At 47.5% G+C, this 288,358-nt stretch overlaps 1 protein-coding gene across 3 annotated transcripts; it reads left to right on the forward strand.

Annotated features, from left to right (window-relative positions):
- The first annotated feature begins 12,851 nt into the window (after positions 1-12,851).
- NUDT22 (nudix hydrolase 22) lies at positions 12,852-135,523 on the forward strand. 3 transcript variants are annotated; one of them, XM_069644861.1, is made up of 7 exons: positions 12,865-12,933; positions 107,384-107,467; positions 109,963-110,476; positions 110,871-110,978; positions 116,175-116,272; positions 117,098-117,191; positions 134,323-134,578. In XM_069644861.1, exons 3-7 carry the CDS (start codon positions 110,009-110,011, stop codon positions 134,434-134,436), a joined length of 882 nt encoding a protein of 293 aa, XP_069500962.1. In that variant the 5' UTR covers positions 12,865-12,933; positions 107,384-107,467; positions 109,963-110,008; the 3' UTR covers positions 134,437-134,578. The 3 variants fall into 3 exon arrangements, with proteins under 3 accessions (XP_069500961.1, XP_069500962.1, XP_069500960.1); XM_069644860.1 differs by lacking the exon at positions 107,384-107,467 and having other exon boundaries at positions 12,852-12,933; positions 134,323-135,523; XM_069644859.1 differs by lacking the exons at positions 12,865-12,933; positions 107,384-107,467 and adding an exon at positions 96,793-96,963 and having other exon boundaries at positions 134,323-135,523.
- Positions 135,524-288,358: the final 152,835 nt, after the last annotated feature.

Here is a 288,358-nt window from a genome sequence, read left to right on the forward strand (position 1 = left end):
GTGCATCAAGAAACCTGTGAAAGGATACCCAAAGCCATAGAGGGGTGAGAACAAAAACTGTGTGCCAAAGGTACACACTGTTTTACAGCTGTGAAGGTCTCCCATAAAGATATCCATTCAGCCATCTTTACCGAAGCTGCTCAATGTTAAGCAGGCAAATGGCATCCATGCTGGGTTTATCATGTGTGTTTGATGACTGTCAACCCCTTCAAGTTCTTCCTCGGATTCTATGGCAAAACCCTCCTCCTCACCTGAGGAACTGCTGCTGTTGGCTTGTTCCCTTCGTCTTCCTCGTCGGTGATGGCCCTTTTTTTAAATAGAGATAGGGCCTTCCTTGGAGAGAAGCCACTATACCTGAGATATGAACCGCGAGGCAAGTGGCTTCCTGACCGGAGCAGCCAAAAACGGGGGAAAAAGCCAGGATTGGCATAAAAAACCCTGATGGTAGAGTGGTACGTGTCCATGCTCCTCTGGATTGCAGGTGGGTACAGGTAAATTGTGAAAAAATAAAGTTCCAGAGCAGTATTCCACATGAGCACTACCAGCAAGTGCTCCTGATGGAAGAGGAAGCACAATGGGTGCGTGGAAAATGTGATTAATGCCAGGTAAGCACGGTGAGCCACTGGAAGGCAGAGCGGTTGAGAATCGAGAGGTCTGCTGAGAAAATCAGGGGGAGAGCCAAATAAGGTGAAGCCTACGAAAGGGATAAAGCAAGAGAGAAAGCCAAGCGGGTAAAGCTGGAGGGAGTCTGTGACAAGAACGGCGGACAACAGAGTAGGGACCGAAGCAGGAGTCAGCTCCGCGGGAGAGACAGCTGTTAAGCAGGAAGCGGAGAGAGATCCAGCAGTGGGCAGAGAAAGGCAAGAAAGGCTTTCAGAAAGCCAAACAGTAAGCAAGGAAAACAAGCAAGCGCAAAACCAAACAGGTCAACGGGCTGCTGGAAGAGGAGGACTGAATAGTGTCCGACAGCCGTGAGGGAGAGAAAAAGACTAGACCGCTAAGAGCTGTAATGACAGAACCTAGCGGCCCGTTAATGTCGGAACCAACGCCAACTCTTCCACAAGCACCAGCACTGGCGCGTGACAGCTGCACATAAGTACTACACCGTGCCTTTATTTTATGGATTGTCCTCAATGCGTCTTTTTTCCTAATCAACCCCGCTAACAGGTGATCCGCCTTATTGGTTTTGACATAATACCTCTGTTGGAGGTAGAGCAATGGACGCTCTGCACCTCTAGTCTGCAAAACCTCCAATTACCCCCTAATCAGCCAATATTCCCTTTGCAGCATACTCCCTGCGTTTTGTCATTTAAGCCATTATTTGTTTAAGTTTAGCTTCCAATTCCTCATGTAAGAGACCTAGTGTTTGTCCCTCTAGCACTTGATCGCAATGAGCTCCCCCCTCAATGTAGCCTTAAACGCGTCCCACACCACCTGGTCGCATACATCCTCTGTTGCGTTAAGTGCAAAGTAATCCAAGATGTTATTATTTATGTCCTCACATAGGACTCCATCCTTAAGGATGTGGCTAGGGAACTTACACCGCCATAGACCTGGTTCGTTCTGCCCTCTATTTAATGTAATCGTTATGGGCTCATGGTCTGACAGGGCGATCACTCCTAGTTCTATCTCCGTGACCCTACCCAATAGTGACATCGAAATCCAGTAATCTATCCATGAGAAGGCTCTATAAATGTGGGAATAAAATGTGAAGCTCCCTGCTAGTTCCCTCCAGCCATCTACCAACGCCAGTTGGGCCATGTGTTCGTTCAAGCAGACAGATAACGCCACTTGGTTGTGGAACACCCGTGTGCTCCTGTCTTCTCTTGGGTCCAAGACCAGATTAAAGTTGCCTACCAATATTATCTGCCCTTTGGCAAAAATCTGCAATTTGGTCCGTGTCGCCCGCAAGATCCCATATTGGGGGCGTTGATTACTGCCACTGTATATGTCACACTCTCCCATTGGAAAGAGGCCACCCGATGCCTACCCTCTGTGCCCCCTCTGTAGCTATGCTTGGAAGCCTGGGATGTCCTGAGTAGCTATTAACACCCCCCCAGCCCACCCCAACTTTTTCCCTGGGGTGTTGGATTGGAACAGATGTCGGTACCCCTTCATTTTCAGTCTCGCCTCAGAACATGCTTCTCTTAGAGGGCTGCAATTCCCGACTTCCCCCACCCCAAGAACTGTTCCACCTTCCTTCACCCGAAGCACTTCCCCCTTTCCCATGGTCGTCTTACAGTGCGGCTCGCACTAATGTTGAGTGGCTGCCGTTGGGATCCCCCTCCTTCCAAATCCCCCCTCTACCTTCACCCTTCCGCACCCACCCCCTCTGAGCAGGCTCAACCAGCCTCTAGCTCCCCCGACCTATCATCTCTGGAATTGAGCCCATGTAACAACCCAGAGTAAACCTGTGCGGGTGCCCCTAGACCCATGTAGATAAACCAAGACATCCTGTGACACCCACCTCCCTTGGTACCTTTCCTCTAACTACCTCTCCCAGGCGGGCTACAACATTCCTTCCTGTAACCCCCCTTTTCCCTCAGCGTGGCGCTCTTGTGTCGATGGGCATGTTGGCGCCTTCCACTCCTGCCCCCTTGTCCGGGGGGTTAAACCGGGCCCCTTAAGCCCTGTTTATTTTAGCCCCTTCTCGAAATGTCGTCCACTCCCACATTTACCTCTTGAGCAGTTCTCCTGCTGGTCTTTGTTCTTACCTTGGTGGCCCTTCATCCTCAATCTTCAGTACCCTCATACCTTCCTCGCAGGTGGTGAACCGATTCTGTTTCCCTTCCCATTCGAACAGTAGTCCAAAGAGAAAGGTCAATTTATAGCATATGTCTTCTAGCATTAGGGCACGCACCACCGGGCCCATCATCCTACGCTTCACCACAATGGTCTGTGCTAGGTCCTGGAATAGCTGAAGTTCCGAGCCATTGTAGCCGATGGATCTGGCCCTCCTGGCAGCCGCCAACACCTTCTCCTTCTGCCCGTACTCGTGCAAGGCCACCACTACATATCTTGGTCTGGCGCCTGGCCCTCCCCTCTTTGGCCCCACTATGTGTATGCAATCCAGCTCTATCCCCGACCAGTCTTCCACCTCCAACAGGTCCGCGAACACTTGCTGCGCCATCGTGCGTAGATCTTTGTCCGCCACTGCCTCAGCAAGGCCCTTTATTTTGAAGGTAGATCTTCACAAGTGATTTTCAAGGTCTTCGCTGTGGGTCTCGAGGTTCTGCGTGATCCTTGCTAATTGCTCTACCGGCTCGTCTATCTTCCTTGTGTCCTCTGCGACATCTTGTATGGTGCTCTCCACTGCATCAATCCACTCCTCTAGTTTTGTTATGTCCCCCTTCACCTCTTGCAACGATTGGGACTGTTCTGCTTGCATCATGCTCAACTCGATTGAATGGTGTTCGCTATCTTGTCCCCAAAATCCTGAAAGCATTGGCGAAGGACCTCCTGGGTGACCACTTAATCTTTTGCGGTGCCTGCCAGCACCCCCCCAAATACTCTCCTGCCCCAGGCCCCTGATCTCCCCAACCAGTACCTCGCTGTCTCTGCGCCACAGTCTCTGCAGATCGCCCTCCTCTCGTTTCTTCACCGACTTGGCGGCAGCTTGCATGTCCTTCCCCTTGTTTTTTATCATAGTGGGTAGGCAGGTCTGATGGGGGAGCCCTGCCCCCCTCTTCTCCCTGATATCGTGTTGCACCCTTCAGACCTCTTCCGACCCCTTTTTTAGGGTTTAGGAACCCCTTTCCTCTGCCGCTTTGTGGGACCGCCCTTGAGTGTGCGGGGGGAGGTGGTGTTGGCACTTCCCTCTTAACTGTGCGCAGGTGAGCCCCTATTTGTCCTCCTTGTCCGGTTTCAAATGACCCTCCTCCTGGCCTTGTTGCCAGGGTCACTCTGCCCTGAGCCCGACCAAATGGCCTCTCCCTTAGTCTTCCTTGCCCACCACAGATGTAGATAGACTCTTTAGCTCTCTATTCGGCCTCAGGATTGGGCCGGGGGGGGCAAGGCCCCACCGGTCACTGTCTCCTATGCGTGGTGCGCCTCTTGCTCCCTTGTCTCCCTTGCTGTGCTTCTGTATGAGGGTGCGCTGGCTGAGGCACTATATGCACATCCAAAATGTACCTCAAATGAGCCTATAGCCGCCCTGGTTATAACTCAACAGGTCCACCCCTGGTCTTCTCTGCAAAGTGCTGCCATCAAAGCTTGGGCAGGGGCCCTCCCGCCGCGCTCCCCTTACTCCTCACTGTAACTCTGATCAAAGCTGGTGACTACTGCCTGCTGATCACTGCCTATACTGGCCATCCTCTGCCTGCATGCACCCTTTCTTTGGGCCAGGTCGCACGCTGACCTGTGATGGTTCTCCCCCCAAGTAGGGGGGGACGAGTAGAGCCCCTTGGGGCTGCCACCTTCCTGCCTCTAGACTTTTACTGTGCGGCCCCTCTCGGCTGCTCCGGGTGCTTTTCTCCACTGTGCAGTTCTCAGCAGTGGGCTACGGGTCTGGCCCCTCTGGATCCTCCTGATCTCTCTGATGAGACGCGGCTTCTCCGGCGCGGGGGTGGCTCGGTCCCGCCGCAATCTTCCTGCTGGTTTTCGCCAGTAGGGGAGCCACGCTCCACAAATCCGGCCCCAGTGGGCCTACAATATTGCAGGCGCTCCTTCCTGACAGGCTCCTCTGCTGTCTGATAGCGTCTGCTTTCCGCAGCCACATGAGGTCCTCGGCCGCCCAAAGTCTCCCTGAGTGGTTTATCTTGCTCACGGTCTTCAAACGTGCCGCTCAGCTCGGCCTGCACCGGCCACCTCAGACACTGCAGAGATGAAGGCCACACACCCGCCTCTGCCGAAGTCCCCCAGCAATCCAGGCAGCTGCAACCTACATCGATAAATCCCTGCCTGGGGAAGGCTCTTTTAATCTATCTTTATTGTCTTTGGCCCCAGGGTTGAGAGCTCTACGGTCACGCTGCTCTTCCCTCGGTGGCCATCTTGGAATCACGATACACTTTTTAATGGGTATCCATCATAGATGCCAGTACAAAATGCTGGGTATCCATCATGGATGCCAGTACAAAATGCTGGTGTTTTTTATTTAGAAAGGATGATATGTGCTTTTATGTGGCTGCACTGGCATTTTGTGGCACCCAGTCTAGTCATTCTTTGCTGTGGTATGACATTTCTTTTTTTTTTACTGGGATTCTATGACGAAGCAAGCATTGTGAGTGTCATTATGTTTCTAGACTGGCATTTAGGGCAGCCAGTCAAGTAATTTCTTACTGTGGCATGGCTTTTTTCACTGGGCATCAAGGGTAAACCAAACATGATAAGCATTATTACGCATCTAGACTCTCCTGCATTGTGCAGCCGGTTTGGACATATTTTCTTGTTATGACAAGACATTTTTAAAGGCAAAACCAACAGGAGTGTTTGGCAGAGTCGTGGTGTCTTCTTATAGTAGCATTACTTACTGCCATTATGATAAGTTGATTTGTACTGCGCACCGTTACTACCCAGGGGCAGTCTCCAGTCGGTCGCTTTGCTCTGCAAAAAAGGGGGTTGGGGTTAGTGGGGAAAAGGGTGAGAGAATAGGTTCAGAACCAGGGGGAACTGGCCTCTGTGAGTTGTTTTGCATGTGGTCATTTGTGAGCAGCCTTACGCATTGTACCCGTATGGGTAAGATTCAATGCCTCGGGTGTTTGCTAGTGTTTTGTGTTTGTGTTAGTGTTGTGTGGTTATGATGGGTTGGTCGTGTGCACTGGTTAGATAGTGTCCATAACGGATTCAGAGTCACAGGTGGTCGTAGCTGTAAAGTAGTCCGGCATCTTGGTATGTTGTTTCTTGGTGTGTTGTTGCATTTTAGATGGTATTGGGCTATGTGGGTGGTTCACTCTGGATGTCCGCATAGTAATGGTTCTCTGTATGTTTGAGTGTGGCTAATCCAAGATCTGATGTAAAGGCGTCAGTAATGTAGTAGAGGCAGGAAGGGAAGAGGGTTAGTAAAGTCGGTCAGTTTGTTGTGGTCTCTCTCTGGGGTTCTTGTTTGCATTTCTTTGGCCCCTCTTGTCTCCTCTCTAGTTGTTTGTCTGCGGTGTTGCTGCCGTTTTCCCTTCTAGGTTGTCATTGTCTGCTGAATAGCCAGGTTTTGAGCAGTTTCCTGAAGGTGGTGATGTCTTCTGTGGTTCTAATAACTTTGGGCATGTTGTTTCAGGTGTTAGCAATTAGACGTGAGAACATTGTTCCACCGAATTTCCTTTTATCGTAGTAATTTGCCTCTATTTGTAGCTTGTTGCTGGATCTTAGTTCCCTTCCTGGGCGATACTAGCCAATCTTGTCTTGGAAGAATTCCGCTCCTTGTCTGTGCAAGGCTTTGTGGGTAATGCAGAGTTCTTTGAATTTGATGTGCTTTTTTACTAGTAACCAGTGCATGCTTTTCAGTGCTGGAGTGGTGTGGTCTCTTCTGTTTAGTCTTAGTAGGATCCTGGCTGCTGTATTTTGCACCCTTTGGGGTTTCTTGGTGAGTCTTTCTTACATTGGCAGTCTCTGATTCTGTTCCCATGCCGATTGGCCAGTACAGTTGTGGGTTCCCTCCGTCAAATCCTGTGGGTGAGAGCATTATTTTGGTTTTTGCCAGGTTCAGTTTGAGGTTGTTCGTTGTCATCCAGTTGTATATGTCTGTGAGGCAGTTGTTGAGGTTATTTTGTTCATGTGTTCTGTTTGTGGAAACAAACAGTTGTGTCGTCTGCATAGTTGTAGGTGCTAAGTCTGTGGGATCTAACGATTTTCATCACTGGCCACATGTAGAGGGGAGAGGCTGGAACCCTGTGGGACCCTGCAGAATATATTTTTGGTTTTTGAGGTGAACAGTGGTAGGTAGGTTTTTTTTGGTTCGGTTTGTTAAGAATGAGGTAAGCCACTTTATTGTGGATTCATGTATGCCACATTCCAGCAATAATTTTATTAGTGTTGCATGGCTGATTGCGTCAAACACGCTGATCTATCCAATAGGTGGGCCAATTCGGTGCCGTCATCTGTGTTTGTTCTCAGGTCGTCCCATATTGATGGAAGTGCTGATTCTGTTCCTCTCATTGGTCCGAAGCAAACTTGTGCTTGGTCGAGTATTCCGTTTGTCTTGACGTGTTTAAGATGGATTTTGTGGACGTGGTTCTCCAGGATCTTCGCTGGGTAGGGCAGGTTCAGTATCGTTCTGTAGTTCCTTGGGTCTTCTGCGCTTTCTGATCTTTATTTTATCAGTGGTTTGATATATGCTGGTTTGAACGAGGACGGTACTATTCCTCTTTTGAGTGATCGGTTCATTAGGTTCCGGAAGCGTGTCGCTGGGGTTCTATGGTTGAGGATTTCTTTTGAAGACGTCTGGTGGGTGCAGGGTCCCTTTGAGATCCTGCAAGGTTGGTGTCCTTGATCAGTGTGGCGAAAGTTTCCTCTGTGATTGGTTCTAGGCAGATGAGTTTTGCTGTAATCTGTGTTTCGTCTGTGGTACAGTGGTCACGGTTGTATTTGCCTCGGCTAGGTTGATGGTCTCCTGTATTGTCTCTTTTTGCTCTCAGATGGTTGATGATTTTGTCACAAAATGTTTGTGTAGGGGTGATGGAATTTTTGCAGGAAGAGATTTTTTTGTTATCTCTGATGATTTTGAAGAGTTCTTTCTATGGATTGTTTGTGGATTCTATTATTGTGGCTTAGTAGTTCTTTTGCTTTGAGGACTGTTGCTCTGTAATGTTTGAGTTGTCTCTGGTATTTTGTCTGTATTTTGTCTTGTGTGGTGTATTGTTCTCTCTATTTTGTTTCCATTTTGTGGTTGTTTTTTTGGAGTTTGTCAGTTCTTCTGTGAACCATTTTTCTGCCAGTTATTTTGGTGTTGCTTTGAATGTTTTAGCTGGTGCCAATCGGTCAAGGGCCTTGTTGATACAATTGTTGAGTGCGTCTTCTGTTGTATCTGTTTGTATCGGTGGGATCTCTTTCGCTTGGGACGGTTGCATCTAGAGGGTTGGTTGGGACCTCTAGGTCCAAGTTCTTAAAGTTTATTTTCTTGCTGGTGTGGAGTAAGTCCTTCCCGGCCGGTTGGCGGGTTTGGCATGTGATGTAGAATGGTATCCAGTAGTGGCCACTCCACACCATTGGTGTAGGTACCACAGATGCGCATAGTTCTTCCCTGCAGAAAATTTCATGCAGGGTGTGTCCGGCATCGTGAGTGGATCCCTTTACTATTTGGTTTCCAGGAGTGCGCAGAGGGAGTTTGCTGTGTACTCCTTTTCTTTTTCAAACCATATGTTGAAATCTCCAAGTAGGACTAGGTTGTCGTGGTGTGTTGATAGCATGGTGGCCACGTCCGCTAGTTTTGTTGCAAAGATGGGGTTGTAAGAAGGTGGTCTGAAGATCAGGAGGAATACTATGTTGGATTGCTCGTTGAGTTCTATCTTGATGAGGAGTGATTCATAGTCTTCCGTGTTGGTTGTGATGAGGAGGGATGGTAGGGCATGTTCTTTGTGTATAATTGTGACTCCGCCTCCTCTTCGGTTTTCTCTGCTTGGTGTGTATCAATTTAGAATTGTAGAATATTGCTTCGTTCGCGATGACTTTATAGTTGTCTGATAGCCAGGTTTCTGTAAGGTAGAGCATGTCTGTGCCTACTTTGCTTAGGAGGTCATGGATTTCTGAGTGTTTTGCCATGGATCTAGCATTGAGGAGGCTGCAGTGTAGTTTGCTTGATTTCCGTTTCGGGTCATTGTTGGTACTGTTTGTTCTGACCGGTGTGTTGTTGGGTGGGTTTCCATTTCAGGCAGGTCTTGCCTGGTTGAGTCTGTTGGGTGGGATGGTTCTTTGTTGGTCAGTCTCTTTGTCGAGTAAACCGTGTTTATGGTGGGGTTGGTTGGTTCCAGGTGGTAAATATGGTCGCTACCCCTCTGTTGTTCCAGTCTTAGTGGTGTAGGGGTTGTAGAGTGTGATGGATTCCAACTTGTCCCTTGATCTGGTTGGGGTATTGCCAATGGTGGAGACCGGGTTGGGATGGTTTATTAGTTGTTGTGTTCCGTTTGGTGTTTACCACGTTGTCGTATACGGACAGATAGCGAGCAATGCAGTCTCTTTGCTGTGTTATTTGTATTTCTCCTTGGGCCTTCTGGGATGTTTGTTGTCGAGTTTGTTGGGGTTGTGGGCTCATGCTGATCGGCGCCTTCCTGAGTGGTTTGGGTTTTCTTATTTCTGTTGTCTGTTCTGGCTTCTTTGTCTTTCTTGTGGCGAGGCATGATGTGTGGGTTGTGTTCCTTTGAGTGGATGTCCTCTTTCAATTAGTGTTTTTCCTGGTCTTTTGGTTTTAGTCTTTGCTGTTTGTGGTTTGTTGTTGCTTGTATTTGGTAGGCTGTGGGTAGTTGAGACCTTGGTTGGTGGGACTTTGTGGTTCTGTTTATTGCTTCTTTTTTTGGATCCTGTGCATTTTGTTTGTTTTTTGTTTTTTTCAATCCTGGAGGACCTTTTGGTTATGGTTGTTTGTTGAATTTCTGTCTTCTGCGCAAAGCAAACATGAATACTGTGTGAATTTATACATGTGAATACTGGCATAAATATTGGTGCAGTCAGTATGGAAATGTATTGATTGTGAGGGTGCTGGGTTCCTGCTTTTGACTGGGATGGCAAAGGATTCTCACCCAGGGGGTGCATGCTATGTTAAGGCCTCTGGAATCTGCTTTGGCACAACATAGTCTCTAGCTTTACCCATGTCACATTGGGGGTCATTCAGCACAAGTGCAACTAAGCAAAAGCGGAATGACAATCTGTTTTGGCCCGCATATCATCCTACAAACTGATGTTCTGAAGTAATCGGTCAGTCATCCCAAAATCATCATGAACAAACATGTTTCATGGCGATGCTCTTGAAGTAATCAGCAGGTCCTCCCAGAATCGTCCCCCAAATCATCAGGGACACACGCGCAATCTCTTGAAGTGATCAGAAACCATCCTAAAAGCATCAAGAACAAAGAGTTTAGGGATGATGTTAGCATTTTCATTAAGTCATCCTAAGCTCATCCCCCAAATCATCACCCACCATTCTGAGACATTTGCTGATGACTTTAACAGCGTGATGGCGTCTGATGATGTAGGAATGACTTCTAGTGTAGTTCTATGATCATCATATGACCGCAGGATGGTCTCTTAAGTCATCCTTTTAGACCTGGGAAAGGGCCCTGTGGGCATAAATGACAGAGGGCCCCAGATGGGCGGGTCATGGAGGCAGAGTCTAGAGTGGGCGGACTTGCACAATGATGAACTTAAGGGGCAAATGCTTCATTTGTTTTAAGGTGGTTGTTGCTGTTTTCTGTGTTTGGGGTTCTGAGACTGTTGGGGCCCCTCATCAGGTTACGCGGTGAATGGGGGTACTATTGAATGAGCACGCCTGCCTCTAATGTTGGAAATGATAGGGTTCAAGGCAATGGGCAATAACATGGGCAATGGGAAGGGACATTACAGGTGGTGATATCACGGGGTAATTCCTACTGCATGCAGAAATATTTTGTGCATGTCCCTGGTGTCCTTACCCCACAAACTTGAAATTCATTGAACATCAGAGACTTAAAGGAGTTAACCTTTAAATCTCAAAACATACCATGGGTTACCTTTTTTATTTATTTATTTTGTGTGTGGGTGCTCCTTGTGGCACTTGAAAGACGCGTTAACACTAGCCCATCACCTCCATATCTCCTCCATCTCCACATGGTCCTGCTGCCGCAGTGAATGGAAATGAAGAGAGAACAATGGCAGGATAGTGAAGGTGAAAAGTAGAGAAGAAGCAGGTAACATGAACACTGATGAGACAGGAGAGTGGAGAATAAAGGAGGCAGAAGCATGAGGGAGAAACTGAGAGTGATGGAAGGCAGGAGATGAAGTGATTGAAGGGAGACAGGTGAGGGTAAAAGGGTGAATGGGTACAGAGAATAAACGAGGGCAGGAAAATGGAGCAGTAGTTAATAAGGCACAAGAGTGGGGGAAATGCAGGGCAAAGAGGATGAAAGGGAGTTGAAATAGCAGGGTGTTCAGGAGTATAAGGAGAATGGGGAAACATTGAGTTCTAAACAGTCAGGGAGGAATTAAGAGTGAGCGTGGGCAGAAGAAAGAGAGGGAAGGGAGGCAAGTGAGTGAGGAATGGCGAGTGGAGGGGCAGCAATGTAAAGGAAAATGGTGTGTGACTTGGGTAAACGCGGGAGCGAAACATTGAGTGAAGGAAGGCAGGTGAGTATGCGAATAGTGGGAAAATGAGGAAGAGATTGTGATCTTTATAACAAAGAACCTTTGGCAGAAATGGAGAAAGAAAAAGGCAGGGGCATTAAGGGCATGAGGCAAGAACAGTGGATGGCGTAGTGTTCAAAAAGAGTAGACTAGTAGAGAGGAAACTGCTTGTAAGGAAAAAAGAGGGGGCAAAAAGAATGCTGTGTCTGAGAAAAAGGAAGCAGGAGGGAAAGCAGTAAAAGGGGGATCATATTTGTGATTTGAGGTGAGCCAGTGCGTGCTCTAGATGGCTAACTATACGCAGTCGAAGCTGCAATAGATAAATGAACAGAGAAACAATTAAAATGTAGCCAGTTAGATAAGGTTTTATTAAAATGGGCCAAAAAGATCCACATGGTTGACGAAAATCCCCTTTGTGGGAGCTTTCTGTGTTCACCGAATACCAAGTTAGCAACTAAACAGGCCCAGATGAAACCTAAGTTCAGGGATCAGGGCTGGGTGTGTCTGTAGGGTGGCCAACCATCCAGCATTTTGCGGGATTGTCCCAATTTCATGGGCCATGTTTCACACACAGCCAGCTCGGGACAGGAATAAGGCCCGACTTTTCTTCTCTGACGCAGGATCAGCTATCCAAAGTCTTCCCAGCTCAAACTTTTCATGTGATAGTTCAAAGCGCAAGGAAGAACAACGCCTTTTCCACTGATTTCCCCCGGGCCCCCAGGTTCAGCTTTGTGTCAACCTCATTTCAATAAACTGATTAGAGATTGATACAGACACAGGGGTGCCCGTGTAAGGACTGCTGTCCCTCAGAAAGTGCAATTCATGGGTGACAATAAATGGAAGGGGAGTATAATGCTGCATGCTGTGTAAAATAATGGCTCAAGCAGATTACCTTATATGAAATTCCTGTTCACTGTGAATATCCTTTTTAAAACCAAATGATATTGTTTTTAGGTCCACGTTCCTTTGCAGGCTACCATTGCAATTGCTCATTGACGGGGGAGAGCATAAAGCGATACAAGTCTTTTTGCTTTACCTATTTCTATAACAATGTATATAATGTCAGGTTGGTTTCTTATTTGTGTAGTTTTCAAGGCATTGATAGAAAAACGAATTCCTTTGTTTTTGGAAAGCCAACCTTGTGACCCATCACTGGAAACCCAACCTTAAAAAATATTTGTGACCTATCACTGGGAAGATATGTAGTCAAGTGGTGAAAGCACAGCCTGGGTCCAAATACTGATTTCACCACTTTAAGGAAATGTGTGATCCTGGGCACAGCTGACTGTGGGTGTCGCTAGAAGTGATTTAGTTTGCAATTCTTCCTATGAAGAAAAACCCTCATGGTTTACTAAACTATTGAGTTGTTGCATATTAATAATAGTGAATCTATATATATTTGTGAAAGTTTGTTTGTATGTTCGGGGTTGGCTGCAGCCCCATAACAATTGATGGGCTGAAATATTGGCCCATGGTCGGCATACCATTCTGGAGTATACTGGCGATAGTGAAATCTGACCAACCCCACCCATTCGCCCTGCACTGGGCAGGGCCCCGTGTTATCAGTATTGGTGATTTCGGGAGATTGCTGATTTTGTTCTTTATTTTTTCCAAAAATAGGAAGTTGGGACACGCATACACCAGGCTATAGCAGATCCCCACGTGCATGTCAGCTATAGACCCGGGCAACGCCAGGTGGGTACTGATAGTATTTATATAGAGCACAGCACATTATTCTCTTGTCCTACACTTGAAAACTTCTTTTAATGTCTTCACCAGTGGTGTCATAGAGTACTGAAGACTGATGTCACTGCTTGAAATGTTGTTTACTGCAATGTCACTTCTGATCATGTCAATCCATATTGTGCAAATTAGGGTTCTGCATATCTTTTTCTGGACGGGTCCGGAAGACCAAGCAGAACATTTCAGTGCCTAACAGTGCCACAGTGTTGAGATTTTGTTGTTCTGTGTATGTGTTCAAGATCCTTGGGGAAGAGAGAGGGCAAGCAGATGCCCCCATTTCCGCTACTGCACAGCAACATATTTCGTTTATGGCATTAAATGAGCACTTTGCCTTGTTTTCATGTTACAGGCTGCCTTTTGCCAGCTTCTGTCAACTCAACTGAAGACTTTAAATGCGCGCTTTAAAGCAGGTTACAGACTGGCTTTTGATAGCACCCAACATCCATCGGTGTTATCACCTCTTTTACTCTGGTTTCATCTGCGTTAGCACCTTGCTGACAGAGAACTACTAACTTTTCTTTTGGTGGCAGTTTAGTGTTTCAGCTCCACTCCGGCTGCCTGCCCCATCGGATCAAAGAGCATTTCTTTTTTTAAGGAACACAAGGGTGCCCCAGACTGTGTCCACCCCTCCAACTGTAAGCAAGGGTGGTCCATTCATGAGCCCCCACGTGCCATGACAAATGCTTGACTGGGCCTATATCTGGACACGTTGGATGCATTGAAAAGAGTGCCACTGAAAGCAAAGGTCTTAAAATCTACATGATTATTTTTGTTCACCGATTATTCCAATCCATACCCACAAAGGCACACGAAGTGCTAATTCAGAACAATTAAGCACAAGAAAATCAGTAATAGAAGACTAGTTCATAGTATAATCTTTTTTTTTTGTACTAGTATTTCCATGAACACTCACATAGAAACATTGGGGTCGATTTACAAAGAAGGTTCTTGACTTGAAGCCTGAGAAGGCTTTTTGCGAAGCAAGAGCAAATAGCCCTCTCCCAGTTTAAGTCCGAGTTCATCTTCTATATGATTGGGGACTATTGTTTTTAAAGTTGTGCAAAGGTGGGGGAAAAAACGTCTGCCAGAAAAATGAATGCAGACGAATTAAACCAACAGGTGTATGTCTCATCACATGCTACTTTCACGTAAGGATCCCATTGTCAAAGGCATAAAAAAATCTTAGCTATGCCCCGTTTCTACTTCAATGTCCCACTTTAAACCGTATAATTTCTTAGCGGGGATTACAGGGTTATTATTCGGTGCCCCTTTAAGCATCCTTTATCATGCAATGCCTTTAAACACTAGGATTGATGCCATTGTAACAGCCTTCCACCGAGAAAGCCATCTTATGTCAACACCAAAGGTGTTTTGTACAGTACCCAGCTGCCATTTGGGATGACTTTACAGCGCAGTGACCTGGTCCAAAAGTGCATTCGCTGTAGAGCTCGACCGCCCAATAGACCCAAGCCTGATTCCACTTCACTGAAACTGTTTCAAAGAATCTGCTTCTACAATAGCCGTTTTGGGTCAATTCACTGAACTTTGAATGTTGCGACTAGACCCGTGTTGACTTCCCTCTGAAAGTGCCCTTCATTTCAAATCACTGCTTCCTGAAAACACCACACATCACATGCTCCTGAAAGTTCAACCCCTCCATAGCCCTGGTTCTCTCTAGGATAGACTACTGCTACAGCCTCTTCCTCTACCTGCCTCTTTCCCCTCTTCGGCTCCAACTCCAAGCAGAAAGTGTGAGATAGTTATGTGGGAAAATGCTTCTAGTATTCACGCCTGTGTTCAGAAAATAACTTTAAGGCAAAATGAAACGCTGAAACAGAATGTTGGTTTACAGCTCAGAGAGACAGGTTTATTCCCCTGCAGCGAATTAAGCATGGTTTCAAGCCACCATGTGAACATCCTTCTCTCTCTCTCCATTGACAAGAGGCGCATCTTTATACATTTACAGCCCATATAGTATTACAACAGGCCATTGACTCAGAGCTAAAATTTTACTCCAGCCGGGGTTTCACCTTACTTCACCCAACTGCTCCTAGGCTAATCTAACACACTGGGCCTGCTTCGAGAGCATGTGTCAACAGCTGAATCCTAAAAAGGATATTCTATGTTTTTGCAGCCCAAGGGCTTCTTTAGAAAGAACATGTTTCCAGTTATCTATTTAGAGAAACAACTTCCAAAGCCTACAATGTTAATACATATAACATTTAACTTTCCTCGGCTGGCTCCTCCCTCTGGTATGCTGAGACTTGAGCCGGATCTTCTTAAGTTCCGGAAACTTCTCAAGACTTTCCTTTTCCCCTCTTCCTTCCCTCTCCTCCCCACCCCGTCTCTTGTTAACTCTCGATCTGCCACTGCAACTGGCGCCTGGTCCCTTCATAGTCCTTCAGGGGCCAGACCACCCACTACCGGTCCCCCAGCATCCTTTGCCAGCACTTGCCCTCTGGCTCCCTTCCCCGAACTAACCAACTTGGTCCTCCCTGTCCACTGCACTCCTCATGCCTCCTCCCCCGCCCACCATCCCCTTGCACTGTGTGTCTTCCAACACTGTATTATCAATGCTCCATTTAAAGTGCTTAATAGTACAAGGACACATCGTCTTTGTTTTTGAGGTGTTTATCATCATATTTTCTTTTGCCTATTCTCGTAGTGCAACCAACAAAGTTTCAAGCCGATCAAAGTTTGATCAAAAAATATTATATCGTCTGCATATGACAAACTGATGGCCTTAGTGTCATTTATCTGAGGAGGAAAGTTACAAGGCTGATGCAGGTTTTGCTCCAACTCCACAGTGTAGGCGTTATATAAAATGGAACCTAACATGCAGCCCTGCCTCAAGCCCCTATTAGTTTGGCAAAAGTCTGAATAATCACCATCTGCTGAGCGTATAGATATGGAGGTTTGTTTCATGTTTCTACTAGTATGGAGCTTGTGCACATTTTATATGCATTCACTTTATTTACTGAAATGAGTAGTAGGTGTAGTCCACACGTTTTGCTTTAGATACCATTGTAATTTATTGAATACTTATTGTTCACCATGAGTGCCGACACGTGTTTCGACCATTTGCAGGTCTTTATCAAGGCTGTAGTCATTAACAGGATTTTTAGGGTAGCATTTTTCAAAACAGACCATTGTTGTGACAAATGCAGTATGATGGTGATCTCGGTGCATAGCGTGAAGACAAAAATTGTATATCATGTAATATTTGAACAAAGCAAAGGGTTGGCCAAATAGGCAATTCGGGCAAATATATCCACATAATGTAACCATACTGTTGTCAACGCACATCAATTGAGTATAGGATAATATACGCATATATCACAATTGTATTAGTGACAGGAGGCATTTTTCGCCCATTGGAGAATACATCACAACTGTATTAATGAGAGGAGAGATTAGTGCACAAGGGGAGAAAGAACGAGAGGAGAGTGTGTTAGCTTAGTTATGGGATGCATACTGTAGGTTCAATAAAGTATATGAGTTAAATAAGGATTAGACAATCATGCTCACCTAGGGTTTAGGTGTGTCTTGAGTAGTGAAATTGGAGAGGGCGTATAGCCACAAGCTGAAGATCACTTCCTGGTTAGGTGCATATGTGAAAAGGAAAATGGCATGGGTTGGATTGCAGTGACGTATTGGCATTGCATTAGTGTGGTTGGGTTGTATTAGAATGGTTGTGGGAAGTGCCTGGGTGCTGGTGATCCGTGCCATGGACTTAGATGTCAGTTTTCATCGAGGCAGGGGCTGGGGAAAAATGTAGTTGCTGCGTGAAGGTCACAGGATCATAGCACCAACTGGCTAGGATGTTGGTTACGGTGGGGCCCGTGTGCCTGGGCTTGCCATGTTATTAATTGCACAATGCTAGCCCCGGGTTGGTGACCGTGCAAAGTCACACGTGTAGTGTGCATCCGTTCAAGTGTGTACAGGGATTTGAGGAGGGTGGGTGCTAGTGCTCACAGCGCGGTATGATGTCAGGCGTTCAGAGGTTGCTGGTGTTGGCATTAGGCGAGGTGTGAGCGTTGATGCATGTTGTCACCCCGCTGGTGCTGGGAATTTGGAGTAGGGTGGGTGCTGGTGCTCGAGGCACAGTATAAGGGCATGCGTTAGGTGCCTAGGTGCCAACAGTCGCGGTTGAGAGCAAAACGCGGTACCCCGAGGCGTCCTGCGGTTTTGGACATGTGTGCTTATCGGGGTGTACCTAGTGACTACTACATCTCACGGAATCAAAGGCGTGGATGCCTGGTGCCCCCCTGCTGGTGCTGCTGTGCATACGGATTGCAGAGGGGCCAATAAAAATAGGAGCCATGTGTCTGCTGTGGCTCTGGTGGTGACGGGGTGTCCAGGGTTGGAATAGCGTCCCGCTTACCTGTTTCCTGCGGTGTTGCTTAACACTGTGGCATGGTCTGCCGGTCGTTCGGTTCGACTGGAGTTCCTGGTCTGAGTTATGTAAGGAGCTATCTGATTGGCTCCACCAGGTGATCGTGATTAGGCCGAGGTGTCATGACCAGGGATTGGTCAGAGCTGACACGTGGTCTCCACCTGCATCTAGGAGTGATTGTGAGGTTGAAATGCTCGTTGTGGGGACCGAGATCGATATCTGTCACAGGAATGGGGCTGATGGTGTATAAACCGGCCAACCACTATTAGTGAACATCATGTAGTTGTGGAGCACAGCTAAACAGATTATACCCGGTTGAGTTGGGTGACTCATTTAGCTGTAAACAGTGTGAGAGCTATCACAGCTCTGCTGCTTGGCATAATAAGCCCTACTGGGCTTGGTGATACGGTTTGCTAAGAAGTGTGTGGGCTGTCGATGGTTCTCCGCCATTGGAGTGCGAGTTGGCTAGTGGGTTTGACTGATAAGGTGGAGCAGGGGGCTTGGTATCAAATTGAAAATGAGGGCTGGTACCCAAGTGGCGCTCAATGTGGACCGGTGGCCATAGAAACTCAGGTTCCTTGGTATTACATTGGACAAGAGGACAAAGTACCCCAGAAAGAGCCAAGTGGGAGTTGGCGCTCTGTGGGCTATCTGTGGGAAAGGGCAGCCACCGGGCTCGGTATCAAGTTTGTATGGAAGTACAGAATCCCTTAAGGAGCAATGGGGTGTGGCATGGCATAGGCCTGGGGCGAATCCAGTAGATGCAATAGCAAAACCAGCATGTGGGCGGCGCTGCAGTGTGGTTGCTAAGGGTAGCAGTTAGAGTGGGTGTGCCCAATATTATGGGATTCACTAAGTGGTGCGGCCACAGATTACATGTATGGTCACTTGGCAGTGCAGCAATATGTCCCTACATGGTTGTTTTGCAAGAATAAATGGATCTGACTGCGTGCGACTATGGGCAGTAGAGTGAAGAGGGGAAACGAGGGGGGTGCCATGATGCATTTACCCCACGTTCAAGGCTGCTGCTGGCTAAAATACCATTGGGATTGGTGGGGTCCATGTTGTGTGACAAGCATATTACAATCTGACAGGGTCTAGAGGTTGTAGATTAGATCCAAACATATTATTGTGTCATAGAAATACATTTAACTCATGTTCTGTGTTGAGGCCATGTTCTTCTTGTTCTGCAGATTAGTGTTGCCTCATTCAGACGAAGTTTCGGGGCCAGGTTGCCTCCTCTAATGTCACTTCTGATCATTTCCAATCTGACAAATTGGATCCCTTTCTGGTTATCCATTTCATGTTGCTCTTGCCAGTGTATAGATAATGGATTTCTGGCATCTGCTGATTTTAATTGGTTGAGGTGTTCCCTGATCCTTGTTCGTAGTTCCCGTATAGTGCTCCTGATATATTCCAGACCACATATACAGATGATTACATAGATGACCTATTTTGACCTGCAGTTGATGAACTGTTCCATACTTTTTTCATAAATCATGCTAAAGCGTACAGTCTTTGTGGTCAGTGCATTTATGGAATCCAGGCTTAATTTGCTTTATTAGCCAATTTGTTGTTTCAGTTAACTGTGGCTCCATAAATGAGGGACTGAGCATGCATTTCAAGGTGGGTGCTCTGCAATAGGATATTTTGGGTTCATTAGAAACCCAGTCCTTTATGTCTTTATCAACTCCAAGAATGTACCAGTGTTTTTTAAGTATTCTATGAAACTTCTAACTGCCTGCGTTGTATTCTGTCACAAATCTAATTTATTTCTCTAAATGGGATGGGTCATTCTTCGTCTTTGGTTTAAGTAGCTTGTCTGTGGGGATTGCGCTGGCCTTGTTGATTGCAGTTTTGATAATGGATATCTTGTATCTTCTCTCCAGAAATTTGTCCTGTAGTAGGTTGCATTCTTCTTGGTATGTTCCAGTCATTGTGCAGTTCCTTTTGCTCTGATGAATTCGCCTTTTGGGATGTTCTCCATCACCTTTTTCTTGTGGCAGCTTGTGGAGAAGAGGACCGAGTTAACCTCTGTGGGCTTCCTGTAGGTCCTGGTTTCTATGCCTTCTGGATTAACTGAGATTCTGATATCCAAAAAATCAATTGTGTTCTCACTCTCTGTTCCAGTCAACTCTATCCGAAAGCTGTTTGTGTTTAGGTATGCTTTGTAAGTTTGCAGTTCTTCTTTGCCGCCAGTCCGAATGAGTAGAATATTGTCAATGAATTTATACCATTCATGGATATGTTTGTTGTAGTTATCATGGCTGAAGGCATGGATCTGTTAGTATCTGTTCATAAAAAAGTTGGCAATTGCTGGAGCATATGTTGCCCCCATCGCTATTCCTTTCTTTTGCTTATAGAATGTGCCATCAAAAATGTGCTGTTGGAAAGTGAGAATTCCAGGATCTCTTTGGTCATGGTTAAGTGTGAATAGTATGATGGTTCTGAAAATGCATAGTCTATTGCATCAAGAGCCTGTGTGTGCTCAATCGATGTGTAGAAAGCCTTCACATCCAATGTCACCAGTAAATAACCAGGTTCCCATTTTACATCTTGCAGGACTGCCAGTGTATGCATGGTATCCCGCAAGTATGTCTGGATCTTGGGGACTTCCTTTTCTATGACACTGTTTTCGCCATTGGTTCATTGATCCATCAAATTGCACTAACGATTAGTCTCCCTTCCGGTATTTTGATGTATGGTTGGTGTACAATGTGTAGGAAGTAAATGGTCGGAATCCTGGGATGGGCTGTCTTGAGGTACTTAGCCTCGTCATCTGTCAATTGTCCTCTCTGATGCCATTTGTTGCTGAGGGTGTCTGCCTGTTCTTTAATGTTGGTGGTGGGGTTTGATGGTAAGGTTTCATAGCATCCTGGTGTTTGGAGGTGCGTGGGGGCCATTTGAATATAGTCTTCCCTGTTCATGATGACAGATATGGAGGTGTTGGAATATAGTTGATGGATGTAATATAACAAGGTGGAATCAATTCCCCATTCTTTCAGCTTGGCCCACAGTTTAGGTCTTGAAACAAAGTCGAAGGCCTTTGAGAAGTCCACAAAACAGAATAAGTTTAAACCCTTCTTAATTACATATTGTGCGTTAAGAAATTGGAATGCACAAATGTTTGTAATTGTGCTACAAGATTTTCAAATCCTGTTTAGAAAACGCTAAGGAGTTTTTCTATCCTCTAACCAAAAGGTACATTTCTTAGAAATAATGTTGGCAAATAGTTTTGGGCTGGAGTCCGTCATTGCCAATAGACGATAATTAGATGGTTCCAGTCTGTTGCCTTTTTTAAATATTGGGACCAATATAGATCGCTGCCAACTCCCTGGAATACTTCCGGTCTGCTCTAAATGTTGGAAAAGAGCACTCAATAACTTGGCCCATAGTTCCGGGCGGCCTTTAAGAACTATGTTTGGTACGCCATCCGGACCTGGTGCTCCAGAACCTTTATATTTACCTACTAATCTAAGAAGATTGTCTTCAAAAAAATCTGAATTGAAAAAATTCTCTGGCGTAGGGGCTTCAGTGGTGTCATCAGTGCTCATTGTTTGAAAATTCGAGGGCCTAGTTATCCGGGGTAAAATAAAGTTCCTAGATGTCTCTACACCAAACCTCTTGTGGTATTGGATTTTCACTAGGAGGCGTTGCTCTACGAAATCGTTATATCGAGACCAACAATTACTTGCGTTGTTAGTCTTTAACCAATGAAACCGTCTCAACCAGTTTGAGTTTCTAGTAGAGTGCTTTTGTCTGAGCCAATTTCTATATTTGGAGGTCGAAATTTTAAGGGCTTTTTGTTTTTCCTGTTGGTTCTGGGCAAAATTGGCTCTAATAATTGCACGTTCCTTTCGAAGCGAGTTTTACTTGTCTTTTATAATAGAATCGAAAGGGGCACTGCAATGTAGAAATTATAATTTTTCTTAATATAAAGTTTTTTGGGCGAACGGTTGCATTATTGTAGTGATCATTTTACAAAGGTCCCAGTTAGCGAGGCTCAAAGCTTCAATCACGCTCAACTGTTCTTCTGGCAGAAAATGATTAATGAATTGAATATTCTTGGCTGACCAACATAAACTGTTGCCTTGAAAATTCGTAGTTCAGTCCAATTTTCTAATATTTTGTTTAGTCTGGCCCTTTGCATCCATAGACCATCCTAGGACTGCATGATCGCTCAAACTATTGTGTGATCCCACAGTCGATCCACAGCTAAGCTTCGTGGTAGATAGACTGTGTCATGACATAATCGATGTGCAATCTGACAATTCCATTTGACCAAGTATAATTGCCTGATTGTGGGCCAGAAAAAGAAAAGTCATTGAATAACAAATCAAAGTGGTACGTTAATTTATACCATGAACTAGAGCCTGGTGAGCCTGACAAGATCTCGAAGTGTAGATCTCTTTTATTGAAATCGCCAGTAATCACTATATAGGTGATAGGAAAAGATACAAACCACCTGCATTGCGTGATTTCCAAAATCTTTTGAATTATTTTTTGTCCTAAGGCCGCCAGGGGGAGGGGTCATAAAGGTTAATAATTAACATCCTGTCCGATTAAAATGTTAGACAGACCTAAGGGGCGTACAGATAAGAAGATGGTTTTAAATAATGACTTGACCCCATAGCTTTAACACATTGGGCTTGAAGAGTTTTAATCGCGTCTCTCTCTCTGTATAATTTGGGTCAAGATGGGTACTAAGAGTAATGTCTTCTTCCCAGTTTACTTTAGAATTTGATTTCTTGACTTTTCTACGTGCTATCAAAAAAGGCCCAAAGAAGAAAATAAAACTGCATGAGTTTTCAATAGGCCAACATAGGGGAAAAGTAAATTCGACAAGTGCCCAGTTTGGTTTGCTGCCCCACTTCAGTAATTCGATTTAAGAAATATCAGATGATTGAATTAAACCAAAGTATGGAAGTTTTTGAAAAATATCAAGTAAGCTAGTTCTGTTCAACAACAGACTAGTTGCAGTAGGATCCGTCTCTTTGAAAATGACCCATTTTCCCAGGTCTTTAAGTGTGTTTGGGGCAATGATCAGTATATCCTTGTGCACGGGCGGCCTTATTTTGTCAGATTGTGGTCTTTCGTCGCACTGCTGCATTTCTGTATCAAGTTCAGCAGAAATTGGCGCAGCGTTGAAGTGGAGTGGACTGTGTTTCCCAGAGTTGGGGAAGCATACTACTCGCTTTCTTTACTAAGGGACAGGGAGAGCGTATTTGATCCTCAAACGGCTGTCTACCATCTTTCTTAATAGGACCGCGCAAAATACACACATAGTGCTTATAATCGAGTGGCTGAAGGTAGACCTGGTTTTAACATTTTTATTACACAAGTAGCGCATTTACAAAGCATTAACTTTCAAAAGACTGCTTTGAAGAAACACTGGCAGGTACTGGAGCACAACGTTTGATGGCAAAGCTTGTTTAAATCGAGCTGAAATATCCCACAAGGAGGTGTTTTGGGCAGGGAGGGTCAGGAACTGGGTGGGAATGGCCGTAGAGATTACCATGGCCATAGGCAGTCAATCAGGGGGGTCAAATAACCAAAAACCTACAAGCTTTGTGTCCCTCCTTCCTTGTATGTCATTTCTCCCGACCTGTACTGTAATGCTATGGTTTTGGTTTAAAGGTGGCTCAGCCACATAATAGCTCAAACAAAAAAACGACTACAGCTTGTTATATATGACATCACACTACCATACTCAGGGTGGTTTAATTGCCTGCAGGCAAGCTCTGCGGGTTATGCACATGCTGCCATTATCTCTGTGCAGCCTTCAAGCACTGGTTTAATTGCTGGCAGGGGCCGACTCTACCCTTCATGCCTCTGGCGTCGATAGAGTACCTCTAAGTCGGATAATGACACCATCTTTTATTACAGCGCTTTCAACAAGGAATCCTGTATGAAGTGCTATATAACGTTTTCATTAGTGAGCTAGCGGCCTACCTGTCCGCGAGCTGCCCGGTTCCAACCTGTCAGTGCATCTGGAGTTCAGTGCAAGTTGGCGCTCTCAGGTGTGCGGCTGGAATCCACAGAAGCTGGCAGCCGGCGCTCGCAGGGCTTTTAATAGCTTTGGGACTTTTTAACCAAAGCTTTGCTGAATCATATGCTGGCTTTTCCAGCAGCGAGAGACTGACTGCCTCAGAGATTTATCCAATTTACCCCCCACGCCCCACAAAGTGCTAAGTTTAGGGAAGCTACCAGGTTTATCTTGGCATCGTCATTACACGAAAGGATTAGGCTGGCTCCAAAACCAAATTCCTTGGCGTTTCCTTCAACCGAGAGCTGCCAGAACTGGCTGAGCTCTACAACACAGTTCTCAAAGATGTGGTTGACGCCATCGCCCCACTAGAAATAAATAGAGCAAAAAGCATCAAACATTCCAACTCCTGGTACAACCAGGGCCTACTTGACTTAAAAGCTCTCAAAGGACAAGCCCTGAATAAATGGCAATCTTGCCCCTCTGCCCCGAAACGTGAGACATGTCTCACAATCGCTAAGCAATATAAAAATGCTATCGCCACAGCAAAAGCCGCTGCCTACTATTCCAGAATCGACAATGCAAAATCCCAGTCCAAGGAATTATTTGCCATTTTCAATGTACTGGTTGTTCCCCCCCACGTCTACACATCAGACCGTAAAGGATGAAAAATGGTGTAACAACATCCAACACGCTATGTTAGACAAGATAAACTTGCTCCAAGAGAAAATTAAAGCCAACTTCCAACAGTCTGCCCAAGGCTGCGCCCCCAACACACGCTGGCGCTGAGCCAGATGCATCTACCTCCCCAGACTCAAAACCCCCGACACCCTTTGCCTTCAGAGAAGTAACCAACCCTGAGGTCCTACTAATCATGAAGCACATAAAACCATTGTTGTGTAAGGGCGATATTTGCCCTGCAAGCATAATTAAAGACTGTGCTGAAGCATTAGCCCCCTTCATTACAACCTTTATTAATGCCTCATTCACCTCTGGCACAGTACCATCCTCCCTTAAGGAAGCTTGGGTCCGGCCACTGTTAAAAAAGCCCATACTGGACCCAGACTCCCCGAACAATTACAGACAGAACACCACTGCGCCATTCTTGACAAGGCTGCTTACTTACAGATACAGTCCTATTTGGAATTGAACAACACCTTGGGCAAGAGGCAATCTGGTTTTCGCCTTCGGCACGGCACAGAATCAGCCTTGCTTCTAGAAAAAATTCACAAGTGCAAGTCTGCGCTTCTCTTGCTCCTTGACCTGTCGGCAGCATTCGACCTGGTCGACCACAAAATTCTAGGGAAACATCTTACAGACTGCCCACTTCTCCCAAGAAGCCACCACCTGGATAGCCTCCTTCCTGGAGGGCCGAGCCATGAGGGTCTTCTCAGACCAGGCATCAGCTGCTCCATCTCCCATTAGCTGTGGGATGCATCAAGGTTCATGCACCTCCCCCACCCTCTATAACCTCTTCACCTTACCACTATCTAATGACCTAGAAGGTCTCGGCATAACGTTTACCAATTATGCCGATGACACACAAATTGTTTGCCACTATCTGGTGACTATGAGGAGGACCTCAAAACCTTACAGCAGATATATGCAATCATCCAGGCGTGGATGGTGGCCAATGGCCTTTGTCTCAATGGGGATAAAACGGAAATCCTAATTGTAGCCCCCAAGGAGACCCTAAAAAAACTAGACAGCAAATACAGTAACTTCAGCATTGAGAACACTGTCATCACAGTCTCTGCTGCTGTAAAAACTCTAAGATTCTCTGGACTCCACCCTCTCTATGAACAGACAAGTTAGTTATATCTCGTCATCAGCAGCCCTCACCACAAAAATCATGAATGCTGTAAAACCCCATCTCTCCTGCAAGAATTGTCTCAACATTGCTAGAGCTAACATAGGCGCAAAATTGGACTATTGCAATGTCCTCCTGCTAGGTACGTCCGCCAAAAACATTAACAGGCTACAAATCACGCAAAATGATGCTCTCAGAGCTGCTCTCAGTATCCCCAGGAGAGAGCATATCTCTCAGGCCAGATAAGATGCCCATTGGCTCCCTATCAAAAAACGCATACTGTTCAAGGCACTCACAATCACACACAGATGTCTATCCCAATCAGCACCCCCCTACTTAGCCGAATGGATACACTGTGTACAATCACTCAGACCTAACCGGGACCTATACTCTCACCAATTTACAATCCCCGCCTTCATCAGAGCCAAAGCCGGCGGGGTCAGCTTTGAAGTGCTAGCACCAAAATCCTGGAACTCGCTACCACCCAAGCTCAGAAACAAAAACTCCCTCTTAGCCTTCAGAAAGGCTCTGAAAGCCATACTATTCAAATAGTTTGTATCCACTCTGCTGTTCCACTGTAACCAAGGAACATGAATATTGTCTAAGCTGTAATGAACGTGTACTTAAGAGCTTTACCTTTGATTTTGCCTGCACCTAAGTGAATATGCTGTAACAGCGCCACAATGCCCTAGGGCAGTTGCGCGCTTTATAAATGTAATTAAATAAATGAAAAATATATACATTTCAGTCACCGGCTCCTCTGTCACCCGGGCCAAGCGCCGGGGATGTTTACTTCACACCTGCTAATGAAATGTAGCAGCAGGGGCCTGCCAGCGCTGCAGAGGGGCTGGTGACTGAAATGGCAGCTCTCTGCTAGAATTGATAATAGGCTGCACCTTTTGAGCAATTGCGTTTGTATTGCTCAAAGATGCAGCCTATACAGTAAAACAGTGGCTTCACTAGGGGTGTGTCACCTGGTGTGGTATATACAACCTCCCTCACACCCCCCTTGGTGACACCACTTGCCCCCCGAAAAGGCAATGTGTGACTTTTGGCAACAAACATTTGAGTGGTGTTTGGGGGGCACATTTTTGGAAAATTTCCGGCAATGTTGACTTTTAATGCGCATTTGGTAGGTAACATTATTTTAAACCACTTTCTGCTCGGCTGGGATGTGATTTCACCAAAATGCCAGCGGTAGCGGATGTGACATCATGCGACCCTCGACATCTGACCCCTTCCTGTGATGTCATTTTCACCCCACTCCTAAGTGGCATCACGGAAAGTGATGGCACACAACCTTTCGCCCTTTGACAAAACAGGAAGTGGCATCACATAGCATTGTTCCTCAGTAGACTAAGAACAATATGGTTACGATGTTACTGTGAGATGATCTATATTTCATATAAGACTGGATCACCATATGTAGCGTTAATATCAGTGTGGCCCATATTTTTCCAAAGGACTGTGAATATAAGCAGACATCCAACACAACAACCTGGACTATTGTACATCACTCAGGCTAAACTGTAAAGAATCAGAGCATCTCAGAGGCCTAAACCCCAAAGCCCAGACATCCAGTGCTAGCCAAGTGTCTGCCCACAGACTGGAAACATCAACTGCCCAACACAAGTCCAACCAGAAGACAATCTGAGGCTGTACCACTTCATTCTTTTCCACTTGAACAATAAGTGCATGGATTTTGTTGTCAATAGTGCACTTTGAAACATTTCACACCAACCTACTCCCGCCAGTCACCCAGAGCCTGAATATCTCCCAACCATTTTCACCACTGGCACCCCACCCTCCACTGCAAGTCGCTAAGGGCCCACCATCAACAGCTTTACATGTCTGGTACCCACTCCCACCCTCCAGCTCCTTGCACCTCTAATACCTTGCTCCAACACCTTCATGTTTACACAGTGCTATCCTCCAGCAACTTAAGTCGCCAGCATTCTCCATGATCATCAACATCAATTGAAGCAAACTAGCAACTTCTCCAGTACCCTCGTTCAACACCCCATCAGTGGGAGTCTTAACTACCCTCCTCAAACATCTTACATCTGCATTTCAATTCTTACAACACATTACGTCTCAAACACCCTCTCCCAACATCCGCAAGCCACTAGTACAACATCTTAAGTCTCCAGTACCAGCCTCTAAACATTGCGCCTCAAACACACACCTCTAACCCAGAGCTCTGCCAGTGGTAATGAATGACTTGAAACCTTCCAGCCATCACATTTCAGTTTTGCCTATTTCGTAAGTAACCCACCGTTTTCTCTGTTAGATGGGAGATAGAGGGGAAGGATGTGTTGCAGGTCACAGTAATTGCAGTTTTTTTTATTTTACAATGTAAGCAGAAGCTTCATGACATCACCCCTAGAAAATATCAATTTTATTATTTTCTTTAGTCCTTTATAATTTCCTTAATGTCAGCTTCTAAGCACTGGAATATAAACGGAATCCATATTGCACTGCATCCTCGTGTTCCCAAAGCAAGTTCTTTGCCCCTGTGCTATCCTTCCAAATATATATATTTTTTGCCTGAGGAAGCAACAGATGGTTTACTTCAAAGGTGGAGGGCAACTTCATGTACATTTATTATTTTGCCTTGCGTCTATCTACAGTGTGCCTGTGATGCAGATCTGGATCAGGTCACACATTTCCCAGGCAGGATTGGTGGCAGAAGCCGCTGGGGCACACCCCTCCTCACAGGCCCAGTTGCTCACTGGATGTGCAAAGCAGACAACTAGAAACACGGATGGGATTTGCGTTCACGCTGTGCTGTCATTGAGTACTGCAGGCTGCTCTTACCCATTCACAGCTAGCTAGTCCTAGCCCCTATGTCAGGGGTCCTCCAAAGCAAGTAAAGACTGGTACAGCAAAGTAATCCAAGAGGGAGCGTACACCAATCAAGAAGTAACGCAATTTATTTAGGCCCAGATAACATCTGGGAAAGCACAGTTCAAACAGACCTGTGGAATTTAACTGAATGAAGGGAACTGTCAACGCCCCCCACAGTGGGCAAAGCTTTATACATAAGCAACATCATTTGCATACACCACATTTAAAACATTTTAGAACACCTTACACAAGCTGATTTGTGGGACTGCGTTAGTCCCCTATATCTAGACATGCATTGAATGATCATAATTGGTTCATGCCTTCCTTGCTCCCACTGCACAACGCCACCCCTCGTGACATCATGAAACCTTGCACACCGCCCCACAATTGCGCTACAAAGCATTACGTAATTGTGCTGACCACTGGAACTTTATTCATCTACCATTGGTCAGTTCCCGTCGAACAGACAACACAACCTGGGCTTGGCAAAAGGGGGACATTGACACGAAATCTGACCAATAAGGTGCCCTGCAGACATCGGCCAAGACACAGATGGACATTGAAACTCTCCTGTTGATTGGTTCCCTGTTGCTCGTTCCCTTGCCCCTCAGCCCTCTTCCCATGCTCATCTGCAAAGGGTGATTTTGATACCTCATACCCCACTATGGTTTGCATTTTATTGTCCTGTATTTAATTTGTATTCCTTACAAATTCCCAGCACGCACCCAGGTGCCTGGCTCTGGTCCCATTCCACCACAGCCACGTTCTCCTGGTAACTGCCACCTTGCAACATTTCTCAGGCAGACCGCCTTAGGCTGAGTGCTCGAGTAAATCCATGTCCACCTAATACATGGGGCCTGTAAAAGCGAGAAGAACTGAGGCCTATACTCAAATATGGCTGTTATATTGTTCACATCATGCTACACTACCCTTGCTACCCGCTACACCTGCCCCTTATCTCTATCCCCCATGTGCCTCTCGCCCCTGTAGTCAGGGGTCCGACAATTAGTGCATAATAAAAACCATATACTCACAAAATGAAGCATAAACCGGGCAAAAAGGAAACGCTGTTTATTACAGCTGGGTGAGCATAAATCAAACCGAACATTGCATTCGCTCTGATCGAGAGGCCGACATCTGAATGGACTATGAACAGTAGTTTTATAACTAGAAATACAATAGTCGGAAGTCAGGAGAAACACTTGCAAGTTGGAGGATTCATTTGTTTGCAATCTCCTCCACCTCCTCGAAGTACATTTTATTCACAACTCACCCCGGAACATCTTTTTAGTGAAGCAACATTTGTGCTGACCGCCAGATCTTTAATACACTGCCGTTGTCCAGCACCATTGAGAACAGGACACAAGACACCCTGAAGCTGGTGGAAAAGGGGACATTCACACGATACATGTTACAAAATGACCTTCGCTGACTCTCTGGAAGATACTTTAAGGGATGGCTCCCTCGTCAGAGTTTAGGAATTTACCATCTGATTGGTCATCCCATGAAAGCCACTCTGTCCAGTGGTTCTTTCCCACTGCCGCCTGCTGATGGGCATCGGTGGTCAGGTGACTGGCACAGTGGTACAGAGCCACCCTCCCGCTACTTTGTAGGGTGGCTTGTTTGGCTGACTGCCCTGAAGTGACATCACCCAGTTCTGGTTGTCTTAATTGCCATACGACCAGTAAATTGAGCCTCCCTCTCCCACCCCCCTTTGTACATCTCTACCATTGTGGTCACCTGTTTTGAATCAAAAAGTTCCCAGATCTAGCCTGCTGCGAGGGATTTCCCACTATACGTATTTGTGATTGTGCTATTTTGGTCCCTCCCCTCCTTTATCTAATCATAGAGCATTTTGCTGGACCAAGTTTACATCCAATGTATCGTTGCCCCCTACCATTCCTGGTGAAGCACTTTATACAGTATGTCTGTGGCTCAGGGTATCTGTGTTCTTCCCCATAAATCCACCCCCACTGTGCATCTTCTTTACTCCCACAGTTGGTAGGTGTGTCCCCCTATCTGGCGCTGAATTAGCACCTTTAACACATTCCGCCCCCCCTTGATCGATCTTTCGATCAATACTTCTGCCCCTTTCTCCTTTTCTTAATGCACCCACACCCTTCATGTCCCCTTCTTCTCATACCTGTCCAGGTATTCCCCAAAAATCAATATTTTTGTCCCATCAGGCAAACACTCCAGCCGACACCCCCATAATGCATGGTCTAAGAACCTTGGGGTTATCTTTGACTCCACCCTCTCCTCACATCTGACTTCTCTGAGAAGTCAACTATCAGCTGCACCTCAGAGGTATTCTTCCTTTCCTCACTTTACCCCAGAAGCTCACTGTCTCCAGAGCTCTGGTTCTCTATAGGCTGGACTACTGCAACAACCTTTTTCTAAATCGACCTGCCTCTACTCTCTGACCTCTACAACTTATCCAGAACAGGATTGCAAGACTTGTTCTTGGCCTCAAGCCTAGTGATTGTATCTCTCCAGCTCTGAAATCTCTTCACTGGATCCTCATGGCGGCAAGGATCGAGTTCAAGACCCTTTGCATCGTCCACAAGGCATTCTGTGGCCTTGGACCGCACTACCTCCAACTCTCTCTTCTAAACCTCTCCCTTCTCTAGCTCTCCACTCATCCACCTCCAACACTCTGAGGGTCAGTCACTTTTCCAAGGAGCAAGTTGGAGGCAGATCTCTCTCCTTGGAAGGGGCCTCCCTGCCTCTCTCAAATTTGAGCAGAGCCAACTCCAGTTCCGGAAGCAATGCAACACCTTTCTTTTTGCTTCTGCTTTCTCTTTTCAGTGCTGATGTCCCAACTGCTCCACGCACTGGTCACCTGGCTACCCTCTGAACTTGTGTTCGGTATCTGTACCCCTACAGTCCCCTCGCTCTGCACTTATGAGCCACCTGCTGGCTGCACTTTGAGTTTCCTGCACTCTCCCAGCCCCTCCTCCCTCAGCACTTCTCCCTTCATCTTCCCTGCACTTGCGCAATCTGAATGACAAGGCCTGGTAAGATCGCTGTTTTGTCCTCCCTCTGTTTCCCCCTCCTTGTCTTGTTGCGCCTAGAAACACTTGAGTACAGGCGCCTTATGGCATTTATATCATGGTAATTCTCGAAGTCTGGTGGTGGTGCAGAAAATATGATCTCTTCTTCACACTCGATCTCTCATTAACAATGGGGTCTTCCTCGTCTAATACCTCCTTGACCTGAATTTCTTTGCATTGCCATTGAATACCCTTTCTTGTGCTGGTGGCATTTACACCACTGCATGATCAGACGACGGATGCAGGTCATGATAAGGTTTGCGACGAGCAGAAGGGCAGTTATTTTAAACCTCGCCTGGCCACCCAACTGGCTTGTGGCTAACAATGAATCCAACCAGGATGCTGATAAAATGTCTTGCTCCTCTCTCATTCTCTCGTGTATTGTTCTTATTTCCTCTACCTGCTCTGTGATTGTTCCATTTGTAGGGTCATTGGCGGGAATTACGGTACAGCATGAGCTGCCTATTTTATGACACACCACTCCCTCCATTGCCATCATAAGATCAAGAACAAAGCAGTTTTATAGGGTCATCAACCATAGAGCTCGTAGTTCTTCACGCACCACAGTTGAGTCCCTTTTCAGTTGCATTTTCCAGATCGAGCAGTTCGTAACAGGTGATCTGCAGCCATTTTGCATTGGCTGCAGCTTGCACCCCGGGTACCAGTCGAGAAGTGAAGAAAACTGATGCTGAACTGAATAGTTTCAAATGAGATGGAATGTTCTCTAAGGTCTTGGTGGCCTTGGCCAAGCTATAGTTACTACTGGACCTTTTCCTCCTTGTTAACCTATATTGGTTTGTTTGGTTTCTGCTTATCCGTGGACAGCCCATTCAGCGGTATCAAATCTGCACGGGGCACCACTAATTTCGGGTTATGGAGAGTCACCATTGCACAATCTCCCTTCCAATCTGGTGGTAGTTGGACGTATGCTCTTGTTCCGCACACCCAGTGTCCATCACAGGAGCGGTCCACTTCTGTAACACTATGATGTCCATCGTCCTCCTGCAGCCGGTGTTCATCCCCAGCCTTATTGTTCCCTTGGATCTGAAACATAGAGAATATTGTCAGTGGTTGTATGTTTTCTGGATGTGTGTTTTGTCGTTTATCCACGTTAAAACATGTATATTATTGTGCCAAATGTTTTTACATCTAGCATTTATTTTCTTAACCACCCTTTCTTCAAAGCCCACCAACCCTTCTGCACGGCACTGTGCCTTGCCCAATTCCCATTATGTAGCGCCAAACCCTGGGTTTGCATCAAGGGCCTAGTGTGGCACCTTAGCACATTGCTTCCTGTGGAGGATTTTACAATATATTCTTGTATGAGCAGTGGCCACCTGTTGTCATTTTTGGGCCCTCTCTGTTAATATTCTAGAACCACGTGCTTATTTTTGTCCTCCTGGGCCATGCTTTTCAGTTGTATAAAGTTGTCCTCGTGCACATCTTCCCTCATCAATCCATTTTACTTCTACCATATGTCCCTGGAACATACCCATGGTTCTGCACAAGGCCAGATGTACCAGACACCCTCCCTAATCTGCTGTCACCTCTTGTGACGAGAATTGCTTTGGTGTTCCTGTGAGGTGTGGAATCGGTGAGCACACGTAGCAGATATCATTGGTGCTCCCCGTCCCACTTTTTTCATTTCCCCATAACATATTTTTTCTGAGGCCAGAGCTACCCCATCCCTGACTTTAATAATGCCAGTGTGCTAGCCACACCTCTTAGTGCGAGTTTCCCACTCACCACCAGTTGATGGGCAAAATGTATCCTTATATACATACGAGAAGAGAAGAAGACAGAAAACAAAGATACAAAACAATATAATAATCTTCTAATCAGTCCCAGACCCTTCACTTTTTCCTTGTCCATTGCCCACCTTCATTGTGGGTTTCCTGTAACACCTTATTGTACAAAATGTTAAAGTAAATTGTGTTGAAGTCAGTCAAGTCACTCCTCCTCTTTCCAACCTGCTGTTGATATCTTGTCGAACATCGGTGTGATCCATGCACAACTTTCTTTTATCTTCACTGCTGTGTGTGTGTTGAGAAGATTACTGAGGCTCTTTCCCCTTTCTTACTGTGTTTCGAATTAAGATCTTATCCCCCGGGTAGAGTGGCTGTGTTTGTGGGAATGCTTGGCACTCTCTTCAATGTTCGTGGGTGCGCTTGTAGATTGCTGGACCTCGGGGAAAATGTTGCAAAGCACATTTGTCATCTCAACCAAATAGTTTTTCCTTTCCTTTCCAAGGATTTCTGAGCTAAGGTTAGCGTCTAAAATTGAACGTGAAGGAGCGACAGGCTCATGCATACTCCTTCCTGTTACAATTTCATGCAGAGTCAAGTGATGACCCACAGAAGGTGTGTTACGGAAGGCAAAGAGTGCAATGGGGAGCCAAAAAAGCCAATTTTGACACACAGTATTTGTTAGCTTAGCCAAGTGTTCTTTTAACAAGCAGTTTATCCTTTCAACAATCCTGTTCACATGTGGCCAGTAAACTGTGCAAAGTTTGTGTTTAATTTCTAGGCGACGTGTTATCGCCTCAAAGAGATCATTGGCGAAGTGTGACCGTTATCTGATCTTATCTCTTCACACATGCCCCATCTTGCGAACACTTCAATCACTAAAAACATTGCTGCAGATTTGGCATCATTCTTTACACAGGGCCCTGCCTCAAGCCAACATGACAATGGGCAGACTACTACTATTAGATACCTGAATAAGGCACATCTATCTTGCATGTCGAGGTAATGTCATTCCTGCCTCTCCTCCCCTGACAACTTGTGTTAACCCCATTTTTACCTTCCCTGTCCTCCTGCTGCGTAAGGAGGTGGACCAATCCCTACCGCAACTGTCGTTGTCCTGTCATTTCCGATCATTTCTTCCCCTTCTCCTTAGTTTGTCAGGTGTCCATTCGTTATTGTCCCCGTCACTCCATTGGCCTTTGTCTTACGATGTCTTCCTCGTCCCCCTCATCATCTTTTGTCGTTCCCTCTTCTCCGTCCTCCCTATCTAATTTGAATTGTGTTCTTCCTGATACCCACTCCTCCTTGTCCGCCTTGTTCTTCCTCTTCACCGCCTCTTTGATTACCCGCTCTCCTTCACTGAACAAAGCAGCCACTTGCTGACACGTATTCTTTTAAATATCTGCTAGATATTTTCATTTGACCGTGTGTGCCTCTCCTCTCTTTGTTCTTCCTTCTCCTTTTCCCCTGATCCCCCTTGGATGTTTGCGCCGCGGGTTAGTGTACCCTGTGGCTGGTCGTAAAGTGGAAGATAACCCCTAAGGCGGGGGTGGTGAGCTTGGCCTGTCCCATCCAAGTGTGACTTGTTTCTTTAATTTGTCCTCTTAGGTCTCCTTATATAGCTTCCAGAGACCCAATATATTCTGCCTACTTATTAGCTTAGATCCTTTATATTTTATTATCGAGTATGAGAATGTATTCTCTATTATCTTACGTCAAACGTCCCTTTTCCTGGCCAGGTGTGAAAACACTGCCCTGCAGTCTCCTCTGCCCACTGGAAGTTGTATTTTATTATACGATTGCGATACTGGGGCAATTTACGGCACATATGGTCTAAGAGGCTGTCCATATATGCCATAATTCCTTTTTTATATTTTAATCCACTCCTTTGTGTTTGCCCTTTCTCTGATTCCCCCAACTCTTTCCCCCTCCTTAATTCCCAAGCACAACCCTTCAATGTTCACTCTGGTCCTCTCCACGTCCTAACCAGCCACTCCACTCGTTCACACCAGCCCTCCCCACAAGCCTGACCACTCACTTGTTATTAGTATTTGACAGCCCTCTCCACAAGCTCACTGGTCTCTGTTAGTGCAAGAGTGTCCAGTGTCTACCCATGCACCAACCGGCACACTCCCGCTATTCTACATGAGATACCTCTGTGCTGATCCGTTCGCCACTTTATTCCGTCCCACTCCTCATGCTCTACCGCACGCGTGCCCTCACCAGCGCCCACTCCCAATCGGGTGGTACGCTCCGATATCTCTACACTACTACGGCCAATCGTCCTCCCTTCTCTTGAGGATGCGTCATATACACCAGATGGCCCCTGTGGCCTCTTGCTTTCTATTGCCTGTTACCTTGTTTTCCCAAAGTCCTGGGAAGCCCTGACTCTGTCCCTTCCCCCTGGCTAGCTGTTGGGGGAAAGTTCCATATATGGTGTTGTTGTGAAGTCCAGTCCAGACTGGCTGGAGCCTTCCCAGTGACTGTATGTTGTGGGTACACCCTGTGGGTGGGACCTGGATGAATGGAGTGTGTGACCAATATGCACTTCTTGTTGTGGCTGTCTGGTTTCTGATTTGAGAGACAAAAACTGAGACAGCCCTGCCCGAAACTGGCCTGAATGCAGTGTGTAGTGTTGAATGGCTGGGTATTTGTCCCAATCCACATTCCTTGTTGTGAGTGTCTGAGAGGGAGGAAAATGGCCTGAATGCACTGTGTGCCTGATTGGCTGACTGACTGCATGAATGCCCTTCTGTTTGATTGGCTGCTGAGTGTGACCCAGCAGTGTGGATGAGAGACAGGATAGTATATCTGGGGACCACTCACCAGTGGAAATTGTTCAGAGGCTGTGTCTACACTTGAAGTGTAACTGGAACTGCTGATCCTCGACGCCCAGCTGGAAGAAGACTTGCTGTTGCATTTGCTTTGACCTGATCTGAAAGCTGCCGAATTCGTCGAAGACTGAGGACCTGGTAAGGCGCCCTCTTCCCGTGCTCCGAGGGACTATCGAGCACCGCTAACCTTCGCCGAAGGTCCCTGGAAGTCAGACCCTCGAAAGGCTGCCAACCCAAGACGGGACCGCTGAGGAGAACAAAGCGAAGCACCCGGACTTCGCCGCTGGTGAAGTCCATTGCCGTCGACCAGGGTTCGCAGGTTTGTGTAACCGCTGGAGGCCCGTCGAAGTTGTGTTGCCCCAGAAGAGGGGACCGCTTGACGCTGTGCCGCCGACGACCGGAGCCGCCTGCTCCTTTGCCTAAGAACATTTGAATCAAAGGACTCCCTTGTCCGCAACGTCGACCGCTTTGTCCTGCTGGAGAAAGTCAAGGCCGCCGACGCGCCGAGGAGAATCCGCTGGTGGGTTTCCCGCCACCCAGAGACCACCAAGACTTCGACGACTCGACACCCTTGCTGGGCCACAGTTCTTCAGAAACTCTTTGCAGTCCTGAACAATCAATCGCCGAGGTGCCCCGCACACCTCATCCTCAAAGGACGTCGCCGACTAGCACCGCCTGGATCGACGTCATGGTCTCGGTACCCTCAAACCTCTTATCAACGCCGTTGACGCCGAGTTCACCTTCTTCGACGCCTCTCGACGATCCATGACTCCTGCTTGAAAGGGGGTCACTCAAGAAGCATCCATCGGAGCTTCTCTGAAGAACTCTACTCCACCAGGTACATTGGGGGGGTAAAAACATTATAGGAGAGAATAAACTATTGATCAATATATGGACTGGGCTTGTGCTATATCTTTATTTTACAGGTTGCCCAGGTGGGGGGATCTCCACACAGAACTGTGTCTAGGTAATGGGGCCAGTATTCTGCCAATTGTGTAAACCATCTTGCTTCCCTCCTCTCTCTATTGCTGGTTTCCTTTTTATTGATCTGTGTGACATTTTAACCTTATAGTTGATGGACTTTAATGAGATCTGATAATATTGGTGGTACCACTTTAGAATTGTATATATTTGCCGTTGTTGATTTCCGGGTACAAAGTGCGTTATTGTGATAGTGTACATACCTTTGAATATTAATTATATAAAGACTGTGTTTTCAGTAATGCAGTGTGTGGACATTCCTTTGTGGGGGTTCGGGGACTACACTGTACTTAAGAACCAACCTGCATCACCTCCCGAGAAGCTAGGCCTTGATTGCTCGTCCATTGCTACCAAATAGAGAATCTTGGCTGGGGTCCTCTGTTCGTCTCTGCTACCATATAGAGAGAAGAAGTACAGGCACCCCCCTTCAGTCTTTACAGTGGGAAACGGGACATTCAACGAAACCTGTTAGATAATGACCTTCACTGACTCTGTGGAAGATACTTTGAGGGGTTGCTCTCTCGTCAGAGCTTAGGAACTTAACGTCTGATTGGTCCTCCCAGGAAAGCCACTCCGTCCAGTGTTCCTTTCCCACTGCTAATGGGCATTGGCGATCATGTGACTGGTACAGAGCCACCCTTCCTGCTACCTTGTAGGGCGGCTTGTTTGGCTGACCCCCCTGCAGTTACATCACCCAGTTCCAGTTGTCTTGATTCCCATATGATGAGTAAATTCTCCCACCCCACAACCCCCTTTGCACCTCCCTGCCATTGTGGTCACGTGTTTTGAGTTGAAAAGTTCCCAGATCCAGCCCACTCCGAGGGATTTCCCACTACGCGTATTTGTGATTTTGCTATTTTGGTCCCTTCCCTCTGTGTTTGACGAAATTTACATCCACCATTCCTGGTGAAGTCCTTTTATACAGTGTGTCTTTGGCTCAAACTATCTGTGTTATTCCCCATGTAGCCACCCCCACTGTGCATCTTCTTTACTTCCACATTTGGTAGGTGCGTCCATCTCTCTGGCGCTAAATTAGCACCTTTAACACACACCTATGCCTGACTCTGTATCCCTGATCCCCCCTTTTCCCCATGGACTTCTCCTGCTGCACCTGTGCATAGGTTACACAGTGCCGCGGTCAATGCGGTCCCCCTGTCACTTAGGTAATTGATAGGTGTGCCCACCCTTGGCAGCGCTGAACTTGCACCTTTATTGCATCCCCCCACCTACCATCCATTCATCGATGGACACCATCTTACTTGTCAAGATTCTACTTACCGTCTTGGGGGAACCGCAACCTCGTTACCCTATACATGCTCCCTCGCCCCCGCCCCGACTAGGTCCTCATACGTCCCAGTGAAGACAATTTTCACACACTCTTGTCCACCATCTGAACATGCTACCCAAAAGGCATCATACTCTTCTGCTTTCGCAGGTGGCATTTTAACCACCCCCTTGTAAATCGTTGTCACACTCCTGGAGTATCTCGCAACTCCTCCCTGACCAGAGAAGTCAAAAGTAGTTGACCCCCCTCCCACCTTGGTTGGCACGGGCTCCCGATAGTATTCACAGGTACCGTGAGGCAGCCAGTGGGGGCGAAGAGGGTTACGAAGAAGTTGTGGATAGGTAGGGGGTGTTTAGGATAACCAGAAAGAGGGTTAGGATTCTTGAATTGGATAGGTATGGGGAGTAAAGGGAAAACTCATACACATTTAATGTAACTAACTTCCTTAATTCAGGAGTTACTTAACCTCCTGAACCCTTCCCCTACCAACAGTACAACATCCTTCTTATTTAGAATATTGCTTCCTATGACCTGTATCTCAAAACAGTCATTCCCTAAACAAGTGACTAACATAAGCACATTGTTTTCTCAGGATAATCTCCTGAACCAGCAGTAGCATAAAACATGAAACAAGACATACAGCAAGCAAATCAACATAGCACATTACATATACCAGCAGCGTCCCAACTGGTCTCCAGGGCACCCCTTTCTCTGCTGCCTGGCCGTGAGGTTTTCCATTGGGTGCACTTGTGAACTGAGATGCGATAGAACATGCCCCTCATAGGAGTTTGATAAGAGCAAGCAGCAACAAACACATTGCGTCCCTGACAATTCTGGTCACACCTCAAACGTTCGTGAACTGAATCTCCACTCTCCGTGGCTCACTGAATAGAGTTTATGGAGATATAGTGTTATGTCATAACGCACCTGGCAGCAAACAACTGCGCAGTCCCTCCGCTCTCCGTGGCTGTCACTAACTAGAGTGTCTGAAGATTAAAAACCGTTGGGCAGTAATGCACGTGGCATCAAAAAACAGAATGCAGTCTTCCCTGTTGCCTCCCTTCACCTCCCATGACAACCCACGTGCACTTAACTGAGGCTGGGGGGGCTGGATGGCACCTCCCTAGGCTAACCAGCTCCAGCGTTGAGCGGCGGAGTCACACCCTACGTGATGAGGTTTGTGCCTGCGTTGGGAACATGGAAGGAGCTGTGGTTCCTCAAAGCCCCTCACTTCTTCTCACCATTGGGCCCCGGATCCGTCAGCTCTCCGTCCTGTTCTCCTCCAGCCCGTGCCTGTAACACCAACAAGCAGCACGGGTCGGGAGGAGTTTAAATAGCATGCGAAGGTGTGAGCATGCGCGCACACTCAAACCCCCATGTCCTCATGGGAATTTTAGTTGTCTGGATCCCTTAGCCCGCAGACAGGCCTGCCAAGCTCCCAGCAAGCCCCTTTTCCTCACGATCATGTTCATTTGCTCCAGACTGTGTTGGGTCCACATTTTTACCATGTACATTATTTCTCGTCCCATCAACATTCAGGGACACCAAATCGCTCCTCCCCCCACCCCCCCTTTACTCTAGCAGTGCCGTAATACTAGGTGACCTGCACAGAATGTGATGAGCACCAGAACAAGCATTGGGACAGTTCCTTTGAAAATGTTTGCCAACCTTTTGGGGACCCAAGCAAAAACAGAGTCAAACCAGCTGTCTGACTGCATTTGTTTACTTTGTCATAGTCTCATGGAGTGTACACATTTCCTCTATGGCCTCTGTCAAAGTTCCATTAGCTGTGTCGTTGACTGGTATTGTGCAACAGCTGCTCCCTTTCTTGTGGCAAACACCACCCTCCATTGTAGTGAGCACTTCCCATACGTATCTGTCCTTCAGTGCCACCAGTCCGACTGCCCGAAGCTCTACCCTCATTGCATTTAATCCTTGTTCAGTCGAGTTTGCCAGTTGCAACACCTCATAACGGGTCACCTGCAGCCACTTGCATTAGCTGCTGCTTTGGACCCCTGGAAGCAGAAGAGATGCAAAAAACATGGATTTCTTTTGAGAACAGTTGAAACTGTGGTGGGATTGCAGCCAAACTTTCTGAAGATTTGCTAGTTGTGCTTGAGCCCCTTGCATTCTCTCTTCCCCTGCCATCTTCCTCTTGAGCACTGCAGGATGGTCATTGAAGGGCATCAATTCTACTTGAGGCACTATCAGGGCTGTGCAGTGTGACAAGAGAGCATATTGCTACCCCCTAACCCCCATGTCGGGAGGGAGCTGGGGGGTACGCCTGGGTGGTCCACAACCGCTGCTGTCCTGCTCTGCAGTGCTAGTGCTGGAATGCTCGCCGGCATTAGACCTTGTGGATTTGAAACATCAGGAAAATTGTGTAGGAGGCTTTATGTGTACTTGTTGGTGTCTCTCCTATCCAAGTTAAAGCATACACATATATTCCACGTTTTTGCCACCACACCCTCTTCAAACCCCAGTAACCCTTTTGCTCAACACTGTGCCATTGCCCCTCCCATTGCCTGTCGTGAAAGGCAGATTCTTCAATCCTCATCAATCGCCTTGTGTGGCACCAAGGAATATCATGCCCTGTTGCATTTCAGCACAGCACTCTCCTATGCGTTGTGAACAACTGCTCCACCATCCCCCGCAGCCTTGCACCCTCTGCAACATATTCCAATATTACGTGTTTGGTACCTTTTATTTTTGCCATTCTCCCCAGCTGCATATAACTATCTGCATACACCTCTTCTCCCTCATCAATCCAATGGATGGCGACCAAATGACCCTGAAAAAGGACCCTCATTTTGCACAGTGACAAGTGCATGGGGCAACCCTCTTCCCCCACCGTGACCTTTTGGGGCAGGAAAAGCTTGGGTGTCCTGTGACATGAAGGGATGAGAGCACATGCAACAAGTGTCATTCACTGTCTCATATCACATTGCCAGATGCTGTGTCTTGCCTGTCCTCAATGCTATCGTAAAACATGGAATAAGCTTTGTTTACTTCTAATTCGTTCATCATTACTCCTAGTAGTACTGTCTAGTCCTCTATAAACTAGAAACCAAAGGAAAAAGAAAGCAAAACATATGCACTACATCACAATACATTTTACTTCTGGTTTCTACCATTGTTGATGTTACAGTGGGACATATTGCCCTCCTCCTCCTCCTCCACGGGCCTCCTGTATAGCCTGATAGCAGAGAGAAAAGTCAATAACAACTGAGCAATACTCCCCATGAAGTGGTTCCCTTACCTCCCCTCTCCTCCCCTTCCCTCTATGCTCCGAGGGGGCCGAAGCTGTTGTCTCTGCCAACATCGGAATGATGGATCCATGTGTACCTTGACAGTCATTATATGTTACAGGAGGGATGGCCCCTAATGTGGGGCTATACTACAGTAGAGAACAAAATGGAAGCTCCAACCACATATCAATTTCTAGGCATTACATTCCTATTTGTATGCCTGATAAATTCTGTTGGCTGAATTACGTATTCATGCTTCAAAGGTAAGCCAAGTATCCCATAAAAGAATCGTTTTTACCGTGGAATTAATCCATGCACATATCATAGAGAATTAGTTTTGACTCAAGTTTGCTGCTTTATTGTATTAGCAGACCATTTTTTTAAATTTGGTTTCTTTTCCCATATACATTTAGTGAAAAGTGCATGCAAACACCATAAAGATAGGAACAGTACAATGCATGGCATCCAACTACTAGATCATTGGTGAGTTAGTACTGTCCTTGTGCTGAATATTAAATCATATTGAACAAAATAACAGAAAAGTTAAGAATAAAAATATTAAACAGACAGAATCACCAGTTGTCTAAAAGGGTGCAATGAAAATACAACTTATTTGTTCAGCACATATTTCCTCAAAATAGTTCAAAACAGAAACATCCTGAAGGTCTGTGTCTGAAAGATATAAATGCTGGTCTGCTGGTTTTTGGACTAGCTTGGTCGCTAGGACTCACTAAAGGGACCAGCTGGAAAAATAGGAAAGCCTGTTTCCGTCAGAGGACCAAACCATTGGACACAGACCTTCAGGATGTTTCTGTATTCGTGCATTGTACTTACTGTATCTATCTTTATGTTTGCTCTTTTCACTAAATGTATATAGGAAAAGAAACCAAATTTTAAAAAATTGTCTGCTAATACAATAAAGCAGCAAACTTGAGTCAAAACTAATGCACTACGATATGTGCATGGATTAATTCCACAGTAAAAAAAAATCCTTTATGGGATACTTGGCTTACTTCTGGAGCATGAATACGTAATTCAGCCAACAGAATTTAGCAGGCATACAAATAGGAATGTAATGCCTAGAAATTGATATGTGGTTGGAGCCCCATTTTGTTCTCTACCTTGACAGCCATTGGCATGGAGTAGATTACTGTGTGCAGACCTGTAAAGCAAAGCTCCTGCCACAATCTGGTAATATTTCAGACAAACACTTGGTCCCAAGGGTATAGGGGCGGGGCCACTGGTGCAATGGTGTCTTCTCCTGCAGCCAGTGCTCCAGATAAGATTTTGATACAAGAGTATTTTACTCTGTATTTTTTAAAGTTGGGTGTAAAATTAATTTTAGGGAGTAAACATGTAAGTCCAATTCCCAATGGGAGTATTTTATAAGTGAGTCAACATGTTTTAACTGGGAAACTGAACTGTTTTTGTAATAATTATTTCTTTGAACCTAGTTATTCATTCACATTAAAAGAAACAGGTTTACTTCTTCCGATGAGCCAGTAATAATAGCAATATCTTCCTGTGGTACTGTGTCCACTGCTGATGCAAACATATCCATGGACCAGTGTGAGTGGAAGCAGAGGGCCATGGTCTTATGTGTTTGTTTTCCACTTTTTGTTGGGAATATTTGGACTCCCCGTTTTATTTTTTGGTAGTATTTGCCTTTTTTACAGCGCAAAAGCGACCGATGCACCCCTTATCTGTAGGGCTAACTTGAACGTGGGTGCACCTGATGAGATGTATCTAAGAGACTTGGTGAGTTCCCTCAAGTATGCAGTGAATTAGTCTCCAATCATCTGAGCAGAGCAGGGTGAGAGAAGTATGTACGCTCCTGCCAGTAATAATGTTGTGCACAGTCAAGTGGTCATCCACGCCAGGTGAATTACGTGAGGCAAATAAAGCGATAGGCAAGCAATACAGCCAGTTTTGGCAAACTGTCACTGGCAGCTTGGCCAAGCTCTCTTTAAGCAAGCCATTTAACCATTCAACCAATCCATTGGCTTGAGGGTAGTACACTGAGCATAGTCAGTGCTTTATACCAAGGAGGGCTGTAACTTCCTTAAATAGGTGATTGGCAAAGTATTGCCCCTTGTCGAATCTTAATGAATCGCATATTGCCCACCTCGGGAATACCTCTCAAACTAGAAATTTGGCAGCTGATTTTGAATCATTATGGGCACATGGTCCCGCCTCAAGCCAATGTGAAAAGCAGCATGCCATAACTATCTTGTACCTGTAAGAGGCACATCTATCTTGCATGTCAACATAGTCCATATGCAAGTGCCGGAAGGGCTCATCCGGGTGAGGCAATGTTGCCTTGACAGCTTTTAAGGTGTGTCCTGCCAAGAACTCTGACGGGTCATACAATTATTTATAAATTTAGCAACTAACTCCTAGAGATTGGGCACAAACCATTCCTCATTAATGTCTGCAGCCACATGTTCTTTTGACACGTGAACTGGATAATGGAGCTGCTCCAATGCTACAATAAGTAATTTCTTGGGAATTACAGGCTTTCCTGTGCTATTCTGTCTACACACTAAGTCTGTGGGGGAGAGGGAGGACCCCCTCTTGATCCATAGCTTTTCCCCCCTAATGGGGCACCTCAGCTTGCAACTCTTATCTGAACAATGGGCAGTGCTTTATACGGCTCAGCCGTGTTAGTGCTCTTGGGTCGCTTGGATCCAAGTGCCATCATGGGTACCTTCTCTTTTTTTACCTGGGAGTAACTTGGTGGTGCCTTCAGGCATATAGGCTGCTTCTTTAGCTGCTATGTCAGCCGTATCATAGCCCCATGAAATGAAATACAGGCCCCATGTGTGGGTGGCTCATTTTTGTTATGGCCACCTTCACTGGGAGGGGTAACACCTCAAGTAGCCATGCTAATCATTCTGCATTTTGAACGGGGGACCCATCGCTCCTCCTGAACCTCCTCTTCTCCCATTGGGCTAGTCCTCAGTATACAATGGATGTGACGTATGCTGAATATGAAAACATTTTCACCACGTGCCCTTCTGAAATATTTAGTGCTGTTGTTAAAGCCACCAACTCTGCTGCCTGTGCCGAGTAATGGGGTGATAGCCGCATTTGAGACTAAATGCAAATTCTCACTCATGATACAATACTGCTGCACACATGTGCTGGCTTCCGTGCTAGAATCTATTGTTGAAGACCATCAACACAGAACATTTGTCCCCATTCTATGGGCTCTTTGTGCACCTCGGGGTTCCCTTCCATCCTCTTTATAATTATAATTGTTTTTTTATAATGTGCTTAATACCGAAGAAGTTTCTGAGCACGGACCCAGAATTAACCTGTGTTGCTCTGCGTCTTGCTTCCAAGAAAGCACATTGCTACTGGGCTATAGTAACTGTGCTGCGTTGCCACTGAGCTATACTACCCGCGCCGTCTATGTAAGATGTGCAGTCATGAACATATTCTCCGGGCGCAGCTGGCTGTGCTATGAACATTGCCGGGTTCACTACACAACATCTGATGGCCTCAATCGCTGGGTTGGTCAGTGTTACCTCGTATCTTGAGGCCCTCTGATGTAGTTTTGATTTTTAAAGAATCCCAAAGAGAGTGTGTTCTATGTACAAAATCACTGTCCAGCCCATTGTTATGGTGGCTGTCTACTCTATGGCACATGCTGCAGCTGGAATCGCTTGCATGCATGGAAAATGACTTTGCATCACTGGGTCCAGCAGACCGTTGTAATACACATGGGGCTTGTGTCCCTGTGGTTTTCTCTGGGTGAGGACAGCCATCATCACCGTGCCAACAAGTAACATTTCTTTTGATAGTTCGGAGTTGCAAACACTGAGTACGTGAATTTCCGTTAATCTGAGGTCCCTTTGATAGGGCTCTTAGCCTTTTGCACTTTTTTAATGCCTGGAGGAGGCCTTGTGAACGTTGAATAGTGAAATACCCAAGCCCTATAATACTTTCACAATCCTAGAAATTGCTGCATCTCTTTTACCGTGCGTGCAGTGGTGTTCTATGAATGGCTTCTTCTCTTTTTGGTGTTCTCTTCTGCCCCTCTGCTGATATTATCTGCCCCAGGTACACCACCTCTGTCTGACTGTACTGTAGCTTCTCTTTGTCTACCTTGTACCCTTCTGCTAGCAGGGTCAAAAGAATTATTGAATCCTTCCTGCATTGCTCCACCATCATGCTACACACTAGGAGGTCTTCTACGTACTTTATCACCGTACTGGGTATTTGCAAATTGCTTAAATCCATCTGGATCACTCTGTTGAATACACTAGGGCATTCACAATACCCCTGTGGTAATCTCCTGCGCTCAAATCGAACACTGCGATATCTAACCGCAGTGAGGTATTGGGAGTCGGGATGGAGAAAAAAGCCTTTTTTTGAATCAATCACTGTGAAATATTTCGCATTGGCTAGGATATTGCTTAATATTGTAACTGTGTTCTGCATGAGTGGGAACTCCGCCTCTGCATGGCACTCTTTTTGCCTTTTTAATTGGGTATGTGACTGTATTGCATGGGGATGTCGATATCTTGATTATACCTTACTGCCATAATGCAAGGAGTGTGTCATATATGCCCTTGTCTGCTTCATGGGAAAGTGGGTATTGTTTCACCCGGGGCAGCAATGACCCTTCTTTTAATTTGATGTGGACCACCCCTGCTCCCTTTAGCACACCTAGATCATGAAGCCCTTTAGTCCATACATTCTCCGGGACCTTAAGTCTTCCCGGGTATGGGCAGCCTGTTTCTTCACCACCTCCGTCAGTTGCGGCACTAGCCTTTCTAACACTCATACTGGGCATGGGATGTGGAGCTGGAACACCATTTCTCCCTCCTCACCCTCTGCGAACAGCTGTTCGTCAGTGACATTGGTCACCTTCAAAGTGGGGTCAATGCAGAGAATTGTGCACCAATTTCGTCCTCATCTGTACAACATAATATCGCAATGTCTCTTCGTGTGACCACCCCATCTTACCACAACGTCCTGTGCGTGCCTGGGACAACTTCCTTGTGCACGGAGGGCCTGAATAGGAATTCTGCGGCCAGTCGGAATGTTTTTCCCTTCACCCTGGGAACCCATCCCAGTAGTATTCAAACCCCATATAGGAATACCTCTGGGTATGTTGGTTGTTACAGCACGGTGCTGTGTGCGCAGTAGGCCTGTATGATAACTGCCACCCTTTCTGGGTTCATGCCAGGTGTGGAGCACACCATTCCCTTTTCTAAGAAGGAAATAGTTGCATTCAACATACTCGGCCAATCCCTCCCCAATATGTTTATGGGAGTATCCTTTGAATGCAATAGGGTGCCACAAGCTGTTGTGTGCCTATTGTTATTGGTAACCCCTGTGTTAGTGGAACCATGACAATAGCCCTAGAGAAGCCCTGTGTGCCCATAACTTAGTTCGACTGCGGGAACCCACCCTCCCTTATATAAGACTTAATGGCCCCCAAAGAAGAAATCTTTCTGTCCATTCATCACTGCTACCTCAGGTTCCTCTTTGGAGTCTTTAGTTACTGCAAGGACTGGACACACACGCACTCTCTGTGGGCAATCCTATTAGGGCATCGTGCCCTGCGGAAACGGGAAGGGAGAACTGTTGACTTCAGTGTAGTAGGGTACTACGCTCTGGCTCAACAGTGTACTGTCCCCTTGTGGGTGTGCCTGTGCGGGTGCTTGCAATGTATTTGATGGTGGCCCTGGGATCCCTACTGGCCGTGTGTGAGTGGGCATCTGTAGTTGTTGTGGTGGTGGTTGGTTTGGCTGCGGGTGTGCCTGGGGGTATGTGGGCTGCACCTGCTGCTGTATCTGCAGCGCCCCTGCTTGTGGCCCCCCAGAATTGTAATACAGTTGCTGCCTATATGGGCACTTCCATGCGAAGTGGCACAGTTGCCCACAAAGGAAACCTGGTCCTGAAAACCTGGGCCATGCTCCTCCATACCTCAGAGCCCCTGCCCCTCTTAGTACCCACTGCCCTGCTGGTAGTATCCCACTGATGGGTTAATCCCCTCCCATGCGGATTGAAACCAGGCTGTTCGACCCCCTATACTGTGCATACTGCAGGTCTGGGTACCCCCCTTGCGGTGGCCCTCCTCCCACTGGAAACCCCTTGTTGGGCGTGAGCCACTTCGGATGGGCTCTGGATAAGCACAGCCCCATTGCATTGAAAGCTTTGCTAGCTTCTTCTCTACGAACTTTGTTTTTGCCTTTGGGCATTATCTGCTGCATCTTTCTCCCTTTCTTGCTTCCGTTTACAAAAGTGTACAACAGTTGATTGTATCTCTGGCCATAACTTGGCTTTTATCCCTACTTTATCTTGGGAAGTCTGCACATCCGGTGGAAACCCTCTAACCAAAATATGATAAAATATGGGTATGTTTTCATCCCATGACTGACGGGCTTCTAGCACCCACATCTGTATTTATCATATGTATTCTGCAGAGTCCTCGTCTGAGCTCATCTTACGGGCCAAAAAGACCCCCATGTCTGAGTTATCGGAGTACATACTTAGTACTTTCCACATGTGGGTGCGACAATTATTAAAACACAACCATTGTGTATATTACTACTCAGTTTTACCCCGATGTATCCCGCTTGTTCTCATATTCTGTCTCCTAACTCTGACAATATTGCTGCGAACACACTTTTCCTATCCCCGATTTTTAGGGTAACCTCTGCTGTCTCCTTCATGAGGGCGTATATCCACTTGCCCGCACATCCCATGAGGGAGGGCAAGCGGTATATTAAGTTGTCTCTGTCCATTGTCTGCCAGGGTACATAGTGCGGGTCTCCCCTCTCCTTCTGCAACAGGAGTTGTTGGGTCTGAGAACCGGGGCCTTCTCCACTGCAATCCTCCACCTTTCCCCAATATTCATGCCTGCCTCCTTGTCCCTGTCCGAGGCGACAGAGTCTGCGTCAGACCCGTCCTGCCCATCCTCCCCGTCATCGGAGTCCTCTTCACCCAGCTTAAACATTATCTTCCAAGATGTCCACCTATCTTTACCCCTGGCTGCACCCTGCTTCTTCTCCTGTCTCTGCACCTCCTTTTCTATAACCCTCTCTACCTCCTTGAACCTGCTATCCAGATGTTGCTGCGTGTTCTCGTCTATGTCAGCCAATTATTTCCTGTTTTTTTTTATCCTATTGTTCTCTAGTATCGCCTACCTCAGGCTTCCCTTTCCCCTGTCCTAGCATCCCCCCACCTTGTATTCTGGGACAGGCACTAAGGGTTGGTGAACCCCCGCGGCACGTTTCAGCGTTGGTTGCAATCTGTAGGGAGGGGGTGGTGCAATAGGCGATGCTGCCACGTCACTATCCTGCCTGCTCCTCCTTTTTCTCTTCATAAAGCTTCCAAAGCCCTAGGATATTTTGCCTTTTCTTTCATTTAGATCCCTACATGTTGCTAACAAATAGGAAAACATGCTTTCTATTATTATTCCACTATCGGATATTCCTTCTCTTAGCCATTCGCAGAAGCAGTGTCCTGTACCCACTGAAAATGGTACTTTTAAAATGGTAAAATTAGTATTTTATCACGATATTGGGGCAACTTATTACATAAATGGTCCAGGGGCATGTCCATTCTGAACACCATTCCCACCCACTTCTGTGATTCGGCTATACTGCTGTCCGAAGCCCCCTCACTTTCCCCTTTTAGCCCCCAAATGTTCCTAATTACTTTTGTTTCCTTCTCACACTCCCCTCCTCTCATATCCATACTTACATTCCACCCATTCATACTCTATCCACATTCACTGGCCCTCTCCACAGGCCTGCTCACTGACACCTATCATGCTTAGCAGCCTTCTCCACAGTCCCACCTGCCCACTCGGTCATTATATTAGTACACCTGTGGCCTTCTCCACAGGCCCACATGCTGCCTACCGTGGTCTGTTAGTATGCAAATACCTGGCCACACACCCCCCTGGCCCTGCATTTGCCACTACTATGCCCAGCGCAATTATTTACCCACTACCTCTACCTACTACCTCTGGTGTCGGCCCTTCCACCAACAAATACTATAATTATTAACTGACAGAACACCAAAAATCAGACTGACAGATGTGTCTGTCTAGTCTGCCTTTTCAGTTACGGTACAGGTGTCAATTTAAAGCACGCCTCGAGTCTGTTTTTTGTTCATCTTGACGGATACTGAATTATTAGAGCGGTCAGCGTTCGTGAAACTCCTGCGGTAAGCCAATATTTGTGTACTGTCTCTGGCGAGTAGAGGCAGACGGTTTAAGGGTGCACTTTTCAAGTAAAAGTGGGCAAACGGCCGGTTTTTGCGTTATGCTGTAGCTAATTCCCGCGATGATGCAGAACAATGGCCTTATGTATTATAGTAAGAATAGACTTGTAGTAAGACACACTAATCAATACGAGGGGTATTATAGGTCCAGTGATTTTGATAAGGCAGACCCTAGGACTGCTAGCAGTTACAGGTTCCTAGATTCTCATATAAAAACAAATCGTCTTCTTGGTGTATGTGATGTGACTCTTTGCTGTACTTTAATCTAACATAGCGACAAGATCATGTTGGTTTGGAGAACACCACAGATGGTTATTAAGTGTTGCCTTCTCGACTTGGATCAGTAAAGTTCCATTTGTTTGCCAGACCCTGTGTTCTGCTTACAAGTAACTGTTGGACGAATACCTTGAACATGAGTTGTGGTTAGCATTAAGAATGTACGATCACGGCTCTGACATACGTCGAACTTTATTATTGTAGTTCGCTTTTGTCATATACCGGTTTCGACTACGGGTCATAATTTGACTACGGGTTCAGACATCCCACAAGCATGATAACTGCTAAAGTCTACCTTGGGAGAATTTGTGTATGATGCCATAAGTGTTGCAGTGTGAGTTTGTTTCTGCAGCTTGCTTTCACCGTGGTTGTTGTCTATGGGAACAATGTTTTTTTAAACACAGCAGTTTGATTCTATTATGATTCACTGTTGATAAAGTGACAAGTCTCTTTTCCTCTTTTCTTTTTCGTTCCACTGGAACTTTTCGCCATATAGTTTGTTCAGGTTTTTGCCTTTGGACAATGAGATTGTACAGTGTGGACAGGCGGTTCGCCTATCTGCACATTACATTAACTGTTTCTCATCCTTCGAGATATCTTTTAACTAAATGACACAGTGCCATCAGTATGAATTAAATAGAATGATTCCCCTTTGTATTTTTGTATTGTTATATTGTTTATTTATTTGTATAGCGCGCCGGGCTGTCCGGAATCTGGGCGCTTGCAGAAGTTTAGGTTACAGGTACATAAGCAAAGATAAAAATACAGTACAGTATACAGAGATAATTACAATCGACATGAGTGTGCAATATAAATACGGGTTGCAGGTACATAGTCAAAGATAGTACAGTATAAGACAATATACAGAGACAATTGCAGTCGGATGAGTGTGCAGGATAAGTACAGAGTGTATTGTGCATATATATAAGCCAGGGTACGGGCTTCAATGGTCATTGGCGTGAAACCAATGTTTAACATTGGTCTTGAAGGCAGTGATGGAAGGTAGAGCTCTAAAGGAATCCGGTATAGAATTACAGAGTTGAGCTGCCAGGACTGGAAAGCTGGATCCTCCTGTTTTTTGAAGTTTGGGTCTCCGATGCTGTTGGAATGTGCCTTTCTAATAGGTCGTTCTGAGGTATGTTTGGTGAACCCCTCGGTCAGGTATATGGGTGCCTTGGTATTGATACGTTTGTATGTCAAATTTAGTGATTTGTACTTAATTCTGTCTTTAATGGCTTGCCAATTGATAGAACGTCTTTCGTGCAAGATATGTTGACCTTTCGGGATGCCTTCGGCAGCTCTTAGAGCATTACTTTGGATGGTTTGGAGTTTGTTGGTGTTTTGGTTGCTGGTGCCCAGATAAAGTGCATTACAATAATCCAGTTTGGATAGGACTAGAGCCCAAGCAATGGTGATGCAGCTGTCTGTGGTCAAGAATGGTTTGCATGCATAGATCAATTTGCATGTGTAGCTAGTTGCAGAGGCTGTGGCGTTTACCTGAAACCAGGTAAAAACTTAAAGTTTTTACTTCCTTTGCGACATTAATCTTGATGCTGTCAATAGTAATGGAGTTGTATTGGGTGGGGAGTTTTCTAAGTCTGTTTGTGGTCCCAATAATTAGAAGTTCAGTCTTTTTGTCGTTAAGACATAGGCCATGGGTGGCCATCCAGGTTTGTATGATTTGGTAAATGTTGTTGATTAGACCTAGGTCTTTGTCATAGTTACCCTGGATGGGGATGAGGATCTGACTGTAGTCAGCACAGTTGGTATATGAGACACCAGGTATGTCAAAGAGAGGCTTTGTAAATATATTATATAAAGTTGGGGAGACGATGACCCCTGCGGTACTCCACATGTAATAGGTATTGGGTCTGCTGATGCGGACGGCGAGAAGACTCTTATAGTTCTGTTGTCTAAAAAAGAGTTTATCCATGTGGAGGCCTCTTTAGAAAAGTAGGCAGCCGATTTGAGGTGGTTGCTTAAGACTTTATGGTCCACCAAGTCAAATGCGGCAGAGGGGTCTAATAGGAGAATGGAGATTTTGCCTTTGTCTTTCCGGTCAGTCAGTTGGTTCTTCAGGTCGAGTAAGGCCATCTCCGTTCCGTCCATAGGCCTAAAACCCGTTTGTTGGGTGCCTAATAGGTTATTGATCTCCAGATAAGATTGAATCTGGAGATATGCAGCTCTGTCTAGGATTTTAAGAAGAAACGGTACTGTCGTAATTGGCCTATAGTTGGTCGGGATGCTGGAGTCTAGGTTCGTTTTTTTTAGGAGGGGTAGTATCCAAGCATCTTTAAGATTGGTAGGAACAGAACAGGACTTGAAGGATGAGTTAATTAATTAGGGTGGTGGCGAACGGAGCTAGGTCCCTTGCAGCTTCCTTAATGATGGGTGCTGGGCAATTGTCCCCAAGGCACCATGAGGGTTTGAGTGATCCTCAGTGGTTGAGATAGACCTGGTTGGGTGGTTTAGTTTGATTGTTACCAAGTTCTTGCAAGATGGTTTCTTGGGTTTCAAGAGCGATCTTGTGAAGCGTAGATTTTTTTGGCTAGTATTTTATCTTGGAGCATGGTTATTTTGTTGCAGAGGGCATTTTGTATGTTGGTACACCAGATTTTGTTTTTGGTGCATGAGTCAATGGGGGTAATTGGGGATTCTAATTCTATAGGGAAGATTTCCCTGGTGCTTGTGTTGGCTTTTTAATTCTATCGTTGAAGGTTTCTTTTTTTGTTTGTATGATTTCTTTTTTGTATTTGTCTGCGAGGGAGGTGAGGTGATTCTTGTTCTGGGTCGACGGATTCTTTTTCCAGCTGGTTTCTGCCTGTCTTTTTTTTCTTTACGAAGGGCTTTTAGACTAGGGGTAAACCAAGTGTTGAAGTGAGCTGTCTGTTTTTCTTTGCTCAGTTTTAGTGGGGCAATGATATCTATGGCTGAGTTAATAGTATTGTTATACAGATCAGGAGGTCGGTAAGGTTAATGATGGGATGAACCAGTGGTAAGAGGTTGGCAACAGTTATGTTTTTTTTACATCTGGTTTATATCCACTATGACCAGTAAAGAGTCGACTAGCCTAGTGTGGATTTATTGTATAGGTCTTTTTGACCTTCTGCACTTGACTAAGTAAGAGTCCTGGTTCGCAGACTGAGTTTGTTTAAATAACTTCCAACTCTGTAACGTATGCTTCTCTTCAGCCTGCACCTCTAATACACCAAAAGGCATCTGAACAGATTTGAATAACAAGCAAATTATAAACCACCTTGTCCAATTTTGGTCATGTGAACGGGATGGCAGGCTTATCTCTGAAAGGTTGTGGATCGTTGGCTAGTTGCGACACAGCGAGACTTCAATTATTACCCAATGATAAAAGGGAATGTCCAATCATGGTTGTTTAAAAAGAAATCTACTTTATTAAAATCACAACCCAGTCTAACAACACTACGAAATACAACCCATCCTGTATAGGATTGCAGAGGACAGACAGTTTCAAAGAAGGAGAAGGGATGCACTCTGGGTATTGACAGGAGGGTAGTCTGTATGGTTAATAAGCACAACCGTTTAAGGTTTCTTGAGTTCATCACAAAAGGGAGCAATGGATCTTAACATGTCTCTTGGGGCTGTGAGGGGTCAGAAATGTGAGGTGGATAACTTGGTCAAGGTTTTTCAACAGATGCCATTTTATTAAACTCAAAAGGGTTTGATAAACGCCACACTATCCCTAACTTAACGAAGATTTCCCTACCTATAAAACAAGCTAAAGGAAACACTCTAACAAAAGGATTCTGTCCTTCACACTTAAACATACAATTAACTCAACAAGGTAATGCATAGCAGTTTAAACATGACAAAAAAGAACAGTGATCTCTCTGGTCACTAGTAATAGTTCCACTTGTTTTATGGGTGAATTCCCCCTTTCCCAGATTCAATCAGTATTTCAGCCAATGATTGCAAAGGATAAGGAATTTCAAATAAAGTTCCTCTGGGCTTGCCCCCATATTTCTGAATATTGGACTAGAGTCTGCACAACTGTATCTACGATAATTAATCGAACTATAGAGCCTTCACCCATAAACTGCCGGTTCCATGAATTCTTATCACTGCATGGGAGTGACTGTAAGCTAGCCAGTTTGTGTATGCTTCTTGCAGTACGATGCTTACTAATAGTGTGGCTCAGACCAACTGTGCCCACAGTGGAACAATGGCTTTGAGACATAACTAATCAGACACTGAGGAGAGATGGATCTCTATGCAGACACTTGGATGTAGACCACGAGATATATGGCCACCTTTTAGGTCATACCTGCATTCCCTGCCCATCGATGAGGAGCGGAGCACGGATGCATCTGGCGCTCCCAGTCCTGTCCCCCTCTCTTATTTGCAGTGGTGGCTAACCACAGTTCAACAATTCGAGATCACATCCAACGGTTCTATTAAAATGTGTTAATCCCCTGGATGATAATTGTATACTCACATGCTATTCTATGTACTGATGTTCTGTTTTCCTTGTAGCATTGCCGAATCAATAAATAAAGGTTACAAAAACAAATTACTCTTCTGTGCTAACTCTCCCCTGTGTTAATAACCCAACAGTTCAAAAATGTTCCATAAGTCTTTTTTTCTCTCCACTGATGCTAGATAGTTCCACACAACAACTTCTTGTCTAAGTATAATTCCACAGTGTATAAATGTCAACACAAAGACTTCTGTTAGAACGATTATGCAATAGTACACAGTGCAGGCTTGTCGGCTATTACTTTGCAATGAAAAGATGTACATCCATAGTGCATTTATGCCAACGAAAATACTTGTCAGGATGATTCTGCAATAGTTCATAATGCACTCTCATCAGTAATGTTGATTCGCCAAGATAATTCCACAACCATCAATCACGAGCTTTGGTATTCTTGCCACTTCTTCTTCAACACCTTTAGTAATGCCACAGAACTCCAAAGAATTCCCCCTGGTCTTCTAATCTGCCAGGCCTATGCTACAAAAGTCATTTGCCCTGGTGTACATTCCAGCCAGTAGAATGGGAAACTACTACCACTACTTCTGCAGCACAGTTCTGCTTTGTACAACATAAAGGGTGGACTACTTCTGGGAAAACATGAGACGCATTGGTGCTGTTTGTTCCACACTTGTAATTGCCACATGCAATGCAGGTTATGCTCCTCTCTCCGCCTGAACACATGTCGGAAGGGTAGCCTTCCTGCCACTCTTGTTCTCCCACTCTGATTTTAAGAGTGCTGACACTGGGTTTCTCCCACTCCTGCTCTTTTTGGGTTAGGCACTGCTTGTTCACGTCAATTATTTCTATTGCCTCTTTCTCTTTTACAATTGTGTTCATACACAACTGGTTGCTTAACTTCCCTGTTTTGACTTGGGCAATGGTGGTTCTCTTCAACTAGATTCACTATTGCTCTCTTTTGGTTTGGGCCATATTTGTTGGCTTTGCGTTTCAGGAATATTGCCTTGCACACTGTTGGCAATTGTTCTGACCTTTAAATTTACAATGTTTCTGCCACTTCTTCCCCTTGGTATCAACGTGACACTCAACATGAATTTATGACTTCCAGAATCTAATATGGTGATATTCAAAGATTCCTCTTTAATATTCCCTTGTTGCACATAGGGGTTTTTACCTCTGCAAGTATGCTTAACCTTGGGGGAATATTTTCTACTTCTAATACATGACTGATCAGAACAGTTTTTATCACCATCAGGCTAATTAGCTTTGGGGAAGAAAAACTTCTTCTGGCAACAAGCCATTATAGACTTGTGCAATATTGCCTCTTCAGCCTTTCAGCCTATTGCACACGGTTAAAACTAGCTGTGCACTCAGTGTGATATGATCGTTTATGATCGTTTATTTATATAGCGCCTACACACAATGTGTTTCAAAGTGCTTCAAGGCAAGAGAGGGAACAAGGGAAAATACAACCACATTCTTACAGGCCATGAACAGTAAGGATGTGAAATTAACTATCGTACTCGGCCTGACGACATTACAGATAGTGCAAGAGCTAAGTCATAGATAAGGAAGGGAGGGGGAGAGTGGGAAGGAAATGGAAACAGACAGGCAACTACCGTACTAGGCCTGATGACATTTCTGGTAGAGCCGGAGAAAAACAAAAGGTGAGGGAGAGGGGTGCAGAAAGGGAGGGGAGGAACAAAACAAGCGACTATCATACTAGGCCTGACGACATTTCAGATAGTGCTGGAGGGGTGGTGGGGAGGAAAAAAAACTGTAATTGGAGGGTGGAGGAAACAGACGAGGTTGCTATCATATTAGGTCCAGGGACAATTCTGATAGAGTAAGTGCGCTATTGTAAAGGTCTGTAAAGACATGCCAGTAGCCTGTCGTAAATACTTATTGCGCAGTAAAGAATGCACCACCTGCCCGCGGTCGATCATGGGCTCTCGTAATCTGAAAAAAGGAGTTCTAAGCTAGTTTCTCGAGCAAAGGTTACTATGGCAGTTGAGTTCAAGAACTGTGACAGGAACTCAAAAAAGCGTGTTGAGTACGAGGAAAACAGCATTTTTTAACCCCTTAAGTGCCAAGGACGAGCTATCGCGTCCTTAGCATTACGTTTGCAGTGCCAATGATGAGATGGCTCGTCCTTTTTGGCACTGCTGTTTGTGTGATCGCTGCAAAGCATCGATCGCACAAAACTAAAATCCAACCCCCGGGCTATGTGAGGACCCGTGGGTTGGATTTCCTTCAGTTTCACGTCAGCGTGCGTGATGCATGCTGACGTGAAACTGAAAGTAAATTTCACTGCGGCAGCCATTTTCGGCGGCCGCAGTGAAAGAGAAGGTGAGTTTCCTTCTTTTTCTCCCTCGATCTCCAGCGTTATTGTGCAGTTGTGATCGAGGGAGGCGTCGGTGGAAAGGTGAGAATCTCCCCTTTCCAACGACACCTTGCTTGAAGCATTGCTGGGTGCGGATCGCTCGCCCAGCAATGCAACTAGACCACCAGGGATCTGTTTTTGAAGTGGAGCGAGGGAGTTCAGGGGGCCGCTTAAGCGGCCCTCTCGCCCCGGCCCCCAAAGCATGGGGCAGCATGTTTTGCCCACCCTTAGGCCAGATGGACACACAAATGTGCCCATCTGCCACTAGGGAAGGGGCAAAAAAACTAAACAAAAATAATTGAATGTTTGTGGTGGGAGGTGGGGGGCACCCTAAACCACCAGTTATGTTTCAAACGGAAAGGGGGTGGCCCTTCCCCCCCACCCCAAATGGATGGGGGGGCATCTCGCATAGCCCTCCATGGGGCAGATTGCTAGTGCACCAGACCACCAGAAACTTTGGAATGGCCCCTAAAGCATGGGGCAGTATGTTTTTAAAATTGTCGGTGGGGAGGGGCCACTAAACCACCATCGATGTTTTTAGTGGAAAGGGGGGTGGACCTCTTTCCCCCCCTACACCCCAAATGGATGGGGGGCATCTTGTGTAGCCCTCCCTAGGAGCATATGGCAGATTGCTAGTGCAATCTGCCCCAAGGAAGGAGTACATGAGATGCCCCCCCATCCATTTGGGGTGGGGGAGGGCCACCAGAAAACTTTGGAATGTTCCCCCAAAGCATGGGGCGGTAAGTTTTGCCCACCCTGGCGGTAGTTGGGCATTCTAATGTGCTCATCTGCCCCATAGGGAAGGGGCAAAACGAAAAACAAATATATGAAAATAAACATGTTTGGTGGGGGTAAGGGGTACACTAAACCACCACAGATGTTTGTAATGGAAAGGGGGATGACCCTCTTCCCCCCAAACCCAAAATGGAGGGGGATCCTCTCATGTAGCCCTCCCAAGGGGCAGATTGCTAGTGCAATCTGGCAATCTGCCCCTAGAAAGGGGCAAAAGTATTTTTCCTGGGGGGTGAGGGTCAGTAGACCACCAAGGATGGCTTGATAGGGGGGCATGATCAGAGAGTAGTAGTTATGATTTGTTTTTTCTGGGCTGACCATAGTTGTTTTTTGTTTCGTTTACAGCTTTTTGTACGCGAGGAGCTGCAACGTTCAGTGGGTACTTTTAATTTTTTTTTTATTATTCTACGGTTATGGCCCATTGTCAGTGGGGTGGGTGGGACTGGTGCTGGATTGTTGGTGGTGTGGGCGGGAGTGGGCAGTCTGGGATGTATTCTGGTGGACTGGGACACAATTGCGGGGTCAGGCCACAAATTGCCCCATGCCAGCAGAGCATTGGTGTTTCCCTGGGAGCGGCTGTCTCCCATGTGGGTTGACCGTCCGCAAGCCCTGTGCTGCATTACAGATTCCACCTCTGGGGAGGAATGCTGGGGCTCCCCGGAACTGCTGCTGGACTTGGGGACGGTCGACCCACATGGGAGACTAGGCTTCCAAGGCAGGAGGCATCACCTATGACCATCCTGGAGTTCTAGCTGGCCTGCCTTACAGCTTTTTCCTCTGGGAAAGGACCGGGACCCTGCTGGGGCTCCCTGGAACTGCTGCTGGGCTTGGGGACGGTCAACCCACCTGGGAGACAGCCGGCCAGGGCCAGGGACATCAGCCCACCCATTCCCCCCCCCACCTTCCTGGAGCTCTGATTGGACTTCATTACATCTTCTCCCTCTGGGAAAGGACTGGGACCCTGCCCGGGTTCCCTTGGACGGCCGCTGTGTTTGGAGGCGGTAGACCCACATGGGAAACGCATGACCAAGGCTGGGGACATCACCGGAGTTCTGGCTGGGCTGCGTTCCAACTCTTCCCCACCAGGGGGCCCTGGAATCACTCCCCGGAGGGAAAAGCTGTAACGCAGCCCAGCCAGAATTTCAGGTCGTTTGGTAGTGATGTCCCCGGCCTTGGGCATTCGTTTTCCCATGTGGGTCTACCATCCCCAAGCACAGCGGCAGTCCCAGGGAGCCCCGGCAAGGGCCCAGTCCTTTCCGGGAGGGAGAAGCTGTAAGGGACCCAGCCAGAGCTCTAGGAGGGTGGGGGTGATGTCCCTGGCCTTGGGCGGCTGTCTCCCATGTGGGTCGACTGTCCCCAAGTCCAGCGGCAGTTCCGGGGAGCCCTGGCAGGGACCCCATTCCTCCCCGGAGGTGAACTCTGGCTGTGCTGCGTTACAGATGTGCAGCCTGGGCTTGCGGATGGTCAACCCACATGGGAGATGGGTGCCCAAGGCCTGGGATATCACCCCAAACCATCCTGGAGCACTGGCTGGGCTGCGTTGCTGAATTCCCCTGTGGGAATGGATGGGGACCCTGCCGAGGCTCCCTGGGTCTGCCCCTGTGCTTGGTTATAGTCGACCCACATGGGAGACGGATGCCCAGGGACATCACCCCGACCATCCTGGAGATCTGGCTGGGCTGCGTTACAGAATTGACCTCCGGGAAGGGAGGGGGACCCTGCTGAGTCTCCCTGGCACTGCCGCTGCACTTGGGAATGGTCAACCCACATGGGAGACGGTCGCCCAAGTCCGGGGACATGCCCCCCAACCATCCTGGAACTCTGGCTGGCCTGTGTTACAGCTTCTCCCTCTGGGAAAGGACGGGGAATGTGCCAGGCCTCTCTGAAACCACTGCTGGGCTTAGGGATGTTCAACCCACATGAATTAGCCACCCAAGGCCAGGGACATGACCCCCTACGACTCTGGATCTCTGGATGGGTTGCGTTACAGCTTCTCCCTCTGGGAAAGGACAGGGACCCTGCCGAGGCTCCCTGGAGCTGCTTGTGGACGGTCAACCCACATGAGGGACAGCCGCCCAAGGCCAGGGACATCACCCCTGACCATCCTGGAGCTCTGGCTGGACTGCATTACAGAATTTCCCTCTGGGAAGGGATGGGGAGCCTGCCGGTGCTCCCTGCGACTGCCGCTGCACTTGAGGATGGTCAATCCACATGGGAGACAGCCACCCAAGTTCAGGGACATAACCCCCCGGCTATCCTGGCGATCTGGCAGGCCTGCGGTACAGCTTCTCACTCCGGTAAAAGATGGGGATCCTGCCGGGGCTTCCTGGAACCGCTGCCCAGCCAGAACTCCAGTACAGTTAGGGGTGATGTCCCCGGCCATGGCATTCTTTTCCCATGTGGGTCTACCATCCTCAAGCCCAGTGGCAGTCCCAGGGGACTCAGGCAGTGTCCCCATCCCTTCCCGGAGGTAAATTCTGTAACGCAGCCCAGCCAGAGCTCCAGGATGGTCGGGGTGATGTCCTTGGCCTTGGGCACCCGTCTCCCATGTGGGTCGACCATCCCCAAGCCCAGCCTGAAGCTCTGGCTGGGCTGCGTTACAGACTTTCCCTCCGGGGAAGAATGGGGACCCTGCCGTAACTGCCACTTGTTATTTGGATGGTCAAGCCACATGGGAGACAGACACCCAAGGCCTGGGGCATCACCCCCAGCAAATCCTGGAGTGCTGGGTCGACTGTGTTGCAGCTTCTCCCTCCAGGAAAGGTCGGGGACCCTGCTGGGGATCCCTGGGGCTGCCGCTGCACTTGGAGATGGTCAACCCACATGGAAGGCAGAAGCCCAAGGCCACTGACATTACACCTGAGTTTCCTGGAGCTCTGGTTGGCCTGCATTACAACTTCTCCCTCTGGGAAAAGTCGGGGACCCTGCCAGGGCTCCTTGCAAACGCTGCTGGGCGTGGGGACGGTCAAACCACATGGGAGACAGCCGCCCAATGGCAGGAACATCACCCCTGCCGATCCCGGAGCGCTGGCTGGGCTGCCTTACAGAATTTCCCCCTGGGGAGCAGGGGGGGAGGCCTTGGCTGTTAGGAGGTTAAAGCCACTGTGAAGGGCTCTCCTGGGGAGATTGCAGAGGCAATACCGTCCTCATTGAAATGTTATACTGACTGACTGACCTTATTGCCCATGAGCTGGATTGAATTGAAGAAAACCCTATCGATAACAATTAATTACTTAAATTACTGCTAAGCTTGCAAAATGAAGCTACCACTGTGTGTTCGCAACTCACGGCTCCAAATGGTGTTACACCTATTACGGAGGTTATTACCATCCTATGTACTAATCTATCTGGAATTCCAAACTGACACAGATTGTGGAGAATGTTTACTCGACTGGATGCAACTCCATGTTGATGAATGGAGAGATTTCATGTGTTGATCCTTGCCCAGACTCAGTCTATTCATCCTTAAAGCACTGCTTTCACTCTATAACAGAGTACATAGAGATCGACTGGTAATTACACAAGGTTTTCCAAATCTGATTGATGTTGTCCTCTCCTCACATGCACCATTGTTGGCGGAAGCCGATGGTGGCAACCAAATGTTATAGGAGTATCTGGTGTGTTCCGTTGCTAAGCTGAAGGACTGTGCTATTCAAAATGGGAAGTCTGTCCCAGACACAAGCTCTGTTTTGGCTGGAAAGACAAAACAGAAAACAAAGGGGCAAAACACCAAGCGAAGTGATGGGAAGTGTGATAAGGAGGTGATCACTACTATTTCATTTCAAGCTATGGGGTCTTCTTTTCCGAAGAGCATGTTTTGCCGGGAAACTAACAAGTTTTGAAATCATACCGTCCGCTATGCACATAACAAATAATAAGAGAAAGCTGCGGAATGGTAAGAGCAAGAAATCGAAGGCCAAACAATGTAAACGTTCTAACATGGCTGAAATCACTAATCACAAAGCAAAGAATGGAGTGCCCATCGTGAGCATATCGGAAACTCAAGAATCAATCTGTAAGGAGCAGGTTCTACCTGAAGTTCTGAATAACAGACTAAAGAAAATAAAGATAATGAACAAGCCCCTCTTTATACTGACTCAAAATTACCAAATGCTCCTCAAGGCAGCAAATTAAATGCATTAAAGATATTGACCTTTATGCCACTGTGGCGAGCCCTTACCTGAATCGCAGTAACGTTTTGGAATTGCTACACAAAGTTCTATGTTTGGAATTAGTTTCTTCTCAAGACTTGGCTTTGATTGAATTGCTGCAAGACTCGTATGGATCCAGTTGGGTGGTGATTGGCTTATTGTCTCCAATACTCACTGAAATCATTGTCTCAATCTGGCAATTTTCTAAACATGGGTTACCAACTTATTAAAATGGTGGGCACTAGTGATAAAATGGTGCAGAATGGTCAAAGTCCATCCAGGTTGGCCATGACTCAAGTTACGGATGCATTGGTAAATAATATTTGCCAAAATGTGTGCTTCTTTATATTTTTATTCTGATGTAGTGCCCAAAAAGTATGAACAAAATATGCTTATTTGGATACTGATGAAATTGTGTGAATGGACAAGGGGGATACCTGTTTAATTATTAGATCTTGGAATACGAGGGGCTTTCGGTCCTTTGTTGATAATCCCAATGGTCCAAATTATTTGATGTCAGCAGAAATCTTCCTTCTCCAGGAAACCTGGCTAATGAATGATTTTTATTTGGATGGCTGTGAAATTCATCAGATTTATGCCCCAAAAAATTATACTGGACGACCTTCTGGCAAACCGATTATGGGAATTCCTTCACACTTGATATCTGCTGAGGTCATGAATCATTCCTATAGTTGGTATGTTCAATCTATTTGTGTTAAGTGGCGTACTGCGACTACAGAATGCTCGTCTCTTTTTTATCAATGTTTATGATCCTCCGAGTGAGGCAAAAACAGAAATCATAATTGCCCAGGCGGAAGCATTGGTGGAAGCTTCATCTTAAAAACATGGCAGCGACCAGTATTTTATCATTGGCACCTTAATTTCCATAGATTTACTGATGCTGGAAATTAGATTAATTTATTTAAAGATTTTCGAGTGGAAAGAAATGGGCTTGAACTACTGGCTTTATCATGTGTAGAAACTGAGATAATTATAAATAGTAACGTTTGGTTGGCTTTTATACACTGTTATCAATTGTTACAACTGATTGGATCGAATGGTGGGGGGATTCTATTTACCTGGTCCAATGGAAGTAAGTGCTCATGGATTGACTATATATTTACTTATCTGTCAGGCTTTGAATGCTGCAAACATTTTCATTTGATTTCAAATGAATGGAGTGGCCATGTTGTATTGGAATTCAGTATGATAAATGCTCCACTGAGACAGAATGAATGTCTGACTGGGCAACTATGGGTTAATAATGCAGGTACTTACCTGAGATGGACTGATTGTAATTTGTAGAAATGTTGTGTCAGTTTATTGGCAGCATTAATTGAAAATGAATCTCTCAACTTTTAAAATGTGGGTTATAATAAGATGATGGCTGTACTTTATGAACAGTATGTAAAAAGACAATTGTACACATGAGAAAAGAACTAAGAGCAAATATAAGGAAAACAAAGAAAGGCCCCTTGGAGAGATTGCAACAGATGAATTATATTAAAAATTTAAATTAAATAATTGGCACAGACTTCATTGAGGGTCCTAAATGTCAATTAAGTGGAAGACTATGTGTAGAACACTTAAGGAAAAGACTCTCGAAATAAATGTTGGTACATAGTCCATAAACATAATTCCTGTAAACTGTCCAAACAGGAAACTAACCCCATTCAAAATGATAAAAGGTAAGATATTATATTCTGAAATTGTAAAAGTCACTTTGAATTATCAGGCAATTAAAGATAGACCTTTTTTTTACAATAACGGAGGAAAATTATTTGTTTAAAACCATCTAGAGCCCCTGGTCCGGAAAAGTTACTGAATGCCTTGTTAAAAATAAATCTGAAAAAATGGGCTTGTGTATTAATGGTGATATATTCTGAAATCATTCGAATAGGGTTAATTCCTAAAAGTTGGAACATTGCGATACTGACCACAATCTATAAAAAGGAACTTGAGACTCCCTGTCTAACTATCGCCTGCTAGCTATGCTAGATGCTAGCGCTAAGATCTTTTCTCAACTACTAGCATAACCTACTCAATAACCAGCAGCTAGGATTTAGAAAAGGCTCAGGAATGGGTTACCTGTCTTTGGACGTTGATGTATTTTATTAGGTCGGCTCTTAACAATAAGAATGTATCTTTTTGTTATATTGGTCACACAAAAGCATGTGATAGAGTAGATCATGCTATTTTATGGACAAAACGGATAGTTGGGGACTACACCCACAGATCCTCTACTTTAAGAGTCTATATATGAATACTCAGATACAGATTAGAACGAACAAGAATGGGGTACTAGGTGACCCTATTCGGGTTAACCATGGGCCGAAGCAGGGAAGCATGATAGCCCCTGTGTTTATATTACATTTATATGGCGGACCCGGGTTGCAGTTTTGAGAATTGTGGTAATAACACAGCTCGAATTGGGCAGCGAGCAATATCTTGGTTAAGCTATGCAGACGATGTAGTGATATTGTATCAGACTGCCCTTGGATTACAACATAGCCTCGAAGCTATAAATCATTTTTCCATTATCCATGGATTAGAACTTAACCTTAGCAAGACCAAGGTTATGATATTTAAGCAAAATAGGAAAAATATAAAGAAATCGAATTGGCATATTCAGAAAATACCAATACAAGAAGTTAACAGATATATGTATTTGAACATACTGATCCAAAATAATATGAGCAAAGGAAGAATTGCAGACACTATTATAAACTAAGCTGTAGTGTAATTCCAGGCAGTGCACTCTTTTTATATTTAAAGTGGTGGAATGTCCACTGAAAGTCTTCTACATCTGTATAAGGTTTGTATTGTACCAGGAATTTGATATGGCCTGGAAATCTTTACATCGGGTTAAGTAAAAAAAAAGTGCTTGAAAAGATTGGAGGGGAAACTATGGAGAAAAGCCTTGGGTCTTCCAAATTGTGTGCCTCTGCAAGCAATCTGCCTTGAATTGGGGCTTACTTCTTTACAGACTCGAAAAATGATTTCAAACTGCCTATTATATTTAAAATATATTAGTGAATGTGAGCATGTTGATTCAATTTCACTTCACAACTCAAATAGATCTCATAAACCCGTACTCTACGTTCAAATCTTGCATTTATTTTTGAATGTTTTTATTGGCATTTGTATAGTTACAATCATGCATTCCAATTTCCATATCACATGCCTACATTTGGTTAACACCAACAAACAGCCATTAACATATAACTTCCTACACATGCTTTGTGTTACGTATGACTCAGTTGGGGCAGGCGCTTCGTTGTCCGGGGCTGTAATTTCCACTCCACATGTCTCCAATTGGGTAATGTCACTTGGTATCGGGGGGTGAACAGTTGGGCACATCTGTTATTATTCCCTGTTCTAGTTGGTGTATTCATGGGGGCTTGTCATTGGACGGGTGAAAGCAGCGCCTTCCAAGCCACACATTTGTCAGTACCACCTGGTTCCGACCTGTTCGCTCCCTCCACCCACACCTTAGTCTCTGCCTCTGCCCACCTTTCAAATTCTTTGTGCCAATTTTCATATTGTGACACCGCAGCAGCTTTCCAGGACATGGTGATGGTTCTTTTGGCTAGTATGAATGCCAGGGCCATAAAACTAACCACATGTTTGTGTTCGCTGATCCTGGGATAGGCACCAAGCAGACATTCTTTCATTGACCACTCATACCTCTTTACTCTAGCCTACCTACATGCTCGCTCTATGCGTGCCGAGAAGCTTTGCACACATGTACACCCCCAGAACATGTGTAGCAGTTCAGCACCCTCGCCCTTGCACCAAGGGCATTGGGAACTCGGTTCATTGTTAAACATGGCTATTCTGTGCTGGGTCATATGTGCGGTACAGCACATTTAGTTGTACTAATTTGAAGCGTTGGTTTCTCGATACAGCCTTACGGAAGCCCAGTATTCGCTTCCATTCTTTCTCCGTTATGTTTGCACCTAGGTCCTTCTCCCATTGTTCTTTCAGTGATGTGCCCTTGGGGTTGGGTGTGTCTATCAGCTTGCTGTACAACCTAGAAGTCGGCCTCCAGCCGTCATTCAAATTGTACATCAGGGTCAGTAGTGGATTCGCCTGTGGTTCCTCTGGCCAGCCCTCCCATCTTTCTTTGGCTGTTTCCCGGACTCTGTGGTACCAGATAAATTGTCCACTTGACAGCTCCTCTCTTTCTTGTAATGAGTCGAATTCCCGAAAGACCCTGTCTTCATATACGTCTCCCCATGTGTATATCCCCATCCACTCCCATTTTCTTACTACTGCCATATCTGTGATGTTTCTACACGTGTTGGCCGCTATCGGCACCTCCAGTGAGTAGGGGTTTACTAATTTCAGTAGGGTGAGTGCTCTCTTCCATACCTTCCTGCCCAGTGTTATCATTAAAGGAGTGCGTTTCGGGCCCTCCTATTTTACCCACAGTATTTCTTTTAGTTTGATGGGAGCCACTAGGTGTTGCAGTAAGTCTGTTTCAGAGGTAGACTCATCTGCCTGCCATTTAACTCCATGACTGAGCTGTGCTGCCAGGCAGTACCTCTCGAGATCCGGCAATTTCACCCCACCCTTATCATACGGTAGATATAAAATTGCCACTGAAAGCCTGTGGTGGTTAGTGCCCCACAAGAATTCTCAGAGCAGCCCCTCCAAGGAGCGGAAAAAGGACGCCCCTTCATAGCAGTGCACGTTATTGAGGAAGTACAGGAACCTCGGGAGAATGATCATTTTGGTGATGGCTACCCTGCCTAGCAGTGATAGCGGCAGTTTCAACCAAAACTTCATGGACTTCCTCAAGCTCTGCACCACCTTCGCTGTGTTGTGTTCGTGAATTTGCTCCGGTGTGTGCCTAATGTTCACCCCAAGTTACTTGAAAGTGTCCACCATCCAACTGAGTCCCACCGCAGGTAGTTCATCAGCCTTCTTACCCCTCAACCCTGCCAACGGGAATATAGAGGATTTGGTTTTACTGAAGTGGATCCCTGACACTTTTGCTTAGTTATCGAGTATGTCCAGGATCACCCGTACATTTTGGTGCGGGTCTTTCACGTTCAGAAGCATGTCTTCCGTATAAAGTGACAGTAAGTGTCCCATTCCCCCAACCAAGATGCCAGCATCCAGGTGTTGCTTCCTGAGGTATATTGCTATGGGCTCAAGTCCTAGCACGTACAACATTGGGGATAGTGGGCATCCCTGTCTCCTCCCTCTCCTGATGTCCCAGATTGCTGACACCATCCTCCCTGTTTTAACCCTGGCCTTTGGGTTTGTGTATAATATTCGCACCCAACGGATGAATCCTTCCCTGAATCCAAATTCCCCCAATGTTGCCACCAGCCATCCCAAAATATTGAATTGAACGCCTTTGTGGCGTTCAGGGAGAGTATGGCATACTGTTCCTGGGATGCCGCTGTTCGCTCGAGTATGTGTTGTAGTCTGCGTAAATTCAGCCCTGTGCTGCGCCCGGGTAGAAAGCCATTTTGGTCACTATATATCAGACCGTCCATTATTCTGTTCAGGCGCTTGACCAGTATGGTGGTTAAAATTTTGACGTCATAGGTCAGCATCGCTAGTGGGCGGTACGAATCACATCCGTTGGTTTCCCGGGTTTAGGTATTGGTATAACTAGGGTCTCCCTCATGGATTCCGGCAACTCCCCATTGGTGTATGCCTCCCGGATGACTTCGAGCAGCACAAGTGTGACAGTTGCTTTGTATGTTTTATAGAACTCTGGGGGGAGTCCATCACTTCCCAGTGTTTTACTAGAGGCGAGTGACTGTGTCGCCTCTGCGATATCCTCCCCTGTTATTTCAGCCTCTAGGGATTCTTGGTGTGACTTATCTATTTTGGGAAGGCCTATTTCGTCCACTGTGTTTAGTATGTCAATTTACGGTACATGGTGATCGTGACTGTAGAGGTGGGAGTAGAATCTCAGAAAATGTAGTTGATTTCCTGTTGCGTTTTACGTGTTGTGCCTGTTGCATCTTTCATATCCGTGGTCTGAGATTGTGGATGCTCCCTCTTGCATAGCCACGCTAGCAATTTTGCACTTAATCAAACTTGGCGAGCCTTCCCCATGCTTCCTGGCAGTCCCCTCGTAGCTTTGCTAGTTCCACCTCTTTCTCCCTCGTCCCCCTTGTGTTTGACTCTGTGTTTTATCTCCTCCTCCTCCTCTTCCATATGCCCCCCGCTCCCGCAATGGCCTTGCCCCTCACCACTACCTTCATTGCTTCCCAGACTGTGCCCCATCGTTTAACGCTACCTACGTTCTTTTCCATATATTCCTCTATTTTATCTCGCTGTCCTTCTGTGAAGGACAGATCCGTTAGGGCGTCTGGTGCCATACGGCACAGTGGTCTGGGCGGTCTGGGCAGTCTTGGCACCTGTCTCTTCCAGTTCATCAGCAGTGGCGAGTGGTCTGATATCGACCTGCCTAAGTACTGTGATTTCGAAGGGATTGTGTCCTCCGACGTATTCCTTATCTTTGATAGTTCGTCTCCAGCTTGTTGGCCTCGTAAATATTTTCTCTGTAGAGGGCGCTGCGCGTCGACGTCTGCTGAGTCGATGTACCCCGACAGCCACCGTATCGGCGCCGACGTCACCATGCCCATAAATAGCCACGCGTGGCGTCCGTTGCTCAGTTCCGTTTTCCCGAGCTTCGTGGGGCCTCGGAATATCGTTGCTCAGTTCAGTCAGATAAATCCTCTTATATTTACACGAAATACCAACTCGTTCTCAATGGCTTCTTCATCGGAACCGACGACTCTGCGGTCCGGCTTAAAAAAATGTCGAGACTGCGGTAAGAAAATGTCGATAACAGATCCACACAGGATCTGCTTGTGGTGCTTGGGAGTCGAGCACCATTGTTCGGAGTGTGAGGACTGCATGTCCATGACGACGAAAGCCTTGAAGGAGCGCAAGGGGAAGCTCGAGAGAGGTAAGTCAGTCAAAACCTCCTCTAAAGTTTCTTCGGTCGAGGCATTCGTCTGCTCGCCGTCGAAAGCATTCCCATTCTAGGTCTCGAAGTAGCTCCCACCATTCGCCGAGATCGAGACACTCAAAGAAGAGACGTCGAAGATCCCCTTTCTTGTCATCTTCTGTTTCCCCAGAAAGGGTCTCCTGCCCCACAAAACACAGCTCTCAGGCTGAGTGGGAGGAATTCAGGAAGAAAATGCTAAGCGTCTTCGAGAAAGCGGCCTCGACCCACTCGAAGACAGCTGAGGGTGATACCCCGGGTGAAAAACCCAAAAAATCGAAACGCTGCGAGTTGCTGCACCCGGCGAAAGAGTCCACCCGAGATGGGCCATCGGGTAAGAAGGCACCGTCTTCGACGCCGTCGTCGAAGATCCCTTTGACGCATGGATCGGCGCCATCAACGCCGTTGTCGAAGGGTTCTTCGACGCATCGGTCGATCGAATCGACGCCATCGCCGACGCCGATGAAAGAGAAAACTACGGTTACTTCACAGCCAACGGTGATACCAAGAGCCTCCGGCACGACGCTGAGACCGTCGTCGACATCCTCGAGTAGGATCCCGATCCTCTCGAGTTCTTCGAGGCCTCTTCCAGTTTTCTCTACGCCTTTCACAGCGCCTTCAAAGCCTGTCACATCGGCGTGGACGACATCGACGTTTTCTCGCCCAATAATGACGATTATGGCTCCTTCTGCCTTAGAAATGGGTTTTACACCATTTCCGAGGTCAGAGTACCCCAGATTATCTTCAATCTATGAAGAAGGGGAGGATTCTGACCAGGAAACCTTCGGATTGCAGAGTACCACACTACCTGTTTCAGAGGATTTTACCTCTGAGGAAAGAAGCTTGAAAGACCTACAGGAATCATTACGTGAGGCAAGTGGGCTGGTCACTTCCCCAGAAGTGGAATTTGTCAAACCAGACCCAGGGGAACATGCCGAAACACCCTATAGAACCCCAATGGCAAGGATTATTGAATTTATGGGTTGGTCTGCGCCTTCACCTGTTTTTTAACAGGATGACCTCACAGACATACTAGACAAAGGTCCACAGGAGGATCCTGTGGTCCCCTTCCATGCTGCCTTGCAAAGGAAGATTTCATCTAATTGGGAAACTCCTGAGGTTATCCCGGCAGTCAATAAAAGATTGTCAGCCAAGTATCGGGTAGCTGCGGCTGACTCTGAATACTTATCAAAACACCTGACTCCAGAGAGCCTGGTGGTTCAAGCGGCAACTTCATCAAGCAGCAGATCCGCTTACCCTACTGTCCCACAGGATACAGATGACAAAAGGTACGATTCAATGGCAAAAAAAGTCTTTTCTGCTTGTAGTATGGCATTGAAGTCCATCAACGCCACCTGTACGCTCGCCAGGTTCAGTCACACACTGTGGGAGTGTGCTTCATCAGCGGCTGACTGCATACCCGAAGGAGAGGAAAGGGAAGCCTTCCTTAACATTATTAAAGATGGCAAAGATGCCATGTGCGAGTCACTTCAAACTGGCATCGATTCCGCTGACAGTATCAGCAGGGCCATGGCAGCAAGTACGACAATCCGCAGGCATGCGTGGTTGCGAAAGTCTGGCTTTGCTCCAGATGTACAGGCCAGACTTTTGAATATGCCCTTTGACGGCTCTTCTTTATTCGGTAAAAAGGCTGATGACAGTCTGGAAAAGTTGCAGACATCTAAAGCAGCGGCAAAATCTTTAGGAGCTGCAATCCGCCAAACTCCTTTTCGCCAAAGAGGCCAAAGGAGATCCACCCGAGGTGGACGGGTCAAAAGTACTAAAGCCTCAGCAGCAGCAGGTGCCTCTTTACCCTCGGCATCTGATTCAGCCGCCCCCAAACCACTCTGAGGTCTTTCCACACAAAACACCTGTAGGGGGCAGGTTAACTCACCATCTGACGGAATGGCAGGCTATAACGTCAGATGCTTGGGCATTGAAGACAGTTGCCCAGGGCTACTGCCTACCCTTTCTACACATCCCTCAGCATCATCCACCGGTGCACAGCTCTCTAAAAGTTCCAGATCCGCTCCTCTTACAGGAAATTATAGACCTGCTAGAGAAAGGTGCCATAGAACCGGTACCTGTAGCGGAAAGGAACAAGGGCTGGTACTCCCCCTACTTTGTCATTCCAAAGAAGGATGGAGGACTGAGACCCATCCTGGATTAACGAGAATTGAACAAATTCCTCAGGAAGGACAAGTTCAAGATGGTAACTCTCTCTCAGATCCTTCAGGCCCTTCAGCTCGAGGACTGGCTGGTATCTCTGGACCTTCAGGGTGCTTATTTCCATGTGCCAATCCATCTCAAACACAGGAAATACCTGAGGTTCGCAATTGGCGACTCTCATTATCAATTTCGAGTTCTGCCATTTGGGCTGACCTCCGCCCCGAGGGTCTTCACCAAGCTAATGTCGGTAGTGGCTGCGAGTCTAAGGAGGGAAGGGATCCACGTCTGTCCCTACCTAGATGATTGGCTGATCAGGGCTGTATCTTCGGAACAAGCTCAGATCCAGCTAGATTATGTCTGCCACTTCCTTCACAAACTGGGCTTCCCCCTCAATTTAAAGAAGTCACAGATGATACCATCACAGAGACTCCAGTTCATTGGAGCGGTCCTGGACACTTCCCTGGGAAATGTCTCGCCACCAGAGGTGAGGGCTCAAGATATTCTGCAGATGGTCAACATGTTCCAAAATGCCCAACGTCTCCCAGCCTTCGACTTTTTGAGGTTGCTAGGCCTCATGGCATCCTGCATCTTCCTTGTGCCAGAGGCTTGCCTGAGAATGAGATCTCTTCAGTTGGCACTGAGAACTCAGTGGTCGCAATTCTCAGGGAGAATGACAGATCTCCTCTGGATTCTGGACAAGGTAGCCCAATACCTTCTATGGTGGGCCTATCCAGAGAACATCTTGAAAGGAGAACTGTTTTGGCAACCATGGCCGGAGATAACAGTAGTCACAGACACCTCACTCACGGGGTGGGGAGCCCATGCCAACGACTTGACCATCAGCGGTCGTTGGTCTCCATCGGAGTCCAGACTATACATCAACCTATTAGAGCTGAGAGCGATCAGACTAGCGCTGAAATCTTTTCTGCCATCAGTACAGGGGAGAAATGACCTGATAATGACGGACAACAAGGTGGCCATGCACTACCTCAACAAAAGAGGAGGTGTAGGATCACTGCCACTGTGCAGAGAGGCAATGCAGCTCTGGTTTTGGGCAATTCACGAAGGACTCTCTCTATCGGCAGTCCATCTAGCCAGAGAGAAGAACTTGACAGCGGACGCTCTGAGCAGGCAGAGCACAGTCTCCCACGAGTGGGAGCTAGCTTAGGAAGTCCTTCAAGAGATCTTCGCCCTTTGGGGAACCCCTCAGGTGGATCTGTTCGCCACCAGCACCAACAGGAAGTGCGATCTGTTCTGTTCAAGGGAATTTCCCCCGAGAGGAGCTCTAGGGGACGCGTTCGTAGTGGACTGGGAGTTCCCACTCCTTTACGCGTTTCCATCAGTCCCTGTTATTCCTCAAATGATCAGGAGGTTGAGAAGATTCCAGAAAACCATGATCCTAATTGCCTCGGACTGGGCCAGGAGAACGTGGTACCCGGACCTTCTAGATATGTCCATCTGTCCTCCAATACGTCTTCCACTCGAAGAGAATCTTCTCTCACAGAAGGGAGGTCAGGTTCTCCATCCAGACATCGGAACCCTCAACCTTCACGCTTGGCTTCTGAAAGGGTGAGGTACAAGGATTGGGACCTCCCTGATGACGTCATGGAGGTGTTGCTTTCGGCCAGAAGGCCAGCAACAAAGTCTTTATACCGCTGCCGTTGGACCAAATTTTGCAGCTGGTGTAGAGAAGGGATAATCAACCTTTTTTCATGTGGTACACCAACGGTGTTATCGTTTCTACTCTACTTGGCAAACTCAGGCCTTCAAGTTGGCACTGTTAAAGGCTATCTCGCAGCGCTTCCAATCTTCAAGCGCACTGCGGAGGAACCATCGTATTTCAAACTACCTCTAGTAATACCATTTTTCAAGGGATTAACTAATGTTTATCCTCCAAGAGCATTCCAAGTTCCCTTATGGGACTTAAATTTAGTCTTAAATTTCCTAATGGGTACTCCATTCGAACCACTCCACTCTTGTTCGCTGAGATTTCTCACACTTAAAACTGTCCTATTGGTAGCACTAACATCTGCTAGGAGGGGGAGCGAATTACAAGCTCTCTCTTGTAAACCCCCCATACAATTTTCCATAAGGACAAAGTTGTCCTACAGGTGAAGCCTAATTTCCTCCCAAAGGTGGTTTCTGAATTTCATATCACTCAGAAAATTACCTTACCTTCGTTCTACCCTCCTCCCCATCCGGGGAAAGAGGAAGAAAGGCTACATAGGCTGGACCCAAGGAGGGCTTTGAGCTTTTACATCAGCAGGCTTGCTAGGATTAGGCAAGCAGACCAACTGTTCGTAGGTTACTCAGGTCACAGGTTGGGACTACCCATAACAAAACAGACCATTTCCAGGTGGATTATTTTGGCCATTCTGGAATGTTACAAACTGGCAGGGAAAGAGCCACCCCAAAATCTTAGGGCTCATTCAACCAGGGGTATTGCAGCCTCTTCGGCCCTCCAAAGAGGGGTACCGGTCCGGGACATATGTGCGGATGCCACATGGTCGTCCGCACATACATTCACAAAATTTTACAACCTGGATTCCTCCACTAGTCAAGAGACCAGATTTGGCAAGGCGCCGATACGGTGGCTGTCGAGGGACATCGACTCGGCGGACGTCGACGCGCAGCGCCCTCTACAGAGAAAAAATGTCTGAGGAAGCAAGCTGGAGACGAATTATCAAAGATAAGGAATACGTCGGAGGAACATCCCATCGAAAGAACGTTACAAGGTAAGAAGTAACTTTTTCTTCTATTTGTGTTTGGTGTCCCTTGGCCACAAATAGGTAATCAATTCTCGTGTGCAGGGGGTGTGGCGACGAAAAGTAAGAGTAACCTCTGTCTGTGGGATGTAGCTCCCTCCACACATCTACCAGATCTAGGGCTTCTACTTATGTGTTTAGCGCCCCTGTTGCAGCGTATTTTCTGGTTGCTGTCAGTATCTTTGCTATCATGGGGCGAGGATGTGAGCCCGGTGGTGGTCTCTTTTGCAAGGATCTATGTGCCCTTTCTACCATGAACCCCATGTGAGAGTGTTTGAGCCCCAATTTCATGTAGGATTAAGTTTTCCACGAAGTCTGTTGGGTTGGGTCCTTCCATTCCTTCCGGGATCCCCAGTAGGCGTATATTGGTGCGCCGGGCGCGCCCTTCTGCATTCTCTGACCGGGCTTCTAGTGCTGCATTCTTCCTTTCTAGCTCCGTCAGCCGCTTTTCTAGTTCTTTGGTGGTTTCTGTTGTCTCTTTTAGTTCCGTTTCGGCCCTTGGGACCCTCCCAGTGAGGTTGCGGAAATCTTGTCTCATCAGCTGCACATCACATTTAACCTCCTCTATCTTGGTGTCTATGAAAGCTCTGAGCGCTGCAATTGCTTCCAGCACTTGGCCATCGTTAGTGGCGGTTTCCTTGCCTGGCTGTGCTGTTGGTGCGTCTGGGTTGCTGTGCGGCTACCCTTTCAGTTTGGTGGCATTAAAGGAGTCGATGATCGTAGCGTCTTTCTTATTCTTTGTTGAGGGCATTTCTTCGCTGTCGCCTGGTTATATGCAGAGTGCAGTGCTGGTGGTGGGCGCACCTCCAATTCATGCTGTGTCTCTCCCTTGCGGGTTCCCCCAAGTCTGTCTAGCACCTGTTAAAGAAATATATTGATTATATATTCTTGTATTTATGTTCATTGGGGTCCGATCTCGAGCATCAGGGCCTCCGTCCTGCTGTGTGGTGTCGCTGTTCGCCCTGTCTGTGTTGTGTGCGTCTCGTACTGCACTGGGTTATTGTTTCGTTGCAGGTGCCGTGGTGTTATGAGCCCTGTGTCCTCTCCTTTGCCCCTAGTCCACGGCACTGTGAATGCCCAAGCCTCGCTTGTCCAATCTGTCTTGCAGCGCGCCTCCGGTTTGTGTTGCTGTCCCTCCCGTGTGGGGGTCCCTCAGACTTATTAAGTGCCCTCTCTGACAGGTTGCAATTGGAGCGTCTTAGGGTTTATGTTTCTTTCTTGCTTGGGCGCAAATTAGGGGGGTCTCTCTCCTTCGTTTGATGTCGTAGCACGTTTTCCCAGTTCTATTTATGTCCTGCGCGTTGCTGTGTTGTTAGTGCGTCGCAGGTGGTAATGCTTTTTGGGCCTTGGTTCCCCTTTTTCCGCCCTGACCAATGTAGCTGTGAGCGCCTATCTCTCCATCCTCCCAGGCTGTGGTGGCGTTGCACAGCAAATTAGCGTTGCTGCTTCCCCCATGTGCGGTTACCTTATTTCCACCTTTCACCTTGCTGCTGGGTTGCTTGCCCGAGCGTCTTTGGGCTCGTGTTTTCCTGTTTCTAGCTGTTGGCACCGAGGCCCGAACCTTTCAGCTCAGGGTCGCACTGTATTATCGGTGCTGTGTGCGCTTTGTTCAGTTACTGACTAATGGTGCCTCAGCGCTGCGAGCCCCGGTGCCCTTCCTCGGCCCACTTTGTGTCTTTCCGGGGGCCTAACTTCCCACCGGGCAGGGCTGTGCCTTTGTGTTGGGGGGGCCCAGTGTGGTGCTGTTGCTGTCTTGGCATCCGCTGATGCGGTCTTCTTTTCGGGCCTCCCTCTGTGCCTGGACTCACCCACTGCTGTTACGTTGGTCCCGGGCGGGCTGCCCTACTCCAGTTGTCGCGGCCCTTCCTCGTTTCTTCTGACCCGTGTTCTGGGGGCAGCCGTATCCGTCTCTCGCCTGCTCGTGTCTCCTGGGTGTCGCTTGCCCAACTCACCGCAACCCGCGTGCTCTGCCACTGTCTGCCAGCTGGCCCGCGCTCCTACCTCTCGTCCCGCTGTGTCTCTTGTGATCTCTGATTTGCCCGTTGCGGTGATCGCGCAACCAGGTTAGTGGGTCCCGCGTCTCGCTTACTCCTGGCTCCTTACTTCCCTGTCGGCTCCGTTGTGCGCCTGCCAGTCCTTTTAGCATTGCCGCACATGGATTGGGTTTCCGCACCCGCCACCTCCTTTCCTACTTCCGATTCTGGGTCCTCCGCCAGATGTGGGGCGGCCCGACAGTCGCCTCACTCGGTCTGGTGTGTGCCGACATGTTTGGGCTCCCCGCTCTGTTCTGCGCCTCCGCCTGCCCTCAATTGCCCTTTCCTCACTGCCGAGGCGCCGTGGCTGCCATCTTGGATCCGCAGGGGGTCCACCTCTTGTACGTTGCCTCCTTCAGTTGTCCTGTACTGATTATTGAAGCTTCTTTGCTCCTGAGTCGGGGAATCGGTTTCCGCTTCCGACGGTGTTCTTGTTGCAGTTTAAGTTAGCTTTATTTTGTAGTTGCGCAGGATCTTGCAGGAGCTCAGAGGATACACAGACTCACGCCATGAGCTCAGGCCACGCCCCACTAAAATCTTGCATTGTGGACATCTCTGCTTTCTTAAACGAGTTTGGTTGTGAAATTTCAGATACCGATAATATCTCATTGAAGGAAAAAGAGATTAAGAAAACAGCTGCTGGATGGGATCGTAGTCGTTGTTTAACTAAATTGAGCTGCATGACTAGCTATAAGGAGTTTACAAGGCAATCCTTTCTAATTGGATCGCCTTGTCAATATATTATTAATGTCCAGGACCCAAATGTGAGGAGATTTATTCTGCGATTTTAGGTTGAATCAATTTCCTACCATGTCTAATCAGGGTACTTGGTATAATATTACTAAGGCGGAAAGCCTCAGACTGTGTGGCCTACAGCTGGAGAAGTTGCGTCACTTGCTTACCAACTGTGAATCACTAGCTAAGATGTATTTTAAGGGATTCGACCAATTGGGCATGGATCTCTGCTTTCTACAAAGTGATCCGTTTTGGAGTAGAACCTATCAAGCCAGTAATCTTGTCATGAATTTTACATTATATTATATGTGGAAAGAAATTTTAAATAAACTTTTTTACTTTTTCCCTTGGAAGGACTTAAAGGACTTGATTAGATTGTCATTGATTTGAATAATTGATACTGTACAGTTTTATGTTTATTATTTGATAATGCGCTCCAAACCCAGTGGTACCCAGCCGGGCGCAACGGTACAAGATTACTTATGATTAATGTTATTATGAAATTAGCTATTTATTGTATTGTACTATTTTAGTGTGCACTTTTTATGCTTTCGAATTGGATTTGTGTATTTTATTATATATAATGTATCTTTAACTTTGTTTTAGTATTAAAGGTTTATTTAACCAAAATAACACTAATACATTAAAAAAAAGATTATTGCCTCTTCCTCAGAGGAAGAAAAATATTGCCTCTCTACCAATGGAGCCATCTCGTATGCTTGAGGAGCTTCTCCTGCCAGGTGATCCTCCTGGCTAACACCACCCCCATGGTCGGGATCAGGTAGCGGCTAGCTTCCCCTGGCCACCTTGGAGGAGACGTTATGCAGGGTTTTTGTGAGGAATCGGCAGGATTTATCACGGGGCCTTCAGAGAAAGACCAAGGGGACAGAACCACAATGTACCTTGTGCTGTAGGTGTTCTTGGTGCTCAGTGGGGTCTAGTTGGCTTCAGGGTGCTTTGCAGGCTTCTGCAACAGAGTTCGAGACAGGAGTCTGCTGTGGGTATTGGGCGGCAAGACTGTTTCGGCGAGCGAAGCTAGCTGAGCGGATGCAGGTTGGCCTACATGGCAGCTCAGGGTCAGGAATAGTTGTCTCAGTGCTGATCTGCGGTTCTGAAGCACTGGTCGAGACTTCTCGGATGTCTTTCAGCAACAGCGCCTTGACAACGGTCAGCGTTGCCGTCAGTTGCAGCACAAGGAACAAGACTGGCTCGAAAATGTCCTATAAGGCATTTGTCTGTAGATGCTAGTCGAGGCACTTCTCCCAGCTTTTTCAGTGGGCTTGTGTCGTCCTTTTAAGGTGGATAGCCCACAGTTGTGGAGTGTGTTGCAGGCAGGTGCCTTGTCCTTGTTGTAAGGTCAGAGACTTTCTGGCACTTCCTATCCAGGAGGCTTGCTGCAGTGAATGCTGTGTGCTGGCTGGGTAGCCGTTCTGGAGGGGCTGGAGGGTCCTCTGAGTTCTGTATCTCCCTCTCTTCCCTGGAAGATGTTAAGGGGAGTGATCTTGCTTCCCTCTTTGGATGTCCTGGCCTTCCTTCACTGACGGAAACTATAAGGCAGACAGTACCTTCAGCCAGGGCACAAGAATGAGTTCTTCTTTCTTCTTGTGAAGCCTTCAAATAATCTGCCAAAAGAGCCAAGTGGGCCACAGTGATTGGTGGAGGCTTTGCCTGCCTTAATGAACCAATTCTGGGGTCCTTCCCAACAACCTTAAAGCCAAGTGGACCACAGTAATTGGTGTAGGCTAAGCCTACCTTACTGAGCCAATCCTGGGATCCTTACCAACAATCTCCTGTATGCGGGAGGTCATAACCAGAGGGCTTTGCAACAGGAAAGGTAAGGGTGTGAAAACAGGAACAAGGTGTGCCCCAGAACTAAAATGGCAAAAAACTTCTCTCAGCAGAAATATCTCTGGACACACTCCTTGTGAGTCCCACCCATCTTCCTGTCGTTGTTGATCAAAGAGTCTCTCTGGTTAATGGTCTTCTCTATGTGGTCCCTATTAGTGGCAGGTCTTCCTTGAAGCTGCGGCGAGATCAGACTCTCTAGCTCCTGCAAACCACATTCTCATATCTTATGAATGGGGTCCCCCTAGCCGGGTGGCTTACTGTAAACCGCAGTCCCAGACATGACAGCTCACTGTCATTGATACTGATGGCGAGAGCTGGCTTCAGGTTGACAACAGTATGAAAGGTTGTTGGGTTTCCTGCCTCCTTTGATAACCTCTGCAGCCAGGCCCCATGTGGGTCTGTTTTAATTACCCTCTATTGGTATGTTAATCACTGCCACCAGATGCAGGGCCTAACAAAAGAGCAGGGCGGATCCATTGAGCCTTTGTTAGCTAATCAAGCTGTTATGGTAGGGGGGAAGTTTATCGTAGTTTGTCATTTGGTTTGTCATTTGTCGTAGTGTGAGCATTATAAAATGTGTGTGGATTAGCCCCACACATTTTCCTGAGTTTGGACTACCATCATTCTATTTAACTAAAAATGTCAAAAAGCCCAGGTGAGCGCACGCCCACCATGGGGATGATCGAATTCCTCACAGGCGTGTTAGACGATGGTGAACATCGCTCAGAGACGTACTCGTCGCCACTACCAGTGGCCACTTTGTAGACTTTCAAGCAGTGTTCCACCCAGTTGACTGTGCTGCCTGATCGGTTAAGCATCCAGTTTCAAGGCTCAAACAGTGGGGTTGGGGGGAGGAATCATATCCACAATACCTGTTAATTGACCTCCTATGCAATATGTCCCTGCAGTGCAATTTTTGTCATTTGCATTAGGAGTGCAAAAGGGAGGTGTGAAATGCTGGTTGAAATAGCCTTTACGCCCCTTTTCGTTCTTCACAGTGCAAATTGACTAAATGGCGGGCAGCGTTTACAATGTATTCCTATGGAATCCGCTTGCTATTTGCTTGTGTAAAAAGCAGGCACATTCAATCGGAAACCACAGCATTTACGCTGGCACCAAGAGTCATTCTGGCATAAATACTGTTGCATTTTCGTGACGGACAGGATGGGGGCGGAAATGTGCATTCCATTCTGTGCCCCTTGTCCCTGTTCTACTGAATGAAAGTCAGCCGTATTTAGTAGCAAATACAAATTTCATGCAGGAGACCACCAACATTAAAATTGCTTGCAGAGGAGCCATTAACCGATAAACATTCACAAGATGAGAGGGAGCGGGGAGAAGGAAACCGTAAAGTCAGAGGAACATTCTTTTGCTCTTTAATTTTCCTCGCCGTCTTGTAAAATAGTAAACGCTGCCTGCAAATGATGCATTGCACAGTCGTTTTCTAATGAAAAATATATGTGGAGTAAAAATCTTCAAATGTTTTAATCTTTTTATTTGTCTACGCTTAAACCATGATGAAAATGACCTCCCTTGACTGCCTCACTATGCAAGATGCATGTAGTAGGAAACCCATAATCCTGCAAGCTGGCTCGTCCAATGCCAGTTCAGTGCTCTAAAAAAAGACACTTACAGTAAAACAATGCTTTTAAACTCCTGCAGCTCGTGCCGAAGCATAAACGGCTACCTATAAAGAAAGAAGAATGTTTCTGTTTCTCAGCTTTTAGGATTACCCGCCTATAGTGGATTTCCGCTCTGTATCTTTTCTTCAAAAGGAAAGAAATGGGACTATCAAGAGCACCTGCTGTTCAGTAGGATGCGCAACAGCAACCCGAGAAAGCAGCCTCCCTTCCAATAACTCTCCCTATGGAATACCTTGGTGGCCCCACTTCCTGCGGCCCTCTTGCCCAGCACTTGTTCTTGCCGCGGGTTCGCTATGCTCTAGAGTAGACAGTAGACCTTTGTCTAGTGTACCGTTTCCTTCTTCCGCAATTCGATATTAGCCCCCCCCCCCCACCCCTCCGAGTTAGTACAGTTGCCCTTCAGGTTTCTCAGAACGTGGCTGAATCTACTGATACAAGCCTGGGTTTTTCTGAGCGAGCTGTGCACTGCGTACACCCACCTGTAATACTTGTCTTGCTATCCCCATTGCACTTCACTCAGTGCCGCTCTCTTCCTAGCCTCTGCCACAACGTATCTGGCCTGCACAAGGACATCACCCCTCTTTGCTGCGCAGCTTCTCGACCCGAGTTTGCCTCACACTCTGGCCTGTTATGTAAATGGTGGTGGAGCTATGCAGGGTGCCCCAGCTGCCTTCTTGGGTGCTTTTTAGTTTGGGCTGTGGGGTCGTTTGCGACACCTGTTGGCCAGAAACGATTGCATTGCAGTACAGATAGGGAGGAATGGCACATGAGGTGGGGGCACACAGCCTGTATGTGTTGTTTGGTTATGTGCCCACCCATTGACTGCCCACGGCCATGCTAATCCCTATGGCCATCCCTGCCCCGCCCAAAACACCTCCTTGTGGGTTCTCTTTGCTCCCCTCCATAATCAAGCCTTAGCATCAAACTTTGCACTGGAAGGGCCTGCCAGTGTTTTTTCAAAGCAGTCTTCTGAGAGTTAATGGCTTAATTGGAGTTGTAAACCAGCAACTGGTGTAATAAAAATGTCTTACCAGGCCTGCCTTCAGCCACTCTATTTTATAAGCACTCTGTGTATCCTTCACTCAAGTCCTGTTAAAAACAAGCATTGGCAAAGCCAACAGTTTTGTCTTGTGCATACGTTTTAAGCTTTTGCCAGGCACTGCTATTAGATGCCTATGTTCTCGCACCATTTTGCACCTTGTACCATCAATGGCCATTTAATACCAAGGGCCTTTACCGTGCCTACACACAAGCGCAAACTGTTGGCATTTACAATGCTTGTTTCTTTTTGGTGTGTAAAACAACTGCGAGACATATCCTTGGCCTCAAGCCCAGGGACTGCATCTCTCCAGCCATAAAATCTCTCCACTGGCTTCCGTTGACTGCAATGATCAAATTCAAGACCCTCTGCATCATCCACAAGGCTGTCTGGGGCCTGGGACCCCTATACATCCAGCTGTAACTCCCGAAATGCATTCCAGCCAGAGCCCTTCGGTCTTCTGGTGCCAACTCTCTGCAGGTCAAACGTTTCTCTAAGCAGAGATTGGGAGGTAGATCCCTTTTCTCGGCTGGCTCCTCCCTCTGGAACAGCCTACCCCCCCCCACTCAGACTTGAACTGGGTCTTCTTAAATTCCAGAAACTTCGTAAGACCTTCCTTTTCTCCTTTTCCTTCCCTCTCCCATACTAACTCTCCATCTGCTGCTGAACTGGGGCCTGCTCCCTTCAGATTCATACAAGGGCCAGACCACCCCCCCCCCAGCATACTCTGCCAGCACTTGCCCTTGGGCTCCCTTTACCGGACTATCCCAACTTATTCCTCCTGTACTTCTCCTCACCTCAACCCCCCTTACCCCTGGTATTTGCTGCCTCGACCCAACCAGCACTTGCCCCCCCTTCTGCACTTCTCCCTCTACCGCCCTCACCTTTGTACTTATCACCTCGTTCATGCACTTGCACGGTAGAATTGTACACAAAATATTTGCTCCTAGCCCCCAGGTTCGCCTCCATGTTTTGAAGGGCTTTACCGGGTGCTTAATGCCTATTGGCCGTTTCCACCTGGTACAGCCTTTCAAACCGGCTTTACTGCTTAAACATTGAGCTGTGCAATATTTGCAACGCACCTTCAGATTTGCTTGAACATTCGGCTCATTGGAAGTATGGCCGAATTCCTGAAAAAGTGCCACCTGTTTATACCGACCACATAGGGACTCTTCAATAGAATGGACACATTCTGAATTGGGCAGTTTTAAATGCTGCCTGCATTTACCGATCCCACCTACATTGCTGATGTGCTCTTGAGGGTTTCGTACCTGTGGTTACATAAGCTTGTGGCATGCAGGCCCCTGTCACCGGTGGTCTGTGGGTAATGGAGCGCATGGTCTTGTGGGGGGACCGTTTCCTCCCATTCCCTGTGATGCCGTCGGGCTTGCTTCACAATTCGCATCATATTTCTTTGGGGTCAATACGAGGGTCGAGAAGCAGGTGCCACTGTCGATAGTGAAGACCAGCTCCTCTAAAAACCCTGTGGCAGAGCTGCTCGGTTATCCTATGACAATTTAAGTTTCCTGACACTATTGGCGACTCTTAATCTACCTGGTCAGTACGGCCCACATTTCACCTAGGAGCTTTACTCCAGCACTTGTAGTAATTGGGGGTTACCTGTGTCTGTTGCATCGGTGGTGGGTCTTTAGCCTCCTGCATCTTTACTGCTCTTTGTTAATTAAGCCTGTGCTGGAAGCAGATGATATTTCTAGACCCGTATCCTTAATTGAGTTTGCATATTGCGGCTAAAGCGCTCGCTGACGATCACTGCATTCATCTTCTGGCTCTCCTGGTAAAGGCTCCAAGCAAACAAAAGGGCCCGGCATCTGTGGATATAAAGGTGCTAATGTAAGTCTGGGAGCAGGCCAAAATCCTCTGCAAACTGTAAGTTTGACTCTACTCCAGAGAATGGTGAACAGATGTGGCAACCAAGACAGATCCGCAGCACATGTGTTCAATATAGTTTCAGCTTCACAAATGTAAAAGTGGTAAATGTTCCCACGCTTGAATACTCCTCTCCACCCCCTCACAAATGCTTTACTGTACCAGTCAAATTTCCACAACCAAACTTGCCACTTAATTTTGTGTACATGAAACCACTGCTTATGTCTACAAGTAATGAAAGGACGTGCAGAGAAACTTTCAAAGTTGAACTGCAACTTCGATAAACATGGGCAGAAAAGGGTGTAGATGAAGATGAGGAGTTTTCTGAACAGGCAGTACTGGTTGTAAGGATGGGCTCGCTGAAGGCTCAGCTTGTATCCGTCTCCTTGTATCTGGTAGATGCAATTAAAAGGCGACAATTAGCAGATCCATATGCATGTGCGTGATCAGGATCGCTTAAGTATTTGTCCAGGGTCTCTTCCTGATACAGCAGGTATGACTTTGGATCGCACACTTGGGGTCTTTTCTAGTTTTGAGCATTGAAGGATCTCATCCACAATGTTGTGCACTCTTATCAAGGAAACGAGGGCTGTAGCTAGAAGGTTTGGGCGAACTCGAGGTCAGGGATTACGCCCTCTTGTTATACAAGACCTTGCTTGGGCTACTCTCATGTAAAGAAAGAGCCTGAGAATAGTGACAAAACGTGTTCAGAGACAATAACATCAAATCTCGATGGGGCTATCCCTGTACGCTCCAGTTTACCAGCAAGAGGCATTCTTACTCAATCTTTGAAAAGGAGGAAATTGCCGAGCTGATGAAAACAAGCCTGGATTAGCCATCCGAAATTGATCAGTCTAACAATTCTCAGCATTCCAAAAGCTGAGGAAGACGCAGAAGGAGCCATGGAAGAGAGGGAGGGAGAGGGGGGAGCAACCCTCTAGTCTCAGCTGAAAGAGGAGTCCCAGGACTCAGAAATAACCTGAAAATGTGTCCTATGTAACAATCTTTGTTTTCGATTGATGATCCATGTTTCAATGAATGATTTTGTGCACAGCCCGACAGTCGTTTGTTTGTGGTTGTCATTCATTTTATTTTTGCTGCTTATTGATTAGTCTCCCAGGACTTGTATGTGAAATTGAAGGGTGGGGCTCTAACGTATTTGTTTATAGTATTAGAACAGCTGTATAATGTTTTATAGAGTGTGCTTATGTTGGTCCTTTTTGTCTTTTTCATTGTGATTTGGTCATCATTTCGAGCCATGCCTGAGACGGGTGCTCTTCCTTGGGATGATAGTAGTCATACAAAGCCCTTCTGGGCGCCTTGGAGGCTTCAAGATTACTACATTTCAGTTTGCGACACTGCATGTTCAGAGTCTGAATAACCCAGGCAAATAAAAGTCGATACAGCGCCTGCTTCTTGAAAAGGATCTGTTTTATTCCTATAGAGAAACCCACCTGCACCCACACTTTGAGCCGAGGTTAGCAAATGGGAACTTCCTGAGACACTGTTTTGCTTCAAGTGGGTCCAAAAAGACAGTAATGGTGATTCTTTTCTGTACCGGTTGTCGAAATCTCTATGAAGTTGCATGGATTCCAAGATCATTTTCAAATTATTGAAGCATGGCGGGTCTTCTCTCAAGAGTAAAGTGATTATACCTATTACTCTTATGTACATAAATGTTCCTAGTGGATTTACATGCTTTTGATTTCTACCTCTTTGATCCTAGAGGTGTTTCAACAATGAATGGACAAAAATATCTGTCTGACCATTCTCTGGCTACCCTTCACCTAGAAGCAATGGCCCCATTCCTTTGTAAGCAAGGGCATTTCAATGATTCCCTCAGGGGAGATGTCGCCGTTAGATGTGACATTGCCAACACTCCAACTCGATACTGTCAGGAAAATGTTGCAGGTTCAAGAGATGTGCACAATACAGGCTACTGGGAAAGCAGTAATGGGAGAGGAAGTCACCAGTTGAAATGCTGCCTCTCTAAAAGCTAGAGAAGGCCAGCAGTAGAAAAGCAAAACTTGGTGTGAATTGGGACACCACACATTGGGTTACAGTGAAGACTGAGAGTGTTGAGGATAGCCTGAGCCTATTCAGAATCACTCTACTCTGCAGTCTCGACTGCTGATGAAACCGTTCTAAGGGCAATAACGGTAATGGGTTTTTGGTAGCCAAACTGAGGAGACTTGCATCCTATAACCTCACCCCAGAGTCTTCTAAACTCAGAAAGGAAGTTGCACTATGAATAAAGGCAGTGGGGGAAATAAACTCATAGAAGGGTATTATGAATCCTTCCGTCCGTAGAAATGTCCCCATTAGATCTTGATGCACAGCTGCCGTTCCTGTGCTCGTTTTCCCTCTCTAGGTGCTCTCAGGTGGAATTCTTTATTGCCCTCGGATATGGGGTTTCGTTAGAAGTTTGGCGGTCCAGGAATAAGGGTGCCGGTAGCAACGTACTGGCACCCTTTCTGGACCGCCAAACTAGGAGTCTGCCGGCAGGGGCACGGTACACTAGGCATACCTGACCTGAGTTCAGGCCCCTACCTGCAGTGTTTTCACTGAAGCACCGGCAGCATTAACAGTGTCCATGCTTCAGTGTCCTGATTCCAGTGAAGTCCTATGGGACTCCATGGGAATGGGGGTTTGCATTTTTTCCGCCGCTTATGATATCCTGGTAGCCCTGGGATATCGGGCAGCAGAAACAGTGTTACAGGGTTGGCGGTAGCCCACCGCCTACCAGTGAGTTATACTGTCGACCTCGTAATGAGGCCCATGATCTCCTGTTTGATGGTTGAATCTAGAACTACCCTCATTTTAAAGCTTGCCAAGGAGGCCACAAAGTGTGTCTCATACAGACTGCCCTTAATAGTGATGCCAACATGTTTGCTAAGGTTCTCACAACACAATGAGGTACTTCCCAGCTGATCAAACAGGTTTTATTATTAATCGTAATACACATGACCAGATCAGACAAGTAATGAACTTTGTGGACTGGGGTTCCCACTCAGACCAGAAATGTGCCTTGCTGGCATTGGATGACAACAAAGCATGTGGCAGCATTAGCATGGCTCTCGTTAAAGAAACAGTAATATCATTTGGGTTCAGCCGTCCTTTCTAAAAATGTCTCCTACACAATTTTCAATGCCCCACAACAAAATTAGGCTGAACACTTCCTTCACCAAAATGATTATGATTTCTAGGGGTAAATGTCATGGTTGCCCGCTTTCACCTCTGACATTCATGGTTTTGATGGAGCCCCTTGCACAGGTGATCTTGGATCAAGGGGGTGGAATGCAGTGACTCACACCCTGACATGGCCCTTTCCATGCTCCACTCTGCTATATCTGATATTCTCGATGTTCTTGCCCCTGTCATGGGGATACGCTTGGGGGCCCAAGGCAAAGTGCGATTCCTCAAACGCAAGGGTAGGGTGGCTGAACGGAAGTCACGTGCTTCTGGTGCATTCTCTGGTGGACTGGCTCTGTCTGTGCCAGGAAGAGAGCTCACATCCACGCCTGCGTCACTGTGGCATCTAACAACTCGGCCGAACTCTTCAAAATCTGCGGGGAGCTGGACGGTCCTGCTGCGGTCTCTACCTCTCCTGTCCCTTCCCAGGCCCTCTGCACGGCTCTGGCTTCTCATTTCATCTCTAAAACTCAGGACATCCTGTCCTCTCGCTCTCTCTCTCTCTTCCTCTCCCCTTACCCTCTCTAATCCCTGCTCTTCCTCTTGCCCTTCTTCGACCACCTCTCCTCCCTCCTTCTCTGCCTTTCCCCTGTTCTCCCCAGTCGAGGTTTCTAGACAACTCCGATCTATGAAAGTCTCATCAAAACAGGTTTATCCCTGTTCTTCCAAAACCATCAAGGACCACATTGACTCGCTGGCTCTTGCTCTGGCCGACTTCTGCAGCCACTCCTTTGCCAGTGGAGTCTTCCCACCCCCCCTGAAGCAATCCCTTGTGCACCCTCTTCTTAAGAAACCCTCTGCCGACCCATCCTGCCCGGCTAACTATCGCCTATTACTCTCTTCCTGGGCAAACTCCTGGAAAAGCTGCCATCTCCCAGCTTAATCTTCACACTGAATCTGTTGGTTGTCTTCATGACCATCAGTCTGGCTTCAGAAGCACGGAAACTGCTCTCCTGAACATCCGTGAAGACCTGCTCTCAAACCTTGATTCCAACACCCCCTGTGTCCCAATCTTACTTGATCTCCCTTCTGCCTTCGACACGGTCAACCATGCCACCCTGCTTAACCGTCTCTGTGATAACTTGGTATCACCGGTCAGGCCCTGGCGTGCCTGACTTCTTTCCTCTCCGATCGACCCTCCCAGCTCCAACCTGGGTCCTTCATCTCCTCTATCTCTATCTGTCCCCCAGGGGTCTAACCTCTATCCCTGGCTGTTCAACCAATACCTGGCACTTCTTGCCCACCGTATTGCCGCTCTCTGCCTCAACTTTCAGTGCTATGCGGATGACACTCAGCTCATTTTCAGGCTACCTTCGGCCACTTCTTCTTCGTCTCTCATCTCTGACTGTCTGCTATCCAGGAGTGCTGTGCCACCAATGATCTCTGCCTTAATGCCAATAAGACGGAGATTCTCCTCATCCCTCCTTTCCTGTCACTCTCTGGCCCGCCTCCCTTGGCCCTCTTCCTACTCGGCTAAAAGCCTTGGGCTCATATTCAACTCCACACTCTCCTTCTCTCCTCACATCTGACGTCTCTAAGAAGCCACACTACCAGCTGCACCTCCTCAAAGGTATTCTTCCTTTGCTCTCCTTCACCCCGAAGCTCAGTGTCTCCAGAGCTCTGGTTCTCTCTGGCTGGACTATTGCAACAGCGTCTTTCTAAATCTGCCTGCTTCTACTCTCCGTCCTCTGCAGCTCATCCAGAACAGGACTGCAAGACTTGTCCTTGACCTTGACCTCAAGCCCAGGGATCGTATCTCTCCAGGACTGAAATCTCTGCAGTGGCTGCGAGGATTAAGTGCAAAATCCTACTTCTTATTGTTTTATTTATTCTATTACCCCATGTACCTCACTCTACCCACCCCCCTCCACACTTTCCTCTTCCCCCATCACCTGCAATTGTGCGATCTGTATGACACTTGGCCTAGTAGAATTGTTGTCTCCGTCTTCCCTCTGTCTTCCCTTGCCGCGTCGCGCCTTGAAACACTTGTGTATAGGCACGTTATAAATGCCATATCATATCATCAGCGTCGCTTCTCGCAAATCAGCACTATGTGCAGATGATTACATCCTATTTTATTGCTTCTAGCGCAAACCTCGCTCGAGAGCAGTGAAACGCTTCACCACAGGAGTGTGCTAGCATTGGGCTTCACATTTTTATACAGTAGCCCAGTACTGTTGTTGGAGGGAGACTGGAGGGATTTTTAGTAGTCCTAAGCAAAGGCCTTTATTATTCATAAGTGATGCTAAATCTTCCCTACCTAAGGCTGCTGCGACCCTGAAGCGTTCCCAGGAAGTTCCTGGCCTAACCGCTGTGCAAAAGCCAAGGCACATGAACATGAGTCTCCTGCCACCATTTCCGGTGTTAAGGGCCTGCACCCAGTCACATGGTCAGGCGAGCACCTGGTATACCTATGAATAAAGATATCCCCAACCTATGTTGCTATTTCGCAGCTACTTTAGTTTTTCAAAAACTGCGATGGACCAGGAGAGATGGCATCTGGAGGAGATCTCCTAGTTGGGCTAAATCACTGCATCTAAAATTCCTTTATTGGCAAGGTAACGTTTTGCATTCGAAGCGCGCACAGTCCTTTCCCTCTCTAGTATATTTGACAGTTTGCATGGGAGAATGCTTTTGCCCGTCTGCCTAGTATCCCTAGAAAATGATCATGCAAACTGCCCACTAAGGGATCTCCTGATATATGGACTTGCCAGCAAACTCGCAGATGGAAGGAGAGCGAACCAAACGTGTCCAGTGTCCCGTCTCAGTATACTGCTCCTTTCCAAAGGTGCTAGGATGGAAGGTAGGCCCTTACTGACTTCCAAGGCTAACGTTAAGGCCTTTGCTTCGCTTGGGCCTGTTAGCCCCGACCCGGTAAAGGACCTGTCCGTCTGGGTTTATTGCTTAAACCTGACCCTACTCACTGATTATTCTATAGGATAGAACGTGTTTTACAGACTTATGTAGTTAAAGAACCCCTCCCTTTAAGTCATACATTGTTCTCGTAATGTCAGAGGCTCCCATCTTGACTTCTGTGACTTCAAAAGTAGTTTAATTAGCTGAAAGTGTCCACATGCCTAGCTCTCTGTCCCCATGAGATGAGTGATGCCTGTCCCGATTATGGGTTTTAGCTCACCTCTTAATCAGAATGTTTTTTTATGGGTTCTATTAATTAGACTGGTTTGTTAGGGGTTTGAGTTTTGTATTTTCATTACCAATACATTGTGGTTTATTCTTAATGTGCTTTTGGAATGTTGCATTTCATCATTTTGAATAACAAAAGTGAAGTAAAAAAACGAGTTTCACTCTGTAATGGCAGCCTGGAAAACAGTGACCTGTGGTTTCCCTGCGGTTCAGTTTTCAAAAGGGGAGACCCGGGGGGAACGCGAAGCGTTTCCCCTGGGGATTATTTTGGCGCTGCACACGGCCAGCGAGTGGCCGCCCGTGGGATAGAGCGTCCTGGGTATTTAAGGGGCTATGGAAGGTTCGGGAGCAGTGTTGTCAGGGCCGCTTATTATAAGCGACTTTGGGCTTGTTTTTGGGTTTGGGATTGGAGATTGCAGTTCTGTTGCCTGCTCCCGAGCCTTCCATGATTTGGGACATTGAGGGGGTTTGGTTTTTGAGGTGAGGAGTAGGGCAAAAAGCCTGTCAAATTTGTAGCGGAGGTACCATAAATAAGGTACCTCCATTTCTTACCTGCTTCAGTTAGGCTCCGTGGGCTTTCCGCGTTTGGGAGCTTCTCTGTGGCCCATTTGTTTGTTTAATTGCAAGGCTCGTTAGGTTTCTCCAGTGGAGCGGAACGTTTCTTTCGGCTCCAGGGGGAAGAGGCGGGTTCGGGTGTTGTGTGGCAACCAGGTACTCAGAGTTTACAAGCTTCTGTGGCCTGGGGAGGGGAGAAAGGTGCCGGCGAGCGTGTTAATTGAGAAGCGTTAAGCTTTGTTGTATTAGTTTCTGTGAGCCTGCAGCACCTTTAATTATTTTCGCATCTGCGGGCTATTCTGCTCATCATATCGGCGTGGTGGGGAGAGGGGAGGCTTGGGAATCCACGGGCAGGAAATTGAGGAGAGAGATAGATAGGAGGGCGTCTAGGGCAGAAATTATGTCGGGTGGGGAGCCTGAGAGAGAGGGGGCCAATGGCAGAAGAGGAGAGGTTATGAGTGCTCAAATAGAGGTTGGTCAAGGGGGCCAGGGTGTGGGCGGTGATGGGGCACAGAAGAGAGTGGCAGGACAAAGGGGTAAAGGGGGGAAATGTCTGCATAAAACTGCAGGTGGGAAAATGAGAGAGGGGTCCCCTTCAATTGAGGAGATTAGACTGGGGCATGGGTAACAGCCCCCCCGGATAGGAGCGAGGGCGGAGGGCGCTGCGCAGCTCCCGCTGTTCAGGTGGAGGGAGAGGGTTTTAGTACGGCCCTTCCTCGGTCGGCCCAAAGAGAGCCTAGAGGGTGCAGCACGGCCCCTAGCGGGGAGGATTACAGGGAGGACGCTACGCCTCGCCCGAGAGAAGAGGACCAGGCAGGGGTTGCTGCGGCCCCGCCGAGAAGACCTCAAAGGAGTGGCGGGGCGGACGCCCCGGGCTCGCAGGAAGATGATCTACTCAACTGGGGGATGAGCTCGCATCCACAATGGTATTTAAGGGATGATGATGTTGGAGTGGAGTTTTATGTGGGACAGTGGGAGGAAGAAGGTTATAGGGCTGTAAGGAAAAGGGGGGAGGAGAGAAGAGGTTTGAGGGTGGATTGGGGTAGACGGGTTCAGGGCGGTCAGAGGGAAAGAGGTCGGGGGAGCAATTGGTTGGATGAGTCTGCTGACATGTTTTGTCCCCGCAGTAGGAGCCCTCTCAGAAAAGACATGAAGAGCATCGGTGCGGACGTCAGGCCACAGAAGGGCTCTGTGGAAAGAGGTGAGCAGGAAAGGGAATGGTCATCTGCATGGCAGAGAAGGGACACGGGAAGGGGGACAGGAAATGAAAGGACTGGTCTGCAAAGGCTAAGGAAAGAAGTTGGGGTACAGGCCATTGGAGCATTGGGGGATGAGAAGGTCATTTGCTCAGTTGAAGTTCAAACGGAAAAGGTGTTGGAGCCATTGGTGCCTGAAGAGCAAGTTGAAAAAGAGAAGGCGGTGGAAGGGAAAGTAAAAGAGAAAAAGCTGCCGTACATGGGTATCACAAAACCTTTGGGGGCGCACTTGATGGCAACGACCAAGGAGAAGATTCAGGCGGGGGACTTTGTAGATGTTTTTAAGCTGCTCCATAGGGAAGTGAGAGCAAAGGAGGGGTCTAAAGAAGAGGAGAGGGAACTGGCTTCGCGTCCAAGGGTCCCAGTGAGAATTGGACGTCGGCATTTATCATTTATGCCAGTGTATATTGTGAGAAATTTCCGGAGCGATGCGTGGCTCTGCTTAAATATATGGATGTAATTAGAAAGGCTTTCACGAGTTTCGGGGGTTTTGCCTGGGTCCGCTATGATGAGGAATTCAGAGCAAGAATGGCAGAGGATAGTCGGGCTGTTTGGGGGGAGATAGACAGGGATCTTTGGCTGCAATGGATGGCTCCAAGAGGCCTGCCCCGACATTGCACACAGCAAGTGGGCTGCCCGTGCCTTACCAGCCCTTTCTTGGTCGCCCTGCCCATGAAGGGGCAGGGGGAGGAGGCAGGGGACAGTCCTCAGCAGCGTGCTGGGCATTTAATAAGGACGGCTGCACAAGGAATTTATGTAGATTCAGGGATGAGGAGGAAAACACCCTATCACTCAGTGTTTCCAACAGGGAGACAGGGGGAATGGGAGGGGGAGAGGATCCGGTAGAGGGGTTGTGGGAAAAAGCTTTTACTCCAATTAAAGTGGAGGTGCTGCAGAAATGGTTGCAATTTTATCCGAACAGGGAAGGGGCTAAGATTTTGAGTGATGGGTTTTGTCAGGGTTTCAGACTAGGGTACCAGGGCCCAAGGGTGCGTAGGTGGGCAGAAAACTTGAAGTCAGCCAAAGAAAATGTTGAAGTGGTAAGACAGAAGTTGAGTAAGGAAATTGCGGCAGGAAGGATAGTAGGCCCATTTGAGGACCTGCCGGATGACTTACTTATATCCCCACTGGGGGTGGTGCCCAAGAAAGCCCCAGGGGAGTTCAGATTGATACACCATTTGTCATGGCCTGAGGGCATGTCGTTCAATGATTTTATTGCCCCGGAAGAATGTGGGGTTGTATATGAAGCAAGGACCAGGCGGTGGAGTTGGTGAGGAAAGAAGGGCGAGGGGCCTTCACGGCCAAATGTGACATTAAGGTGGCTTTCAGGTTGTTGCCGGTGAACCCAGAGGATTTTTGGTTGTTAGGTCTGCAATTTGAGGACTGCATATACATAGACAAAGTCTTGCCAATGGGGTGCACAATTTCCTGCGCTTTGTTTGAACGTTTCAGCTCTTTCTTACAGTGGGCTTTCTCATTTAGTTCAGGGTGGGAGAGTGTTTTACATTACCTGGATGATTTTCTGTTCATTAGCGGGGCGGAAAGAGAGAGGGAGTGCAAGGAAATGCTAAAATGGTTTCAGGAGTTGATAAGAGAGTTGGGGGTGCCTCTAGCGGAAGACAAAACAGAAGGACCGGCAGTGGTTTTGACATTTTTGGGAATCGAACTGGATTCAGTGGCCATGACCTCACGCTAGCCGCATGACAAAGTGAGAAAATTGGTAGGTCTGCTGGAGATAGCTGTAGGGGTCAAGGAAATGATGCTGGTTGAAATGCAGAGATTGGTGGGGCATCTGAATTTTGCATGTAAAGTTGTGGCCCCAGGGCGGACTTTTTGTAGGAACATGGCGAGGTCTATGGCAGGAGCGAAGTACCCACATCATCGGATAAGAGTATCGGATGGAGTGTGGGAGGATTGCAGAATTTGTCTGCGTTTTTTGGAGAGTTTTAACGGAGTGTCAATGTGGTTGCAAGGAGACCCGGTGACATGGGAGGTGCAGATATTTTCTGATGCAGCAGGAGCGGGAGGTTTTGGTGTTTTCTGGGAAGGAAAGTGGTGTGCGGAGAAGTGGCCATCGCTGTGGCTGAATGTAGGAAGCAGTATAGCATTTCTTGATTTTTTCCCTTTGCTGGTGGCATTGGAGTTGTGGGAGACGGATTTGCAGAATAAGAAAGTGCATTTCAACATTGACAACGAATGCGTGGTTCATGTAGTGAACAGGCAGTCAGCAAGGGATCAGAGGGTGGCAAGGCTGATGAGAGAGTTTGTTCTGCGTTGCATGGAATTGAATGTGATGTTCAAGGCAACACACGTGCCAGGGAAGGATAATGGCATCACTGATGCATTATCTCGTTTTCAATGGCAAAGATTCCGTGGATTGGCTCCAGATGCGGATCAGGAGGGGCAGCGGATTCCAGATGAGATGTGGAAGATCGGAAGCTGAGAGCGCTTGCCTTGGTGGAGGAGTCACTGGCCGCGGCATCTAAGGAGTCATACAGGAGGGCTTGGGAGGATTTAATAAGGGTGGGAGCTTGTAACTGGAAGGGTAGATGGGATGCGGAAGAGTGGAGGAGGGATGATGTCATGAACTTTATCTTGAGGTGCATGGACAGGGGTTGGTCTAGGGCAACTGTTGCGGGGAAGCTAGCCGGGATTGCTTTTTATGGGAAATGGTTTTGGGGTTTTCAGCCGAGCGGCGGGGAAATGGTGAGCAGGATGTTAGAAGGATGGGCAATGGAGAGTAAGCGGGAGAAGGATAAGAGGAGACCGATATCGCCGGACTTGCTAAAGAGGTTGATTCAGGTGTTGGGGAGGGTTTGTTGGTCAGTATGGGAAGGGGAGCTGTTTATGACTTGTTTTACTTGGTTATTCTTTGGGGCTTTCCGGGTTTCTGAGTTGGTGGGTGGAAAAGGTGGGTTAGGGGGTTTGCAATGGGAAGATGTTCAGATTACAGAATCAGGTTTGGACATCAAGATAAGAAGGTCTAAGACGGATCACATAGGAAAGGGCTCTTGGGTTCTGCTGGGTCGAGGGGGCAATGATTTATGCCCGGTGCAGGCGGGAAGAGTGTGGAGGGAACGTTGTGGGGAGAGGACAGGTTTAGTTTTTCAGCATATGGATGGGGCGCTAGTTTCAGCGGCCCAAGTTCTGGGGGTGTTGCGAAAGGCTCTGGGAGCGGTTGGGGAAAAGGCTGAGGATTTTGGGAAACATTCTTATAGGATGGGTGCAGCATCTGAAGGTAGTAGGTTGGGTTTTTCAGAGGATAGGTTGACAAGTCTGGGGCGTTGGAGGTCAGGGAGATAAAATGGGTATGTCAGGGATCTTGGTAAAGGGCAATTGTGAAAGAAAGTGTCACAGTACCTTGTGGAATGTTTTTGTCAGGATGTTATAATTTCTTAGTAATTTGTAATTTCTTTTTCAGATGCTGTGCGAAAGGAGGGGGAGTTGGCGCAAATATGGATTGTCGGCCACTCAATTGTTAAATGGGCTGGGAAAGAAGCAGAGAAAAGGGTTCTTGGCAGGCAATTGGGGTGTAGCTATAAGGATGTGGTGGTAAAATGGTATGGGTTAGGGGGTCTGCATTGGGATCAGTTGCTACATATGTTGGCGGTTTTGAGGGAACGTTATGGGGCTCCAGAGGTGGTGATTATTCATGCGGGGGAGAATGACCTGGTAAGGGATACGGAGGTGTCTATTCTCAGGAAAATGAAATGGGATTTAGTTTGGGTTTGCGAGATGTGGCCTAAAGCAACGGTAGTGTGGACTAAACTGTTGCCTCTGAGAGTTTGAAGGGGAGCGAGACGTGAGGGTGCAATTGAGCGTGCTAGGAAAGGCACAGAGAGATGGTAAAGTTTTGCGCCTCGGTGGCGGTATAGGTGATGGATTATAAAGAATGTGTCTATGAAGGATTCATGATTTTTAGAGAGGATGGTGTACACTTGTCGATGTTTGGGAATAATCATTATCTGGCGGACTTGGGTTCTTGGCTGGGTGATTGGTTGATGAATTGGAGGTAAAGAGAAATGGTGGGGCAGAAAGAACACCTCGGGGGAGGGTTTTTCTGGTGCCGGGGGCATGGCCCCTTTTTGATGGGGGGAGGAGGGAAGCACAATGGGGGAATGGCACGGGAAAGGAGGGGGTGGTGCTGTTTGCACAAGCGGGCCACCCCGGGGGAACAGGTATTGAGCCTGTAGGGGCATGGCCCCGGGGAGAAAGAGGGACGCCTGGAAAAGGGTAAGGAGATGGTAGGGTCCAAGGGATAGTTAAGGAGGAAGTGGTTTATTTAATTATTTAATTGTTGGGGGAAAATGAAAATGTTTAATCATTTAATTGGTTGTTTAAAATAGTTCTCTAGTTTGTAAGGCAATGGAGCCAAGTAAGCATTTTAATTGTAAGCTTTGGCCTGTCACATTAAAGCAACCTTTTCCACTTTTAAATGAGTCTGGGTTTTTGTGCAGTAAGCCAAAAGGGGAGCCATGGGGGGACGCAAAGCGTTTCCCCCCGGGGATTATTTTGGCACTGGGATAGAGCATTCTGGGTATTTAAGGGGCTATGGAAGGTTCAGGAGTCAGGCGACGGTTTGGGATTGGAGATTGTCCCGCCCTCCCACCCCTTTCTGTGTTAGGTTTGTTAGTGGGTTTTGTTAAGGGGGTGAGGTTGCACTTGTGTTTCTTCGGGGTTTTTCCTGTCCATGTTAAACCAAATTTTTACGGGGTATTTTTGGTGTATGTAAGGAGCCATGTTTTGGGAGTTTTGTGTGACAGGTCTGGGGCACTAGTGAAGTTGTATTGTGATATTTTCTGTTGCTGATGTGGCAGGTCAGACTGGCTGCAGGTCATAGGAAGGGGGAGTTTGGTGTAGTGGGGAGCATTATGGGGTTGAAGGGGTTCTGTTTACCGGGGGCATGGCCCCTTTTTGATGGGGGGGAGGGAAGCACAATGGGGGAATGGCACGGGAAAGGAGGGGGTGGTGCTGTTTGCACAAGCGGACCACCCCGGGGGAACAGGTATTGAGCCTGTAGGGGCATGGCCCCGGGGAGAAAGCCGGACGCCTGGAAAAGGGTAAGGAGATGGTAGGGTCCAAGGGATAGTTAAGGAGGAAGTGGTTTATTTAATTATTTAATTGTTGGGAGAAAATGAAAATGTTTATTTAATTGGTTGTTTAAAATAGTTCTGTAGTTTGTAAGGCAATGGAGCCAAGTACGAGTTTTAATTGTAAGCTTTGGCCTGTCACATTAAAGCAACCTTTTCCACTTTTAAATGAGTCTGGGTTTTTGTGCAGTAAGCCAAAATGTCACCTGACTGGGGAGGGTATGCCAAGAACTGGGCCCGAGGCTGCTGGGCCTGGAGACCAAAGCTACACTTAACTAACGATTCCTAAAGAGGAGGAATACTGTCTGGGATCGCTTGTGGCCTCCCGCAGAAGAGGGGTGGCTGGGGGGAGGGGGGTTTCGGAGCGACCTAGTTTTAATGTGCCCATGGTCTGCCCCATCTGTGATGGCATGGTGGGCCTGGATGGTTACCCAGAGCAATGCCATTCCAAATCTTTCAGACCTCAGTTGCCCGATATTTCTCCCATTCCTCTTCACTCTGGGCCGAAAAGACACCGGGGAGTAACCAAAGGGGGACATGAATGTACGCGTTTACATTATCGCTCTTTGGCCCAGAGTTGCAAAATGCACAGAATTGACCTTTCTGACCCATCCGTTCCCCGCCCTAGAGCATTTCTTTCTCTCCCTCGTCACCTGCACCTGGCACTCCTGTAAGTGCGTTTTTCTGTGCCTGCCTGGTATGCAAAAAATGTCCTCCTCCTGTGTGGGGGAGCGCACCCCGTTGAACCTGTGTCTTCGTAAGCAGGCTCTCCCTGCCTCGGGCCTGGACGCACCCTCGTAGACCGTGTTCTACGAAAATAGCGCTGGTGATGTCACCGCATTGTCTGCTGCCACGCTCTGCTTTTTCTGTGGTCACCGCGCGCCACCCAGCAACCGCCCGTGTGGTTGTTTTGGGTTTTGTTTACGCCCCCACGACCCCGCACCTCCCACGCCGCAGTGCCTTTCCGGCCTGGGTTCTTTTATAGCTGAGCGCGTGTCAAAAGCGCTGCAGACCCACCTGACTTCACTCGGGGTGTCCCGTGCCTGAGCTGGACCCTCACACCTCTGGTAATCTCTGGGGTTTGCCAGAGCAGGAGACGAGAAAAGCAGAGGCGAAGAGTTGGATCTGAAGCGAGGTTAGGACTGAAGGTGAGTTACGCAAATCAAAATGGAGAGCTTTAAATTATGGAGCGTTCCTCTGTGCTATAGTGCTGCTGGACTACTTCTTCTATAGGTCTATGACCCCGGCGGAGTTCACAGCCAGTAACTACATCAAGATATGTCAGCCAGGGCTATGTGCTGACTGATCTCCCTATTTGTCGGTCCATGGATGTAGTGCAGTACTTCAGTGAGGTGAAAAATCGAGGGGAGTCCTAAAACCCCTCAAAATAATAATTGGTGTCACTGTCTAAGAAGGGTGTCTAAAGGAATCTGTCTAAGAGTCAAGTCCACTGTAACTAAAGGAGTATCACAATAGGCAGTCATGTTCTTACAATATACTCATAACATGAAAGGGAGAACATGCATACAAATAAGTGTCAAGTATAGCATAATTGCTAGTAAAAATCTCTATATAGATAATCCAATAAAAGAGACATCAAAATGGGTCCATTTTATTTATTGCATTTGTGTATCGTTCAGGCGTGGGGGTGTCACAGCGTTTGTCCAGAGGTAGATAACAGAATATAGAAAATTAGACATTAATAGTGTTCAACAGCCAAGTTTTCACCAGTTTTCTAAGGATTGTGGGAGTGTTCCATTCTGATATTGGGTGGTAGGGCGTCCAAGAGAGAGGGCGCTGTCACACAAACTTATGCCTCCTGCTTGTTTGCTTTGGATTCGAGGGGTGGGCATGTTGAGGTTGCCAGCCGATCCTAGAGAGCTTGCATGGTGTTTTAGGGCAATGCTGTCATTGAGGTAGAGTGGGAGCCTCTTTGTAGATACAATAGTGATGGTTAAAGTTTTAAATTCGATGCAGGCCTTGATGCGCATGCAAGTGGGCATCTCAACTGGTTGCTGAAATGTGGTTTGAGCGAAGTATACCCAAGACTGCACAAAGTCCTTTGTTTTGAAGCAGTTGGAGTTTTGTGAGGTTTGTTGCAGAGGTATCCATGAGAAGAGTGTTGCAGTAGTCAAGTTTACTAATGATGATGGCTCTTCTGAGCCTTAGGCAGTTTCTCAGAGAAAGGAACTGTCTACTCAAAGAGATAAGCCTGGAATTGTTCGCCGTGGAAGAAGCCAGGGCATTGATCTGTTTGGCCATGGAGAGATCTGTATCCAGTTGGATGCCCCAGGTTTGCACCTGTTTCAGGACAGGTATGTCAGTCAGTACCGTCAATGGAGAAGGATGAGAAAGTGTCTAGGTTTTTGAGGTGGTAGGGGAATCCCACAATTAGCATCTCCGTTTTTTCATTGTTAAGGCATAGATTGTGGGTAACTGTCATAAGCTGTGCTGGGATTGATTATGGCTATGAGTGTTGTGATGGTGGTGATGTCACTAACATTCTAGGCGGATTGTTGGTGTGGTGATGTCACTGGGACTCTAGGTGGAATGTTGATGGATGTTTGGTGTGCAGGGTTCTACTGGTGTCAGTTGGACCTAAGGTGCTGGGCTAGATGGATGTCCCAGTGCTTTCTCTACTTATGATCTAAGAGAAATAAACCTACATGTAAACTACTTACCTTCCGGTGTTCCTGATTGGTGAAGGAGGCTTAGTTTATATCACTGGCGACGAAGGTGGGATGGTTCTGATGCTGCTGGGAAGGGGCAGCTGGTGAGGAGCGCTGCCTTCCAGGGTGACATCCATCAAGCACGAAGAGGCTGCAGGCCGGGCGGTGCAGTGGAGGTCCAGGTCGGGGTCCTGTTGAGGCAGAGGTGTCCTGCAGTCTGGGTGGTGTTGTGGCCCAGGTTTCAAGGTCCAGTGTTTGGGCTTTGAAGAGTTTGTTTGAGCTAAGGACTGGAGCGGCCAGGGGGCGCAGTTTGGACCGTTTGGATAAGTGGTCGGAAAAGGGGCAGTGGCCCATTGTCTGGAGTGGCTGGCGGTGTACGGGCCCTTGTGGAGTGGTCCAGAGGTGCTGCTGTGGATGAGGAGCGCCGCGGATTGTCCTGTTTGGGTGCACTTTCACGGGTGTGCGCCGGTTGGTAGCGCCATGCCATTTCTCCGGTGCGCCGCAGTAATGGAGGTGGCTAGCGCAGTGGTGGCCTGCGGAGTTACGGTGGCTGGTGAAGTGGCTTCCGTGGAGCTTAGAACGATACGGCCGGAGCTCGGTGCTCTGCTCTTGGTCTCCGTAGCAGTTGTGATGACGTTGCTGGGAGGAGGGCTGGCATCCCAGCATCTCTTGCTGGAACGCAACATTGAAGCTTGCAGCTACGTCCTCTTGGAACACAACGTTCATGGACACGGAAGTTACTATGTTCCGGAGGAGCATAGTTATATGTGTGGGTCACATTCTGAGGTAGAGCGCTCCTCATACGGAGCGGTCGGTCCTGAAGCAAAGGTTTTTTTGGCACAACGGGAGGGCGCTGAGTTTACACCTGCAGAACAACGTTTACTATTGGAGCTGGTGAAAAGCGCGGTGACCATGTTTGCAAGAATGGGTTTTTATTATGTTTATGCTGTAAGACGGAGGAAGCAACAAGTGGGTGCCTTGACACGAAGCATGGCAAAGTGGCGAGCGCTGGATCCAGACCTCTGGGGCTTGCATGGCGTGGAGGATCTATCAAGTCCAGAGGTTTTTATGAGGTAGGTGTTGGGGAGGCCGGTGTTATTATAATGCTGTTGTGTTTACATAGTGGCCTCGGGGTTAGCAGATGTATGGGTTTGGTCCTGGGTTAAGGTTAGCAGTTTAAGGCCTGTCTTTGATGTACTGCTGTTGTGTTTCTGTGGTGGCCTAATGTTTAGGATTTTCCCTGGGTTCGCAGTATGGACTCGTGGGTTGGTGTTCATGGGAAAATGATTATAATGTTTGTTGCTGTGCATTTTGGTGGTATGGCGTTACAGGGACATGTTTGGGGTTTGGCGCGAGGACTTTAACGCCATGGACTTTATCTGGTTATCGCTTACTGTGGGGTTTTACATGTTGTCATGCAGTGTTTTGTTTGTCGTGTTCGTAGGGGCATGTCCCCTCGTTATGTGTGGATGATGCCAGTATTTTTAAGGGCAGTGTGGTGCTGTCTGGTGTTAAGGGGCAGTGAGGTGCTGTCTGGTAGGCAGTGAGGTGCTGTCTGGTGTTAAGAGGCAGTGAGGTGCTGTCTGGTAGGCAGTGAGGTGCTGTCTGGTAGGTAGCGGGGTGCTGTCTGGTTTAAGGGGCAGATGAGGTGCTGTCTGGGTCGTTGTTAAGGGCAGTGTGGTGCTGTCTGGTATTAAGGGGCAGTGTGGTGCTGTCTGATTTAAGGGGCAGTGAGGTGCTGTCTGGGTCGTTTTTAAGGGCGGTGCGGTGCTCTTTGAGTAAGTTATGGTGACAGTGTTGTGTTGTTATGGAATTCAGTGGTAGGGGATCATAGTTTTATTTGGTGTTAGGCACAGACATGGTGGCCACATGTCTGTGTGGGGATTAGATGGTGAGTGGGTTAGTTTTGGTTGGATGCAAGGGGTCTCCACAGTGAAGGACTTATTGTTGGTTCTTCCATATTTGTGTTGCATTCAGCGGGTTTGTAGCTGAGTGGGTTCAGGTTCTGGGGAGAGCCTGTGATTGGGTTCGTTTTTGTATTTTCCATCTAAGATCTTGGTTAGATGTTGAGGTTGTAGCGGTTGGCTCAGGGGGAGTAGAAAATGGTTTCTGAGCTGTAACTTTTCTGGTAATATTGCACTTGTGATGGGTCTCTACCATGGGTCTAGTGTTGTGTTGTTGAAGAGATGGGCATATGTCATAATCTGTGCTGGGATTGATTATGGCTGAGTGTTGTGATAGTGGTGATGTCACTAACATTCCAGGTGGAGTTTTGGTGTGGTGATGTCACAGGGACTCTAGTTGGAATGTTGATGTATGTTTGGTGTGCAGGGTTCTACTGGTGTCAGTTGGACCTAAGGTGCTGGGCTAGATGGATGTCCCAGTGCTTTCTCTACTTATGATCTAAGAGAAATAAACCTACATGTAAACTACTTACCTTCCGGTGTTCCTAATTGGTGAAGGAGGCTTAGTTTATATCAGTAACCATCCAACTTAGGCTGATGCCGCACACCCTGCTAATGGCAACAGTGTCGGTGGTGTGGGTTCCTGAAATAGGGATGAGGATTTGGGTATCATCAGTGAAATTGGTGCAGATGATACAGAGGGAGTCTAGGTCATCAAATAACGGCTTGGTGTAGATATTGTAGAGGGTCAGTGAAAGGTAGGACCCTTGGGGTATTCCAAGAGGGACAGCAATAGGATCTGCTGCTGAGTCTCCAATGAAGACTCTCGAGGTTTGTTAACTTAGGAAGGATGTAACCCAAGTGGTGGCCGTAGTGGAGAAGTGGAGGTTTGAGCTGAGATGCTGCAAAGCGTGTCATGGTCCCATAGGCCGAATGCTGCAGAGAGGTTGAGCAGAAGAATGGCCATGTTACCTGAATCACAGATTTTGTCTAGTTGGATTTTGAGGTCAAACATGGCTGTTTCTGTGCTGTGTTTGTGGTGGGAGCCAGATTGTCTCGACCCTAGTTGGTGGTGATGTTCTAATAACATTAGGACTTGTAAGTAAGCTATGCGGTCCAGTATTTTGAGCAGGAATAGGACAGTGGCGATGGGGTGATAATTAGAGGGGAGGTTCAAGCAATGGTTTCTTGAGGAGAGGGGTAACCCAGGCAGCTTTGATGCTGGTAGGGACTGAGCTGGTCAAGAAGGAGGCATTGATGAATTCTGTAATAATTGGATTCAGAGTAGTGGCACAAAGCTTGACTATGCAAGCAGGACAGGTATCACTGTTGCAGATAGAAGGTTTGAGTGATTGAATAGTATCCGTCACATTGGTTTGAGTGACTTGGGAGAAGCTGAAGGGTGGGGGGCAAGGGATGTTTGGGTGGAGCAGGATGCAAGCATCTGGGACAGGAGTTTGGTAGCGAGTTGCATTTTTTTCGCAGCGATTTTAACACATGTTGTGACCATTTTGTTGGCGAGGGCAGTTTGGATGGTGGATCACCAAGCTTTGTCAGCCTGAGTCTAGGAGATGGTGGTAACTGGGTTTTCTAACTCTTTAGTATGGAAATGTTGCTTTGCATTGGAGCTTGCATTGGAGGCTCTGGAATTATAGGAGTTGGCTTTGGGTGTGATTAATGTATTTTTGAAGATCTTGGTGGTATTAGAGAGACTTTCACAGTTGGCAGAGGTGGGATGTTTCCTCTATAGGTGTTTCAGGGCGCTTTTATGTCGACGGAGGGTGACCAGTTCTTCCGTGAACCAGAAATTGGCTGACTTGAGTGGCTTGGGTATTTTTGTTTTGGGTGGGGCATGCAAGTCCATAGTGTGGTGGAGGCTTTGATGATGGAGGTTGGCTAGGATTTGAGGGTCCTTGCTATAGGTAATGGGGGGGTTGAGGGGAGTGAGTAAGGACTGGAGAGTGGGCCCAAGTGTCTCATGCTTGAGCTTGCAGGTGTTACATAGCAGTATAGGAGCGGGAGGGGTGTAGGGTGAGTTAAGGGGTGGGAGTGGGATCATTCAAACTCTTGGAGTGGTCAGTCCAGGGGACCGGGCTGATGGCTGAGATGCTGATGGAGGTGTTGTTTGTAAGGATCCAATCAAGGATAGGTAGAGGTAGAAACGAGTTGAGTAAAGTTCATTTCTCCAAGTGAGCGAGCGAGAGCAGCAGCTCTAGTGTCCACAGGGTCATCGAAGCCCAAATTGATGTCGCCCAGTATGACGAATTTGGTGGTTGGCTTGATGAGTGCAGTGATTAGGAGAGGAATGTCTTGAGTCCGGAGGGCTGGGCGAGTTGCTGGTACAGGAGTAGCATATTGTAGGTGGTTTAGGGGTTGATGGTGAGTTTTAAGAGGAGTAATTTGTAGCCGGGAAGCGGGGGAGCTGTGATATGTCGGATGTCGAGGGACAATTTGGCGGTGAGGGTTACGCCACCTCCTGGTGCACCAGGGATGTCTGCTCTGAAGACGGAGTAGGTAGGTGGGGGGTGCCTAAGCAGAGCAGAGGACCAGAAGCACAATTAAGCCAAGATTCGATGGTAGCAAGGATGGTGTCCAGGTGATGGTCGATGATGAGGTTGTGGACAGTGATGGCATGAGCTCCGAGTGAGCAGACATTTAACAGAGCGCAATTAACAGTTGCAGCGTGATTGGTTGATGGCCAGGATTAGGTATTGGAAGGAGGATTGCAGTAGGCATTGGGGGGGAGTTTTCGAGGGAGGGGCAGAGATCCTTGAACGCCTGGATTTACCTTCAATGGGGAGATTGAGGACAAGTAGAGGTGATCCGTTCTTGTGGTACAATCATGAAGCTTAAATGGTCGTTGTGCCCCAGTGCAGGGACGAGAGGGACCTGCAGTGGGTGCAAGGGAGGGAGGGAGGGATGGAGGGAGGGAGGAAGCCTGATACGTGTGGTGTAAGCGAGAATGTGAGCTTGGGTAGGAAGGGGGTGGGTTTGGGAAGGGCACATAATTTAGTGGAGGGGGGGGGCACTCCAGACACTGTAGAGGGCCTGTGTGGGTTGGCGCGGGGTTGCGGACAGTATTCCAGTGTATGGAGATTGCATGGGGCTGATGTAGGCTGGACAAAACACTAGAGCAATGGTCTAAGCAGGAAAGGCAGAACACACCTTGCAGAACATTGTAGAAACCAGTGGGAACTTCAAGTCTCATGATGCTTCCAGCGCTGTAGTTGGATTGCAGGTCGAGGTTAGTGAGTTGTTCAAGATTGGGGGCCCAGGGGGCAGCCTGAGTGGCCGGGAGTGCCGGAAAAGGCAAGGCAAGACAGGCAGTGCGGGCCTTAGAAGTGAGCCTTGGAAAGTGGCCGGCTTCGTGTGCCGGCTCGGGTTCCCCCCCCCCTTGATGCCAGCTGGCGACCAATCACAGCGTCGGTGGAAGTGGGCAGGAATGCTGCAAGGTGATGCACTGGGGATGGCGGCGGCCATCTTTTCATGGCGCGACTTTTCCCCGAGTGAGCCGTGGGGCCCGGCTAGTGGCATTACTACTAGCTCTCCTGGATCCTGCAATCTGAATCTGTGAATACTGCCAAGACAGGCAGCGCGGACTTTAGAAGTGGCCATGGAAAGTGGCAATGGACGATGGTGGTAGTTTGTGTGAGATATGTCAGAGTAGCAGTTGAAGGCTAAGCTTACACCCTGCAGGTAAAAAATGAGCATTCCAGGAAGATGGCTCAAGGGGCTAATGTACCTGCTGCAATGTTTTGTTTTTAAATATGCTGGATACGAGATCCATTACTGCTTTAAACCTATGTTCCAACACTCACTAATCTTTCCCCTCCTCCCCAAATAGTCTGCGTTCCAATTTTTTACACATGGAGTATATGGATGGATTTTTCTCAAGGCCTCCAGTCGTTCAGCAGAGGCATACGGGGAGTTGAGCAGTGATACTGTGCCTTCTGAAACCCAGTGATACTGTGCCTTCTGAAAACCCAATGAATAAATAAATGCATTACTGGGGTGAGAACTGAGTGGTGGCAGTGTTTCCCCGCATCGCGGTCGCCTTGGTTACCTCTTTATTGGTCCGCTATACACTTTCTATTGGAAGTGATGTGGTGCATGCAAGGGAACACAGCATGGACGGTCATGGCACGTGGGCACTAACGGACCAATCACAGAGGGTTTTTGTGTCGATAGAAGTCCCATACTGTGTATAACGCGCGTGTGGTATGCGAGCTGCAGCTAGTGCGATGCCTGTTTAGACAGTAGGATATTCCATTGGTCGGTGTCTCATTACAGGTGAAAAGTACTTCACTTTTTTTTCCCAGTGAGAGAACTTAAGTCTGCGTTGCCTAGACACGGGTTCTTTGTTATAAGTGTTTTTTACACATTTTTTTAAAAACATTCTGTTTACCAGTCACCCGTCATCGCAGTACTGAACTTCCTGGCTCTTGGGTGCACGCCTGTCCCTGGGCGTGTGCACTGAGTACATGAGTCTGTACAGTGAAGCAACTTTGCTGAAAATGTTGGGGGCGGCGGGAGGGGACATGACATCTAAATGAAAGGGGCCCCTGCCAAAGGAGTGGGACAAAATGGTGTGCCACACATGTTGGGGTGGGAGGGAATCACCCCGGCACACCCTAGAATTACGCCCATGACTGTGTCTGATTCGTATGTGTATTTGAGCTTATGAGGCTTCACCTTGTATGCAGTGTCCGGTGCCACAGCCTATCATGGCTGGGTCTGGTCCATAGCATGTCGGTGCTTGGACTATGAAGGCTTATCTGGGCAGAGGATGATGTTTAATAACAACCTGCTCACATGAGCCTGCACCTGTCGAGCTGATGTCTGTGCTCCATGTATCATGGCAGCACCTGGCATTTAGTGGCAATACCTGGGCACGCCACTGTGACTTACTTATATTAGGAAGCAGTAACTAGCCTATGAAGGCAGCAGCTGAGTATCTGGTCGCTGTGTCGCGGAGGCTGTAATCAAACGGTTTTGAAAACCTGTTATGGTTTGTTCAACCTGCATTGTTTTAGGTTGAACAAACCGCAACAGATTTTCAAAACAGCCTGATTAAAGCCGGTGAACAATATTTAATGTGTAGTTGAAACGTATTTGATGGTAAATAAGTAGTTCTATTGCCCTGCCGTTCAAAACGTATAGCTATCCATACATGCCAACCCTCCCGATTTACGCGGGAGACTGCCGATTTTTTAGTGAAAAATACTGCTATTTTTCACCTCCCGCCTAAAATAATTATTTCCCCAATGCATTCCTGTGGGGAAATTGTTGTCTCCCAATTTCTCTGTAGAATATCTCCCTCCCAGGCACGTGGGAATGTTGGCATGTATATGTGTGGGTTTGGTATATGTGTGGTGTGTAATTTCTTTTCAATTAAAAACAATAGTACATATCGAAGAATACAAACGTTGGAAATGTTACAGATAAGGCTACAGAAAACCTTCAGCCCATATCAACTATTTCCTAATATCAATAATGTAAATCCCAAAGCACAAGTTCAGAGCAGTTGCTTCAACTTTAGTTTTTATGGAAGCTACATAACATTCAAGGTTCGAAATTAAGATTGGATAAACAGGCGCTAAACGCAGCTCCTACAGTAACCAGTGACCAGGAGTTATCACTGAGGGACGAGGAGTTAGTACACGGTGTTGCCCAAATCTAAGGTACACCTAACATGCAGACTTGCCATTTTGTCAATTATATATTACCCTTTGAGCTTTAAATGTCTTATGGATGTGTCCTAATATTTATGTATAGATTGCCCCAAAAGCACAGACTTTCACACAGGTGTGCGTGTTCAGCATCAGTTGCCTGGGGGGTGGGGGCAAACGTAGCTCCTGGTAGATGTTGGTGTAAAGCTAACTAGGCTCTTCTAGGCTACAAGCTGGAGCTAAATGGCTCCCTGCTCCCCTCCATTTCGAACCGTGACACTTAAGCGGAGTGTTGTGAATATAGTGGTGTAATATAGCTTTATAGACCTGCAGCGAAAGCCGTACCAGGCGTTATGGGTCCTGAAGGCCAAGTTAATTTCGAGGGCCTTTAACGAAGTATGAGGGACCATAACGCCCCGTACAGCCCTCGCTGCAGGTCTATAAAGCTATTCGAACACCTTTGGTGTTTAATTAAAGTAGAATAAATGACATGTTCAATTGAAGTGCAAAAAATAGCAAAATGGTAAATAAATGTTGCACACATTTATTTACCATTTTGCTATTTGTTTGTACTTCAATTAAATATATGTTTTTTTATAGGGTGGTGGCAGGCGATTGGTTGGAGAGGGTATGCTATTCAATAGAAATCAGGTGTGGTGCTGCCTGCCCAGTCTTTAACTTAAGGTAAATTCCCCCGCTCTCCGAACACAAACTTACACTTCCAATTCCTGCACACTTCAACACACTAACTAAACATTCCCAAGCAAACCCTGCATGTATATTTACTTAGTGTGTAATCATACATGCCACGTTTCATTTGAAATAAACATGCCGCTTTTCCTTCTCGCCCATTTAATACTTGTTTAAATGCTTTCCTGGCCAAGGGAAACCAGAAAGCGTTGATTCCGCCTTGACTGCAGTGGGCAGGGCTCAGCTGCACACGTTGGTCTTGCGACGTGTAATTCGGCCAGGGAAAGTTAACTCTTTCCGTTCCGACATTAAACCAACATCAATTTTCTAGGCTTACTTGGGCGCCGGCAGCTGCAACATGTAAGTAATCAAAACACTACCTGCAGGCTGTATTCACGTTGCGGGCTATACCAGTTGGTATAGCCCGCAGATTGACCAATCAGGATTGTGAAACAGCCACTAGGGTGTTCTAATTGGAATTAAGGTTTGATTTGTGGTCTGATAGCGCTTGCTTGTGTTAGGGAAGTCGTTCATTTGGATGTTGGTCACAACAACCTTACAGTTGGCATTTCCATTTTATAGGCATCAAGTAATAACCTTAACTAATATTTAATTTAAAAAAAATGCTTTTTTCAGGTCCTTCTCTGTCACGTGCCTGTGGTGGCCGTGTGCGGATGCTTCCGTCATGTGTTCCCTGGAGAGGGTGCGAACTGTCAGCACGTATGTTTTAAGACTTGTTGGTGTGTGAGCGCAGGAATCTTATGCTTCCCTTACTAGGTGCTGTGTACATGTCTGATCCCTTGAAAAAATATATGTTTTTGTTACATGATTTGCCAGGCAGAGTGGGAAGACTTTCCATGCCCGCCCCTTCCCTGCTGCGCCTGGCAAATACACGAGGTTTACCGCCATCATGAGAGCATCATGCTGGCAGTATTACAATGGTATCCGCATGTTTATTCCATCTGTTCAGAAGCAGGCGGATACCACTAGGATCAATTATAAGCGCCTGCCGCGAGCGTTTATTGCAACCGGCGTCTACGCTCATTTGTATTCAGAAGTGTAAAAGGAAGGGACAAACACAACTTCACCCCCCCCCCTTGTTTAGCCGCCCTTTGCGCTGAAGTGCAGATGTGCACGGTCCCCACCAGTGCAATAGTGCATTCGATATAACATGACCTCCAGTGTGCCCTCCACCGTTATTTGCATGCCTGTCTCGTTGTGTGGCATCATGTCATGACCAGTGTGATGCCCGTAATGCTGTGGCATGTATCACTGTTCAGGCATGCGTGCTCGCGTTCGTTTCCGCACCTATGCATTTTCTGTGTTTTATGTGCATGTCAGAATTGTGAAGAGGTGCTGGGGGGAGGGCGATATCTCTCTCTTGGCTTTTTTTTGTGCTTTTTCGGTCATATTTGGTGAGCTTTAATGAACGAGATCAAACGTTTATTTTTTTTTACCTCTGAAAAGTGTCTTGTAACCTTAATTATGGGGTTGCTTAGCGAGTTTACCTCCCCTCCCCGATTCTCTCATGGTCTCCTGCCACTGCCTCCCGATAGGACTAGACTACAAATGGTGTCGCTGGCATGAAGACGGGGGAAGATCCATCACTTGCGATCTGATCTGATAGTTTATTTATATAGCGCCTATACACAATGTGTTTCAAAGCGCTTCAAGGCAAGGGAGGGAACAAGGGAAATACAGCAACATTCTTACAGGCCATGAACAGTAAGGATGTGAAATTAACTATCCTACTCGGCCTGCTGGGAGGGGGAGAGTGGGAAGGAAATGGAAACAGACAGGTGACTACCATACAAGGCCTGACGACATTTCTGGTAGAGCCGTAGGAAAACAAAAGGTGAGGGAGAGGGGTGCAGAAAGGGAGGAGAGGAACAAAACAAGCGACAATCGTACTAGGCCTGACAACGTTTCAGATAGTGGTGGAGGGAGGGGGGGAACAGTAAGGGGATGGGGGAGCGACAGATGAGGATGCTATCATACTAGGTCCAGGGACAATTCTGATAGAGTAAGTGCATAGAAGAAAGTAAGGGGAGGAGGGGAGGAGATAGGAAAAAGGGTGACGCACCGTGAATCAATGAAGTCCATAAAAGTAAAATCTAGCATTGGCCACAAGACGGTGATAGTGAAACCAGAATGTATCAGGACAGACTCCTGTGTGCAGGAAGGGGGGGGGCACAAGGGAACAACACGGGGGGGACCAGAGAGGGTGGGGATGGCCTGTGGGGACAGAGGGTGTAAACACATGTTGGTGCATGCTTACCTGCTGTTTTAGCAGGGGGTCGGACCCTGGATCCTCCTGGTCCGAACAGGTCTAATTAGGAATTGCTGTTTTCTTTGACTGCCCTTCACTTTGGACGCCCTTGATCCAAGAGTTAAGAGCAGGAAGGAAGAGGCAGGGCTTAGAAGGTGGGTGGTGCTTAGGCCAGGTGACCTAGATCCACTTACACCTGCTCCCCAGCTGCAAAGGAAAAGAGGCTGGAGGGATCCTTAAGTAGGGAAAAGAGCGGCAAGCAGGAAGGCACCAGGTGGGTGGGGCTTAGGCCAGGTGACCTAGATCCACTTACACCTGCTCCCCAGCTGCCTAATGGTCAAAATAGTTAAAGCGTGACTGCGTTCCTATTTGTAAAACCGCATTTCCACATAAATCCATTCATTTTCAGAGAAGCAAAATGTTTTAAAAACGCGAAACTTTTATTTCATTTTTCAATGAATTTACATTTAATTTAATAAATGAGACAAAATAAACAAAGAAACGAAAAAATAGAAGTCAATCACAGGCATAAGCCAATCAATATGGCCTGTTGCAAAGATGGCTATAGCAAATGCCTAATTGAAAAACCTACATGTGTATTCCCCGGTGTATAGTGAACAATGCAAAATGCCTAAAGGTAAAGAAACAGGGAAAAAAAAGAAAAAGGCAAGGAATACATTTCATTGTGTACTTGTCAATAAGTTAATTACTTTACTGATGCTTGTTTTTGAGAACTACTAAACATAGATCAGCAATGAGTCCGCATAAAAATGCGGACAAATGCAAATGAAGTAGACTAGGGATACAATCTAATTGTCTCCTTTGACCAACGCTCATATAAAGTATATAAGTAGCCTAGGTCCATGTCTTAATGAGCCTGATGATCCAGTTTTAAACCTTAACAGAAAACTGTTACCAGTATCTGTGTTATTTTGCAATCCAACAGAGGCTTTCTTTTCCAAAAGCTGGCAAGCTTGTGAAGCAGTGACCAGATGGACCCCGACATCTCCATTATGTTCCAGTGCCCCTTCCCAGAGGGGCTGACTGAGGACCAGGTGCGGGCCGAGATCTCCCCCAAGTACAACCGCCGCCTGCTGCCTGAGCACGAGCCGCAGATCGCTGCTGTCTGGGCGGCGTGCAGACGGGAGAAGCCCTGGCTCTTCAACGGCGCCAAGTTTCGTGTCCACTCGGTGGTGCTGGAGCAGGGCGTTCTGACTTTCCGGCTAGGTCTCACCTGCTACCGGGACTTCATTGGCACCAACTGGCACGGCCAAGCTGGCGAACTACAGAGGCGCGGCCTGGCAGACTTTGGGGAAAGTCAGGCCTATCTGGCAGAACCTCTGGGTGTAGGCGCTTTAGTCCACACCAGTGATGACCATTTTGTGTTCCTGCGGCGGAGTCAGGAGGTCGGTGAGGCGCCAGGCTTGATTGACATCCCGGGTGGGCACCCCGAACCCAAGGTAAGCATTGAGGGATTTTTGACGTTATCCTAGGTAGCTTTTCTTTTCTTGTGGCATAGCTAATACACATGATATACATCATCCGTTTGACAGTATGTGTAAAACAAATGTAAGATCTTCCTAAGAACGTTAAATATGATTTCTGAATATCACTAAAGTAATAGTAGGACCTTTGGTTGATAGTTTAAGGAGCCACAGGGACAGTGTTTAATTAAGTCATGTGTATTTACAAGTGTACAGATCAGGGTCCAGGTTCTTGGTGGGTGGTGAGAGATGTTGGAGGTGTTGTGTAGAGGGCATGTTGGACATCCCCTGACTTGCATGTCCATGTATTTCCCACCACTGTCCAGGAAACATACTGCGTATTCTTCTAACCTTGCCGTTCCTCTTTCAGGCAGTCGTGGCAGGTGTCCCAGAAGAATCGATCCGCCTTGAAGACCTTTCGGAGGAGCTGGTGGTGCAGGAGCTCTTTTCCTCCGTGCTGGGCGAGATCCGGGATGAGGTGAGTGTGAAAGGGGGAGGATGAGACACCAGAGTCTGACTAGGACACACATCAACATGGGTACCAAAAGTGACACCATTCACAAATGTTTAATTGATCACTTTGTGATGAACCTGGCTGTCATCTTGTGAACATTTGTGGAAAGAGATTCAACCCCTTAAGTGCCAGGGTATTATGCAAGTCTATGCAAAAATGACGAGCATACTCGTCCTTGGCACTTAAAAAGGTAAAGATCTAGCAAATAAGACTTGGCAACAAAACCTAAGGAGCGGCCAAAAATAACTGGGTGCTGTTGGGTCAGGGAGTGGACTGCTCTATAGGTAAATGCCAAAAGGGCCAGTTTAACTGGTCCGTGTGGAGCAGGTTGGTGGACTTTTGTGAGGACTGTGTATCTGGTAATCCTCATCAATGTTGCTGGAACAAAGTTCTACACCCCTTAAGTGCCAAGGACGAGTATGCTCGTCCATTTTGCATAGACTGGCATAAAAGCCAGCCACTTAGGGGATTTTATAATAAGCAAGAGGTTACATTTTCTTCTACAGCCGTCACAACCCTTACATCATCACACATACACCGCAACCCTCGTTGAGCAGCAAAACCAAAATATTGGGGGATGTCGGAGGACTGTGTGGTGGGTCTGGTTCACTTTGCTAAGTGCTTGCTAAGGGTTACTGACGGCCCTTGGAACATCTCTTACAAAAAGTCTCTGGCTATGTCTCCTGCTGGGCTAGACACTGAAGAACTGCCACAACCTTTACCGTTTCCCCGGCTTTTTCATGTTACTTTGCTTGCTGGTATTCAGGGTGTGTGATCTTGCAGATCTAAGCAACACATCCACTAGCCCATCCTAAGGTGTTCCCTGAGTGGCACCCTAACGGGTGTTATATTTGGGTTTCCTGGGTTAGACCTGGTGTGACCTTTTTCTGCATTTAATTTTAGCTTGTCACAGGTTTCTCTTTTACATCGGTACAGGAAACTAGTTATTGGATTACTGTGTATAGGGGATCTGTCTCCCCCAACCCCCCATTCTGCCCTCCCCAAAACACCTTTTCTTGCGATTTCTGGTTGTGTCTCCTGTAGTAGAAGAGGGAAAATAAAGGGGCAGACCTGCGCTCAAGTCCCTAATCCTTCAGGTAAAGTATAAAGATATCCAAAAGTGGATCAGTAGAATGGTATGACACTGAATTAGATTTTAGTACATATCAAATTTTATTCGGTAACCTTATCACCAGAAAAGTTCATCTTAATATCATAAAAGTCAATAAAAAACACTTAATACATATCATCATTCACAACCACATACCAGACTCAGTTAGCATTCAAATATAAAAAACAACCAAATATTTGGTACATCACAAAACATTTGGAATATTATTCCGCAAAGTCTCCTTCAATTATTACAAAAGACAGTGACCCAGTCCCTGATATCAGGTGTCGTTCTATATCTACTGCCACAATTTGGCCAGATATCTTCTCACAACAAAAACGTCGACACGTGTTTCGGTCAGAGACCTTCTTCAGGACGTAGGGCTTGGAGGGGGTCCTCCGCCCTATTCTCAGCGTATATGGGCCCGTATTACATCCCCTGATTCCAACTTCAGGGAAGTTGAACGGGACAGCGGAAATAAATCCTCCACTTGCAAAAGTATATATGCTGTACAAGCACCAATGGTGCAGATTGGAGATACTCTGAAAAAGGCGATTCACCCAAGCTCTCGGACCCGCATAGTCAGAACCAAGTCTTCCTACTGGCACTTAATCAATCAGCCAGCCCCGAGGCTCGTCTCTGAGACTGCAGCCTCCTTCGTTCGGGGAAATGCACAACAGAAGCCGTGTACTCTGTCTCAGCGCCGGCAACACATCTATGGATGTGTTGTCTGACTATGCGGGTTCTGACTATGTGGGTTTGAGAGCTTGGGTGAACCCCCTCCAAGCCCTACGTCCTGATTGGAGATCCTCTGAAAAAGGCGATTCACCCAAGCTCTCGCACCCGCATAGTCAGAACCAAGTCTTCCTACTGGCACTTAATCAATCAGCCAGCCCCGAGGCTCGTCTCGGAGACTGCAGCCTCCTTCGTTCAGGGAAATGCACAACAGAAGTCATCTCAGCGTCGACAATCAGCCTCGGGGCTGGCTGATTGATTAAGTGCCAGTAGAAAGACTTGGTTCTGACTATGCAGGTCCGAGAGCTTGGGTGAATCGCCTTTTTCAGAGGATCTCCAATCTGCACCATCGGTGCTTGTACATACTGTTGCAAGTGGAGGATTTATTTCCGCTGTCCAGTTCAACTTCCCTGAAGTTGGAATCAGGGGATGTAATACGGGCCCATATCCGCTGAAAATAGGGCGGAGGACCCCCTCCAAGCCCTACGTCCTGAAGAAGGTCTCTGACTGAAACGCGTGTCCACGTTTTTGTTGTGAGAAGATATCTGGCCAAATTGTGGCAGTAGATTTAGAACAACACCTGATATCAGGGGCTGGGTCACTGTCTTTTGTAATAATTGAAGGAGACTTTGCGGAATAATATTCCGAATGTTTTGTGATGTACCAAATATTTGGTTGTTTCTTATATTTGAATGCTGAATGAGTCCGGTATGTGGTTGTGAATGATGATATGTATTAAGTTTTTTTTATTGACTTTTATGAAATTAAGATGAACTTTTCTGGTGATAAGGTTACCGAATAAAATTTGATATGTACTAAAATCTAATTCAGTGTCATCCCATTCTACTGATCCACTTTTGGATATCTTTATCCTGTAGTAGAAGGACTCGCCTCTTGTTCGTTCTTCCTTGGCAGTTGGTACTGGCTGCCAGTGATGTTGCTTTCAGGTCTGCTTCCCCTCTGAGAGTTTCACCTTCGTGCTCTACCAAGACTGCCCCCCGCCTGTTCTTTTTTACTGTTTACCATGGGGGGGATTCCTGCCACCTGTGCTTCACTGGAGATTTCTCCCAGCCTTTCCTCTGTTCATCGCTGACATCACATGACTGCTGGTTGGTCCCTGCTCTGTCCATTCTGATAGGGCCTCACATTCTTGTGCTACCTTTTGTGCGGCTTGCCTTGTCATATTGGTTGGTTGTTAGGTCTTTTATACATACATTTGCCTTCCAGCACTGTGGTACTGGCTTGCCTGCAGCCTAGTCTTTACCCTTTCTTGTAGTTTAGGATTGCTTATAATTCTGCATCGCTGGTGTATGTCTGTCAGCCATGGATTAAGTACTGTCAAAATTCACTAAAGCCCACCCCAAATTTAAAAAAACAAGAGTTCATGCCAGCTCTTACAAGTGGGATGTTGGTAGTTTTCTGTCTCTCTCTGGTAGGTTACCCTCCCTACGCTGGGCCCCTCACCCCTATTGACTTGCCATCTGCACATATAAACTGTACATTGGAACTGTCTAGTGCAGGTCTTCTGCAGATCCAGAGTTTATAGACAAAATACAGCGTTTGACCAAATCAGTCCAAATACAGGGTTTGACACCAACACAGTCAAAAAAAGGGCTTCACCCCATCGCAGGACAACACAGAGCTCGTAGGCAAAATTCAAAGTTTGACCCGTCCCAGGCAAGCAGCCATCGCAGTGGCACATGCACTACTCCTAAACAGTTGGGGCCTTTGCTCTATACTTGAATTCTGTGCAGTATGTGGTTTTATGGTTCGGATTGCCCTCTGAAATAAAGACAGTTCACCAAAAATCTAGATTCGAGTGACGTAAACCTTGCATTTCTTTCTTTAACTCACCCAGGTGGACAGATGATGTGTATCTGCCTCGGTCTACTCTCCTTCAAGATCCAATTAATGAAATAAAATGTAACCTTTTCTGCTGGTATTTCTATTCACTGTTGCACAAACCCTTCTGGAAACTGTTGGGCTGTATGCTACCTGTGTGATGCTAAAGCCGCAACAGAGTGATGCATTTGTGGAAGCGCACAGCTCTGCTCACCACGGCGATCATCTCCGCTCTGCCTTTTTCAGTACAATGATCTCAAAGGTTAAGGTGGGTCTTATGATTCTGAGTGTCCAGCTTTAGGCGAGGAGATGCCTTTAGATGTTGCCCTGTCCCTTGCCACAAACCATTGACTAGTTATCCAAACATATGACTGACTTCTCTTCAATCTGATCAGCCTTTTGGATCCATTGGACTGCTGAGAAATCTCATGATTTCCTGGTAGACCAGATTATCTCTTGTTCACAGCAAACGTGAGATAGCAAGAGCTCTGGCTGAGAAAGGGTTCTTTTTGAATCCTCTTCGCAGGCTAAGGAAGTCATGGATGTGGCCCTTAACTCCCAACTGAACTCTGGACGGGTCCTCACTGAGGTGTGCTGGAAGACTGAACAGTTTGTGTTGCAGCTGAAAAAAGCAATCTATTGAGACTGCCTTGTTGATTTCATTCAGTCCTCCGACCTTACAGCTTGTCGCCCCAACAGTGCATCTGCTCAGCAGTGCTACAGTGTCTAATTGACTAGATTGATAAAGTTTGGGCATTTGACTGTTCATCTATGAAGCCGCACACGTCCTGTTTATGGTACAGGCGCGTGTGTCCCTTTTTCTGCTTACTTCACATACCTCTTGCACAACCTTCTATTAAGTCACCCTACTCATTCATTAATGAACTATTCTGACTGTTTTCATGCACATTTTTATCCTCGTTACCAGCTCAGTTGATTTCAGCACGTAGGTTTGGTCTACTAGTGCACACATGCATATGAGGCAGAGTTTTGCAATGTCTGGCAGATGAGGGTACATCCCCTTTATCCATGCCTGCTGATGATTGGCTCACACTCTCATGGACAGCCTTCCTTGATCCTTTGAAAGCCTTGATTGACCCAGTTTGTGGATGGCCGATCCAAATTTTAGAACTTTGGTTTTTCTGCAGGACACAAATATGCTGCCTTTTAAGCAAGTAAAGCTTCCACCCTTCCTTGCTTTTTCATTTTTTTTATTTTTTTATTAGTATTACTACTGATTCATAAATATCTTTGTTCGATCATTGGAATCTGTCTCCAAACATTTGGCAAGCAGTCAAGGTCCACCACATCATAGTAGTTGCTAGTTCTGATGTCACAAGCCCAGCTCCTTTTAAAACCTTTTGACTGCCCTCTAGAACGGGTCTTTGTATGGGTGACGAGATTGCAGTGCCAACCCCATCTGTCCCCCCTTTTAGCCTTGCCTGCTGCTGATTCTGACCTCTTTCTTTCAGGTGAATCTCCCGCTGCAGGTGCTGAGTCAACCGGTCCTCCTTGGCATCGCCCGCAACACCACCAGCGCAGGACGGGCCAGCGCTGAGTTCTATGTTCGGTAATGTCTGCATTCTTGCATAACTTGAGCCTGAGCCATTCTGGTTACCCTCTAGAGGCATTCACTTGTAGTTTTCAAAGGTGGTTGGTGGTGAGTCTTTGCCAGGAAGGTGGTTCTCGGTGTGCCTTGTTATGGAGAAAAGATGGAAAGTGAAGGTTCAGGAAGCGTGCTGTATGCTTTTCTTCTTGATATGGTTCACATCGAGTCATGGGAGACTAGCTAGGTGGGAAAGGTTTAGGAGCCTCCTCATATCCAGCATTTGTGTTAGTATGTGATTAGTAGGGAGTCTTAGTTTTGAGGTTGGAAGTGGTGGGAATCTAAAATGTATAGAGCTCGGTAGATACAGCAATTGATGGGGTTAATTGGTTGTTGTAGTTATTGTGGTCTGATGGTTGGGAGAGCAAACCGTTAATAGAGCCTAGCGCATGTGGGACCTCTATGGAGCAGAGTCTTGATTAGAAGGCCGGGGAGGAGGAAGGCTTAGAAGTTCAAAAAGTTTGCCACATTTTCTCGATAGAGTTATAATACAATAGACCAGGCAGAGGTGGGAAGAGTGGGTAAGGTTTATTGAATTCTACGTTCAGTGCTTGCTTTCAGATGTGGTGATAGGGAACTTTGGTTAGGAGGACTGTGTGGGAACTGATGATTAAGATCAGCAGTCTTTTTCTTCCAAGCAGGCGCCTTACAGAGGTTCGTAATTTGAAGCAGCTGGAGGCTTGCAGTGCTCTGCTTTATGACCTTTACACATCTAATGCATGTATTCACCCAACCAACCATCTCTGCATCGGTTTTTGACTCGCACATGCCTCCTCTTCTTCCTACTAGGTGTAGTCTGAGTTCAGAGCAGGTGCAACAGTACTACCTCATTGGAGGACCAGAGGCCCAGGAATCCACCTCCATCGTTTTCATCAAGCGGCAGGTGAGAGTTGTTGGCAAAGGAACTACAATACAAAAATTCAAGCCCAGCTGCCTCCCGTCCGCCCCACCCACCCTGCCCTCCTAGTCACCCATTTCTTGGTCTTGCCACATCTCGTCCTGTTTCCTAATGTATAGCACATCCCAACAAGGACGCGCCCTATGTTTCCTGGCACTTTTTGGTTATCAGTCTAATTTTATAGGGTTATGTACATTTGTTTAGTTAGTCTTACATCATGTGTGTCAGTAAGTATCTAATTTCTCTTACCTCGCATCCCAAGTCCTCTTCTCACACGACACACTATGAAAGGGGTTGCCAACCTTTTGGCTCTCCAGATGTTTTGGACTACAACTTCCATCAGGCCAAGCCAGCATAGTTCCTGGTCTGAGGATCATGGGGGTCGTAGTTCAAAACATCTGGAGAGTGCTGGTAGCAGAGCCCTGCACTATGGCGTGCCCGGTTAACCCGAGGGGTCGGGGTCTCAACTCTTATTGGTAAAGGGGCTACCCACCGGAGTTGAATCTTTATTTGTTCACTAGGGGTGGGGGAAAGGGGGTTTCACGTGAATGTAACAGTCAAGGATCTCTTCCCACTGGTCCAGCTCACTCAGGTGGGCCCACCCTTGATGCAATCTTCAGCTTCTATGAACTTGTCTCTATAGATCCAGTCCAAAGCCACTTATCTGGACAGACCACTGTGCCATCCCTTTATTCATCCACACACCAGCTCCTCCTTCCACAGCTCCTGCTGCCAAGACTCTGGATCACAAATGCTGGTTAAAAGTCAAGGTACTCCCCGCCCCAGCCGAAGCCCTGCTACTCCGTCCCCTAGCAACACCGTCCCGTGGTAGACCCTCCACCATTAAATCCTGTGACTCTTGGCTTAAAGAATCACTAATTCTTCTCAACCCCTCACGCCCCACAGCCTCACGCAAAGGACCGGCCCCAAATGGTTCACGCCCCACTTGAAGACACTCCAAAATCAAAATAAATCTTTTGAACGCAAATGGCGAGCTTCTAAAACCGATATCAGCAGATCCATGTTCGCCCTTCACCGCCATAATTACAAATCCGAGATCCGAAATTCCAAATAAGCCTATTACAATAAACATATTCTGAACTGTGGCAGCAGCAGTAAAGAATTCCACAAGATCATCTCCGAATTCGTGAAACCTACTTGCACCTCTGCCCAAACCACTCCCACACAAACACTCTGTGACTCCCTATCGCTACATTTCTACAACACCGGACTTGAGACAAATTGTCCATCCACCCTACCCTACATCTACCCCTCCTGATCCCGCTGCCCAGACGCCCTCTATGCCAACCTTCAACTCTTTCGAACCCACCTCGAGAGATGAGTTCCTAGACCTACTATCAGGCAGCAGACTCTCAGCATCCCCCCTCAACCCCTGCCCTGCCTCTCTTCTGAAAGATAGATTGTCCTCTACTTGCACAGGAGAACATGCAAGATCTATACTAAACGACCCCCTCAACTCTGACACCTTCCCAGATGCCTTTAAAATAGCACATGTCAAACCGCTGCCAAAAAAGGCATCCCCTGACCCCCTTGCCCCTAAGAATTACAGGCCGATTTCCAACACCAGATTTCTCCCGAAACGCATTGACCGGACTGCATACTCCCAGCTCAACTGCTTCATAGAATCCAACAAACTCCTCGACCCCACACAATCAGGCTTCAGACCGCGCCATGGAACAAAACCACTCTGATCTCAATCTGGGATGTTCTCAAGCTTGTGTAGGACTGATTCTCCTTGATCTGTCCGCAGCCTTTGACACTGTTAACCACTGAGTCCTCTTTGACCGCCTCCACTCCCTAGGAATTCGTGGCTCGGCACTCAAATGGATTGCCTCCTTCCTTAGCAACAGGAAGCAAATCGCCTTGCTCTCCCCTTTTGTCTCAACTGCTCGTGCTGTGAACACTGGAGTACCCCAAGGCACCTGCCTCTTTGCTCTCCTTTGTAATCTCTATCTGACCACACTACCAGGAATCATCCGCACGTACAACCTCTCCCGTTACAACTATACCGACAATGCCCAAATTATCCTGAGAATCCACAAAACAAACACCAACATACGCCCCCACCTACTTTTGAACCCTGATAAAACTGAAATCATGGTGTGCAGCAATTCGGTCCTTCTCCCGCACCCGCTCAAATGGCCCCCCGGCCCTCCCTTCCACAATAGTAGAAAACCTTGGCTGCACTATGGACTCAGGCCTAACCCTCTCCCGTCAGATCAATAATGTAGCAAAATCCTGTCACTACCACCTCAAACTGCTTGGATGCATTTTTCCTTACCTCACCTATCCCAAAAGACTCGCAGCTGTCATGTCAATTGTCATGTCGACACTCCTACCACAAGTCAACTCCTTATACCTGCGAGCACCGGCATACCAACTTAAAAAACTCAAGAGCCCAAAACGCTGCCGCTAAACTCCTTCTCGCCCTTGGACACAGAGACCACGTCCCCCCAGCGCTCCGTACCCTCCACTGGCTCCTTGTTGGATGAAGGGCCACCTTCAAAACCATATGCATTACCCACCGAGCAGTGCACAAGACCGGCCCAACGTACCTGCTGGAGAAGATAAAACCCTACCTCCCATCAAGCACACCAAGATCAAGCACTGCCCTCCTACTAGTGATCCCAACCTCCAACTCTGCTAGGATTGGATGATTTGCATTCTCAACCTTGGCCCCAAATCTGTGGAACTCACTCCCCCCACACATTCAACACACCCCCATGACTACATAGCCATCCACAAATCTCTAAAAACCTGCCTCTTTCCATAATGCTGATTAACACCTTCTAAGGGCGCTGAGCCCTTGCAAACTACAGACAAATGTTCAAAGAGATACCGAACAATGACGCCACTGAAAGAGACTATTAAGTCGGCAATAAAGTCACTATGAATGCGACATTCGCAAAACGCGTAAATGAAATTCGGACCAGTGGGCTCGTAAAGAATAAAACCTCCACTCCAGACAATCCCCTCTACTATCACTATGCTCACTCTCTACTCTTCACCAACACACAACAGAGCGCAGCTACACCCTCGATCAATTTCGGCCTAGCTGCTCACATACGAACATTACTATCATCACCTCAACAACCTGCTAGAATGCAGCTTTTCCTCATGAAAAATCGGCTTAGCTGCACACATAAGCGTTCTACACAGGCCTAACGCAGCCAGAACCCAGTTTTGGAGACCAACTTCCAGACTGCACACATTCAACTGATCTCAATACCACAACACCTAACCCTAGTATGCAGTTACCATCTGGCAATCACATCAGCTGCGTACATAACGAGTGCATCCAAGCACCCTACAATGTCCTACTCTCTCGACTGACATGGACTACGGTCCCCGAGGGCGTTCAAACCACAAGCGCTTTGAGGTCATATAAATGATATATAGAGCGCTATATAAATGCCAAATAACATAACAAGAGTCCCACCGAAGCTGTACCGCCTTCCGTGCACTTTTACCACGTGGACTTAGAAATATAGTAAGGACACAGCGAGATAATTACCTGTTTGGGAAAATGTTGTCTGTTGTAGAGCCGCATGCCATGCACTGCAAATGTTACATGTTGCAGTGTGTATTATCTAAGGCAGTAACTGTACAAACAAGTAGTCCCTGTCCTAGTGTTAGCAGAGAAATTGGGTTTTGATCAGCTCAGTAACGATTGACTGCAATGCCTGTAATCCGGAGATATCAAGGTGTCCTATTTCTGGTGTGGTCATCCCACCACTGTGTGTTTGTATTCCCATTTTACTACTCGTAGGGTAGCTTTTTCCATGTGAGAGTATGGGTGAGGGGCCCCTTGTATGAGGAAGACCTGAGGCTTCTCCCATGGCTGGAGCATCACAGTCCCAGTTTCCATGGCCTTTGGACCCAACCGCCACCCAGGGAAGTAGACTGTAGCACTGTATTGAAGGGTAATTTGTGCTCTGCCTTCTCCATGGTTGCAGGCCAATCAGCCCCACTACAAGGGCTTGTCCATTGCTAGTCCTACATGGTTCCAGACAAGAGGAGAAATAATCAATATCTTCCTCGGGGGGTCCCATGGGCTGATAGTCCATGGAAACCTGCTTCTCCAAGTAGTTGGGACAGTTACCCCTTGAATGCCATAATCAGCACTGGCTGGCATGGACTTCCTAGTTGCCAAGATCTGATACTGATTACCTTCTTGAAACTGAACATGTATTCTTGTTAGGTTGGTGCAACAAGGTGGCTCAACTGATGCTACCACAGCCACACAGACTTGCCCAAAATAGCTCAGCACTATCATCAACTACCAGACTATACTCTATACATTAGCTAACCTCGGTTGCAAACCTATTTTGCAGACACAACGACTTAGACAGCCTCTCCAAAAAAATGACAATTGTTAGAAGTATATTGTTTAGCCTCTTACCACAGTATGCCCCCAACTTCCCAAAAAACACTTGATGGGAGTGGGTGCGTCCATTATATTGTCAACCAATCATTCCTGCTGAGGGGTGGGCTGCAGGGAGAGTGGTTATTGTGGCTGTGGCATCATCTATGTTTCGGCATTGGGTCAGGTCTCCTGCTAGTTCCGCACTTAAAATTAGGTGATGCACCAGTGACCTCATTTTTCTAAAGGGGCACACACGCAGTAAACCAAATATATAGGCTGAAGTGGCGTATAGAGGCATGCTGTACAAGAGCCACCGGCCATGATATGTGCACCATTCTGCCCAGCATCGGCGTGAGTCTTCATGCAGGCGCGTAGGGACGATCAGGGTGAGGCGCACTAACCCCTCGTTAGATGCCGTGTACCCGGAGATCTTACAAATGACATACCTCGCAGGGACGAGTTTCCCCAAAGCATATACTTCCTGATTCATCTCGCCCACCAGAGTCCTTCTTTCCTTTGAGGCAGAGCTGATGCAGCACTCTGTGCAATGATTGAAATAGAAGGCAGACTTGGATGATGGCACTCCAGAATTCAAGCCAGAACAGTAAGATTTGAGAATGGCCAGGGGTCAAACAAATGGCATCCGCGCCACGTAGCTGAGTTGCAAAGGCATGATAAGGTGCTGCGTTCAATACATTTTACAATGGTCAGCTCCTGGATTCTGCAGGTCACCATGCTGCGCAACAGGTATTGCCTCCCCAGAACTCTGATTCATGAGCAAAATCTCAAATTGACTATGACATTTGATTGATATTGACTTATGATTGATTTCTCTAAAAATGCATGCTAGTCATTCCTTTTCTAAGAACTGTCGTGAAACTACTGAATGCTATCAATGATCTGCCCCCTACCTACATACCCCGGCTTCCACCACTTGTGCCAACTCAATTTTGATTAATAATCATCCTTCTGTTGACGCAATGGCTCCTTCCGACCCGCATGCCAACATAGAGCCGTCATCAGCCACCTCACACTGCGCTACTATTGCATTTCCCAAAAAAATGCTTGTAACCGCGAGCCTCCACTCTCGCACAACGCGCCCCTCTGTAACAATTCAGTTCGCCTATTCTGCAACACGCTCCGTTCTCCCCCTCCACCAGGTTCTTTTCTTCCCTCAGGCCGTTATACAATGCCCCACTTACCTGTGTTGCCGCTTCGCCGGCATTCCGTACAGTTATTATTATGTCTCGCCAATCAGCGTTTCCCAAATAGAAGACTCGAACAATGCTCACAGAGCGCGCTTTTACTTCGGTGAAACTGTGCCACGCCCACTCCCTAGCACAATCCATGTATGCGCTGAGAGGGTCAAAGCGCCCGATTAATTCGGCATTCTCTCCAGTGCCCACCTCCCAAGGTGTAGCGCTTTACCCAAGCACTACACACACCACCTACTAGGACAAGCACTCTCAAAAGCATTTACTTCACCACCAGAAAACTTCACTCGATCACGCACAACCACATATAGCCTCAGGCTGCCTCACATCGGCGTGTAGAACGAGTCCCAGCGGGCCGGCGCACCATCGCGTCTCAGTCGACCTTCGCCCAGCTGCTCCCACAAGGGCTTTTAGCTACCACAAGCTCACCCACTTTCGCGGCGCCTATTTGCATACATGCCCGTCCTCTATCACAATGCATTCACTATCCCATGCTCATCCCTCCTCCCTGGCACACCATGCCTTTTCCCTGCCCCTTCCACTGCCCACCACGCACCCACTAAACCCATCCCACTGCCTCATTCAAGAATCCCTCAGCTCATGAGACTACAAATTCCAAGTGTACTGGACCGCGCACTGGCGCACTTGATATTTCGACCACTCTTTACCACCTTATCCACCATATCCCAGCCTAAACCTTCCCCCATGGCTCCTGCATACAAGCCTATAATCACACAATTACTAGCCTCGGGCCTAACTTTAACCCTGCACACACTTTGCAACAGTAACACCACTGAAGTGTCACATACCCCTCATAACACTTCATCCACACACTCCTTCTGCTCTCCCTCGCTCCACCAGATACTACCTGGCCAACTGGTTTTAATCATCATCTCCCTAATACTGCCCCCGCCCCCAAAACCACGGCTAACAGCAAGGAGTCTGACATGGGAACTCCCACATTACTTTTACTGAATACCAGGTCTCTCCCAGCCCACACTGGTGAAATTTGGGACGTATTATCCAGCAGGCAACCTGCTCTTCTCTGCCTGACAGAAACCTGGCTGGCGCTGAGTTCGGCACTTGCATTGGTCCAAGCCATCCCCCCTGCCTACCACATTATTCATCATGATCGCCTACCCCCCAAACGTGGGGGAGGGGTTGCTGTTATTTTCAGTGACAAGTATACTATTAACCAGTTATCATGCTCCCACAAGCTTAATATGGAAGCCTTATTTTTTAGATGCGTTATTGCACCTTCCTGCATTAGTCATTTCTTGCTCATATAACGCCCTCCCGGACCTATAGGGCTTTTCGGGAAAGGTCTAGTAGACTTAGTGGCTGACCTGAGTCTACAGTACACCAATTTAGTGGTACTAGGTGATCTCACTCTCCACTCCAACCTGCCAAGATCAAATGAGATGAATTCCTTCTTTGATAGTTTACCTGATCTGCACTTACATCAACTGATTCAAGCCCCCACTCATATTCATGTTATGTTATGTTATTTTGCATTTATATAGCTCCTTATATACCATTGGTATGGTCTGAAGGCGCTGGTAGGTTGAACGCCCTTGAGAACCGAAGTTCAGGTCAGTAGAGAGAGTAGGGAGAGTCAACGGCGCGTGTGCGCACCGGGTATGTGTGCAGCTGGTGCGGTATTCGTGAAATGGCTGCTTCTTAGCGGTAGGTGTGGTGGTTGAGATCAGGGGTATGTGTTTGTTCTGGCAGGATTTATCCAGACCGACTGTGGCTGCGTTAGGCCTGAGGAGAACACCTGGCTGTGGGGTGTGTAACCAGCAGATGTTAGTATGAGAACAGTTATACCGAATGGTGTCATAGTATCTCTGTGTTCTAGTTGAGTGGTGGTGTACAGAAGAGAGTAAGCGTGGGGTGTGATATGCTGCGTTACATGCGCTTTCAAACGTTCCCTGCATTCCAGACCATACTATGTACGTTGTGCAGTTCTATCAAAGAAATGCAACTTTTCTCAGAGAGGCTATTGAGTACAACTTCTAAATACACACATATGCTATTGGGTACACTTCTAGATGCAACTTTTCTCAGAGAGGCTATTGGGCACAACTTACAAATACACACATATGCTAATGGGTACACTTCTAAGTGCAACTTTTCTCAGAGAGGCTATTGGCACAACTTCTAAATACACACATATGCTATTGGGTACACTTCTAAGTGCACCTTTTCTCAGAGAGGCTATTGGGCACAACTTCTAAATACACACATATGCTATTGGGTACACTTCTAGATGCAACTTTATATGGAGAGGCTATTGGGCACAACTTCTAAATACACACATGCTATTGGGTACACTTCTAGATGCAACTTTTCTCAGAGAGGCTATTGGGCACAACTTCTAAATACACATATGCTATTGGTTACACTTCTAGATGCAACTTTTTACGGAGAGGCTATTTGGCACAACTTCTAAATGCAGCTTTTTTCAGAGAGGCTATTGGGCACAACCTCTAAATACACATATGCTATTGGGTACACTTCTAGATGCAACTTTTCTCAGAGAGGCTATTGGGCACAACTTCTAAATACACACATATGCTATTGGGTACACTTCTAAGTGCACCTTTTCTCAGAGAGGGTTTGGGGCACAACTTCTAAATACACACATATGCTATTGGGTACACTTCTAGATGCAACGTTTTACGGATAGGCTATTGGGGACAACTTCTAAATACACACATGCTATTGGGTACACTTCTAGATGCAACTTTTCTCAGAGAGGCTATTGGGCACAACTTCTAAATACACACATATGCTATTGGGTACACTTCTAGATGCAACTTTATATGGAGAAGCTATTGGGCACAAATTCTAAATACACACATGCTATTATATGTTCATGGGAACACCCTTGATTTAGTATTCTCTAAGGACTCCCTGTTATGTCCTGGGCTTGTTGAACCAGTGGTATGGTCTGACCACCACTTGGTATCCTGCACATTTACACTGGCGAATCCACCTGTAAGCTCCTCCCTCCAAAAACCCTGTTGCGCTCTTGGCGCTCGGTTGATACTAAGGCACTCAGTGCCCAAATAGCAATGAACTGTTCCCCTTTGAGGCCACTATCCTTAAAATCACTCTCTCAATCTCTTGTGGACGCTGCAGATGTTTGCACCCCACTAAAACTGGTTCAAGGTCGCAGGCTACCTCCTCAACCTTGGTTCACGGAACAGCTTAAATCTGCTCGCCTGAAACTTAGACAAACGGAACCCAAATGGCGAAGAAACTACGATCCCGTGCTTGGAGATTCTTACAAACTCTGTCTTTCAACCTACCTAGCCAGTGTTAAAATGGCTAAAGTTACCTTCTTCTCTCAGAAAATTGAAACTGCCTTATGTCAGCCCAAAACCCTCTTCTCTATTGTGCACTCATTAGCCTCTTCTGAGACCCTTACTTCCAGGATTAAACCCTCTCAAAAGTTGTGCGATGATCTTGCTTCGTTTTTTATTAATCAAATTTAAGTGATCCGCACAAATATTGCGAAATCTCCAGCGATAGTGACTCCGGATGCCATCATGTCATTACCTGCACCCCCCATTGACTCCTCGGCCAATTGGTGGACTTTCCCTCTTTTTACTGAGACACAGGTCCTAGCGGCTATCTTAAGAATTAAAACCTCCTCCTCCGAGGATGCTATTCCTGCTACCATTATGAAGAAGATTGCCCCAGACCTATTGGCAGATATTACTTCGGCTATTAATAATTCCTGTCAATCAGGACCGGTTCCTTGGGAGTTGAAATCTGCAAGGGTTACCCCCCTTGTCAAGAAGCCCTCACTTGACCCCACGGTCCCGGCTAATTTTCATCCTATCTCCCTGCTTCCTTTTCTGTCCAAACTTTTGGAATCTCTTATCACTCCCATTCTATCCTCTTTTCTGGAATCATCTAAGATGTTCAATCCTGCACAGGCAGGCTTTAGACCAGGGAGAGGTACTGAAAGTGTGCTGGTCTCCGTGCAGGACGAAATGTCCAGGCTAGTTGACTCGGGTGGGGTCGGTGCTCTGATTCCGCTAGATCTGTCAGCCGCATTTGACACAGTTGACCACCCCATCCTGCTGTCACGCCTGGCCCAGATCGGGATATCCGGTCAAGTCCTTGCATGGTTCACTTCCTTTCTCTCAGACCGCACACAAACTCTTGCTACGCCCCCTTTTCATTCTTCTTCCTGTTCTCTCACCTGTGGTGTCCCACAGGGCTCCTCACTCTCCCCGATCCTGTTTAACATCTACATTTGGGCGTTGGTCTGCCTCATCCGTTCCCACGGCCTCAACTGTTATTTTTACGCTGACGACACTCAAATTTGGATCCAGCTAGATCAAGATCGAGCCGAGGTGTCGTCATGCCTTCATGACTGCTTGAGGGCCGTCAGTGACTGGATGGATCAGAACTGGCTTAAACTCAACGGTGACAAAACAGAGGTACTGGTGGTGGGTTGTCCCCCGGATCCCTCACTTTTGACTTCTGCTTTCTGGCCCATTTCTCTAGGCCCCCTTCCCAGCCCAGTAAGCGAAGTGAAAAACCTGGGGTTATCTCTCTGCCTCCCTCTCTTTGTCTAAGCAAGTGACAGCTGTGTGCCAAGCCGCCCACCAACAGATCAGGGTTTTGAAGAAGGTCTTACCCATGATACCGGTAGCGATTCGCCCTGCTGTAGTGGCTGCGTTAGTTCTTTCGTGTTTGGACTACTGCAACTCTCTATATCTGTCGCAGCCGATTGGTCTAATACAGCGGCTTCAGCGCATACAGAATCTGGCGGCCAGGCTAGCCACTGGCACTCCCTATGGAGCTCATATCTCTCCAGTGCTTCGCCAACTTTACTGGCTCCCGGTGGGCCAGCATGTCCACTTTAAGTCTCTGTGTATTGTCCACCAGGCTATTCACGGCCAAGGAGCTGAGTTCCTGCAGACTGAATTCTCTCGCTACCTCCCTGAACGCGATCTACGCTCCTCCACTGCTAATCTTCTTTTTGTTCCAAGATTCAATCGTGTGAGGGTTGGTCGGCAGGGCCTTCTCCATAGCAGCTACTAAACTTTGGATCAATCTTCCCTCGGTATTAAGGACTGTTCCTAACCACCTTTGGTTTTAGAAGAGCACTCAAGACCATTTTGTTTTAGCTCTCCACTTCTTTTGGCTTCTCCTCCCCTCTGAGCAGCTCTCCTCTTTAACGCCATGATGCCCCTGGGCGATCGTGCGCTCTACAAGTAGAGATAACATAACATAACTCCTACAGCTAGGGTGACCAGATTAAAAAAAAAAAAAAGAAACCCGGACGGACCTCCAAAATAGAAGTAGGACTAAGGTAAATACACATACAACTTTAGTCCTACTTCCATGTCGCTGGTCTGTTGCGGGAGGAGGGGAGGAGGTGTGCTAACATGCACACTCCTCTCATAGGAGGAGAGTGCCGGGGAGGGTAAGGGGGAGGAAATGGGGGCGTGAAAATCATTTCACGCCCCCATTTGAGCAAAAAGATTTGCGCCGGGACCCGATTTTCTAAATAAAGAGTCCATACCCGAAACCCCGGATGGGGTTTATAAAAGAAAAAACTCTCGGGACCCCCAGACTGTCCCGGGAAAACCCCGACATTTGGTCACCCTACCTACAGCTCATCCGATCATTCGCCAAGCACTTCTCTCACCCCTCCCAGCATATTCCACATGCACCCCACCCCCCAAACAACCTATCTACAGTACCCGCAGATCCTCCCCACCCTCAGACTAAACACATCCTACCTCCCCCATCAGTCTCCAGGTCAGAGACACATGACAGAGAGTGCACTTCTCCTTTTACATCCACCAAGCCTGCCAATTGCCCACGCATACCAGCAAGCAACACCAGTCCCAAGCCGGATACCCCACACCACTCTGAAGGCACACTCTTAGCTACCCCATCACCTGACTCCACCACATCATGCAATGGCCTTGCCCGTACACACAGACTCCTCCCCAGAACCCACTTCCCATCCCCCCAAAACATTTATCTAACTGGCCGACTGCCCCTAAACCCCCTTCCACATCTCACCCTCACACCTCAATTGGCCCCCCACTCATTATACCACTTCCACAGCCCCTCTGCCCTCCCAAAACCCTCACCTGCGCTCTCGTTAATGCCCGCTCCATCTGCACCGATGCCCCGACTTCCACGACCTCCTAATTGAACTAAATCTCAACCTTTTAGCTGTAACTGAAACCTGGCTACACGATGCTGCCGGGCCCCCTCCTCTCCCTCGCAGTATCCTTTGGCTACTCCATCCTTAGAGCTGATCGGCAAGACAGCCTAGGAGGCGGTGTTGCGATTATACCAAAATCCACTCTCCCCCTCAGACCCTTAGCTCTACATCAACCTCCAGGCTATCAAATCATTCTGACCAAATTCGAATCCTCCCAACCCCCCAAACTACCATCAACCTACTTCCAATGATCTAGCCTGCCTCTGGAAAAAGAAATGAGCTCTTGAACACCTCTGGAGAGAAAAAACCTCTGACACAAACAAAGCAGCCTTCCAATGCACCACACACTCCTACAAATCAGCTATCATTTATACTAAAGCTAACATCTTCAATACCAGGAGCTCCAATGCTAGCTCCAACTCCAAAGAACTCTTCAGAATCCTTGGAAAGCTTGATTCCCCATCACCCCCCCCCCAATCACTGACAACCTCCAAAAAGATACTCACACTCATACAATCCGCCCTTGACACCAAAACACAGACATTAAGGGACAAAGCTATCCACAAAAAAAATTCCTACCAGCGCCACCACCCCTCCCCCTGGTCAGCACCCTCACCACTGCAACCCCACCCCCTCAATTCCACTTCTCTCCTTCAGAAGATTGCACTACCTTTCAGCACCTGAAAGCCTCAACTTGTGCTGGTGATACCTGTCGAGCCCACATTGTCAAAATGTGTGCTGAACCCCTGGCCCCCATTATAGCTACCTTTCATCAATGCAACATTCAAGACCAACTTGATTCTTTCTGCCATCAAAGAAGCTTAGGTCACCCCCTCCTGAAAAAACCCACTCTAGACCCCACCATCGCCCCATCACTACAATCCCCTACCTCCTCATAATTCTCAACTGCACAGCATACTCGCAATTGCAACTACACCTCAAAAGTCACAAACTACTAGGCACCCGCCAATCTGGCTTTAGATCTAGGGACAGCACTGAAACTGCCCTCCTTGACCTCAAGATCCAGCTTGGCCACATCAGGGACAACAGTGAGCTTGCTATCCTTCTTCTGTTAGACCACTCTGCAGCCTTCAACCTAGTCGATCATTAAATCCTCTGTAAACACCTCACTACCACTTTCCACCTCGCCCCAGTAGCCACCCTCTTGGTACAATCCTTTCTTTCCAGCTGAACTACCAGGGTCTTTGTAGGCCTTGGGTCAGCTGACCCCATACCTGTGTCTTACGGTGTCCCACAGTGCTCCTGCCTCTCCCTCACCCTTTGACCATCTTGACAGCCTCAACATCCCCTACAGTAACTTTGCCGGTGACACACAGGTCCTCCTCAAACTCTCTGGTAACCACCACACTGACTCTACGCTCATCAACCATGTCTTCAGCATCATACAAACCTGGATGGCCACACACCATCTCTGCTTGAATGATGGAAAAACAGAACTACTTATCATAGGATTCCCCACATCGTCCCAAGCTTCTCAACCCTGCCTTTGCCTCCTTCTGCATAGATGGCAACACCTTCCCCGTCTTGAACCATGTAAAAACTGTTAAGACGGATTTCTGAACTCTGACCTGGTGGGAAGAGGTTCAGAAGGCCAGCCTAGTTTCTTGGAACCTTCTGGACAAGCCAGATAAATCAAGTTAGCATTGGCGGCGGTCAAGACTAGGTCTCAGGAGGGGTGAGGGTGACTGAAAGACCTCACTGAGCACACAGAGCAAAGGACACTTACAAATCACTCCCAGTCAGGTGTAGATATATTAAAATTACAAATACATTTATTTCAAGGCCTTTGAGTTTCAACACACAAATACAATCACAGTAATACTTCAAAGCCAACACAATCCTATCAATATACATATATACAAGACCAATGGGGTCGAAAGGGTTAATGCACGGAATGGGTCCACAACACCTACAAGGGGAGGAAAACATGCAGTGCAACTAGTCAAACACAATCCTAACTGAAAAGCAGTCCAATCCCTAAGGAGAATGGCGCCTATTGCTCAAATGTACTTGCAATGCTTGCGCACGCAGTAATGCAGATGGGCAAACAGGGTCTCTTCAAGGGTCTGTAACAGCCCAGGAAGGTGGGTGAGGTGATGCAGAAGAAGTTCCCACTATTCGTGGATGCTCTTCCCAACAGGGCAGAACAGGTTCCAGAGTTCAGGAATAGTTTGCTAGTTCGCACTAGCAGTGGAAAGGAGAGGGGCCCACAGGGGCCACTTGTGCATAAAAATTGATGGAGTGCACTAGGGGCCACCGGTAAGGGTTGCAATTACTCACCGATCCCCGGCGCACTCCGGACCAAACTTCGGCAGTCGAGTCCACTTCGGTTTCAGGTTCAAATGTGGCAATCTCGCGGCTCTGTGGCTTTCAGCGACGAAGATACAGCGTTGATTCCCAAACAGGACAGTGTCAATTTCTCCGCTCCTGGTGGATGGATCAGGCCAGTTCTGCTGTAGCAGGCTTCAGGGCACAGAGGACCACAGCTGCAATGAACTTGGAACTTGCCAAGTTTGTCACCACGGTTCGGCGACACAGTAACCGCGTATACTCCGGTTCAGGTGCACTCACTTTACTCCAGGCCTGGGAACGCCAAGTGTACAAAATTCGGTGTCAGAGTGCCGTGAACACAGAGCTTGCAATGTACCAAGTTTCAAGGGCCTCCTCGAAACGGCGGCGGTATCAGGGCAAAGGTCCTGCGCAAGCTAGTCAGCCCACTGGTTGGCCCAGGGACACTTCGGAAAAGGCTTACTTGCAGGTTTTGATGAAGGTGCCGAGAATAGTTGGTCCCACTATTCGAATGGGTCGAAGTAGACCTTCTAGGATGACCAGATTCAGAGGGGGTCCCCCAGGATGACAGCGGGCTCACAGTGCCAAACCTTCCAGCGGGTCACCAGCGGTTCCTCGACTCTGCTTCTTAGTTTCAGGATACTTGGATCCTATCCTTGGTACAGTGAGAACTCCAGAGATCAACATGGTATGGGTGATTCGAGCCTTCTCTTATCCAAAATCTCTGTTGCACCAAAACGAAGAGGACCCAGGCATACCATACGTGGACCAATCGTGGACCACGCTGGTCCCAGGCATTCACAGCACACCAAACTCTCTGGCACCCAGGATGTGTATAGGAACTGGACAATCCAGCCCACATCCTGGGGGCGCTCACTCAAGGCATGCAGAAGCCCGCGAAAGCATGGCGCTTTGCGGGGAAAATGCATGCCCGAATAAGGACTGACCCGGGTCAGCTCAACCTGGGGAAGGCGAAGGGGCAAGATGGCCAAAGGACAGGACAAAGAACCTTGCGGGATGGCCATGTTGGAGCCAGGCCACCTAACCATGCCAAACCGCGGTTTACCTGGCAGGAAAGGGTTAAAAATGCATAAAAAGATAAGCTGCCACCAGCCCTGTCCAAGGCACATCTGCACTTCTCCTAAAAAATCCTTCGAGAGTAACTAGGGCCTTTAGAAATGACAGGAAGAGCCAAGTGCACTGTACTGTGAACTTGCAACATGTTGCAGAAAAGTTGCAACATTGACAAGGACTAAGGGAAACAAAGGCTGCCATTACTGACTGTCTTTAAGAGCATGTCAGTAGTTTCCCCATAACAAAGTGAGGGAAAAGCCCAGAGTAGTGCAGCAGAAGGCTGTGCTCCTCTGGCAAAGTCAGACTATGGTGTTTAAGCAAAGCAAAAAGTTGGGGGGTACACAACTGGAGGGAAAATTACACATGGAATGGAAATCTTTCTAACATAAATGCTAGGCGTTTACTTGGACGCAGAAATGAACATGCAAAAACACGTCAAAGCTATCGCCTCCTCTACAATCTATTCAACCAAACTCATTAACCTTTCCAGGAAATTCCTCACTTCCGATAACTGTCTTACCCTAGCCAGAGCCACCATAGGCAGCAAATGCCATTTTAGCTGGGACTTCAAAAATCTTAAACTCCCAGCTGCGGCAAAACAATGCCCTCAGGGCAGTCTGGGGCTTGAAGCGCTCTTATCACATCTCCCACATCAGACGGGAGGCTCATTGGCTTCCCATCAAAGCCTGTATTGAGTTCAAGCTTCTATCCATCACCCATCGCTGCCTACACAACACTGCCCCCCATCTCACAAACCATATTACTAAGAAACACAACTTGCGCAATTTCCGTTCCTCCACCACATCTGCCCTGAGCATTCCCAGATTTACCAGACAAAGAGCCTGGGTCTCCTGCTTCACCACCATCGCTCCCACACTTTGGTACGTCCTGCCCCGGCACATCCAAGATGAACCTGCCTACGCTATCTTCCGCAAGAAAGCAAAAACCTTATTATTCAACAAATAAATGTAATACACTGCCTTACCATGTATCTGACTTTTGACCTCTGACACAATGTAACCACCATATTGCTATCATACCTGTAACTCTGTTCTTCTAACCTTGTACTTTAGCGCCGTGATACCTATGGGTCAGGGCGATACCAACAATTACAATAAATAAATAAATACACATTGTGGGACCACAGGTAAATCTCCTCATCTCCCTGTGCTTCGGTTCCCTCCTCTGCCAAAATTGGCAGCACTTCGAATATTAAAGGCTGTATTATAGAAATTGGGCATTTTATGTTGAGTGCATTAGAAGACCTCTATGGAGGGGCATTCTGAAACCCCAATTCAATGTTGTAGTTATTGCCAATTTAAATGCTTTCCACAATGCCCACTTTTAAACTGAACTTCCAGTAGAGTTTCCAGTAGACCATTCTCAGCCTTGCTCCTGATGAATTCTCTGCGATCTGCAGGAATACCCTTGCTGCACCACTGTGTCTGTCCCTGGCCATTTGAATCCATTACTGCCTCCACTTTCCCGCTGAGGGAAGTTGTATACATTTAGAGTATTGCGGTGCAGTACTCTACCGCAACTCAATATTCTGAATTTAGAGGGAAAGTGGAGGAAAGAAAATGTGGCGGTTGGTTGGGTAGGGGGCAGGGGGGCGGTTTCCTCCACTTTAACATAAAAAGGGAGCAATTGCCACCTGCAGATTTACCACTGGCAATAATTCCTCCAAAACCCAAATGCTGTTCTTTTGGTGTCTGAATGGAGACGAGCACTGCCTTATCACTACTGGAATTTACCACCAATGTGAGTGGTGGTAACAGTAATGGATTATGATAAAGTTACCACTTGTAATTCTGCCATACTCTCAATGAGTTCCATAATACTTTTTCTGTGACCAATCGGAATGGACGAAGCGCAGACTCCTCACATTTCTATTCTCATCCTATTTTTATTTTACCCTCGATACAGGACATCCTGCGGCTTGAAGAGAATGAAGACTTCTGGAAAGAGCTGTGCCCGTCGGCAAAAGGCGGTGTTAAACTCTACACGCTCGTACGAGGACGATTAGGTGAATGCCAGTAGGCTCCCTTCCTGCCTCAGGGTCGAACTGTACAGAAATAACTCTGCCTCGCCACCCCACATGTGCTACAGCGTTTCTGAAAGAAGGGCACATCACCTACTTCCTGGGACATAGCCAATGTCATGCTTGGGCCATGCAAGGCAGAAATAGACTATCACGAGGACTGGCGTGTTAGGAGGGGGGCCACCTTCCCACACACCTGGAACATTGGCGAGCAGAAGGAGCATGCCACGACCTTCCTTCCAAATGACGGCAGAGCTTCATCAAATGGACATGGAAGTCCCTTGCTTTGCAAGCCATTTAACTTGGGAAAGGATCCCTCCACCTTCAACAGGAGCCAGTTCATGCGATGGAGACTTCCAGCTCACATTGCAAAGCTGGTGACCAGACTAATGCCTTCAGTTTAGCCACAAGCTATGATTGAGTATGGGGTGGACTCGATCACGTTCTCTGTACTTTATCACAACCACGTGTGGTTCAGTGTCTGCACGGCAATACTCCTTGTGTCTATATAAACGGTGGGAGGAGGGAGTGGGCCAAGGGATAGCTCTACTGGTGTAAAAGACTTTCATTGGAGACCAAAAAGCAATACTGTTTCGTCTCAGCTGACCTTGAGAGTGAAGGGCGTACACAAACAGGAACTGGGCACGAGAAGCATGATTGCGTCAGTTACTATTTGTCAAATGGCCGGTGTGTATTGTGGGATTATGCTGTCTGTTTCAAGGGGAGTGAGGGTGCACAATAACCGACTTTTACCCAGCACTTCGGAAAGATGTGTGCAGAGGGTTTCAGGTTCCTTAATTGAGCTGCAGCATTCGGCACAAGCATGCATATTGGGGCTTGAAGCGTCCCCTCCAGCGGGAAGCTTTTACTGTGCAGCGTGCCAGGTAGGTGGCAAACCGAACTACATGCCCGCAACGCCATAAAAAGGTCTATGAGCTAATCCTCTGCACTTGTCTTGCGACCACTGCACCAATCTCCTTGATGGAAGCACAGTCATGGTGGTACCTGCCTACTTGTACTTCCAGCTTCTGAACATGTCTTTATTTTATTTTTGTTAGCTTGAAGTAAATTATATTTTTGATAGAATGCTTTTGGCTTCGTTTTTTTGGTGCCTACTAATGAGTGTTTTCTTTCATGGGTTTGGGACATCGCCTTCCAAAGGGCAGATTTGGAAAGTGCACAACGCAAGAAGGTAAACGTGCCCATGGGTAAAATGTGAGCCTTATGTGCAGAAGGTTGATGGCCTTACAGCCTGGTATCACTGCGGCATAGGTAAAAGTTTAGGGCCTTATTGAATATTATTTTTGCCATTTGTTCTAGGGCAGGATCATCTTGAAAATGAGGCATTGTGTAAACACCAGGATGTGATTGGCGTAATCTCCGATGGCACACTATATAGTGTCTTATTCCATTTTGACATTAGAAAAAGGTTATAATTATGTGTATTGCCATATGTTTTTACAGTCCTATAGAAAGCGAGAGTACCAAAGTGGTAGCGGGACATTGATTAGGGAACATCATTGATGAAATAATGTTTTAGTGGTGAATGTATATGTCGCCCCAAATGGAGCTAAGTAGTGGAATGCTTTGGTGAACACTGAAGATCCAGGTTTCTCAGTTTCTCGTCTTAGACGGGAGGATCCATGTTGGCCACATGCCTAATGTCCGGAATAGAGCAGTACAAAGAGGAGTGCCCAGCCTTTGTTAAGCTTGGCTATGTCTGCCCACCTTTGATGAACCTAATGTTATTTAAATCAACACCTGCCAACTGCACTGCAAAGGGGGTAGTAGTGCCCAGCCGGGACTCCAGTTGGATAGACGCTGGCATCGTATGCAATGCTCTTGTACCTGTACAAGCGAAGTCTGACTGTCGAACAGGATATTCTGTCTGTCAGGACCTAGCCAGCAGAGGGTACCTGTTACCCCAAACAAACCAATTGCAGTGGTTTTCTGCCACCCAGACCTCAATTGCACACTCACTAACCACTACAGCTCTCTGCGCATGCGTTCACTCACCCTCTAAGGATGCTGGTGACTGCCCCTCAGCCCTCGATTCCTCCTATAATTCCCCAATAGAATTGTCATAAGCCTCCATGTCTCCCAGTTTCTCCCCTCTTTGTCACCCTATATTCTGGGTCCCCTGTTCCAGCCGGTGCGTTTTTACACTCCCATCCCTACCATTTCCACTGATGACCAGGAATCTGCATCAAACCGCAGGCCATTCAGCGGCTCCAAGCCCACTCATCTCCAGTCATGAACTGGCCCTGAGATCCTCTGCCCTAAGCACAGGGCTTGCAGTGGACAACCTGAAAAGCACCATGCACTCCCTAAGGACGGTTTCCCCTGTCTGCCCTATTTCACTGCACCTGTTCTTCCCCTGCCAGTCACTGTCTGATTGCTACAGGCACCAAGCCCAACTCCTGTACTCTTCCTGCTGCCAGGATCCCACCAGTTTTTTGTTCCACCCCGGCCCCTCTGCTCAGGGTGTTCCCTTCAAGTGATGAGAAATCGTTTTCAACACAACGCAGTCGAAATTAAGCCCATAGACAGATACAACTCTCAGCGACCAGAGTGCAAACCGCAAGTCGGACCAGCCATGTAAACTAAAATTGTGGTGTGCAGATGGTGGTAATCGGGCTGGAGTCTCGGGTATGTCTTCAGGCTTGCTTTATTTCTGTTAATTTCCAGAATCCTAGTGGAGAACACCCACCGATTAATCCAGTAGCATCCACAACAGAACACCTGGACACCGTATCTCCTTTCTTCACTAACGAAACCGGGGAGACACTTCAAGCCCCATGAAAAGTGACTACCATCATTTTACTCCCACACTCCTACAAATGGCAAAAAAGCAAGAGCGGATACTACACAGCGGAGCGACCCTTATGGATACATCGGAAGTGCCTCTGCGCCCTGGCTCTCCATACGCAAACGGTATTAAATCATAGAGCCAGACCACTCCATCAACCAGGCAAACCACTTGAGGACATGTGGAACAACACAACCCTTCCCTTGCACTGAACAATTGTTACAACTTCATTTTCTTTTCCATGAAACGTGAAATGCTGTGTGCACTCAGGCATGCACCTCACTCCCCGATTAATGTGACCAGGAAACATTTCTGCAATTGTATCTTACACTATGTACCTAACCATGTGCAGCGTGTCATCTTGCTCCAAAACGTCTAGTATAAAATGCATTAAGTTATGCCCCTGCAACCATTACTCAACACCACAACAGCGTTTCTCTGCGAGAAAAAGTAACTCGGGCAAACTGTCAAACCCTTTTCCCACCAAGACATGCAGTACAAATAGGGCTAACTTGAGTGATGCAGCACGGCACAACATCACTTAACTGCAGGAAATATACAGTACCTGCAACACAAATGAATTCTACCTCCTGTGACGCAGTCCCCTGGCTTAGGCTAGAGAGTGGCACGTGGGATGGCTATGGGGGCCACCAACCTCTCTGTGATGTAGGCCCTAGAGGAGGTATATAGATTGATTTGAATCATTTATATGGCGCACTAAATGGACTTATCTGTATTACAGCGCAGGTATTGCAATAATCGAAGGAAGGGTGAGGCAGCTCAATTACAAAAACCAGGCAACATCCAGCTCCATTGATCCTCACACTCTCTTTATTTAAATAGCTACTTTTTGAGGGCTTTGCGGACCTGGAGGAAGGATTCTATAGCCCTAATCTCCAGACAGAGACTATTCGATAGTCTCAGTCCATATACTGCAACTACGATCTCTCTCTAAAGCACAGAAAGAGGATGGAACTGTCGTTAACAGTTTGTCCCCTGACTGAGGCATCCTAGTAGGTTGAGATCTGCTGATTTTGTCTACCAAGTATGATGCAGCAAGTTTGTTCAGACATTTACATATCAAACATAGGACCTTAAACTCAATTCTGTCCCCAACGGCTGGTCAGTGAAGAGAGCGGTGCAATGCTTAAATGGGAGAAGACTTCCTCACTCTGAAAACCAATCTGACTGCTGCGTTTTGTGCTCGATGTAACCGCTGTTCTAGTTTAAGCGGGATACTTGCAAGAAGGCTACTGAAATAATCTAGGTGCGCGTTCACTCGGGCTCCTACCACTACTGCACGAACGTCAGTAGGAACAAATGTGATGGCATGCCATAATAGCCGCAGTGAGTAAGAGATCGCCTGCACCATGGCCCCCATCTGAGCTTCGCTCCTCAGGTTGTCCTGCCAAATGCATCCAATATTTCTGATTTTTTTTCAGTTCAGAGCCAAAAAAAAGCATGGCGAGTATGGGCGCTTCTCAGTGTCAAAAAGGTGTTTAGGGTCAAACGGTGCTACTTCAGTTTTACTAGGATTGAGTTGCAGCCAATTGGAAGGCATCCAATTACTGACTTCATCTAGGCATTGTTTGACCCTAAGAAATGACATTTTCCTTGTGACTCCTCAGAATATCCATTAGTGGGTGAAGGTATAAATTAAATAGCAGGGGAGACCACAAAGAACCCTGAGGTAGGGCAAAGCCCTGAGGTAATGGGTCTGACATCTACTGGCCCGATCTTGCATGTCGCTGACGATTTATTAGGAATGATTTAAACCATTTGATGGCTTGTTCTGTTACATATCCTATCTCTCTGAGACGGTTTAGTAGGATACAGTGATCTACCATATCGAGAGCTGCGGATGGGTCCAACATTACCAGAAGTGACCATCCCCCCTGATCTGCGACCTGTAAAAGGTCATCCCAGACTGCTAGTAAAGCTGTCTCTGTACCAAATTTCAGCTGGAATCCTAACTGGAGGGGGCCCAGTAAGGACTCCTCCTCCACATATTCCTGTAGTTGAGTTGTAACTATTTTTTCAAAAAAGTTGCCAGGCCATAGTAGGCCGGCTACTGGTTCTGAAGATTGTTTGTATTCAGATGTATTTTTTTCAAAAGAGGCATAACATTTGACTTTTTCAGCTTAAGTGGTTTAATGCTGCGTAGAAGTGATTTGTTTACAAACTGCGTCATAAACGGAGATGTCTCAGTTGTCAAGCGCCTTTCAGTGCATGCTGGCAAAGGAAAAAGTAGATGATTGGTGGGCTTCAGCACTGCTAGGAGAGACTGGATACTATCATCCGATACGGGTCTGAATTCAAAAGGTAAATCACGTTGGAAATGGTTGAGAGATCAATACAGGTGGTGTCCATATCTGGCGCCTGCTGTAGGTTTTACGTAATTGTTTCCTGGATGAGTTATATATTTTTTGGGAAAGTTTTTTTTTTCATCACTTTAATTTGATTTTACATATGACAAACATAATATTTCAACAATTGCACAAGGTTTGAGCTACTATGACTCAGCCCTCGCCTCTCTCCCTTTCGCCTCACTCCTGCTCTTCTCCCCGAAGACTTAAGGTCTGGTTTCTGCAGGCGGGGGACAATACACCACGGGCAAGGGTTGGCGCTTTGATGGTGGCAAGTTAGCACAGTACAAAAGCATAGTAAGATAACGCACCCTGGCTTTGAGTTGTCTGTTGATTCCCCCGACCGTGACGCTCTCACCTTGCGGCGTGTCCCCCTTTCCTTTTGTCATGTATTATGATACTCTGCCAGAGCAGGCCTTAGGCAGCGCATTTAATAACAATAGAGTGCCTGCCGTGCATACTGACAAATGTGCCTCTCCCGCCCCCTGTACTCTGCCATGCACGCAGTGAAATCTAGCTCTTTGCTTGCAGCCATTGCATCACGTGACAGTTGTACTCCCTCGCACATTTCTTACGGTTCCCTAATGACTCCTGTTCAGGTGCATATGCATGCACATCATTCTGAAATCTCTCAGCACCTCTCTGGGACTGCGTGTTACTCACTTCAAGGTGCAATCGACTCCAGCGCCATACTCCTCCTCATATACTGATTACTGTTATGTGCTGCTAGGAACATTACCCATAAATGAGCCACAATGGAAACTGGATGAAACATTTAAACTTCAGACATTGCCATGCTCCGTTCTATAAAGTCCACCTGTCTAATGCAAAGTACATTCTGCATTGCTAACCTCTATAACTCTCCGAGAATGCCTCTGCTTACTAATACTAAACACGCTATGTACAGCCATCTATACTTGTATGCTGAGCCTATGTATGATTGCCATTTGTGGTATACAGGTTGTACTGATCAGGCATGAGTCTTGATTAAGCCTCTGCGCTCACTTCACAGGTTTCAGTAACTGGATCATAGTGGAGAGCGCCCACTGGGTAGACCCTCTCCATCCAACTGCCAGGTACCAGCTGTCCCTTGCAGCACACCCAGCATGATATCACACACCATGCCGCACAGGTATGCAGCCCTGCGGATAAGCTGCGTAGCTGCCACTTTTACTTACCTAGAAATTGACAAATAGTCCAACAACAACAAAAATAGGGAGGAGAAATACTCCCTACAAAAAATAAAGAAAACACAAACACGTAGGAGCCTGCCACCTGCTGCCAACCAAACCGCTCCAGGGATATGGCTGTGTAAATTAAACCGGCACAACAGTGCCGTGGGCAAGAGCTGTCATAATATTGCTACCTAATCTGAAAAAGAAATTCAGGGTAAAAAATGCATTCTTTAATGTGCATGAATTAAAATAGTACAAAGAAGTATGAATTACAGAAACGATATAGGTTTTAGAGTTAAAATGCATATTTGAATTGCCTAAAAATACTCTTATTGGGCATGGCAATTACTTTTTTACTCCCTAAAAACATTTTACGCGAACTAAAAAAAAAAAGATTCAAATATGCCCACTTCAACATCCTAGCACTTCATCCCTCTCACTCGTTTGCATCAACCTTCCATTCACAGGCAAGACGAGAAACAGCATCCCCCTTCCGTGTATACACAACAGACTGCCACGACATAACATTTGAATTCGGAAAAACAAAAGGGCTACCCAAGATGGGCTTCAAAGCAATAAAATAAAAAAAAACTTTCAACATACATCTTCCACCTAGGAGCCGCAGAGTTTTCAGAGCAGAACGATTTTCTTCCAATCAAAGACTCCATTGCCTACCTCGTCATCCTTGGTGGATTTATGGGTCTGGGAAGTGGAGACATTGATCCCAAAAAGATACACAAATCTAGAAACCTACCACACAAACCTATACCCTTTGACCGAAGATGGGCCTATGTATTTCTCCAAAACAACGTTGACCACCCTGGACCACAGTAATCCCGAATACCAGTCCTCTAAGATCCATGCTGGGCTGCTCCCAGTTCCTATGCACGCCCACGCATGCTATACACAAATTCCCCCTCTCCTAGTTTGCCAGCCAACTTCTTTACTAGTCGCCCCCCAGCCAGGAAATCAACTCCCCATAGCAACTGTGATGCAAAAAATAATGCTTTTACAGAAAACATTTTAGTCCAACAACATTGTCCCGTTTTCAGAGACCCTAATTGTGGACAATATTACTCCTGACAAAAGCGCAACCTGACAAGGCCTCATGGTGGGTTTCACAGGGATGTTGCTCTCTCCTCATGCTACACAGAAGCAAGGACCCACGGGACTTCTATTTTGCCCTCTGTCTGTAATAGGCTCTTATTCATGTTTCTCATCGAGTGAGGAAATAGGATAGTAAAATTGGCCACTGTTTGATTCCTCAGGTGAACTCGGTGGTTAACAACTATCACCTGCACGCTCTGCAGAAGATCCTTCTATGTCTCTCGCCTTTTGACCAGGACTCACTAGTGACACCCGCAACTCTTGAAGATTCGATGAGTTGAATTCCCTACCCTGGGGTTGCTCTGGTCCTGTGGAACCCTTGCAGATCCTCTGAAATGCTGCAGCTAGTTTATCACCTTGCGTTTGCAGATCCAAACAGATCTTCCTGGCCGTTCTTCATCAGCTTCACTGGTTGATGAATCAATGCACTGTGCAATCTAAGGTAGTTTTCATCATGCATTCTGTGACTATGGGCGCCCCTTTTCTCCTTAATAACCTTATAAGTACTGCTCCACTTGCTCGCTGTGATCGGATTCCTGTCGAATGAGCCTCATGGAAAAAGAAGACTATGCAGCCCTGGAAGACTTTCACTTTAAGGCTCTGTATCCCTAGTCCCATCTCTTGATTCACTTCTTTCCCGACCATAGGTTCCGTGTCAAGACACCTTGGAAAACGCCCTAAATATTGATTTGACAGACAAACGCATCTTGCAGAATGATCTTCAGCGAGGTCACTTGTGTCCATACTTGGGTCTTGTGAAAAGCTGAAAGATTCAGCAAAGCCAAAGAACAAATCCAGGCCCCTCCAAAGCGGTCAACCAGCTCACTATTTCTTCATCTCTCCTAATACCCTCTCCACCTCTCCTGATGCCCTCAGCCAAACATCTGGCTAACTCAATGGCTGCTCCTTCGCCACTTCTTTCAACTTCTGTCCCAGCTGTAGCCTGGTAAACCACCCACCTCAGCAACATGGGTGCCCAACACAAGCATCTCACCAGCTCTGGAGCTTTTTGCGTGCTACCACTGCAGAAAGTCCAGGCCTCGTTTGGCATCCCTGCTACTGTTAAAAAAAAAGAATATATATACCTTTGAATGCAACACAATCACCCATTGCCCCAGAAAAGACATTTTCAGGCTGACACTTCTTTGCTGGATATATAGTAAAAGTGTTCTTATTCTAACCCCCTTCTCTCACGCATTTTTGGTTTGTATGAAAGAAACATTCCCATCATTATGAGAAACTACATGGTGCAAACCTGTGGACCAGGGGATCTAAACATTGCGACAACAGACACTGGCGGGGCCTGAGGGGTTCCGCGCCCAAAACGTTCTATGTGCTTGAAGTACATGAGCGAATCGCTTTATATGGGTCTAACAAGTGCCTCCTGTCTGCTAGTAGTTAACGGAACAGGAGGTGCCTTCACTATTTTGCATAACCATTTTTGCATTTTCTCAGCTCATTTGTGAAAACAGCAGAGAGAGGAAACTGGCTCTTCATGTAACAGAACATCACCTTACTATTTAGTGAAAAGGAATTCTCTTTAAACATCCTGAGAGTTTGCTAAAGCCACTTCTTTTAAGACAGACTCTGGAGAGCCTATCACTGAAACTACACTCTCTCCAGGTAACCTGTGCAGGCTTCTGTCATTAAGTAAAGGCAGCCAGGAACCACCGGTGTGCAGAGTTATCCAGAGGCTATGATCAGTCTGCTACTAAAACAGCAAATCTCTTGAAGGAACTTGTTGATGTTTAGTGACCAATACACATGTAACATGAATTTACCAATAGTTGTAAGTAATGCTCCCCTCCCCCCAACCCTCAGCAAAAGGAGGATGAGCCCCGGAAGTTGAAGAATAACAAACTCTTAATCCACAGACACCTTTGTGGGACACTTTACCAGAAACAACTTCTCCTTCAGCTTTTGACTCACAGAACAGGATCCTGTCGTGGTCAACTGTTACAATGCTGCACTGCAATAGGTCTCTAAGGTTGTCAGTTATCCTACACCTTCCCAGGTATTCTGATGTTCTGTCTTCTACTGGGAAGCATCTTCTACCTTATTTCCTCAGACAACCAATGAAATTGGACCTGGTACTGATATCACTGTTATGTTACAGGTATTTATAGAGCACACATCAACCACAAGGGCACCTTGGCGCTAAGACGCAAAACCAGGCCAGATAGCTAAAAGTCTAGAAAGGCACGTTTTTTAGCGCACACCGGAACTGCAGGTGATAGTTAATTTGTGCATGCCTGTAGGAAGCTCATTCCATAAGGTGCCCGCGACAACCGAGAAAGCCCGGCCTCCCAAACGGGCTCTCCAGAATTTCGGGAAAGTAACCAAATTTGCCACTTCTGACTGTGAAAGCAGGAATAAGGAAATTATTAACCCTGGTTCCATGCCTCTAGCATGCAGACCTTTACTGTGCAGGCATTTATCGTGCCACATTTTGTGCGCCGCCCCTCACTTTTCTCCATACAAGACAATGTACACGGGTCATATGCATGCTTCCTGGCCCCACTCTGCTCCTCCTCACTGTTGTATGGATGGCAGGGGTTGGCTTCACCCTTCCAAACCATCCCACCTCCTCCACCACTTACCTCCTTTGTGACTTCCGTGTTCAACGTCCTCTCTGGCACCGCCCTCATAGCGCTCATGCTCCAATGAAAAATCCCCGCATACTCCTGTGGATACACGCTAATCTATACACAGGCATCACGGTTGTGCTTGTGTAGAAAAGACATAGTACCCCAAGATCCGATATACCAGGAAGCAACATGAAGTCGAAAACACATGAAAGATAGAGCAGCATTAATGTTGCTCCTTGCTCCGATAAATTGGGGACATTCATTCACTAAAATGCCGTGGGCAGGGGAAATGGCAGGACCCGCTGTTTTGGAAAGCCATATGCACGGGCAAAATAAACTGCGCTTTTTTGATTTTTTGTAATAGTTATGCAGGTAGTTCTGTTTCGGAGAGTGACACCTGCTAATTGGCCCCACTTTTAATGCCTCATGCCAAAAAATATAACGCACACATGTACCACTGCCTGGCCTCCCCAGCACTTTCCTCACGTCGGAACAGGTAGGTTCAAAGGTTTCAAGTGCATTGCTGAACAAACACAAACTGCCACTAGGTAGAGGTGGTTTTTAAACTGCCTGTACATTGCTTTAAAAATATGATTGTTTACCCTATCAGCCTGGTGGCAGTTGTCAGTATCTACATGTATCCCATGTCTAGTTTTGACATGTTTGCTATTGAGATTACACAACTGTACAGCGACAAGAATTTGATGTCTGTGATTTTCAGCTTGGTGAACCGTGACTCATTCATGGCAGGGATAGTGTATTAAGCTGTTTGCCTGGATGTACCAGCAACAACCATGTGGAGTCCAGTCCTGAAGACCTCCCTTTCATCCCCCAGAGAAGGGTTGTCACCTTTCTCCAGGGAACAGGAACACTCCCTGGGGAGTCCCTGAGAACCGGTGCAATGGCCAATTCACATCACAGTGCCGATTACTGGAGACTTTTGAGATAGGCAGACAGAGGAAGGCTGCGGGGTTATCACAGTCCAAAGGACAGATTGAGTCCACAGAGATGCCCGGCATCTTGGATTTTGCTATGGCTCCCAAACCTTCAGCCTTCCTTCCTTACTAGCTGCAGACAAGACGTGCTGGGTATGACATCAACAGGCAAAGAACAATACAGCAGCCTGGACTGGGTTCCTAACAACATGCTTGCTCTGAACCAATCTTCTGTAGGATTTTGCCTATATATGAGGGGGAGCCCTCCCCTAAATTGATTATTCCTTGGAACACGTTTGAAGAAGGGGTAGACCTGGAACCTGATTGGAAGTACAATCTGCTCCAAAGTAGTCTGCCAGATAGGTGAAGCCTAGAGACTTTCAACCAAGAAGCAAGTTCCTGCCTCCAAACATCCCTGCAGCATTTGTGAGCCGAAATTTCTGTGTGGACTAAAGCCTTACCTGCTGCCTGGACACTGGAACCAACTCCTGCTCACCGGACGTACTAATTTCTGCAGGTGCTCATTGGTAACCTTCCCAGTTTGGAAGGGCAGAAGAATGGATTCCCCTTGCCTCTGGAGACACTGCACAGGGCTTGCCAGCAACTGAGAAGTCCAGGAACAGCCCTGGGCCTTAGTTCCCACCTTGAACCACTTCTGAACTATACCGACCCAGACACCCCTGCCTGTCCCAAGCTGCTTTGTGCCATTGGTGCTTGTTGTACTGCACCATGTGGGGGGCCAGTCGCCTAGCACACTAAATGAAAGCTGAACCACTGCCTCAAAAAAATGGCCTAGAAGCCTGCCAGGTGGCTCTAAGGTGGCCCTGTCTGGCCCACCTTAGAGCCCCTTACTGACTTCTGAGCTTCCCTTTCCAGCTTTTTTGAAATACATATCCAGTAGCTTTGACATTTAAGCTGCTAATCTTTGGCTGAGCCCCAAATCTACAAACCCAGAGTATCCCTTCTATTTTAAAGAATGCTTTGCCTTACATGGATGGGCCAGTAGTGTTTTATTACTTTAGTGCATTTTTTGTTAGGTTGTTTAACGTGCTTATTATTATTTTATTTTTTTATAGAACCTTGGTTGGGCAGTCTTATTTTGGTATGCCTGCCCTATCATTTGTATTGCTTCTGTACCAGCTCACACCCCTCCTGAAAAGTATGTCCTGCACAGAGGTAGACATGTTTCACCTTTGTTTTGGATTGCTGCTGATTTAGTAGTGGTGTGTGGCCGATTAGGTGCTTTAGCTACTAGTCATCCCTGTAATATCCCAAAGCAGTAGTCATTTTGTCACGCACACCCAACGCCCTCACAGAAAATGACATCACATGAGCACGATGGCATCAACTGAAGTGACATCACCAATGAGAAAAAACAACAATGAGCGTCAAACAGATACCGAAGCAGAGGTACCAACAATATACCAAAGAGCTCACTGTCTTGATATGCTTTTGGCAGTCTTGATATGGCAGGGGCGAGGCCATCAAAGGTCTATGAAAGGGATTTCAGTAGGCAAGGCACAAGCTCTGACAATGGATGCGAGTTGTAGCCTTCCACAGATCCAAAATAAAGATTCTTTGGGGGTCATTCTTTAAGGACTCCGTCACAAAAAGCATAATTAGCTGCAAGTGCATAACCCAGTTATTGTGATGATGGATGCTATTTGTAGTAAGTCATTTTTCATAATGTTGTCCCTTTTCTTTGCTGTAGAAATAGAAGACTTCATAATTAATCCAAACCAATTCATTTGAATTACTTTCTGCCGATTTTACATTTGTATATAAAAGAAAGCACACTTTAATATAACAACAACATACCAGGACCCATTCACTTCACACGCACACATATGTACCACAAATATTCACAAATATACAGCATCACAATTCAAAACCTTGAATGGAGGGAAAAAAGAAAATCATATTTAAACAAATAAATTATTTCTTTGGAGTTTGGTACAACGTAACACTTCAAAACCACAAATCAATGGCAGATTATTCTGACTCACTGTTTTCACAGAATCCATAATATCCCAATGTATATCTGCCATGCGGTAATGACATCTGGGTGGCACAGAATTGCAGAGATCCTGTGTTATTTAGGGGTAAAACATGAGTGTAAAGTTGGGTCACGATCCTGTCTATTTCTGAATTGTTGTTAACTGAGTTTATAGGGGTGCCCCATTATCCTAAACTATGATCATTATATGTGTGCGCTCATAGTTACCCGTGCATAAGTCAGTGCTCCACTTGGGCTGCCCCAGTCAAGAGTCTGGACATGCCACTTTACTGAGCTATGCACTTTCACAAGATCAGCTTTAGGCTGTATCTTCCATTTGAATGTAAAAATAACTGTGGCTCGGCCTTCACTCTGGACAAACTAACCACTTTTTACAGGGTAGTTTGTTTTTAACTCGTCCTGCATATTGAGGCATACTTGTCATCTGGGGTGAGCCACATTGAATTTGAAGTGAGCTCTGGCGTTCAGTTCTCAGTGACCTCTCTCCTGGAAGAACATCTGGGTTCAGAGGACGGTCTTAATGTGAGGAATTCGACCATCCGCGTGGGGAGAGTGCGCTCGCTTGGGCTTTTTGATTGTTTTTGTTAAATGAAAATGAATGATGGTAGACCAACCTCAGAGAAATGTGTATGGCCATTCCGCGCCCATTTCATCTGCTTCCCGCACAAAATGCATAGTCACGTGTACTCCGGGAACACACAGTCTACAGGCACCATCTTCCCCTGTCATATTCAGCTGGAATGTGACAGCCACAGGTACATCAAAGCATCTCAAGAAGAGGGAAGGCACACCTTGGTCCAGCCATGGGCAGCCTAATTTAAATATCAAAGGCTCCATGGATCTGCTTTCCCTTTGTCTAATCCGGCTGGTGGCAGTGCATACTAACGAGAGAATTGAGGCAAACCTGAAGGGGCTTGGTTGCCGGACAGACAACATGAAAGGCAGGGCTAACACCCCTCTGGTATGTAATGTGTCAACTTAAAGCTAGTTCCCACCTCTCTGTATGAAAGGCTGTAACTGGCCTGTCTGGGTCCAGCAGTTACTGCAGGTGTCCCTGCAGAGCAGACCCTTTTCAGAGGGGAGAAGTTATGATTTGTGGGAGACAAGAAGTCTGCTCTCACCACATACTTCTAGGGAAACCTGTGCTTTAATCAAGAGTCGCAAAGGGCTCAGTTAACCAGAGAGACACTTTGATCTACAACAGACAGGGAGGTGGGTGGGACTTAAGTATATGTTGTCACCTCTTATCTGTCCTGTTGAGGAGCACTCTGATCCTGACCTCATGCATAACAGAAGATTGTGGGTGGGGTCCCAGGATTGGTTCCTCAAGGTAGGCCTAACCTTCACCAATCACTGGGGCCCATTTGGCTTTAAAAGAGGACTGAACCCCTCACTTAGAGATAATCCAACAACTTCGAAAGGAGGAAGGAGAAGGACTAATTTGGATTCAGGCTGAAGATACAGTCTACCTTACATCTTACACCAGTGAAGGAAGGCCAGGAGTTCCAAGTGAGAAGCAAGGTCCCTTCCCTAAAAATCTCCCAGGGAACAGAGAGAGATACAGGACTCCGAGGACCCATCCAGCAGCTCCAGAACCGGTACCTAGCCAGCACACACTGTCCCCTGCTAGGTTCTGCCAGCAAGCGTCCTAGGTGGGAAGTGCCAGAGAGTCTCTCGACAAAGGACAAGGCCGTTGCCTGCAAACACTCACTTGAGCTTTGGGCCGTCCGCCTTGAAAGGACGATACGAGCCCTGCGAAGAAGCTAGGAGGAGTGCCACACAAGCATCATCCAGCATTCATCTTTTAAGGCCATTTTCGAGACAATCAAGTCCTCGAACCGCATCTGGCTGCACCACTGACTGTTGTCACATTGAAGTCACCAGAGCCATCCGAGAAGCCTCGACCAGCATTCCAGATCCGCCAACCAGCACAGAGACAAAGATTCTTGGCCTGAGCCACCACGTCGGACAGCCTGCAGACGTCTGTTCCGCCTCGCTTGCCAAACTGCCTGCCGCCTGGTACCCGCAGCTGTCTCCTGCCACTAACTCGGTCTCAAGAGCTGTGAAGCACCCTGGACCTGCCTCAATGCTGTCGAGTACCAAGAACTTCTTCAGCACCAGGTACATTGTGGTTCTGCCCCCTTGGTCCTTCTCCGAAAGCCCCTAGAGACAGTTACGAACCTTTGCTCCCTTGGTGCTGGAACCAAATAACCTTGAACAGTAAGACTGATTGCTTTACCAACTACCTTCCTGTCAGTATCCAGAGTGCATCCATTTCCTTCGTGAAACTGTCTGTCCTCTGTGTTCCTTTACAGGGTGGTTGTATTTGTAGTGTGCTAGAACTGCCTGTTGTAATAATTAAGTAGATATTTTTATGCATCCTTGAGTGGAAAGTCCCTTTTATCATTGGGTAATTGTATTTTTGCTGTGTTGCAACTAACCAGCGATCCACGACCTTGCGGAGATCAGCCTGCCGTTCCGCCCACGTTAGCAAAAATTGGACAAGGTCTTATAATTCACTTGTTTTACAATCTGTTCGGATCCCTTCTGGTGTACTAGAGGTGTGGGGCTGATTGATGGTTTAGAAACCGATATTCATCCCTCGACTGGTGCCCCGAAAGTTGATTCGTCACACTTAACTAGTCCTGAAACACGAAAGCCACCCAGACAAACATTAATGCTGCTCCCAGACCCGATTTAAGCCAGGGCCAGGCACGTGGATTCATCAAAATGTCAGGGCTAGTAGAAGTGAAACCACACACCAGATGACAAAACGGGACGAGACATCATATGATTCTGACGACATCCATAGAAGTGGCATCACTAATGTAAAAGGCAATAAGTGTAAAATAGATACTAAACAAGACAAAAAGTTACTTTAGTTACTAACAATATATTGAGTATGATAATGCCTTGATATACCATCTGTGCAATCATAATATGTAAGGGGCACAGCATTGTAAACCAAAGGGATGGATTTCATACCAGCAGAATGGGCAGCTTCTGCCAATGGATGCCAGTTGTAGCCCTACATGTTGGGTACATGCTTAATGCAGTCTCGCATGCCTGGGTCCAGCCAAAACGTGTAGCTTCACATGGACATGTTCTGCCAAGAAATGCTAGGAACAACCATCCAAGAGCAGGTACTGCCAGATGGATCTATGTGAACACTGCGCCGCCTGTAATTTTGCCTGCATGCCTCCGGCCCACAATCCTCTGGACACCCCCCCCTTATAGCCCTGCGGCGTCCTCCCACTTACGTGGGGCGGTGCTGATGCTGCTGTTTTTTTCTTTCTTATCCACCATGATCTCTTCCTCCTGTTACTGCGACCAAGGAGAGCAGTGGACACCCCTGCTGCCCTTGGGTGCAGTAATGGGAGTCGGAATACGGTGTAGGGTGAAAGTCGCAGTAACTGCCTGGTCGCAGTCATTTTGGTGATAATTTTTGTATATTTCCCTGCTAGATTCTTCCAGGGAGAGCCACGTGTGACTGGCACATCCATCATATGGTAGACTGCATTTCGCACCCATGTATTGCAAACACATGCAAAGTGGAGCCACGTGGTTACATGTACTGTTGTATCAGGCTATATGCAACCTGAAATAGCCAGGTACATCCCCCATGTGCCAGGTACGGCCTCATGTTTCAGGTCCTTCCTTTATATGCTAGAGCCATCCTTTCATACACGTGTGCGCCATCATACGTTGCAGGGTAATCCATCCGTGAACCCCTTGCTCACTGTGTCTTAGAGAGGCTCAGTCAGGGGTGGACTGGCCTATAGGGAACTCTGGAGATTTCCTGGTGGGCCTCTGCACCCTGGGCCACTTTTGTGGGGTATTTCCAAATGTTATCATAGGAAAAGCATTGGGCTTGCAGAAAATGTGTCATATGGGGCCACTTTGAACTATATTTCCAGGGCCTCTTTTGGTCCCCAGTAATTATTTCCAGGGCCTCTTTTAGTTCCCAGTCCACCCCTGGACTCAGTTTCACATCACTGATGAGGCTCGACTAGGCCGAAACACGTGTCTGGGGTTGCTGATGGCCCTCTTGTTCAGAGGAGATTTGCCTAGCATTTTGATGCTGGACTGCCCTTGTGGGTCGGACAAAGACTGATATGCAAATGGATATTTCTCCTCTGTGAAGGGTGCAGTGAGCTAAAACGTGGTTGTAGACCCTCCTGCGTGGAAGAACTTCTATAGAAGAGGGTATTTGGCCCATGTTCCTTCTCAGCAGAGGGGCTCCCACACTCCGTTGTAATATCATACATTGATGATCTGGCGCAGTATAAAAGCATATGCACATAACATATGCAACACGCAGCCTCAAATGCCCCAAGTACTTGTATGATACCCTAGACAGTCGCATATTGCAGTGCTGCCAGACATGACCCCACATATCGGGTACAGTCTTCATATGAGTGCAGCCTCATTTGCTCTCATACGGCACATCCCCACCCCACAGCATTTTTACCTTTTGGGGATGGGACACAGCACCAAAGGGGCTTTGGTGGCCACCACATACAGGCTCCTTTAGCTCACTGTGAGTCACTTTTCTGGAACCTGCACACATAATCACTGAATTCTTAATAGCAGGAACACATGTTGGAGATCTCAAATTATCCTGTGTTAAAGTGAATAGTTCATCCAGTTTTTGTCTTTTCTTTGAATTCTGCCACTTGCAGTTTTTTCTACGGTAAAGGCAGCCGAATACATACTAGATTGCAAAGAAACAGGCAGCACTCGGTACACTGCCCAAACCAACATGGAAAAACTAGGGATCCTTCAATACAATTACAATCAATTCCCCAGTCCCGAGGTGACAAACCAACAGACTGTGAAGGAGGAAGGACAGTGGAAAGGAGCATGCAGGCAGTTTGTAGCAAAGATGAGGGATTGGCTAGTGAAAGAATGTGGTACTGTGTTGTGTGTGTGTGTGCGCGCGCGCGCCACGTGTGTGTGTGTGTGAGTGAAAGTGGTGGTATGGAGAGTAGGGAGTGATTGAAAGGAGGGTAAATAAGGAGAAGGTTGGTGGAGTGCTGGTGGGCTGCAGAGTACAGATTTGAGTAGTAGGAGGCAGGGGTAGTAGTAGTAGTCAAGTGGTTTGGCGAGGTTGGAGCAGTAGTAGTATAGGAGTGGAGAGGAGTAAGCCCATAGCGAGAGGAACATCGGAGGGATAGAAAGCAGAAGGTGGGTGGGATGGATAGCATCGAAGATGGATAAAAGACAGAGAGGGGGAAAGGAAGGGAGGAGAGCAGCGAAGCAAGGAGATGGAGTAGAACAGTAGGGAAAGGGGCAGAAGGGCATGGAAGAGCAGGGGAGTTCCCCGGGTGACTGGAAGGCACTATCTAATCTGGGCCGTCACTTAGATTATTCCCTGAGTAAGTTCAGAAGGATGAGGTATTTCCCTATAGGCTAGCTATCTCCCATAGATAGGAAGCATTTAGATAGTAGGGGTTACACTCACAAGTGCAGGCTCAAGGATAGCCTGGGTTAGCGTGGGATTTTCCATCCATAGCTTAAAGGGAGAGGGCGGCCAATAGGCCAGTTGAGAATTGAAATGAAAACCCTTGAGCCTCATCGGGGAGTTGGTGTGTTCTTGAGGCCATCTGTGGCACTCGGTCATGCACTGTTCTGTACCAAACAGGCTTTGGGGAATGGGAAAAGTGAAAGTGCATCCCATTTGTGAATTCGGTATGCACGTATGCATAAATGCCCCCTTTTTGCGCAAATGGTGTGAAACCGGGCATCCGATTGTACGCATCTTTGAGGAACACATCTATTGCCCTTTGTGCATTCTGGTCAACTGTTTGGGGGTGCATTTGAAGGGCATGCTCATTTATTCACTTATGCCAGCATTGTTTGTTTTTTTTGGAATCGGGCCGTATGTGTTGATTGCAAATCAAATAGATTTTTAAGACAGCAGTATGTCTATTTTTCCATTTCATACAATGCTCACACCATTTCCTTATAAACATCAAAATCTAAGAAAATACACATTTCTCCCACTAAAAGAATAGAAATGTTCAAAAATGGTTTCCACAATTGCTTAAAGGATAGTTCCGGGACTTTTTATTTATTGTCCCTACGGTTTGGCCATGTGTTTTTAAGCATAAATCGGTAGATCGTAGAAAACTTTCCTATGGACCTTACCCGACTTTTCGTCCATTAACGCACTCGAAATCAGCTGCCATTCCCCGCCTCTATCCGTGACGTGACTGTGCTGCATAGGCAAACGCGCCCAGGCGTCTTCTACGCGACTCCACACAGAACCCGGAAACCAACACAGATCAGCTCACAACACAGCGCGCCACAATTCAGAATATGAAACTGTACTTTTAAATCAAACCGCAAGATTGTAAATTTGGTAAAGTACATTTATTTGACATCAAATGTTTAGAGAATATTCAGCGATTTGCATTTTTATTTGCTCTCGATCCAAAATAGTTCGTCTTGAGGCAAGCGATGTTCGCGTGCAGTACACAGGGTGTTGGTTTACGATAAAATAAGCTCTTCGGTCGCACTGATAATCGCATGGCTGTTCCAACAACGAGGCACTAGGCCACCACAACGGTATGTATATTGCATCTAGCCATTAGTACCGCGTAAGGGCATACTTGTACTTGCCGATCGTCCCATAAAATGGTCAGGGTGGTAACGTTGTTCACGCGGAGAAGCAACTGGCGGTTGTAAAAGCCATCCGCCGGTGTCTGGTACTCGTGACACAGACAATAATGAAGGATGTACCTGTTTTAAAAACATAAAAAATGAAATTAGTCTCACCATCAGATCTTTGTTAAAATTATTCATTTTATATATTAGGTCGGGAAATTATTTCATAGCTAGGACAGTGCAACTGGGTATTATACGTCATTTCCAGTAACCCACCCCCTCTCCTCTGCCTTTTTCAGAGCCGCCTGAGCGCCAGTGGACCACTTCGTCACTGATATGATAAAATATGGCATTTGCAACGCGCCTATACACAAGTGTTTCAAGGCGTGGCGAGGCAGGGAGGGGGGGTGAACAAGGAGAAGACAGACAACGATCCTATTAAGCCAGGTGTCATTCAGATCACGCAAGTGCAGGGGTAGGGGGAAGGTAAAAGTGCAAGGGGAAGGGGAGGGGGGAAGTGGAGTACAAGGTAAGTAGCATAAAATAATAAATACATAGGGCCAGCTGGTGGCGAGTGCAAGGTAAGTGCAGAACAAGTGCTGGGAAGGGGGGGCTGTAGGATACTGAGACAGTCCCCCAGTGCAGGGGTTGACAGGGAGGCAGTGCAGGTGGAGAGTGGAAGGGCCCAGGACCGTGGTCGCAGACAGTGGACCAGTTGTAGCAGGGGAGAGGGAGAGAGAAAGCAGAAGCAAAGAGGAAGGTTTTGAGGTGCTTCCGTAAAAGGAGATGGTTCTCCTCAAGATAGTGCGCGGTACAAAACAATATGCCACATAGAACGACCAAGTACAACTTAACCCGTCTTTAAAGCTACTGTATAGTAATTAAATTGCGGTATAAACTCATCTAAAGAGTTACTTACATTATATTTGCATTTTCCATTGTGTCTGTGCGTAGGGCAGCCCCGAAATACCACTCCTTCTATGCCGACGTTATTTCTTCTAATGAACGAACATTAAATGGCTATCGTTTCTGAAATTTTATTCATTATCGTTTCTTACGTTATTGCACCACACCCCCAAAAAGAAGTCTTTCGGGATGGTCCCGGCCTGTCAAGGTCAAATAACAATAGAACCTTATACTGAGTTGTGGGCCATTCCAGCACCCGAGCAAAAAATCAAAGCAGCTGATCTTCACTTTGAACGAGCACACATTCCTAGTTAGCTACATTCAGTGTAAGGCCATCTCACAGGACTTGAAATTTACACTCCATCTTTGCATTTTGTCTGCGTGCTTTGCAGCCCCAGAGAACCATAAATACGGAGACATTCTATATTTTTTTGAAAAATGATTTATATTACTGTTTGGTTTAATTTAATGCGCAAATGAACAAGGTTGGATAGACACATTGCATGTACACTGAGCAATCACTTTTATTTACACATTACATAGATACACATATTCAATGGGCCTGCAACATGAGGAGACTCGAGAGAACAGACAATCAAATTACAATCATTTAAACCGTGATGTGTATTTCTCAATGAGCTCTGCTTTAGGTGGACATGGAACAGAGGCAATGTTGGGTGGCAATGCAGTTGTCCCCTGCACAGGTTCGTTCACAACTCCATGTATGTGCCTATCTAGGACATCAACAATAAGTCTCTCAAACTCATATTGCATATCCTCAAACACTGGTTTGATCACCCATTGTTTACTTCTTTTAGTGAAGGCCTTATTGTAGCGAAGCGTCCCTAAAGTTCCGGTCGTCCTACTTTGTTGACGGCCAACATTATGGTTATGTGCCAAGACCGCTAGAAGAGTCCGATTTATCATGCCCTCCATGCCAAAATGCAATAGTTTTGGCCTGTACTTTAGGCACATATTGTGGAACACCTCCAAATCTCCTGTGTGGCAGAATTCCGTGAGTCCCCTCAAATCTCTTGTTATAGTTTTATCAAATACAATCTTTTCAATGGCTTTGTGAGTGGGTGATGAAGGAATCAACCACTTCTTCTTCCGTGCCTCCTCTGTGGACAAATGGCCATGTTCACAATTGTGGAAATGTTGGTTTATGGTCCAGCGGTGAACGTTGCTACAGTGTAGCATTACTGACCGCCATTTTTCCAGTAGAATTTCCAACGACCCTTCACATGTTTTTGAGCTCCACCAAAGATGGTTGCTGATTGACTTGGACCACTGTGAAATACCTTGCATATCTTTTTTTTTACCTGCAGCCGACATTTTTTTATTGATTGTTTTTGCAAGATGCCATACGTCAAATTGGTGATTTATATTTTTGTACTCTTCTCTCATTGTCTTGGCAATTGAAACGTGTCTGTCCGTGGCTATCAGGTCGATCACCATTCCCCGCGATTGTAGTTCTTGCAATGATGCTACAAAGCCAACTTTCTCCATGGCCACTGAGAATGTACTTTGTGACACCTGCATGACCACCGAACTCAAAATTTTCTTACTTTCCATGTCCTGAAAGTGGTAGGTGCAGTACTTGGCTGAAAATTCTGGGCTGTCGCACTGTCCATCACGGCTAGCATGAACCGTTTGCCCGTGAATGTACTTTCAATAGACATTTTTTCCATTCTCCAAGCTTCGGTAATGGCTGGAAATAGATAATCGGTTTGGTATTTGTAGAACTGAGTTTTCGCAATGAAATGGATTCCCACAAACTGAAAGAAATACTCTAACTTTTTAAAACTTGAACCACTAAAAAGTGCGGCCGCTGCACAAAGTAGACTGCCTGCTGGCAGTTGCCCCAGCATGGGTTGTGCAGACCATGAGAACGGATGATATTGTGTACAGGTGGCATGTATTTTAAGGTTAGTGCCTCGAATTGCACGAGTCACATTAATCAATGGCTCCCCACATACTTCCCCACCAACCGAATGCCCACATTTCATCTTAATAATAATATCAATCAAACAACTATCGAATACAATGAATTTGGCCTCTTTCCTTATACTGTCACTCTGCATCCCAGCTGGTTCGGCCTGTAACGTTGAGGACATGTCACTCACATTAAAGGTATAATCTCTGATATCGTCTTCCGCTATGTTCAGTGATATTGATGGTGTTTCATTGTCGTCCATTTCATTCTCTTCCATTGCAACATCTGTTCCTTCTCCGGCGATGGGAGAATAAAACAATTTCTTCAACTTTCTCGCGGTCTTAGTTTTTGCGGGTGTGGATTCTGTGAATTGATCTCCGACTGCATCCGAACTACTAGGAGGACATTCACTATCAATGGCTGGTGGTGGTATAGCTCCGTTGTCAATCACTTCATATTCTTCCCATTGGCACGATGCATCTCCAGTCTCAAGTCCCTGGCAAAAGCTTTGACAAGCAACATCTCTCGTTCGCTTCACTGTCTGTGTAGATCTAGTTCGTACACCCACTCGCAACTAGAGGACAGATTGGAAAAGGGATGTTCAGTTTAAACACAACTTACAGTATTGAACTATTAACAGTGAAAAACAACATAATATAGTGACCAGGACACTAACCTTCTTTTGCTTTCTTTTCTTTGAAACTTTCTTGCCTCGAACTTCAACATCTGGACGCTGTTGCTCCGACTCGTGTGTGCATGTCTCCACTTCCTCTTGCGCTGCAACGACTATATTTTCATAAGCACATCCATCACACACTGACGCTCCATCGACTCCCTGAAACATCGAACTTTCATTAGTATGTATAATAATATTGAAAACACAAAATGTACTTGGGGACCAATACCCACATACATCTCAATAGCAAAACACGAATGAACGCATTGTGTAGAACATTCAAACGACAATTATTCACGCATTGTTGATCTAGTTAGATGGAACTGTCAAGATCCATACCTCGGGCTCCGCATAGACTTCCATTGATGATATTATTGAAGATGACGCTTCAGCAACTCCCTGAAACACAGTAATTGCATTAGTATGGTTTTCTATTTTGTTAAAAAGAACATAAACTTTGTGCAGGCGTCAACGGCGCATCTAAATAGACCTGCACAAATGATCAGTTGTCTAAAATAAATAATGGATATCTAAATATGATTCGATTTGCTCGATCGTTGGAAGTGTCACCACCCAGATATCTGCATCAACTACTAGGGGTGATGTTCTTGTAGAAGAAGCTCCGTCATCTCCCTGAAACATAGTACTTGCGTTAATAAAGAAGGAAGTATAGCGGATGTAATCACGTCATATGATCTCACTTGATCGATCTATCAGTATCCATACCTTGAAATGCATAAGAACATCAAGGGACGCTGTAACTGCGGTGCACACTTCTGCAAGCTGTTGCGCCGACCCGTAACTGCATGCTCCCCCTTCTTCTTGGACTAATGCTCCATCGACTCCCTGAAACATAGGACTTTCCTTAGTAATGAACACAATATTGAAAAAAGAAGACACATAGGAGGGCGACGACAGAAGGACATATCAATGGCTAAAAACAAAAGAAACATTGTGTGTAACAATCACGCTACAAGAATGCAAGATCTGATGATCTCCATCGATGGAACTGTCCGGAAACGTACCTCGAGCATCTGAGTGACATCAACGGTTGTCGTCAATGCGTTGGACTCCTCAGCATCTCCCTGAAAGACAGTACTTGCATTATTTTGGATAACAATAATTATAACTGAAAACAAAGACTAGAGGACGAGTACTAGGGTGTACCATTAGGTAAAATAATTACACGATAAATTAAAATTATTGATTTACATGCCTAAAACAAGTCAGTGGCAGAATAGCTAAGTAAGATTACCCGATAGGCGCTTGAAGTGGCTGATGACTGCAATAACGACACGGATGGAGAATCTTCCGCCTTCATATTGAGTGGATACATAAATGGGGAAATTATTGTTAGTAATGCTACACACTACCGCAAGGCCGAGAGCTAAATCCGTAAACTTGAATCACCAGTGGAGGGATGTGGACGAATAGAGTGGGAATAGCGGTTGAGAGCAATTTTCGCGTCGCTCGCGATGTTTTCTTCTTTATTAGCAATGATGTGGAGTACATGTCTGAGCTAAAGTGCCTGCTGCAGATGCGGTATTGATCACCCCTCTTGTCCGCAAAGACTTCTAGGACTCTACTTTCAAGCTCAGACGGTGGATATCCGCAATATCGGACCCATTCTCTTATCTGATCTATTGTCTTAGGGAAAACATGCATTATAGTACCTTCAGATTTATTATGGGTCTTCGAAGGGCAACCGCCAATGGAACAGGCAGGCATTGTGGAAAGTTCTGAAAAGTAAAGATCAACAATTCTCTATGAATACCAATGTGTTAAAAAATTAAATGACACATAAAAGGTTCAATGCAAGGTTCGTTTTGGTTCTTGGAACTATACACGTTATTCACATGCGGATAAGTATTTGAACAACTTTAAAAAAATAGAAAAATAATTTGACTAAACTCAGAACATGTGACTAGTTCCTTGCATGTACTGTCTTGAACGAAAAGAAAACATGGATGCAATTTGATGACTACTAGCAAATAGATATAAATTAAAAAATTGGACGCAAAATGATTATGGTACATGGCCTTACCTTGACGAACAAACAGTTAGATGCAGGGATCAGACTAGTTTCTTGTCGTAGAACAGGGAGCAGTTCACAGGTTGCAAACTGACGAGTTTGCTCGAAGTGGTCACGGAAGTTCACAGAGACGAAGAGCAGATAACCAGCACCTTCACGGGTTGACTAGCAAAGCGCAAAGAAGTTCTCATTAGAAATATGAAGTGGGTTATAAAGAATTCGAAACAGGGGTGTGTTTGTGAATGAATGACGTGTATATGTCGTGGCATTATGCGGTTTGCAGGGGGGCGTCCAGCGTGAGGGGGGATGCTTGGCAGGAGACACGGGGTCTGGAGGTAGACATGGGAACAACAACCCATGCTATATAGACCACTTTGAAGTGTACATGGTCTTTGGCACCTCTTGGCCTTTATCGCTCCCTGACAGCTCCACTTGCCAGCGCAAGTACCCCGGTGCGAACTGCCTTTGATAGGGCGGGGGGTGGATTGGGGCGGTGGTCGTGCAGACAAGACACAGGAAGACTCGTGAATGGAGACACACTTATGTGGATTGCAGGGGGGCGTCCAGCGTGAGGGGGGATGCTTGGCAGGAGACACGGGGTCTGGAGGTAGACATGGGAACAACAACCCATGCTCTATAGACCACTTTGAAGTGTACATGGTCTTTGGCACCTCTTGGCCTTTATCGCTCCCTGACAGCTCCACTTGCCAGCGCAAGTACCCCGGTGCAAACTGCCTTTGATAGGGCGGGGGGTGGATTGGGGCGGTGGTCGTGCAGACAAGACTCGTTTGCCGCAGGGCCTCACCAAGGAGAGGCCATCTAACTGCATGTAAGAGGCAGGCTGCAGGATCTAGTACATGGAAGGCAGGGGGGTGAGTTTATAAATACCTCACCCTCCCAGGAGAATATATGGGTGCAGTTCACCCTGGAGACCCTGGATGCCTTGGCAGTTAGTCAGCAGCAGGCTGGCCTGTGGTGGCAAGGCGGCACGGGTCAGAGGGGGTCATCTCTGTACCCGGTGCCCAAAAGGATGATTTATTATGATCAACCATATTGATTATTTACCTATAACCATGTTTTGTATCAATAAAATCCAACAGCCTTTTATTGCCAACGCTGAAACAAAGTGGTGTGGTAAGTATTTTTGGGGGAGGAGGCAAGGCCGGGATGGAGACACACTAGATTCATTTAAAAAATCAAAACAACCATTGTTAAAATATATGTTGGGTTTTATTTTAGATCTTAATTTCAATTGAACATAAATAATAAACATTACACATTGTAAAGTTCCGTTTGCAGCACATCCAGGGAAAATTCGCGGTATTGTCCACTGTCGCTGGGGAAATGTTGTCTAATGGCAAGTACAGCACAGGCAGGCATTACTCTCCGGACGCGGTGTCCGAGCCTCCCGTGAAGCCACCAAGTGAAGCAACGATAGGCCACCAGCCTGTACCACCTGTGAAAAAGAAAGATGCAAACTGTATTAAAATGACAAAACTTTCTTATCAATGTCGATTCAGGTAAAAAATGTCATTCTGCTTTGAAAAAAATTATATCTAGAAAATGCACAATATGGAACCAATTTACATGCGTTCGAACGATATGTAGATGTAATTTTATATGTGGGAGACGACCATGAAATAGTAGTGGCATCACTGACATCACAACCAGAGTATACTTACTCGTTACTCGGATTACGCGGACGAACAGTGCCGCGAAGTTCGTGCATAAGCACCATCATCATCCTCAACATGGTCCAGGCTCTTCATCCGTTGACTGGTCCTCCCAACTGCCGTCCGAATCCCCATCGTTTTCGCGTGCTTGCCTTTCCAGTAGTTCTTCCTCGGTGTACTCGGGGTCGTACATATACGGCATTATTGTAGCCATTGTGTGGTAAAGAAAGTAAAATAATTTACAGAGATGGTACAGGTGTTCACAAGGCCTAGAAGCGGCGAAGGTAGCTGACCAGAGCACAGAAACGAGTCACAGAATACTCAAAGTAACACAGAGAGAGTAATGGAATCGAAAATCTGCTGCTGTGTGTTGTGAAACGGTGTGTTTATACTTATTGAGGAAAGAGGCGTCCTGCCATTTCCATGGCGACACTTCATTAGCTGAGGCGCAGCGATTGTTGACACGAAACGTGCTTTGGCGTTGGGAAATGGGCGGTACGCGTCTGCTGATGTCAGGCTCAGGGGCTGTATTGTGAGATGATCTAAGACCCTGTGTACAGCAAAGGAACATTGCGTGCCTCAAAACAAACTTTTTGGAACATGAGCAAATAAAAATGCAAATCGCTGAATATTCTCTAAACATTTGATGTCAAATAAATGTACTTTACCAAATTTACAATCTTGCGGTTTGATTTAAAAGTACAGTTTCATATTCCGAATTGTGGCGCGCTGTGTTGTGAGCTGATCTGTGTTGGTTTCCGGGTTCTGTGTGGAGTCGCGTAGAAGACACCTGGGCGCGTTTGCCTACGCAGCACAGTCACGTCACGGATAGAGGTGGGGAATATGAATGTTTTGATAAAGTCTGTTTCAGGGGCGGGGGATATGATTTAGTGCCGCAAACGCAGGTGAGCCAGGTCGATGGGGGGAAATGATAGGATTATCACAAAATGGCGGCTGATTTCGAGTACGTTAATGGACGAAAAGTCGGGTAAGGTACATAGGAAAGTTTTCTACAATCTACCGATTTATGCTTAAAAACACATGGCCGAACCGTAGGGACAATAAAAAAAAAGTCCCGGAACTATCCTTTAATGGAATCCAAGTATACTCGGCTGTATTGGTGCAAAAGTAAAATTCCAAGAACTCAGGAGCCTACGTCAGATCTGATAAGGAGGGGTCGTGGCCTGCACTATGTGGCAGCCTGGTGATGGAACAGATTGAAGGGTTTTATGTATTAGTTTTGGCTATTCAGTGGCACTTGCGCCACCTATAAGCCGACACTATTGCATTAGAGTACGGATACGGAGAACTGGCATATGAGGACCCACACAGCTTGTAAGTGTTGCTTGGTTATTTGCCAACCCACTGACTGCCCATGTCATGCTAATCCCTATGGCAACTCCTATTCAGTTCCTGCCTCTCCCGTCCCAAAACACTTCTTCATGGGAACTGTTTGAGGTTGCTTTAATCAAGCCTTACAATTAAACATGGCACTCCTGGGCCTGCCAGTGTTTTTTCAAAGCAGTCTTTGGAGAGTTAATGACTAAATTGGAGCTGTAAACTGCTACATGTGTAATAAAGATGTCTTAACCAGGTATGACTTCAGCCACTCAATTTATAAGCATTATGTGTGTCCTTCACAGAAGTCCTATTAAAAACAAGCATTGGCAAAGCCAACTGTTTTGGCTTGTGTCTAAGTATAAGGCATTTGCCAGGCACTGAACCATTGTGTCCCTTCTGTCGTCAATGGACAGTTAATACCACTATGGCAGTACCTTGCAAATGCCTTTTCTATGCCACACAAAAGCCCAAACTGTTGGCATTGCCAATGTTTGTTGCTTATATTTCAGAACTGTTGAAGCTGCACTGAAAGCTCAGCCTGGGGTCCATATCCATGCACGGTCTTAGGGTTCAGAGGCAACTTAAGTTGCTTCACGCTGCCCTTGTGATCTCCAAGTAAGGGGTGACATGGGCAGTGGCAAGCGTAGCAGCTGCTACCTCAAGGGGGGACCCTTAAATGACATCGCTAGCAGGGGTAAGATTATCATCCAACGTTCTATTAAGGAAATCTTATTTGCTAGCATGGGTCCAGTCCTAAAAGAAAAAGTGGGGGGACTCATTAACATACCAATTGAATGTGGTGTCACCAGAATTTAGCATAACCAGGAGCCCTCTGAAAAAAGTGGGAAGGGCTTCTGAAAAAAGACTTCGTCCACTCGCGTGTACCCTCGACTTGAGCCCTGGTATCATTCAAGAAGACCTAGATCACAAATGGATCTGCTACACGCACGCGTAAGTGACTATGATCATGACGGGAGTCTCATCTCGAGCTGTTCGAAAGAAGCGCAGAAGTAGAGGGCGCGAGTCCTGGGTGACGAAGGCCAATATATGGTCCTACATTCAACGTGCTTCAATACCAGCCGAGGCTCTGTGTCTGTGCACAGAGCACTGGAGCAGATGAGGGAGCACCAAGCACAAGGGGAAGCCGCTCCAGTCTTATGCCTACCGGTGGATGCTTTGGGGGACCGGGAGGTAGGTATCGTGTGCATTTACTGCCACGTCAAGCTGGAGAATTTAGAGTGTGTTCAGAAAGTGACAAACCCATATTTGGAGACCAAATTCTTGTGTTTCCAGAAACGTTGATCTATGGGGGCGTAGGGAGTGCATGCATTCGACAGACTGGTTCTTGTGGACAAAATGGATGTATTAACTGGACCAGGCGACAGCCTGGGCCAACATCAAGGCATTTTCAGAACGGTCAGGCTGACACTGGAATCATTATTTCGTGCAGATTTCGGGAAACTTGTTGCTGTTGTCATGGCAACATGTCCTTTGTGTAAGAGCGCTTTAACCGTGTGCAGGGGTTTGAAGCAATCTTATTATCAGCATATAACTCGTTGATGCCTAAACCCGTAAGATTGCTGAAGAATTAGCCGAGAGGCATCTCTGCTGTTTGAGCTCGCCAAGTCTGCTTCACGCGAGGGATAGCTCTGCTCTTTGAAACACGAGTCTTTCACATCCGAGTAACATGGCGGCTACCAGAGGCGTTGCTAGGGGGTGGGGGGGGGGCACTAGGCTGAAGGGGCTATAGCCCCTGGTCTTTTGGTTGTTGCCCCGGATAGAAGCTCAGGTGCTACAACCAAAATGCTAGCTAGCCCAGAGTCGTGACATTAGCACAGCCCAGAATATCTTCCAGACTTAGCAACACCCCTGGGCATTAGGGAAACTAGCAATGTGTATTAATGGGTATTAAATTACCAACTTTTTGGAAACTGGCCATGCGTATTTTTGAACACAGATGGAAGGTCGCAATTGCGTATTAAGTGGGGCAGGTTAAATCGTGCATTCTGGAGACTGCCACAGGATTGTTTACTGTGACAAAAAATATCTGCAAGATTAGGGTGCATGGTGGTGTGCTTCGAGCACTCCACAATGCACAGCTGTGAGCGTTCTCTGGCACTAAAATTCCCATTTCAACTTTAACTTTTAATTGAAATGCATTGCACAGGAGGACATTTTCGAGTGTTCAAACAAAGTAAAGTCGTCCTTTATTTAACCAATAATTAGGATATGATGAGTGCCCAAACATGGGTGTGCTTGAGAGCCATGACTGTGGCATGGCACAATGTTGTCTTATGGGAACATTCTGGTTGTAAAATGCACAGATCTGTTCTGGGACTCTACTGCAGTGCTGTAATGTGGAAATCTGTTTTTAGGTAGGAGCTAAAGGCTGCCACAGAGGTCAGGGGGATGATACAAAGGTTGAACAGCCATGATATGTTTTGGTCTTTTATTGGAAACCACACCACTGTCCAAGTATGGCCCTTTTGACAAATGGAAAATAAAAAATCAAACCCAAAGTTCATCCGGATCAAGCTCTCTGGTGTAATGCAAACCAAGGACCAGTCCTCCACCCACTTGGCCCAAGGTGATGAATGGCCTTGCCTCAGCAACCTAGTTCCAAGCTTCCCGTGTCCCGTACCTTGGCGATCTACCCGAGTACCAGCCTAGTTTGCTTCAGGGCCTATCCGGAAGGCCACTCGGGGTCAGTAGCACCAGGTGATGGTAGTTTTGGAAATAAAATTCTAGAGGATGGAACGTTTGAGCCATGAGTTGTCTAAACTATGCCTTGATGATCAGGGACCTCCTCCGGTGCACTAGGTATAGACAAGGTCAGCTGAGAATCTAGCGTCTTTGCTAGGCTCGCCTTCTTATCTGATCACAAAGGTTTTTGGCTACCTCAAAGCTTATGGCCAATTTCAATGCACTTGCCTTTTCTCCTCCTTCCACCTCCTTTTCCTTTCCAGATGTTGCCACCTCCTCCAACTACCTCTTATTATCACCTCCTCTAGTTCTCTAGTACCTCCTCCACCAACTTCTCACCACCACCTCCTAATAACACCTACAGTTCTCCACCTCCTCCAGTTGTTAACTAGTGCAGATCCTCTCACCACCATCTCCTAATACCTCCTTCAGCTCTGCTCCTCCTCCTCCTCCTCTAACTCCTCAACACCACCTCCTTCCTCCTATACAATCTCCTTTCCCCCCTCACAATCCTTGCACTGCCTTTGAAACTCTTTCCACCACCAACTGCAACTTCCTACAACAACGAACTCCACTGATCTGTGCGGGCGTGCTGACTTTTATAGTATGGGTCCCAGCTACTTCCGGGCAGGCGTATGATTGAGTTTCTGCACCTGGTGCCTTACGGTGGTCTGAGGTTGGTATTGGTCAAGTTGCTTCTTTCCTTGTAGCCACAATGAGGTTGTGTGTCCTTGTATGCCCACCAACAAATACAGATGAATCGCTTGACATTTCCCACAATTCCACTACTCCCTGCTGTACCACCGTCTGGAGGGTCTAGCAGAGGCAGAACATCAGGGGAAAGGAAGCGTAGGATCAGGGGTGTGCCGAAGGTCTGCCAGACAGGAAACGTGATTAGCAGAGGCACTCAGCGGCTTGGGAACTACACAAGCTACCCTTAATTTCATCAGATGTTCTTCTCATCCAATGGACTGTTGCATCGCGTTGGCAAGGCGCTAAAGCTCTGGTAAGGAATGATGCTGGAAAGCCAGAGGAGCAGGACAAACCTAAAGACTCCAACCACAGGGTTTTGGGAATGCTCGGAAATCCAAATGGGACCCTTGTGCGAGAGCAGATGAACTCTAACCCAAGCAAGGATAACAATGCTGAAATGTGAGTGAGGGTGGAGAACTGGACACCCCAGCAAAGAGGCAGTGTCCAACACAAGCATTACCTGGCGGTGTGCACCAGTCCTTTGTCTCTTCGTTCAATCTTGGTCCTCTTTCCTTTGGCGGTGTTCTGTTTGGAGGGGACCCCTTCTCAGTCCTTGTTATAATGGGAACAACAGCACTCCTCCTTCCGCTCTACCCCTAGAATGCGAGTCTTCGGTCAATGAGGAGAAATGTCAGTAAAATACCTGCAAGGAAACATACAGAAGGGGTTTATTATTCACTCAACATCCCCTTTGGCGCTCCAATATTTTTGTGCCAAAGCCCCCGCGGGTCCATTAGACTGCATATCGATTACAGGGAACTGAATGCCACCACGGAATGGATATCCTCTGCCGCGTAGTGGCATTATTGGACCAACTGCGCATAGCAATCATTTTTACTAAATTGGACCTCCGAGGTCAATACCATTGGGTAAGAAAATGGAAGTCCGGAGTCAAAAACTGCCTTCACCACCCACTATATTCATACATGCAGTTCGGCGTGTGCAATGCCCCAATGGCATTGCAGCATCTTATTAACAATGATTGATTGTAATGTTGAGTGAGTATGAGCATTCATGTGTCCATGAGGGATAGCAAAGTGGTATACAAACGTTTGAAGAGAAAGATATTGCTTCATTCATCCAATCAATGTGGGGTTTGAGCTTCCTATGCCATTCAGCCCCCAGCAGGATAGGAAAGTTGGGCGGAACAATGTGATTCAATTCTATCTTTTCGACATGACCGGATTTCCAAATCATGGGAATCCGTTCTGTTTAGGCTACCACTTCACCTGATGCCAGGGCTCGTCAGTCCTCTGAGCTAAGAGCTTTCACACTGGGTTTGGCTATCTGTTTAATTGCTATTTTGTTTTTCTTTACAAGAATCCACGTTCTTGGATCTTACAGTGCCAAGGCTGGAGCTGCTTGGCTTGCTTTCAGCAGGATGATTTTTAGGAGAAAATGAAGAAGCTTGGTCATTCTCTGCCATTCGAGCATTCCCGTTTATCTGAATTTGAGGACAGTTATGCACAGAACGGCAGGCAGGGCCACAGTTGGAAAAGGTTGAGCATTGTACACCACTGTAGGACTTTAAGATTACATATCTTCCTGACAAGAACAGTCTTGCTTGGGGTGCCTTGGCTATAGACTTCCTCCACAGCTCTTGCTGCCCGCAGATCTAATGAGACATTCTGAAATGTGCAAAAACTGGCATATGCCCCTATGTTGAACCCACATGTCTGGAATGCCTATGAAGGAGAGCCTGGCCTTGTAGGGCTCAGTTGCTTAAAATTTAAGATAGATCACTGCAGTGTTCCTTTGGAAAGACTAGATAGTTCCCTTCCCTGTGTTTTTAAAGTGCAATGGGAATTGAATATCGGTACCACCTTGTTGGTGCCAAGCACCATGTTGGCACCGACAGGCTTGTTCACTTCAGTCTTGTTTACCGAGTCAACCTGGGTTTGCTGGTCTGGTGGGGGCTCAGACCTGTGCCTAGCGGGGGCCAGTGGCACCCAGCTCCCAAGGACTGCAAAGGAGTGGGGTGTCTGTGCTATGCCTTTGTGAATATTAGGGACTTCTGGTGGGGAAGCTGGAGGACTCGTGCTGCTGGGCTAGAGGCACACTGGCACACCCTTCTCCTGACTCAGAGGGCAAACTCAGAGTACTACCCAGTCATTTTGCTGCATTTAGTGGCACTAGTTGGCAGCTGTGCAGCTCCCCTCATGTGGCAAATATTGAGACTCTTCCATGGGATTGGTAGTGCATGGGTTGTGTGATGTACGAATGCCAAAGACGGAAACTTGCCTTCTATGAATCGAGTGTCCACCACTTTGGCAAGCCTGAATGCCTTCCTGGCTACAGAAGTGGTTGTGCTGCGCCCGGCATCTAGTTTTTCTTTCTTCATTTCAGTGGCATAGTCTGGGGTACTTGGGTCATAGTCCTTGGCCATGTGTTGCCATCTGCATTCCAGATCCACCTCCAGTAGGCCACAGCAAATTGGGCGGCTCCTCTTCTGTCTAGACAGAGGTTTTCTGATTCTTTGCTATGTTGCATGGAATTGGCCTATGGGAAATCATTGGCCCTGTATTGAGCGTGGCCACAACCTTTGTTGACTCTGCCAAACCTTGGTGGCTCGGCTTTGCAGTCCTTCTTGACTTTGTCCCATTCGATAGTCTATGATTTTTCTCTTCTTCGGAAGACCCAATTTGTAATACTGGAGTTTGGTCTCAGTCTGAATCCTGGACACTCTTGGTGACTTCTGAGGAGGCTGCTGCCCTAGAGGACACTGATCCTGGAGGTCTGCTTATCTGTGCCTTGCTGCATTCCTATTGTTCCCAATGCCTGAGTGCAGAGTGTGTTTTCATAGAGCTGCTGTCTGGATGGTCCCATGCAGGTTACCCTGTGTCTTTTACCACCTTGCTCCAATCTTGAGAGTGTGGCCTTGGCTGATCTGCTGTGTTTGCCCCTGGGAGAGTTGGGCATGTGTAGAAGGACACTGCAGCCTGAGCGTGCATTGGCCTTCTTGAGCTCTGCTCATAGGGTGTGGGAAAATCCTTCAATCATCGCCATATGCACAACTACACATGTGACCCATTCAAGTGTGCACCAGCGCACTTTGGCCACAGGCAGAGGTGGACTGGGGAGATCTAGTTGTGCCTGGCATCTAGGCTTAGGAAGAATAGATGCTACACATTGATGTGTTAGAGCTGGTCGCAATAGAGCTAGCGCTTCAGTTTTGACACGCAAATTGGGAGGGAATCCAATGTTGGAACAGACAATACAACTGCAATGTTTTACATCAACAAGAATGGGAGTGGACACAAACCAAACTCTATAGATGGCACAGCAAATTTGGCATTGGTGCACAAATAAAGGTACAAGTTGGTGGCTCAGCATGTCCCAGGGGAACATAATTTCCTACCAGAAACTCAGGAAAGAAATGCACCAGGACCACAAGTGGGAAATAGGGTATCACGTAATACTATCCCCACCAAAATATCGCCGTATATATGATTGTCGGGAACAGCCATAGGCAATATTTTTAGTGGGCATAATATTTGGGTTTTTTGGGAGCGGGGGTGTCCACCGCTCCCTTTAAAATAATATGGGAGTGACGGGGGTGTCCTCCGCAGGTTCCATGCCTTAATATCGCCACAAAAATATGGTGATATTTTTGTATGGCAATATCTTTGCTGGGATATTAACACATGGAACCGGAAATAGTTGCATTACACTCAAGGGAATCTTTGATAAGTGGAGAAAATCGGAAATAGATCTGTTTGGCTCACGAGACAACACAGAGTTTCCCAACTTTGCCTCCTGATAGCCACAACAAGGGTCGCGTGTCAATGCATTATGGAACATTGGTCAAGGACATTTGGATATATGATGATATGGCACTGAGATTTGCATCGCACATCTCAATGACATGATCACACCAACACCATAAATAAGCATGTTGGACTAAAGATGACACGCCTACTCATCACATCAATATGGGTGAGACCAGTATGGTATCTTTGTCTGCTCGGTAGACCCCCCCCAAAGAAACTGTGCCCACATCAACACCTTGTCACTTGAGAAACCGGTCACATACCCCAATCCACACACTCAAAACCTGCAGGCCTTAGAGTGTGGGCCCTTTGAAACAGCCATGGAGAGATATGGATAGATTATTAGAAGCACAGCCACCAAATACAGGGTTTTGCTTCTTTAATAAGTGGAAGAGCTACGTGCTCCGATCCCCAAGCCACTAAGTGCACCGGCAACACATATACAGAATCAGAGGAAACCAAAGGACATACAGCTACTGGATTCCAGGCTAGCATTACATTAGAACATGCTCAGTCTGTTTCCTTTAGCAGCTTCCGCCACCTCACTACACAAGCTCATATGGTGGAAGGACCAAGCAGTGAAAGGTATCTTGGAAGAGTTCAAAAGATGACATACTCCCAGTATGTAAACCAGCAGCATTTTAGAATTTGAACCTAAGTTCCTTATATCCTAAATATTCTACTGTTTCTGTTTGAAAAGCCTTCTGAGAGCTCTGGTTTCAGGGTTTGTATATTCTAAAACCCGAGGAGGTCGTCAGCATCCCCCATCTCTGCCTGCCTAACCCTCCCACAGGATTTTATTTCGCCGCCACCCACCCTGATTCTCTCTTAGTGGGCCAAGTAGTCCAGGCCTCATTCAAAGGCTAAGGGGACACATGTTTGTGTGTTTACGCTGTTGTCCATGTCCCGCCCGGCCCATTAACCTGACCCTGGAGAGGGACTACTCATTAAGCAGTTAAAGGACATCTCCCTAAACTTCTCTCACTCCTGATACCTGCTGTCATTTGTATCTAAGCAGATTTTTCTCCGGGTGGCACCCCTCTGTGATTTTGCACCGATATGTTAAACCACCCCCGCACCCCCGACCCTGTGATTTTGCATATACTAGGATGTTTGCATCGTGATACTGGCTCAACACTTTACTAATCCTCTCAAATTCCTACTATGCACTTCAACAATGCCACTCACATATGGAAATTGAGTTCACCCCAATCTCATTCCACGCATCCTCGCACTTCGGGCACATTAATCTCCCTTCTCACTACAGGTACCCTCATTCCCTTCAACAAAAAACCTGGGTGCTTCTGCTTTGCATGTATCAACAAAACGGCAATTCTAACTTGCATTTTTTTGTATATCCCTACTAACCAAAACCAACCCCCTTTTCTTGCAGATTACAAAGCGCCAAGAAGCCATGCACATGGCAGCAGTGTGCTCCCTCTCTCCTCCCTACGCCACTTCCAACTAACCCAGAATAGGGCTGCAAGACGGATCCTTGGCCTTCAGCAAAGGGACTGTATCCCTCAGCCCTAAAATCTCTACACTGGCTCCCTGGGCCAGAAGGATCAAATTCAAAACCTTCTGCATCATCCACAAGGCTTTCTGGGGCCTGGTAGCACACTATGTCCAACTTTCCCTCCCTAAATATTTCCCTGCTAGAGACCTCCACTCCTCTAACTCGAAGTCTCTGCTTGTCAAACGCTTCTCCAAGCAGAGAGTGGGGTGGCAGGCCTCTCTCTTCGGATGGTGCCTCTATCTGGAACAGCCTGCCTGCCCCTCTCAGACTTGAGCTGGAAAGTTCTGGAAACTTCTTGAAGCTCTGCTTTTCTCTACCTCCTTCCCTCTTTACGTTCCTTGCTAATCACCCTACTGCCGCTGTGACTGGCGGCCTGGACCTTCATGAATCTCACAAGATACCAGGCCCTCTATCCAGTCAACACCAGCATCCTCCCCTCAGCACTTCCCCTATGGACCCCTTACCTGGCGGCTTTGCTTTCCACCCTTGGGATTTCTCCCCCCAAGCACTTAGCCAGTGGCCTCTCCCCTCTGCACTTCTCTCTAGGGCTCCCCCCAGCACTTCCATACCTTGCTCCCCCCTCCCTTCCCTATCTCTTGCACTTGCACGTCCGAAATGTCACGAGGCCTAGTAGGACCACGTTTGTATTGCACTGTTTTGCCACTGTTTCCACTCCCCTTGTTCCCTGCCCACTTTATCTTGTGGCACCTGGAAACCTCATTCGGTTGTATGGGCGCCTAATAAATGATCAATAAATAATAAAATATAAACCCAAATAAAATAGCAAGTGTAACTAACTTCATAACTGGTGGTGTATCAAGCAATAATAAATTGCTTAACAATTGCCGGCGGCACAATATCAGCAACACAAAGCTTGAAAAAACACTCTGCAAAAGTCTCTGAATGTCTAAAGATTTCTTTAAGTGCCCAACAGGGACAAGGAGCACCGTGTAAGTCCTACTTCAGAGTGGGTTCCCACTGGGACCATTTCACTCCATGTAAAAACTCTTTCCAATGGCTTCCTGCAGGGCTTAACTGAGGATGTGCGTCGTGTTGGCGTTTATGAACACCTGATCCTCATGAGATGGAGTAACGATAGACTATTGATTGTCTCCTTTCACTTCTTGCAGCGCCTAGTGACTGATACATCTCCATGTGCTTTGTTAAATGACGAGTCGAGGTGGTGGCAACTGTCTCTCTCTGATCCTGCGCCTTCAGCCCTGTTGCATGCCCCTCACCCACACATGCGTGTCCCCTTCTTTCAGAGCTGGAGCACTGATTCTCTTGTCAGGGACCTCAAGAGCTCAGGACACTAGGATCTGGAGCCTTCACTACATGCAGTCCGCAAGCACTGCCCATTGACATGTTATGTGACCCAGGGTCTCTGCAGTTAGTGAACCAACTTTGAAAGACCACCAAGGTGAAACCCTGTATAAAACCCGTTGTGGTGGCCCTTATGCCGAGTATAGTCTCTTATACATGGGCACTGCTGTCCAATGCCAGTTATAGTCTCATATACCAGGCGTAGTCTTAATATGCCTCACATGTCCAGGTAATACCGTAGCATGCCAAGTACAGTATCAAATGGTGCATAGCTTCCATGTTATGTTAGTCAATGCCTCATTTGGTAAGAGTAGTCAAATCAGCACAGATAAGTTACGGTATCTCATGCCTAGGTGCAGCCATCACAGGTAAAGTGCAGCGCCAGCTGCGGAAGCAATCCCAGCCTATGCCAGATAAAGCCACAATAATAGGCATGATAAGTCATGGCAACACATGTCCCAGTGCTGCATCACATGCTAAGTGCATCGTGGAATTCCCTAGTTTTACAATATAAACTAGGTAGTGCTTCATAGGCCGGCCAGAGTAACTATACGTGATGTACAGCCTTACATGTCAATGTGCCGCAATCATATACCAAGTGTAGCCTCAAATGCTCCAGTAATGACATTCAACGGCTCATATGTATGCTATTGTCATAATATGTAAGGTACAAACGTGTATGTCCAGGTGCCGTTATCATGACCTATATTCCCCTGCCATCACTCTTACTTCAAAGGGCTTCTTAAACCCTATTTTGCATCACTCATAGAATTGAAGAAAACAGCGCTGCAATCAATTTCAAAGTACATGAACTGCAACCTTACAGCTACCCATGTACATTATAAGGATACAGTAAGTAGTACTTGGGAAGTTGCATGTTACATGCATACATTCTGGTCTGCATACATTCTGGTCTGCAATACTTTTGCAGCGTGCTAAAGATATCGTGGCAAGGCACTGTAGAGCTGACATGGCGGATTACAGACTGGCTCCGAATTGGGACATTTTTAGTTTTGACTATTAGGTGGCGCAGAAGGTGCTTCTTAAGCTAAAACTAGTGGGTTCAAGTCGAGAGTATACGTGGGGGAACGGACTCCACCCACTTTATTTAGAGGTTGAACTAACTTCGCCCTGCTAAAGTGAGAAACATTGAATATCCTCTTCGAATTTATGAATTAAAACCGACCTCGGAGATCAAACCTCAGTCGTCAGGTTTGTAGGCCGGACACTTCACCACTGCACTATATAACCTGAAGAAAATAACACACAACTAAAGGTGAAATGTCCCATTTTGGTACTGCAAGTCCAAGGGAAAACATTTGTATTGGTTCTTGGAGTTTACAACATGCACACCTTTTAAAGTTTTCAAAAACACTATTAGAAGAAAATATCCTCTCTTGGTTTTGTGTGTGTGCTGATGTCAGGTATCTTGATTGTCGTGAAGAGTATCGAACCTCCGTCCCCAAGTACCACAGAGAGAGAATACAAGATCACTCCCTATGCGATCATTGGGGCCACAGGTGGGTAGTCCTCAAAGCCCGGATCCACGGAATGTTGATAACCCCAAGACCGCTGCAAAGGAAAGCTTAGGTTAGCAATCAAATGAGCACAGTACACAAGAGAGACTTAATAAGTATACAGGGGCTTACCTAAACAAGGGGTTGTTGTGATCCTATATCCTATGCTTGGTATAGTTCCGTGGAGGATGACACATGAGCAGGCTCTCCCCGATGCTAGAGGGGAAAGGAGGAACAGCAGGTTGGGCGTGAACCCCAACCTCCCCGCCTGTAGTGACTGAAAGCGAGCTGGAATCACAAAGACTGATGGAGCTTGAAGGCAGGAAAGACAGATCCAGATGGTGCAGTCCGAGGCAGTCCAAATAACAATCCGAGGTCGAGTAAACAATTCAGGCAGTTTAGACAGAGAGCGTAATCCAAGAAGTCCGTAAAACAGTCCGTGATCAAAAAGCCGTGAAACAAAGTATCCAAAGCGCCATACAGAGTCCTCCGAAGTGAACAGCTGTGAAGTTCACTGCATAAATAGTCACTGCCCCCGCGTCACATGATCCGCGAGTGAAGTGGAATGGCGCGTCACGTGACCCGGGGTTGGGCCACGTGACTGCTGGATTTGTCCCAGTGATTGCCGTACCGACCGCTCTCGAGCAGCATCCCGCAGATGCCAAGGAAGCTGCCAGCGGACGAATGGGGAATCCCTGTGCCTGTGTGAGCGGAACGCTCGGCTCCTGGGATAAACCCGCTCACGTGCCACTCCCCGAACGTGGGTAAGGGGTAATGAGGTTGGGGGCAAAGTAACTGATGCAGTATGAATGTTGCCTGGCCTAGATGTATGAGAGGTGGGACTAGGTGAAAGCGTGACACAGCCCCCCCACCCCAAGGGCCCACAACCCCGCGGGCACAGGGGAAAATCCCTATGAAAACGAGAAACCAAACAAGGGGCATTAACATCCTTAGCAGGAACCCATGAGCGCTCCTCGGGCCCATAACCCACCCAATCCACCAAGTACTGCAAACCACCCCGAACCACCCGGGACCCCAGGATAGCAGAAACCTCAAACTCATCCGGAGAGGAGGGGGAAACGGGGCAGCCGGAGTGCGAAGGCGGGTAGGACCAGGACAGGGCTTGAGAAGGGACACATGAAAGACAGGGTGAAGCCGCCACGAAGCCGGAACCCGAAGGCGGTAAGCCACAGGGTAGATCAATCGGGAGACCACAAAGGGCCCAACAAATTGGGGCAGCAATTTACGGCAGCCCTGCAAATGCAGATGACGGGAAGAGAGCCAAACCCTATCCCCCACTGAAAATGAAGGAGCAGCGGAACGTCTACGATCTGCAACGGCCTTCATCGAAGCCTGGGCTTCCCTAAGATGCAGCAGGGTCTGCGCATGGATGGCAGCAACATCACGGATGCAGGCATAGGTGGCCGGATTACCAGATAGAGAGTAATCAGGAATGGGCAAGACTTTCGGATGCTGACCGTACATGGCATAGAAGGGGGAAAAACCAGTGGAAGAATGGACCGCGTTGTTATATGCGAATTCCGCCAAATGCAAGATATGAAACCAGGATCGCTGGTGCTGAAGCGTCAAACAGCGCAGGTACTGCTCCATGGTTTGGTTGACCCTTTCAGTCTGCCCGTCTGTCTCAGGGTGATAGGCCGAAGAATAACGCGAATCAATCCCCACCAATTTAGTCAAAGCACGCCAGAAACGGGAAGTAAATTGGGGACCCCTGTCGGAGACCAAAATCGAGGGTAAACCAAAAAGGCAGACAATGGATCTAAAGAACAGCCCCGCCAGGGCCGGAGCTGAAGGGATGCCCGAGCACGGAATAAACTGGGCCATCTTGGTGTACGAGTCCACCACCACCCAGACGGAGTCATAACCCTGCACCTTTGGAAGGTCCGTCACAAAATCCATTGTTAAGGTATGCGAAGGCCTGGGGGGAATGGGCAAGGGTTGCAAAAGACCCAACGGACCTCCTTTCCGATGTTTGCATTGGGCACAAACAACGCAGGTGTTGACATAGTATTCTACATCCCGTCTCATAGAAGGCCACCAACACCAGCGTTGTAGTAGAGAGAGTGTTCTTCGTTGACCGGGATGTGCATGAACAGGAAGGTCATGAGACCATTCAAGGGCCAGGTTGCGGGCATCAGTGGTAGGCAGGAATAACTTGTTTTGAAAGAAAGGCAGACCGTCCCGCAACACTAAGTCCCAGTCTGGGAGTAAAGACGGGTGGGCAGTAGTCCATGTGCGAACCCTATCCAGGAGGGGTAAAGACGGTGTATAAAGACAAATGACATGTTTCTTGTCGAGTAGAGTCTCGGGGTAGGTGGGCAATAAAACCCCACCAGGAGAACGGGAGAAGGCATCCGCCTTACCATGGGCCGAACCAGGACGATGCGTGATCTGGAAGTCATATGCGGCAAAAAATAAATGCCACCTGACTTGATGGCTATTCAAGCACTTGAGTGATGCCAGGTCGCGGAGATTCTGATGATCCGAGAAAACCATCACCCGGTGTTTCGCCCCTAAGAGATGGTGGCGCCAAACCTGGAAAACCTCCTTAACAACCAGGAGCTCCTTCTCGGTCACGGTATAGTGGCATTCCGTGGGAGTGAATTTCCGAGAATGAAAAGTGACTGGATGCAGCTGTCCGCTAGCAGGGCATTTCTGGGACAAGATCGCCCCTAGAGCGAACGAGGATGCGTCAGCCTCAACTGCAAAGGGCAATTCGAGATCCGGATGCTGGAGGACAGGGGCCGTGGTGAATGCTGCTTTTAGGGCGTCAAATGCGAGCTGCTGTTCGTCAGACCATTTGTACGGGACAAGAGGACTGGTGAGGAGAGGGGCTGCAATGGAGGAAAACCCGGAAATGAACCTTCTATAGAAATTTGCGAACCCCAGAAAGGACTGCAATGCTTTGCGGGTCGTAGGGACCGGCCACTCCAAAACCGCCTTGACTTTGGCGTGATTCATAGCGAGGCCATTAGGGGAGATATGGAACCCTAAGAACTCAATGTTGTCAGTGTGGAATTGGCATTTTTCGGGTTTTGCAAAAAGGGAGAAGGTGCGTAATCGCCTTAACACCTCCCGCACGTGCAAGACGTGTTCTTCCTGAGAGCGTGAAAAGATGAGGATATCGTCTAAATAGACCACCATGTAAACGTCCAGAATGTCGTTAAATATCTCATTCATAAATCGTTGAAATGTGGCAGGTGCGTTACAAAGGCCGAACGGCATAACGAGATATTCATAAAGACCATAACGAGTGCAAAAGGCAGTTTTCCACTTGTCCCCTTTTCTCACGCATACCACATTGTACGCACCCCGAAGGTCAAGCTTGGTGTACACTGATGCATGCGTGAGGCGATCCAACAAAGGTGTGATAAGTGGTATTGGATAACGATCCTTTTTGGTAATAGCATTCAGGCGTTGATAATCGACACATGGGCAGAGGTCACCCTCTTTCTTCGGTACAAAGAAGATGGGACTGGAAGCGGGGGACGAAGATGGACGGATATGGCCCTTGCGTAAGGATTCTTGTATGTAGGACTTCAGCGTCTGTTCTTCCACAGGTGATAAGGAATATATACGCCCTGAGGGAACCACGGACTCTGCTAACAGTTCTATGGGACAGTCGTATTCCCTATGGGGTGAAAGGACCTCTGATGAGCCCTTATCAAAAACGTTTTGGAAATCCTGATAGGCTTCTGGAACTGCCCCCGCTACCAGGCCCACTAAGTGTGTCTCGGTCGCATAGGACGGAGGCGTCTCTAAGGACAATTGTGCAACAGAGCTAAGAACCTGGGCTGGATTACTCCCACTAGGTGATGTCGAGAGGCAAAAGTCTTGACAGATATCAGATTCAAAGTGCACAGTACCTGTCTTCCAATTGATTAACGGGTTGTGTAACCGCAACCAAGGAATGCCCAGGATGACACCATATTGTGGCATGGTTATTAAGTCGAAACTGATGGTCTCCTTATGTGTGGTTTGTATGATCAATGTAAGAGGGGCTGTCTGTTGTTTGACAGGGCCGGAGACCAAGGAGCTCCCGTCTATGGATTGAACTGGTTCAGGTCGTGTCTAGGAAATGAGTGGAAGGTTAAATGAAAGGGCCAGAGTGATATCCATATAGTTACCAGTAGCACTGGAGTCAATGATAATGGTGACTGGATGTGCGACATAAGTAGTGGGTTGTAGCAGCGACTGCACTGTAATGGGTCTGATGGTACCGAAGGCAGGTGTGGGATCCGGGGCTGGACAGGGGGTGCTCGATCCCGTCCCCGGAACTATGATCGAGCCTCCCGAAAACCCTGGGCCTTGGGTTTCAGGCGACGGGGACATTCCTTTACAAAGTGACCAACCAACCCACAGTAATAACATCCATTGTCCACCCTCCTGCGTTCCCTTTCAGTGGATGTTAACGGGCTACGGAGTCCTCCGACTTGCATGGGTTCTGTAACAGCCTCAGAGGCTGCCGTTCTCAAGAAGGGGATTGGCCGACGAATATGTGATCTTGGGCATATAAAGTAGATGATTGATCTCACACTTTCTTGTGCACTTGGGAATGGCTGTACCAACAACACTTTAGCGAAACATAGTGATACAAATAATACAAGAAGCCAATACCGTAATATTCTTTGGCACCGATCACCTTCTTCTCCAGATGCAAAGGAATGCAATGCCAGCGCTGCATTGGCACCCTAGTGCGTCTTTTTAACAGTTCTGAAACATACACAGGTCTCGCCTGTGGATGCTCTCTTGTGCTGCTGACACCGCCACCCATTTTAAGAATTTAGACATGGCCCGGAGCCGTCTTTTGATTTCTCTCAATGCCTCTTCTTTTGTGACCTCGCAAGAACAAAGTCAGGGGCAGCAGCTGCGACCTCTGGTGACCCTAAGGTGATGCCCATTGCTGGCCAGCTGCTACGTCACAGCCCCTCCTACTAAGGTGCATGCAGCCGGAGGCCTGCCTCGCCCTTTGCTTCACAGAGGTGAGTGGGGAGGGAAAAGAGGGGACCAACGGTGGTAAATTAAGCAGCTTTCTTTGCAGTCAGTATAAAAAGAATTGGAACGTTGCCTGAGTATCCTCCCCTGGAAACACTGTTGATTACCTAAAGTTGGCTGAGTAAACGGGAGATGCTGCATGAGTCGCCATAGCAGAATCTGCACTCTGAGCTGCAGTGCATGCCATTGATATGAGCTCTATTTCCAGCGGGAATCCCCCAAACCAGCTCACAAAATAATGATCAGTGCATTGCCCAACGTCGCTTATTCCTCTCTCCAGAGACTCGGGAACACACAAGACACACGGTATTTCTGCCTTGCAAAGCGGCAGCAATCAATGGCTCAAGCCTGAGCTGGAGAAGCAGCCTCCCTCTACCCCCAACCTGGCTGAGGGGCCAGCAGAGGCAGCACAGCTGAGGGAGCTACTGGGAAGCACTGGGCACGTGACTAGTGGCTCGTGATAGGCGGGTTGGAGACCCTGGCTTTATCACTTCTAAGGCCCCATAGTGTCCCAGGATGGATGTATCCTCCCTGTTAGTCACGTGGCTAGGCAGGTGGCAGCCTTCCTTTGTACAACATGCCCTCCACCATGTGGACCTATTTGGTCTAGCTGGGCTCTTCTTTGACCCGCTCTTCCAGGTATCTATGAGGGTTGTCTATGTTCACCTCGAAGTCCTTATGGGTCATCTGACCATACCATGTCCCTTTGTGCATATGTGTGTCAGGGGAAGTGGGCATATATTTGCCCTGTCTCCCTGAACTCAGTTCTGAATGGCGCACGTATATGCCTGCCTGGGCAGAATGTGGATTGGATCCTTTGTATGACACCCTTCCCTGAATGCTTCGGGATGCCAGAGTTCGTGGTTTGAATTTCAGACTGCTTTGTCATGAGACCGTGGTCACTCCAAACTCCCGTGTGGGATAAGCCGGAACACAAACCTCCACGCATGGAAGGCCTGTCATGCAAGGAAGGAGACACCAGCATGTCAAATGCTTCACATAATCCAACAGCAAAGCACTACCTCTCCAGTTAACCAGAGGGAACCGACTTTGGTGCCGTTTCCCTCTAATCCAGCATGGACAGCTGGATCACGTCACCTGCCAAAAAGACCTGTCTCCCAGAACCCCTGGCCATACCATCATTGTCAGTCTCACAAGCTGGAATCTCGTTGCTACAGACGACCCAGCGCTTCCCCTCAGTGACTGCTGGACTTGATTTACTCCTCTGGGGAGGGCCCTGCCTCCATCTTCCCAATCTGGGAAGCTCCAGGAGCTTGTGCTGTCTGCTGTTGCTATATTGCATCGCCAAACCTGCAACACAAATACTCTGGGGTCACTGGCGCCTACCTGGTGTGGAAACGAGGAGGGTAATCCTATCCTTATTCCGTGTGGGGGTCCTGCTAGTAAGCCTACCCAGGAATCTTCCATCTGTCTCCCCAGGAGTCTGCTGGACCCCTTTGCACTGGTGCATTGTGATGAAGCTTCAGGGATCTCTGGATAACCTTACCTGTGGACCACCCCTGGAACTGCACACTGGACCTGCATTGGGACTAGCTCCAGCCAGTCCTCTTGCATTAATCTTACCTCCCTCTGGCATGCTGGGGGGAGGGGGAGGCTTCCATTTCACCCTGATCATCATTCGGTAGTCCCCTCTTTGGATCCAAGGGTCTGCCATGCTTTAGATGAACTTTGGGACTGCAACTGTTTGTACTTTCTAGAGGTGAGAGCTTTTAGGCAAAGAACTAAGTCTTCCTTTCTTCCGCTGACTTAATTAAACTGTCTTTTCCCTTTCTTCCTGAAAAGAAAGCAAACACCTTAATTACCTTTTAAAAACTCTCTCCGGCCTCTCAAACAGATGTTCCAGAACTTCCAAGAACATTTAGAGGCTTTACATTATTGTTGCTTGATTTACATATTTATCTTACAAAGCTTTACTTACCTGTAACTAGGGTGATTTCTTCATTTGACTTGTCTATTTAAAGATTGTAGTTGTCTAGGAATGTGATATGTTGATCTTCTTTTATTGTGTTTGTATCAAAGTGTTTGCTGTACTTTTCGACCACCTCCCTCACCTCCTGAGAGTTAGGCCTGGGCTGCTTTGCCATTCTAGCTTTTGGAGAGCCTGGTATTTAATAGTGTGGTGGCTATACCTGGGCCCTGGAAGCAGTGCCTAAGGAAAAGACTCATAACAAGTGGTACATGTTTGTTGGACTCAGTGAACAATAGTTAGTTACCAATTAGTGACCCATACTTAAGGTGACATAAAACGTGAGTACCTACCTGTGGGTTTAAACTATAAAGAATGGAGGTGTTCACTAGTGAGGCTCTCAACAGTTTCAAAGTTGACAAACACAGAAAACTGTGTGAAGAAAGGGAGCTCAGCTCAGCAGACCCACAGTCTTAGCTGGCAGCAGCCATACTCCATTCTCAGGGTCAGATTTCCACAGAGGAAACATCTCCGAATTTGCCTCTTCCACATCTGGCCCCAGCACCCTTTTCACGCGCACAGATGAAGATACCCTGACACTGCACAGGAGATGGCGTTGGATCGTAAGAGTCTGCAACACGTGCAGCTGGAAAAGGGCGCAGATATAGAGTGGAAGGAGCTGGACCTGGAGCATCCCAAGCTGCAGGAAGCCACAGTCGAAGGGAAGAGAGACCACACAGATCTAGGCACTGGAGCTCCAGTTGAAGATTAAGGAAGTGGATTGGAAGCAGCCGAAGCTAAAAGTGCCCCCACCCAGCCAGACAGGAAGTGGTAGAGGGTCAACCCCTGCTTTAGAAATTCCCGAAAGTTTGCTGAGCATAAGGATGGGGACGATGCGTTCTTAGAAATGAAATCCTTTGCAATGGCGTGTAGAGTGGCTGGATTTCCTGCACTGAACAGGCTCTATAAATAATGGGGACATTGCTGATTCAAAGTGCTTAAGAAGCACTCCTGCAGCTGTGTGATACTGATCCGAAGGATTATGAGAAAATGAAGGGTGCTTTCATGGTACAATTTGGTAACACTCGCTCTCTAAACATTTCGAGGATCAGGCAGCACAAAAAAACGACAATCTGACCTGCTCTGTATGGGTGAATGCTTTCTTGCAGGAACTATATGGGCGTGTGACAGGTTACAAGGTGGACTGATCTGAAGGCATGCTATATATTGTTATGCTTGAGGATGTTTTGAATACTTGTTCCATGCGGCTATGTCAGAACCTTGCTGTCACTGGAGTGTTGTACCCAAAGAATCTGACTAGGACTGACATCCAGATATCTCATATGGTATCCAAGAAGCGGCTCCTCGTAAGGGTGAACCCTAACATTGAAAAAGATCCATCCAGACAGGCCCACACATTATTGGGGAGAGTTAATCCACATGTGGGAGGTGAATGGGTTAGTGGGACACCTGCTGCTAAGCAGCAAGTCAAGAAACCACCATTCCCTGGATTCCCACTTAATTGTGGGGACTGTGGGTCTACGGACCACATGAAGATGGCCAAAGGGATAAGGGGAGGCCACAATGGATCCAGGCCACAAGCCTCATCTTCTTTCCTCAGTGTGAGTGTCACAGTCTCTTGAAGCAAGATGAGGATCCCACTGTAGGATTGTAGACTTTATTCTGAAATGAACCCCCATAAACTTAGTCAAACAGGACCCAAAGGGCAGAAGTCAGGTGAAAAGGCGAAGGTAGGTCTCGCGCTCTACTCTAAGACTGTAAGGAAAAAGCAGACAACGGCTTAGTAAGCCAAATTCAAATGGTCCAGACTCCCTCTTCCCTTTTGCCCCAGTTCTTAGGGCCCTAACTTGGGTATTCTTAAAGGAAGCAGGAGACCTAAGTGGGTACTGTATGGTAGGTGTTTGTTGTCCATAGAACCCACCTGGGTCACAGCCCAATACCCAGTTAAAACACAGGGCAAAAGGAAGTATCCAATGGATGTGACCTGGACGGAAAGCTAAGGGAGTACAGAATCGACAGAAGGGAGAAGAAGCAATCCAGGAAAAAACCGAATGTAATAGCCAAAGGAGAGTAAGTTCACTTAAGCATCAGCTCCAAGATCCAGACTCAGGGAGATTGAAGACAGACAGGCAGGTTGAAGAGAAGAATACCAGAACGTCACAAGTAGCAGGGCGATCCAAATAGGAATCCAATAAGCAAAAGCAGAGGTCAAAATGGCAGGTAAACAAAAACCTGCAATGCAGGAAACTCTACTCACAGGGTAAGTTCCGCTTTGAGGAGAATGCGTCTTTCAGAACGCCAAAGCTTTACTGCCGAGTAGAGAGGCAGGGTGCATTCAGAGTGCCTGATTGGCTGAACATCGGTGCGCGCAATTACCTCATCACCACTAGGAACGCTGGGGAGCCTAGTTTGTGTTTCGGCATCGGGCCGCAAAGCACCATGGCAGCTGCCAATGCCACAAGTCCCAGTGCCCCATGTTTCGTGACCCCCTGGGTGTGACACGGAGCCTACTGGGACCTCCACAGACTACAGGTCTTGGAACCTCAGGAGCAATCAGGACAGTGGTTGACCAAATGCTGATCCACCCAGATGACCACCTAATGGTGCCTCTGCAAACCCCTAAGCTAGCTGGTGCACCCCCTCGAATGCTCCGTCTGGCCCAAGTAAATGCCAAAGTAGGAGAAAAGCATGCCACAATGTGAGTACACAGGGGAATGTAGCCACTATGGTGTAAGTAATGTCCTGGAAAAGCTGAGCGTGGTCAGTGATGGACCCTCACTCGATGCTGCTGTAAACACCAGATCACAAGGTAAGACGGCTTTCCCAGAACCTAAGAAGACTCAGAGCACGATTCTGATGCTGGTGCTGAGGAAGAAAAGTTTAGTTCTTTGGTACAAAGACACTGCTCCCATTTACACCTAATTCTGTTGGACTGGGATTCCAATGGAGTCTGTGTAATGTTTCAAGCAGGCACCACCATATGCCCCTGGAAATAAGGAATCCCACAACGTTCAACTGCTTCAACTCCTCTTTAATCTCTGACTGAGGACTTCTCGTCCTCGCACGTCACTTCCCGCCCAAGCGGTTCCTCTAACATAACGAGGATGAGTGTACAACGTGACACCTCCCCCCTTCTTAAACTAAACAATTATACTTTAACTCATTTCGTCAATAAGTCTTACAGGTTTCAATTTGGCCCGGACCAGCCGCACCTCCTTCTGCTGGGTGGGACTTTGCGGAGTGGGCTCCCGCGCCTCCCATTCTTCATTGGACATTTCACCGTCCCCTTGACCAGTCAGCTGTGGCCAAGTCACCCCCTTCATTCTCCCTTTTGCATTCTCTGAAGTGGGATACATTTTTGCACGACTGTCCTTCCCTCTTTGTCTTCCAGCATGATCAAGGTGCCCTTCATCTGCGTGATTGTGAGAACTCCCGGGGCAAACATTGAGTCCTCCTGCCGGCGTTGTGACTGACACACCTCCACTCTGTCCCTTCTCGATGAAGGCATACCTGGAATCTGCCACTGCTTTTATTTTCCTCTTCTCCATCCTATCTTTGTACCAGAGCCATTGGCCAGAGGCCTGCAGCACTCCTGGATCTGGACCCTGTGGAATGTGAGTCCTTATTCTTCTGCCGAACATGAGGTCCGCCAGGCACACACCCCTGGTGCTGTGGGGTGTGTGGCGGTAATCTCTCAGTAGTTAGCAGAGAGCTTGGTTTTCTTGACACATGGGTGACTTGCAATGCCCTTGTGAGATTCCTCATAAATCCTTCAACCAGGCCGTTGCCTTGACGCCAGAGGGGCGTGATCTTCTGGTGCTTGAACCCCATGTATTGTGCAAAGTTGACAAAACCCAGAATCGCAAAAGGTGCCCTGTTGTCTGACTTGATGGTCTTGGGGAAGCCATATGCTACGAGTATGCATTTTAACGCCAGTATAAGCACTATCGCAGCCGTGGAAAGTATGAGTTTTACTTCCGAAAACCGTCTATTACTGCCAAGTAATAGAAGCCATCTTGGATCAGGCCAAAGCAGTCAATTGCCAGTTCTTCCCAGACACCCTCTGCAAGCGGGGATATCTGTAAGGGACACGGCCGGGGGGGCAGGTGCCACCAAGCAGCAGATTGAACAATTCTTCAATGTTTCCTCAGCCTTGTTGTCTAGCCCTGGAAACCATATTTTTTGTCAGAAAAGTTTCTTGGTGGAGACCAACCCTGATGTCCTTCGTGTGCCAGGTCCACGACTTGCTAGCGCAACATCGGCAGGACGCTCTTGCAGCCTTTCATCACAACATTGTCCTCTGTGAGCGTGAGCTTGTACTGCACCAGTGGCATACTTCTAACGTCTCCCTGAGATGTGGGGTCAAAATGTATCACCATATCTCTTGCGTGTCTCAGTTTTCCTTTGGTGATGCAGTGTGCGACGATGGCGAGCGCCGTGTCTGCTGCTGACTCTTGTGGAAGTGTTTGCCACGCCAGAGGGAAAGGCTTTATCTGATGAATGACATAGTGTAGCTATGCAGCAGCAAACGAGTGTTCAGGCCTGGTGGTGCTCGTGGCGTGGCGAGATAGGTAGGCTGCCTTCGGGTTTCCATAAATAGTGAGGCGGTGCATGGTTATCTTTGGAAATCATGAACACCTTCCCAAACAGGAAGAGATGAAAGCACTCACAGGCCCAGACCACTGCCAGGCTCTGCCAGGCTCTCCTTCTCTGTTTGTATTTCTGTTCCATGGTTGACAGACTATGGCTGGCATATGACATGACCCGTTTGATGTCCGGGGTCCTTTTGTTGAATTTCGCCAAGATGGTGCCCAGGCCCACTGGGCTGGCGTCCACTGTCACCTATGTCTCCTTGGACGAGCTAAAGTAGGCCATGTTGGTGGCAGATGCAATGTTTGCCCGTACCGTCTCAAAGCTTGTCTCGCACTTGGGGTCCAGATGAACTCTTGTTTGTCTCTTGTAAGTTCAGAGTGGAACGCTCAAGTTTTCTAGGCATCGTGAGTAATAACTGGCTAGACCTTAGGTCGGACACATTCGTCAGGCGAGAGGATCCATTTAGAGTGGCAACCTTGTCCAGATCTAGGGGCATGCTTTGTTCAGGAAATATATGGCTGAAGAATTTCAGTGTTTTCTTCCAAAATGTGCATTTGTCTTTGTTGAGTGTCACCCTGGCTGCCTCTTAGGCCAGGCAAACACCATACAGTGTGTCGTTGTGTTCCTTTGTTGATTTAAACAACACCAAAATGTCATTGCTATAGTTGAGGCAGTTAGGGATGTGCTTGATGACTTGATGTATTTCCTCCTGGAATATCTCTGCTGCAGATGATATTCCAAAATTCAGTCTTTTGGAGCGATATCACCCCATTTGCGTCACAACAGTGGTGATGTAGCGTGGCTATGCGGCGAGCTCCAGCTGGTGGTAACCCATGTTGATGTCTAGCTTGGAGAATACCATTGCCCAGTTGAGGATATGAATCATATCAGTGATTCAGGGGACTTGGTGGTGTTTCCCCTGATTGGCTTTATTGGGTCGGTGCATGTCTATGCACAGATGGATGGACCCTTCCGGTGGCTTTTGTGGAACTGGCACTATCGGTCAGACCCACAGGGTTGGCCCCACAGCCGGTTCAATGATGTTTAGCTGCCAAATCTCTTCTTCCATTTGCTTTTGGATGTTGATAGGGATTCCACAGGCAGTGCTGGACGACAGGTTTGACCATTGGGTCAATGTGCCTTCACAACATCGCCCTTGGGCACCATGTACTTGTGGGTCATCATGTGATATAGGATGTGTACCAGGCCCATATCAATTGCGGTATGGAAACTCAATATACATACACTGTTGGTTTCGGTAGAAACCACGTGCAGCTGGATGCGGGCTGTATGGGACTTGTGTGCACACACCACTGTGAAAAGTCCTTTGCTGGGTAATGGCGTGTTGGAGTCATATGGATATATGTCCAGCGAGGATGGTCTGAGTTTTGGCAGATGGGGGAGCAGGCTGTATGCCCCTTCGCTCATTGCGTTCACTGTTGCACTAGTGTCATCATGAATACAGTTGGTGTGTTGTTGACTTACACGATGAGTGTCAGGCTGTGCTCCTTTGCGACCTTGTTGCCTGAAGCCCAGATGTGCCCCCTTTTGCGTTGGTCGCATGGAGAGGAAGAGAGCTACTCCCCAACTAGGATCGCACTTCAAATGTTTCGCTATGTCCTGTAGGAACCTCTCCTGTCTGGGGACCTGTATGATCTTCGAATCTGGTGCTTGTCACCCCTGCCTTCTGCTGGATGATATTTTCTGTATTTGCGGCTAGGTTTCCGATCGTCAGTGCGATATATGGGTTGCCTTCTCCCACTTCTCGGCGATGCACTTAATGCTTGTTTTGTAGTGATGGGAGCATTGCGGCACACCGCCCAAAAGTGATCCTCTCCCCCACATGCCACGCATTTCTCTCCTAATGCCGTGCACATGCCTTCATGGGAAAATTTGTATCCGCACCAGAAACAGGTTTTGTTGGTGCTTTTGCTGTTGTCTTGAGATGCTAATTTCTTAGCAGATTCCTAGTCTCTGGGTGCTGGGGACACTTTCACTCTGCCCATGTTGACTACTGCGAGATGGTGGGGTCTGGCCTTGCCATGGCTAGAATCTCATCTAGGGAACGTTGCTTCTATAGTCATTTTTTCTGAATTCAAGAGATTTGCATCCCGCTAAAACCTGAGAACGTAGAGCCTCTTCATTTGAGTAGCGATGGAATGCACAATGTTTTATGCGGATGCAAATGCGCATAACAAAATTGTCCAGTGTTTCGCCTCTGTAAGAAACGCATGGCATCAAAGCAAGACAGACACAAGTGATCACAGTTCAAGGGTGTTTATTAAACTGTAAAGTGGGTGAGATAAACGCCTAATCTAAACCTAAATCTAAGATGGGAGCAAGCTAAGACCATCAAATAATAATGATACAGTCCAAGTGGAATCTAGTCAAATAAAAAGGGCCTATACTAAAACCTATTGCCAATCCTTACTGCTATGCTACAAAAGAGTGTGGGGTAATGTTCACAAGAAAAGAAAAAAGTTTTCACAAAATGATAAGTCAGGATGTTATCGCCATGGTCTCCCTTCCCCACGTTTTTAGCATAGTACAAGGCGGGACTTTCGAGCACAGCACACTCCTGGGCTGCTCCAGTTTTTTCTATATCAGGGCCTTCTGTGCCCAAGTCTCTTCTCATACAATGTCTCCTGCTCCAGAGAGCCCGAAACTTCAAAATAACAAAACAAAAGTTCCTTACATTATTGTTTTTGCATCGGGTGATTACCCTTCACCTTTGCATCCCCCTCAGTCAGGCTCTGATCCTTCTCTCAGTAGTCAGTCTCCCTCAGTCAGGCTCAGACAAACCAGAGCACTTGCCAATCCAAACAGAGACGTCCGAAGGGCGATCTCCTCTCGCTGGGTCACTCTGTTTGCTTACGGCAAGCGCAGTTCTCACACATTCACAGTTTGCTCAGCGTTTCCATTCAGCCGGGTGCAAACGCCTGTTTCACAATGTCAAAACTTCGGCAATGGGTTAAGGACTTTCGATTGTACAAGGGATTTCGCTCGACCCTTGTATGACCACCTTAACACTCTATACCGGCCTTCCCTATGGCCTCTTGGTAATTGTAGTTTTCTTTCTTCCCAATGTTCAATACAGTCTCTTTGTTCATAACAGCGGTACCATTCAGACACCTTCGACTGGGCACCCACGTGGTGCCTGATCACTCTTTCTCTGGTACCAATGTGTTCACAAAAGACCTCTTGTCTGATTATCTTCTTACTGTTGCCACTACAACCTTGAGCCTAACAGAGTCCGTTTGACTATCAGCTTCTTCCGACTTACCGGCTGTGCTGAACTCGACAGTTCCTTTGCCGCAGGAGTCAAGGATGGTACCACGATGGCAACCTTGTCTCCCCGTCCTGGCTATCAGTGCGGGATGGTGCCATGTACCGCTGACATCCGTCACACCATGGGCCAGCTGCGATTCCCGGTCTTATGTTTCTTTCATCAGAGGTTTTGCGGGTCTGGGTTGAAAAGGGCAAGGCCACTCCCTCCTTGACGTCCTTTCAGGTCTTGCCGCCTTTCTTCCCCATTTGAACTGTCATCCTGGAATGTTTGCTTCTTCTTCATGCATTTGGCCTTTCTCGGAGTGTGCTCTTGTGCGCCGCTTTTTATCTCAATGGGGAAAAGAAAGGTAGTCAGATATGTGTGGTTGTCGGCAATTGCCTGACTCTGCCTGACCCTTGTGTTGGGACATGTCAAGTAAACAGCTCGGGTATTAGTTAGTTGTCGTTCACACTGTGAGAAAGTATTTGTGTTGGAAAAGGGGGGGGATAGAGTTTCCAAGTATCCAACTGGGCAGGATGGGGAAAAGGAGTCATACGGAAGGGGATACTGAGTCTCACCCTTCATTGTCCCACTTCTACTCCCCGTAGACCCCCCCACCCAGGTGATCCTCCAGTACTGGTCCGCCTCAGGAACTGAATCCAATAGCGATGGCCGTGTCCTGGCCACCTGGATGACAGATCTCTGGGGACTAGCGGGTGAGAAACCTTCAGGTTTCTCACACCTCTCTCCTGCATAGTGGTGTGGAATATGTGCCTTTCATACTCCACATTGGTATGTGGGGAAAAATATGTTGCTAGTGCTTCTTTTTTTGTTTTTTTTAAATCATTTTTAGTTTGTTAAACAAACCTTTACAAAAGAGTAATATTTATATAAGCATATATCAGCATAAAAAGTTAGTAAAACATTATCAGGCCTGAAAAACTCTAAGTATGACATGCCGCCTTCTCTTTCCACCAGCACCAGCCAGGAAGCAAAGGAGATCGGTCTGGGTAATAGGACATTCATTTGTGTCTAGGGCTGGGGCAAGCTGGACGGCAGAACAAGAGGAATTGACGGCCGGCAAATTCAGGATTGGGTGGCAAGGGGTGCGAGGAATGAAATGGGCGCAGCTGCAGGGGCAGATGCGCAGATTGCTGGGGAAACAGCAAAAGCCGGACGTATTGGTCATACATACACCTAGGGGGTAATGATCTGACAAGCCTGGGGAGGGGGCACTAATGCGGGAAATGATGTTCTCATTACAGGAGCTGGCAGGACAACTGGGAGAAACGGAAATCATCTGGTCAGCGATAATCCCGAGGCCAGAATGGAGAGGCGCGGATAATCACGCTGCTGTGGAGAAATCCAGGCGGAAGCTAAATTGCGCGATGGCTAAGTTCTGCAGGGGCAGGAGTTTTGGGCAGATCAGGCACGGCCTGATTAACTTAAAATCCCTAATTATTTTCTTAATGATGGGGTGCACTTGTCACCATTGGGGATGGAGCTGTTTTACTGGAACCTCTGCACAAAAATCCGAGAAATGTGAGAAGGAGAGCAGGGGGGACCGGGGGGCGAGCCACGGTGGGCAGTAACCCACAGTGGCGTGGCGGTGTTTGGGCGACCAAGCACAAGAGACAGACTCCGGATTCGCCAGGAGAAAGCCGGAAGGGTCTTCAAGCTTCCTAGACCAGTGCTCCTTGGGAGCCTAAACGGCAGGGGCGTCTGGGGGGAACAACAAGGGCTTGGCTTCCCCCAAGGAAATGTTACTCCTCCCCGCCAAGGAACACCTGCAGGGGCAGGAGAGGCTCGGACGCAAAGGGTGGGGAGAGTTGGGCCTATTCAGGACTCTTTTGGAAAGAAAGGGGGAAGCAGGTTGTTGGACACGGAGCAGTCGCCGCATCTTCTGAGTTATTTCCACGAATGGGTGCAATGTGGTTTTTATGTTATTGTGGAAAATAAATCTGCTGCCTTTTTATGCCAAAACAAAGCAAGACTCATTCTACACATTTCTTGGGGGGAAAGGGGAATGAGCTATTGCTATGTGATGGGTCCAAAATGGACAGATGCACAGGTTATGCACTTCCGCTGTGTGCGCGCACTGGTATGCATCAGTGCGTGCACCAGGGTTTAACAAGGCTGGCAGTGGTGATAGGGCGGGGTCACCATTAAATTAAGCACAAAGAATCAAAGTCCAATGGAAAGTAGTGATGACGGCGTGCAATCAAAGGTGCGAGCAGAGGTCCGCGATGCAAGACTGCACTTCCTGGCACTTCCAGTGCTTCTTGAATCTTCCCGAATGTGGCCTTTTCCTCATTCACCACCTCATATAGATTGTCTCGTGTAGACGCCAGGGACGTCATTTAGGGGTCGCCAGAGTTCACAGTGCGACCTCTGAAGTCTCCCATGCGACCTCTGTGGTCTCCCTGTGACCTCTAAATAAAACTTTTTTTTAAAGTTCTTTTTTTTTTGTAATGCAAGATCCTGGGATGTGGCCAGCACCATGTGACTCTTTACTTCTGGAGTGGTGACTTTCTTGGTCAGGCCCCTTAAAAAAGAAGAAAAATAAGAACAGGAGTACCACAAGTCTAACACTTTCAGCACTGACCCTAAATGAATGGGAAAACCTAATAATGTGTCTTGTGTCTTTCTGGAATTCTATACAATAATTGCTAGGCTCATTAAAGGTTTATTTCAGGCAGACTTCAGGGGGTGAGTTCCTGATTTAGTCTGTTCTTAAACGCCTCAACTCAGCCTTTCATCCTTCTTTTTTTTTAAACTCTTTTAATTAGTGATCAAGAGATGCACAGTTCAGTTACATCGTCACCACAATACAGAAACGTCAAATTAAATACATATCGTATAAACATTAGGGTCACACAGTATCATCTTCCTCTGGGATCATATCACACAAGTACATTCTGAAGGGCACCCATATGTCTTTGGGCCTACACATCGATGGACGTGTGATGACAAACTGCTCTTCAGCTTCATTAACATAAGTTAATTCCTTAAGAAACTGTTTCATGGTGGGCGGCCCAGTACTCTTCCACTGTTGTAGAATGCATTTTTTAGCCACTGCACACAAAACATTAAACAGTCTTCTTGTCTTTTCGGAGCATTTGCCTATGTCTCCAAACAAGTATTTCTGCGGGGTTAGTGCAGGGGGGACTTGTGTGATTTCCTCTAACATCTCCGCCACCTCCTTCCAGAAACCTGCCACTATCGGGCATCCCCCATACATATGAAATGGACCCGCCCCGTCTGCTTTGCATTTGGGACATTCTCCCGACTCATTCGGTGCAAACTGTGCTATTTTGGCTGGAGTAAAGTGTAGTCTATTTACAATTTTGAACTGAATTAGACGAAGGCCAGCATTCATGGAGATTCATTTGGTGAGTGAACAGTACCTTTCCCAGGTCCGGTCATCTATGGAGTTCTGCAGATCCCTTTCCCATTTTACTTTAACCATGTTAGTCGGGGGGGGGAGTGCGTTTGAACCGCAGTATATAGCCTTGAAATCCCCAGCCTGTCACTGGATGTTACCAGCTGTACACAGGGATGAGTGGGGGCTTCCTGGGGGAAGGATGCCCAGCGTCTCTGAAAGGCTGATCGCATACGATAGTACTGAAGCACCCTAAGCGGACCAACACCAGGAGCTCTATAATTTCCTGCAGGGTCGCGAACCTCCCATCAATGAATAGGTTACCAAGCTTCATCTCCTCATTGGGATCCCAGGCCTCACGTAAGCAGCTGTCATGTGTAGGTGGTATGCCAGGGTAGTTCCAAAGGGGGGTCTCCGGGTTATATGGGGACTCAACACCCAGTTTTTTAAATATGGCTTTCCACGCACCAACTGTACAACTCACCGGGTTGAACTCGCATGTATCTCTATAACATGTGTCAAATATCACAGACTTTATATTAGTATGGTGTGTGGTGAGTATTTCTATCTCTGCGTGTGGGGGCCCGGTAGGTTCATCATACCAGTACCTCGAAAATTGGGCTTGGTCCGTGTAATAGTATAACTCGAAATCAGGCGCGGCTATACCTCCTGAGGAATATGGCTCAATCAGTTTTTCCCACCCTATTCTAGGGATTTTCCCATTCCAAAGAAAGGTTGTCGCTATTGACCTAAGCCTATTGGAAAAGAGCCGGCCCGGCCATATAGGGATATTAACAAAAAGATATAGCCGCTTGGGTAAAATTATCATTTTAAGGGCCGCCACTCTTCCATGCAGGGATATCGGGAGGCGGTCCCACAGCAGCAATTTAGTGCTCAGGGTTTGGAGTGTATTTTCGTGGTTGTCCGTGTAAAGCGTGTGTTTATTCCTCAAGACCACTATTCCCAGGTATCTAATGCGTTCTGCAGACCACTTGAGTCCATATGTAGAGTTGGGGCGCATGGTTGTTGGTGTAAGTGGGAATACCTTGGACTTGGCCTTGTTTATGGAGTATCCCGAGTGGGCAGTGAATTCTTGAATCTCAATCATCAGGGGAGAGATATTGTTTTCGGGTTCGCGAACATAGAGAAGGGTATCGTCCGCGTATAAAGAAATCAGCTCGGAGCCCCCCCTCAAATTGATACCCCTAGCCGAGTGTCTGAGCCTGATCGCAATCGCCATAGGCTCTATTGTCAGTGCGAACAATATGGGTGAGAAAGGGCAACCCTGCCTGGTGCCTCTCCCCAACAGGAACAGATCAGAGATAGTCTGATTGGTCAGCACTCGTGCGCCAGGTTCCGTATATAGTAATTTCACATATGCAATGAAATGGGGACCGATACCAAACGCCTCCAGCACCGCCAACAAATAGGCCCATGACACCGAATCAAAGGCCTTCTCGGCGTCTAGGGATATGGCCACTGCTTTCCTCTCCGGATCTATCTGAGCCATGATCCCAAAGAGTCTGCAGAGGTTGAGGGCCGTGGTCCTGTTTGGGATAAACCCGTTCTGATCAGGATGAACCAGGTTCGGGACCTCAGGCAGAAGCCTATTAGCCAGCACTTTGGCAAATATCTTGGCGTCAGTGTTTATTAAGGAGAGCGGCCTGTAGGATGAAATGTCCTGTGGCGGACGCAGGGGCTTAGTGAGCACAGTAATAATGGCCTCCCTCATCGTGGGGGGCAGTGTTTTGCTCTGTAGTGATTCCTCCCACACCTGCAACAGCACAGGGACTAGTTCTGCGTGGAATTCCTCGTAGAACTCCGCCGCTGGCCTTTTATCCTTCTGAGGTCGATAAAGGAGTACCAACACAGGTTGGGTGATATTGGGTGTATATTTTTTCTATATAAAGCGTTTAATCGTAAGTGCTATATAATAACACATCATTATCATTTGCTCATGGACGCCTGCTTGTATTCACAGTAATTTGGTAATATGGGCCTATACACACTGATCTTAACGATACATATGGTGATCCATTATTGTATGAAATGTACATCACATTATAGTGATATCCTAACCATATTTTCCGTAGTGTACAATGCTATGTGATGCCACTTCCTGTTTTGTCAACGGGTGAAAGGTCGTGTTCCATCGCTTCCTGATATATCACTTCGGGGTGGGGTCAAATGACATCACTTACTGTGATGTCATCAGGGGGTCAAGGGTCGTGTGATGTCACTTCCGCTACCCCTGGCATTTTGGTGAAATGACGTCCCTACTGTCAGGGTTAACGTGTTTGTTTTCCTCTCATCATCTATAAGGCCCATGGCCCCAATATATACCTTAAAGTCTTTCGCCCACCAAATCCAATGTGGGCCCAAATTGCTAGTATCAGCGAGGTCAAAGGCTGTAGGCAGTTGCCAGGGTGAAGCCTCACCCTGCGCCATCTGGAATACATCTGATGGGCATGCCGGCACCGTTGCTGGCACATCTTCCTCTGATATGGCTCGGCGACCTTGTATAGTTTTGTCACTGGGATCTGCGACTTCATGGGTGGGCCCCTGATGTTGATTCTGCTGTGATGAGAAATCGGGCGTTGGGCAGCTCTTCCCCTTTTAAACGAGCACTGCAGCTGCTGGCTGAGGCTGTGAGAGGCACGTGCCCCTGCTGTAGTTCTCGTGGGCTGGGACCAGGCCCAATATTTGTCTGGATATTCGCAGGAAGCGAGTGGGTGAGATTCGCTGGGTGCCCCCTGACAGTCCCCAGAGCGCTATAGTAACACCCTCTCCCTCCAGGCATGGGGGGACCTGGAGAGCGAGCCTGGGAACGCGGTTTTCCTCCCTCATCGTGGCTATGCCAGCTCCCTCTGGGCTTGCCCTTAGCTGGAGGCTCAATGTTCAGGGGCTACGGCTTGCCTGGCGCGTAACCCTTGCACTGGCTTACGCTGAGCTCTCGAATGACAGGGGGCTGTGGGCTGGCATTCGCACGTGTCAGGTGGTCCAGTCAGACGCCCCATGTTGCACCTACCTTCTCGTGACACTGTGTCACTGCGGCCCGAGTGATGTAACTGGACGCTGTGGATCCTTTGTCACCAGTGTAATGTTTCAAGTGGACACCACCATGTGGCCCTGGAAATGAAGAGGCCCACACCGTTCAACTACTTCAACTCCTCTTTAATCTCTGACTGAGGACTTCCTATCCTTGTACGTCATTTCCCCTCAAATGGCTCCTCCATAGCCCTGCCTTGAATATAATGAGGCTGAGTGTACAAAATGACACCACTTGATTCAGCTTCAAAGCATGGCACGGCTCCCTTTGAGCTGTCAATGCCATTTGGAAAGTGGCGCCAAACTTAACCCCAGCAAAAAAAAGTGGGGAATAATGGAGTGAAAAATGCGCCACAGATTTTCTGGCATCAATTTCCTCCTCCACCAACTGTAAACCGTGTCCTTGATCACTCCCTGTTCTCTGCCCCATTTGTATAATGTGGAATTTAACACTTTAGAGACTGATGCAGTTTAAAATATAAGTACTTGTTTCTACAAGGGGATTCTACTTTTCTACCGATTGTGAAGCACTGGGCCCTATATACTACGAGTTACAAAGCCTTTATTTACCAAAGGTATTGCTGTGGCTTTCCATCCTCAGAAACACTTTAGTAATATAAGTGAGTTGTCCTGTGGAAAAGGTGCAGCCCACCAGCAAGAGCCTGTCCCACACTGCACCAGTTTTGCCGCAGGGAAATAGGCAGGGGCTTTGTCATGTTTTTAAAACAATTACCCTCTGGCAGCAGAATCGGGCCATAAGACTGGTAGGGTTGACAAGGCTAAGGGGAAACCTAATGCCTTCAGGTGTACAAAGGTAACTTCCCCTCCTGAAACTGAACTAGTGCCTGATCCAGCATCCACAGCAGGGCTTGTTCCCTTAGGGGAAGACCCTGAGGATCATTTAGTGGAAGAGCCCCTTTACCTAGGAAACCACCCAGCATCTGCCAAGGTCAGAAGGAATGCCCCACTCTTGCAAATAGGACCTGTACTATTCTAATTCTGAAGTGTTAGCCCTGGCAAGCACACCATATTTTGAGTGATGGGCTCCTTTACTGTAAGACTTTAGAGACTGAGCCTGTTTCCCAAGGCTCACAGGCCCTTGCTTTTGCAGTTATGGCACAAGGTGCCTCTTGCTGAGCATCTTTGTGTGAAGAAAACAAAGGAAAGGTTCACCGGTCACTTTTACTGGCCAAACATGGTAGTTGAAATAGAAGGCTACTGCAGGTCTTGCCACAATTGCCAAACCTCAGGCACAGTTGGTGACCAGGAACCCCTATGCCCTCTTCTAGGGTTCGGAGTTCCCTTTGAGAGAGTAGTGATTGATAATGTTGGTCCCCATGCTTAATGTTAATGTTAAAGGTTTTTATAATGCGCACTGATGCCACTTGTGTGGTCTCCAGGCACTCAGGCGCATCTGTAATGCAAGGTGGTAGGCTGGGTGGTTAGTCGGGTTGAGCGGGAGAAGAGCATGAGAGCTGTGATGTGCTGTTGGCAGCTTCAGTTCAGAAACACTGTTCACTGAGCATAAATGTGATTTTTGGAAGTTGGCCACCATGTGCTGTTGTACGAGGTTATGTCTGGTTTGTTTTGTTGTTGTTGTGGTGTTGTGAAGTACGAGCGGATTGTGTTGCTGTAGAGTTCTGGTTGTGTTGGGTACAGAGTTTGAGAGGTGAGAGGGTGGGATTATTAGTATTGGTTGGTGATGCGAGTCCTGGATGCATCTAGGTTTTCCACTACTCCCCCCCCCTAAATTCACCATAGTGGTCCAAAATTTCCCACTCTAGGAATCCATCCAACTGCACCTCCCCCCAAACTTGAAAACCATCCAAGTGGGTCAAACCGCCCACCACAGGAGTCAATCTGATTGTGGCACACCTTTCCCCCTTGAAAATCCATCTGAGTACATCACATTCTTACCCGCCCCAAAGCCACCAAAGCGTGTCAAATTTCCCAGCCCGTTTTCTTTGATTCCCTATGGCACGTTATCTGTTATCTATTGGGGAGGGTCTGGTGCATTACTCCTGTTCACCTTTTGGGCCTCAATGGGGGTACGGCTGGGCCAAGAGTTCCCCTTCCTTGATTTTCCCTCCCACGGTTTCCCTTGAGCCCCCTTCCCTGGCCTAATCATATCGGGCCTGACAGCTTCTCCTGTTTCTTATTAGTCCCTCTTTAGGGGCCAGGGGACGGGACGTCTCTGTTTAAGGTTTCTCCTCCCAGTCCTATTCCTCTATTGTTTTTGGACTCTTTTTCTGTTTTCAGTGCTTGGCCGGTTACGAGGTGTGCGTGCGCTGTTCAGTCGGTATCATTGTGTTCACAGCTGAAGAGCCAGGTTTTAAGGAGTTTTCTGAATTTTGTATGGTCCTTCATATTTAGTATTTCCCTGAGAAGGGAGTTCCAAAGTTTCACGGCTAAGCAGGAGAATGCTGATCCATCCAGTTTTTTCTTTGTGTATTGTTTGGGTTCTAGGCGGATGTCGTTGCAAGATCTCAAGGTTCTGGTTAATTTGTAGATGGAGAGTTTCTTTTGAATTAATTCTGCTCCCTGGCCGTGTATTGCTCTGTGCGTTATGCACATTGTTTTGAAAGTGATGGTGTGATGTGATCTCTTCTCTTGATCTTAAGGAGAAGTCTGGCTGTTGTGTTTTGTATTCGTTGCAGTTTCCTTAGTAGGTAGTCTGGCATTCCAAGGTATATGCTGCTAGCATAATCTATCCTGGACATGATAAGGGATATGATGACCAGTGTTTTGTATGTGAATGAGAGCAATGGAAGACTTTTTAAAATTGTTGGTAGGTGGAAGGAGCACTTCTGGATTATCGTATTAACTTGGGGTTGTAGTGTTAACTCATTGTCCATGACGATTCCAAGTTGTTTTACAGCTGCAGATGGTGTCAGTGGTTTTCCCAGTTCTATGGGCCATGGGATCCGCTGATTGTTTCCTCTGTCTTTAGGTGTAATCATGATTTCAGTTTTGTCTGGGTTAATTTTGAGTGTGTTGATGTTCATCCATTGGTAGAGCTCCTTGAGACAACTCAAGTAGGGTTGTATTCTCTTCTTGTATGCCACTGTATTTGAAAATGATTTGTGTATCATTTGCATAGTTGCCACATGTTAGTCCATGTTTTTTGATGAGGTTGATTAGCGGTGTCATGTAAATATTGAAGAGTAGTGGCGATAGTGATGAGCCTTGGGGTACTCTGCAGGTGGTGTCCCATGGTGCGGATCTGAAAGGAGAGTCTGCGTTTATCTTTAGATCATTCCATATTGAGACTGGTGTTGTCTCCATTCCTCTTGAAGGCCTGAAACCTATTTGTGCCTGGTCCAGTATATGGTTATTTTCAACATGCTCCAGTAGTTGTTCATAGATGTAGGTTTCTAATAATTTTGCCGGGTATTAAATGTTTGAGATTGGTCTGTAGTTTGAGAGGTCTTCCACATCGCCCGTTGTTCCCTTGAGCACAGGTTTGATGCAGGTTGTTTTGAATGCTCTTCGTACTCTCCCTTTTATAAGTGATTGATAGAAGAGTATTATGTAGTATTCCGATGTGTTATAATTATAATTATAATTGATTAGTTATAATGTGCTTAATACCCAGAGGCTTCTAAGCGCGGACCTGGGGATTGAACCTGTGTTGCTCTGCGTTGTCTTGCTTCCAAGACGAGCACCCTGAGCTATCCTCCCGAGGCAGATTTATAGATGTCTGGAGGGGGTCAGTTGGGGAGCCTGCCTTGTTACTTTTTTTAACCAGGCTTGGTAGTTTTTCTCTTGTCATCTGTTGGAAGCAGCACATTTTGTTTTGTGTCCCAGGGGATGGTGATATATGGTCCATTGTTTGGCTGGTCTGCTTTGCATAACTCAGTGTATGTTGGTGATTTTGTTCTTGAAGTGATCTGTGAGATTGTCGCATAGTTTTTGGGAGGGTACTGGTGCGTTGTTGCATCCGGGTGGGTTTCTCATCTCATTTACGATGCTGAATAACTCTCTTTGGGTGTTGGTGACTTTTCTGACCAGTCGTCTTAGTGCTTCTTTTTTGCTTTTAGAATTTCTGATTTGTATGGTTGAATTTGCAGTCAGCATTTTACTCTTTTGCCCTGGTAATAGTTTTTTATCCAATCATTTTCTAGTGTGTGGTTAGTTCTTTTAATTGCTTTTAAGTGGGGGTGAACCATCTAGCCACTGCTTTCTTTCTTGAAGGGATGAGGGGGTTTTCCAGGCAGATGGCATCTATTGTTTCTGCAGTCCGTTTCTGGAGCTGGTTTGCTTTTCTGTCTATGTCTGTCGTATCCAATGATGTGGCCGTTGGCTTTGTGGTTTCTAGATGTTCTTCTAGGTTACTGTTCTTGATGGTTTTCCAGTTTCTTTTCCAGATAGGCAAGCATTTTAGTGGCTTTTCAGATGGGTTTGATTGTATTTGGATCACAAACAGGATGATGAGGTGGTCGCTCCATGGTATTTGGATGGGTGGTGCTGTTGTGATCAGGTTCTTTTTTGGCAAATATTGCATCCAGGGTGTGTCCTGCTGTGTGTGTCGCTCCTTTCACCATGTGTCTAAGGTTCATGATCTCAAGCTGATTGGTTAAGGTTTTCTGCGAGTTGGGGTTTTCTTCCTTGAACCATATGTTGAAATTCCTAAGAATAATCATATGATCATGTTTGATGGCTGGATTGGTGACTGCTTCTATGAATGTGTCTGTGAAGGCAGCGTCGTAGGTTCGAGGCCTGTAGACTAGTATGAATGTAAGTTTTGATTGTGGGCCTCTGTTAAGGTGGAAGACGAGGGATTCGCAGATCTGGATGTTTAAAGTCTCCACTGTTTTAAATTTTAGGTGTTCTTTGATTGCTACTGCAAGTCCTCCCCCTCTTTTTCCTTTCCTGTTTCCCTGTTTGCATTTGAAGTTATCTGGTAGGCAGCTGCTTAGTATAACTTTGTAGTTTTCAGCTAGCCAAGTTTCTGTGATGAATAGGATGTCAATTCCCCCGTCGCAGAGTAGGTCGTAATTCTCGGGTGCGTGTTTGGACATGTATCTGGCATTGATTAGGTTGCAGTGTAGTTTTCTCTTTGTAGTCAATTGATTTGTTCTCGTTTGTGTCTTAGGGTGGTTTTGTTGGTGGTTCTCCTTATCGCCTTTCAGTTGTTGAGAGTGTTCACTTATTCTTGTTTCGTCGTTGAATAGGTTGGTTAGGTTTCTAATTAGGTTCATGCTCATTTTCAACCTCCTCTTCCGATTCAGGATGGTGTTCGTGGTTCTGTTGGGGTTTGGTTATGTGTGGAATGAGAGTGCAGCTCCTCATCCTTGCAGTTGTTTTTGCCTTTTTCCTATGCAGTCCCTGTATCCTGCTATCATGTATGCCATCTGTTCTGCTGATCCGGTTGTTGCGAGGTATGGTGTAAGGTAGAGTGATTTTTGTCTTGTTTTTTTCGGGTTGGTTCCTATTCCTGTGATGATCGATATTGTGTTTTCTGATGATGTTCTGGAGTTTGTCGGGGTAGGAGGTCTGTTGAGGTTCCCTTTTGGATATTCTTTCCTGTTGTCTTCTCTCACGTCAAGGGGAGCTCTAAAAAGGGCACATGTTCTAAAGTGTTTAGTGTATGGACTAAATCGGGGAGGCGCCTGACAGCCTTGGGTGCTTAGTAAGTGGGGGTCCGAAGGATCCCAGGCACCCCCACCACAGAAGAGGATTCTTTAGACTGCTGTGACACTGCGCTGGCTCGGCCCATCCCATTTTAATCTGTGGTTGGTCCCATCAAATCTCTCTCTCTCCCACTTACTCTGGCAGTAGATTTATTTCAGTGGTGGTTAACCATGCCACTAGGTATCCTGAGACATTTCCTATGAGATCTGTTTCTGCTAGAGGAGTGCCAAGTGCACACCCAGGTATCTTCACCCAGATAGGATTCCCCAAGAGGTTATCTCAGACACGTGATCCAACTTCATGTCTCAATACATGAAAGTAATGCAGAGTAACCTGGGGGAGGGGGGTGGGCGCTGTTCAGCAGCGTGTAAAAATGGCAGACAAAGAATAGCTCCAGTCCCGACACTGCCAAATCCAGAAAATGCTTCCTGTTGCGTGTCTATAAATCAGGAGCAGAGCCGACGAAAAGTTACTAACTGTCCCCTAAACGCAGCGGCTGAAAAATCATGGGAATACGTGCAGTTTGGAACACACAGTGCTCCGTTAAAGAATCAGGGGACCCGGATGCAAGAAAGATCCCACCTGGGGCTCCAGGGGCTGCCTTCCAATCTGTTACGCCAGCCCCCTGCGTGCCGTGGCCCAAGACCCCAGCCGCGCAGACACCGCTGACCCTGTTAACATAAACCAAGGCTGCATGCTGAGGAGGGGAGAGCCAATACCCATGGTGAGACCTGCGATTAATATTTGAAGTGGCATAGGTGCTCTGTGTCTGTGGTTGCCGGGAAGGACGCGATGCATCGTAGCAGAGCCTACGTGATGAAGGAGGCAAGCTTCATGCTGTCACAACTTTCACTGTCATGATTATTATGACCTGCTTGTGGGCTCACCTGTGAAGACTTGTGGTGTTTCTTCCTTGTCGATGGAGAGGAGATGGTCACAGTCAGCACGTAGGTATGTGATTAAAGAGCCCAGGGATGAACAGCGGCGGTCCGGAGACACCGCGGTAGTAGAAAGCCCAGGAGTAGATATGTGATGCGATCCGGGAAGGACCGCGAAGCAAGAAGTCCAGGAAGGAAGGACCGCAGAAGACAGCAGTGCGGTCACGGTCGAACAATCCAGGAAGGAAGCACAGAAGGAATTGCTTATGCAGGGATTCCAGGTAGGCGAATGCCAGGAACAGCAACCAGAACTTCGGAACTGCAAGCATTGACATGCGCCGTATCGCAGGGGCGGGGCACTTACCTATCAGAGTAGTGCTTCCCAGGAATTAGACCGTGGATCTGATATCCGCCATATTGGGGGGCATGAGATGCCATTCTGGTTCATTGTTGCACCGACCAGGATGTCCAAAGGGGGCAGTAGTGTCATTTCATGACAGTATACCCCTTTTGAAGCCTCGAACATCCTGGTTTGCAAGGATGTAACCAATGGAATTGCTGGACCAATCTTGGGGCATTCAGGTTGGAGGCTGGTTCCCAGGTGCGATCACATGGCGGATATCCTTTCCATTCCACCAAGTATTGCAAGCGTCCTCTTTTGTATCTGGAATCACAGATCTGGGAGACTTCATATTCGACCTGTCCCTGGGCCAGCAGAGGAGGAGGGTGAGGTGTATCTTTAGTGGATGGATGATAAAGTTTTAGTAAGGAGGTATGGAAAACAGGATGAATCCTTTTCCACGTTGTAGGTAGGCGAAGTTGATAGGCCACTGGGTTGATTATCTTGGATACAGGGAAGGGCCCCTAGTATCGGGGTGCCAATTTGTTAGGTCTCAAATGTCTTGACAAGTAGCGGGAGGATAACCACACCTTATCTCCCACAGCGTAAGAGGGGACAGCACGTCTTTTGGCATCTGCATAACTCTTTACATCATCCCTGGCCTTGGATAAATGGTTCTTTACTTCCTGCTGGGTTGAAACTAATTGTGCAGTCCAGGAATCAACAGAGGGAACAGGACTTGGTGAAAGCAGCACAGAAGGAAGCACTGAGGGATGAAAACCTTGGTTACAGAAAAAGGGACTTGTCCTTATAGCTGAATGCTCAGAATTGTTGTAGGCAAATTCAGCAACCGGGATCAAAACTGACCAGTCGTCCTGTACCTTGATGGTGAAACACTGCAGATACTGTTCAAGGGTTTGATTGACTCTTTCGGTAATGCCATTGGTCTGGGGATGATATCCTGATGACAGAGCGCATTGAATGCCTAATGCCTTACAGAGGTGTTTCCAAAATCTCGAGATGTACTGGGGTCCACGGTCAGAGATGATCTTAGACGGGAGTCCATGTAGATGGAAAATGTGTTTCACAAAAATTCCCGCCATCCCAGGAGCAGAAGGTAATTTCTTTAACAGTGTAAAATGGGCCATGTGTGAGAAGAGATCAATGGTTACCATTATGACTGTATTTTTCCTGGAGAGGGGTAAATCTACTATGAAATCAGTAGCTATGGCTTCCCAAGGTCGAGAAGGAGGATCTGGTTGGAAGAGTAGTCCTGCTGGTTTTCTGCTATCTGTCTCATTATGATTGCATATTGCGCATGTCCGGATATATGCTTGAACGTCCTTAGTCATCTTAGGCCACCAGAGGTTTTTTTAATGGAAATAAGGGTACCACTGACTCCACGATCTCCAGAGTGGAAGTTATCATGACACAGATGTATTATCTGTTACTTCAAGGTCTGGGTAGGGATCACTAGTTGGGAGCCTCGGAAAAGGAAACCATCTTTATAATTCAGGGCCCATGAATTGCGCTCCTGGAAATCCATCCATAGGTCTGAATTAGTGGTTTCTCTTTTGACACTCTCCAGGATGTCACTAGCCTGGGCGAGGAACACAGTGTTGGGGAACATCTTAGTCAGGATGTCTGGATAAGGCATCTGCGATGATGTTTGAGTTCCCTGGAATGTGTAAGATGTGGAACTGGTATTGGGCAAAAAAGAAGGCCCATCGTGCCTGTCGACTATTTCTGCACTCCAAGGACTGGAGGACTTGTAGGTTTCTGTGCTCCGTCCGTACCTGCACAGGGTGAGTGGCACCCAGGAGGAGACAACGCCACTCCTTGAAAGCCTGGTGAATAGCTAGCAGTTATTTTTCCAGGACTGAATAGTGAGTCTCGCAAGGAAGTAGGGGTCGGGACAGATAGGGTACTGGATGTTCAAGACCATCATCAGCTTCTTGTTTCAAAACCGCACCAATGGCATATTCTGATGCATCTGTTTCCACAAAAAGGGCCTTGAAATGTCAGGTTGAATCAGAATGGGCCCTTGAGTGAACATCTCTTTCAGTCTTTGAAAGGCAGCTTCCTGAGACGAAGTCCAAACAAAGGGAACATTCTTTTTGAGCAATGACACAATTGGTTGAACTATAGCTGAAAAGGACGGTATGAATTTTCTGTAGAAATTCGCTAGGCCCAGGAAGGATTGTATTTGTTCAACGGAACCTGGAACTGGCCAGGATGTGATGGCTTCAGCCTTGTTTGGATCCATAGCCACCCCTTGAGGATTTAAGACAAATCCCAGGTAACGTACCGTAGAGACATGAAATATGCATTTTACGGGTTTGGCTAACAAGTGATGTTCCCTTGTAAAACTGCAGAGACGTGTTCTTGATGTAATATCGGGTCATTGGAATATACCAGGATGTCATCTAGATATACAATTACAAAGAGGAACTGCATGTCTGAGAAGACCCAATCCATAAAACATTGAAAAACAGCTGGGGAATTGGCAAGACCAAAGGGCATAACTAGATACTCGAAGTGCCCAAAGGGCGTTCGGAAGGCAGTTTTCCATTCGTCGCCTTCTTTAATTCAGACCAAATGGTGCGCTCCTCTTAGGTCCAACTTGGTAAATATTACGGCACCTCAAAGAGCTTCCAAGATGTCCCAAATCAAGGGCAAAGGGTATCTGTCTTTCCGGGTACATTGATTTAGGCCCCTATAGTCCAAACAGGGCCATAGTTTCTTGGTGTCTTTCTTATGTACAAAAAACAGAGGTGCCCCTGCGGGGGACCTGGATGGGCGGATAGTACTGTTGGCCAGGTTGGTGTCCAAGTAGTCTCGTAGGGCCCTCGTCTCGGGTTCAGATAGGATAAACATCCTACCAAAAGGTATTATAGCGTTCTCCTCTGGTCTATGTGGAGGCAGAGATTGTACGATAGCCGATGTAAAGACATCCGAAAACTGCTGATAGATGTCTGATATTAGAAACAGTAAGGGAATGATTCATTTCTTTGCTCTCCATGGATATAATGGGTCTGGTGTCTTTTGGAAGGCAATGTGATAAACAATACTCTGAGCCCAGAAACAAGGAACCGGCGGTCCAATTGATGTATGGATTGTGTTTTCTTAACCAGGGCATGCCCAGGACCACTGGATAGTGAGGGGCCTATATGATGTCGAATAGTGTAGTTTCTTGATGGATGTAGATGTAAAGTACAATGTCTAAGGTTTGTTGGGTGATGGGTCCAGAAGACAAAGGGGAGCCATCTATTCCTTCGACTGTCTGTATAATCTCCTTGGATTCTCTTGGTAGGTTATGTTTTGCTGCCTACTCATCATCCATAAACATGCCAATGGCTCCACAGTCCACCAAAGCTAAAACTGAATTTGTTGCTCTGATAGAAGAGGTCAAGGTTACTTGAAGGACCACCCACCAAATTACTTCTCGATGTAGGATCAAGGATTTGAGGGGTGGAGCAGTTTTTGGTCTCCTGAAGCTGGGCTCCGTACAGGATCGGGAGCTGGCGTTTCCCGGAAGTCTTGGAGGAGCTAGGGGGCAATTCCTGACTAAATGTTTGTCCGAAGCACAATAGATGCACAGGCCACTATCAAATCTCCAGTTTCTTTCTTGGGCTGACAAAGGACCTCTCAATGCTCCCAATTGCATGGGTTCTGGCTCAGCTGGAGAGTTTTAACTGGAAGTAGGAACAAACGGGGACATTTTGGGAGGAGAGCTTCAGATCTTTTTCTTTTCCGCCTTTCTCTCTTGTATTCAGAAATCAATTTGCAAGGATAAATCCATAAGAGCCTGGCATGATCCGGGATGCGCTATCCTGGCCAGCTCATCCTTTACTTCCTCGTTCAGATCACGACGAAACAAAGTAAAGCATGCTTCTGCAGACCAGTCAGCTTCCTTTGTGAGCTGTTTGAATCGCTTAACATAAGATAACATATCCGGGTAACCTTGTTTGAATTCCAGCAATATTTCTTGAGCAGTGTAAACCTGGTCTGGGCGGTCAAACATTTCCATAAAGGCATTAATGAACCCATCATAATTGTCTAATAAGGCGTCTCCTGAGGAAACCAGTGGTGTAGCCCAAGCGAGGGCATTGCCAGTAAGATGGGCTATGACAAATCCTACCTTGGCTCTGGGGGTGGAGAAATAATAGGGCTTAAATGTGAAGTGAACCAGACATGAATCCAGAAAGGAACAGAGCATCTTAGGGGAACCATCGTATTTATCCACTACACCACCTGTTGAGTCGCTGTCCTGATATGCAGAATCCTGGGATAGAACCAATTATTTTAGGGCGGCGTTTTACACCTTCAGGTTTTGTACCTCTGTAGAGAGTTCTTGCATTCCTCACAAAAGATCCTGTACTGTAGGATCCATCTCTGGCCTTTTGTTAAGTGGCTGGCGTGTCAAACTTTCACAACTTTCACTGTCATGATTATCATGAGCTGCTTGTGGGCTCACCTGTGAAGACTTGGGGTGTTTCTTGCTTTTCGACTCCGTCTGCCCGCGTTTCCTGGAAGTGGGGGACTCGTGAAGGTGAGGGCAACCTTCTTCCGACGCTACTTCGTCGGTGGAGTTTCAGATGTTCACAGTGTAGGCGGTATTTTCCCAGGATGGAGAGGAGATGGTCACAGTCAGCACGTAGGTACGTGATTAAAGAGCCCAGGGATGAACAGCGGTGGTCCGGAGACACCGCGGTAGTGGAAAGCCCAGGATTGGATATGTGATGCGATCCGGGAAGGACCGCGAAGCAAGAAGTCCAGGAAGGAAGGACCGCGGAAGACAGCAGTGTGGTCGCGGTCGAACAATCCAGGAAGGAAGCACAAAAGGAATCGCTTAGGCAGGGATTCCAGGTAGGCGAATGCTAGGAGCAGCAACCGGAACTTTCGGAACTGCGAGCATTGACACGCACCGTACCGCAGGGGTGGGGTGCTTATCTAGCAGAGTAGTGCTTCCCAGGAAGTAGACTGTGGATCCGATGTCCGCCATATTGGGGGGCATGAGATGCCATTCTGGTTTATTGTTGCACCAACCAGGTTGTCCAGAGCGTTGTTTCATGACACATGAAGCATAAGCTCTGCTGACAGCTGCAACATCCTCTATTACTATAAGGGCCCGACGTGGAACACGCCATCACCCCAGGTGAGAGCCGCTGCACAGGAGGGGGCCGGCTGTTATCAGGGACCTAGAGGAGCGAAGCGTGCTCACTGAACTGGCCTGCTGTCCAGTGCTGCTGCGGAACTACCTGCCTGCTCCATGCTGTTCAGAGCCTGCGGGGTGCAAGGAGCACTGGCATACCATTGTGGGGGAGGGGTCCCTTGATGGTGGGACAGCCCCATGGCAACAAATACATCTCTACATACTGCTGTATCAAGGCGAGATTATTTATAATGCAAACCGGCAGACGTTTCCAGGAACCTGCCGGCTGGCCACATGTGGCATAATCAGCAGCCCCGTCGCCCTGGGCAGACACAGACAGGTCCCTCCATAAAGAAACTGAAACACCCCAAACATTGGGAAAATACAAGTCTTCACCGATTGGAGCCAGGGCATTTGTAGCTACAAGGCCCTCAATAATATATGAACACAGTCGCGACAAGCAACTGAAAGCGATCCAGATTATAAGTGGGAGGCCACAATACCAATCCTTCTGGGAGATAGTGCTTTTACAGTAGGAGACTGCAAGAAGCACTTAAACTCTCATTACCTGGGAAGTACTATATACTAGCCCTCTGCAGGGGACACAGAAGCGGAAAACAGAGTGCAAAATAGTCAGTATCCTAGAACGGAGACAACAGTTTGTAACACGAAGCGCAGGACATTAATCAAGTTAACATTTATACGGATTCCCCCCGCCGGCAGTAACCTCGATACTCAAGCATATACGACGACAGGGTTCATACCGTGGTGCTAGTACAGATTGACAACCGGAAAGTAGACGCACTGCAGTCAACCTGATAAATCTATCTTACCACTAGAATCCATAGTTATGGGCTATATACAGCTATGACGCACGCCCAATCAACAGGCCCCTGGACTGGCTTAACACTCCTCCAATAGCCAACAAGGGTAGGTGCCAAAAGAACAGATGATTCACGTGCCTGATCCAACTGAGAAGTACCAGAACAGGGTCACAAAATGACGAAGGGCTCCAACAAAAAGGAGGGCCCAACTGACACATACACTAACGCCATGGCGCAAAACACAAATTGGTCAGAACAAGAAGCCAGCGGAAGCACTGACACAACTCCAAGGGACTCCTGGGACGACCAGCTGCTACAAGCAATGCAAACTGGATTCATGTCGGTGAATGTAAAGCTTGACGACCTTGTCTCGACTATCAGCTCCCTGAAAGCCAAGGTAGAAAAGGAGAGTGGGTGAATAACTGAAGCCGAAACTAGAATCGGGACAGTGGAAGACAAACTAAACCAGCATGACCGGGACATCGCAGAACTGAAGACTGAACTGGTCAAAACCAGGGGTAAATGCAAGGACCTTCAATCGCATTCAAGACGCAACATCCATACAGTGGGGATTCCGGAATCGACGAGGAACGGCCCGATGGAACCATTTGAAGAGATCCTCCTCCGAACCCTATTCGACCCTGCACCCTTCTCATCCCACTTCTTGGTAGAAAGGGAACCCTTGCGCCAGCGCCCAAACCCGGGCCCCGCCGTGCACCATTATCGCAAAACTGCTCAACTATAGGGACATGGACCAAAACTGCTCAACTACAGGGACATGGACCTTATCCTTAGATTATCCAGAAAGAAAGGATCATTACGTTATGAGTCCAGCACAGTGCATATCTATCCGGACTTCTCGGCTGGGGTGCAGACACAACAGAGGTCATACGATCAGGTGAAAAAGGCGCTAAGTGCCAGGCACATCCCTTACTCCTTAATGTTTCCGGCTAAACTCATGATACAACATAGGGGTTGTGCGCACTTTTTTCAAAATCCGGCAACATCAATGGCATACATGAAATCATCCATCCTGCTGCCTCCGAGGGACTGCCGAAACAACACAAGCCCTGACTGAGAGGCAAAGAACATACCCAATCATGGGTGCGGGTGGGTGAGCTGCAATTCCTGGCCGTAAAGAAGAAGCTGAGTAGGGAAGTGACACACAACACTACGATGTAAATTGAAAACTGTCAGTGTGGGCACGGGAGACGTGGTGTTGCCGCAGCGTGCTGACAGGATTCCCCTGGAATATTCTACTGTTTTGCAAAGAGGACACCATCGAGTTGGGGGAGATGGTGAAAGTGGGGGGGGGCATACAAGTTGGGGTGTAAAGTGTGGTGGGATGGGATTTTGGGAAAGTTTAAAGATAATAAATGCAGGTTGGTGGGTAGCGGGAGCGGCACAGGAACACCGTCAGAGTCGGTTTCACATCAACGGGAAACACACAGAGTCCAGTGGCAAAGCACAGTGCAACAAATGGGTGAGTTAATAGGCTTATCGTGGAATGTAAGAGGCATCAATAACCCTGTAAAAGCCAGGAAGATAATAGCATACATAGACCGGCACTCCCCTAAAATACTGATGCTACAGGAGACACATGCCACTGGAGCACTGAATGACACCTTTGCCTCAAAGTGGGGAAAGCAGAGATTTTACACCTCCTATTTGTCACAGGCCAGAGGTCTGATGATATTAGTTAATCGAACACTGTCCTTCAGCCCACAAAAGGTACAAATAGACCCCGAATAGACCCCGAAGGTCAATATATAATAATCACTGGGGAGTTAGCTGGGAAAAAGATCATTCTTGCGAACTCATATGGTCCCAATGTGGACAACCCAGACTTCTAGAATGGCATCGCTAAGAGGTTGGCTAAAGAGGGTGAGATCCCGATCATATGAGGTGGTGATTTTAACACAGTGCTAGATATGGGAAGAGACAGGTCCAGCACGGCCCAACAGAAACTCTCTAGAACCGCACAGTTGGTCAAACAAATAATGGGTGAAGTGGGGATTGTCGATGCATGGAGAAATAAACACCCGAATACCACTGAATATACATATTACTCCACCGGACACGATGCCATGTCACAAATTGATTTAATACTAATTTCTGCAGAACGGGTGCCGAGAATACAATGCAGTAAGATTCACCCATGCACACTATCAGACCATTCACCAGTGGATATTAAAATGGTAATGAGGGAAATACCCAGACCTTGTCCTATGTGGCGAATGCCAGCAGCTAGTAGTCAGATTTTAGTGTGTGTATTTTACTGTTTTATTTTTGGAATTTGATATCATTTCTTTTTCTAGTTCTTTTTTGTACCTGATTTGATTACTGAAATGAAATCTTCATTGTTTGCTTTTCAGGATTCAATATTGTTTGAACTGCGTTTTTGACATTTGACTAATTGTTTATACATTTAGTCTGGTCAGAGCGACTGGGGGTCCCCCACTTGAGTGATTCCCTTCACTCGCCTGGGGCACCACTCATGGCATGACCAGATCAATCCTTGGGTTTCATGTGATTGATTGGCTTGCGATCTTTCGCAGCAGTCATTATTTGATACTAGCACTTTAAACAGTATGCACTTTTTTTAGCCAATTGCAAGATATATTTCTGTATATTGTACTAGAGCTTTAGACAATTTAATACTTTTTTAAGATTCTATTTTGTAATAAATAAATATAAATTTGCAAATCAATTGTTTGTTCTTTGTATGATGATCTGTTGAGCAGCTGGGGGGGTCATTTTCCCTGTCCCCACGGTGGAATGATGTCCTTGGAGCGAACCTCTTTTTCTTTCCGCTGGCTTGACTTCTATGTATTACTGTTTGTTGCTTCCCCTCAGCCAGCGAAGCAGGGGAAACCCATCTTTTGTTGTATTGAATGCCAGCAGCTATGCTAAAAGACACATTGTAAGTCATGACAATTCGAGAAAAGGATTGTGGCGTTCTTTGAACAGAATGAGGGGTCAGTGTCTCAAAATTCCATGGTGTGGGAATCGTTCAAAGTATGGCTAAGTGGGACATTGCTCACGACAGCTACTGTATTATTAAATAAATTAGACGGGATCTCAGCAATACGGAGAGGGAAATACAGAAGCTAGAAAACCAATATGGCAACACCAACGATAGTAATCTCTTGGGTGCAATCAAGGAGAACCTGACAAAGTTCTGCGATCTGGCGCCTCAAGAAATAGAAAAAGGATGTATGGTAAAACCTGCTCAGGCTCACAGGTACAGTGAGGGAGAACAACCTGGGAAAAGGATGGCAGGGTTTGTCAGGGGTGGACGAGGGGCGCAGACCATCACTGGCATAGTGCGTAAGTCGGGTCAACTGGTAACATCTACAGAGACAGGGCTGCCCTTTTTCGCCCTTATTATTCACAATAGAACCCCTCGCCAGAAAAATGCACGAACGACATTCACATAGAGAAATCCATTTACAGGGTGCCCCTCAGATAATATCATTATAGGCAGATGATACATTGCTGTACATACGTAACACAGAGGAGAACCTCAAACCTGAGGCTGAAGTGGCCGAATTCACAAGGCACTCAGGATATAAGATAAACAACACAAAGTCTGAAATATTCCCGTTGACCAAGAACACACCAGCATCTAATGTTTTATTAGGGTTCAAATTGTCCCCGACTAGAATTAAATATATCAGAGAATTGGTTTATGGCACTCAACAAATGCTATATGAAGATAACCACGAAGCCTATCTTAATACATTAACAAACAAATTGGCGGTATGATCTAAGTTTCCAATATCCCTATCCGGTAAACTCTCTTTACTGAAAATGATAGTGGTACCTAACTATTTCAGCTCGATTCTGATATGGCCAGGCCACAGATTCGTCACTAGACTCAGATCCATGGCAATTCAATTTGTTTGGGGAACTGGGGTATCTAGAATTAGCTGGGAGGGAATGTCGGAACCTTATGAAATGGGGGGACTGGCCACCCCGAATTTTGAGCTGTATTTTATGGTGGCACAGGCGCAATATGCAGCGTACTGGTACTCACAAACCACTGCCCTAGCGCTTATTGCACTGGAACGATATGGAGTAGCCCCTACAGACCTGAAAGCTGTAATTCTTGAGTGGAAGTGTGTGGATTTGTGCCCATTCGTCCCTGGTACGTGTTACGGTGGAGGCATGGAGGCAGATTCACAAGAGACTGCGCACAGATATATCATACAACAGCAAAATAACTTTATGGAACTGCCCCGGTCTCCCACCGACGTATGACTTAGATATATAGAATGCCTGGGACTCAGAGGGCGTGTTCCCGGGAGGGTCTTTCGTAACTCAGGAGGAACTCCGGGAGAAACTGGGAAATAACCCAGTTAAATTACTGCAATACTTCCGCATTCGGGCGGCAGTGCGTTGCAGATGGCCATCCTTCCCACAAGAGCCAGTGTCCTGTTCACAATTGGAAATGATAATAAAGGACGAGATGCCTAGAGGACAGGTCTCAAAGCTATATCTGTCAGTACAGATGGGCTAACAGCAACATAATAAAACAATACTTAAATGGGAAAGAGCTCGAGACGTAACCATTGAAGAAACTAAATGGCAAAAGTATTGTTTAACCAAAGAAACCTCCCTCAACGCCCGCCTGAGGCTAATACAGTTAAAAATACTGAACCAATTACATTACACCCCAGCCAAGATAGCTCGCATTCACCCTGGTACGACGAATGTGGGCACAAGTGGGCAGATTCATGTACTGGAAGTGCCCAGAGATTATGCAGTTTTGGTGTGAGATTGCCAGGGCATCACATACGATGGCCAGTATTTCCCCAGCACTAACACAATTGAAGTATCTACTGGGAGACATAGTCAGAGTTTCCATTACATTACGTAGACTGTTTAATATGGGCTGTATTCTCGCAAAAAAAATGCATAATGTTGGAGTGGAAGTCAAGAAGAGCACCAGTTCTCTGGGAATGATTAAGGCAAATTACTTTTGTAAATGAACTCGAGGAGGGGTACATACGCTCCATTAATGTGATGAGTCATCCGAAAGACATCTGGGCCCCATTCGAAACCTATCTAGTAGAACTAAGTATTGATGTGACCTGAATATGCAATGCAAAAAATAGAAGGAAAAAAGAAAAATGTTGATATGTAAAAGTTGTTTGTTGGTGTGGTTGAATTGATGTAAATGTTTGGCCCCGAGTGCCTGCTATGCCCTGCTAACCTGCAACCTAAATAAAGAGTTAAATCCATGGTCTAGTTGGGAGGTTCAATAGGACCTTGCCAGGCATGGTGGGTCCCTTAGACGAGGCTCTAAGGAGGAATTGTGATCTCTTTTTACCATGCGTTCTCTTTGTCTGCAGGACTTCCGAAGATATTTGAATTCAGTCCTCTTGGGTTGCTGTCTGGCAACCAGGTGGGAGGACCCCTAGCCATAGTCAATGGAGATGTGTAAGCCTCTTCACCAAGCCCAACCTTCAATGCAGTGGACTACGTTCTGGGCCGTAGGACAAAGATGTGCAGAATAGTTGGTGAGGACAATCAGAATGCAAAAGGAAGACAGGCCCAAGTTAAACATTGTTATGACCAGAGTCCCTCTCACAGGTATCAGGTAATACTGTCCCTGTATATAATGTTGCCAAACATATAGTCGCCGGGAAACGGCATAGGCGACATTATATATGGTGACAATATATGGCGTAAATGGGTGCGGGTGTTGCAGGGGTGTCCCCCGCAGGTTCCCTTTGATAATGTCTCAGCAAAAAAACGCCGCCATTCTTGTCCACCGACATTTTTGCGGGGAAGTTATCACATGGAACCCTCTCATTGGTCTGACTGAGAAGGTCCTCATCATGAAGCCTATGAAGTCCAAAGTGTTGGAGGACAAGTGGAATGGCTGCTACAAAGTTTCTTGAATTGTCTCGTGGGAGTCATTTGCCTGTTTCTAAGAGTGAGCCTCAGGGGAGTATGTTGCCCGTTTCTATTGGTGCTACTACTGAGAAGCACTGAAAAGCCCTTGTGCTGCGGCGAGCGAGCGCAGTGTGAGAAGCAGTTCTGCAGTGTCACTCTGCTTGGAGCCTCAGGGGACTATGTTGCCCGTTTCTATTGGTGCTACTACTGAGAAGCACTGAAAAGCCCTTGTGCTGCGGCGAGCAAGCGCAGTGTGAGAAGCAGTTCTGCAGTGTCACTCTACTTGGAGCCTCAGGGGAGTATGTTGCCCGTTTCTATTGGTGCTACTACTGAGAAGCACTGAAAAGCCCTTGTGCTGCAGCGAGCGAGCGCAGCGTGAGAAGCAGTTCTGCAGTGTCACTCTGCTTGTAGCCTCAGGGGAGTATGTTGCCCGTTTCTATTGGTGCTACTACTGAGAAGCACTGAAAAGCCCTTGTGCTGCGGGGAGCGAGCGCAGTGTGAGAAGCAGTTCTGCAGTGTCACTCTGCTTGGAGCCTCAGGGGAGTATGTTGCCCGTTTCTATTGGTGCTACTACTGAGAAGCACTGAAAAGCCCTTGTGCTGCAGCGAGCGAGCGCAGTGTGAGAGGCAGTTCTGCAGTGTCACTCTGCTTGGAGCCTCAGGGGAGTATGTTGCCCGTTTCTATTGGTGCTACTACTGAGAAGCACTGAAAAGCCCTTGTGCTGCAGCGAGCGAGCGCAGTGTGAGAAGCAGTTCTGCAGTGTCACTCTGCTTGGAGCCTCAGGGGAGTATGTTGCCCGTTTCTATTGGTGCTACTACTGAGAAGCACTGAAAAGCCCTTGTGCTGCAGCGAGCGAGTGCAGTGTGAGAAGCAGTTCTGCAGTGTCACTCTGCTTGGAGCCTCAGGGGAGTATGTTGCCCGTTTCTATTGGTGCTGCTACTGAGAAGCACTGAAAAGCCCTTGTGCCCAGGGGTGAACTGGCCTATAGGGAACTCTGGAGATTTCCCACTAGGCCTCTTTTGTGTGGTATTTCCACATTTTCTCATAGGAAAATGGTAGGGCTTGCTGAAAATTTGTAATATGGGGCCACTTTGAAAATTATTTCCAGGGCCTCTTTTGGTTCCAGTCCACCCCTGCTTGTGCTGTGCGGTGAGAAGCAGTTCTGCAGTTCAGCGGGTCACAAGGCAAGGAGCGAGAAGCCCAATTGGCAGTCGTGTCCGAAGCTGCACTAGTGGTAGCGGCGCCATCGGAATTTGAAATTGAAGTGAAGCACAGATGGGCTACCCTGCTGAGATAAACACGGTTAATAACATTACTAATTGGAGTGCAAGCAGCAGCGTGCAAGTGTGATAACGTGGTGCTTACAGACAACAAATTGTGGTTGTCATTTTATTGTATGCGAACGCAGAGGTGGACTTCAGTTTATGTCAATTTGAGGAGCAACAGAAGGGGCAAAAGTGGTATGGATGTCGCTTCGGTCCCGGTGCGGATTATGCCCAGATAACAGATAAAGAAATGCTGCTGCCCCTTTCCCTGGGGGAAGGTGTGGTGGAAGCAAGTGGGGGGTCAGTGTGTGGCCATACCTCCTCTTGAGAGTCCTGCAAGTGTCCCTTTGAAGCAAAAGCGGGTGAAAGCCGCTCAGCTTGGAAAAATAGCAGCTTTTTTTCCTGTGGTACCCCACCTACATGTAAAGAATCGGTTACCAATAAAGACGCAGTAGGGTCAACATTTGGGGACTATCAGAGTCCTGCATTGTCAGAGGGACTTCTTCCAGCAGTCCAAGTGGTGGCGCAGTCAGTTTGTCTAGTCATATTTTCTCCTTTACCTCTGACCAATCAACGTATTGTCTGCAGCCTGCTAGACACGCCCCCTTGATCTATCTACGATGGCATCACAGGAGTCGGATTCTTCTCTGTCATCATGTACCTCAACGCCGGCCACGGTCCCCCCAAGGAGACTTTGTGGATTATAGACTTGGGGAGGGCGAGGACGATATTATAACTGAAATCAATCACTTACTTTGTATCCTGGTCTCCTTGTATGAAAGTATTAAAGCGGAGACAAAAACACATTCTGTCTTGCTGGAAACCCTTCTATTCAAATTTTAGAACATTAAAGTACTCAGTAATGTGAAAAATGGTTGTTTAATCAGCGCCAGCGTAAAGCAAAGCCACTGAAATCAGTGTGGCCACTATAGAGGGTGTTTCATGTTTGTCCGCAGTTGCTGAATGCTCTAATGGTAATCAGAGGGACTGGGTTCTTACTCCCACTGTCATGTTTTCAGCAGTGGGCACTGCCACATCATTGCTTCCTTTTAGTCACAGTGAACTGGAGCATTGTGATGGAGTTAGGGGCGTCAACCCGAAATTACCTACTGTGGTTGCAGAGGATCCCATCATTATGAATACCTCAGATTGAGTGTCACCCTGAGACAATGCTACTCACTTGGACTGTGTGGTGGGGGTTGACATTCTCCCAGTTGTGAGTTCTAATGAGTGCTCTACCAAGAAAATTGGGAATAATAAAATAAATGTGGCAAACAGGTCTAAAATTAAGCCAATACAGAATTTTAATAAGCTTATTAGCTCATTATTTAAGCAACCTTGTGTGGAAGCGGTCCTGGAGAAAGTACTGGCTGAGGCCCCAACTGTGGTAGATGACGATATTGGAATGTCGGAGCAAAATGAGAGGGGAAGGGATTGTGCTGGAGTAAGTGTACGTAGCCTCTGTGACTGTATTAGATTTTTTGTGTGTGTCCCAGGCCATGCAGATTGAGGGGCCGGTCTGTGGTGGGAGTTCACACTCCTGTGTTGCACAATCTAAAGAGAAATCAGTTGAAGTGAAGGGGTGCATAGATACGGAGCATAGGACTGTGAGTAGTACATTTCACTTTGGTTCCTGCTTGGTCAATGAAGGGGCAACATGCCTCCTGATAGTAGGCGCTAACAAAGAAAATTGGATATATGGCCTCACTAAGAATCCTAGGCCTACCTTTATTAATGCATGGTGTGTGGGAGAGAGTGGTCTCCCGAAAGCAAAACATAAGGTTTATAGTGTTTTAAAAGGGTCAAAAGGCATGGAATGCCATAATGGTACCAGGGATAGTAGATGCCCTGTGGGTCCTGGAGTGAATTGTAACTTGGGTAATATGGGTTATGTCCAGCCCCTTGAAGAACATAAAGGTGACCAGGTGTATAAGATTTTATTGCAGAGTGTGTTGCCAGACAATAAGCATAGCGTCCTAAATCTTTCGAAATATCCTCCGGCTCTTGTGTGAAATTCCTAATTTACAGGCAATTGCTTAGAGAGATCCCGATTGAGTCGATTTTATATATATATATATATATGGTGAATTTATCTGCATTAGACAGAATTGTTCGCAACTAGATACTTATGATAAGGAATGCAGAGATATGGCCTTGAGGTTTCCACAAAGAGGTTATCCTAAGAAAGTACTGGAAAGAGCGTATGTTAAAGCACAGCCGAAGGATCGCTCCATTTTACTGATGCCCAAAATTCAAACTGAGAGCGTATTGGACGAAACAGATACACGACTCATCTTGACATTCAGTAAAGCTTCTACGCACATTCGCCATATAATACACAAACATTGGTATGTACTTAAGCAAGATGAACATTTGGGGAGCATTTTGGGTCCTAATGTTAATATCACATATAGACGTTCAACCTCACTGAAGGATGACCTGGTATCCAGTTATATGAGTCCGAAAATTTCACAAACTGCCCCGACCTGTTTAAATGCCAATCCAGAAGGCTTCCAGAAATGCGCAAAATGTAAAGCGTGCAAGTTTGCTAGAAACACTAAAAATTATCTACATCCTGCATTACAAAGAAATGTGACTATAAAATCTAGGATCACATGGGAAACAGAATATGTTGTGTACATGCTCACATGCCCATGCGACAAATGGTATGTGGGGAGTACGATCAGCAAATTGAAACTCAGGATATAACAACACATAAGAGCTAAAAAAAATGTCGATCCTGCATATCCCATGGCCTTACATTTCCAGGAGAAGCACAGAGGCAAACTAGAAGGCTTTGGATATTTTGTCATTCATACCATTCCAAAAACAGCAAGAGGTGGTAATCGGGAACTCTTTCTCAGACAATCAGAAACCAAATATATTCTAGACCTCGAGACCAAGAAACCCAAAGGCCATAACCTAGATGAAGAATTGTACACCTTTCTAGGCACTTAAATTGTCTCAGATGACACTACAGCATCTATTGCATAGACTTTAAAGAAGACCTCAGATTCCCACAATTTGTTGGGAGGTCCTGTTTTTCTACAAGCATGTATTTTCAAGAGATTTTTCTTATTACTACAATTGTATGCTTAGTTTTCCACTTTCCCTCTCCCCGCCCCCACTTTTCAAATATGTGTAAATGCTTTCTTCTTAATTGGTGTTTACATGAAGTTGTCACGGGGAAACGTTTTTCACTAGCATTAAGGACATACGGTCTATTGATTTAAGAAAAACCTTTATATCTAATAAGAGAATTGAATGTATTTTAGACCTTTTTCTATCCATCCTTTCTTTGTCTTTTATTTATCTTTTACCTAACACTCTTTTCTCCTTTATAGGGTGAGCAACATATTTATTGTTGAAATATTGATGAAACACAGGAAAACTAACAGTCGCACACACATCACCTCTTTGGCCATGTTTTTATTAATGTTTGTGATTATAATTCTGGTGTGACAACATGACTCAGGAGTTCTTTTAAGTGATTAAGGTTTCACAGTAGCAAGTCAATGTCTTTTATAAATGTGTAGTAATAATATTCTGTGCAGTGAGTAATGATTGACATGTACATGTAAAGCACTAAGCACTTTATTTACTTCCGTATTAGAATTATTATTATGATGCTGCTAATGCACGTTGCACTTTACCAACAGTCTGTTGGACTCCTTGGCTGCTAATGGCACAAGCACTTTATCAACAATTATGTTGAACATTGCAGATTTGCACCTTCAGCTATAATAAGCATTCTAGGAGGTAATTCCAACACATGTCAACCACAGTATATTATGGTTAGGTGCACTAAGCACTTGATCCCAAACATTATACTACACTGTCAGTACTAACTGTGATCACTGACACACACCACATGCTGTAAGAGCATCAGTGCACTCCATAGAGTGTAGCACTTAGCTTTGCATAATGGAGCACATGCGAAAGACTAGGAAAGTGACATTATATGGACAAAGGGTTATTTCCTAGTTCCCCTTTGTCAACTGACATTGAACACTATTGTTCATAACCAGTGCGAGATTGAAACTTACCGGTTAGCAGCTAGGCTCATTTTGGAAATAATCCATGACAGCGATCACTGCATGCAGCTTCAAAGCGGCAACAAAATAGAACGTGCATTTACTTGCTTGTCGCAGAAGCAATGATCAAGTAGTAATTCACATCAAATGAAAAATTAGAGCATTTGGCTTTGATCTAAATGTTTATGCTGAAAGGGACCCACATTTAATGTTAATGAATAGTGGAAGGTCAGAATGTAATTGTAGTTGACACAGATGGCTTCCAGAACTGGCATGACACACGACACTTAAGCAGTGAAAGTGGGAGAAAGACGGAGGACTGGGACACCAGTCTGGATTGATTTATTAAAATTACATTTCTGACAACATTGAGGTAACAGAGCTTTTCTTTTAGTACACTGGTGACATTATTGTGCAAATTGTTGTAGATAGAGGCTAATCCTTTGAATTAATTATTTCTTTCTCTTTTTCTTTTCATTTTTCATTTTACACTACTACCCCCATCTCTATAGGCTTGCTTTGCTTCATGCCAGTAGAAAGTGGTGCTGATCTACTGGCTTTTTGTGAATCTGTGTTGGATATCTAAAGACAGTGTTTTAGCTGAAGTAAATTGTATGAGGTCTGTGAGGAAGAAAACAATTTTGGGGCTGATTCATGTTTTGTTTGTTTGTTTTGTTTTATTCGTATTTATATAGCGCACAATAGCCCGAGGACATCGTGGCACTTGTTACAGTACAAAGCTTAGTTACTTAGTTACATGTTCATTAGCAATATATATACAGGTTGCAATATAGTTACATAGTCATTGGCAGTATATATACAGGTTACAATATAGTTATATTACATTTGTGCTATATTACAATATACATGGCAGAAGTGGAGGAGGCAGTCCTTCACTTGCTAGTTGAGGAGAGTGGTCTTGAGGTTGTTGCGGAAGACAGAGATGGAAGTTTCAGCTCTAAGGGTGGCAGGGAGTGAGTTCCAGAGTTTCGGTGCAATATAGGAGAAGCCTAGACCTCCCGCTGTGGCTCTCTTTATGCGTGGTATGTGTAGCTAGTTGGTGTACTGAGCTCTGGTGGGGCGTGTGGATGTGGTCCTTGATATTGCTTCAGATAGGTATGCTGGAGCGGTTTTGTTGATGCATCTGTGAGTGATGGTGAGGATGTTCAGAGTAATACGGTCTTTGAACTGGAGCCACCATGCTTCACGTCTGGCGTGGGTTATGTGGTCTCTTCTAGGGATGCTCATGGCGGCTCTCAGGGCATTGTTTTGTGTGGTTTGCAGCCTGTGAATGTTTTTGGCAGAGGTGCCAGCTAGGAGGGCGTTGCAATAATCGAGTTTGGCTCCTATAGTTGCTCTAGCTATGGCCAAGCGGTTGGGGGTGGATAAGTAAGATTTAATGGCATTGATGAGTTTGGTGCTGAACGCTGATGCAGAGGCTATGGCGCTGACTTGTTTGTTCATCGATAGATTTGCATCAATGTGAACACCTAGAGTCTTGACAGAGGATGATACTGAGATAGTTGAGTTGTCTATGTTGAAGTTGTGTTATTGGGGGCTTAGTTTCGGTAATGTGTTTGTCTGGCCCAGGATGAGAATTTCAGTCTTCTCCCCGTTAAGACAGAGGCCATTGATTGCCATCCAAGCTTGGATAGTGGCATAGATATTGTGAAGGGCCATGGCATCTTGGTGATAGAATCCAGATAGCGGTAAAAGTACTTGAGTGTCGTCTGCATAGTTTGTATATGCAACACCCATGGAGTCAAGTAGGTCAAAGAGGGGTTTTGTGAAGAGGTTATAGAGGGTGAGGGCTGAACAAGATCCTTGGGGGACACCGCAGTTTATAGTGGTAGGATCTGCGTTAGCTGTGTCGGAGTAGACCTTCATGGCTCTTTCTTCAAGGAAGGAAGTGATCCAGGATGCTGCTTGATTAGAGAAATGGGCTGCATGGGTGAGGTGGGTGGTGAGTGTTTGGTGATCTACCAGGTCAAAAGCAGCTGATAGATTGAGAAGGAGGAGCAAGGCAGGTTTGCCTTTGTCCATGATCTGTGAGTTTTGATTTTTTTGGTCTAATAAGGCAGATTCTGTTCAATGCCCGACAGGGAAGCCAGATTGTCTTTTGCCTAGTATGGAGTTAGCTTCTATGTATGATTGGATCTGGATGTGAGCTGCTTTGTCCAGGATTTTTAGGAGGAATGGGACTGTCGTTATCAGTCTGTAGTTGTTGGGTCAAGTGTGGCCTTTTTTAGAAGTAGCCGCATTCAGGCTACCTTGAGATTGTTTGGGACAGTTCCTGTTTGGAAAGATGCGTTAATGAAGGCAGTAATCAGGGGTGCTAGGTCATTGGAGCATTCCTTGATGATTTTGGGAGGGCAAATGTCTGCTTTGCAGAGGGATGGTTTGAGGTTTTTGATGAGATTAAGGACCTCAGGTTCAGTGACGTCTCTGAAGGAGAATTGAGCGTGATTGAGATTACTACACTTGTCTTGTGTAGGGCGGTTGGTTTTTTGGTTTGGGAGGGCTTTGCAGTGGTTTTGTATTTTGTTCTGGAGGAGTTTTATTTTGTTGAGCATGGCGGACTGAATGCTGGCACACCAGGCTTTGTCTTTAGTTATCTCGTCAGCGGTAGCCGGAGTAGTGACTAATTCATTAAAGATTGCGAATAGTTCTTTAGCTTGGGAGTTGGCCTTTGAGATCCTATCATTGAAGGAGTTGGATTTTGCTGCAAAGATGGCTTTTTTATATTGGAGGGCTATTTGTTTGAAGAGGCTCTTATTTAGATCACTCGGATCCGTTTGCCAGTTTTTAAGCGACTGACGCTTTTGAGCTCGGAGGGTTTGGAGTTCTTCCAAGAACCAAGAGTTGCAGTGAAATTATTTTTTTTCCTTCTTGCTTTTAAGTGGGGCTATAGAGTTTATGGCATTGGAGAGAGTATCATTGAATATAGCTGATAGTATATTTGGGTCCTGAGAGAAAGGTGGTGCTAGGCAGGGGCTTTTAAGGTGGGGACGCAAGTGTCACACCGCTGCGGCCATGGAAGCTATGGGCAAGATGGAGGCGCTATTAGGTCTCTACGGCTTGTCTGCTAGCGGTCCAGCCTTTGTTTTGATACGGGCATATATGGAAGCCACGCCCCCTGCGAGTCGCGTTGCAACTCGCTTTCGCTGACTTTCGTTTTTTGTTCCTCTCCAGTGCCTTCCTAGATTTTCCCCTGTCTCAGCATTTCCCCTTTTGCTTCCCCATTTATTCTCGGCTGTCCTAGCCTTCTCGCCGGTTTTCGGTTCTCTTCCCTTGTCTTTCTTGCTTCTATACTCGGTCTACTATTCCCGGCTTTGCTTAGCTCTGTTTCTGCGTTCTGCTTCGCGCTGCCGCTGACCTGTCTTCCCCGGCGGCCGGGCTCCGACTTGTCGGCTCCCACCCGCTCGGGGTTACTTTCACTTCATCTCCGTTCTCGCGCTCTCTCTCACTCTCTCTCACTCAGACTCACTCGCTCTCTCTCACTCTCTCTCACTCATTCTCTCTTGCTCTCTCTCTCGTTCTGACTTCTCGCTCTCCCTGATCTTACCTGTTCTCCGGTAGAGCTTTTCCATTGCTTACCCTTCCTTGGACGCTTCCGTTTGTATTGCGGAAGTCCTCTTCAGCGGCTTCATCCTCTGCTTCTCCTTCCCGGGCTCTTTCATCCCTCCAAGGAAAGCCCAGTAACTGTGCCACTATCCTTTGGAGTTACAATCAAGATCATTGTTGCAAGACCATACCAGCCTCTGGACCTTCAAATCCACCCGGCCATCATCATCTGCAGCTACACAGGGTTTTTTCTGCCTTTCAGGCTTTTTCCCTGTTTTGAAGGAGCGGGCTCCCCAGGGTTCACTTGACTGTTTTGTTCCATCAACGGTCAAGGTGGCCTCGGGAGGAGACCGCCCCTATCTCTTTGAACGTAAGAAGGGGAAAGGATCTCTAAAGAAGGAAGGCGAAGAAGAGAAACCCCCGAAGGGTCGGAGAAGGAGACAGAAGGTATCCAGCCACAGTGAAGATCCAGGTGAGGTGATCCTTGGGAAAGGAGCTGTAGGCAGTGACAGTTTGCAACGCCACCCAACTACTATGGCCTCCTTGGAGCAATACCAGGAGATGGTGACAGCGATTCAAGGCCTCCAGGCAGAGGTTCAGAGCCTCAGAACAGAGAATATCAACTTACGCCAACAGGTACCGGCTCGAGAAGATTTCTGAGGCGACTTACCTCCACTGACATTCTCCTTTGGGAAATATGATGGCAGTCCTCAACTCTTGAAAGAATTTTTGGATGCCTGTATGATATACTTTACGTTTCGACCTAAGGCTTATGAACTCGACAGAGCCAAGGTAGGCTTTCTGGTCTCCAACCTTGTGGGCAATGCCTTGGCCTGGGCTACTCCACTGATAGCTCAGGCAAACCCTGCTGTAAATGACTACACTCAGTTCACTCAATTGATGCGTGTCAGATTTGAAAGACCAGAGGTTCAATATTCTTCCTATGAAGCCCTTCTAGACCTCCGTCAAGGAAACCAGGATGTCCAGACTTATGCTTCCACATTTATGAAATTGGCTACGGAGGCGGGGTGGCCGGATTCTGTACAGCAGACCCTCTTCCGACGAGGCTTACATGATGAACTCAAGGACGAGCTTGCTCGGATGGCACGTCCTGCTTCCTTCCAAGATTTGGTCACGATGTCTCTGCAGTTGGAATACAGATTGCAGGAGCGAAGGTCAGAAAGAAGGAGGTTTAGACTTCATCAGTCTGTAGGAAACCCCACGGCAAATTCCCCTACCAGACCACAGACAGAAGAGCCTATGCAAATAGGAACAACTAGAGGTCCGTTGACTCCCGAGGAACGAAAGAGACGCAGAGATCAAGGTCAGTGCATGTGCTGCGGATCCTCGAAGCATTTGCTTTGGAGTTGCCCCGAGGTACCCCCGAGACGTTCGGGAAACGCATCTCCCTGGTCTTGAGCAGGGAAAGGAACCGGGCGGAGCTGAAGAATCCCTGCAATTCTAGGCAACAGGATGTATCGGGAGAGGACCATAGACTTATGGTATTTACGGTTCATCTTACTTTTGAATCTCTCGCTTCACTAGAAACCTTGGCTATGTTGGACTGCGGTGCTGCCGGAAACTTTATTGATATTCAGTGGGCGCAAGAACAAGCTATTCCCCTACATCAAAAAGACTGTTCTTTGCCAGTAGAGGGTGTAGACAGAGCCCCTCTCTCATCCGGACCCATCCTCAAGGAGACAGGTCCAGCCACCATGTCTTTGTTTCAGCACCAAGAACAGATTACCTTTGATGTAATTAGAGCTGCCCACTTCCCTGTCATCCTGGGCATATCTTGGCTACGCAAACATAATCCCAGGATTGACTGGTCTGCCAACACCGTCTGTTTTCTGTCGCCGTATTGCTTGGCTTCGTGTCTACCCCAGGCATCTCCTTTTGAGGGGAAGGGAGTCGCAATTCCAACCTCCTCGGCGGTGGTTCAGACGATTCCTCCGTATTACCAGCAGTACGCCGGGATTTTTGAAGATAAACTACCCCGTACTCTACCCCCACATCGAGCAGAGGACTGTGCCATCGATCTGAAGCCTGAAGCATCGGTTCCTTTTGGGCGCATGTATCCTATGTCCCTACCAGAAAGAAGGGCACTGAAAGAATATCTAGATGCCAAACTACAAAATGGCTTGATCCAAGAATCTCATTCTCCAGCAGGGGCCTCAATGTTCTTCATTCCCAAGAAGGGTACCGCAGAACTCAGGCCGTGTATAGATTACCGGGGATTGAACAGCTTGACTATTCGAGATAGATACCCTATGCCCCTTATAAAGGAGGTACTTGAAGCGGTTGAAGGAGCTTCTATCTTCACCAAGCTAGATCTTCAGGGAGCCTACCACTTGCTGAGAATTAGGAAGGGAGATGAGTGGAAGACTGCCTTTCGGACTCCTCTTGGGCATTTTGAATATAGAGTCATGCCCTTTGGTCTGGTGATCACCCCCGCCGTATTCCAGCGTTTTGTTGATAAGATTTTCTCGGACTTGTTATATGCCTCTGTAGTGGTCTATCTGGACGATATCTTGGTCTTTTCTTCTTCCCTTTCAGAACATCGAAGGCATGTCACTCAGGTCCTCCAAAGGTTATGGGATAATCAGCTCCTGGTTAAGCCAGAGAAGTGCGTCTTCGAGGCTGCCTCAGTGTCATATTTAGGGTTCATCCTCTCAAAAGAGGGGGTACAGATGGATCCCGAAAAGGTAAGGGCAGTCCTTAGATGGCCTACTCCAAAGAGTCCCAAGGAGATACAGAGGTTTCTGGGTCTGTCCAACTTTTATAGACGATTCATCCCTAATTTCTCTGACATTGTTTTGCCCATCACTCGTCTTCTTAAGAAGGGTCAGAAGTTTGAATGGGATAATGATGCCTATCAAGCCTTCCAGTTACTCAAGAAGACCTTCACGACAGCTCCCATTCTAGTGCAACCTAACCAATCACTCCCCTTTGTGGTAGAGACGGACGCCTCAGGAGGGGCAATTGGAGCCGCCCTCCTGCAGACTGGCAAGGATGGAGTGGAACATCCGGTTGCATATTATTCCAGGTCGCTTACACCAAGTGAAAGGAATTACTCAGTTTTGGAACGAGAGCTACTGGCGATCCGCCAGGCATGCATTGAATGGAGACATTTATTACAGGAAGCTGCCCATCCTTTTCTGGTCCGTACAGACCACCAGAATCTGAAGGTTTTGCAGCAGATGGAGTGTCGTAACTCCCGACATGCTCGATGGGCCTATTTTTTTTCCCAATTTGACTTTGAAATAACTTACCTTCCCGGAAAGGACAATGCCTTAGCGGATGCTCTTTCTCGGAGCCTGGAGTACCAAGAGAATCAGGGCCAGGATGAAATACTTGTGGGCAAGAGAATCCTGGGAATGATTAGCTCCTTCTTTCAAGATGTAGAGCTTGCTACCAGTCGTTCCGAAGTGTCATCGGAGTACCAACCACTCCTGGTTAAGAGGGGTATGTTGTACTTTCATCAGGGCGCACTGTATCTACCGTCTAAGGAACTTCAAACTCAAGCCTTGTATTGGTGCCACGACCTTCCTTCGGCTGGGCATAAGGGCCAAGGGGCAACCCTACATTTGGCTTCTAGATATTTCTGGTGGCCGACAATGATAAAAGACATTAAGGCATACGTGACGGGTTGTCCAGTATGTGCAGCCAACAAGCAAACCACTCACCGACCTTTAGGCCTGCTCCAACAAGAACCTCTACCATCTCAACCTTGGGAACATATTTCTACTGATTTTATTGTAGATCTTCCCCCCTCTAGGGGGTACACAGCTATCATGGTGACTGTAGACACCCTAAGCAAGATGGCACATTTCTCTCCCTTGCCTGGCCTGCCTTCTGCTCCTGCTGCGGCCGAAGTATTCCTGAGAGATTGCCCCGAGGTACCCCCGAGACGTTCGGGAAACGCATCTCCCTGGTCTTGAGCAGGGAAAGGAACCGGGCGGAGCTGAAGAATCCCTGCAATTCTAGGCAACAGGATGTATCGGGAGAGGACCATAGACTTATGGTATTTACGGTTCATCTTACTTTTGAATCTCTCGCTTCACTAGAAACCTTGGCTATGTTGGACTGCGGTGCTGCCGGAAACTTTATTGATATTCAGTGGGCGCAAGAACAAGCTATTCCCCTACATCAAAAAGACTGTCCTTTGCCAGTAGAGGGTGTAGACGGAGCCCCTCTCTCATCCGGACCTATCCTCAAGGAGACAGGTCCAGCCACCATGTCTTTGTTTCAGCACCAAGAACAGATTACCTTTGATGTAATTAGAGCTGCCCACTTCCCTGTCATCCTGGGCATACCTTGGCTACGCAAACATAATCCCAGGATTGACTGGTCTGCCAACACCGTCTGTTTTCTGTCGCCGTATTGCTTGGCTTCGTGTCTACCCCAGGCATCTCCTTTTGAGGGGAAGGGAGTCGCAATTCCAACCTCCTCGGCGGTGGTTCAGATGATTCCTCCGTATTACCAGCAGTACGCCGGGATTTTTGAAGATAAACTACCCCGTACTCTACCCCCACATCGAGCAGAGGACTGTGCCATCGATCTGAAGCCTGAAGCATCGGTTCCTTTTGGGCGCATGTATCCTATGTCCCTACCAGAAAGAAGGGCACTGAAAGAATATCTAGATGCCAAACTACAAAATGGCTTGATCCAAGAATCTCATTCTCCAGCAGGGGCCTCAATGTTCTTCATTCCCAAGAAGGGTACCGCAGAACTCAGGCCGTGTATAGATTACCGGGGATTGAACAGCTTGACTATTCGAGATAGATACCCTATGCCCCTTATAAAGGAGGTACTTGAAGCGGTTGAAGGAGCTTCTATCTTCACCAAGCTAGATCTTCGGGGAGCCTACCACTTGCTGAGAATTAGGAAGGGAGATGAGTGGAAGACTGCCTTTCGGACTCCTCTGGGGCATTTTGAATATAGAGTCATGCCCTTTGGTCTGGTGATCACCCCCGCCGTATTCCAGCGTTTTGTTGATAAGATTTTCTCGGACTTGTTATATGCCTCTGTAGTGGTCTATCTGGACGATATCTTGGTCTTTTCTTCTTCCCTTTCAGAACATCGAAGGCATGTCACTCAGGTCATCCAAAGGTTATGGGATAATCAGCTCCTGGTTAAGCCAGAGAAGTGCGTCTTCGAGGCTGCCTCAGTGTCATATTTAGGGTTCATCCTCTCAAAGGAGGGGGTACAGATGGATCCCGAAAAGGTAAGGGCAGTCCTTAGATGGCCTACTCCAAAGAGTCCCAAGGAGATACAGAGGTTTCTGGGTCTGTCCAACTTTTATAGACGATTCATCCCTAATTTCTCTGACATTGTTTTGCCCATCACTCGTCTTCTTAAGAAGGGTCAGAAGTTTGAATGGGATAATGATGCCGATCAAGCCTTCCAGTTACTCAAGAAGACCTTCACGACAGCTCCCATTCTAGTGCAACCTAACCAATCACTCCCCTTTGTGGTAGAGACGGACGCCTCAGGAGGGGCAATTGGAGCCGCCCTCCTGCAGACTGGCAAGGATGGAGTGGAACATCCGGTTGCATATTATTCCAGGTCGCTTACACCAAGTGAAAGGAATTACTCAGTTTTGGAACGAGAGCTACTGGCGATCCGCCAGGCATGCATTGAATGGAGACATTTATTACAGGAAGCTGCCCATCCTTTTCTGGTCCGTACAGACCACCAGAATCTGAAGGTTTTGCAGCAGATGGAGTGTCGTAACTCCCGACATGCTCGATGGGCCTATTTTTTTTCCCAATTTGACTTTGAAATAACTTACCTTCCCGGAAAGGACAATGCCTTAGCGGATGCTCTTTCTCGGAGCCTGGAGTACCAAGAGAATCAGGGCCAGGATGAAATACTTGTGGGCAAGAGAATCCTGGGAATGATTAGCTCCTTCTTTCAAGATGTAGAGCTTGCTACCAGTCGTTCCGAAGTGTCATCGGAGTACCAACCACTCCTGGTTAAGAGGGGTATGTTGTACTTTCATCAGGGCGCACTGTATCTACCGTCTAAGGAACTTCAAACTCAAGCCTTGTATTGGTGCCACGACCTTCCTTCGGCTGGGCATAAGGGCCAAGGGGCAACCCTACATTTGGCTTCTAGATATTTCTGGTGGCCGACAATGATAAAAGACATTAAGGCATACGTGACGGGTTGTCCAGTATGTGCAGCCAACAAGCAAACCACTCACCGACCTTTAGGCCTGCTCCAACAAGAACCTCTACCATCTCAACCTTGGGAACATATTTCTACTGATTTTATTGTAGATCTTCCCCCCTCTAGGGGGTACACAGCTATCATGGTGACTGTAGACACCCTGAGCAAGATGGCACATTTCTCTCCCTTGCCTGGCCTGCCTTCTGCTCCTGCTGCGGCCGAAGTATTCCTGAGAGATTGCCCCGAGGTACCCCCGAGACGTTCGGGAAACGCATCTCCCTGGTCTTGAGCAGGGAAAGGAACCGGGGGCGGAGCTGAAGAATCCCTGCAATTCTAGGCAACAGGATGTATCGGGAGAGGACCATAGACTTATGGTATTTACGGTTCATCTTACTTTTGAATCTCTCGCTTCACTAGAAACCTTGGCTATGTTGGACTGCGGTGCTGCCGGAAACTTTATTGATATTCAGTGGGCGCAAGAACAAGCTATTCCCCTACATCAAAAAGACTGTCCTTTGCCAGTAGAGGGTGTAGACGGAGCCCCTCTCTCATCCGGACCCATCCTCAAGGAGACAGGTCCAGCCACCATGTCTTTGTTTCAGCACCAAGCACAGATTACCTTTGATGTAATTAGAGCTGCCCACTTCCCTGTCATCCTGGGCATACCTTGGCTACGCAAACATAATCCAAGGATTGACTGGTCTGCCAACACCGTCTGTTTTCTGTCGCCGTATTGCTTGGCTTCGTGTCTACCCCAGGCATCTCCTTTTGAGGGGAAGGGAGTCGCAATTCCAACCTCCTCGGCGGTGGTTCAGACGATTCCTCCGTATTACCAGCAGTACGCCGGGATTTTTGAAGATAAACTACCCCGTACTCTACCCCCACATCGAGCAGAGGACTGTGCCATCGATCTGAAGCCTGAAGCATCGGTTCCTTTTGGGCGCATGTATCCTATGTCCCTACCAGAAAGAAGGGCACTGAAAGAATATCTAGATGCCAAACTACAAAATGGCTTGATCCAAGAATCTCATTCTCCAGCAGGGGCCTCAATGTTCTTCATTCCCAAGAAGGGTACCGCAGAACTCAGGCCGTGTATAGATTACCGGGGATTGAACAGCTTGACTATTCGAGATAGATACCCTATGCCCCTTATAAAGGAGGTACTTGAAGCGGTTGAAGGAGCTTCTATCTTCACCAAGCTAGATCTTCGGGGAGCCTACCACTTGCTGAGAATTAGGAAGGGAGATGAGTGGAAGACTGCCTTTCGGACTCCTCTGGGGCATTTTGAATATAGAGTCATGCCCTTTGGTCTGGTGATCACCCCCGCCGTATTCCAGCGTTTTGTTGATAAGATTTTCTCGGACTTGTTATATGCCTCTGTAGTGGTCTATCTGGACGATATCTTGGTCTTTTCTTCTTCCCTTTCAGAACATCGAAGGCATGTCACTCAGGTCCTCCAAAGGTTATGGGATAATCAGCTCCTGGTTAAGCCAGAGAAGTGCGTCTTCGAGGCTGCCTCAGTGTCATATTTAGGGTTCATCCTCTCAAAGGAGGGGGTACAGATGGATCCCGAAAAGGTAAGGGCAGTCCTTAGATGGCCTACTCCAAAGAGTCCCAAGGAGATACAGAGGTTTCTGGGTCTGTCCAACTTTTATAGACGATTCATCCCTAATTTCTCTGACATTGTTTTGCCCATCACTCGTCTTCTTAAGAAGGGTCAGAAGTTTGAATGGGATAATGATGCCGATCAAGCCTTCCAGTTACTCAAGAAGACCTTCACGACAGCTCCCATTCTAGTGCAACCTAACCAATCACTCCCCTTTGTGGTAGAGACGGACGCCTCAGGAGGGGCAATTGGAGCCGCCCTCCTGCAGACTGGCAAGGATGGAGTGGAACATCCGGTTGCATATTATTCCAGGTCGCTTACACCAAGTGAAAGGAATTACTCAGTTTTGGAACGAGAGCTACTGGCGATCCGCCAGGCATGCATTGAATGGAGACATTTATTACAGGAAGCTGCCCATCCTTTTCTGGTCCGTACAGACCACCAGAATCTGAAGGTTTTGCAGCAGATGGAGTGTCGTAACTCCCGACATGCTCGATGGGCCTATTTTTTTTCCCAATTTGACTTTGAAATAACTTACCTTCCCGGAAAGGACAATGCCTTAGCGGATGCTCTTTCTCGGAGCCTGGAGTACCAAGAGAATCAGGGCCAGGATGAAATACTTGTGGGCAAGAGAATCCTGGGAATGATTAGCTCCTTCTTTCAAGATGTAGAGCTTGCTACCAGTCGTTCCGAAGTGTCATCGGAGTACCAACCACTCCTGGTTAAGAGGGGTATGTTGTACTTTCATCAGGGCGCACTGTATCTACCGTCTAAGGAACTTCAAACTCAAGCCTTGTATTGGTGCCACGACCTTCCTTCGGCTGGGCATAAGGGCCAAGGGGCAACCCTACATTTGGCTTCTAGATATTTCTGGTGGCCGACAATGATAAAAGACATTAAGGCATACGTGACGGGTTGTCCAGTATGTGCAGCCAACAAGCAAACCACTCACCGACCTTTAGGCCTGCTCCAACAAGAACCTCTACCATCTCAACCTTGGGAACATATTTCTACTGATTTTATTGTAGATCTTCCCCCCTCTAGGGGGTACACAGCTATCATGGTGACTGTAGACACCCTGAGCAAGATGGCACATTTCTCTCCCTTGCCTGGCCTGCCTTCTGCTCCTGCTGCGGCCGAAGTATTCCTGAGAGATTGCCCCGAGGTACCCCCGAGACGTTCGGGAAACGCATCTCCCTGGTCTTGAGCAGGGAAAGGAACCGGGCGGAGCTGAAGAATCCCTGCAATTCTAGGCAACAGGATGTATCGGGAGAGGACCATAGACTTATGGTATTTACGGTTCATCTTACTTTTGAATCTCTCGCTTCACTAGAAACCTTGGCTATGTTGGACTGCGGTGCTGCCGGAAACTTTATTGATATTCAGTGGGCGCAAGAACAAGCTATTCCCCTACATCAAAAAGACTGTCCTTTGCCAGTAGAGGGTGTAGACGGAGCCCCTCTCTCATCCGGACCTATCCTCAAGGAGACAGGTCCAGCCACCATGTCTTTGTTTCAGCACCAAGAACAGATTACCTTTGATGTAATTAGAGCTGCCCACTTCCCTGTCATCCTGGGCATACCTTGGCTACGCAAACATAATCCAAGGATTGACTGGTCTGCCAACACCGTCTGTTTTCTGTCGCCGTATTGCTTGGCTTCGTGTCTACCCCAGGCATCTCCTTTTGAGGGGAAGGGAGTCGCAATTCCAACCTCCTCGGCGGTGGTTCAGACGATTCCTCCGTATTACCAGCAGTACGCCGGGATTTTTGAAGATAAACTACCCCGTACTCTACCCCCACATCGAGCAGAGGACTGTGCCATCGATCTGAAGCCTGAAGCATCGGTTCCTTTTGGGCGCATGTATCCTATGTCCCTACCAGAAAGAAGGGCACTGAAAGAATATCTAGATGCCAAACTACAAAATGGCTTGATCCAAGAATCTCATTCTCCAGCAGGGGCCTCAATGTTCTTCATTCCCAAGAAGGGTACCGCAGAACTCAGGCCGTGTATAGATTACCGGGGATTGAACAGCTTGACTATTCGAGATAGATACCCTATGCCCCTTATAAAGGAGGTACTTGAAGCGGTTGAAGGAGCTTCTATCTTCACCAAGCTAGATCTTCGGGGAGCCTACCACTTGCTGAGAATTAGGAAGGGAGATGAGTGGAAGACTGCCTTTCGGACTCCTCTGGGGCATTTTGAATATAGAGTCATGCCCTTTGGTCTGGTGATCACCCCCGCCGTATTCCAGCGTTTTGTTGATAAGATTTTCTCGGACTTGTTATATGCCTCTGTAGTGGTCTATCTGGACGATATCTTGGTCTTTTCTTCTTCCCTTTCAGAACATCGAAGGCATGTCACTCAGGTCCTCCAAAGGTTATGGGATAATCAGCTCCTGGTTAAGCCAGAGAAGTGCGTCTTCGAGGCTGCCTCAGTGTCATATTTAGGGTTCATCCTCTCAAAGGAGGGGGTACAGATGGATCCCGAAAAGGTAAGGGCAGTCCTTAGATGGCCTACTCCAAAGAGTCCCAAGGAGATACAGAGGTTTCTGGGTCTGTCCAACTTTTATAGACGATTCATCCCTAATTTCTCTGACATTGTTTTGCCCATCACTCGTCTTCTTAAGAAGGGTCAGAAGTTTGAATGGGATAATGATGCCGATCAAGCCTTCCAGTTACTCAAGAAGACCTTCACGACAGCTCCCATTCTAGTGCAACCTAACCAATCACTCCCCTTTGTGGTAGAGACGGACGCCTCAGGAGGGGCAATTGGAGCCGCCCTCCTGCAGACTGGCAAGGATGGAGTGGAACATCCGGTTGCATATTATTCCAGGTCGCTTACACCAAGTGAAAGGAATTACTCAGTTTTGGAACGAGAGCTACTGGCGATCCGCCAGGCATGCATTGAATGGAGACATTTATTACAGGAAGCTGCCCATCCTTTTCTGGTCCGTACAGACCACCAGAATCTGAAGGTTTTGCAGCAGATGGAGTGTCGTAACTCCCGACATGCTCGATGGGCCTATTTTTTTTCCCAATTTGACTTTGAAATAACTTACCTTCCCGGAAAGGACAATGCCTTAGCGGATGCTCTTTCTCGGAGCCTGGAGTACCAAGAGAATCAGGGCCAGGATGAAATACTTGTGGGCAAGAGAATCCTGGGAATGATTAGCTCCTTCTTTCAAGATGTAGAGCTTGCTACCAGTCGTTCCGAAGTGTCATCGGAGTACCAACCACTCCTGGTTAAGAGGGGTATGTTGTACTTTCATCAGGGCGCACTGTATCTACCGTCTAAGGAACTTCAAACTCAAGCCTTGTATTGGTGCCACGACCTTCCTTCGGCTGGGCATAAGGGCCAAGGGGCAACCCTACATTTGGCTTCTAGATATTTCTGGTGGCCGACAATGATAAAAGACATTAAGGCATACGTGACGGGTTGTCCAGTATGTGCAGCCAACAAGCAAACCACTCACCGACCTTTAGGCCTGCTCCAACAAGAACCTCTACCATCTCAACCTTGGGAACATATTTCTACTGATTTTATTGTAGATCTTCCCCCCTCTAGGGGGTACACAGCTATCATGGTGACTGTAGACACCCTGAGCAAGATGGCACATTTCTCTCCCTTGCCTGGCCTGCCTTCTGCTCCTGCTGCGGCCGAAGTATTCCTGAGAGATTGCCCCGAGGTACCCCCGAGACGTTCGGGAAACGCATCTCCCTGGTCTTGAGCAGGGAAAGGAACCGGGCGGAGCTGAAGAATCCCTGCAATTCTAGGCAACAGGATGTATCGGGAGAGGACCATAGACTTATGGTATTTACGGTTCATCTTACTTTTGAATCTCTCGCTTCACTAGAAACCTTGGCTATGTTGGACTGCGGTGCTGCCGGAAACTTTATTGATATTCAGTGGGCGCAAGAACAAGCTATTCCCCTACATCAAAAAGACTGTCCTTTGCCAGTAGAGGGTGTAGACGGAGCCCCTCTCTCATCCGGACCTATCCTCAAGGAGACAGGTCCAGCCACCATGTCTTTGTTTCAGCACCAAGAACAGATTACCTTTGATGTAATTAGAGCTGCCCACTTCCCTGTCATCCTGGGCATACCTTGGCTACGCAAACATAATCCCAGGATTGACTGGTCTGCCAACACCGTCTGTTTTCTGTCGCCGTATTGCTTGGCTTCGTGTCTACCCCAGGCATCTCCTTTTGAGGGGAAGGGAGTCGCAATTCCAACCTCCTCGGCGGTGGTTCAGATGATTCCTCCGTATTACAAGCAGTACGCCGGGATTTTTGAAGATAAACTACCCCGTACTCTACCCCCACATCGAGCAGAGGACTGTGCCATCGATCTGAAGCCTGAAGCATCGGTTCCTTTTGGGCGCATGTATCCTATGTCCCTACCAGAAAGAAGGGCACTGAAAGAATATCTAGATGCCAAACTACAAAATGGCTTGATCCAAGAATCTCATTCTCCAGCAGGGGCCTCAATGTTCTTCATTCCCAAGAAGGGTACCGCAGAACTCAGGCCGTGTATAGATTACCGGGGATTGAACAGCTTGACTATTCGAGATAGATACCCTATGCCCCTTATAAAGGAGGTACTTGAAGCGGTTGAAGGAGCTTCTATCTTCACCAAGCTAGATCTTCGGGGAGCCTACCACTTGCTGAGAATTAGGAAGGGAGATGAGTGGAAGACTGCCTTTCGGACTCCTCTGGGGCATTTTGAATATAGAGTCATGCCCTTTGGTCTGGTGATCACCCCCGCCGTATTCCAGCGTTTTGTTGATAAGATTTTCTCGGACTTGTTATATGCCTCTGTAGTGGTCTATCTGGACGATATCTTGGTCTTTTCTTCTTCCCTTTCAGAACATCGAAGGCATGTCACTCAGGTCATCCAAAGGTTATGGGATAATCAGCTCCTGGTTAAGCCAGAGAAGTGCGTCTTCGAGGCTGCCTCAGTGTCATATTTAGGGTTCATCCTCTCAAAGGAGGGGGTACAGATGGATCCCGAAAAGGTAAGGGCAGTCCTTAGATGGCCTACTCCAAAGAGTCCCAAGGAGATACAGAGGTTTCTGGGTCTGTCCAACTTTTATAGACGATTCATCCCTAATTTCTCTGACATTGTTTTGCCCATCACTCGTCTTCTTAAGAAGGGTCAGAAGTTTGAATGGGATAATGATGCCGATCAAGCCTTCCAGTTACTCAAGAAGACCTTCACGACAGCTCCCATTCTAGTGCAACCTAACCAATCACTCCCCTTTGTGGTAGAGACGGACGCCTCAGGAGGGGCAATTGGAGCCGCCCTCCTGCAGACTGGCAAGGATGGAGTGGAACATCCGGTTGCATATTATTCCAGGTCGCTTACACCAAGTGAAAGGAATTACTCAGTTTTGGAACGAGAGCTACTGGCGATCCGCCAGGCATGCATTGAATGGAGACATTTATTACAGGAAGCTGCCCATCCTTTTCTGGTCCGTACAGACCACCAGAATCTGAAGGTTTTGCAGCAGATGGAGTGTCGTAACTCCCGACATGCTCGATGGGCCTATTTTTTTTCCCAATTTGACTTTGAAATAACTTACCTTCCCGGAAAGGACAATGCCTTAGCGGATGCTCTTTCTCGGAGCCTGGAGTACCAAGAGAATCAGGGCCAGGATGAAATACTTGTGGGCAAGAGAATCCTGGGAATGATTAGCTCCTTCTTTCAAGATGTAGAGCTTGCTACCAGTCGTTCCGAAGTGTCATCGGAGTACCAACCACTCCTGGTTAAGAGGGGTATGTTGTACTTTCATCAGGGCGCACTGTATCTACCGTCTAAGGAACTTCAAACTCAAGCCTTGTATTGGTGCCACGACCTTCCTTCGGCTGGGCATAAGGGCCAAGGGGCAACCCTACATTTGGCTTCTAGATATTTCTGGTGGCCGACAATGATAAAAGACATTAAGGCATACGTGACGGGTTGTCCAGTATGTGCAGCCAACAAGCAAACCACTCACCGACCTTTAGGCCTGCTCCAACAAGAACCTCTACCATCTCAACCTTGGGAACATATTTCTACTGATTTTATTGTAGATCTTCCCCCCTCTAGGGGGTACACAGCTATCATGGTGACTGTAGACACCCTGAGCAAGATGGCACATTTCTCTCCCTTGCCTGGCCTGCCTTCTGCTCCTGCTGCGGCCGAAGTATTCCTGAGAGATTGCCCCGAGGTACCCCCGAGACGTTCGGGAAACGCATCTCCCTGGTCTTGAGCAGGGAAAGGAACCGGGCGGAGCTGAAGAATCCCTGCAATTCTAGGCAACAGGATGTATCGGGAGAGGACCATAGACTTATGGTATTTACGGTTCATCTTACTTTTGAATCTCTCGCTTCACTAGAAACCTTGGCTATGTTGGACTGCGGTGCTGCCGGAAACTTTATTGATATTCAGTGGGCGCAAGAACAAGCTATTCCCCTACATCAAAAAGACTGTCCTTTGCCAGTAGAGGGTGTAGACGGAGCCCCTCTCTCATCCGGACCCATCCTCAAGGAGACAGGTCCAGCCACCATGTCTTTGTTTCAGCACCAAGCACAGATTACCTTTGATGTAATTAGAGCTGCCCACTTCCCTGTCATCCTGGGCATACCTTGGCTACGCAAACATAATCCAAGGATTGACTGGTCTGCCAACACCGTCTGTTTTCTGTCGCCGTATTGCTTGGCTTCGTGTCTACCCCAGGCATCTCCTTTTGAGGGGAAGGGAGTCGCAATTCCAACCTCCTCGGCGGTGGTTCAGACGATTCCTCCGTATTACCAGCAGTACGCCGGGATTTTTGAAGATAAACTACCCCGTACTCTACCCCCACATCGAGCAGAGGACTGTGCCATCGATCTGAAGCCTGAAGCATCGGTTCCTTTTGGGCGCATGTATCCTATGTCCCTACCAGAAAGAAGGGCACTGAAAGAATATCTAGATGCCAAACTACAAAATGGCTTGATCCAAGAATCTCATTCTCCAGCAGGGGCCTCAATGTTCTTCATTCCCAAGAAGGGTACCGCAGAACTCAGGCCGTGTATAGATTACCGGGGATTGAACAGCTTGACTATTCGAGATAGATACCCTATGCCCCTTATAAAGGAGGTACTTGAAGCGGTTGAAGGAGCTTCTATCTTCACCAAGCTAGATCTTCGGGGAGCCTACCACTTGCTGAGAATTAGGAAGGGAGATGAGTGGAAGACTGCCTTTCGGACTCCTCTGGGGCATTTTGAATATAGAGTCATGCCCTTTGGTCTGGTGATCACCCCCGCCGTATTCCAGCGTTTTGTTGATAAGATTTTCTCGGACTTGTTATATGCCTCTGTAGTGGTCTATCTGGACGATATCTTGGTCTTTTCTTCTTCCCTTTCAGAACATCGAAGGCATGTCACTCAGGTCCTCCAAAGGTTATGGGATAATCAGCTCCTGGTTAAGCCAGAGAAGTGCGTCTTCGAGGCTGCCTCAGTGTCATATTTAGGGTTCATCCTCTCAAAGGAGGGGGTACAGATGGATCCCGAAAAGGTAAGGGCAGTCCTTAGATGGCCTACTCCAAAGAGTCCCAAGGAGATACAGAGGTTTCTGGGTCTGTCCAACTTTTATAGACGATTCATCCCTAATTTCTCTGACATTGTTTTGCCCATCACTCGTCTTCTTAAGAAGGGTCAGAAGTTTGAATGGGATAATGATGCCGATCAAGCCTTCCAGTTACTCAAGAAGACCTTCACGACAGCTCCCATTCTAGTGCAACCTAACCAATCACTCCCCTTTGTGGTAGAGACGGACGCCTCAGGAGGGGCAATTGGAGCCGCCCTCCTGCAGACTGGCAAGGATGGAGTGGAACATCCGGTTGCATATTATTCCAGGTCGCTTACACCAAGTGAAAGGAATTACTCAGTTTTGGAACGAGAGCTACTGGCGATCCGCCAGGCATGCATTGAATGGAGACATTTATTACAGGAAGCTGCCCATCCTTTTCTGGTCCGTACAGACCACCAGAATCTGAAGGTTTTGCAGCAGATGGAGTGTCGTAACTCCCGACATGCTCGATGGGCCTATTTTTTTTCCCAATTTGACTTTGAAATAACTTACCTTCCCGGAAAGGACAATGCCTTAGCGGATGCTCTTTCTCGGAGCCTGGAGTACCAAGAGAATCAGGGCCAGGATGAAATACTTGTGGGCAAGAGAATCCTGGGAATGATTAGCTCCTTCTTTCAAGATGTAGAGCTTGCTACCAGTCGTTCCGAAGTGTCATCGGAGTACCAACCACTCCTGGTTAAGAGGGGTATGTTGTACTTTCATCAGGGCGCACTGTATCTACCGTCTAAGGAACTTCAAACTCAAGCCTTGTATTGGTGCCACGACCTTCCTTCGGCTGGGCATAAGGGCCAAGGGGCAACCCTACATTTGGCTTCTAGATATTTCTGGTGGCCGACAATGATAAAAGACATTAAGGCATACGTGACGCGTTGTCCAGTATGTGCAGCCAACAAGCAAACCACTCACCGACCTTTAGGCCTGCTCCAACAAGAACCTCTACCATCTCAACCTTGGGAACATATTTCTACTGATTTTATTGTAGATCTTCCCCCCTCTAGGGGGTACACAGCTATCATGGTGACTGTAGACACCCTGAGCAAGATGGCACATTTCTCTCCCTTGCCTGGCCTGCCTTCTGCTCCTGCTGCGGCCGAAGTATTCCTGAGAGATTGCCCCGAGGTACCCCCGAGACGTTCGGGAAACGCATCTCCCTGGTCTTGAGCAGGGAAAGGAACCGGGCGGAGCTGAAGAATCCCTGCAATTCTAGGCAACAGGATGTATCGGGAGAGGACCATAGACTTATGGTATTTACGGTTCATCTTACTTTTGAATCTCTCGCTTCACTAGAAACCTTGGCTATGTTGGACTGCGGTGCTGCCGGAAACTTTATTGATATTCAGTGGGCGCAAGAACAAGCTATTCCCCTACATCAAAAAGACTGTCCTTTGCCAGTAGAGGGTGTAGACGGAGCCCCTCTCTCATCCGGACCCATCCTCAAGGAGACAGGTCCAGCCACCATGTCTTTGTTTCAGCACCAAGAACAGATTACCTTTGATGTAATTAGAGCTGCCCACTTCCCTGTCATCCTGGGCATACCTTGGCTACGCAAACATAATCCCAGTATTGACTGGTCTGCCAACACCGTCTGTTTTCTGTCGCCGTATTGCTTGGCTTCGTGTCTACCCCAGGCATCTCCTTTTGAGGGGAAGGGAGTCGCAATTCCAACCTCCTCGGCGGTGGTTCAGACGATTCCTCCGTATTACCAGCAGTACGCCGGGATTTTTGAAGATAAACTACCCCGTACTCTACCCCCACATCGAGCAGAGGACTGTGCCATCGATCTGAAGCCTGAAGCATCGGTTCCTTTTGGGCGCATGTACCCTATGTCCCTACCAGAAAGAAGGGCACTGAAAAAATATCTAGATGCCAAACTACAAAATGGCTTGATCCAAGAATCTCATTCTCCAGCAGGGGCCTCAATGTTCTTCATTCCCAAGAAGGGTACCGCAGAACTCAGGCGTGTATAGATTACCGGGGATTGAACAGCTTGACTATTCGAGATAGATACCCTATGCCCCTTATAAAGGAGGTACTTGAAGCGGTTGAAGGAGCTTCTATCTTCACCAAGCTAGATCTTCGGGGAGCCTACCACTTGCTGAGAATTAGGAAGGGAGATGAGTGGAAGACTGCCTTTCGGACTCCTCTGGGGCATTTTGAATATAGAGTCATGCCCTTTGGTCTGGTGATCACCCCCGCCGTATTCCAGCGTTTTGTTGATAAGATTTTCTCGGACTTGTTATATGCCTCTGTAGTGGTCTATCTGGACGATATCTTGGTCTTTTCTTCTTCCCTTTTAGAACATCGAAGGCATGTCACTCAGGTCCTCCAAAGGTTATGGGATAATCAGCTCCTGGTTAAGCCAGTCTTCGAGTGCGTCTTCGAGGCTGCCTCAGTGTCATATTTAGGGTTCATCCTCTCAAAGGAGGGGGTACAGATGGATCCCGAAAAGGTAAGGGCAGTCCTTAGATGGCCTACTCCAAAGAGTCCCAAGGAGATACAGAGGTTTCTGGGTCTGTCCAACTTTTATAGACGATTCATCCCTAATTTCTCTGACATTGTTTTGCCCATCACTCGTCTTCTTAAGAAGGGTCAGAAGTTTGAATGGGATAATGATGCCGATCAAGCCTTCCAGTTACTCAAGAAGACCTTCACGACAGCTCCCATTCTAGTGCAACCTAACCAATCACTCCCCTTTGTGGTAGAGACGGACGCCTCAGGAGGGGCAATTGGAGCCGCCCTCCTGCAGACTGGCAAGGATGGAGTGGAACATCCGGTTGCATATTATTCCAGGTCGCTTACACCAAGTGAAAGGAATTACTCAGTTTTGGAACGAGAGCTACTGGCGATCCGCCAGGCATGCATTGAATGGAGACATTTATTACAGGAAGCTGCCCATCCTTTTCTGGTCCGTACAGACCACCAGAATCTGAAGGTTTTGCAGCAGATGGAGTGTCGTAACTCCCGACATGCTCGATGGGCCTATTTTTTTTCCCAATTTGACTTTGAAATAACTTACCTTCCCGGAAAGGACAATGCCTTAGCGGATGCTCTTTCTCGGAGCCTGGAGTACCAAGAGAATCAGGGCCAGGATGAAATACTTGTGGGCAAGAGAATCCTGGGAATGATTAGCTCCTTCTTTCAAGATGTAGAGCTTGCTACCAGTCGTTCCGAAGTGTCATCGGAGTACCAACCACTCCTGGTTAAGAGGGGTATGTTGTACTTTTATCAGGGCGCACTGTATCTACCGTCTAAGGAACTTCAAACTCAAGCCTTGTATTGGTGCCACGACCTTCCTTCGGCTGGGCATAAGGGCCAAGGGGCAACCCTACATTTGGCTTCTAGATATTTCTGGTGGCCGACAATGATAAAAGACATTAAGGAATACGTGACGGGTTGTCCAGTATGTGCAGCCAACAAGCAAACCACTCACCGACCTTTAGGCCTGCTCCAACAAGAACCTCTACCATCTCAACCTTGGGAACATATTTCTACTGATTTTATTGTAGATCTTCCCCCCTCTAGGGGGTACACAGCTATCATGGTGACTGTAGACACCCTGAGCAAGATGGCACATTTCTCTCCCTTGCCTGGCCTGCCTTCTGCTCCTGCTGCGGCCGAAGTATTCCTGAGAGAGTGCCCCGAGGTACCCCCGAGACGTTCGGGAAACGCATCTCCCTGGTCTTGAGCAGGGAAAGGAACCGGGCGGAGCTGAAGAATCCCTGCAATTCTAGGCAACAGGATGTATCGGGAGAGGACCATAGACTTATGGTATTTACGGTTCATCTTACTTTTGAATCTCTCGCTTCACTAGAAACCTTGGCTATGTTGGACTGCGGTGCTGCCGGAAACTTTATTGATATTCAGTGGGCGCAAGAACAAGCTATTCCCCTACATCAAAAAGACTGTCCTTTGCCAGTAGAGGGTGTAGACGGAGCCCCTCTCTCATCCGGACCCATCCTCAAGGAGACAGGTCCAGCCACCATGTCTTTGTTTCAGCACCAAGAACAGATTACCTTTGATGTAATTAGAGCTGCCCACTTCCCTGTCATCCTGGGCGTACCTTGGCTACGCAAACATAATCCCAGGATTGACTGGTCTGCCAACACCGTCTGTTTTCTGTCGCCGTATTGCTTGGCTTCGTGTCTACCCCAGGCATCTCCTTTTGAGGGGAAGGGAGTCGCAATTCCAACCTCCTCGGCGGTGGTTCAGACGATTCCTCCGTATTACCAGCAGTACGCCGGGATTTTTGAAGATAAACTACCCCGTACTCTACCCCCACATCGAGCAGAGGACTGTGCCATCGATCTGAAGCCTGAAGCATCGGTTCCTTTTGGGCGCATGTATCCTATGTCCCTACCAGAAAGAAGGGCACTGAAAGAATATCTAGATGCCAAACTACAAAATGGCTTGATCCAAGAATCTCATTCTCCAGCAGGGGCCTCAATGTTCTTCATTCCCAAGAAGGGTACCGCAGAACTCAGGCCGTGTATAGATTACCGGGGATTGAACAGCTTGACTATTCGAGATAGATACCCTATGCCCCTTATAAAGGAGGTACTTGAAGCGGTTGAAGGAGCTTCTATCTTCACCAAGCTAGATCTTCGGGGAGCCTACCACTTGCTGAGAATTAGGAAGGGAGATGAGTGGAAGACTGCCTTTCGGACTCCTCTGGGGCATTTTGAATATAGAGTCATGCCCTTTGGTCTGGTGATCACCCCCGCCGTATTCCAGCGTTTTGTTGATAAGATTTTCTCGGACTTGTTATATGCCTCTGTAGTGGTCTATCTGGACGATATCTTGGTCTTTTCTTCTTCCCTTTCAGAACATCGAAGGCATGTCACTCAGGTCCTCCAAAGGTTATGGGATAATCAGCTCCTGGTTAAGCCAGAGAAGTGCGTCTTCGAGGCTGCCTCAGTGTCATATTTAGGGTTCATCCTCTCAAAGGAGGGGGTACAGATGGATCCCGAAAAGGTAAGGGCAGTCCTTAGATGGCCTACTCCAAAGAGTCCCAAGGAGATACAGAGGTTTCTGGGTCTGTCCAACTTTTATAGACGATTCATCCCTAATTTCTCTGACATTGTTTTGCCCATCACTCGTCTTCTTAAGAAGGGTCAGAAGTTTGAATGGGATAATGATGCCGATCAAGCCTTCCAGTTACTCAAGAAGACCTTCACGACAGCTCCCATTCTAGTGCAACCTAACCAATCACTCCCCTTTGTGGTAGAGACGGACGCCTCAGGAGGGGCAATTGGAGCCGCCCTCCTGCAGACTGGCAAGGATGGAGTGGAACATCCGGTTGCATATTATTCCAGGTCGCTTACACCAAGTGAAAGGAATTACTCAGTTTTGGAACGAGAGCTACTGGCGATCCGCCAGGCATGCATTGAATGGAGACATTTATTACAGGAAGCTGCCCATCCTTTTCTGGTCCGTACAGACCACCAGAATCTGAAGGTTTTGCAGCAGATGGAGTGTCGTAACTCCCGACATGCTCGATGGGCCTATTTTTTTTCCCAATTTGACTTTGAAATAACTTACCTTCCCGGAAAGGACAATGCCTTAGCGGATGCTCTTTCTCGGAGCCTGGAGTACCAAGAGAATCAGGGCCAGGATGAAATACTTGTGGGCAAGAGAATCCTGGGAATGATTAGCTCCTTCTTTCAAGATGTAGAGCTTGCTACCAGTCGTTCCGAAGTGTCATCGGAGTACCAACCACTCCTGGTTAAGAGGGGTATGTTGTACTTTCATCAGGGCGCACTGTATCTACCGTCTAAGGAACTTCAAACTCAAGCCTTGTATTGGTGCCACGACCTTCCTTCGGCTGGGCATAAGGGCCAAGGGGCAACCCTACATTTGGCTTCTAGATATTTCTGGTGGCCGACAATGATAAAAGACATTAAGGCATACGTGACGGGTTGTCCAGTATGTGCAGCCAACAAGCAAACCACTCACCGACCTTTAGGCCTGCTCCAACAAGAACCTCTACCATCTCAACCTTGGGAACATATTTCTACTGATTTTATTGTAGATCTTCCCCCCTCTAGGGGGTACACAGCTATCATGGTGACTGTAGACACCCTGAGCAAGATGGCACATTTCTCTCCCTTGCCTGGCCTGCCTTCTGCTCCTGCTGCGGCCGAAGTATTCCTGAGAGATTGCCCCGAGGTACCCCCGAGACGTTCGGGAAACGCATCTCCCTGGTCTTGAGCAGGGAAAGGAACCGGGCGGAGCTGAAGAATCCCTGCAATTCTAGGCAACAGGATGTATCGGGAGAGGACCATAGACTTATGGTATTTACGGTTCATCTTACTTTTGAATCTCTCGCTTCACTAGAAACCTTGGCTATGTTGGACTGCGGTGCTGCCGGAAACTTTATTGATATTCAGTGGGCGCAAGAACAAGCTATTCCCCTACATCAAAAAGACTGTCCTTTGCCAGTAGAGGGTGTAGACGGAGCCCCTCTCTCATCCGGACCCATCCTCAAGGAGACAGGTCCAGCCACCATGTCTTTGTTTCAGCACCAAGCACAGATTACCTTTGATGTAATTAGAGCTGCCCACTTCCCTGTCATCCTGGGCATACCTTGGCTACGCAAACATAATCCAAGGATTGACTGGTCTGCCAACACCGTCTGTTTTCTGTCGCCGTATTGCTTGGCTTCGTGTCTACCCCAGGCATCTCCTTTTGAGGGGAAGGGAGTCGCAATTCCAACCTCCTCGGCGGTGGTTCAGACGATTCCTCCGTATTACCAGCAGTACGCCGGGATTTTTGAAGATAAACTACCCCGTACTCTACCCCCACATCGAGCAGAGGACTGTGCCATCGATCTGAAGCCTGAAGCATCGGTTCCTTTTGGGCGCATGTATCCTATGTCCCTACCAGAAAGAAGGGCACTGAAAGAATATCTAGATGCCAAACTACAAAATGGCTTGATCCAAGAATCTCATTCTCCAGCAGGGGCCTCAATGTTCTTCATTCCCAAGAAGGGTACCGCAGAACTCAGGCCGTGTATAGATTACCGGGGATTGAACAGCTTGACTATTCGAGATAGATACCCTATGCCCCTTATAAAGGAGGTACTTGAAGCGGTTGAAGGAGCTTCTATCTTCACCAAGCTAGATCTTCGGGGAGCCTACCACTTGCTGAGAATTAGGAAGGGAGATGAGTGGAAGACTGCCTTTCGGACTCCTCTGGGGCATTTTGAATATAGAGTCATGCCCTTTGGTCTGGTGATCACCCCCGCCGTATTCCAGCGTTTTGTTGATAAGATTTTCTCGGACTTGTTATATGCCTCTGTAGTGGTCTATCTGGACGATATCTTGGTCTTTTCTTCTTCCCTTTCAGAACATCGAAGGCATGTCACTCAGGTCCTCCAAAGGTTATGGGATAATCAGCTCCTGGTTAAGCCAGAGAAGTGCGTCTTCGAGGCTGCCTCAGTGTCATATTTAGGGTTCATCCTCTCAAAGGAGGGGGTACAGATGGATCCCGAAAAGGTAAGGGCAGTCCTTAGATGGCCTACTCCAAAGAGTCCCAAGGAGATACAGAGGTTTCTGGGTCTGTCCAACTTTTATAGACGATTCATCCCTAATTTCTCTGACATTGTTTTGCCCATCACTCGTCTTCTTAAGAAGGGTCAGAAGTTTGAATGGGATAATGATGCCGATCAAGCCTTCCAGTTACTCAAGAAGACCTTCACGACAGCTCCCATTCTAGTGCAACCTAACCTATCACTCCCCTTTGTGGTAGAGACGGACGCCTCAGGAGGGGCAATTGGAGCCGCCCTCCTGCAGACTGGCAAGGATGGAGTGGAACATCCGGTTGCATATTATTCCAGGTCGCTTACACCAAGTGAAAGGAATTACTCAGTTTTGGAACGAGAGCTACTGGCGATCCGCCAGGCATGCATTGAATGGAGACATTTATTACAGGAAGCTGCCCATCCTTTTCTGGTCCGTACAGACCACCAGAATCTGAAGGTTTTGCAGCAGATGGAGTGTCGTAACTCCCGACATGCTCGATGGGCCTATTTTTTTTCCCAATTTGACTTTGAAATAACTTACCTTCCCGGAAAGGACAATGCCTTAGCGGATGCTCTTTCTCGGAGCCTGGAGTACCAAGAGAATCAGGGCCAGGATGAAATACTTGTGGGCAAGAGAATCCTGGGAATGATTAGCTCCTTCTTTCAAGATGTAGAGCTTGCTACCAGTCGTTCCGAAGTGTCATCGGAGTACCAACCACTCCTGGTTAAGAGGGGTATGTTGTACTTTCATCAGGGCGCACTGTATCTACCGTCTAAGGAACTTCAAACTCAAGCCTTGTATTGGTGCCACGACCTTCCTTCGGCTGGGCATAAGGGCCAAGGGGCAACCCTACATTTGGCTTCTAGATATTTCTGGTGGCCGACAATGATAAAAGACATTAAGGCATACGTGACGGGTTGTCCAGTATGTGCAGCCAACAAGCAAACCACTCACCGACCTTTAGGCCTGCTCCAACAAGAACCTCTACCATCTCAACCTTGGGAACATATTTCTACTGATTTTATTGTAGATCTTCCCCCCTCTAGGGGGTACACAGCTATCATGGTGACTGTAGACACCCTGAGCAAGATGGCACATTTCTCTCCCTTGCCTGGCCTGCCTTCTGCTCCTGCTGCGGCCGAAGTATTCCTGAGAGATTGCCCCGAGGTACCCCCGAGACGTTCGGGAAACGCATCTCCCTGGTCTTGAGCAGGGAAAGGAACCGGGCGGAGCTGAAGAATCCCTGCAATTCTAGGCAACAGGATGTATCGGGAGAGGACCATAGACTTATGGTATTTACGGTTCATCTTACTTTTGAATCTCTCGCTTCACTAGAAACCTTGGCTATGTTGGACTGCGGTGCTGCCGGAAACTTTATTGATATTCAGTGGGCGCAAGAACAAGCTATTCCCCTACATCAAAAAGACTGTCCTTTGCCAGTAGAGGGTGTAGACGGAGCCCCTCTCTCATCCGGACCCATCCTCAAGGAGACAGGTCCAGCCACCATGTCTTTGTTTCAGCACCAAGAACAGATTACCTTTGATGTAATTAGAGCTGCCCACTTCCCTGTCATCCTGGGCATACCTTGGCTACGCAAACATAATCCCAGTATTGACTGGTCTGCCAACACCGTCTGTTTTCTGTCGCCGTATTGCTTGGCTTCGTGTCTACCCCAGGCATCTCCTTTTGAGGGGAAGGGAGTCGCAATTCCAACCTCCTCGGCGGTGGTTCAGACGATTCCTCCGTATTACCAGCAGTACGCCGGGATTTTTGAAGATAAACTACCCCGTACTCTACCCCCACATCGAGCAGAGGACTGTGCCATCGATCTGAAGCCTGAAGCATCGGTTCCTTTTGGGCGCATGTATCCTATGTCCCTACCAGAAAGAAGGGCACTGAAAGAATATCTAGATGCCAAACTACAAAATGGCTTGATCCAAGAATCTCATTCTCCAGCAGGGGCCTCAATGTTCTTCATTCCCAAGAAGGGTACCGCAGAACTCAGGCGTATATAGATTACCGGGGATTGAACAGCTTGACTATTCGAGATAGATACCCTATGCCCCTTATAAAGGAGGTACTTGAAGCGGTTGAAGGAGCTTCTATCTTCACCAAGCTAGATCTTCGGGGAGCCTACCACTTGCTGAGAATTAGGAAGGGAGATGAGTGGAAGACTGCCTTTCGGACTCCTCTGGGGCATTTTGAATATAGAGTCATGCCCTTTGGTCTGGTGATCACCCCCGCCGTATTCCAGCGTTTTGTTGATAAGATTTTCTCGGACTTGTTATATGCCTCTGTAGTGGTCTATCTGGACGATATCTTGGTCTTTTCTTCTTCCCTTTCAGAACATCGAAGGCATGTCACTCAGGTCCTCCAAAGGTTATGGGATAATCAGCTCCTGGTTAAGCCAGAGAAGTGCGTCTTCGAGGCTGCCTCAGTGTCATATTTAGGGTTCATCCTCTCAAAGGAGGGGGTACAGATGGATCCCGAAAAGGTAAGGGCAGTCCTTAGATGGCCTACTCCAAAGAGTCCCAAGGAGATACAGAGGTTTCTGGGTCTGTCCAACTTTTATAGACGATTCATCCCTAATTTCTCTGACATTGTTTTGCCCATCACTCGTCTTCTTAAGAAGGGTCAGAAGTTTGAATGGGATAATGATGCCGATCAAGCCTTCCAGTTACTCAAGAAGACCTTCACGACAGCTCCCATTCTAGTGCAACCTAACCAATCACTCCCCTTTGTGGTAGAGACGGACGCCTCAGGAGGGGCAATTGGAGCCGCCCTCCTGCAGACTGGCAAGGATGGAGTGGAACATCCGGTTGCATATTATTCCAGGTCGCTTACACCAAGTGAAAGGAATTACTCAGTTTTGGAACGAGAGCTACTGGCGATCCGCCAGGCATGCATTGAATGGAGACATTTATTACAGGAAGCTGCCCATCCTTTTCTGGTCCGTACAGACCACCAGAATCTGAAGGTTTTGCAGCAGATGGAGTGTCGTAACTCCCGACATGCTCGATGAGCCTATTTTTTTTTCCCAATTTGACTTTGAAATAACTTACCTTCCCGGAAAGGACAATGCCTTAGCGGATGCTCTTTCTCGGAGCCTGGAGTACCAAGAGAATCAGGGCCAGGATGAAATACTTGTGGGCAAGAGAATCCTGGGAATGATTAGCTCCTTCTTTCAAGATGTAGAGCTTGCTACCAGTCGTTCCGAAGTGTCATCGGAGTACCAACCACTCCTGGTTAAGAGGGGTATGTTGTACTTTCATCAGGGCGCACTGTATCTACCGTCTAAGGAACTTCAAACTCAAGCCTTGTATTGGTGCCACGACCTTCCTTCGGCTGGGCATAAGGGCCAAGGGGCAACCCTACATTTGGCTTCTAGATATTTCTGGTGGCCGACAATGATAAAAGACATTAAGGCATACGTGACGGGTTGTCCAGTATGTGCAGCCAACAAGCAAACCACTCACCGACCTTTAGGCCTGCTCCAACAAGAACCTCTACCATCTCAACCTTGGGAACATATTTCTACTGATTTTATTGTAGATCTTCCCCCCTCTAGGGGGTACACAGCTATCATGGTGACTGTAGACACCCTGAGCAAGATGGCACATTTCTCTCCCTTGCCTGGCCTGCCTTCTGCTCCTGCTGCGGCCGAAGTATTCCTGAGAGATTGCCCCGAGGTACCCCCGAGACGTTCGGGAAACGCATCTCCCTGGTCTTGAGCAGGGAAAGGAACCGGGCGGAGCTGAAGAATCCCTGCAATTCTAGGCAACAGGATGTATCGGGAGAGGACCATAGACTTATGATATTTACGGTTCATCTTACTTTTGAATCTCTCGCTTCACTAGAAACCTTGGCTATGTTGGACTGCGGTGCTGCCAGAAACTTTATTGATATTCAGTGGGCGCAAGAACAAGCTATTCCCCTACATCAAAAAGACTGTCCTTTGCCAGTAGAGGGTGTAGACGGAGCCCCTCTCTCATCCGGACCCATCCTCAAGGAGACAGGTCCAGCCACCATGTCTTTGTTTCAGCACCAAGAACAGATTACCTTTGATGTAATTAGAGCTGCCCACTTCCCTGTCATCCTGGGCGTACCTTGGCTACGCAAACATAATCCCAGGATTGACTGGTCTGCCAACACCGTCTGTTTTCTGTCGCCGTATTGCTTGGCTTCGTGTCTACCCCAGGCATCTCCTTTTGAGGGGAAGGGAGTCGCAATTCCAACCTCCTCGGCGGTGGTTCAGACGATTCCTCCGTATTACCAGCAGTACGCCGGGATTTTTGAAGATAAACTACCCCGTACTCTACCCCCACATCGAGCAGAGGACTGTGCCATCGATCTGAAGCCTGAAGCATCGGTTCCTTTTGGGCACATGTATCCTATGTCCCTACCAGAAAGAAGGGCACTGAAAGAATATCTAGATGCCAAACTACAAAATGGCTTGATCCAAGAATCTCATTCTCCAGCAGGGGCCTCAATGTTCTTCATTCCCAAGAAGGGTACCGCAGAACTCAGGCCGTGTATAGATTACCGGGGATTGAACAGCTTGACTATTCGAGATAGATACCCTATGCCCCTTATAAAGGAGGTACTTGAAGCGGTTGAAGGAGCTTCTATCTTCACCAAGCTAGATCTTCGGGGAGCCTACCACTTGCTGAGAATTAGGAAGGGAGATGAGTGGAAGACTGCCTTTCGGACTCCTCTGGGGCATTTTGAATATAGAGTCATGCCCTTTGGTCTGGTGATCACCCCCGCCGTATTCCAGCGTTTTGTTGATAAGATTTTCTCGGACTTGTTATATGCCTCTGTAGTGGTCTATCTGGACGATATCTTGGTCTTTTCTTCTTCCCTTTCAGAACATCGAAGGCATGTCACTCAGGTCCTCCAAAGGTTATGGGATAATCAGCTCCTGGTTAAGCCAGAGAAGTGCGTCTTCGAGGCTGCCTCAGTGTCATATTTAGGGTTCATCCTCTCAAAGGAGGGGGTACAGATGGATCCCGAAAAGGTAAGGGCAGTCCTTAGATGGCCTACTCCAAAGAGTCCCAAGGAGATACAGAGGTTTCTGGGTCTGTCCAACTTTTATAGACGATTCATCCCTAATTTCTCTGACATTGTTTTGCCCATCACTCGTCTTCTTAAGAAGGGTCAGAAGTTTGAATGGGATAATGATGCCGATCAAGCCTTCCAGTTACTCAAGAAGACCTTCACGACAGCTCCCATTCTAGTGCAACCTAACCAATCACTCCCCTTTGTGGTAGAGACGGACGCCTCAGGAGGGGCAATTGGAGCCGCCCTCCTGCAGACTGGCAAGGATGGAGTGGAACATCCGGTTGCATATTATTCCAGGTCGCTTACACCAAGCGAAAGGAATTACTCAGTTTTGGAACGAGAGCTACTGGCGATCCGCCAGGCATGCATTGAATGGAGACATTTATTACAGGAAGCTGCCCATCCTTTTCTGGTCCGTACAGACCACCAGAATCTGAAGGTTTTGCAGCAGATGGAGTGTCGTAACTCCCGACATGCTCGATGGGCCTATTTTTTTTTTTCCCAATTTGACTTTGAAATAACTTACCTTCCCGGAAAGGACAATGCCTTAGCGGATGCTCTTTCTCGGAGCCTGGAGTACCAAGAGAATCAGGGCCAGGATGAAATACTTGTGGGCAAGAGAATCCTGGGAATGATTAGCTCCTTCTTTCAAGATGTAGAGCTTGCTACCAGTCGTTCCGAAGTGTCATCGGAGTACCAACCACTCCTGGTTAAGAGGGGTATGTTGTACTTTCATCAGGGCGCACTGTATCTACCGTCTAAGGAACTTCAAACTCAAGCCTTGTATTGGTGCCACGACCTTCCTTCGGCTGGGCATAAGGGCCAAGGGGCAACCCTACATTTGGCTTCTAGATATTTCTGGTGGCCGACAATGATAAAAGACATTAAGGCATACGTGACGGGTTGTCCAGTATGTGCAGCCAACAAGCAAACCACTCACCGACCTTTAGGCCTGCTCCAACAAGAACCTCTACCATCTCAACCTTGGGAACATATTTCTACTGATTTTATTGTAGATCTTCCCCCCTCTAGGGGGTACACAGCTATCATGGTGACTGTAGACACCCTGAGCAAGATGGCACATTTCTCTCCCTTGCCTGGCCTGCCTTCTGCTCCTGCTGCGGCCGAAGTATTCCTGAGAGATTGCCCCGAGGTACCCCCGAGACGTTCGGGAAACGCATCTCCCTGGTCTTGAGCAGGGAAAGGAACCGGGCGGAGCTGAAGAATCCCTGCAATTCTAGGCAACAGGATGTATCGGGAGAGGACCATAGACTTATGGTATTTACGGTTCATCTTACTTTTGAATCTCTCGCTTCACTAGAAACCTTGGCTATGTTGGACTGCGGTGCTGCCGGAAACTTTATTGATATTCAGTGGGCGCAAGAACAAGCTATTCCCCTACATCAAAAAGACTGTCCTTTGCCAGTAGAGGGTGTAGACGGAGCCCCTCTCTCATCCGGACCCATCCTCAAGGAGACAGGTCCAGCCACCATGTCTTTGTTTCAGCACCAAGAACAGATTACCTTTGATGTAATTAGAGCTGCCCATTTCCCTGTCATCCTGGGCATACCTTGGCTACGCAAACATAATCCCAGTATTGACTGGTCTGCCAACACCGTCTGTTTTCTGTCGCCGTATTGCTTGGCTTCGTGTCTACCCCAGGCATCTCCTTTTGAGGGGAAGGGAGTCGCAATTCCAACCTCCTCGGCGGTGGTTCAGACGATTCCTCCGTATTACCAGCAGTACGCCGGGATTTTTGAAGATAAACTACCCCGTACTCTACCCCCACATCGAGCAGAGGACTGTGCCATCGATCTGAAGCCTGAAGCATCGGTTCCTTTTGGGCGCATGTATCCTATGTCCCTACCAGAAAGAAGGGCACTGAAAGAATATCTAGATGCCAAACTACAAAATGGCTTGATCCAAGAATCTCATTCTCCAGCAGGGGCCTCAATGTTCTTCATTCCCAAGAAGGGTACCGCAGAACTCAGGCGTGTATAGATTACCGGGGATTGAACAGCTTGACTATTCGAGATAGATACCCTATGCCCCTTATAAAGGAGGTACTTGAAGCGGTTGAAGGAGCTTCTATCTTCACCAAGCTAGATCTTCGGGGAGCCTACCACTTGCTGAGAATTAGGAAGGGAGATGAGTGGAAGACTGCCTTTCGGACTCCTCTGGGGCATTTTGAATATAGAGTCATGCCCTTTGGTCTGGTGATCACCCCCGCCGTATTCCAGCGTTTTGTTGATAAGATTTTCTCGGACTTGTTATATGCCTCTGTAGTGGTCTATCTGGACGATATCTTGGTCTTTTCTTCTTCCCTTTCAGAACATCGAAGGCATGTCACTCAGGTCCTCCAAAGGTTATGGGATAATCAGCTCCTGGTTAAGCCAGAGAAGTGCGTCTTCGAGGCTGCCTCAGTGTCATATTTAGGGTTCATCCTCTCAAAGGAGGGGGTACAGATGGATCCCGAAAAGGTAAGGGCAGTCCTTAGATGGCCTACTCCAAAGAGTCCCAAGGAGATACAGAGGTTTCTGGGTCTGTCCAACTTTTATAGACGATTCATCCCTAATTTCTCTGACATTGTTTTGCCCATCACTCGTCTTCTTAAGAAGGGTCAGAAGTTTGAATGGGATAATGATGCCGATCAAGCCTTCCAGTTACTCAAGAAGACCTTCACGACAGCTCCCATTCTAGTGCAACCTAACCAATCACTCCCCTTTGTGGTAGAGACGGACGCCTCAGGAGGGGCAATTGGAGCCGCCCTCCTGCAGACTGGCAAGGATGGAGTGGAACATCCGGTTGCATATTATTCCAGGTCGCTTACACCAAGTGAAAGGAATTACTCAGTTTTGGAACGAGAGCTACTGGCGATCCGCCAGGCATGCATTGAATGGAGACATTTATTACAGGAAGCTGCCCATCCTTTTCTGGTCCGTACAGACCACCAGAATCTGAAGGTTTTGCAGCAGATGGAGTGTCGTAACTCCCGACATGCTCGATGGGCCTATTTTTTTTCCCAATTTGACTTTGAAATAACTTACCTTCCCGGAAAGGACAATGCCTTAGCGGATGCTCTTTCTCGGAGCCTGGAGTACCAAGAGAATCAGGGCCAGGATGAAATACTTGTGGGCAAGAGAATCCTGGGAATGATTAGCTCCTTCTTTCAAGATGTAGAGCTTGCTACCAGTCGTTCCGAAGTGTCATCGGAGTACCAACCACTCCTGGTTAAGAGGGGTATGTTGTACTTTCATCAGGGCGCACTGTATCTACCGTCTAAGGAACTTCAAACTCAAGCCTTGTATTGGTGCCACGACCTTCCTTCGGCTGGGCATAAGGGCCAAGGGGCAACCCTACATTTGGCTTCTAGATATTTCTGGTGGCCGACAATGATAAAAGACATTAAGGCATACGTGACGGGTTGTCCAGTATGTGCAGCCAACAAGCAAACCACTCACCGACCTTTAGGCCTGCTCCAACAAGAACCTCTACCATCTCAACCTTGGGAACATATTTCTACTGATTTTATTGTAGATCTTCCCCCCTCTAGGGGGTACACAGCTATCATGGTGACTGTAGACACCCTGAGCAATATGGCACATTTCTCTCCCTTGCCTGGCCTGCCTTCTGCTCCTGCTGCGGCCGAAGTATTCCTGAGAGATTGCCCCGAGGTACCCCCGAGACGTTCGGGAAACGCATCTCCCTGGTCTTGAGCAGGGAAAGGAACCGGGCGGAGCTGAAGAATCCCTGCAATTCTAGGCAACAGGATGTATCGGGAGAGGACCATAGACTTATGGTATTTACGGTTCATCTTACTTTTGAATCTCTCGCTTCACTAGAAACCTTGGCTATGTTGGACTGCGGTGCTGCCGGAAACTTTATTGATATTCAGTGGGCGCAAGAACAAGCTATTCCCCTACATCAAAAAGACTGTCCTTTGCCAGTAGAGGGTGTAGACGGAGCCCCTCTCTCATCCGGACCCATCCTCAAGGAGACAGGTCCAGCCACCATGTCTTTGTTTCAGCACCAAGAACAGATTACCTTTGATGTAATTAGAGCTGCCCACTTCCCTGTCATCCTGGGCGTACCTTGGCTACGCAAACATAATCCCAGGATTGACTGGTCTGCCAACACCGTCTGTTTTCTGTCGCCGTATTGCTTGGCTTCGTGTCTACCCCAGGCATCTCCTTTTGAGGGGAAGGGAGTCGCAATTCCAACCTCCTCGGCGGTGGTTCAGACGATTCCTCCGTATTACCAGCAGTACGCCGGGATTTTTGAAGATAAACTACCCCGTACTCTACCCCCACATCGAGCAGAGCACTGTGCCATCGATCTGAAGCCTGAAGCATCGGTTCCTTTTGGGCGCATGTATCCTATGTCCCTACCAGAAAGAAGGGCACTGAAAGAATATCTAGATGCCAAACTACAAAATGGCTTGATCCAAGAATCTCATTCTCCAGCAGGGGCCTTAATGTTCTTCATTCCCAAGAAGGGTACCGCAGAACTCAGGCCGTGTATAGATTACCGGGGATTGAACAGCTTGACTATTCGAGATAGATACCCTATGCCCCTTATAAAGGAGGTACTTGAAGCGGTTGAAGGAGCTTCTATCTTCACCAAGCTAGATCTTCGGGGAGCCTACCACTTGCTGAGAATTAGGAAGGGAGATGAGTGGAAGACTGCCTTTCGGACTCCTCTGGGGCATTTTGAATATAGAGTCATGCCCTTTGGTCTGGTGATCACCCCCGCCGTATTCCAGCGTTTTGTTGATAAGATTTTCTCGGACTTGTTATATGCCTCTGTAGTGGTCTATCTGGACGATATCTTGGTCTTTTCTTCTTCCCTTTCAGAACATCGAAGGCATGTCACTCAGGTCCTCCAAAGGTTATGGGATAATCAGCTCCTGGTTAAGCCAGAGAAGTGCGTCTTCGAGGCTGCCTCAGTGTCATATTTAGGGTTCATCCTCTCAAAGGAGGGGGTACAGATGGATCCCGAAAAGGTAAGGGCAGTCCTTAGATGGCCTACTCCAAAGAGTCCCAAGGAGATACAGAGGTTTCTGGGTCTGTCCAACTTTTATAGACGATTCATCCCTAATTTCTCTGACATTGTTTTGCCCATCACTCGTCTTCTTAAGAAGGGTCAGAAGTTTGAATGGGATAATGATGCCGATCAAGCCTTCCAGTTACTCAAGAAGACCTTCACGACAGCTCCCATTCTAGTGCAACCTAACCAATCACTCCCCTTTGTGGTAGAGACGGACGCCTCAGGAGGGGCAATTGGAGCCGCCCTCCTGCAGACTGGCAAGGATGGAGTGGAACATCCGGTTGCATATTATTCCAGGTCGCTTACACCAAGTGAAAGGAATTACTCAGTTTTGGAACGAGAGCTACTGGCGATCCGCCAGGCATGCATTGAATGGAGACATTTATTACAGGAAGCTGCCCATCCTTTTCTGGTCCGTACAGACCACCAGAATCTGAAGGTTTTGCAGCAGATGGAGTGTCGTAACTCCCGACATGCTCGATGGGCCTATTTTTTTTCCCAATTTGACTTTGAAATAACTTACCTTCCCGGAAAGGACAATGCCTTAGCGGATGCTCTTTCTCGGAGCCTGGAGTACCAAGAGAATCAGGGCCAGGATGAAATACTTGTGGGCAAGAGAATCCTGGGAATGATTAGCTCCTTCTTTCAAGATGTAGAGCTTGCTACCAGTCGTTCCGAAGTGTCATCGGAGTACCAACCACTCCTGGTTAAGAGGGGTATGTTGTACTTTCATCAGGGCGCACTGTATCTACCGTCTAAGGAACTTCAAACTCAAGCCTTGTATTGGTGCCACGACCTTCCTTCGGCTGGGCATAAGGGCCAAGGGGCAACCCTACATTTGGCTTCTAGATATTTCTGGTGGCCGACAATGATAAAAGACATTAAGGCATACGTGACGGGTTGTCCAGTATGTGCAGCCAACAAGCAAACCACTCACCGACCTTTAGGCCTGCTCCAACAAGAACCTCTACCATCTCAACCTTGGGAACATATTTCTACTGATTTTATTGTAGATCTTCCCCCCTCTAGGGGGTACACAGCTATCATGGTGACTGTAGACACCCTGAGCAAGATGGCACATTTCTCTCCCTTGCCTGGCCTGCCTTCTGCTCCTGCTGCGGCCGAAGTATTCCTGAGAGATTGCCCCGAGGTACCCCCGAGACGTTCGGGAAACGCATCTCCCTGGTCTTGAGCAGGGAAAGGAACCGGGCGGAGCTGAAGAATCCCTGCAATTCTAGGCAACAGGATGTATCGGGAGAGGACCATAGACTTATGGTATTTACGGTTCATCTTACTTTTGAATCTCTCGCTTCACTAGAAACCTTGGCTATGTTGGACTGCGGTGCTGCCGGAAACTTTATTGATATTCAGTGGGCGCAAGAACAAGCTATTCCCCTACATCAAAAAGACTGTCCTTTGCCAGTAGAGGGTGTAGACGGAGCCCCTCTCTCATCCGGACCCATCCTCAAGGAGACAGGTCCAGCCACCATGTCTTTGTTTCAGCACCAAGAACAGATTACCTTTGATGTAATTAGAGCTGCCCACTTCCCTGTCATCCTGGGCATACCTTGGCTACGCAAACATAATCCCAGGATTGACTGGTCTGCCAACACCGTCTGTTTTCTGTCGCCGTATTGCTTGGCTTCGTGTCTACCCCAGGCATCTCCTTTTGAGGGGAAGGGAGTCGCAATTCCAACCTCCTCGGTGGTGGTTCAGACGATTCCTCCGTATTTCCAGCAGTACGCCGGGATTTTTGAAGATAAACTACCCCGTACTCTACCCCCACATCGAGCAGAGGACTGTGCCATCGATCTGAAGCCTGAAGCATCGGTTCCTTTTGGGCGCATGTATCCTATGTCCCTACCAGAACGAAGGGCACTGAAAGAATATCTAGATGCCAAACTACAAAATGGCTTGATCCAAGAATCTCATTCTCCAGCAGGGGCCTCAATGTTCTTCATTCCCAAGAAGGGTACCGCAGAACTCAGGCCGTGTATAGATTACCGGGGATTGAACAGCTTGACTATTCGAGATAGATACCCTATGCCCCTTATAAAGGAGGTACTTGAAGCGGTTGAAGGAGCTTCTATCTTCACCAAGCTAGATCTTCGGGGAGCCTACCACTTGCTGAGAATTAGGAAGGGAGATGAGTGGAAGACTGCCTTTCGGATTCCTCTGGGGCATTTTGAATATAGAGTCATGCCCTTTGGTCTGGTGATCACCCCCGCCGTATTCCAGCGTTTTGTTGATAAGATTTTCTCGGACTTGTTATATGCCTCTGTAGTGGTCTATCTGGACGATATCTTGGTCTTTTCTTCTTCCCTTTCAGAACATCGAAGGCATGTCACTCAGGTCCTCCAAAGGTTATGGGATAATCAGCTCCTGGTTAAGCCAGAGAAGTGCGTCTTCGAGGCTGCCTCAGTGTCATATTTAGGGTTCATCCTCTCAAAGGAGGGGGTACAGATGGATCCCGAAAAGGTAAGGGCAGTCCTTAGATGGCCTACTCCAAAGAGTCCCAAGGAGATACAGAGGTTTCTGGGTCTGTCCAACTTTTATAGACGATTCATCCCTAATTTCTCTGACATTGTTTTGCCCATCACTCGTCTTCTTAAGAAGAGTCAGAAGTTTGAATGGGATAATGATGCCGATCAAGCCTTCCAGTTACTCAAGAAGACCTTCACGACAGCTCCCATTCTAGTGCAACCTAACCAATCACTCCCCTTTGTGGTAGAGACGGACGCCTCAGGAGGGGCAATTGGAGCCGCCCTCCTGCAGACTGGCAAGGATGGAGTGGAACATCCGGTTGCATATTATTCCAGGTCGCTTACACCAAGTGAAAGGAATTACTCAGTTTTGGAACGAGAGCTACTGGCGATCCGCCAGGCATGCATTGAATGGAGACATTTATTACAGGAAGCTGCCCATCCTTTTCTGGTCCGTACAGACCACCAGAATCTGAAGGTTTTGCAGCAGATGGAGTGTCGTAACTCCCGACATGCTCGATGGGCCTATTTTTTTCCCAATTTGACTTTGAAATAACTTACCTTCCCGGAAAGGACAATGCCTTAGCGGATGCTCTTTCTCGGAGCCTGGAGTACCAAGAGAATCAGGGCCAGGATGAAATACTTGTGGGCAAGAGAATCCTGGGAATGATTAGCTCCTTCTTTCAAGATGTAGAGCTTGCTACCAGTCGTTCCGAAGTGTCATCGGAGTACCAACCACTCCTGGTTAAGAGGGGTATGTTGTACTTTCATCAGGGCGCACTGTATCTACCGTCTAAGGAACTTCAAACTCAAGCCTTGTATTGGTGCCACGACCTTCCTTCGGCTGGGCATAAGGGCCAAGGGGCAACCCTACATTTGACTTCTAGATATTTCTGGTGGCCGACAATGATAAAAGACATTAAGGCATACGTGACGGGTTGTCCACTATGTGCAGCCAACAAGCAAACCACTCACCGACCTTTAGGCCTGCTCCAACAAGAACCTCTACCATCTCAACCTTGGGAACATATTTCTACTGATTTTATTGTAGATCTTCCCCCCTCTAGGGGGTACACAGCTATCATGGTGACTGTAGACACCCTGAGCAAGATGGCACATTTCTCTCCCTTGCCTGGCCTGCCTTCTGCTCCTGCTGCGGCCGAAGTATTCCTGAGAGATTGCCCCGAGGTACCCCCGAGACGTTCGGGAAACGCATCTCCCTGGTCTTGAGCAGGGAAAGGAACCGGGCGGAGCTGAAGAATCCCTGCAATTCTAGGCAACAGGATGTATCGGGAGAGGACCATAGACTTATGGTATTTACGGTTCATCTTACTTTTGAATCTCTCGCTTCACTAGAAACCTTGGCTATGTTGGACTGCGGTGCTGCCGGAAACTTTATTGATATTCAGTGGGCGCAAGAACAAGCTATTCCCCTACATCAAAAAGACTGTCCTTTGCCAGTAGAGGGTGTAGACGGAGCCCCTCTCTCATCCGGACCCATCCTCAAGGAGACAGGTCCAGCCACCATGTCTTTGTTTCAGCACCAAGAACAGATTACCTTTGATGTAATTAGAGCTGCCCACTTCCCTGTCATCCTGGGCATACCTTGGCTACGCAAACATAATCCCAGGATTGACTGGTCTGCCAACACCGTCTGTTTTCTGTCGCCGTATTGCTTGGCTTCGTGTCTACCCCAGGCATCTCCTTTTGAGGGGAAGGGAGTCGCAATTCCAACCTCCTCGGCGGTGGTTCAGACGATTCCTCCGTATTACCAGCAGTACGCCGGGATTTTTGAAGATAAACTACCCCGTACTCTACCCCCACATCGAGCAGAGGACTGTGCCATCGATCTGAAGCCTGAAGCATCGGTTCCTTTTGGGCGCATGTATCCTATGTCCCTACCAGAAAGAAGGGCACTGAAAGAATATCTAGATGCCAAACTACAAAATGGCTTGATCCAAGAATCTCATTCTCCAGCAGGGGCCTCAATGTTCTTCATTCCCAAGAAGGGTACCGCAGAACTCAGGCCGTGTATAGATTACCGGGGATTGAACAGCTTGACTATTCGAGATAGATACCCTATGCCCCTTATAAAGGAGGTACTTGAAGCGGTTGAAGGAGCTTCTATCTTCACCAAGCTAGATCTTCGGGGAGCCTACCACTTGCTGAGAATTAGGAAGGGAGATGAGTGGAAGACTGCCTTTCGGACTCCTCTGGGGCATTTTGAATATAGAGTCATGCCCTTTGGTCTGGTGATCACCCCCGCCGTATTCCAGCGTTTTGTTGATAAGATTTTCTCGGACTTGTTATATGCCTCTGTAGTGGTCTATCTGGACGATATCTTGGTCTTTTCTTCTTCCCTTTCAGAACCTCGAAGGCATGTCACTCAGGTCCTCCAAAGGTTATGGGATAATCAGCTCCTGGTTAAGCCAGAGAAGTGCGTCTTCGAGGCTGCCTCAGTGTCATATTTAGGGTTCATCCTCTCAAAGGAGGGGGTACAGATGGATCCCGAAAAGGTAAGGGCAGTCCTTAGATGGCCTACTCCAAAGAGTCCCAAGGAGATACAGAGGTTTCTGGGTCTGTCCAACTTTTATAGACGATTCATCCCTAATTTCTCTGACATTGTTTTGCCCATCACTCGTCTTCTTAAGAAGGGTCAGAAGTTTGAATGGGATAATGATGCCGATCAAGCCTTCCAGTTACTCAAGAAGACCTTCACAACAGCTCCCATTCTAGTGCAACCTAACCAATCACTCCCCTTTGTGGTAGAGACGGACGCCTCAGGAGGGGCAATTGGAGCCGCCCTCCTGCAGACTGGCAAGGATGGAGTGGAACATCCGGTTGCATATTATTCCAGGTCGCTTACACCAAGTGAAAGGAATTACTCAGTTTTGGAACGAGAGCTACTGGCGATCCGCCAGGCATGCATTGAATGGAGACATTTATTACAGGAAGCTGCCCATCCTTTTCTGGTCCGTACAGACCACCAGAATCTGAAGGTTTTGCAGCAGATGGAGTGTCGTAACTCCCGACATGCTCGATGGGCCTATTTTTTTTCCCAATTTGACTTTGAAATAACTTACCTTCCCGGAAAGGACAATGCCTTAGCGGATGCTCTTTCTCGGAGCCTGGAGTACCAAGAGAATCAGGGCCAGGATGAAATACTTGTGGGCAAGAGAATCCTGGGAATGATTAGCTCCTTCTTTCAAGATGTAGAGCTTGCTACCAGTCGTTCCGAAGTGTCATCGGAGTACCAACCACTCCTGGTTAAGAGGGGTATGTTGTACTTTCATCAGGGCGCACTGTATCTACCGTCTAAGGAACTTCAAACTCAAGCCTTGTATTGGTGCCACGACCTTCCTTCGGCTGGGCATAAGGGCCAAGGGGCAACCCTACATTTGGCTTCTAGATATTTCTGGTGGCCGACAATGATAAAAGACATTAAGGCATACGTGACGGGTTGTCCAGTATGTGCAGCCAACAAGCAAACCACTCACCGACCTTTAGGCCTGCTCCAACAAGAACCACCTTGGGAACATATTTCTACTGATTTTATTGTAGATCTTCCCCCCTCTAGGGGGTACACAGCTATCATGGTGACTGTAGACACCCTGAGCAAGATGGCACATTTCTCTCCCTTGCCTGGCCTGCCTTCTGCTCCTGCTGCGGCCGAAGTATTCCTGAGAGATTGCCCCGAGGTACCCCCGAGACGTTCGGGAAACGCATCTCCCTGGTCTTGAGCAGGGAAAAGAACCGGGCGGAGCTGAAGAATCCCTGCAATTCTAGGCAACAGGATGTATCGGGAGAGGACCATAGACTTATGGTATTTACGGTTCATCTTACTTTTGAATCTCTCGCTTCACTAGAAACCTTGGCTATGTTGGACTGCGGTGCTGCCGGAAACTTTATTGATATTCAGTGGGCGCAAGAACAAGCTATTCCCCTACATCAAAAAGACTGTCCTTTGCCAGTAGAGGGTGTAGACGGAGCCCCTCTCTCATCCGGACCCATCCTCAAGGAGACAGGTCCAGCCACCATGTCTTTGTTTCAGCACCAAGAACAGATTACCTTTGATGTAATTAGAGCTGCCCACTTCCCTGTCATCCTGGGCATACCTTGGCTACGCAAACATAATCCCAGGATTGACTGGTCTGCCAACACCGTCTGTTTTCTGTCGCCGTATTGCTTGGCTTCGTGTCTACCCCAGGCATCTCCTTTTGAGGGGAAGGGAGTCGCAATTCCAACCTCCTCGGCGGTGGTTCAGACGATTCCTCCGTATTACCAGCAGTACGCCGGGATTTTTGAAGATAAACTACCCCGTACTCTACCCCCACATCGAGCAGAGGACTGTGCCATCGATCTGAAGCCTGAAGCATCGGTTCCTTTTGGGCGCATGTATCCTATGTCCCTACCAGAAAGAAGGGCACTGAAAGAATATCTAGATGCCAAACTACAAAATGGCTTGATCCAAGAATCTCATTCTCCAGCAGGGGCCTCAATGTTCTTCATTCCCAAGAAGGGTACCGCAGAACTCAGGCCGTGTATAGATTACCGGGGATTGAACAGCTTGACTATTCGAGATAGATACCCTATGCCCCTTATAAAGGAGGTACTTGAAGAGGTTGACGGAGCTTCTATCTTCACCAAGCTAGATCTTCGGGGAGCCTACCACTTGCTGAGAATTAGGAAGGGAGATGAGTGGAAGACTGCCTTTCGGACTCCTCTGGGGCATTTTGAATATAGAGTCATGCCCTTTGGTCTGGTGATCACCCCCGCCGTATTCCAGCGTTTTGTTGATAAGATTTTCTCGGACTTGTTATATGCCTCTGTAGTGGTCTATCTGGACGATATCTTGGTCTTTTCTTCTTCCCTTTCAGAACATCGAAGGCATGTCACTCAGGTCCTCCAAAGGTTATGGGATAATCAGCTCCTGGTTAAGCCAGAGAAGTGCGTCTTCGAGGCTGCCTCAGTGTCATATTTAGGGTTCATCCTCTCAAAGGAGGGGGTACAGATGGATCCCGAAAAGGTAAGGGCAGTCCTTAGATGGCCTACTCCAAAGAGTCCCAAGGAGATACAGAGGTTTCTGGGTCTGTCCAACTTTTATAGACGATTCATCCCTAATTTCTCTGACATTGTTTTGCCCATCACTCGTCTTCTTAAGAAGGGTCAGAAGTTTGAATGGGATAATGATGCCGATCAAGCCTTCCAGTTACTCAAGAAGACCTTCACGACAGCTCCCATTCTAGTGCAACCTAACCAATCACTCCCCTTTGTGGTAGAGACGGACGCCTCAGGAGGGGCAATTGGAGCCGCCCTCCTGCAGACTGGCAAGGATGGAGTGGAACATCTGGTTGCATATTATTCCAGGTCGCTTACACCAAGTGAAAGGAATTACTCAGTTTTGGAACGAGAGCTACTGGCGATCCGCCAGGCATGCATTGAATGGAGACATTTATTACAGGAAGCTGCCCATCCTTTTCTGGTCCGTACAGACCACCAGAATCTGAAGGTTTTGCAGCAGATGGAGTGTCGTAACTCCCGACATGCTCGATGGGCCTATTTTTTTTCCCAATTTGACTTTGAAATAACTTACCTTCCCGGAAAGGACAATGCCTTAGCGGATGCTCTTTCTCGGAGCCTGGAGTACCAAGAGAATCAGGGCCAGGATGAAATACTTGTGGGCAAGAGAATCCTGGGAATGATTAGCTCCTTCTTTCAAGATGTAGAGCTTGCTACCAGTCGTTCCGAAGTGTCATCGGAGTACCAACCACTCCTGGTTAAGAGGGGTATGTTGTACTTTCATCAGGGCGCACTGTATCTACCGTCTAAGGAACTTCAAACTCAAGCCTTGTATTGGTGCCACGACCTTCCTTCGGCTGGGCATAAGGGCCAAGGGGCAACCCTACATTTGGCTTCTAGATATTTCTGGTGGCCGACAATGATAAAAGACATTAAGGCATACGTGACGGGTTGTCCAGTATGTGCAGCCAACAAGCAAACCACTCACCGACCTTTAGGCCTGCTCCAACAAGAACCTCTACCATCTCAACCTTGGGAACATATTTCTACTGATTTTATTGTAGATCTTCCCCCCTCTAGGGGGTACACAGCTATCATGGTGACTGTAGACACCCTGAGCAAGATGGCACATTTCTCTCCCTTGCCTGGCCTGCCTTCTGCTCCTGCTGCGGCCGAAGTATTCCTGAGAGATTGCCCCGAGGTACCCCCGAGACGTTCGGGAAACGCATCTCCCTGGTCTTGAGCAGGGAAAGGAACCGGGCGGAGCTGAAGAATCCCTGCAATTCTAGGCAACAGGATGTATCGGGAGAGGACCATAGACTTATGGTATTTACGGTTCATCTTACTTTTGAATCTCTCGCTTCACTAGAAACCTTGGCTATGTTGGACTGCGGTGCTGCCGGAAACTTTATTGATATTCAGTGGGCGCAAGAACAAGCTATTCCCCTACATCAAAAAGACTGTCCTTTGCCAGTAGAGGGTGTAGACGGAGCCCCTCTCTCATCCGGACCCATCCTCAAGGAGACAGGTCCAGCCACCATGTCTTTGTTTCAGCACCAAGAACAGATTACCTTTGATGTAATTAGAGCTGCCCACTTCCCTGTCATCCTGGGCATACCTTGGCTACGCAAACATAATCCCAGGATTGACTGGTCTGCCAACACCGTCTGTTTTCTGTCGCCGTATTGCTTGGCTTCGTGTCTACCCCAGGCATCTCCTTTTGAGGGGAAGGGAGTCGCAATTCCAACCTCCTCGGCGGTGGTTCAGACGATTCCTCCGTATTACCAGCAGTACGCCGGGATTTTTGAAGATAAACTACCCCGTACTCTACCCCCACATCGAGCAGAGGACTGTGCCATCGATCTGAAGCCTGAAGCATCGGTTCCTTTTGGGCGCATGTATCCTATGTCCCTACCAGAAAGAAGGGCACTGAAAGAATATCTAGATGCCAAACTACAAAATGGCTTGATCCAAGAATCTCATTCTCCAGCAGGGGCCTCAATGTTCTTCATTCCCAAGAAGGGTACCGCAGAACTCAGGCCGTGTATAGATTACCGGGGATTGAACAGCTTGACTATTCGAGATAGATACCCTATGCCCCTTATAAAGGAGGTACTTGAAGCGGTTGAAGGAGCTTCTATCTTCACCAAGCTAGATCTTCGGGGAGCCTACCACTTGCTGAGAATTAGGAAGGGAGATGAGTGGAAGACTGCCTTTCGGACTCCTCTGGGGCATTTTGAATATAGAGTCATGCCCTTTGGTCTGGTGATCACCCCCGCCGTATTCCAGCGTTTTGTTGATAAGATTTTCTCGGACTTGTTATATGCCTCTGTAGTGGTCTATCTGGACGATATCTTGGTCTTTTCTTCTTCCCTTTCAGAACATCGAAGGCATGTCACTCAGGTCCTCCAAAGGTTATGGGATAATCAGCTCCTGGTTAAGCCAGAGAAGTGCGTCTTCGAGGCTGCCTCAGTGTCATATTTAGGGTTCATCCTCTCAAAGGAGGGGGTACAGATGGATCCCGAAAAGGTAAGGGCAGTCCTTAGATGGCCTACTCCAAAGAGTCCCAAGGAGATACAGAGGTTTCTGGGTCTGTCCAACTTTTATAGACGATTCATCCCTAATTTCTCTGACATTGTTTTGCCCATCACTCGTCTTCTTAAGAAGGGTCAGAAGTTTGAATGGGATAATGATGCCGATCAAGCCTTCCAGTTACTCAAGAAGACCTTCACGACAGCTCCCATTCTAGTGCAACCTAACCAATCACTCCCCTTTGTGGTAGAGACAGACGCCTCAGGAGGGGCAATTGGAGCCGCCCTCCTGCAGACTGGCAAGGATGGAGTGGAACATCCGGTTGCATATTATTCCAGGTCGCTTACACCAAGTGAAAGGAATTACTCAGTTTTGGAACGAGAGCTACTGGCGATCCGCCAGGCATGCATTGAATGGAGACATTTATTACAGGAAGCTGCCCATCCTTTTCTGGTCCGTACAGACCACCAGAATCTGAAGGTTTTGCAGCAGATGGAGTGTTGTAACTCCCGACATGCTCGATGGGCCTATTTTTTTTCCCAATTTGACTTTGAAATAACTTACCTTCCCGGAAAGGACAATGCCTTAGCGGATGCTCTTTCTCGGAGCCTGGAGTACCAAGAGAATCAGGGCCAGGATGAAATACTTGTGGGCAAGAGAATCCTGGGAATGATTAGCTCCTTCTTTCAAGATGTAGAGCTTGCTACCAGTCGTTCCGAAGTGTCATCGGAGTACCAACCACTCCTGGTTAAGAGGGGTATGTTGTACTTTCATCAGGGCGCACTGTATCTACCGTCTAAGGAACTTCAAACTCAAGCCTTGTATTGGTGCCACGACCTTCCTTCGGCTGGGCATAAGGGCCAAGGGGCAACCCTACATTTGGCTTCTAGATATTTCTGGTGGCCGACAATGATAAAAGACATTAAGGCATACGTGACGGGTTGTCCAGTATGTGCAGCCAACAAGCAAACCACTCACCGACCTTTAGGCCTGCTCCAACAAGAACCTCTACCATCTCAACCTTGGGAACATATTTCTACTGATTTTATTGTAGATCTTCCCCCCTCTAGGGGGTACACAGCTATCATGGTGACTGTAGACACCCTGAGCAAGATGGCACATTTCTCTCCCTTGCCTGGCCTGCCTTCTGCTCCTGCTGCGGCCGAAGTATTCCTGAGAGATTGCCCCGAGGTACCCCCGAGACGTTCGGGAAACGCATCTCCCTGGTCTTGAGCAGGGAAAGGAACCGGGCGGAGCTGAAGAATCCCTGCAATTCTAGGCAACAGGATGTATCGGGAGAGGACCATAGACTTATGGTATTTACGGTTCATCTTACTTTTGAATCTCTCGCTTCACTAGAAACCTTGGCTATGTTGGACTGCGGTGCTGCCGGAAACTTTATTGATATTCAGTGGGCGCAAGAACAAGCTATTCCCCTACATCAAAAAGACTGTCCTTTGCCAGTAGAGGGTGTAGACGGAGCCCCTCTCTCATCCGGACCCATCCTCAAGGAGACAGGTCCAGCCACCATGTCTTTGTTTCAGCACCAAGAACAGATTACCTTTGATGTAATTAGAGCTGCCCACTTCCCTGTCATCCTGGGCATACCTTGGCTACGCAAACATAATCCCAGGATTGACTGGTCTGCCAACACCGTCTGTTTTCTGTCGCCGTATTGCTTGGCTTCGTGTCTACCCCAGGCATCTCCTTTTGAGGGGAAGGGAGTCGCAATTCCAACCTCCTCGGCGGTGGTTCAGACGATTCCTCCGTATTACCAGCAGTACGCCGGGATTTTTGAAGATAAACTACCCCGTACTCTACCCCCACATCGAGCAGAGGACTGTGCCATCGATCTGAAGCCTGAAGCATCGGTTCCTTTTGGGCGCATGTATCCTATGTCCCTACCAGAAAGAAGGGCACTGAAAGAATATCTAGATGCCAAACTACAAAATGGCTTGATCCAAGAATCTCATTCTCCAGCAGGGGCCTCAATGTTCTTCATTCCCAAGAAGGGTACCGCAGAACTCAGGCCGTGTATAGATTACCGGGGATTGAACAGCTTGACTATTCGAGATAGATACCCTATGCCCCTTATAAAGGAGGTACTTGAAGCGGTTGAAGGAGCTTCTATCTTCACCAAGCTAGATCTTCGGGGAGCCTACCACTTGCTGAGAATTAGGAAGGGAGATGAGTGGAAGACTGCCTTTCGGACTCCTCTGGGGCATTTTGAATATAGAGTCATGCCCTTTGGTCTGGTGATCACCCCCGCCGTATTCCAGCGTTTTGTTGATAAGATTTTCTCGGACTTGTTATATGCCTCTGTAGTGGTCTATCTGGACGATATCTTGGTCTTTTCTTCTTCCCTTTCAGAACATCGAAGGCATGTCACTCAGGTCCTCCAAAGGTTATGGGATAATCAGCTCCTGGTTAAGCCAGAGAAGTGCGTCTTCGAGGCTGCCTCAGTGTCATATTTAGGGTTCATCCTCTCAAAGGAGGGGGTACAGATGGATCCCGAAAAGGTAAGGGCAGTCCTTAGATGGCCTACTCCAAAGAGTCCCAAGGAGATACAGAGGTTTCTGGGTCTGTCCAACTTTTATAGACGATTCATCCCTAATTTCTCTGACATTGTTTTGCCCATCACTCGTCTTCTTAAGAAGGGTCAGAAGTTTGAATGGGATAATGATGCCGATCAAGCCTTCCAGTTACTCAAGAAGACCTTCACGACAGCTCCCATTCTAGTGCAACCTAACCAATCACTCCCCTTTGTGGTAGAGACGGACGCCTCAGGAGGGGCAATTGGAGCCGCCCTCCTGCAGACTGGCAAGGATGGAGTGGAACATCCGGTTGCATATTATTCCAGGTCGCTTACACCAAGTGAATGGAATTACTCAGTTTTGGAACGAGAGCTACTGGCGATCCGCCAGGCATGCATTGAATGGAGACATTTATTACAGGAAGCTGCCCATCCTTTTCTGGTCCGTACAGACCACCAGAATCTGAAGGTTTTGCAGCAGATGGAGTGTTGTAACTCCCGACATGCTCGATGGGCCTATTTTTTTTCCCAATTTGACTTTGAAATAACTTACCTTCCCGGAAAGGACAATGCCTTAGCGGATGCTCTTTCTCGGAGCCTGGAGTACCAAGAGAATCAGGGCCAGGATGAAATACTTGTGGGCAAGAGAATCCTGGGAATGATTAGCTCCTTCTTTCAAGATGTAGAGCTTGCTACCAGTCGTTCCGAAGTGTCATCGGAGTACCAACCACTCCTGGTTAAGAGGGGTATGTTGTACTTTCATCAGGGCGCACTGTATCTACCGTCTAAGGAACTTCAAACTCAAGCCTTGTATTGGTGCCACAACCTTCCTTCGGCTGGGCATAAGGGCCAAGGGGCAACCCTACATTTGGCTTCTAGATATTTCTGGTGGCCGACAATGATAAAAGACATTAAGGCATACGTGACGGGTTGTCCAGTATGTGCAGCCAACAAGCAAACCACTCACCGACCTTTAGGCCTGCTCCAACAAGAACCTCTACCATCTCAACCTTGGGAACATATTTCTACTGATTTTATTGTAGATCTTCCCCCCTCTAGGGGGTACACAGCTATCATGGTGACTGTAGACACCCTGAGCAAGATGGCACATTTCTCTCCCTTGCCTGGCCTGCCTTCTGCTCCTGCTGCGGCCGAAGTATTCCTGAGAGATTGCCCCGAGGTACCCCCGAGACGTTCGGGAAACGCATCTCCCTGGTCTTGAGCAGGGAAAGGAACCGGGCGGAGCTGAAGAATCCCTGCAATTCTAGGCAACAGGATGTATCGGGAGAGGACCATAGACTTATGGTATTTACGGTTCATCTTACTTTTGAATCTCTCGCTTCACTAGAAACCTTGGCTATGTTGGACTGCGGTGCTGCCGGAAACTTTATTGATATTCAGTGGGCGCAAGAACAAGCTATTCCCCTACATCAAAAAGACTGTCCTTTGCCAGTAGAGGGTGTAGACGGAGCCCCTCTCTCATCCGGACCCATCCTCAAGGAGACAGGTCCAGCCACCATGTCTTTGTTTCAGCACCAAGAACAGATTACCTTTGATGTAATTAGAGCTGCCCACTTCCCTGTCATCCTGGGCATACCTTGGCTACGCAAACATAATCCCAGGATTGACTGGTCTGCCAACACCGTCTGTTTTCTGTCGCCGTATTGCTTGGCTTCGTGTCTACCCCAGGCATCTCCTTTTGAGGGGAAGGGAGTCGCAATTCCAACCTCCTCGGCGGGGATTCAGACGATTCCTCCGTATTACCAGCAGTACGCCGGGATTTTTGAAGATAAACTACCCCGTACTCTACCCCCACATCGAGCAGAGGACTGTGCCATCGATCTGAAGCCTGAAGCATCGGTTCCTTTTGGGCGCATGTATCCTATGTCCCTACCAGAAAGAAGGGCACTGAAAGAATATCTAGATGCCAAACTACAAAATGGCTTGATCCAAGAATCTCATTCTCCAGCAGGGGCCTCAATGTTCTTCATTCCCAAGAAGGGTACCGCAGAACTCAGGCCGTGTATAGATTACCGGGGATTGAACAGCTTGACTATTCGAGATAGATACCCTATGCCCCTTATAAAGGAGGTACTTGAAGCGGTTGAAGGAGCTTCTATCTTCACCAAGCTAGATCTTCGGGGAGCCTACCACTTGCTGAGAATTAGGAAGGGAGATGAGTGGAAGACTGCCTTTCGGACTCCTCTGGGGCATTTTGAATATAGAGTCATGCCCTTTGGTCTGGTGATCACCCCCGCCGTATTCCAGCGTTTTGTTGATAAGATTTTCTCGGACTTGTTATATGCCTCTGTAGTGGTCTATCTGGACGATATCTTGGTCTTTTCTTCTTCCCTTTCAGAACATCGAAGGCATGTCACTCAGGTCCTCCAAAGGTTATGGGATAATCAGCTCCTGGTTAAGCCAGAGAAGTGCGTCTTCGAGGCTGCCTCAGTGTCATATTTAGGGTTCATCCTCTCAAAGGAGGGGGTACAGATGGATCCCGAAAAGGTAAGGGCAGTCCTTAGATGGCCTACTCCAAAGAGTCCCAAGGAGATACAGAGGTTTCTGGGTCTGTCCAACTTTTATAGACGATTCATCCCTAATTTCTCTGACATTGTTTTGCCCATCACTCGTCTTCTTAAGAAGGGTCAGAAGTTTGAATGGGATAATGATGCCGATCAAGCCTTCCAGTTACTCAAGAAGACCTTCACGACAGCTCCCATTCTAGTGCAACCTAACCAATCACTCCCCTTTGTGGTAGAGACGGACGCCTCAGGAGGGGCAATTGGAGCCGCCCTCCTGCAGACTGGCAAGGATGGAGTGGAACATCCGGTTGCATATTATTCCAGGTCGCTTACACCAAGTGAAAGGAATTACTCAGTTTTGGAACGAGAGCTACTGGCGATCCGCCAGGCATGCATTGAATGGAGACATTTATTACAGGAAGCTGCCCATCCTTTTCTGGTCCGTACAGACCACCAGAATCTGAAGGTTTTGCAGCAGATGGAGTGTCGTAACTCCCGACATGCTCGATGGGCCTATTTTTTTTCCCAATTTGACTTTGAAATAACTTACCTTCCCGGAAAGGACAATGCCTTAGCGGATGCTCTTTCTCGGAGCCTGGAGTACCAAGAGAATCAGGGCCAGGATGAAATACTTGTGGGCAAGAGAATCCTGGGAATGATTAGCTCCTTCTTTCAAGATGTAGAGCTTGCTACCAGTCGTTCCGAAGTGTCATCGGAGTACCAACCACTCCTGGTTAAGAGGGGTATGTTGTACTTTCATCAGGGCGCACTGTATCTACCGTCTAAGGAACTTCAAACTCAAGCCTTGTATTGGTGCCACGACCTTCCTTCGGCTGGGCATAAGGGCCAAGGGGCAACCCTACATTTGGCTTCTAGATATTTCTGGTGGCCGACAATGATAAAAGACATTAAGGCATACGTGACGGGTTGTCCAGTATGTGCAGCCAACAAGCAAACCACTCACCGACCTTTAGGCCTGCTCCAACAAGAACCTCTACCATCTCAACCTTGGGAACATATTTCTACTGATTTTATTGTAGATCTTCCCCCCTCTAGGGGGTACACAGCTATCATGGTGACTGTAGACACCCTGAGCAAGATGGCACATTTCTCTCCCTTGCCTGGCCTGCCTTCTGCTCCTGCTGCGGCCGAAGTATTCCTGAGAGATTGCCCCGAGGTACCCCCGAGACGTTCGGGAAACGCATCTCCCTGGTCTTGAGCAGGGAAAGGAACCGGGCGGAGCTGAAGAATCCCTGCAATTCTAGGCAACAGGATGTATCGGGAGAGGACCATAGACTTATGGTATTTACGGTTCATCTTACTTTTGAATCTCTCGCTTCACTAGAAACCTTGGCTATGTTGGACTGCGGTGCTGCCGGAAACTTTATTGATATTCAGTGGGCGCAAGAACAAGCTATTCCCCTACATCAAAAAGACTGTCCTTTGCCAGTAGAGGGTGTAGACGGAGCCCCTCTCTCATCCGGACCCATCCTCAAGGAGACAGGTCCAGCCACCATGTCTTTGTTTCAGCACCAAGAACAGATTACCTTTGAGGTAATTAGAGCTGCCCACTTCCCTGTCATCCTGGGCGTACCTTGGCTACGCAAACATAATCCCAGGATTGACTGGTCTGCCAACACCGTCTGTTTTCTGTCGCCGTATTGCTTGGCTTCGTGTCTACCCCAGGCATCTCCTTTTGAGGGGAAGGGAGTCGCAATTCCAACCTCCTCGGCGGTGGTTCAGACGATTCCTCCGTATTACCAGCAGTACGCCGGGATTTTTGAAGATAAACTACCCCGTACTCTACCCCCTCATCGAGCAGAGGACTGTGCCATCGATCTGAAGCCTGAAGCATCGGTTCCTTTTGGGCGCATGTATCCTATGTCCCTACCAGAAAGAAGGGCACTGAAAGAATATCTAGATGCCAAACTACAAAATGGCTTGATCCAAGAATCTCATTCTCCAGCAGGGGCCTCAATTTTCTTCATTCCCAAGAAGGGTACCGCAGAACTCAGGCCGTGTATAGATTACCGGGGATTGAACAGCTTGACTATTCGAGATAGATACCCTATGCCCCTTATAAAGGAGGTACTTGAAGCGGTTGAAGGAGCTTCTATCTTCACCAAGCTAGATCTTCGGGGAGCCTACCACTTGCTGAGAATTAGGAAGGGAGATGAGTGGAAGACTGCCTTTCGGACTCCTCTGGGGCATTTTGAATATAGAGTCATGCCCTTTGGTCTGGTGATCACCCCCGCCGTATTCCAGCGTTTTGTTGATAAGATTTTCTCGGACTTGTTATATGCCTCTGTAGTGGTCTATCTGGACGATATCTTGGTCTTTTCTTCTTCCCTTTCAGAACATCGAAGGCATGTCACTCAGGTCCTCCAAAGGTTATGGGATAATCAGCTCCTGGTTAAGCCAGAGAAGTGCGTCTTCGAGGCTGCCTCAGTGTCATATTTAGGGTTCATCCTCTCAAAGGAGGGGGTACAGATGGATCCCGAAAAGGTAAGGGCAGTCCTTAGATGGCCTACTCCAAAGAGTCCCAAGGAGATACAGAGGTTTCTGGGTCTGTCCAACTTTTATAGACGATTCATCCCTAATTTCTCTGACATTGTTTTGCCCATCACTCGTCTTCTTAAGAAGGGTCAGAAGTTTGAATGGGATAATGATGCCGATCAAGCCTTCCAGTTACTCAAGAAGACCTTCACGACAGCTCCCATTCTAGTGCAACCTAACCAATCACTCCCCTTTGTGGTAGAGACGGACGCCTCAGGAGGGGCAATTGGAGCCGCCCTCCTGCAGACTGGCAAGGATGGAGTGGAACATCCGGTTGCATATTATTCCAGGTCGCTTACACCAAGTGAAAGGAATTACTCAGTTTTGGAACGAGAGCTACTGGCGATCCGCCAGGCATGCATTGAATGGAGACATTTATTACAGGAAGCTGCCCATCCTTTTCTGGTCCGTACAGACCACCAGAATCTGAAGGTTTTGCAGCAGATGGAGTGTCGTAACTCCCGACATGCTCGATGGGCCTATTTTTTTTCCCAATTTGACTTTGAAATAACTTACCTTCCCGGAAAGGACAATGCCTTAGCGGATGCTCTTTCTCGGAGCCTGGAGTACCAAGAGAATCAGGGCCAGGATGAAATACTTGTGGGCAAGAGAATCCTGGGAATGATTAGCTCCTTCTTTCAAGATGTAGAGCTTGCTACCAGTCGTTCCGAAGTGTCATCGGAGTACCAACCACTCCTGGTTAAGAGGGGTATGTTGTACTTTCATCAGGGCGCACTGTATCTACCGTCTAAGGAACTTCAAACTCAAGCCTTGTATTGGTGCCACGACCTTCCTTCGGCTGGGCATAAGGGCCAAGGGGCAACCCTACATTTGGCTTCTAGATATTTCTGGTGGCCGACAATGATAAAAGACATTAAGGCATACGTGACAGGTTGTCCAGTATGTGCAGCCAACAAGCAAACCACTCACCGACCTTTAGGCCTGCTCCAACAAGAACCTCTACCATCTCAACCTTGGGAACATATTTCTACTGATTTTATTGTAGATCTTCCCCCCTCTAGGGGGTACACAGCTATCATGGTGACTGTAGACACCCTGAGCAAGATGGCACATTTCTCTCCCTTGCCTGGCCTGCCTTCTGCTCCTGCTGCGGCCGAAGTATTCCTGAGAGATTGCCCCGAGGTACCCCCGAGACGTTCGGGAAACGCATCTCCCTGGTCTTGAGCAGGGAAAGGAACCGGGCGGAGCTGAAGAATCCCTGCAATTCTAGGCAACAGGATGTATCGGGAGAGGACCATAGACTTATGGTATTTACGGTTCATCTTACTTTTGAATCTCTCGCTTCACTAGAAACCTTGGCTATGTTGGACTGCGGTGCTGCCGGAAACTTTATTGATATTCAGTGGGCGCAAGAACAAGCTATTCCCCTACATCAAAAAGACTGTCCTTTGCCAGTAGAGGGTGTAGACGGAGCCCCTCTCTCATCCGGACCCATCCTCAAGGAGACAGGTCCAGCCACCATGTCTTTGTTTCAGCACCAAGAACAGATTACCTTTGATGTAATTAGAGCTGCCCACTTCCCTGTCATCCTGGGCATACCTTGGCTACGCAAACATAATCCCAGGATTGACTGGTCTGCCAACACCGTCTGTTTTCTGTCGCCGTATTGCTTGGCTTCGTGTCTACCCCAGGCATCTCCTTTTGAGGGGAAGGGAGTCGCAATTCCATCCTCCTCGGCGGTGGTTCAGACGATTCCTCCGTATTACCAGCAGTACGCCGGGATTTTTGAAGATAAACTACCCCGTACTCTACCCCCACATCGAGCAGAGGACTGTGCCATCGATCTGAAGCCTGAAGCATCGGTTCCTTTTGGGCGCATGTATCCTATGTCCCTACCAGAAAGAAGGGCACTGAAAGAATATCTAGATGCCAAACTACAAAATGGCTTGATCCAAGAATCTCATTCTCCAGCAGGGGCCTCAATGTTCTTCATTCCCAAGAAGGGTACCGCAGAACTCAGGCCGTGTATAGATTACCGGGGATTGAACAGCTTGACTATTCGAGATAGATACCCTATGCCCCTTATAAAGGAGGTACTTGAAGCGGTTGAAGGAGCTTCTATCTTCACCAAGCTAGATCTTCGGGGAGCCTACCACTTGCTGAGAATTAGGAAGGGAGATGAGTGGAAGACTGCCTTTCGGACTCCTCTGGGGCATTTTGAATATAGAGTCATGCCCTTTGGTCTGGTGATCACCCCCGCCGTATTCCAGCGTTTTGTTGATAAGATTTTCTCGGACTTGTTATATGCCTCTGTAGTGGTCTATCTGGACGATATCTTGGTCTTTTCTTCTTCCCTTTCAGAACATCGAAGGCATGTCACTCAGGTCCTCCAAAGGTTATGGGATAATCAGCTCCTGGTTAAGCCAGAGAAGTGCGTCTTCGAGGCTGCCTCAGTGTCATATTTAGGGTTCATCCTCTCAAAGGAGGGGGTACAGATGGATCCCGAAAAGGTAAGGGCAGTCCTTAGATGGCCTACTCCAAAGAGTCCCAAGGAGATACAGAGGTTTCTGGGTCTGTCCAACTTTTATAGACGATTCATCCCTAATTTCTCTGACATTGTTTTGCCCATCACTCGTCTTCTTAAGAAGGGTCAGAAGTTTGAATGGGATAATGATGCCGATCAAGCCTTCCAGTTACTCAAGAAGACCTTCACGACAGCTCCCATTCTAGTGCAACCTAACCAATCACTCCCCTTTGTGGTAGAGACGGACGCCTCAGGAGGGGCAATTGGAGCCGCCCTCCTGCAGACTGGCAAGGATGGAGTGGAACATCCGGTTGCATATTATTCCAGGTCGCTTACACCAAGTGAAAGGAATTACTCAGTTTTGGAACGAGAGCTACTGGCGATCCGCCAGGCATGCATTGAATGGAGACATTTATTACAGGAAGCTGCCCATCCTTTTCTGGTCCGTACAGACCACCAGAATCTGAAGGTTTTGCAGCAGATGGAGTGTCGTAACTCCCGACATGCTCGATGGGCCTATTTTTTTTCCCAATTTGACTTTGAAATAACTTACCTTCCCGGAAAGGACAATGCCTTAGCGGATGCTCTTTCTCGGAGCCTGGAGTACCAAGAGAATCAGGGCCAGGATGAAATACTTGTGGGCAAGAGAATCCTGGGAATGATTAGCTCCTTCTTTCAAGATGTAGAGCTTGCTACCAGTCGTTCCGAAGTGTCATCGGAGTACCAACCACTCCTGGTTAAGAGGGGTATGTTGTACTTTCATCAGGGCGCACTGTATCTACCGTCTAAGGAACTTCAAACTCAAGCCTTGTATTGGTGCCACGACCTTCCTTCGGCTGGGCATAAGGGCCAAGGGGCAACCCTACATTTGGCTTCTAGATATTTCTGGTGGCCGACAATGATAAAAGACATTAAGGCATACGTGACGGGTTGTCCAGTATGTGCAGCCAACAAGCAAACCACTCACCGACCTTTAGGCCTGCTCCAACAAGAACCTCTACCATCTCAACCTTGGGAACATATTTCTACTGATTTTATTGTAGATCTTCCCCCCTCTAGGGGGTACACAGCTATCATGGTGACTGTAGACACCCTGAGCAAGATGGCACATTTCTCTCCCTTGCCTGGCCTGCCTTCTGCTCCTGCTGCGGCCGAAGTATTCCTGAGAGATTGCCCCGAGGTACCCCCGAGACGTTCGGGAAACGCATCTCCCTGGTCTTGAGCAGGGAAAGGAACCGGGCGGAGCTGAAGAATCCCTGCAATTCTAGGCAACAGGATGTATCGGGAGAGGACCATAGACTTATGGTATTTACGGTTCATCTTACTTTTGAATCTCTCGCTTCACTAGAAACCTTGGCTATGTTGGACTGCGGTGCTGCCGGAAACTTTATTGATATTCAGTGGGCGCAAGAACAAGCTATTCCCCTACATCAAAAAGACTGTCCTTTGCCAGTAGAGGGTGTAGACGGAGCCCCTCTCTCATCTGACCCATCCTCAAGGAGACAGGTCCAGCCACCATGTCTTTGTTTCAGCACCAAGAACAGATTACCTTTGATGTAATTAGAGCTGCCCACTTCCCTGTCATCCTGGGCGTACCTTGGCTACGCAAACATAATCCCAGGATTGACTGGTCTGCCAACACCGTCTGTTTTCTGTCGCCGTATTGCTTGGCTTCGTGTCTACCCCAGGCATCTCCTTTTGAGGGGAAGGGAGTCGCAATTCCAACCTCCTCGGCGGTGGTTCAGACGATTCCTCCGTATTACCAGCAGTACGCCGGGATTTTTGAAGATAAACTACCCCGTACTCTACCCCCACATCGAGCAGAGGACTGTGCCATCGATCTGAAGCCTGAAGCATCGGTTCCTTTTGGGCGCATGTATCCTATGTCCCTACCAGAAAGAAGGGCACTGAAAGAATATCTAGATGCCAAACTACAAAATGGCTTGATCCAAGAATCTCATTCTCCAGCAGGGGCCTCAATGTTCTTCATTCCCAAGAAGGGTACCGCAGAACTCAGGCCGTGTATAGATTACCGGGGATTGAACAGCTTGACTATTCGAGATAGATACCCTATGCCCCTTATAAAGGAGGTACTTGAAGCGGTTGAAGGAGCTTCTATCTTCACCAAGCTAGATCTTCGGGGAGCCTACCACTTGCTGAGAATTAGGAAGGGAGATGAGTGGAAGACTGCCTTTCGGACTCCTCTGGGGCATTTTGAATATAGAGTCATGCCCTTTGGTCTGGTGATCACCCCCGCCGTATTCCAGCGTTTTGTTGATAAGATTTTCTCGGACTTGTTATATGCCTCTGTAGTGGTCTATCTGGACGATATCTTGGTCTTTTCTTCTTCCCTTTCAGAACATCGAAGGCATGTCACTCAGGTCCTCCAAAGGTTATGGGATAATCAGCTCCTGGTTAAGCCAGAGAAGTGCGTCTTCGAGGCTGCCTCAGTGTCATATTTAGGGTTCATCCTCTCAAAGGAGGGGGTACAGATGGATCCCGAAAAGGTAAGGGCAGTCCTTAGATGGCCTACTCCAAAGAGTCCCAAGGAGATACAGAGGTTTCTGGGTCTGTCCAACTTTTATAGACGATTCATCCCTAATTTCTCTGACATTGTTTTGCCCATCACTCGTCTTCTTAAGAAGGGTCAGAAGTTTGAATGGGATAATGATGCCGATCAAGCCTTCCAGTTACTCAAGAAGACCTTCACGACAGCTCCCATTCTAGTGCAACCTAACCAATCACTCCCCTTTGTGGTAGAGACGGACGCCTCAGGAGGGGCAATTGGAGCCGCCCTCCTGCAGACTGGCAAGGATGGAGTGGAACATCCGGTTGCATATTATTCCAGGTCGCTTACACCAAGTGAAAGGAATTACTCAGTTTTGGAACGAGAGCTACTGGCGATCCGTCAGGCATGCATTGAATGGAGACATTTATTACAGGAAGCTGCCCATCCTTTTCTGGTCCGTACAGACCACCAGAATCTGAAGGTTTTGCAGCAGATGGAGTGTCGTAACTCCCGACATGCTCGATGGGCCTATTTTTTTTCCCAATTTGACTTTGAAATAACTTACCTTCCCGGAAAGGACAATGCCTTAGCGGATGCTCTTTCTCGGAGCCTGGAGTACCAAGAGAATCAGGGCCAGGATGAAATACTTGTGGGCAAGAGAATCCTGGGAATGATTAGCTCCTTCTTTCAAGATGTAGAGCTTGCTACCAGTCGTTCCGAAGTGTCATCGGAGTACCAACCACTCCTGGTTAAGAGGGGTATGTTGTACTTTCATCAGGGCGCACTGTATCTACCGTCTAAGGAACTTCAAACTCAAGCCTTGTATTGGTGCCACGACCTTCCTTCGGCTGGGCATAAGGGCCAAGGGGCAACCCTACATTTGGCTTCTAGATATTTCTGGTGGCCGACAATGATAAAAGACATTAAGGCATACGTGACGGGTTGTCCAGTATGTGCAGCCAACAAGCAAACCACTCACCGACCTTTAGGCCTGCTCCAACAAGAACCTCTACCATCTCAACCTTGGGAACATATTTCTACTGATTTTATTGTAGATCTTCCCCCCTCTAGGGGGTACACAGCTATCATGGTGACTGTAGACACCCTGAGCAAGATGGCACATTTCTCTCCCTTGCCTGGCCTGCCTTCTGCTCCTGCTGCGGCCGAAGTATTCCTGAGAGATTGCCCCGAGGTACCCCCGAGACGTTCGGGAAACGCATCTCCCTGGTCTTGAGCAGGGAAAAGAACCGGGCGGAGCTGAAGAATCCCTGCAATTCTAGGCAACAGGATGTATCGGGAGAGGACCATAGACTTATGGTATTTACGGTTCATCTTACTTTTGAATCTCTCGCTTCACTAGAAACCTTGGCTATGTTGGACTGCGGTGCTGCCGGAAACTTTATTGATATTCAGTGGGCGCAAGAACAAGCTATTCCCCTACATCAAAAAGACTGTCCTTTGCCAGTAGAGGGTGTAGACGGAGCCCCTCTCTCATCCGGACCCATCCTCAAGGAGACAGGTCCAGCCACCATGTCTTTGTTTCAGCACCAAGAACAGATTACCTTTGATGTAATTAGAGCTGCCCACTTCCCTGTCATCCTGGGCATACCTTGGCTACGCAAACATAATCCCAGGATTGACTGGTCTGCCAACACCGTCTGTTTTCTGTCGCCGTATTGCTTGGCTTCGTGTCTACCCCAGGCATCTCCTTTTGAGGGGAAGGGAGTCGCAATTCCAACCTCCTCGGCGGTGGTTCAGACGATTCCTCCGTATTACCAGCAGTACGCCGGGATTTTTGAAGATAAACTACCCCGTACTCTACCCCCACATCGAGCAGAGGACTGTGCCATCGATCTGAAGCCTGAAGCATCGGTTCCTTTTGGGCGCATGTATCCTATGTCCCTACCAGAAAGAAGGGCACTGAAAGAATATCTAGATGCCAAACTACAAAATGGCTTGATCCAAGAATCTCATTCTCCAGCAGGGGCCTCAATGTTCTTCATTCCCAAGAAGGGTACCGCAGAACTCAGGCCGTGTATAGATTACCGGGGATTGAACAGCTTGACTATTCGAGATAGATACCCTATGCCCCTTATAAAGGAGGTACTTGAAGCGGTTGAAGGAGCTTCTATCTTCACCAAGCTAGATCTTCGGGGAGCCTACCACTTGCTGAGAATTAGGAAGGGAGATGAGTGGAAGACTGCCTTTCGGACTCCTCTGGGGCATTTTGAATATAGAGTCATGCCCTTTGGTCTGGTGATCACCCCCGCCGTATTCCAGCGTTCTGTTGATAAGATTTTCTCGGACTTGTTATATGCCTCTGTAGTGGTCTATCTGGACGATATCTTGGTCTTTTCTTCTTCCCTTTCAGAACATCGAAGGCATGTCACTCAGGTCCTCCAAAGGTTATGGGATAATCAGCTCCTGGTTAAGCCAGAGAAGTGCGTCTTCGAGGCTGCCTCAGTGTCATATTTAGGGTTCATCCTCTCAAAGGAGGGGGTACAGATGGATCCCGAAAAGGTAAGGGCAGTCCTTAGATGGCCTACTCCAAAGAGTCCCAAGGAGATACAGAGGTTTCTGGGTCTGTCCAACTTTTATAGACGATTCATCCCTAATTTCTCTGACATTGTTTTGCCCATCACTCGTCTTCTTAAGAAGGGTCAGAAGTTTGAATGGGATAATGATGCCGATCAAGCCTTCCAGTTACTCAAGAAGACCTTCACGACAGCTCCCATTCTAGTGCAACCTAACCAATCACTCCCCTTTGTGGTAGAGACGGACGCCTCAGGAGGGGCAATTGGAGCCGCCCTCCTGCAGACTGGCAAGGATGGAGTGGAACATCCGGTTGCATATTATTCCAGGTCGCTTACACCAAGTGAAAGGAATTACTCAGTTTTGGAACGAGAGCTACTGGCGATCCGCCAGGCATGCATTGAATGGAGACATTTATTACAGGAAGCTGCCCATCCTTTTCTGGTCCGTACAGACCACCAGAATCTGAAGGTTTTGCAGCAGATGGAGTGTCGTAACTCCCGACATGCTCGATGGGCCTATTTTTTTTCCCAATTTGACTTTGAAATAACTTACCTTCCCGGAAAGGACAATGCCTTAGCGGATGCTCTTTCTCGGAGCCTGGAGTACCAAGAGAATCAGGGCCAGGATGAAATACTTGTGGGCAAGAGAATCCTGGGAATGATTAGCTCCTTCTTTCAAGATGTAGAGCTTGCTACCAGTCGTTCCGAAGTGTCATCGGAGTATCAACCACTCCTGGTTAAGAGGGGTATGTTGTACTTTCATCAGGGCGCACTGTATCTACCGTCTAAGGAACTTCAAACTCAAGCCTTGTATTGGTGCCACGACCTTCCTTCGGCTGGGCATAAGGGCCAAGGGGCAACCCTACATTTGGCTTCTAGATATTTCTGGTGGCCGACAATGATAAAAGACATTAAGGCATACGTGACGGGTTGTCCAGTATGTGCAGCCAACAAGCAAACCACTCACCGACCTTTAGGCCTGCTCCAACAAGAACCTCTACCATCTCAACCTTGGGAACATATTTCTACTGATTTTATTGTAGATCTTCCCCCCTCTAGGGGGTACACAGCTATCATGGTGACTGTAGACACCCTGAGCAAGATGGCACATTTCTCTCCCTTGCCTGGCCTGCCTTCTGCTCCTGCTGCGGCCGAAGTATTCCTGAGAGATTGCCCCGAGGTACCCCCGAGACGTTCGGGAAACGCATCTCCCTGGTCTTGAGCAGGGAAAAGAACCGGGCGGAGCTGAAGAATCCCTGCAATTCTAGGCAACAGGATGTATCGGGAGAGGACCATAGACTTATGGTATTTACGGTTCATCTTACTTTTGAATCTCTCGCTTCACTAGAAACCTTGGCTATGTTGGACTGCGGTGCTGCCGGAAACTTTATTGATATTCAGTGGGCGCAAGAACAAGCTATTCCCCTACATCAAAAAGACTGTCCTTTGCCAGTAGAGGGTGTAGACGGAGCCCCTCTCTCATCCGGACCCATCCTCAAGGAGACAGGTCCAGCCACCATGTCTTTGTTTCAGCACCAAGAACAGATTACCTTTGATGTAATTAGAGCTGCCCACTTCCCTGTCATCCTGGGCATACCTTGGCTACGCAAACATAATCCCAGGATTGACTGGTCTGCCAACACCGTCTGTTTTCTGTCGCCGTATTGCTTGGCTTCGTGTCTACCCCAGGCATCTCCTTTTGAGGGGAAGGGAGTCGCAATTCCAACCTCCTCGGCGGTGGTTCAGACGATTCCTCCGTATTACCAGCAGTACGCCGGGATTTTTGAAGATAAACTACCCCGTACTCTACCCCCACATCGAGCAGAGGACTGTGCCATCGATCTGAAGCCTGAAGCATCGGTTCCTTTTGGGCGCATGTATCCTATGTCCCTACCAGAAAGAAGGGCACTGAAAGAATATCTAGATGCCAAACTACAAAATGGCTTGATCCAAGAATCTCATTCTCCAGCAGGGGCCTCAATGTTCTTCATTCCCAAGAAGGGTACCGCAGAACTCAGGCCGTGTATAGATTACCGGGGATTGAACAGCTTGACTATTCGAGATAGATACCCTATGCCCCTTATAAAGGAGGTACTTGAAGCGGTTGAAGGAGCTTCTATCTTCACCAAGCTAGATCTTCGGGGAGCCTACCACTTGCTGAGAATTAGGAAGGGAGATGAGTGGAAGACTGCCTTTCGGACTCCTCTGGGGCATTTTGAATATAGAGTCATGCCCTTTGGTCTGGTGATCACCCCCGCCGTATTCCAGCGTTTTGTTGATAAGATTTTCTCGGACTTGTTATATGCCTCTGTAGTGGTCTATCTGGACGATATCTTGGTCTTTTCTTCTTCCCTTTCAGAACATCGAAGGCATGTCACTCAGGTCCTCCAAAGGTTATGGGATAATCAGCTCCTGGTTAAGCCAGAGAAGTGCGTCTTCGAGGCTGCCTCAGTGTCATATTTAGGGTTCATCTTCTCAAAGGAGGGGGTACAGATGGATCCCGAAAAGGTAAGGGCAGTCCTTAGATGGCCTACTCCAAAGAGTCCCAAGGAGATACAGAGGTTTCTGGGTCTGTCCAACTTTTATAGACGATTCATCCCTAATTTCTCTGACATTGTTTTGCCCATCACTCGTCTTCTTAAGAAGGGTCAGAAGTTTGAATGGGATAATGATGCCGATCAAGCCTTCCAGTTACTCAAGAAGACCTTCACGACAGCTCCCATTCTAGTGCAACCTAACCAATCACTCCCCTTTGTGGTAGAGACGGACGCCTCAGGAGGGGCAATTGGAGCCGCCCTCCTGCAGACTGGCAAGGATGGAGTGGAACATCCGGTTGCATATTATTCCAGGTCGCTTACACCAAGTGAAAGGAATTACTCAGTTTTGGAACGAGAGCTACTGGCGATCCGCCAGGCATGCATTGAATGGAGACATTTATTACAGGAAGCTGCCCATCCTTTTCTGGTCCGTACAGACCACCAGAATCTGAAGGTTTTGCAGCAGATGGAGTGTCGTAACTCCCGACATGCTCGATGGGCCTATTTTTTTTCCCAATTTGACTTTGAAATAACTTACCTTCCCGGAAAGGACAATGCCTTAGCGGATGCTCTTTCTCGGAGCCTGGAGTACCAAGAGAATCAGGGCCAGGATGAAATACTTGTGGGCAAGAGAATCCTGGGAATGATTAGCTCCTTCTTTCAAGATGTAGAGCTTGCTACCAGTCGTTCCGAAGTGTCATCGGAGTACCAACCACTCCTGGTTAAGAGGGGTATGTTGTACTTTCATCAGGGCGCACTGTATCTACCGTCTAAGGAACTTCAAACTCAAGCCTTGTATTGGTGCCACGACCTTCCTTCGGCTGGGCATAAGGGCCAAGGGGCAACCCTACATTTGGCTTCTAGATATTTCTGGTGGCCGACAATGATAAAAGACATTAAGGCATACGTGACGGGTTGTCCAGTATGTGCAGCCAACAAGCAAACCACTCACCGACCTTTAGGCCTGCTCCAACAAGAACCTCTACCATCTCAACCTTGGGAACATATTTCTACTGATTTTATTGTAGATCTTCCCCCCTCTAGGGGGTACACAGCTATCATGGTGACTGTAGACACCCTGAGCAAGATGGCACATTTCTCTCCCTTGCCTGGCCTGCCTTCTGCTCCTGCTGCGGCCGAAGTATTCCTGAGAGATTGCCCCGAGGTACCCCCGAGACGTTCGGGAAACGCATCTCCCTGGTCTTGAGCAGGGAAAAGAACCGGGCGGAGCTGAAGAATCCCTGCAATTCTAGGCAACAGGATGTATCGGGAGAGGACCATAGACTTATGGTATTTACGGTTCATCTTACTTTTGAATCTCTCGCTTCACTAGAAACCTTGGCTATGTTGGACTGCGGTGCTGCCGGAAACTTTATTGATATTCAGTGGGCGCAAGAACAAGCTATTCCCCTACATCAAAAAGACTGTCCTTTGCCAGTAGAGGGTGTGGACGGAGCCCCTCTCTCATCCGGACCCATCCTCAAGGAGACAGGTCCAGCCACCATGTCTTTGTTTCAGCACCAAGAACAGATTACCTTTGATGTAATTAGAGCTGCCCACTTCCCTGTCATCCTGGGCATACCTTGGCTACGCAAACATAATCCCAGGATTGACTGGTCTGCCAACACCGTCTGTTTTCTGTCGCCGTATTGCTTGGCTTCGTGTCTACCCCAGGCATCTCCTTTTGAGGGGAAGGGAGTCGCAATTCCAACCTCCTCGGCGGTGGTTCAGACGATTCCTCCGTATTACCAGCAGTACGCCGGGATTTTTGAAGATAAACTACCCCGTACTCTACCCCCACATCGAGCAGAGGACTGTGCCATCGATCTGAAGCCTGAAGCATCGGTTCCTTTTGGGCGCATGTATCCTATGTCCCTACCAGAAAGAAGGGCACTGAAAGAATATCTAGATGCCAAACTACAAAATGGCTTGATCCAAGAATCTCATTCTCCAGCAGGGGCCTCAATGTTCTTCATTCCCAAGAAGGGTACCGCAGAACTCAGGCCGTGTATAGATTACCCGGGGATTGAACAGCTTGACTATTCGAGATAGACACCCTATGCCCCTTATAAAGGAGGTACTTGAAGCGGTTGAAGGAGCTTCTATCTTCACCAAGCTAGATCTTCGGGGAGCCTACCACTTGCTGAGAATTAGGAAGGGAGATGAGTGGAAGACTGCCTTTCGGACTCCTCTGGGGCATTTTGAATATAGAGTCATGCCATTTGGTCTGGTGATCACCCCCGCCGTATTCCAGCGTTTTGTTGATAAGATTTTCTCGGACTTGTTATATGCCTCTGTAGTGGTCTATCTGGACGATATCTTGGTCTTTTCTTCTTCCCTTTCAGAACATCGAAGGCATGTCACTCAGGTCCTCCAAAGGTTATGGGATAATCAGCTCCTGGTTAAGCCAGAGAAGTGCGTCTTCGAGGCTGCCTCAGTGTCATATTTAGGGTTCATCCTCTCAAAGGAGGGGGTACAGATGGATCCCGAAAAGGTAAGGGCAGTCCTTAGATGGCCTACTCCAAAGAGTCCCAAGGAGATACAGAGGTTTCTGGGTCTGTCCAACTTTTATAGACGATTCATCCCTAATTTCTCTGACATTGTTTTGCCCATCACTCGTCTTCTTAAGAAGGGTCAGAAGTTTGAATGGGATAATGATGCCGATCAAGCCTTCCAGTTACTCAAGAAGACCTTCACGACAGCTCCCATTCTAGTGCAACCTAACCAATCACTCCCCTTTGTGGTAGAGACGGACGCCTCAGGAGGGGCAATTGGAGCCGCCCTCCTGCAGACTGGCAAGGATGGAGTGGAACATCCGGTTGCATATTATTCCAGGTCGCTTACACCAAGTGAAAGGAATTACTCAGTTTTGGAACGAGAGCTACTGGCGATCCGCCAGGCATGCATTGAATGGAGACATTTATTACAGGAAGCTGCCCATCCTTTTCTGGTCCGTACAGACCACCAGAATCTGAAGGTTTTGCAGCAGATGGAGTGTCGTAACTCCCGACATGCTCGATGGGCCTATTTTTTTTCCCAATTTGACTTTGAAATAACTTACCTTCCCGGAAAGGACAATGCCTTAGCGGATGCTCTTTCTCGGAGCCTGGAGTACCAAGAGAATCAGGGCCAGGATGAAATACTTGTGGGCAAGAGAATCCTGGGAATGATTAGCTCCTTCTTTCAAGATGTAGAGCTTGCTACCAGTCGTTCCGAAGTGTCATCGGAGTACCAACCACTCCTGGTTAAGAGGGGTATGTTGTACTTTCATCAGGGCGCACTGTATCTACCGTCTAAGGAACTTCAAACTCAAGCCTTGTATTGGTGCCACGACCTTCCTTCGGCTGGGCATAAGGGCCAAGGGGCAACCCTACATTTGGCTTCTAGATATTTCTGGTGGCCGACAATGATAAAAGACATTAAGGCATACGTGACGGGTTGTCCAGTATGTGCAGCCAACAAGCAAACCACTCACCGACCTTTAGGCCTGCTCCAACAAGAACCTCTACCATCTCAACCTTGGGAACATATTTCTACTGATTTTATTGTAGATCTTCCCCCCTCTAGGGGGTACACAGCTATCATGGTGACTGTAGACACCCTGAGCAAGATGGCACATTTCTCTCCCTTGCCTGGCCTGCCTTCTGCTCCTGCTGCGGCCGAAGTATTCCTGAGAGATTGCCCCGAGGTACCCCCGAGACGTTCGGGAAACGCATCTCCCTGGTCTTGAGCAGGGAAAGGAACCGGGCGGAGCTGAAGAATCCCTGCAATTCTAGGCAACAGGATGTATCGGGAGAGGACCATAGACTTATGGTATTTACGGTTCATCTTACTTTTGAATCTCTCGCTTCACTAGAAACCTTGGCTATGTTGGACTGCGGTGCTGCCGGAAACTTTATTGATATTCAGTGGGCGCAAGAACAAGCTATTCCCCTACATCAAAAAGACTGTCCTTTGCCAGTAGAGGGTGTAGACGGAGCCCCTCTCTCATCCGGACCCATCTTCAAGGAGACAGGTCCAGCCACCATGTCTTTGTTTCAGCACCAAGAACAGATTACCTTTGATGTAATTAGAGCTGCCCACTTCCCTGTCATCCTGGGCATACCTTGGCTACGCAAACATAATCCCAGGATTGACTGGTCTGCCAACACCGTCTGTTTTCTGTCGCCGTATTGCTTGGCTTCGTGTCTACCCCAGGCATCTCCTTTTGAGGGGAAGGGAGTCGCAATTCCAACCTCCTCGGCGGTGGTTCAGACGATTCCTCCGTATTACCAGCAGTACGCCGGGATTTTTGAAGATAAACTACCCCGTACTCTACCCCCACATCGAGCAGAGGACTGTGCCATCGATCTGAAGCCTGAAGCATCGGTTCCTTTTGGGCGCATGTATCCTATGTCCCTACCAGAAAGAAGGGCACTGAAAGAATATCTAGATGCCAAACTACAAAATGGCTTGATCCAAGAATCTCATTCTCCAGCAGGGGCCTCAATGTTCTTCATTCCCAAGAAGGGTACCGCAGAACTCAGGCCGTGTATAGATTACCGGGGATTGAACAGCTTGACTATTCGAGATAGATACCCTATG

Source organism: Ambystoma mexicanum, chromosome 2p (genome assembly GCF_040938575.1).
Source record: "Ambystoma mexicanum isolate Mex_15411 chromosome 2p, UKY_AmexF1_1, whole genome shotgun sequence".
Lineage (NCBI taxonomy): Eukaryota > Metazoa > Chordata > Amphibia > Caudata > Ambystomatidae > Ambystoma > Ambystoma mexicanum.

Bases quoted from the DNA above. Each gene is read 5' to 3' on its own strand.
- NUDT22 (XM_069644860.1), top strand. From the start codon at position 110,009: ATGGACCCCGACATCTCCATTATGTTCCAGTGCCCCTTCCCAGAGGGG. The intron at 110,979-116,174 runs GTGAGTGTGAAA...TCTTTCTTTCAG, and splicing joins TGGGCGAGATCCGGGATGAG to GTGAATCTCCCGCTGCAGGT. The intron at 116,273-117,097 runs GTAATGTCTGCA...TCTTCCTACTAG, and splicing joins AGCGCTGAGTTCTATGTTCG to GTGTAGTCTGAGTTCAGAGC.